The sequence below is a fragment of the Brassica napus genome, chromosome C4 (assembly GCF_020379485.1).
Source record: "Brassica napus cultivar Da-Ae chromosome C4, Da-Ae, whole genome shotgun sequence".
Taxonomy (NCBI): domain Eukaryota; kingdom Viridiplantae; phylum Streptophyta; class Magnoliopsida; order Brassicales; family Brassicaceae; genus Brassica; species Brassica napus.
This window is the reverse complement of record NC_063447.1, coordinates 52,318,579-52,578,271: the sequence shown is the minus strand read 5'-3', so window position 1 is coordinate 52,578,271 and position 259,693 is coordinate 52,318,579. Positions and strand designations below refer to the sequence as shown.

At 35.9% G+C, this 259,693-nt stretch overlaps 27 protein-coding genes, 2 long non-coding RNA genes, 2 other non-coding genes and 5 pseudogenes across 44 annotated transcripts; 17 read left to right on the top strand and 19 right to left on the bottom strand.

The window, feature by feature from the left end:
- Positions 1-6,307: 6,307 nt before the first annotated feature.
- Positions 6,308-8,280, top strand: LOC106446879 (double-stranded RNA-binding protein 2-like). The gene is made up of 3 exons (XM_048754117.1): positions 6,308-6,841; positions 6,965-7,184; positions 7,262-8,280. Exons 1-3 carry the CDS (start codon positions 6,596-6,598, stop codon positions 8,095-8,097), a joined length of 1,302 nt encoding a protein of 433 aa, XP_048610074.1. The 5' UTR covers positions 6,308-6,595; the 3' UTR covers positions 8,098-8,280.
- Positions 8,281-8,391: 111 nt separating this feature from the next.
- LOC106446880 (CASP-like protein 5A2) lies at positions 8,392-10,413 on the bottom strand. 3 transcript variants are annotated; one of them, XM_013888691.3, is made up of 4 exons: positions 10,190-10,413; positions 9,682-9,919; positions 8,917-9,049; positions 8,392-8,828 (listed from the first exon to the last, which is right to left on the bottom strand). In XM_013888691.3, the coding sequence occupies exons 2-4, from the start codon at positions 9,900-9,902 to the stop codon at positions 8,637-8,639; spliced, it is 546 nt and encodes a 181-aa protein (XP_013744145.1). In that variant the 5' UTR covers positions 9,903-9,919; positions 10,190-10,413; the 3' UTR covers positions 8,392-8,636. The 3 variants fall into 3 exon arrangements, with proteins under 3 accessions (XP_013744145.1, XP_022557000.1, XP_048610075.1); XM_022701279.2 differs by having other exon boundaries at positions 9,682-9,924; positions 10,190-10,370; XM_048754118.1 differs by having other exon boundaries at positions 9,682-9,913; positions 10,190-10,358.
- A 1,746-nt stretch (positions 10,414-12,159) lies between these two features.
- On the top strand, positions 12,160-17,686 carry LOC106446878 (serine/threonine-protein phosphatase 6 regulatory subunit 3). Its single transcript, XM_013888689.3, has 19 exons — positions 12,160-12,394; positions 12,662-12,765; positions 12,850-12,939; positions 13,045-13,120; positions 13,217-13,291; positions 13,383-13,436; positions 13,888-13,947; positions 14,032-14,148; positions 14,364-14,458; positions 14,560-14,768; positions 15,118-15,215; positions 15,340-15,443; positions 15,520-15,682; positions 15,798-15,920; positions 16,048-16,130; positions 16,376-16,508; positions 16,594-16,623; positions 16,713-16,783; positions 16,899-17,686. Exons 1-19 carry the CDS (start codon positions 12,356-12,358, stop codon positions 17,476-17,478), a joined length of 2,304 nt encoding a protein of 767 aa, XP_013744143.1. The 5' UTR covers positions 12,160-12,355; the 3' UTR covers positions 17,479-17,686.
- Positions 17,687-27,617: 9,931 nt separating this feature from the next.
- Positions 27,618-28,406, top strand: LOC106448723 (receptor-like protein 54). The gene has a single exon (XM_013890572.3). It carries the CDS (start codon positions 27,618-27,620, stop codon positions 28,404-28,406), a length of 789 nt encoding a protein of 262 aa, XP_013746026.3.
- A 6,933-nt stretch (positions 28,407-35,339) lies between these two features.
- Positions 35,340-37,142, bottom strand: LOC111197793 (putative GATA transcription factor 13). 2 transcript variants are annotated; one of them, XM_022701275.2, is made up of 3 exons: positions 36,867-37,142; positions 36,464-36,706; positions 35,340-36,074 (listed from the first exon to the last, which is right to left on the bottom strand). In XM_022701275.2, the coding sequence occupies exons 2-3, from the start codon at positions 36,692-36,694 to the stop codon at positions 35,508-35,510; spliced, it is 798 nt and encodes a 265-aa protein (XP_022556996.1). In that variant the 5' UTR covers positions 36,695-36,706; positions 36,867-37,142; the 3' UTR covers positions 35,340-35,507. The 2 variants fall into 2 exon arrangements, with proteins under 2 accessions (XP_022556996.1, XP_022556995.1); XM_022701274.2 differs by having other exon boundaries at positions 36,821-37,140.
- Positions 37,143-37,907: 765 nt separating this feature from the next.
- LOC106446875 (nuclear pore complex protein NUP160) lies at positions 37,908-42,813 on the bottom strand. Its single transcript, XM_013888684.3, has 15 exons — positions 42,334-42,813; positions 42,004-42,274; positions 41,875-41,935; positions 41,624-41,778; positions 41,380-41,561; positions 41,197-41,294; positions 40,841-40,958; positions 40,546-40,728; positions 40,280-40,466; positions 39,631-40,196; positions 39,308-39,470; positions 38,948-39,222; positions 38,657-38,847; positions 38,450-38,526; positions 37,908-38,343 (listed from the first exon to the last, which is right to left on the bottom strand). The coding sequence occupies exons 1-15, from the start codon at positions 42,685-42,687 to the stop codon at positions 38,099-38,101; spliced, it is 3,126 nt and encodes a 1,041-aa protein (XP_013744138.2). The 5' UTR covers positions 42,688-42,813; the 3' UTR covers positions 37,908-38,098.
- Positions 42,814-46,255: 3,442 nt separating this feature from the next.
- Positions 46,256-52,519, bottom strand: LOC106450015 (UDP-xylose transporter 1). Of its 4 annotated transcripts, XR_007322179.1 has the most exons (11): positions 52,186-52,519; positions 51,888-52,072; positions 51,729-51,796; positions 51,504-51,636; positions 51,255-51,416; positions 50,837-51,106; positions 50,629-50,738; positions 47,488-50,007; positions 46,796-47,121; positions 46,597-46,707; positions 46,256-46,482 (listed from the first exon to the last, which is right to left on the bottom strand). XR_007322179.1 is itself a non-coding variant. In XM_013891667.3 (7 exons), exons 1-7 carry the CDS (start codon positions 52,304-52,306, stop codon positions 50,652-50,654), a joined length of 1,026 nt encoding a protein of 341 aa, XP_013747121.2. In that variant the 5' UTR covers positions 52,307-52,519; the 3' UTR covers positions 50,486-50,651. The 4 variants fall into 4 exon arrangements, 1 of the variants encoding a protein (XP_013747121.2); XR_007322177.1 differs by having other exon boundaries at positions 46,256-46,707; XR_007322178.1 differs by having other exon boundaries at positions 46,480-46,707; positions 47,488-49,978.
- A 1,666-nt stretch (positions 52,520-54,185) lies between these two features.
- BNAC04G39640D lies at positions 54,186-56,948 on the bottom strand. Its single transcript, XM_013864620.3, has 11 exons — positions 56,693-56,948; positions 56,487-56,598; positions 56,305-56,415; positions 55,699-55,803; positions 55,536-55,619; positions 55,335-55,450; positions 55,059-55,274; positions 54,918-54,974; positions 54,767-54,833; positions 54,644-54,697; positions 54,186-54,565 (listed from the first exon to the last, which is right to left on the bottom strand). The coding sequence occupies exons 1-11, from the start codon at positions 56,710-56,712 to the stop codon at positions 54,359-54,361; spliced, it is 1,149 nt and encodes a 382-aa protein (XP_013720074.1). The 5' UTR covers positions 56,713-56,948; the 3' UTR covers positions 54,186-54,358.
- A 15,837-nt stretch (positions 56,949-72,785) lies between these two features.
- Positions 72,786-76,644, bottom strand: LOC106423935 (cytokinin riboside 5'-monophosphate phosphoribohydrolase LOG1). Its single transcript, XM_013864677.3, has 7 exons — positions 76,290-76,644; positions 75,133-75,230; positions 74,428-74,458; positions 73,641-73,740; positions 73,411-73,481; positions 73,172-73,315; positions 72,786-73,087 (listed from the first exon to the last, which is right to left on the bottom strand). Exons 1-7 carry the CDS (start codon positions 76,494-76,496, stop codon positions 72,995-72,997), a joined length of 744 nt encoding a protein of 247 aa, XP_013720131.2. The 5' UTR covers positions 76,497-76,644; the 3' UTR covers positions 72,786-72,994.
- A 44,335-nt stretch (positions 76,645-120,979) lies between these two features.
- On the top strand, positions 120,980-121,086 carry LOC125586691. The gene has a single exon (XR_007323227.1). It is a non-coding gene; the product is annotated as a small nucleolar RNA R71 (small nucleolar RNA).
- Positions 121,087-122,885: 1,799 nt separating this feature from the next.
- Positions 122,886-124,005, top strand: LOC125585503. Its single transcript, XM_048754694.1, has 3 exons — positions 122,886-123,418; positions 123,563-123,711; positions 123,791-124,005. Exons 1-3 carry the CDS (start codon positions 123,313-123,315, stop codon positions 123,932-123,934), a joined length of 399 nt encoding a protein of 132 aa, XP_048610651.1. The 5' UTR covers positions 122,886-123,312; the 3' UTR covers positions 123,935-124,005.
- Positions 124,006-132,241: 8,236 nt separating this feature from the next.
- On the bottom strand, positions 132,242-133,844 carry LOC106437304 (aspartic proteinase CDR1-like). The gene has a single exon (XM_013878213.3). It carries the CDS (start codon positions 133,842-133,844, stop codon positions 132,483-132,485), a length of 1,362 nt encoding a protein of 453 aa, XP_013733667.3. The 3' UTR covers positions 132,242-132,482.
- Positions 133,845-140,637: 6,793 nt separating this feature from the next.
- LOC106423903 lies at positions 140,638-141,606 on the top strand. Its single transcript, XM_013864654.1, has one exon. It carries the CDS (start codon positions 140,638-140,640, stop codon positions 141,604-141,606), a length of 969 nt encoding a protein of 322 aa, XP_013720108.1.
- A 38-nt stretch (positions 141,607-141,644) lies between these two features.
- LOC106423902 lies at positions 141,645-149,449 on the bottom strand (annotated as a pseudogene).
- A 1,914-nt stretch (positions 149,450-151,363) lies between these two features.
- On the bottom strand, positions 151,364-151,470 carry LOC125586573. The gene has a single exon (XR_007323110.1). It is a non-coding gene; the product is annotated as a small nucleolar RNA R71 (small nucleolar RNA).
- Positions 151,471-157,100: 5,630 nt separating this feature from the next.
- LOC106423913 lies at positions 157,101-159,601 on the top strand. Of its 3 annotated transcripts, none has more exons than XR_007322430.1 (5): positions 157,101-157,261; positions 157,448-157,604; positions 157,684-157,741; positions 157,807-158,222; positions 159,423-159,601. It is a non-coding gene; the product is annotated as an uncharacterized LOC106423913 (long non-coding RNA). The 3 variants fall into 3 exon arrangements; XR_001284751.3 differs by lacking the exon at positions 159,423-159,601 and adding an exon at positions 158,826-159,360; XR_001284750.3 differs by lacking the exon at positions 159,423-159,601 and having other exon boundaries at positions 157,807-158,375.
- Positions 159,602-161,445: 1,844 nt separating this feature from the next.
- LOC106423907 (zinc finger protein ZAT5) lies at positions 161,446-162,672 on the bottom strand. The gene has a single exon (XM_013864657.3). The coding sequence runs from the start codon at positions 162,429-162,431 to the stop codon at positions 161,568-161,570; it is 864 nt and encodes a 287-aa protein (XP_013720111.2). The 5' UTR covers positions 162,432-162,672; the 3' UTR covers positions 161,446-161,567.
- Positions 162,673-168,615: 5,943 nt separating this feature from the next.
- LOC106423933 (superoxide dismutase [Cu-Zn] 2, chloroplastic) lies at positions 168,616-170,510 on the bottom strand. 2 transcript variants are annotated; one of them, XM_013864676.3, is made up of 8 exons: positions 170,184-170,510; positions 169,753-169,814; positions 169,610-169,649; positions 169,433-169,528; positions 169,295-169,326; positions 169,140-169,215; positions 168,987-169,040; positions 168,616-168,836 (listed from the first exon to the last, which is right to left on the bottom strand). In XM_013864676.3, the coding sequence occupies exons 1-8, from the start codon at positions 170,419-170,421 to the stop codon at positions 168,811-168,813; spliced, it is 624 nt and encodes a 207-aa protein (XP_013720130.1). In that variant the 5' UTR covers positions 170,422-170,510; the 3' UTR covers positions 168,616-168,810. The 2 variants fall into 2 exon arrangements, with proteins under 2 accessions (XP_013720130.1, XP_022556992.2); XM_022701271.2 differs by having other exon boundaries at positions 169,753-169,817; positions 170,184-170,494.
- A 463-nt stretch (positions 170,511-170,973) lies between these two features.
- Positions 170,974-176,844, top strand: LOC106423901 (annotated as a pseudogene).
- Positions 176,845-181,731: 4,887 nt separating this feature from the next.
- LOC106423899 lies at positions 181,732-185,332 on the top strand (annotated as a pseudogene).
- Positions 185,333-185,561: 229 nt separating this feature from the next.
- On the bottom strand, positions 185,562-187,723 carry LOC106423898 (transcription factor FER-LIKE IRON DEFICIENCY-INDUCED TRANSCRIPTION FACTOR-like). The gene is made up of 4 exons (XM_048754693.1): positions 186,771-187,723; positions 186,317-186,514; positions 185,987-186,163; positions 185,562-185,884 (listed from the first exon to the last, which is right to left on the bottom strand). The coding sequence occupies exons 1-4, from the start codon at positions 187,242-187,244 to the stop codon at positions 185,783-185,785; spliced, it is 951 nt and encodes a 316-aa protein (XP_048610650.1). The 5' UTR covers positions 187,245-187,723; the 3' UTR covers positions 185,562-185,782.
- A 3,845-nt stretch (positions 187,724-191,568) lies between these two features.
- Positions 191,569-193,515, top strand: LOC125585502. Its single transcript, XR_007322429.1, has 2 exons — positions 191,569-192,720; positions 193,183-193,515. It is a non-coding gene; the product is annotated as an uncharacterized LOC125585502 (long non-coding RNA).
- Positions 193,516-198,030: 4,515 nt separating this feature from the next.
- Positions 198,031-200,141, bottom strand: LOC106423871 (protein NUCLEAR FUSION DEFECTIVE 4-like). The gene has a single exon (XM_013864628.3). The coding sequence runs from the start codon at positions 199,867-199,869 to the stop codon at positions 198,109-198,111; it is 1,761 nt and encodes a 586-aa protein (XP_013720082.1). The 5' UTR covers positions 199,870-200,141; the 3' UTR covers positions 198,031-198,108.
- Positions 200,142-204,702: 4,561 nt separating this feature from the next.
- LOC106378357 lies at positions 204,703-205,275 on the top strand (annotated as a pseudogene).
- A 1,092-nt stretch (positions 205,276-206,367) lies between these two features.
- On the top strand, positions 206,368-207,316 carry LOC125585501 (annotated as a pseudogene).
- Positions 207,317-211,802: 4,486 nt separating this feature from the next.
- On the top strand, positions 211,803-213,847 carry LOC106423929 (probable glucuronoxylan glucuronosyltransferase IRX7). Its single transcript, XM_013864672.3, has 4 exons — positions 211,803-212,180; positions 212,272-212,639; positions 212,855-213,105; positions 213,314-213,847. Exons 1-4 carry the CDS (start codon positions 211,910-211,912, stop codon positions 213,777-213,779), a joined length of 1,356 nt encoding a protein of 451 aa, XP_013720126.2. The 5' UTR covers positions 211,803-211,909; the 3' UTR covers positions 213,780-213,847.
- A 3,832-nt stretch (positions 213,848-217,679) lies between these two features.
- Positions 217,680-219,613, bottom strand: LOC106423928 (alpha-L-fucosidase 1). Its single transcript, XM_022701270.2, has 2 exons — positions 219,016-219,613; positions 217,680-218,908 (listed from the first exon to the last, which is right to left on the bottom strand). Exons 1-2 carry the CDS (start codon positions 219,537-219,539, stop codon positions 217,957-217,959), a joined length of 1,476 nt encoding a protein of 491 aa, XP_022556991.2. The 5' UTR covers positions 219,540-219,613; the 3' UTR covers positions 217,680-217,956.
- Positions 219,614-222,278: 2,665 nt separating this feature from the next.
- BNAC04G39480D lies at positions 222,279-223,948 on the top strand. The gene is made up of 2 exons (XM_013864616.3): positions 222,279-222,986; positions 223,342-223,948. Exons 1-2 carry the CDS (start codon positions 222,372-222,374, stop codon positions 223,699-223,701), a joined length of 975 nt encoding a protein of 324 aa, XP_013720070.1. The 5' UTR covers positions 222,279-222,371; the 3' UTR covers positions 223,702-223,948.
- A 1,134-nt stretch (positions 223,949-225,082) lies between these two features.
- Positions 225,083-227,129, top strand: LOC125586178. The gene is made up of 4 exons (XM_048756004.1): positions 225,083-225,223; positions 225,318-225,425; positions 225,618-225,774; positions 225,892-227,129. Exons 1-4 carry the CDS (start codon positions 225,083-225,085, stop codon positions 227,127-227,129), a joined length of 1,644 nt encoding a protein of 547 aa, XP_048611961.1.
- Positions 227,130-230,730: 3,601 nt separating this feature from the next.
- Positions 230,731-234,864, bottom strand: LOC125585500. 4 transcript variants are annotated; one of them, XR_007322428.1, is made up of 3 exons: positions 231,706-234,859; positions 231,538-231,619; positions 230,731-231,277 (listed from the first exon to the last, which is right to left on the bottom strand). XR_007322428.1 is itself a non-coding variant. In XM_048754692.1 (3 exons), the coding sequence occupies exons 1-3, from the start codon at positions 231,813-231,815 to the stop codon at positions 230,873-230,875; spliced, it is 597 nt and encodes a 198-aa protein (XP_048610649.1). In that variant the 5' UTR covers positions 231,816-234,864; the 3' UTR covers positions 230,731-230,872. The 4 variants fall into 4 exon arrangements, 1 of the variants encoding a protein (XP_048610649.1); XM_048754692.1 differs by having other exon boundaries at positions 231,706-234,864; XR_007322427.1 differs by having other exon boundaries at positions 231,538-234,859.
- A 913-nt stretch (positions 234,865-235,777) lies between these two features.
- On the bottom strand, positions 235,778-237,252 carry LOC125585499. The gene is made up of 3 exons (XM_048754691.1): positions 236,931-237,252; positions 236,762-236,843; positions 235,778-236,639 (listed from the first exon to the last, which is right to left on the bottom strand). Exons 1-3 carry the CDS (start codon positions 237,131-237,133, stop codon positions 236,310-236,312), a joined length of 615 nt encoding a protein of 204 aa, XP_048610648.1. The 5' UTR covers positions 237,134-237,252; the 3' UTR covers positions 235,778-236,309.
- LOC111203808 lies at positions 236,943-240,045 on the bottom strand. Its single transcript, XM_048754690.1, has 11 exons — positions 239,984-240,045; positions 239,852-239,899; positions 239,707-239,775; positions 239,545-239,619; positions 239,381-239,449; positions 238,655-238,789; positions 238,490-238,558; positions 238,310-238,396; positions 237,832-238,232; positions 237,320-237,748; positions 236,943-237,184 (listed from the first exon to the last, which is right to left on the bottom strand). The coding sequence occupies exons 1-9, from the start codon at positions 240,011-240,013 to the stop codon at positions 237,948-237,950; spliced, it is 867 nt and encodes a 288-aa protein (XP_048610647.1). The 5' UTR covers positions 240,014-240,045; the 3' UTR covers positions 236,943-237,184; positions 237,320-237,748; positions 237,832-237,947.
- Positions 240,046-240,056: 11 nt separating this feature from the next.
- On the bottom strand, positions 240,057-241,521 carry LOC111208017. Its single transcript, XM_022706698.2, has 2 exons — positions 240,673-241,521; positions 240,057-240,584 (listed from the first exon to the last, which is right to left on the bottom strand). Exons 1-2 carry the CDS (start codon positions 241,519-241,521, stop codon positions 240,090-240,092), a joined length of 1,344 nt encoding a protein of 447 aa, XP_022562419.2. The 3' UTR covers positions 240,057-240,089.
- A 2,129-nt stretch (positions 241,522-243,650) lies between these two features.
- LOC106423873 lies at positions 243,651-245,195 on the top strand. Of its 2 annotated transcripts, XR_007322425.1 has the most exons (4): positions 243,651-243,851; positions 243,928-244,179; positions 244,276-244,471; positions 244,752-245,195. XR_007322425.1 is itself a non-coding variant. In XM_013864631.3 (2 exons), exons 1-2 carry the CDS (start codon positions 244,285-244,287, stop codon positions 244,937-244,939), a joined length of 375 nt encoding a protein of 124 aa, XP_013720085.2. In that variant the 5' UTR covers positions 244,244-244,284; the 3' UTR covers positions 244,940-245,195. The 2 variants fall into 2 exon arrangements, 1 of the variants encoding a protein (XP_013720085.2); XM_013864631.3 differs by lacking the exons at positions 243,651-243,851; positions 243,928-244,179 and having other exon boundaries at positions 244,244-244,471.
- A 3,403-nt stretch (positions 245,196-248,598) lies between these two features.
- Positions 248,599-251,079, top strand: LOC106423932 (UDP-glycosyltransferase 86A2). The gene is made up of 2 exons (XM_013864674.3): positions 248,599-249,228; positions 250,077-251,079. Exons 1-2 carry the CDS (start codon positions 248,709-248,711, stop codon positions 250,997-250,999), a joined length of 1,443 nt encoding a protein of 480 aa, XP_013720128.2. The 5' UTR covers positions 248,599-248,708; the 3' UTR covers positions 251,000-251,079.
- A 612-nt stretch (positions 251,080-251,691) lies between these two features.
- Positions 251,692-256,812, bottom strand: LOC106423866 (ABC transporter G family member 3). The gene is made up of 11 exons (XM_013864623.3): positions 256,616-256,812; positions 255,722-256,228; positions 255,562-255,641; positions 254,914-255,203; positions 254,654-254,825; positions 254,458-254,571; positions 253,015-253,143; positions 252,740-252,931; positions 252,585-252,671; positions 252,123-252,503; positions 251,692-252,058 (listed from the first exon to the last, which is right to left on the bottom strand). The coding sequence occupies exons 2-11, from the start codon at positions 256,218-256,220 to the stop codon at positions 251,810-251,812; spliced, it is 2,193 nt and encodes a 730-aa protein (XP_013720077.2). The 5' UTR covers positions 256,221-256,228; positions 256,616-256,812; the 3' UTR covers positions 251,692-251,809.
- Between the last annotated feature and the right edge of the window lie 2,881 nt (positions 256,813-259,693).

Genomic DNA, 259,693 nt, shown 5'->3' with positions numbered 1-259,693 from the left:
TATGTATTTATTTTTAAAAATATCTTAATATTTTTTAGTTATAGAGTCGGGGCATGTTCGACCGCTCCAGTAGCAAATGCTATTAGACGGCCCTGGTCTGAAAGGGTGTATCATTTAAAAATTAAAAAGAAACGTGCAAAAGGGTACGTTGGTGAAAGATATGTCATTTACTCAAACTTGTTACATCTGCAAAATCTGCAAATTTTGGAAGTGCAATCAGTTAAACAACATTTCAATGTAACATACACAATCTACAAATTTAGTAAAGTAATGATTCAGAAAATTAAACAGACAGATGAGGATAATCAAATTCGGATATTCATATGTACAGCAAAAAATCATAACTTTTCGTTTGGAAAATATTGTTGACTGAAATAATTTAGGCTATTCGAGACTGCGCTTGTTACAAGACGTTCGGTTGACCCGGGGGTAGCGCTGAATCAATTAGGTGATGTTTAATCTGAGATTAATGGAAACTACTATTTCATGTTTCATATATATACTTCATAATTGCAACATCAAACGTATATATGTCTCTTGAACTTTTTGTTTTTTTGGCTACGCTAGTTTTTTTTTTTCGCTTTTGTGTCATGAATTTGTAATTTACCAATTGCCCACGTCTCCTACCTACTACGTCATGCGATTTCCTAACCTAAATTGTTTCCTAACTTAAATTTATGCTGTCTCTGCGGTTTTTTTCATTGTAACTTCTTGTTGAATATCTTTGACATTTACACAGTTTTAAAAGACACATAACCAGACACTCGATTCCAAACTACCAGAACCTAAAACATGGAAAATGGATTACATTAATATCCCCGATTTGTTGACTGGATAAAAACGCCACGTAGCCCACCGGCCACTGGACAGGCTTCTCCGCTCAAATGGTCGTCTTAGCCGCGTTATTTTAGAACCTGTTGTAAATATAACTTCTTCTCACTGATGTTTTGACGGCCATTCAGTCTGGAGAGATACATTTTCTATTTGGAGATACACGGAAAAAAAACAAGTGGTTTTGAATAGCAGATCCTATAGGCAAAATAAGAGTTGAAGTCATCAAAAAAGAAAATGTTAAGAGATAGATCAAAAGCATAGGGAAGTCAAAGGGAGTCAGAGGGAGTCAGAGGCAAAAAAACAACAAACTCACGACGTAGGTTTAGTGGTGGTGAAATCATAAGGAATATTCCATAATGAAAAAAATCTACCTAGAGAAATTTGAAGAAATGATGATAAAACTGAACAAAAATAAGAACAATGATAATTTGATGGGATAAAGAAACAAAATATAAGAAGTGAAGGGTTGTGTCTCAAAAGGTTGCTTAAAATCAATTGCAAAAAAAAAGGTTGCGTCTCCTAAGAAGTGACGATTCAAAGAAAGGAAAGGGGAGATACCGTTTGCATGAGTATTCATGACGTAAGACTTTTAAATGAAACTATATTTTTATCCGTTAGATTGCATAGCATTAATAATCTCAACCGTATGATCTTATTTTTATTTTACTATAAAAAAGTTGATGTCATCGGATACAGAATGCGAGTTTGCTATTATATATAGATTACTATTTCTTATGACCAGGCGCCTAATCGAATCCAATGAATCTATAGATAAATGCGGTTGGGACGCATTTTAATTTGTTTTATCTTCTCTAGACATTACTGATGGAGGAGGGTTAATACAGTGCTTCTAATTAAATGATCTGCTTAAATGCACCTGTATTTAATTACTAGTAATAAACCATGACCAAGGCAAACAACTTATACACATTAACTACGAAGGAAATATATACTATATCTGTCCGGCCAACATTAGAAAATATATACCATAAAAATGACCTTTTTATATTTACTATGCGAAATTGTAAATTAAAAAAAAATTAATTGAATTAATTGAATTGATATTGGATAAAGTTATTCAAAACTGGTATTACAAAAACAAATATTTATAACAATAAATTATTCTGTTTTTTTAATATATGTGAAAATATTATAAAATCTAAACTATTAAAACATGAGTACAAATAGTACTTACCCCTTAATTTTCCTAAATACAAGAAAACGTCACCGATCAAAATACATTAGTTTTACACTTTCCTTAACCCATTCATTTTGTATACCAAATATATTACTATTCGAGTTGACCGACCACCACAGACCTTATATTATTCCAATCCAATACTCCACTAAAGCTATGGTTTGTAATAGTTTTTTTCTATTAGCTAACCTATTACAAAGATTTTTTAACCATAATCTAATCAATATTAAGTTTATGGTTTTATATTTTAGCCAATTTATATTCTGACTATATTTGTTTAGATTATGCGTACCAACATTGTGTATATAGATATAATCAAGGTTTGGTTTAGCTAATTTATGGTTTAGAAAATTAATGGTTTTGTGAATTTTTCATTTTTTTATGTGTACAAAATCGAAAATAAATATGATATTTTCCTAATTTATGATTTGCCTAATTTATGGTTTAGCAAATTTATTGTTTGGTGTATTTTTGATTATTTTGTGTACAAAATCTAAACTAAATATGCTATTTTCCTTCCAAAACTCACTACCATTCAAAAAATGATTCATAATCTCACACAATCACTATTAACAAAAGAAGTTCATAACTAATTATTTGTTTCTTCGAAAACAAAACAACATTCCAACTTTTTTTTCTTATTTTTACGTAGTCATTGTATCAAAAAAAGATCATAGGGCATTTGGTTTAGCATTAGCCAACATATAAGCCCAATCTTGGCCTATATATTGATTTCATAAAGATCCATCTTTTTCTTATTAAGGGTTCCTATATTGCATTTTAACAGTTTATATATATATATATATATATATATATATATTTATTTATTTATTCTCCATTTATATTACTCACATAAATATGTTTTATATTTTTTTCATGTTTTGATGATTTTCTTGTATAAAAAGTAATTAGAAACAAAACATTTGCAAATCATTTTTTCCAAACAATAACAAATTTTCTGTAAGAATAATGTTTTTTTTTTTGTGGTTATTGATACAAAGATACGAATTTAGAAGATTTGTAAACACACATAATATGTGTTCAAAGAAAGAAGAGAAATTCCCTAGGATATTATTTTTTAAGTTTTTGTCACAAAAATAGCCATCAAAGAAGAAAATGACCAAAATAAGTTTTATTAAAAGGTAAAGATGTATTTTTACCCTAGGGTTAACTAATCTAGACTTATGACTTAGAGTTAAGAGGTGGAGTTTTGGGGATAGAGTTTCAAATTTTTAAAAATAAAAAATAAATATTAAAATTTTCAAAATAAAAAGAGGCTATTTTGGTCATTTTCTTTCTGGAGAGTTATTTTTGTGACAAAAACTTTAAAAAAAAACTATTTAAGAGAATTGCCCAAGAAAAAAAAAATATATAGATGATCCAATTACAATAAAAATGTTATATATCCACATGTTATATAAAACACAAAAGTAATATGGTAAAGTTTATGTATCTATATTATCACATGTTGATATAAACTATAAATTTTTTGAAAAACATATCTTCGCGGGTGCGCGGATCAAAAGCTAGTTTAACATTAAAAACAGAGGTAGTAGTAAATAATTAGCCATTAAATAGGTGATGAAATGCGAGTATTCCTCGGATTCCCTCTTCCTATATTTACTTTTATATCCTTTTGTTTTTCACATTTGCCTCTAAATACCAATGTTTAAAAAATTACACACATTGTCACATTATAAACAGAATTGTTCTTCTTAATTGAATATACAAGTAATTGGATTTGTAGAATTTATTTATCTCTACTACTTCTATAGCCGATCCGAATTCTATCCAGAATATGTGTCACTGTTTAACAAAACAACAATGCATACATGATTTGTCTTCTTTTGGTTTGACATTAGTTACTACAACACATATCTTTGTTATCAAAACGTAATCAGACATGTATCTTCATGGTGATCAAGGTTTAGACAGGTTTTCAGAATCGGTTTATTTCATGAGAGATTGTTGATCAGAGATTAGTTTCTTGTTATACCTTTTTATGAGTAGAGAGAGGTGACTAGACTGCTGATTGGCGAACATAATTCAATTCTTATAATATTTTTGTATTTGAACTTGATTATATATATATTTTTATGTTGTTATAAACTGGTCTTAATATATTGATCGATTTTGAGATTATCAACTACCACAATATTTTGTCTTCGTTCTTGATTATCTCGTGATAAGTTTTCTAGATTTTTCCAGTAACGAAAAAGGTCTCTAGCTTCATAGTTTTCTTTCTATCAACTCTAAGAGCTGTTAATAAGTTTTCATATTAAAGAGGTAGAAATACAGCATAATTATTGTTTTATCTGTGTCTTCAATTTTTACAACACGTTCATAATTTATTAATTATGGATAATTTGACTGAATTAGTTATCATTTGCAACAAAATCCTTCAATTTAAACATACATTTCATCTATATATCTTGCGAGACAACAATTCACTATTTACATATTTGGCCATATCCAACAGTAGGTTCTGAGAAAAGGATATAAAAAATTAAATAATTCAATAAATAAAAAGAAAGTGATAAGAACTCGTTTCTTGTTTTAGCTATTGCAAAAACCCTTATACATACTGTAAATACACTTGTCACTCTTTTATTTGTCATTTTTTAAAGAAAACATTAAAATTTAATCACATAATTTATGTGTGCATAAAATAATAATATTATATAGTTAAGAACTTTTTTTAGGTTTTTAACCAATAAATTTGCCGTTAGAGAGAATCATAGAACTCACTAAAAGAATGCTCAAAACTCTATAACTAGTATCAACGTCACTTTAGTTATTTATAAAATATAATATTTTTTTTGTATTTGATTAATATTTCGAAATTAAAACTTCATGTTTATGAATTATGAGTGTTTAGATTTTTTGTTTAATTTTAAAAATCAGAGATTAAATGTCAAGTTTCCCTAATAAACAAGGTAAATTTTGTGCACAGCTAAAAAGTCAATATAAGAAAGAAAAAAACTGGCAAGTACAAACTAATGGTAGACGAGTGGTGATGTGATGAATAATCAGTCAAACTTCATCAACTTTAGGAGATTAAATGGAAAACAAAAATAAATTAAAAAGTTAATGTTGGCCACTAAGCTTAACTATGATTATTAATCCCACCTTTCATTACTGCAAAACACTTATTGTCTTTACTTACGAGACTACCCCTTATCTCTCTCTAAACTAAATACGCTTTTTTTGTAATTTCAGGATTTGAGATCTAATTCAACTATTGACTTGTGTGGGCATACTTCAAAACTAAATCAAAAGCTAACATTATTCTTCAGAGGTGTGTGAACATATTAATTCAATACTGTACATGAGAAAAATAAATCAAAAGCACTATTTCTTAGGTCTGCAGCTGTATTTGTAATTTCTCTTTATTTTTTCCTTTTCATCTCATTTAATCTTTTTTTTATTGGAATGCGACTTTCCACTAGTTCTCTAGTGGTCGACCGTTAAAATGCTAAAATCATATATAATTCCAGTGAGAATAACATAATATTTTTTTTTTGTCGATTAAGAATAACATAATATTTTTGTTCAAGTATATCATTGCTAAATTTGGTATTATTAAAAAGTGTAATAACTTGTCGCCAAATCTTACAATGAAATAGATCCTCGAATACATTAAATGAAGAATGAAATAGATCCTCAAATACATTCAATGAAATCAAAATGTTTTCAACAAAAAAATTGTATGCAAGTTGAACGTAATAACTTGAACTTAATAAGTTGTAACTGGATCATATAAATTCAATCAAAATTAAAAAATCAAAGAAATTTTTTATCTTCTCTTAAATTTTAAGAAATATATATATATATATATATATATATATATATATATTTAATGAGTAAAATTTAAGAATATTATATATATTAATCATACAGCATTATGGTATACAAATATATAAGTACCAGAACATGCAGAAGAAATTCAGAATAAATATAAAACTATGAAGCAGCACATCATAAACATTAAAAATCAAAAATTTAACTAAAAATCAAACAATAAAAAATACTTTAATTTACTTTTGAGTATTTTGTTTATTGACCAAAAAAAAATTAAATCCATATATAGATATATAAAAGAGAGACAAGTATCATATGACATTTGATTTCTTTCGTATATTCAGGTAACACCCCTTTTTAATTTGAGATATATACAGGGGGTTTTAGTACATAAGAAAAAAAAGAAATCACATCCATGCAGGGCTAACGTTCAGTTGACTACCAGCAAATAAAGCAGATAATAAATTCTCCATTAATTACAACAATTCATTAAAATCAAAAGCCCCACTCACAACCTCTCTCTCCTCCTTTCCCCCATCTCTCTCTGCTAAAGAACCCTAAATCTCCTCCGATTTCGCCTTCCTCATCTCCATTCCGGCCACACCAGGCCTATTCAAGCAGAAACCCAGCTTGTGATTTCCACTGATTCGACGATTGATGGAAACAAAACCCTAAAAATCAAACTTTTTTGATTGATCTCTCCAAAAAACCGAAGTTTTGTTTTGTTTTGTTTTTTCTTGTGTAGCTGTAGAAACTAAGAAAATGTACAAGAATCAGCTGCAGGAGCTCGCGCAGAGGAGCTGCTTCGGCCTCCCTTCGTACACTTGCCTAAGGGAAGGTCCCGACCACGCGCCGCGTTTCAAGGCCACCGTTAACTTTAACGGCGAGATCTTCGAGAGTCCTCAGTACTGTTCCACTCTCCGCCAAGCTGAGCACTCAGCTGCTGAAGTTGCTCTCGGTGCCCTCTCTAACCGCGGCCCTTCTCACTCTCTCGCCGCTAGGATCTTGGTTAGTGTGGTTCTTGATGCTTATGGATTGATCCAAAGTTTGAATCTTGTTCTTGGTTCTTGATGCATGCTTCCTTTGTGTTGAATGTTATACTTTGTCCTCTGCTTGGCTCTGATCGTGTAGGATGAGACGGGTGTGTACAAGAATCTCTTGCAAGAGATAGCTCAAAGAGTTGGAGCTCCTCTTCCGCGTTACACGACCTTCAGGTCTGGTCTTGGCCACCAGCCCGTGTTTACTGGCACCGTTGAGTTAGCTGGAATCACGTTCACCGGAGATCCCGCTAAGAACAAGAAGCAAGCAGAGAAGAATGCTGCTATGGCTGCTTGGTCTTCCCTTAAACAACGTGAGTCCCCTTTGTCTTAACCTGATTTCTTCAGTGTTTTTGTTTGATCTTTAATGTGTCCTTTTGTTTTGTAACAGTGGCGAAAGAGACTTCAAGCTCAATGCCTGAGAGTGAGAACAGTGACGAGCTAGAGCAGGTGATAATAGCAAGAGCCTTGATAAACTACCGTATCAAGGAAAACATTGGCAGTGGAAGCTCCTCGAGTGCGCCGGTTCCGTTTGCGAACAAGTTCTTCATGCAGAACCTTAGACCGACGAGTCCACAGCCTTCTCATGCAACCACATCGAGGATCTTACCCTTCATCTGCCCAAAGCCTTCGTCTAGAACCTCCAGATCCGTATCAGCAGCATCCGTCGAAAGAGCCATTGCAGCCGCTTTGGAAAACCGCAACTACAGGCCTCCGCAGCAGAGATTCGCTGCAGCAACTCCGGGAGCGGCAGCAGCGCCTCCTTATGTTCCCATGAGGCATTTGAGATCACCATGCAACGGGATCGCTCCGCCTGTGACGATCAGAAACTCTGTACCGGTCTTCTCTGCACCTCCTCCACCTTGTGCAAACACTCAACAGCAGCAGCGACCTTCTGTGTATGTACCATCGATGATGCGCAATGCAGCGCCTGTGAGGATCGCGCCTCCTGTCACGATTAGAACTGCGGTGCCTGTTTTTGCTTCAGCCCCACCACAGATCAGAAAGGAAGAGGCTTTACCTGTTAGGAAAGTGAATGTCCAGACCTCTGTGAAGCCTGTGGTCCAGGAAAGAGAGGAAAGAGCTCTAAGCTTGCCTGATAATCTTGAAATCGAGTTAGAAGGAAGTGCTAAACCAGTTTCAGAAACGGATAGAGCAGCATTGAAGGATTCTAAGGGAGAGCATCAGACAGTGAAAGAGAGACTGGAGAATCTCAAAATCTGGTAGAAATATTATGTTTGGGTTTACCTTTTTTTCGAGGTTGGTCTCTAAAACTGGTTATTAAACTCGGTGGATCTGAGTAGTTTGGTAATGAGCAGGATTTGTATTATATTGGGAGTCTTAGTAGGTATGATCTATGGATTCTAGTTTTGTATCTGTTTCACTTTCTTATTCAATCTGTTTTCTGTCCTCTCTTTCTTATGTTGCTTACAGGAGAATCATATGCTCTTTTTGCTCACATAACTCTGACAATCTGCAACCATTTGCAATATAAAGTTTGTGGTAACAATGATTTAAAGCTACAAGAACTGAACTTTCCCTTTCAATCATAGATCCCAAAGCCCACCAATCTTTTGTCAGTGTTTAACAAAACGAACAACAGTTCCCAGTTTCCTGGTAATGGGTTTAGAAGAATGTTGGATCCAACCCGAATAAGAAAAAGCAGTCACTATACACCGTGAAAAAAAAACCCCACACATTTAACACACCGTGGAAACGCATGCTCGTGGAGCAGCAACATCATCTTTTCTATCTGTCTTTTTTAATCAACGGGATGCGAGAGACCAGAAGTTGAAGAGAAAAGAAGGCAAAGCAGCAAACCAACTTATGAAGGCTAATGCGGTTGATGTTTCAAACTGAACACAGTGGTTTTGTGCGCAGCTATTCAGATCATTGTCTATCAGCACCGTTATGCCTGCCGACGCACAAGCCGCTGCAAAAGTCAGTGTCGATGTCACCTGAAATTTCAGAAAAAAGATTTGCTTATTCATAGAGTTTTGATAACTTTAAGAGGCTTAATGAGTGTGGTAAATATCTCTCTCTCACCCCATCACCAATTGCAAACACGCTCACAAGCCGTCGGTTCTGTAGGGAACGTTTGACCATAATGGCATAGACATCAACGGCGGCTAGTGCAAGACTCCACAAGCTCTGCAGTCCAGTGGCTGCAACTAGGTAGCTGATTAAAGCAAAAACAGTAAACAATCTTCAGCAAAATCTAACAGTCACCAAAAAATCATATAAAAATATAACCATCATGAGCAATCGATTCAACTATCACATTATGTCCAAAGCTTAACCCCTACTACAAACATTCGTTATCTCGACTCTAGAGAATTTGCAACAAAAGGAACCAAAGACAAAAGTCAGCCCCTGTCACTAAGGCAAACTTAAGTAAGTAACCACCAACAGACAAACCAAACATGGATTAGTTACAGTGACCACATGAAGCTATGGATATAACAAGCTTTAATCAACATTTAACTTCTCAAAGACAGCTCCTCTAGTTTCAAGTTACCATGATATACCCCTAATGGAGAAAAGACTGGACACAAGTATAAGAAAATCCCAATTTACAATTTCTTTGAAAAAGGTGTTATATTTTCTTCGGATCTGCTAATAAACCCGCACCCGCAACCTTCATAAACCAATCACATTACGCCACAAACACAGACACTTGTTGTGTATTGAACTTCAGAAAATGGAAACACGAAGCAAACAGATTCCATTAGTATACTATAACAGAAACATAAGAAGCCCTTGAAAACATAAAATAAGCAGATGGTAGAAGAAAACAAGAGCAATGTTTACCAGAAGGCGGTGACGGAAGGGAAATCAGAAGTAAAAGCCATGACGGAAAGAGAAGCAGCAGCGAACAAGAACTGGAAGAAACGAAGAGCAACGCCGAGTAAAGTGCCGGGCATCCCTTCTATATCATCCATCCTAACACGTGGCGGATGATTCTCTACTGGCGTGGCTGTAGCTGGAGGAGGATCTTCCACCGGATGCACCGATGCATGACTCACATTCATCTCTTCTTCTTCTTCTTCTGTCCTCCACACCAACAACAACAATAAAACAGTTGAAATCAATCAGAAGATTTAATGTAAAGAAACAGTTCAATTTACTTTTGAATCGAATCCTGAATCGAGAGATATGATATACGAATCAAATCAAGGTCTAATACTCTGCTTTCTACACAGTTCAAAGATCTAATCCAAGTTTCTCGAAAGGCAGATTTGATTTCAACCAGATTTGTTCGGAGATCTAAGATACTACAAAGAGGAGCGAGCACGTAGATCGAGGAGCTGTGTGTTACCTGAGAGAGAGAGAATCAAGCAGAGAGGAACGAAGCCATGGAGCTTGGGTGGTGGATGAAATGAGGAAACCCTAAGCTACCACCAAAGGGGAAAGAAGATGGTTTTCGTTGAAAAGGGGAAGGTTTATGCGAGAGTGAGTCATTCGATTAATGGAGGAATATACCCAACTCCACATCAATCGGCTTAAACCAATTATAACCAAAATATATCTTTATTAACTAACCCACCTGTATCTACTTTTTGGATTCACGCTTAATTAATGTTTTTCAATCCGATTCGACACTACACCGGACTATTCCTTGGATCACCAAAGTTATTTAATTGAATGTGTTTGAAGTCCATAGATTATTAATTATTAGAAATATAAGACAAAATAAAAAATTGACGCTTTATTTATTTATAAAATATAATTATATTTTTACATAATTAGAAACAAATTACTTGACTAACTTCTTATAGCAAATAATTTCTTTGAATTAAATATTTAAAGTAATACATAATTAATAGTAACAGTTATTATAAATTAAAATTTTAATTCAGAATAAACCAAAAGAAAAATACTAAAATTATAATAGTTCATCAATAACAAAAATAAACTAATATTGAATCACATCAACTAATCTAATTATCATATTCTCTTTGTTTTCTTCAGGTGAAATAGTAATTTTTATCAAGATCTCGAAAATTACTAAACTAATTAAATTGTCAATATTCAATATTCTATACTATTGAGAATATCATAAGTTTAACTGTTTTAGTAAACCCTTTTTCAAAAAAAAAAATTTAATTGTTTTATAACAAATTACAATCAAAAATTTTTTTTACTGGTCAACTAGTTTCGGCATGCAAATTAATATATATATTTGTTGGTTTTACTTTTATCTAATTTTCAACTAACAAGTGTTTTAGTAAATCTTTCAGATCCAATTTGTAGATTTGACTATGGTTCGGGTCAAATATGAAAATATTGTATTTAGTTGATCACCAATCATTCAACTAATAAACAAATGTGATAGTATAAGATCGAATTAAATTAGTTTTGAACAAAATAATTTGAAAAACATCTTACACAAATAACCGATAATTTATATTTGCTTAACAGTGGTCTAACATGCACATAAATTATATTTCAGAACTAAAAGAAGTATAGAACATGTAAAACATATTTTGTTTGGTGAAAGAGGGTTTGAACTTTGAAATGAAAAAGGGGTTCAGTCCAGATTTCGGTTATGTCCCATATCATATTTTTCCAAGTCTCAGTTATAAATATTCATATCTAAAACTAAACTAAATTTATGATAAATGGTTTAGGTTGGATTTGGTTTCAGTAAAATACAGTAGTTTCTAACTTTTACTTAAAAAAATTGATTATAATTAATTTTTCTGTACTATTCAATTTGGTTTTGAAATTTGAAATTTGATTTTTAATTATAAAAAAAAATCATTTAAATCACACATATATATATATATATATATAGTGGATGATTGGTAAGTGTTGTGAGTGCTTTCCAAAGCTCATTTTTTTCTACGTCCACTTTGGTTTACCAATCATGCTTTAAGAAAAAAAAATTAAACCTATAACCATAAAAACTAAAATAGAAAACAAAATAGCTTTGAAAATCAGTTTTTCTAAAGCTTTATATTTAGTACTCTGGAAATAATTGATTTACACCTATAGCAATAAAATCTACGGCTATTATTTTAAAGCCAAAAAATAAAAGGCACAACACTTACCAATCATTCCCATATATTCTGGATTTTGGTTTTGATCGGATTAAATTTGTTAATTAACAATTATTAGAGTGGTAAAAAAACAAAAAACAAAAACGAAAGGGAGAATATTTGAATGGTAACAAATCCTAGAACTAAACTGTATAAATTAATCATATCATTATCTTGGGGTTTATTTGCATCGGATTCCAAAAATGTTAATTTAGAATATTAAAAACCTTTATTTGCGAGAGAGACAGCGGAGATATTTGAAAAAGGAGAAAATAATAAATAATAATATCAGGAGAAACTCCGATGCCCATTCTCTCTCTGGATCTCCCCCATTGACTAGTGATCGATTTGCACACCAAAAATCTCCATCTAACTAACGATTCCTCTGGTGCTTAGGGTTCTAACCACACTGCAAAGCAAAGCATCTCCTTCCTCACGCCGCCATGTTCTGGAAGCTCGCCTCTCTCTCCGCGTCCTCTCCCGTGAGTAGTAGCCTTTATCAGATCCCATTTCTCGTTCCATATTGCTCGCGCTTGTCTTACTCAAAACTCGATCTCTGATGATCTCCGATGATTCGATTATAAGTAGTTGAAATGGTTCCTCGTCGTTTTAATCCTGAGATAGATTAGCGGAATGTTTATCGGGGATTGGTAGGAGATTTATCCATTGCGTTTGGATCTCTGGTGCTTCTGCGTATCTATCTGTTCATCTTCTAGTGTTAACATGTGTGATTCATGAGTGGATAACAGGTGGATTCGATACTAGACAAGGAGAACTACACACTGGAAGAGCTTCTTGACGAGGAAGAAATCATTCAAGAATGCAAAGCTTTGAATAGCCGTCTCATTCATTTGTATATGCCCCTTTCAATCTTTGTCTATCTTTTTCCTGATTTTTTATTTTCTTGGAAAAGTTTCTGATTGGTGTTTGTTTGCAGTCTAAGGGATAAAGCTCAAGTGGAGCAACTGTTGCGGTATGTTGTTGAAGAACCTGAGGAGGACGATGCTGATTCCAAACGTGCTTTCAAGTATTATCTCCTTTTTTTTATCTGTTGACTATTTCTGGCAATGCTTTATTTCTAACTAGTGATGGATTCTTCTTCTTCTTCTTCTTCTTCTTCTTCTTCTCTTAGGTATCCGTTTGTCTCTTGTGAGATATTCACTTGTGAAATTGAGGTTATTCTTAAGACTTTGGTGGAGGACGACAAGGTGTTTTTTCATTCATTGTGTTAACCTTTTCCTCAAGCAGTTTCATTTTCTGTATATTAGCTAATCTCGTTTCTCGTGTCTACTGTTATCTTGTAGCTGATGGATTTACTATTCTCCTTTTTGGAACCTAGTCGTCCTCATAGCGCGTTGCTGGCTGGCTATTTTGGCAAGGTCTCTTTTTTTTTTTTAAATACTTATAAGAAGCATGTGTAACTTATTTTAAGGTCTGATAACTCTGCTCTTACGTCTCTCTTTGGTTTAGGTTGTCATATGTCTTATGATCAGAAAGACTGCAGCACTTATGAACTATATAAAAGTAAGTAATGCCATTTTATCTTTCGATTGGCTGATTATCTGTTTCTTGTCTTTCTTTTTTATATTTTCTTGCATCACTGTTTATCTTGTTGCATTTTTGTAAATATAGCATCTCCCCGTACGTATATAGCGAGTGTGAGTTTACTGACTGAGCTTTAGCTGAACTGAAAGTTAGATCAAACTTTCTTAAATTACAATATGGAATATCTCTGAAATGATGTCTGGAATTGAAAGTAGTAATGTCCACAAAGGGTTTCTTTCTGGCTACTCAGTAGATTTTTTTTGTTTCTGTGGTAAGTACATTGTGATGGGTCAATTTGGTGTGACTAAATGGTTAAATTTAACCTCCACTTGATGCAAGGAAAAATCTTGATTACATTATCAAAATTTGGATTGCTTTGGGAGATATTTTCACTGGTTGTGTTTCTAAAAATTGCTTTTGATGGTTTCAGGGGCATCAAAATGTGTTTAGCCAACTGGTTGATTTAATTGGAATAACATCCATTATGGAGGTAAATGGTTGTCTGAGACCCTCTGCAACTCGGTGTGACTTCATTGCTCATCTTAACAAATAAATTTCTTGTGACGTTGCATAGGTTTTGGTTCGCTTGGTTGGGGCTGACGATAACGTCTATCCCAATTTTCCGGATGTGATGCAATACTTGGCTGATAGCGATTTACTTGAAATGATTGTGGACAAACTAAACCAATCAGTAAGTAATAAAAATTCAGGTTGTTCCTAAAGAAAAAGAGTCTTGACGCTTTATTTTTGATAGATCTCCCTGGTCTAAAATTTAGTATAGTGAGAGGCTACCGGATGAAAAAAGCAGTTTATTGGGATTTTAATCATTTTATCATTGATAATATTGTCGTTATTACAGTAATATTGTGGTTCCATTTTCTTAAAACCTTCTGTAACTTGAACCAGACTCCTCCTGAGGTTCAGGCAAATGCAGCAGAAACATTATGTGCAATCACTCGAAATGCTCCTTCAACTTTAGCTACAAAACTCTCTAGCCCTGGGTTTGTCATCTTTGCTTTCATATTTGTGTTTCATTGATTTGAGGTTACTGCGGATATATGAAATTGTCTGACACGGTAAAACTTCTGCCTTCTTTCTGCAGCTTCGTTTCAAGGATATTTGGTCATGCTACAGAAGATTCACATTCAAAATCTGGCATTGTTCATTCACTTACTGTGTGCATCTCTCTGTTAGATTCGAGGAGATCTGCTGCTTCATCGTATTTCTTCAATTCTTTTAGAGGTCAACATATGTTTGAATCCCCCGCTCCAGTGTCCCAGGAGACTATTATTGCCATGCTACCAAAGCTCGGTAAGTTGGTTTCCCATGCTATTAAACACTAAATTCCTTTTGTTTTCTTCTTCGTTTGTTATAATATGGGACTGGATGCACAGGAAGTTATCATATGGACAACGCTCACTTTTTTGTTATTATTTGTCTAGTTTCTGCTTACTCAATATCTCAGTTGTATTCTATTGGATCTGTTTCATTTTGGTTTATGTAGATAACTGGATATGGAACTTCATTAATTCCATGGTTATTGGGATTCCTTCATACACTAAGTTTGATATGTAGGATTTATGTCTTGCAAGTTTTGTCGAATTAAGGCTTGTCTCTTCATTGTCCTCATATGAACAAGATTATATGTCTTCTGCTGCAGGTGACATGCTTATGCTTCTGAGTGTAGCGTCGGACAGCAAAGTATTACCTACAACGTATGGAGAGCTGAGACCGCCTCTTGGAAAGCATCGTCTGAAGGTCTGATCCTAAATTTAAGCACTGCTTAGGAGGAATTGTTGGCTTTTTGGATGGTGTTTTGTTATTTTCAAATGTGAATCACAGTGCTGAGTTTAGGGCTCAGTTAGATTTATTTTCCTTACAGATTGTAGAATTCATTGCGGTTTTGTTGAAATCTGGAAATGAAGCTGCTGGGAAAGAATTAGCGAGCTCTGGGACAATAAAAAGGATCCTTGAACTATTTTTCGAGTAAGGTTTTACTAAACTTCAAACTCTTGATCTGGATGTTGAATTTTCCTTGAACTAAATACTTTAACTTATGAAGGTACCCATACAATAACGCTCTGCATCACCAAGTGGAGAGTATTATACTCTCTTGTTTGGAAAATACGAGCGAAACAATGATTAACCATATCCTTAAAGACTGCAATCTGATATCCAAAATTCTTTCATCAGACAAAGACTCTGTTCTTTCTGGTGATAATCTGGTATAATACGATTTTTTGTTTAATCGATTATTGGTATATAGCCTTAGTGTCCTCTTGTTTGGATGATTATATGTTGAAGCAAATTTGTCTGCCACGTTTTCTCTGTGATATGCAGCCTACCGTAGCTGCCACTGGGAAAAAGCCACCAAGAGTTGGATATGTTGGACATATCACAAGACTATGGAATAAACTTGTCCAGTTGAGTGGTACCAGTGTCTTGATAAAGGCATCTCTTGAGGTTAGTATTACAAGCAAACAATCCTCTGTGAGTAATTGGTTCGCAAATTAGAGTTCTAGCATCATTAGTGATCTTCTTTCTACTGTCGTTGTGTGTCTGACGGTACTATACTCCCTGAAATAATCAGGAAAACAGTGAATGGAAGGAGTGGCAAAGTAGCGTTCTGCAAGAGCGCAACACTGTTGAGAATGTGTACAGATGGGCGTGCGGGTACTCTCATTAACTCTTCTCCCTTATCACTGTGTCATCCTTGGCCTCAATTTAGTAACCATGAAGTTATCGTCATTTCATCCTCATAAGGATTGGTTCATATAGTTGTCTTTATAAAACTCGGGGATGTGCTTGAATGGGAGATTAATAGACCTGTCTTAGTGTCATAGTCAGTATTGTTGCTTCTCATTTCTCATTGTGACCCTATATTCACGTCATGCTTATAAATCTAATGCCACATGCAGGCGCCCAACTACACTACAAGATAGAACAAGGGATAGCGATGAGGAAGACAGGGACTACGATGTTGCAGCTCTGGCCAATAATCTGAGCCAAGCATTTAACTACAGAACCTATGGAAACGACGATAATGAAGAGGTGTTTTTTTGGCTGCTTGTCTTGCATTTTTTCCAATGATTTACTCGAGGCACCAAACTAATTCTTTTGTTTTCTCTGTATTCAGGACCACAATACTCGTGACAGAGACGATACTGTAAGCCCCTTTCTTCACTCTTTGTATTGGTTTTCACATTAATATAAGAAGCCTGGAAGCATTTTTCTGTCTTCATATGTTGTATACAGGATGCTTACTTTGACGATGAATCTGCTGATTTAGTAATTTCATCGTTGAGACTTGGAGATGACCAAGGAAGGTGCGTTTTAATAATCTTTGTTCTCATCGTTTCTTTTTTTTTTTTTTTGTCAACTGTTCTCATCGTTTCTTTAACATCAATTAATCTGAAAATAAGGATAACTATTTGGCCGCAGCTTGCTCACAAACTCGGACTGGTTCACATTCCAAGACCACACTTTCAGCGAAGACGTTAACATGAACGGAAACTCAAATGCCAACAATAGCAGCAGCAGTAGCAGCGACGATGAAGTTATGGTTGGAGAAGAAGACGATGATGATCAAACCGAGAAACAGGAGGACATCATCTCTCCTGACAAATTATCAACATCAGTGAGCAGCGATGAATCATCTGAAATGCAAGTCACTAGCTCCGGTCTGAGCCCATCCATCGACGTACCAATGCTCGAAGCGGAACCAGTTATTGCAAACGGTTCACCAACATCTGGAAGCAGAAGCTCGCCTCCTCCTCCGGGGGTGGTAAAAGCATTGTTTGAAGAGGATGTGGAGTTTGTGGGAGTGGAAGCAGAAGGGACAGAGAAAGCAATGGAGCAGGCTTTGAAAGAAGGGATAGTTGGTGAAGCTGGACCATTGAAACGTAGTAATATCGTTCAGAAAGTTTCAGAAAACGAAAGCCAGAAGGAAAACTCGGGAGTGAAAGAGTTCAACGATGCAAATTTTTGGAGGGTTGATCAAGAAGTTGCAGTTTTGGAGTAAACTAAAAGTCTGCATTTTTATCAGATTTTGTGTTGCATAATGTTTGTTATTTTATATGAATTGATTTATATAAACCGTGGACAGTTATGGTTGCATGCCATCATTCCTTTTATTTTGCACTCAAAAATAATTCCTATTTAATTCAGGAATTTTCTCTGTTGTAATTGGAATTTATCGTCATAAAATCATCATTTTTTTGTTTTGTTTTCGACATAACTTCTTGTTGCGAAGAGCTATTCTTCAGTAAGATCATATAATGCATGTTGTTGAGTGTTGACATTTATAAAAGGTGGGCAAAAAACATCATTACGAATTGTTATTTGCTCATCAGAAATATCCCACTATGGTCCGTTTTTCTAAAAGAAAATGATTCATATTAGTACTTATGATAGAGAGTTAATACACTCTCGTCTACTTTTTTTTCTCGTCAACTGACTTTGTAGTTGTAGTTTCACTTCACATCATTTTGCATTGCCGTCTATTCTTTTATTCCCTTCGCTCACAATAAGTCCACTTCACTCAACGTTCCTAATCTCTGGATTAAAAAACAATTTAGCACAAAAACCACTACAATATTTCACGAAAAGGAAGAAAACATGATGATAAAAGAAATAAACTCGAATTTCAAGAAAAATGGAAAAATTGGAGGAAAGATGAAAAGAAGGTAGATGTGGATCTACGGAAAAATGGCAAGACATCCGATCTTGGAAAGTATATAAATAAGGTTGGGATATTGGAAGAAAGAGACAATAAATTTTGCTTAAGAAACTCTCTGCATCCGGATTTAGCTTGAGGTAACTTTTCTTGAGTTATTCTTGGGTTCACCCCTAGGTTAAAGGTTCACCAACCAATAAAAATTTGTCATTTTAAATCTAATATTTTTAATTAAGGAAACCAAATAACTTGGCAAATTATATTATTTTTTCAAAAAAATTTTTAAAAATAAATAAAAATAATATATAAAAAACGAATTCAAAAAAAAAAATGTTGTCAACAAAACACTAAACCCTAAACTCTAATACTAAACCCTAAACTCAAATCCTAAACCCTAAATCCTTGGGTAAACCCTAAATCTTTGGGTAAACCCTAAATCTTTGGGTAAACCCCTAAACCCTTGGAAACACACTAAACATGTTGTCAATAAAACACTAAACCCTAAACTCTAATCCTAAACCCTAAACCCTTGGGAAAACCTTAAACCCTTGGGTAAACCCTAAACTTTTGGGTAAACTCTAAACCCTTGGAAAAACACTAAACATTTGGATAAATTCTAAATTATAAATCTTAAACACTAAACTCTAAATCTTAAACACTAAACTCTAAATCTTAAAAATAAATATTTTTTTTAAATAATCTTTTTTTAGAACTATTGTTATTTTTATTTATTTAATTTTTTATTTTTTATTTTAAAAACATAATATAATTTGGCAAGTTATTTTGTTTCCTTAATTAAAAGATACTAGATCTAAAATGACAACACCGGTTAATTATGTTATTACAAACTATGAGAAATCTTACAGAGCTGATACTAAAGCCCACAATTCTACATGCACCTGCCTTATAAAGATTTCCGTCTGACTGCATCACGCAAGCCGTCCTTCGAGATCCATTCCTAACGGTACTTCTTATGCCATGCCAAAGATCTCTTGTAAGTCTTTTCTCCAATATTCTGCATAATTCGCCTTCTCCCGGAATTGAAACCCAAACCTCCTGACGTAGAAACATTAATGAACCATTGGATCAAAGGGGCTTCCACAACTTAGTTCTAGATTTTTTTAGTCTAGCAAACATAAGTTAGACGTTTTCTAACAAACATAAGGCTACATACTATTTTTTAAGGATCAAGCCGAAGATAGATCATTTACAAAGTTTCTCTATAACTCGCAATTAATTACTAGACGAACATCTTGAAAGCAGTTTGATCTCTTGTAACAAAACTTTGTAAATGATCTATGTTTGGCTTAATCCTTAAAAATAGTATATATGTTTGGCTTAATCCTTAAAAATAGTATGTAGGCAGCCTTTCACAAATTTCAGTGTATAATCAATAATATTAGTTGGTTCTTGCAGAGTGATGAATGGGCATATCGTGTAACTTGGTTTCGAAGTAAACTCTAACCTTGAAGGTCATGTTGTGAGCATATTTTATTGCAGGTGCCCTTGTGAGGTAATATTTTGTGTATAAAGTTAATTTTGTTTTCTTAATGATGGTACTATCAATTCTTTGATTTTTCAAGTTGTATGCGTTATGGATTTTATGGATGAATCAGAGTGACAAAACTTTTCTTTATTCTTTTCTGTGTTCAAGAATTAGAGAAGTGTTCACACTCAGTGGACGTAAGAATTACGTCTAGTTATATATGACAAACGAGACCACTCCAATATGGTAAGTGTCATAGTGGTGCCTGTGTTCAAGAATGAGAGAAGTGTTCACACTCGGTGGACGTAAGAAGTACGTCTAGTTATATATGATGTGACAAACGAGACCACTCCAATATGGTAAGTTTCATGGTGGTGCCTGTGTGGAATACAAAGTGTAACACAATTTCCATGCACATCCGTTTTATATTCATCGCTTTCCTTTTTTTGTTCTATTCCTGATGGCACGACGTAAGAGTAGGTCCAGTTATAATTACAGTAGAGATGATTAGAGGACGTAAACATAACTCCAAAGCAATATATATCTTTGAAGTTGCTAAAAACATTGTCGTACAAGTTATACTAATTAAGCTTTTGTTGATTCCTCAAAGAAAGGCTGATCCAGAGGACCAGATATTTTGTTTCTTCATGAGTTAGCGTTTCATGGACCTATTACACCCTCGCCATGGCTGCTTCTGTTCGTCATCCAATCTAGTTCACCTAGTCAACATTTCATCAAATCTTGATCTTCAATACACAAAAAAAGTTGGGGGTCCTCAAATCATTAACTATACACACACAACTTATATATTCTTTTTCAGCACAGTAAGGTCCCTGCATCGTATATCTTTGAAATACGTCCTGATTACCATGGAAAAAGTATTATGGATACAAACCGCACGCTGATCTCTCTTCTGAAGCATATACACTTCTTTCCCGCGAGTCTAAATTGCTGTGATGAAGATAGCTAACAAGCTAACACCTGCAAATTTAAATATTTTTCGTTTACACATGTTTAAAAAAATTCATACAGAATATGTAGACTTCTGTGTACCTTTTTTGTTTTACAAATTACAGATAGTTTTAGTAACACTTGCAAAGTTAAATCTAGGTCCTCTAATATTAGGTCTATTCGAATTTGTCCAAATATACATTCTTCTCTCAAACAATCCACGTCCAAAGTTATCTACTTTGAAATTTAAAACCAAGAGGTCAAAGTTAGCATAGGTTGATTGACTCAGTGATGCAGAAGACTCTGTTTTGAATAGTAGTCGGTTGCCAAATTTCTCCAGCTACAATTGTGGGATCCACATTTGTATTTACATGATGACCACTGACTTCTACATTCAATTAATTGGTCTTGTCCCTAGTAAGCAGCTACCTATCTTATTCGGAATATAGATTGTGAGCCACACAGCGAAAAATTCAACAATTTAAGAGTCTAGCAACGTGACTTTAACTCTTAATCATCGTTATGCTTTTTCACTATATATATATTGGTAAGTTGTCTTGGCTGCAAAACCAAATCACACATACCAAGTTTCTTCTTCAATATCTTCTTTTGTTTCAATCTTTATTTTCCATATGGTGAAACCGTGTTTCCATGTTTCTTCCATCTCCTGTTTCCTCTGTTGCCTCTTCGTCTCCAGCTTCTTTGTCAACAGTCTTGTGTCTCAACCATTTCCTCGTCCGGACCAAATTGAAATCCTTCTGGCTTTTAAAAACGAGTTTCCAATCCTCAAATGCGATTTCAGAAAGTGGCCTCACTCAAGAATAACGACAAAATCCTGGACCAGGAATGACGTCAAGTCCTTTAGTGGGGTGTTTTTTGACAGTGAGACTGGTGTCGTGACGGGACTAAACGTGCGTGGTGCATGTCTCAGTGGAACTCTCAATGCTAATAGTAGCCTTTTCAGATTACACCACCTCAGGTACCTCGTTCTCTCTCACAACTACTTTGACTCGTTCCCATTCCTCCCCCAACTTGGCAAACTCACAAACTTAGAGTCATTGGATCTTTCTCATATGGGCTTACCCGGTGAACTTCCATCCTCCATCAGTAGCCTAAACCGTCTAACGAAATTGGACCTTTCAGATAACGAGCTTACCGGCACTTTTTCCCCTCTACTCAATCTATCAAGGCTTTCTTTTTTATCTCTTTCCAATAATCTCTTTAAAGTTGCACAAACACAAAGATTATAAGAAACTTCTCTTCTTATTAGATTTAGAAACTCTCTCAAAACTAAACCTTTCAATGTGTTTCTCTTGATGGAACATCTCTCCATGAGAACTGTTTATATAGGAAGAAGCTACATCTTTTCCTAAGGGCGAAGCTACATCTTTTCCTAATAATAATATGGAAACATTCCTAAGCTCAATATGTTTTCCTTTTTCCTTAAGCCATCAAACTTCACTTTAATGAGTTAACTTGCTCCTCAAGTTAATTGGAATTATCCAACATTCTCCCCCTTAATTCCAACTTGAATCTTAGGTATGATGATCTTCTGAACTCCGATGAACTTGCGCATTGCTTCGAACTTGATCCTTGCCAATGGCTTAGTGAGTATGTCTGCCTTCTGCTCCACTCCAGGTACATGCTTCACTTCGATAAAGTCGAACTCCACACATTCTCGAATGAAATGGTACTTCGAGAGTATGTGTTTGCTTCTACCGTGAAACACCGGGTTCTTGGTGAGGGCTATCGCTGACTTGTTGTCAATCTTCAACACGACCTTCTTGTCTTCTTTGTTCATGATCTCGACCATCAACTCCTTTAACCAAATTGCTTGTTTTACAGCTTCCGTAGCTGCCATGAACTCCGCCTCACATGAAGAGAGTGCCACTGTGGGTTGCTTGCACGATGTCCACGTGATCGGCGATGTTCCTAGGTAGAACATAAACCATGTAGTGCTTCTTCCATCATCAACGTCTATGTTATGGCTGCTGTCACTGTAACCTGTAATCTCCGTTGTTCCATCCCGTTTGAAGAAGAGACCATACTCTGTAGTGCCCTTTATGTATCGTATTAGATGCTTCACTGCTTCTCCATGACTCTCTCTTGGACTCTGCATATATCTGCTTAATACACCAACCGAAAACGCCAAGTCCGGTCGTGTATGAAGAAGATACCTTAAGCATCCTATGATGCTTCGATACGATGTTGCATCAATCTCAGGCTTCTCCTCTGCCTTTGATACTTTCAAACTCGTGTGCATCGGAACATGAGTATAGTTACATGACTCCATCTTCGTCTTGACAAGTATACCTTGCGCGTATCCTTCTTGTTTGATGTGAATGCCATCAGCTTCTTGCGTTACTTCTATACCAAGATAGTATGTAAGCTTCCCGAGGTCTGACATCTCAAATCTTCTTGACATATCATCTTTGAATTGCTTGATAACGTTGAGTGAAGTCCCTGTTACAAAAAAGTCATCAACGTATATAGCTATGATCAGAAGCTCCCCCTTCTGTTTCTTTTGATATACCGCAGGTTCCTTGGTGCACTTCGTGAACTCCATCTCCTTGAGAACACGATCGAGTTTGATGTTCCAAGCTCTCGGAGCTTGACGCAAACCGTATAGTGCTTTGCTAAGTTTGTACACATGATCCTCCTTTCCTTTCTCCACAAAGCCTTCTGGTTGAGTAACGTATACATCCTCATTTAAGTCTCCATTCAGGAACGCAGTTTTCACATCTAAGTGATGGATCTCCCATCCATTAGTTGCTGCTAACGCCAAGAGTAGTCGTATGGTTTCTATCCGAGCAACTGGTGCAAATACTTCGTCGAAGTCTATGCCTTGTTGTTGCACATAACCTTTTGCAACTAGCCTTGCTTTGTATTTGATCACCGTTCCATCTGCATTCCTCTTGGTCTTATAGATCCACTTCAAACCTATCGGTTTCACACCTGCCGGCTTCTTGACGAGCTTCCAGGTTTTGTTTTTGATGATAGATTCGATCTCTGCCTTCATTGCATCGATCCAAGCTTGTATTACTGCAGCTTCGATGTAACTTTCTGGTTCACCATCGATGGTGAGCAAGAGTCTGCCACTTTCAACTTCAGCGAGTAGGATGTAATCATCGAACCGCTTTGGTTTTCTGATGTTACGACCATATCTTGATGTTACATGCGGGTCTTGGTTTGCATCGTTGTTCTCTACTACTTGCTCTTGTTCATCTGCGTCTACAGCTTCTTCTTCTTCATTATTGTTTTGCTCTTCGTGGTGTTGGTGATCTTGATGCTCATCACCATCTCCTTCTTCTGTAAAATCAATATGAGGAAGCTTGAATGATCCTGGTTCTTCGTCTACGTTTGTTGATAGTGTGGACTAATCCCAACTTTTCTTCTCGTCAAAGATTGCATCTCTACTAACAACTATCTTCTTCGCGACCGGATCATAGAGTCTGTAAGCTTTTAAGCCGGGCTCTGTGCCTAGGTTGATCACCATCCTTGATCGATCATCCAGCTTCTTGAGATGAGGACTGTTAATTTTTGCAAAAGCTACACATCCAAAGACCCTTAGATGCTCAATGTTAGGTTTCTTAACATACAAGCTTTCGTATGGAGTCTTGTCTTCCAAAGCCTTTGTAGCAATGCGGTTTATGAGATACATTGAATGACGTACTGCTTCTCCCCATAGCTGATTAAGTATCTTCATAGCTTTCATCAAACTTCTAGTCATCTCCATTAGTGTTCTATTTCTTCTCTCAACCACACCGTTTTGTTGCGGTGTATACGGTGCGGTGAGATGTCTAGTTACACCGTTTTCTTCACAAAAATGAATGAACTCAGAAGATGTGAACTCTCCTCCTCTATCGGTGCGAAAAGTCTTGAGTTGTAGCTTCATTTGATTCTCCACGTACTCCTTGAACTTTTTGAACCGATCGAACGCTTCACTCTTCTCTCTTAGCAGCATCGTCCACATATATCTTGAGTAATCATCAATTAAGACAAATACATATCTATTGTTTGCTGGTGTTGATGGTGATATCGGACCGCACAAGTCACCATGTACCAACTCCAATGCGTGTGATGCTCGATACTTTGCTTTAGGCGGGAAAGATTTCCGAGTTTGCTTCCCAACTAAGCAGGCGCTGCATACATCTTTCTCGTGTATCACCTGAGGCATCCCTACTACCATCTCTTTTTCTACCATATTCTTCATGACTCCAAAGTTCACATGTCCTAGCCGTGCATGCCACGTCCATGTAACATCAGTTTCTTGTATTTGAAGACACTTCGGATATTCAACCTCCATTGGCGTCTTGTACAATCGGTTTGATTGCCTTGCGACTTGTACTAATAGCCTTCCACGGGGATCTTTCAGCATCAGTAAGTCTTCTTTCATATTAACCTCACAACCCATCTCGGTTGCTTGTCCAAAACTTATGATATTGTGTTTAAAGTTGGCTCTGATACCAATTAAAGTTGCACAAACACAAAGATTATAAGAAATTCTCTTCTTATTAGATTTAGAAACTCTCTCAAAACTAAACTTTTCAATGTGTTTAAGACTTGGGATGTAGTAGATATCTTTGAGTGCTCTTCTCTCCCCTGTTTTTCCGATGAACGTGATCGAACCTTTCCCAACAATCTCGACGTTTGATCCATCACCGAATTTGACTTTGCCTTTGATGCTCTCATCTAGGTTTGAGAAGAACTCTCTCTTGCCTGTCATATGGTTACTTGCACCATTGTCAAGGTACCATATACTTGTATTTCCATCGTATTCATCAAACCTCTTAGGAAACACTCTCTGTTCGTTGAGGAATACTACTTCATGCATATATAATGCATCTGCTTCTTGTGTTTCCGTTAGGTTAGCTTCTTCTCTTGGTCGTGTAGGACAATGTGACACGAAGTGCCCCATCTTGTCGCATCGCCAACATCTAACCTTAGAGTAGTCCTTATTGGTCTTGTCTGAAGCTTCTCCTCCTTTGTTATGACCATCAGAACCATTAGACCTTCCTCGTCCTCTTCCTCTTCCACCATAACCTCTACCTATGCCTCTTCCTCGCGAGTTGCTATGGCTTCCACTACCTTGCATATCATTCTTTCCAAACATTAGCTTCGATTGATCTTTATCTTGGGTTTCTTCTTTGATGCGTTCTTCGAAAGCCTTCAATCTCCCAACAATGTCTTCGAATCCCGTTGAATTTAGATCCAACACTTGTTCTAACGAAGCTAAGATGTGAATGAACTTCGTTCTTGGAAGTCCCTTCAGAAACTTCTTTACCAGCTTTGATGCTTCCATTATCTCTCCTAATGCGGCTGCTCTCGATGCTAAGCCTGAAAGTTTTCCTGCGTAGTCATCCACCGTGTCTGTGTCTGTCATCTTCAGTTTGTCGAACTCAGACATCAAAGTTTGTAACCTTGCTTCTCTCACGCGATCAGCACCTAGGTTACGGGATTTGATAGCTTCCCAAATCTTCTTCGATGTATCATGTTCTCCAATCTGAAGTATTAGCGCCTCCGAGACTGATTGAAAGATTAGAGCAATCGCCATATTGTTCTTCTTTGCATCGTTACTCCCTGGATCAATCGTATCCCAAACTCCGTATAAACGAAGCATCACTTTCATTCGCATCGACCATACGGTGTAGTTGGTCGATGTTAGCATCGGACATCGTATGTCCTTCTTCATCTCAAGACCTTTATCACGTGCTTGAGAATCGTCTCCCATGTTTTGATCGAAGTTACAACTCCTCTTGTAAACGACCTTCGAAACCTGGCTCTGATACCAATTAAAGTTGCACAAACACAAAGATTATAAGAACTTCTCTTCTTATTAGATTTAGAAACTCTCTCAAAACTAAACCTTTCAATGTGTTTCTCTTGATGGAACATCTCTCCATGAGAACTGTTTATATAGGAAGAAGCTACATCTTTTCCTAAGGGCGAAACTACATCTTTTCCTAATAATAATATGGAAACATTCCTAAGCTCGATATGTTTTCCTTTTTCCTTAACCCATCAAACTTCACTTTAATGAGTTAACTTGCTCTTCAAGTTAATTGAAATTATCCAACATCTCTCGTCTGGAAACGTCCCTTGTTCTCTACTCACCATGCCTTTCCTGTCAACTCTTCATCTGAGCAATAACCATCTCACAGACTCTCTTGAAACTATGAATTGCTCTTCATCATCTAAGCTTGAAACTATATACCTTAGCAATAACCGTCTCAGTGGTCGTATCCTAGAGCCTCTCTCAAAATTCACCAACCTCAAGGAACTCTACCTGTCTTTTCAAAACACAACCGACCCATTCAACTTCTTTTCCTTGGGCTTCAAGTCTTTAGAGTTACTTGATCTTTCTGGAAATGCTATATCAAGGCTTAATCCCGGATCACCAAATTTGAAGGAACTAGTCTTGAATAACTGCAACATCGAAGAGTTCCCCACATTTATGAAAAATCTAACTAAGCTGGTAATTTTGCGCACTGTAAACAATAGACTCAAAGGAGAGGTGCCTTATGGAGTCTGCCTTCTTTGAGTGAATTGTTTCTGTCTCACAACTCACTCAATAGCTTTGAAGGATCACCAAGAATGCTTCTCAATTCGTCACTTGACGCGTTAGACCTGAGGTCAAACGCTTTTCAAGGATCTTTTCCTGTTATTTCACCGAGATTGAGTTACGTGCTTGCATCAGATAATAGTTTCACAGGAGAAATACCTCTTTCGTTGTGCAATCAAACCTACCTAAATCTTCTAGATCTAGCGCACAACAATTTCAGTTGTTCAATTCCCCGATGCTTGATTATATCAGTACAAGATGTGGATCTAGGAAACAACAATCTCATTGGGAGACTTCCGGACTTATTCTACAAACTTGGTTTAACAAGAACACTTGACGTTAGCAACAATCAAATAACTGGGAAGCTTTCTTGCAAATTGCACAAACCTAGAGTATCTAAACGTGGAGGGCAACAGAATCGCCGACACCTTTCCGTTTTGGCTGGAAGAACTACCGAAACTAAAAATAATCGTCCTACGATCTAACATGTTCCATGGTCCAATCTATTCCCCTCAACATCCTCTGTCATTTCCGGAACTGCGAATGTTTGACATATCGCGTAACAATTTCACCGGAAGCCTACCACATGATTACTTTGTCAACTGGAGTACACCCTTGCTGAGTACTCCTCAAAAGGTAAGCCAGCCATTGTACATGGGAGATCCTTTCATGTATGATTATTACCCTTCCATGTATTTGAGAAACAAAGGAATAAACATGGAGCTGGAAAAGATCTTTCTGGCCTACACATCAATAGATGTCTCTAAAAACAAACTGGGAGGACAGATTCCAGAATCCATAGGCCTTTTGAAGTCGCTTATTGTGCTCAACCTATCCAACAATGATTTCACTGGTCATATTCCTTCCTCTTGGGCTAATCTCACGAGCCTCCAGTCATTAGACCTATCTCGGAACCAACTTTCTGGAAATATCCCCAAGGAGCTAGCAACCTTATCGTTCTTGGCGTACATTAACGTTTCACATAACAAACTCACGGGCCAGATACCACAGAGCACACAGTTGGGAGGACAGCCTAAATCCTCTTTTGAAGGGAATCTCAATCTCTGTGGGCGTCCTCTTCTAGAGAGTTGCTTCCAGGACAAGGTACCATCAACACCTGAGGCACAAGAGCCGGAACCTTCAAAGCAAGAACAAGTGTTCAACTGGAAAGCAGCGGCAATGGGATATGGGCCCGGAGTCTTGTTTGGCCTGGCGATTGGACAAGTCCTTTATTCGTATAAACCCGTGTTGTTCTTCAAGTTGTTTCGCCTTTGAAATGAAGTTGTTTGTGCATTTCGTGTTGTTTAAATAAGTGTAAGGGTTTTTGTTATAACCGTTCCGACATAGATATGTATGTGTGTGAGTGATATCGATAAGTTATTATGTTATGAAACCTCTAAGTCTTTTGCTCTCTTGGTTTTGATTTTATAAACTGAAATAAGATCTTTGGTTGATAAAATATGTTGTCTTGATTTGGTTCCTAAAGATTATGTATTGTATAGTTGTTAAGTTTGAAGATGTATAATGATCGTAAACCTGAAACTCAACTTTGTATAACAATCAATCTCCGATTACAACCTTCAATAACAACTCAAGAAGCAATCTCTATCTCTCGATATCGATTCTTCTCATACGAATTCTCAACAAGAGAATCGCCTCAAGTCTCACGACTCTACTGTTATTTTCTGATCACAAATCGGATAACTCTCAAAGTAAAAGAATACAACACTTGTACGAAATGTAAAGTCTGTAACTGCCAAAGACACTCTCTGAGCTAGAGGCTTCCATTCTTTATTCCCACTTGATTTGAAGTTCCCGCTTCCTCTTCTCTTGACTCCATAACTTGTTTCCCCTGCTTCTTCTTTGAATAGTACACTTGTAAAAGTGTATCAATAATTTTGAACCATGTAATGAGCTACTGTTCTGTTTTCTTTTTTCTTTTTTTTTTGTCGTCGAGGGACAACCATGTCTTCATATCTGCCTATACTCCTTATGCTTCACCTGTTTCATCAAATTATCAGAGGCTCTGACTAATGATAAACCTGATGTGAAGAAGGAAATGTTAGAGACTGAGAAATAGGACAATGATTCCCAACAATTGAAAAACTCTCAAGTGCAGGTTATATTTTTCACCAGCTTGGTCATATGATTCATGATCACAGCAGTGCAAATATTCAACGATCTCTCACTGCCTTAATCGTTAGAATTAGCTTTTTTTTTATTCTCCTGGTCGTTTATCTTTGGGTGTTCTACATGATTTTGTCTGTTTACTGTATTACTTTGTCTGAAAACGGTCTGAAACACTACAAAGATTTGTTTATATAATTAAAACAAGGCTGAACAAAAACTTCGGAGTACGTAACAATCAAGGTTGCTACGCACCAGAGACATTGTTGTTGATCAAAACACTAAGAGAAAACGTTGCAGCTACTTGGTTCTGCACTCGACTGGACTGGCCTATCTCATTTAGTAACACCTTTGTATGATATTAACAATAGCCAATGTGTCTTTGGAGTCATAGAGTTTTACTTCCGGTAAATATCAGATCCTAAACATGCAATAAGATCATATTTGATAGGCTCACCAAACTCCTACCAATCAAGTCTTGTCGGCTAAGATTATTTTGCTCATCTAAGTTCGTTCATGCATTTAAAGAAATCACATTTAAAAAGGTACATTTTCATGTTTCAAAAGTTATTCTAGTCATTTCTAACTTATATGAGTTAGTCTAGTCATTTCATCATTGTTTAAAGTAATTTTATGTAATTTCTCAAAATATAGTTCTAATTAAAATCATAACTCCCTAATTCACCGAAAATCATCTAAGCTCTTTAAAATCAAATTACTTCAAATCCTCTAATACTATATTGAATACATCTCTCCATATAATCTCTAATCCTCAGGGATAAACCAGCACGGGTCATCCCGGTTTATCTTTCCTTCTCATCTCTATGATCTTCCTGTGAGAATTGGAATGTAAGCTTGGGATGAAGGACGGGCTTGAGGATGGACGGTACTCCGGAAGTAGACAACCTGACCTGAACCGAACTCCGCAAGCATTGCACAGTGTTTTAGGCCCACAGGGACCTTCCCTCCATTGTGGTGTCTCGGTCGTCTCGCAATGAGTGCACATGCGGATTGTCCCATCTGAGTTATATGAGTCTGGACTGTCAGAGACTTGATTCTTGTTCTTCATCTGGCGTTTGTTCTTGGGGGCGTTCTGAGAAGGGAGGTGGTAAGTTTTGGAGTCTGAATGATAAGGAGCAAACTGCTGGACCATCTCTGATGCAAATGACTTGAGGGATCTGAATGTTGAGGTTGCTTCTGGTGCCTTTCACGGGGAAAGCTCTGTTTGGGTTTTGAAACGAGACAGAACCGTTGGCGGTACTGCGCTTGAGTACCGCTTGACGACTGGAATAGCGTTGAGACTTTGACATCAGGAAGGGAGCTATCTATGGTGAACGAGACTTCTGAAGAACTCGACTGCTTCTGCACGCGAGCATGATTATTGGAGTTCTTAGCGGAATGTCTCTTAATTTTTAACTAAAAAAGCCGCTTCTTAGCTTATTTTAGTTAAAAGTTAAGAGACGGGTTCTTATATTCCGCTAAAAACTCCATCCTAAGAACCCCCAATAAGATCAACCAAATCACAAACATAAGTGATTTAAACCCTAATGAGGAAACATATTCTGAGTTCGCCCTAACCTCCCAGACACAAGTTTCGAGGTTCAACCTAGATCCATGGCCTCTGGCGCCGGCGACGCGTTTTCTCGCCGGCGCTGGACATCTGCGTCGAGTCTACTTATCTCCGTCACTCTCTGCTTCATGTTTCATTGTGCTATCTGCTTGTTACCGGTTCGATTTCTTTGTCTATTTGGAGGAAGGAGGTCCCGACAGACGCTACGACGAAGATGAGAGCTTCGAATCTTCGCCGTGCTGCTACCCGCGGTCCTATCCCTTCGTTTGGTCCTTCCTCCAGCGATGAGTCGGGAGGATTCTCTCGCCGCCGCAAAGCTCTGGTCTTCGGGTTTATATCCTGTCGTACCTTTCTCTGGCGACTTTGTCCAAGCCTTTCAACTGCGTATGGAGCATCGTTCTCAACTGATGAACTCAACCTCTTCGTCTTCGGAGAGGCGCGAGTCCCACCAACCACCGTGTGCTGCTCCTCCTCATCTAAACGGCGCCAGATCTTACAGTATCACGAGTCCAGATCCGAGTCTAATTGGTAAAACTACAATCTCTCCATCTTGTAAAGTGATGCTCTATTCTCCTCCGGGTTGTCTACGTGACGGCAGTAGTTTTCCTCTCCGGCGAAGCTCTTCCGGTGGCCACTCTGTCGGCGTCGAAGAACATCTTAGATCCAAAGCTTCCCGGCTCGTACGGACAACGTTCACTGAGCTGATGTCTCTCAGTGATTGGGCCTGGCCCATTTGTTTGATGAAGCTGGTCAGCCTGCCAAGGCCCAATCCCATAAAAGAAAATTCGATCCAAATCTTAGTGGATTTCCATGCTTGGGTCAGTGTTTCAAAGATTAATCCCGATGGGATCTCTCCTTGCTATATATTTTCATATCTGTCCAATGGGATGAATTTACTGGTGAAGTCACCAGTCTCAGTTCTATTTCAATCAACCTCTTCTGAGGAGAAGGTTTCACCATCATGCCCTCTTCCTATGGATAGAGGTGTCTCCTCGGACTCGTTTCCGAGCGTCTGTTTCAGTTCTCTCATCGGTTTGTTATCTTGTGGAGCGGTCTCTACGGGACCTGAAGATGCAATCGAAACTACCTTGGTAGTTTTTGTAGATGAGGTCTGGACTTCAACGTCACTTTATGTGACTATATTCCAGTCGTCAGACTTTGTCGTGAAGGTTCCTTCGACGCATTCAAGCTTCGTTTTGAATTCGCTGTCATCTTTGGTTGAAGATCTATCTTGCTTAACTTATATATATGTTGTAGTTTATGCTTATTGCTTAAGATGATGGATAATTCTCTCTTTCTATTGTAGTGAAGAAGTTTGAGTATGAATGAAACTAAGTTTGTGTTCAAAAAAAAAAAGAACCCCCAATAAATCATGCTCTAAGTTAAAAGTCATAATCAGAAACATATTCAATGCAACCAAAAATGTGAAGACATGATCTTGATCAGTACTCTCTTTACAAACAGGATCTTATATTCTGTCAATTGTGGAACATAGAAGAGCTCTTCAGAATGAACTTCAATCACTTATCAACTCACTTGTCAATGATTTCATATCAGATTGACAATGATGCTATGCTATATATATATAATAAACAGACCGGTGGATTCAGAGAATGACTGATACATACACTAAACTACCATAGTAACTTATCACCACTTCTTAAATGTACACAGTACACACCAGGTGCTGAGCTGGAAACCATTCTTGTCAATTGACATCTGACTCAAGAAAGAAAAGCTAAACTGAAAGACCTAAGACACTTCACCATGCTTTCCTGATTTACGATCAGAACCTTATCATATACACTCTCCACTGCACTACATGTTCTTTTTTTGCTAAAAAACTGCACTACATGTTCTTTCCTAACTGGGTAAGAAAACAGGGATTGTGTTTCAAACCCTATAACCTAAGGCGGTATAAAAATCTACCCGACTGAAAACGAATAATCTCTTGCATTACCTAATTATATCCTCCTGCAAATGATTATTTTACATATGTAAATGATGCACATAAATATGCATACACAATCTCCATAAAGAAGTATGTAAATGATGCACATAAATATGCTTTACTAATGTAAAGCATGTTGTTGAGTGTTGACATTTAAGGAAAAAAATCATTTACAAATCGTGATTTGCTGAGCAGGAAACTTCCCACTATGGTCCATTTTTCTAAAAGAATATTCATATCATTACTTTCTTATTTATCGACAAACTGTTATATTAAGAAGTTGCAAGAGCCAAGGTTCAAACAGAAACCATGGCTGAATTCAACAAAACAGATTTCTAGATGTCCATCTCAATGAAAAATCTCTGATAATGAACTATGGTCCACTTTTCTGTAAGAAAATGATTCATATTAGTACTTTTTTTTAACCAACAAACTATTATATTAAGAAGTTGCAGGAGCCAAGGTTCAAACACAAACCATGGCTGAGTTCAACAAAACAAACTTTTAGATGTCCTGTTATCTAAATGAAGCTGCTAAATGTGCATATTGCTCCCTTCTTTTTCATGGTGTCCTGTTATTTCAAATGAAATTCCGATCATGAATCATAGTCAATTTTTGGATAAAATCAGTAAAACGTGTCCAAATTTGATCATTTCGTTCTAATATCGGATCTTCATTTAAACATGTCACTAGATTTTGATTTGAAAGCGTGGAAGTATATTTGTTGAAAAATTTATTGATATAGCTGTTTGTTAACTAATTTGTTTCGCCATAAACATTTTTGCTTTTCGTTCTAACTCTAATTTGATTTTATTGGTTTTCGATTTCAGTTTGGTTGTGGTTTTTGGTTTAGAAATATATGAACAATTTTAGTTATATATGAAGTTGAGTTTTGGTTAAAGTGATTGAATATTTTGATATTTTGTGTGTTATGGATATATAAAATTTTTGAATTTTTTAGTTCTGGTTACATATCTGTTTTAAATCATTTCAAATAATTGAAGTAAAATAAAAAATCCTCATACTGTGAATCACCAATATAATACAATGGGAGAAATATTTAGAAAATTATTTTATTTACATATCTATTTATTTAAGGTATAAATAATATAGCAAAGAATAAAAAATAAGTTGGGGGATCCTCTCTTTATTATCGAATATCTCTATCTTTTAAGATTAGTATTCTGAAAATTCAGTTACCATGTCAAACAGAATATGTTTTTGCGTGTTCATCAAGTTAATTTAGTTACATCGGAAAATCTTGTTTCTATATATTATCTTTTGAATTTATTGTATGTAGCAATTACGAAAATGGATGTTATAGAGAATATTCTTGGAATTTATTTGATTTGAATCCGGAAATTTATTAGTTTCTATTTATTATATTTTATATTTATATTTATATACCAAATGTGGTAAATATAAATATTTAAATATTATTGGCTGTTTAAAACTTCAATAACATTGAAAGTAATGATTTCGAAATATGCTAACCATGTGTTTCAAATAAAAAAGAAATATGCTAACCATATACTATAATAGTATAATTAATATTATTGAAAGATAATATTTAATATATTTCGGCAATTTCATATAAGAAAATTTTAAATAAGACATATGCATTATAATCAACTCCAATATATTTGGTATAGTTTTTTGGACAACGGATTTTTGATGGTGTTAATAGGGTTTGAATAGAGTTAGGGTTTGAATAGAGTTTTAGGGTCTAGGGTTAGAACACAAATGAATATGGATGGGTTAGTAAACATACACGAAATATGCTTAAAAAATGATGGATATATTGTTTAAATTATTGGACTGTTTTGTTTAATTGGACATAAACATACTACTTTTCTAATTGTTGGGCTTTCAATTTCCGAAAACCATTTAAAACAATTGAAAAAGGTAATGAATTTTTTTGTAATTAATTGGAAAAGTCAGGGACATAATACTAAGAAGGATTCTGTTTTAATAGTATAGATATATAATTTTATTTCAATGACTGTTTTTACATCAATTATTCTATAATAGTATAGATATAGAATTTTATTTCAATGACTATTTTTACATCAATTATTCTATTATTCGAAAATAAAACCTAAACTAAGTAGTCATTTTATGGTAAGTATAAGAAAATAGAAATAAGTTATCGTTAGTAATCAAATGATAAATAGTCATTCTAAAATGGAAACACGCATTTCCAAAATGAGGTTTCTTAAGAAAAGTGACTTCAATGCCTTGCCACGCATTTTCAAAAGATTCTGATTTGAAAACGTTTCACAAACATGAAATAAATCTTTAACGAAGTTTCTATGCAACCTAGATCCCTACGTGTTTGTGTTTTACTTTTTCTGAAAACTCATATTTTTCACTTAGTTATTACCAATTTGTTTGGATACCTTGATTGCAAAAAAAAAAAGAAGAAATCATCAATTATATATATATATATATATATAAAGTTTTAAATAATAATTTAAAGAGATTTTTTTGCTCGAAAATAATTAAAGAGATTTATGATGATTTTAAAATGATTTAGTAGAGTTTTTAAGTTGAGTTAAAATAAGAAAAATCTAAATCATTTTAGACTAGATTCTAAAATGTTTTAATAAGAGAGATCATAACGACTTCCTAATGCACCTAAAATCATCTAAGCTCTTTTGAAAATCAAAGTTACTTCAAATCCTCTCAAAAACTATATTGAATACATCTCTCCATAACAGTAAAGGGGTCATCCCGGTTGCAAGTCTTGATATTTCCTTCTCATCTCTATGATCTTCCTGTGAGAATTGGAATGCAGGCTTGGGATGAATGACGGGCTTGACGATGGACGGTACTCCGGAAGAAGACGGCCTGACCTGAACCGGACTCCACAGGCATTGCATAGCGTTTTAGGCCCACATGGACCTTCCCTCCACTGTGGTGTCTTGGTTGTCTCGCAATGAGTGCACATGCGGATTGTTCCATCTGCGTTGAACTGTTGTGGACTGTCAGAGACTGATGACTGGTCCTTGTTCTTCCTCTGGCGTTTCTTCTTGGCAAAAGGGAGGTAAGTTTCTGAGTCAGGATCATCAGGGGCAAACTGCTGAACCATCTCTGATGCAAATGACTTGAGGGATCTGAATGTGGGCGGTGTGGGGCGTTTGCGCAGGTTGCTTCTGGTGCCTTTCAAGGGGAACGAGACGGAACCATTGGCGAGGACTGAGAGTGCGCTTGAAGACTGGAATAGCGTAGAGACTTTGACATCATGAAGGGAGTTATCGATGGTGGAAGAGACTTCTGAAGAACTCGATTGCCTCTGCAGGCATTAAGTTAAGAACTCATAATCAGAAAAAAGCATAACCAAAATGTGAAGACATGACCTTGATCAGTACTCTCCTTACAAAAAGGATCTTATATATATATATTCTGTCAATTAATGGAACATACAAGAGTTCTTCAGAATGAACTTCAATCACTTATCAATGATTTCATATCAGATTGACACTGACACTATGCTATATATATTAAGGAAATAACTGATATATAAACTAAACTACCATAATAACTGATCACCACTTCTTACATGTGCTGAGCTGGAAACTATTCTTGTCAATTGACATCTGACTCAAGAAAGAAAAGCTAAACTGAAATAGACTCTATCCAAATAACATAATGCAAATGGGGACAAAGCATAAATAAACTCACCAAAGTGGGCACGGGCTTCCTCAGGCCGTGAGTGAACTCAGAGGACAAGACATCCAATGGCGGAGGCACGAGATTTTCAAACTTGGCATCCCAATCTCCCTCATCATCATCATTGCCCGTTTCCATGTCCTCTTCAAGAAGCAAATCAGTATGATTAATGAGATCATCAAAGAAGTTTTCCGATAAACCCTTTAACTCCTCTTCAGGTAACCACGAACCGCCGTTATTCATTTGTCACACCCACTGCACACAACACAGTAACATAACAATCAAAGACGATTAAACATCGTTTTGTTATATTTTTTTTGTCTCAAACGTTTCAAGAGCGGAACATAAAAGGAGAAAAGCTTCCTCCACCTTGACGAAAGACAGAAAAGGGAGAGTGAGAGTGAGTGAGAGAGACCTTGCGTTACAGCTGCTGACTACACAGAACGCATTCCCCAAGCAGAGAGAGAGAGAGAGAGAGAGAGAGAGAGAGAGAGAGAGAGAGAGAGAGAATCTAAAATTGTTTGAATTTGGGGGTTTAGGGATTACAGAACTGAGAAAGAAACGAAACGAGTGAAGGGAGGGAGAGAGAATAGTTAATATACGGTCATGCATACCGGAGTTTTCAGTAGGTTTTCTTTTTAGTTTTTTTTTTTTTTACTCTTATTTATGAATGAGATGAAGTAACATCTGACCAAAATTGACAATGATAATAAGAAAGAAGGATATCACTTTTGTAATTTTACAAGGTTGCATGTAATATGGACATATATTATTTATAGAGAGTCAATTCAAACACTATATTAAGCAAATAATTTAAAATGGATACTAATATTTAGCTTACTCCTTTACTAAATATCTTTTTCTATAAAATATACAGCTCATACTATTTATTTTTGAGATTTTGCACCAATGCTATATGTTGAATAAATTTTGTACGTGGTGTAACCTATGAAATACGTACAAGTGATACAAAAATTTTAGCAAGATAGATAAAAAAATTTAGTTGGAAACTTTTTTTTTAATTTAATTTTTCTTTCATAAATCATTTGGTTATAATATTTAATGACCTAAATAACAATTGCAAGTAATGGAAAACTGGGAAAGAAATCTAAACAATTAAATAAAATTAGGATGGATCTTGTAAAATTTAAATATATCATTTTCTTAAACTATTAAAATTGTATATTTAAGGTTTAGGGTTGATTTTATAGTTTAAGGTTTAGATATTTCTTGTTATACATAAAGTTTAGTTTTTATAGTTCAGGGTTTACGTTTTGATCATTACGTTTACGTCGTGGACATTGCTAGAGTTTCGATGTCTACATGACAGGCTTAGAATGTATTTCAATTGCTTCCTTTGGTTTTACTTGGTTTCGCAGACAATGTTTATGAAGAACTTACGATGATGTATGGAATCAGAAATAGATGGTATGTTTTATCTGCTGGAAAATACTTATGGTATTTGGACAGATTCATTTGTATAAACTGGTCTTAAACTTTCACGGTTATTGAACAGATGTGTCTGATGGATGTTTCTCTATCGTTTATGGAGTTTTGATTTCTACTAGCTTATGACCATTGTGTAATAATATTTAGGACCACTTCTACTGGCTTTTCGGCGTAGAGACGGGAAGTTTTCCTCTTACATCATTCTTTCCTTGCGCGCGAGGTAAGCGAGCGCTTTTTTAAACCAAGGGTAGCTGTTACAGGTACACGGACGTTCTCACTACTTTCCAAGAAAGAAATAGCCTCATCTACTTGCTCAAGGGCTGCACAGGCAAACTCACAAGCTCCTTCACTTATATTGTACCGTTCAAAAATTTGCTTAGCCCATTCATAGTAATGAAGTTTCCACGTCGCACAAGACTTTTCACCATCTGAAATACTGGTACCTGCTTCAACCAAATGGATGATAAAAAGGGGGTTATATGAATCAGCTAGTTTACAAAATAATAAAACTAGCAAAGGAGAAACAAAAGATTTCTTTGAAAAGGTCACCAATTGTGGAATGGGAAAATCCTGCTTCTGTAGCCAAGCTGTGCAAAGCCTTCCAAGATCCTTCACCAGATGAAGCTCTACATTGGGAACCATGATAGGATAAAGGTAGGCACATGAAATATATATGTTATGAAAATACCAAGTAACTGATAATATTAGAAAATAACTGAACCAGAGACGTTGAACAATAGAAGTTGAAAACAGAACCTGAAGAAGCAGCGGGTAGCATCACTAATCTTCTTCTCTCTTAATAATATCCCACATGCTCCACGTTGTACTTGATCAAGAAGGCAACAACCACGGAGATGTTGAAGAAGACACCAATCTCCACTAGTATCTTGACCATGTCCAAATGTTTTCTCCCCGCGTAAACTTCCCTCCACAACCTCAAGGATTCGCTTGAAAAGGAAAAAAGAACAGAAGAATCAGCAATTAATTTTAACTAGCAGTTTGCTGAAAAGACACTGTTGGAAAAGGTTCATCAGACAGTTTTTTTACCTCAACAGCATAAGCATGTCCATTCCTAACCACCCTAAGAGTAAGCTCAGATGAGCGTCTTAGCAAAGAAGAAGAGTCCTCTCCTGTTTTACTATAACAAATCCAGCTAACAAAGTTTTGTACCAAACTTGTAATGGTTTCTGAATTCGGAAGATATCTCAAGTTAAACCGGCTGTCCACAATACAACTTCGATCACTAAGTAGAAGGATGTATGCCAATGAGAAACCGCATTTCCCAAGCATTTTGTTCCATGATCTTTTGTCAATGCTGCTATCTGTAATGATAAAACAACTGTGAATATTGGATGTGACTGTGAGGAATGAGCTTAGGGGAATATTTTCCCACGCACCAAAACCTACCAATCTGTAAAGATGAGGGTTTAAAGCTGCAATCATTCATTGAAGTCGACCCAGCCGGAGTGGTAACAAAGAGAAGGATGATGAGCCACTCTGAGACAATATCTTGGATCATCGGAAGCAATTTAAGCCGTAGGTTGGATATGTCTTGCTGTGACATATTAACCTGCGGAACGAGAAAGCCAAAGAAAGAAAAAGAAGAATGGATGACTGAGTTTAGAATATATAAACAAAATAGAGAATGTGTGATTAATGTCAAAATGTAAACTACACTGCTTCCATAATGATATACATTTTGACAGTGACATGAGACAGTGGAAACTGACCTGAGCAGAGATGTTAAGGAGATAGCTGAGGAGTAGGACGATGTCAAAGGCAGACTCAAACATAACCTTTGCAAACAGTGAAGTGGCTTGAACGAGGATTGAACTACAGATATCAGATAATGCTTCGCCATTATTGTTATGCCTAAATTTCTTAGGAACCAGATGCTGCTGCACATATTTCTCCATGATAGTAAAAACCTTTTCCCAAGATCCAGCCCTTTGACATAGAGCAGAGAGAGACAATAACATATCAATGGAGAATCTTCTAAGATTTCTATGAGCTTCTAGCTTACTTTCCCGTGCTCTATCAGCACCTAGATCCGACCATGTACGACCTATGGACATCGCATATCCCGACTCAAGGATGTTAACTAAGCGAGACAGGATTTCTTCAGAAGAGATAACTGACTTCCCAGTAACTGATTCAAAATACATGGCATAAGGAGCAGTGCCCAACTGCTTACTGATCTTCAATGTACAATTTAGTACCTCCGACAGAATCTCATGTTCATCGGTTGACATTCCAGAGCCTAAGCTTGTCAGGTTGCTGTGTTCAGAAGAAGGCCCTATCAAAAGACAGACACCATATCAAGTCCAAGCGATTATAAGCAATACAATGAGATCTAATTATTAAGAATCCTTTCCATACCTCCATGGCTGCGCTCAGCATTCTCTGATCTAAAGAAAAGTGACACCGAATTGTTTCTAACTAAACCAATAACATCTGACTGAACCAGCAACGTGCGAGGTTCATTATTGTTACGCCAGTGATCAAGATACGTTGAACAAAACCTTTCCCACCAGCGAAAAACTGAAATACTAGTCTGACCAGTAACCTGACACGAGAAGAGATATAATTTTCAGCTTTGCTAGTAAAATGCATTGGTATCTACAAGAACTATGCAGAAACCAAACCTCTTGCTCAATTAGTAAAAGAATCTCGCTTTTAAGCTCATCAAGACTTAAAGATTGAAACTCAGAATTACTCCAGCGTTTGTTGTGGTCCCGTAAAGTTAGACGCAAGGCAACATTGTCAAAAATTCCAAGACAAAGAAGCCTGCCTAAGAAGATTGACGAAATGAATCCCATAATTCGATCCTGCAAAGTGCAATAAAGGTGGTTAAGATGGATTCAGACAAATAAACAATTCTTTTACCGCATAACATGCATTAAGCAGAAACAGATTGGGTATTTTTGTATAAAGAAAAACCTTTGCCGATGAAAATAGTGAATGAGTGGTCAACCGAAGATCATGTGAAGAGCTCGCAGGTCTCAGAAATAACTGCTCAGAAATATATTCCTCTTGTAACATGTACGACTGGGTTTCCCTGGTAAGGAAAATAATTTGGAAATAGAGGACTATATCCACCATCAAGAAACAAAAATTCAAAGCAGTGAACAATAGAATATCTGCAATGGTAAATAATACAACCATTATGATAAAGATACACTAGAATAGCAAAATTCCCTCCGTAATTTAGATACTAACAAACTTTTCTAGCTAAGCCTGCTATTTTGACAACCAGAATATAGTATATCGGCCAGATCAGTAGAAACAATTCTTACCTGTTACTAGATTTATGGGGCAGCATTTGAGAAATCAATTCATCGGCTTTTAAGATCCAGATAGTGTCGGATGTAAATCTGACATCCCTCAATCCCCCCTGCAAAAGTAAAGAATAAGGATATGAAATTCAAAAAGAAGATGTGAAAATGCAAATTCGGCATAGAAGTTCAGAAGTACCGTACCCCTTGCAGTGGAATATTGCGATATCCAGGATATAGAGAAAATGATATAAATTTCTCAAAGGTAAACTGTATAAAAAACACAGAAATTGTGTTGACCCCATTATATGTGAACAAGACCGCAAATGGAATGATGTGGGTATCGCAATCAGCGTTACCCACCCATAACCTCCGGGGGATAAACACTGCATGAAAAAGTTAAAACAGAGTTAAATGATGGATGATCAAACAGATTTAAAAAACTCACAGTTATCATCATCAGCTACACTAGTGCACAAAAGCTTAGTACGAGTCGGAATATTCCAGACACGTAATCTCCCATCCGCATGAAGCACATTCATAAAAATTCTTCCATTAAATTCTGATATAGATAAATCTGCCACGGCTGCAACATCTGTCTCCCTACAATTGCACATTATAAGAGTACTTTATTTATTTCTTCTAAGTATATATATGAACAAAAGTAAAAGCAAAGATGATGATAAGAGAATTGCTTGCCTTACAAATCCCAATCGACGAAGAAACCCAGTATCATCATCACGCAGCTCCTGGTTGAAACCTACAAGGAAAATAAGGATGATAAGAGAATAGAATAAACATTATCAAAGTGAGAGACTGCGATTCTACCTGATGACGGTTCCTGAGGAGGCACAAAAGGCTGGAAGAAAGAGACACAACCATCAGATCTCCCAAGGAAAATGAAGCCAGGCGATGCGGTGACACTGGTAACATGAGCTTGAGCTTCGTTTAAGTAAGGTCGAACATCCACAACCACGTGAATCAAATGGAAGACTGATCCAGACGTATAGGCCAACGCATTTGAGAGATTAAGGACGTAGACAACACCAGACGGCGTGACGGCGTAAAGAAAGAAGGCGAGAGGACCACTAGCACTACCCTGCAAATTCCAATTCGGTTTAAGCAATAAACGAAAGAATCAAAGATTCCTTAATCTACCTCTTGGGCGACGAATGGAAAGGCAAAAGGAGAGAGTCTATGAGCAAAGGCGAAACGAATCCCAGTTAATGGGTATCCAGATTTAGAAGAGAGCTGCAGAACCTCCATAACGTTTGAGCTTGTTTGGTTGATTCTCCAAACGAAAGAGATCGGAGGTTCCCCAATCATAAGGCTAGAAGCGTAGTCTTCTGAAGAAGAAGAAGAAGGAAGCACAACACATCCATCGTCCTCAGTTGAATTCGAATCAATACCACAAGGAGACGGTACCGATATATCGATCCACTTTACGGCTTTTCCGCCGCCGGCACCTGGAACCTCCCTACCGCCACGCCATCTCCGACGATTCTCCTCCATCTTTCTTCTCGGAAAGCGACACTCCGGTTCCGCCCATTACGATTATCAAAGACACTATTCTTATTGGACCTACTAATTTCTCGGCCCATTAAGTGTGTTGGTTCCTATAAAACTGGAACGATTAGTGGAACCTCCTCCTAGACACTATTCCATCTATACCTTATAAGATCATTATATCAACCCCTGTTCGTGAACGCGTTAGGCGCTAGGCGGGCGGTAAGGTTGGACCTAGCGCCTAAAGAGAAAATCGGAGATTAATCGGAAATTATGCAGGACGAAATTTTTAGATGGTTTACTATGTTATAAAACATGTTAATCTTTAATTGTGTATAACATTAATACATTTTCATGTTTAAGATTGTATAAAACACACAAATAGAATATATAAACTTAATATAGTGTAATTTTTATCAAAATTATGAATATAAATGATATTTATAAAATTTTAGATCAAATAAACAAATAAAAATATTATTAAAAAAATAGATTAGGCGGCTAGGCGGTCATTTAGGCGGTCTAGGCGGAAAAAATCGGATATCCGATTTTTTTAACCGATTTGGCATAAATCGGGGCGGAAGAATGACGTGTAGCGCCTAGGCGGCTAGACGGCCGATTTTTAGAACAGGGATATCAACTATATGTAGGCTTTGTTCAGCTGGTTTAAATCCCTTTTTTCTGACACCCCTAATATCCCGAGACCCGAGTTCGATGTCATTTTTGCACCTAATTTTTTAAAAAATTATTTTGTTTGGATCTAAGAGGGACAGGTGTATTCAACTGAGATTTTTAGGTGATTTGTTTTAAAATTACAAATCCACTGTTATTCAAACATGAATTTTAAAAACCCATTTAAAATCTACTGTTATTGAACTTAACATTTCGTAGACTGCTCTAAAATCCACTGGTATCGATCGACAGCGAAGCGCGCATAAAGCCGTTTGGTCACAACCGACTTGAAGCCCAAGATTTCACCATTTTACAAGATTGTCCCTGACGAGTTTTACCCTAATTATATAAGCTTTGCCGCCATGTTAGAGGCAAAGTGTGTTTTTCTTGTGTTTCATTGTTTTATTATTTTCAGCAAAGGTTTTTAGGATTTTGATAGATAGGAGAGAATATCCAAAGTTATAATTTGTGATTGGAACTCCATTGATATTTATTCACTATTCTAATGAAGTTTTTATACTTAACTGTTGTTATGAATTGCTTAGCCATGTCTGAGTAGTTTCATTGGTAGATTTTAGAGTTTAAATAGGTTAGGAGGAATTAGCCCCAACTATAGATTGTTGAGTTGTGATTGTTCATTAATGCATGTGTCTAGATTAGCTACCTAGAACATGCCCTTGGATTGATGGATAAAAGCGAAAGCTTTATTCTCATCCTGAAAACATTCTAATAGAACTATGTTTCTTGCTATGAGCAAGGCGAGAGCTGATCTAGTGAGCTTAGTAAGCATTCATTCAACCTGCGCATAAATCTTGACTCGAGCGCGTCGCTCGATATCACACTTGAATAATCGATCGACGGTGCAAAAGGTGTATCGATCGATACGCCCATTGGAATATCGATCGATACGCCCATTGGAATATCGATCGACACTTTCTATTGATCAATATAACAAGAGTTGAGATCATAGATCTAGTTAATAGACAAGTCAATACATGCGAAAGCTGATTGACTTGTTGATCAAGTAGTTGAGCTTTACATTATCATGCATGCAACTCATTAGGCATCTGTAGGATTATAATTCCAACTTTCCTGAATAAAAATCTTAAGTCTAGCTATTTCCTTTTTTAGCACCAAACCCCAAAACCTGCTATTGAACAAACACTTTTTCAATATAAACTGTAATTCACATTTAAAACTCTAAAAACATCCTTGCTTATAAAATCATATTAGAATCCTTAGGTTCCCTAGCTCCCTGTGAATTCGATCTCTAAGTACTACAACTCGACCTCTTATTTGAGAGAGTATAAATCACTCCTTAGGGTAATTTGAGTGGTATCATGTTTATGCCGAGTGAAAAGCATCTATATAACGGTTTTCATCTCTCTTAGAACGCTTAGCGGCAACAATTGCGTGAATGCAAGGTATCTTGTCGATGTCAAAAACATTGCAAGTGCAGTGCTTCTTCTCCAGATCAACAACATACTTCATAGTATCGTCTTTGACCTCAAACTCACATCGATCAACTTGGTAAACATTAAGCTCCATTGCAGCATCAAAACCTGGATACCAACTTCTTTACTACATTTGGGGTAACCAGATGCTTATTTTTTGCAGCAGCTTCACGACGCTCAAAAACCAAGTCGTGAGGGTCAATCTAACCGTCTAAAGGAGAGATATTAGTGGCAACTCATGAGCAAGCAACAACATATTATTTAAGGACTCTGCAATGTTTGTGGTCATGATATTGTACCTGTTTGAAGGCGCAAAGCATCTTGCCCACTTCCAAAAATCTGAATCTTCCAAATACTTAGCCAATTCAGGACATTTATCCTTTATGTCACTGAAGATTGAATTAAATTCATGAAAGGTGTAGGCATTAGCAGCACTTTCTACCAAAGGTAACAAACTAGTCTTCGAATATTTAGGTGTGATGTTAGTGAACAAATGAATCCTGCAAATTCCATGGTGGGCTAGGGGATAAATCTCCTCAAGCGCTGAAGCAATAGAAATAGCTCTATCTGATACAAACAGAAGATCAGAAGCATCGGGATCATTTCACTCAGACCTCTAAAGAACCATGTCCAAGACTCAGTAGTTTCTAAGTCAACAACTGCAAAGGCGAGAGGATATAGATGATAATTCCCGTCTTGAGCACAAGCTGCCAATAAAGTCCCCTTGAATTTTCCCTTCAGAAATGTACCATCTACTGCAATAACTCTCCTCATCAATAAGAAGCCCCTTAACGATGGACCAAAAGCCAAGAATGTGTACTTGAACTTTCCAGCAGCATCCATCTTTAGGTAAGTTATAGATCCAGGGTTTTTCTCTTTGGCTTTGCACAACCACCTAGACAGATTGTAGTAACTATCTTCAGGAGTCCCTCTAACCAAAAACTGAGCTTCTTCTCTCACTCTCCATGCTTGTTTTTAGTTGATATGAACACCATGTTGTATCCTCACTTGTTCAATGATCTGTTTAGGTTTAAGACCTTCTTTCTTTTCTCCGTAGTTGCTGCATATCAAAGAACCCAACAACTTTGCGGATGCTTGTCTGTGTTTCGCATTCCTATGTGTTGTATCACATGTATGCTCATGCAATATTTTTTAACCACACAAAAAATCTGAACAAGAAAGCTTAGTGGCACACATTTTCCACGAGCAATTGTCACCAACACACCGCAATACAACTCTTGACTTGTTAGAATAGACAATCTTGTACTCAAACTTCCACTCTAAAGCCCATTTCTTCATACTCAACACTAACTATCCCTTTCTCTTAAAATAGCTATTCACCTTAATAGTGCCATCTCGTCTCGTGGTTGGTGAATGTCCAATATGGACAGGACTAAAATCCAGAATTGGATTAAGACGAACTGCAGATACACCTTGACAAGGAAGAGTCTGCAAAATTCAAGTTGTTTAGGAAGGATTAGTACATGATTAGGAAGGCTATCCTGAACAGTATAAGAAAGAAGAAAACCATACAAACACAAAAAGATATTTGAAAACAAAGTACATGTTGTTCTCTCTGTAGAGTAGAACCAAAATTTGGAATAGAATTCAAAAGAACTGGAGAAGCACGTGTGTCTCTAGTTTGCTTGTTAGAGCTAGATGAATCATGAAGAGTCTGCAAATTTCAAGTTGTTTAGGAAGGATTAGTACATGATTAAGAAGACTATCATGAACAGGATAAGAAATAAGAAAATCATACAAACACCGAAAGAGATTTGAAACAATGTACATGTTGTTCTCTCTGCACATTAGAACAAAAATTTGGAATATAATTCAAAGGAACTGGAGAAGCACATGTATCTATAATTTGCTTGTTAGAGCTAGCTAAATCAGGAAGAACCTGCAGGATTCAAAGTTTTTGGAAGGTTTAGTACATAGGTAGGACTTAGGAAAGCTTTGTTGATATTTGTTGATATAAAGAAACAAACCTTGATACACAACCGACACATTCCTTCAAATACTCTAATCTTGCCGATGAAACTTCTTAGTTGGCGAGTGTTTCCAATGGAGATTGGAGGAACATCTTCAACTGTGCTTTTAAACTCCAAAGAAATCTCATAACTCAAGGTTATGTCTTCCGCTTGAATAAGGAAATCTTCAGAAACAATCTTCAGCAAATCTTCATATTGAAGATCTTCTTCGAAGTTAATAAACGATGAAGTTATGTTCTTATCCACAACAAACTCCCACTTGAAAGTTTCTTTTGAACTCCATTCTCCACAAACACAAAGCACTTCAACCATATTTCGAAAACCTGTTAAAAAGATCAACCAACTGTGTATCAGAGACGTTTGAACTAAAAATTTCAAAAAACTCATAAAAATTGTGAGCCTAGAAAGTGAAGATGACGACAATACGAATCAATTTGTTAACTTAACCTTCAAAACAACTCGAAAATGCAATAACAACAGCATATCAATGATCCACAAAATCAGAGAACAACTCGAAAATACAATAACAACAACATATCAATGTTCCACAAAATCACAGAACAAAATAGAAAAATTCAATCACAACAACATATCAGATCAAACTGATCCACAAATCACCAAGATCAGATATATCATTGAATTATACACTGAATCGGAACTAACTAATCATCGATAAGAAATGATGATACCTTGAAGATGCAGAGATGCTGAGAAACGAAACTGAAGGACGACGAGATGCTGTGACAAAGCGGAGACGACGACGATGACAGCGGCGACGACGACGATGGTGGAGAATGGTGACGACGACGACAATGGCGGAGACAACGATGGCTCGGCGAAAATTTTGAAATGTTATTAACTTTTATTAATATAAAATTTAGGTCATATAATATTGAGGGTAATACAGGCAAATGCCAATCTTAAATGGAACATTTTTGTGATATTTGGGCCTGAAATCTAGATTGGGAAGATAAAGTTGGATTAGGGCTATCCAATGCCATTTCTCAATCATTAATTATATTATCATAAAAGTAATAATGCTCAATTTTATTTATTAATTAATCAATAATAACTTGTTGAAAATTATAAAAATCAAAAATGTAAAATAACCGGGTTTTGCATATGATTAATAGTCCGGGTTAATCTATTTTACTAAAACTTTCTTTTATCTTAGTTCCAATATGTGAAAAATTATGTAGTCAAACACATAATTCAAAGGCATAGTTTATGTGAACAAAATAATTAAAACGTATTACACTTGTTGTCAGTTAATGTTTCACTTCATATAACTATTTTATTAAATAAAAAGTCTTTTTATTTCCCTTATTTTAGCCAAACATATAGAAAGAGTTTTTTAAAAAATTTATTTACAGTTAGGTATATACATTTGGGTATTCATTCAGGTACAAGTTATTTCTTTCGGAATCAATTTTTTTGGGTTTTGAAATTAAGTTCTGCCTGGATATTATAAATTTATATGTGCGATTCGAGTTGAGTCCTCCCGGGTCTGGATAATTTTGATTCTGATGTGGAGAAACATAAAAATATCTAAATAACCAATGTATCTGAAACGTATTTGGATATTTGTACCAAAAATAATCTTATTACATGATTCAGTCTGGATCTTTTGAATATGATTAGTTATACGAAGACTCATCTAAAATATAAAACACTAATCATGAAAAACGAATATCAATTTATAAAAACGTAAAAATGAATATAAGCACGGACGTGCGGGTCAAACTCTAGTTTATGGTTAAAACTTAAAACATTTTTTCTCTATATTTACTAGGTATTTTACTGCACCACCATGTGCAGTAATAAAAATTTTAAATTATATTTAAAAATAATTTTTTTATTATTTTATATTTTATTATTTTATATTTTATTATTTTACCAATATTTTAATTTAAATTATGATTTAATTAAACATACAATTAATTTTCATATCACATTTAGCAACAAATCATAGGAAAATTTGCCAATATGACTCAAAACTTGATTTTAACCTCAAAAATATGCCCAAACTTGAATCAAATGCAAAAGTAACCCAAAATGCTATCAAAATTACAATTAGCCCCTTATATGATGATATATATAAAATATGATTAATTATATGATGATACATATATGATATATAATAGTGACATGAAAAACAAACTTATTTGTTTTCAGTTTTTTTTATTTTATCTTTTACATTCGTTTTCTCGCTTTTCTAACTACTTCATTATTTATATTTACCATAATATTTTGATAGCATTTATTTTACATATTAATTATAATAATTCAATATATTTGAATGAAATTACTCTATTTGTGACGAGAATTCAAAATCATTAATATTTTTTTATGTGTTTATATAATCAGTTGGATATAGACATTCGGGTACTTATTCAGGTACGAGTTATTTCTTTTGGGTATCAGGTTTTTTGAGTTTTAAAACTAGGTTTCATTCGGGTATTATAAAATTCATGTGGGTTTCGAACCGAGTCTTTCAAGTCCAGATGAATTCAGTTTTGATATATAAAAACCTACAAATATCCAAAAACTAATGTATCTGATGCCAGTTCAGATATTTGTAACAAAAGTAACAATATTAACTGATTCAGTTTGGGTATTTGGAATTTAAACTAAATTTAATCTACGAATAACCAAAGTAATCGCATTACTCTATTTAATTCGGATTCGATAATTATGTATAGACACCTAAAATATTCAAATACATATACAATTAATTGTATTTTGAAACATATAAAATATATAATATTAATCATGAAAAATAAAATATCAATTTATAAAATAAAAAAATTAACATCCGCACGAGCGTGCAGATTAATCGCTAATATAGATTTAAAGCACAAGGTCTCGATTTGAAATATGAACGTGAGTATTTTTTACACTTTTCTTTCAGTTAAGAAATTTTCAATGTTTTTTTTTTCTTTCAGTTAACATGGAAAGCTGACAAAAAAAGTTAACACTGGAATAACAAGTTTTCTTTTTTTTTTTAATTTTTCCAGCAAGAAGTTTTGGGCTATTATGGTCAAATGAAAGGCTAGATAAATCATTATAAATTCAGTAGAGTACATGATCATTGCTTGCTGTGGAATCAGCCGTGTTGGTGCAGTATATATTCTCAGTTTTATTTATTGGGCATAGAGTCAATCCCTCACATCAACTTCACTGCATTCGTGATTTTGAGATTTGAGCTACTACAAAATATATATTGTTTGTTATAAAAATACGCATATGTATTTTGATTCAGTTTAAAATTAAAATAACAAAAATTAATTTATCTCTTTTATTTAAAAATATTTCATTAATTTCCAACTTTTGTGATGTTACATATCCATTACTTCAAATAAAGAGTATATTTTCATATTGATGACTTCAAATATAGAATATATATCTTTTCATATCAAAAAAATAAAAAGTTTAATTTTAAAATCAAATTGATTTTGTAATTCATGGGAATAAAAGGTTGTTTTAAAAGATTCTTTTACTATTAGTACATCAGGTACATTTTCATAATACTATTCAGTACCCAAAAACATTAAATCTGAACATGAAAATTAGGGGTTTAGTGGAGAATAACCATAAGTGTATATATATCTTTGTATTATATTCAAAAGATAGAGATAATAGCTGTAAATGTTTAACAAAACCCAAAAAGTACGAGAAAAAGGACCATTGGTTGTTTCAGTTTTTTCGTTTTTGTTAAAGAAAGAAAAAGAAACTTGTTTCAGTTTTTTCTCAATTACAAAACCTTTATCAATGAATATAAAAAGCAGAATTATAGAAGGAGACCATAAAGAAAGAAAGAGAACTTGTACTTTTTATTTTATGGTGTAATCAATTATACTGGAGAATGCTTGTCTAATTTCTTGGCTTCATGGTTCTCTTTTTCTTGGCTCAAAAGCGGCGTTGTATCCCTGTCTTTCCCCTGTTAAAAAGGTAACAAAACCAAAAAAATTAATTAACAAAACCAACACTCTTCATTTTTCTTTTTTACTTTGTTGGTGTGATACTGTGATGACGTACAATAAAAGAGGACTCGGAGGAGCCTTGTTTTGATTTAGAAGCAACGGAGCAGAAGTAGGAGTAGAGAAGCATGCCAAGGACCGCGATTAGGATTCCTGCGATGTTACGAGGAGTGAATGGATCGTGGAGGAGAGTGTAACCAAAAGCAAGCACCAAACACGTTTTGAGATGCCCCAAGACTTGGTACGTCACCGGAGATGTCTTTCCGATCACTAAAAACGTGCTGAAGTTAACGGAAACCGCTATTAAACACGACAGCGTTATGAACCCCTGCATGGATACAAACAAGATTGACCATTGTCAAGTTTCACAAACTTATTATATCTAGGGCGAACCAATCAACCACAAACAACCATATTAATTTTATTTATAATGCCAACTGAAAATGAAGGAAATGAATATAATGATGTAAGATTACCACAACGATAGGAGAGTAATGGAAGGAGAAGACGTTGAGGCGAGTGAGGTATTTGTCGACAAAGGGACCCGAAACAAATAGTATAGCGGCTTGAAACGGGGCCGATTGGTAAAGGAGTTGTGTTGATGTCACGTTCAGTCTCTTTTGGATAGTGTTTGTTAGCTTCGCCAAACATACAAAATATACATTAACATTACGGATTAAATCATTATATATTGATTTTTTAATAAAAACTGAATTAAAACATACAATTTGGCCGACGCAAGTTGTTGCGATGGCAAGGAGAGAGAGAACAGAACCAACAAAATTGAGCTGAAGATCTGTGATTGATGCTATTCCAACCCCAACCAATAGCAAAAACAATGAGAATTTTATCTTTCGACTGCAAAATCAAATATGCCAACATGTGAGGGATGCTATATATGTGTTATTTAATAATCATGAATAACTAAAAATAAATAAGCAAAGGTTCACCTGAACTTCTTGTTGAGGAAGAGAGTTTCCAATAGTACAGTGAATGGAATGATAGCAAGTTTGGTCATCTGCCGTAATTCAAGGACAAAAAAATAAAAGCTGGTCAATCGTATAAATGTCACATGATGATGATTATACAATTTATTGGAATAAATATACTTGATAGAAGCCGATGGAATTGAAGCCGAGGCTGAGATTCAGAAGACCAATGGAGATGCCATTGAGGAGGCCAAAGAGAACAACAGTCTTTGTGTCTATTGGTTTATTTTCAAAGAAATTTAGTTTATATGCCACATGAAGTGTGCAATATGTTACCATCAAATGCCAACTTGTTAGTGTCGTTGCTGAAAGAAAACCATATTACAAAAACAGATCAAGATAAAGATAATATTTACAACATATGTTGTCACGTTAATTGAATGATTCAATTGATCCATATTTATAAAAGGTAAAATACCAAAAGGGAAGCCAAGATTGGTCATCAAAGCTTTGTTGCAAATTACAATGGAGACAGAAGATGCTACAGACAGAAACAAGGCTCCAATCACACCCATTTGCATACTCTTCATCTCTCCCATTTTCCTCTCTATTTCTCCTTGCTATCCTTCAAATCTATCAGACGAGAAGAGAGAAAGAGAAAATTATATTCTGATGGGAGAAAGAGAAGCTTTGTGAATGTGATGAGGAATGGATAAGCAAAAGAGAGATATGAGGTTTTTATTCTTTGTTAGTCCAAAAATGGTTGGTGCCTGACACCAAACTTCTAGTTGGTCAGTGTCTTCTGTTCTGTTCTTCCTAATTCCATATGTTCTTAATTATATCATTATTTATATATTTAAACACAAGATACATGAGAAAATACTCTTATGATGTAGCTTAATATATGGGTTTCCTCATACGAGGCTACTAATAATGATATGAAAGCAAACTTTAAACCATAAAAAACAATGAAAGTTAAACAGCCAACACAGAAAATAATAAAGTAAAGGGAGACATTACGGAATTCTATGGACAAATAATAATTGACTTAAATCAAAAGCAAAAAGGAAGGTGAAACTGAAATGTTCAGACTTTTCTTCTGGAGAGAATATTATAACACATCAGAAAATATAAATAAATTGGATTTGGTGTGAAGCTTCACACTCACTCCAAACCAATGATATATACCCTTCTCCTCTCCTTAATTTCCCCACCAATTACGTTATCTATTAAGAGCAATATATAAAATTGATCGAGAGACTGGTAATAAGACTGGTATTACTATTAACCTTTCAAAATATAATAAAATTAATTGTGACGCAAGATTGCGAAACAAAAGTACTGTTAAATCAAATATCATTGAGATGTTTAACCATGATTTTACTTTGGTTTTAATTTTACTTTGGAGATTTTCCAAATCCTTTTATAAATGAAGAAACTTATGATTTAAATTCAATCTTTTGCGTTCAGGTTTAAATTTTGCTTTTGGAAACAGACAAATTACTTTAAACCAGATTTTATAGGCTGATGAATGGACAGTGTAGGAAATAGATTTCACATATGAAACACGGACCGGAAAACTCATCAACTATGCTCCACGAAGCGGGTCTGAGACTGTAACGTCCCAACTAGTGCCGGCATTTGGGTTTTCGATTTGGATCGGTTCGAATTATTCAGGTTGGGATATTTATGAGCTGTTTAGGAACCGGACATGTTTCAGGTCTGATCGATTTGGGTAGTGTCAGATTTTGGTTTGTTTCTATTTTTCTATAAAATCCAAAGTCGAACTGAATTAGAAACAGTTCAGGTTTGGTTCGAGTTTAAAGCCAAAAAATTGAAAACCCCTGAATATCTGAGTTAAATCTGAAAACACCCAAAATATATTCGGGTAATTCGGAGATATATATATATATTTATTTATAAATTAATATATATATATATATATATATATTAAAATTAATTAATATTTTATTATATTTCAAATATTTGGGTATCTGTCTGTTCTGTTCCGGTTCGATTTCAATTTTTTGGGTAGAGAGAAATAGGAACCATTCATGATTTGGTAAGTTTTGATCTGGTTTCGATATTATTTTTTGGGTTTCGGATAATATGCCCAAGCCTAGTCCCAACGTACAATCAACATCTTCTACTTCAGTGCCATCTTGGCAGTCAAAGCGTCGAGGCAGCGAGCTGAACATCTCAACGACTTTCTTACTTTTTCAAGAGATCATCACTTTGATTATCAATAAAATCTAATTTTGGTTCAATTTTTACTAAAGTTCTACTCTTAGGATATACATGGTGGTTGCGCTTGGATGAGGTTATTATAAAAGGAGATATATGCTTAGGATTTTAGGCAGATTCTGACTAAATACTTTGTTTGCTCTTCAACCTTCGGTTCAACCATTTTCTTACTTTCTCAAGAGATCATTGTACTAAAACACTTAACTTCATAGCCGTAGACATGCAAAAATCAAGAAAATAAATAGAACATAATATTAAAGCTATATCAAAACTATAACTCTCATACAGTACAAATAAAAAGGGTTTCACACGCCCTAACATCATAACCTATAGTATAAGGTATAATGTTTGATATACAAAAAGAGTTTTTTTTTTTAATTGATAAACAAGAAAACAAATGTATTTTCTTATTCTTTCACCACCATCCTCCCAAGATACTCCTTATCAGCATCTGCTAATCGGTTCTGAAACATAGTCCACTCCTTTTTGCATCTCTCCCTCACTCCTTGCCAAGGAGCTTTCCCATTCTCTGACTTACCTTGACTCCCAAGCGAAGGTATCACTTTATGAATGATCCACTGCGAATCCACAACTCCAATCTTCTCATGAGCAGGCTGCAGCAAGTGATTTTCATCATCAATAATACCAATAACCTTAGCTGTAGTGAAAACATAGAGACACAAACTACTTACTTCAACGCATCTTCTGAGAGCAAAGTCCAGACCCCATCCATGAACCAGATCGTTCTGCAACAGTTTGAACAATGATGTATAGATCACAGATACTCTGACAAAAGATCTGAGCTAAACACAAACCTGAATCATATGCCACACACATCGCCAAGCTTCTCTGGAAAATACAGGCGCCATTATTTCTACAAACCTGTGGGAAGGAAGAACAAAGCTGAGTACTGACAACAAATAAGCACACAAAGATGGTGAGAGAAGAGGAAAGAGATTTATTTACGCAGCACAAGGAGGTAAATGTGGGTCACTACACCATCCTGATTTTTCTTTAGTATTTCTGTTAATAAACAAACACATTCTTGACTCAAGAACCAAAAGAACAAAAAAAAGGCAAAAGAAGAATCGTTTAGGATCTTCTTACTTGTGGACCTCTCTGTCACCTCTCCTCTTTGTCATTTCCCATGTAAGTCCATTGTTGGCCTCTAGTCCTGGTTGAGAAATCTCCAAACCATTCTTCTTCACTAACTCAATGTACTTATCTGCATTGAAGTGCTCCACACCAAGGTCTTCATCCCATATGAATATGTACTCGTAAGCAGAAACAACATCAGGATGCAAAAATCTCTTTGCGTACCACCTGAATAAAACACACACTCTATTAGATGAACACTCATCTTTCAACTACTAGATGACTCACCATTTTGTTTGCTTTCTTGTACTGATATGAATAGCGGTCTTGGACCACTCAAACTGGTCCCACTCGGTTGTCCGGCCATCATAATGGAAAAGCAAAATCTGAAAATCTTCAGAAAACTGACAAGAAAATGACGAGAAATCTTCAGTGTATCTACCAAAGAGAGCATCATACTAACTGAAAACATGCGGAGATTGCAGTAACCTTCTTAACAACTGTATTAATATGGTTCCTCTGCTCAAACCCAACTGTAAATGTCACAAGATACTTTGGCTTCTTCTTCAAATCCTGCCAAAAGTTGTTGTTTCACTATTTTAAAACTCATGTATATAATGTTTAGAAAATAAATGTTAGAAAGTGCACATACTTCATTAGGTTCTCCCCATAATCTGCGCAAGTAAAGATCGGTTTTTGCCACAACAATCCCTGGAGGTAGCAGTTCTGCACCGTGCGGGTTGGTTGGAACATATATCTGCAATCACACACACACACACAAAAGATAACACTTTATGCTCAATGACAGGCTAGAGTCTAAGACACTTCATCCTTGTTATGAACAAACCCGAACTAACTTGAAGAAAGCAAAGAAACTTAAAAGCAAAAACGAATTGAGGCAAATACTCGTTTAGAATTTGTATATTGATTATGGAATGAATACATTACAATCTTTTAAATCCGTATTTATAGTAGCCTCAAAACCTGATTTTCTAAACATCCTTGTCTGCGGATGCATACATTATCTACCTGCCTAAAGCGAATGCTAACATTTTCATGGATACACAGAGATTTCAGACACTTCGAGAATTAACAATCCTCAATATATTGCTGATCTCTCATATATATAAACTACTCCTTGTACATATATATGTGTCACAATTCTATCAATGAATCAATCATATCCATAGAGCAAATAAATTTGATACATTACATGTTGAAATGGTCTTAAAACTACAAGCCATGACGTCATTCATACCTCAGGAAATTTTCTTGAACCGAAATCTTCAGGGGATTTGTGAGTAGATAACAAATGCCCATCTGATAAGGCTACATCAAGGGATGATATAAGTGCCGAGGGAAAGTTAATCTGCAAGAATACACGAAACTAAAATAAAAAACATGACAAAATGAAAAGAAGAAGAAGCACAAAGATGTTACCTTTAAAGAAAGTGAGGGTAATGTAATGCCAATAAAAGTCCCAACCACGATTCCTAGAATTGTCGTGATGACAACTTTTGCGTTTTCATTTGTTCTTCGAGGAGCTAAACCACTGCAAAGAGCTCCAACCACTTGAGTAAATCTTTCAAACTGACTCCTTTGTGTTTTACAATCAGAGAAGCAAGCTTAGAAAGAAACATACATACCTTCTGTGCATTGTTCCCATCTGGGTTTTGCAATTTATCTTCAAAATCAAATCTTGAAATCTTGAGGCAAGGCTTCGTCTTTAAGCAATAAAACCCAAGAAAATAATAGTTTTTAGTGGAGAAGAAACCTGTGAATCAAGAAATGGAATTTACTTAGAGGTTTTAGATCTCAGAGGAGATTTGTGTGATCTGCGAGAGCAAAAGAGTGACAGAGTGTGTGTGTGTGTGTGTGTGTGTGAGAGAGAGAGAGAGATGGGAGAGGCCTACATATTCTCAAAGGCCCAAACTCTATGCTTAATTTTGTTAATAAATGATGATTATAAAGGTAACCTCTATTATATTAGTGCACGCATTAGTGTATTTTTGTTTCATTGTTAGTGGACTTAATTACTTAGTCAAACTTAAGTAATGTCAGGTGTTTTTAGACGTCTTGATTATAAGTCAAACTAAATTAATATCGGGTACTTTAGACGACTTTATTAGAGGAATCTTAGTCAAACATAATCAATGTCGTGTTCTTTTTTTTTGAGAAGACTCAATTTCACCTAGTCGAGGACTACATTGTTTTGATTTAGCAAATATCTCAAGGAGATCGAGATACTATCGGTTAAAAACAACTGTAACAAATCTCGAATGGTTAACTTCGAAAGTGCTAACATAAATCAGTAGATAGTCAGCAATACAATCCACGATTGAGTTTAGTTTAGTTTTATAATGATGCTAAGCTTTTATGTTTCTTTCTTTTCTCGATTTTAAAAATGTAAAAAAAAATGTCTTAACATTTTAGAGGACTAGAGGATTGTGTGATAAAAAAAATTTCTTTTGTTTCGTCATGATTAAATTATAAATCTAAATCTGTGCATTTCTTAAATCTATTATAATAATAATAATAGTAATAATAAGTTGACAAAAGGTAATCATATAATAAAACTAGAGCATGATATATATAAATCAGTTTCAAGTATTACTTGAATTTGTGATTAAAAATAAGAATTTGTGATTTTTAGATTTTATTTTGATGTTTTTAATTGAGCTAGGAATATTTAAATTATTAATAGTTTATAGTTTGAGTTTTAATTCTACTGTAAATTCTTAGAGACAAAAGCATGTTGGTATAAATAACTATCAGGTTTACATTATTATACCATGAGCCGAAAGAAAGTTCTATGGACTAGGTTTTTTTTTTAGAAATTGCACTCCTTGTACAATAATTTGCACGGTTAGAAGTTTACTTTTCACGCTGATGTGCCTTTTTAATGATTCTTCTACCCCTTTTCTTCTTATAATACAACCTAAATCGTAACTCCTTTCTATCCCATCTCTCTTCTTTCCTCTCTTAAATCTTTCTACTATGTCGAGAGATCTCACCTCTCTTATTTTATCTCTTTCTTCAGAGTTTTTTTTTAACTCTTTTATGTCTCTTGATATCTCTGATCTTCTTCTCTTCAGATTTATCACCTTCTCTTATTTGCTATCGCCATCTCACCATTACACAGTGACCTCACCTATGCTCAAGCTCACCGTCATGTCGTCACCTCACGTTTGCTACAGCTCGCCGCCACTTCACATTTGCTACAATTCGCCTTCATTTCAGTCAATGGAGAAGAGGAAGATCCATGATGCTATAGAGGAGGAAGAAAAACAAAAGGAGAGAGAAGGAATAAAAAAATGAGAGAGGATGAAGAGAAAAACATAGACTCCCGGAGGAGACGACGGAGTCTGGAAGTAGAAGATGACGGAAGAGTGGTCCGTCTGTTTACTGATGACATCATGGATTACTAGTTGCATGATTCTCAACCGCCATAGGCTCATAGTTGGTGAGTCTCAACATGAGTCTGCTTGATTCTGGACATCAACTCGGCATAACACATAGGTAGTGTATCAATGGATTCCATCAAGTTACCCCCTCGTTTTTTTTATGTTGATGATGAATCCGTTAGGTTATGAATTGTTCCAAACTAACTAACAATAGACATAACCATCATTTGATCCAATAGCCGGTAATTTTAATTCTAAATATCAGCTAACATGTAAAGTATCCGTATAATTCTAAATATAACCATGTTATTTATGGAAGATCTGAAAATTTATAATATAACCATGCTAACTTACATATCAATTATATAAGCTCTATTTATATGAGTTAAGCTACCATTACCCAAAAATAGAATCAAGGAAGATGAATACAAAAACATATATTTATTACCCGGATAATTATAATCGAGAAAACATGTCTAATCAGATAACTGTAGTGTTAACCGACCATTTATTAAAAATACTAACTACAAATAATGATATCTAGATAATTAATAAATGGTGAAGAAAAGTGAAAGATATTTCCAAGAACCATGGTAACAACTAATAGTCGGTACTTCACCCTTAATAGACTCTCGTCTTCTGAGCTGATCCGCCCGAGATGGTACTTGACGACGGTAATGCGGAAAAGGCGGCAGTGGATGATGATGGTCATAAAGAGCATTTGTTGAAGCGTGAAGAGTGAATGAGCTATTTCTTAAACAAGGCTCGTGGTTTCGAGCTTGTTTACGCGCCGTCGTGTAACCACATCCAAAACTTGATGGTTTGAGTGAGAGAGATTTGAAACTGAGTGTGTGAATTTGTGGCAATGAATCTAAGGATGATAAAATTTCTTAATAGAAAGGATCCCGATCTAAAAAACGATGATTTAGTGTTTGGCAATTTATCTGTGTGGAAAAGATGTGTTTGTGGTTTGAAGGAGGAAACGAGTGTTAGAGAGATAAAGAATATATATATATATATATATATATATAGAGAGAGAGAGAGAGAGAGAGTATATGCATGTAAACCCGTGTGATTTCTAGAGAGAATAGATGCACCGTCACATCGTCACGCCATCACACCATTAAACTAGAGAAGGAATAGGGTCATAACAGTTATTTCTCATCTTCTGCAGTTGAGCCTCACGTTTGGGCCATTGTTTTTTCAATCCCTGCAAATTTCTGAATCTTTGTATATTTTGTTTGCAAATCGCTCTGGTTTTTTAGCAACAAACATGCATTATAAGAAAGAAAAAGGGTTCATGCCCAAGTTGTTACAACATTGTGAAGACATGTTTTAGCTAAATTGTCTGCAAGCCCACTCTTCTAGGAATGAAAAAAAGATAGAAATCAAAGATAGATGATAGATATTCGATATTCGATAATCGATAAAACTCCGTAGAAGATCATCAGTTTAGAGATTGAATTTTTCCAAGTAAGGCGTTGTTGAAAGTCTTGATATCTTTGAAGCCAAGGCCTCCCATTCCTTTAGTTTTGTAAGTCTTTCCCACGATAACCAAAACATTTTTTTGCTGTATTTCTATCCCAACAAAAGCATATCAGAGATAACTGGATTCTTTTAGAAAGCCCCACTGGTAATGGAAGCAAATCATTGCGAAGGAAGGATAAGCTGATAAAACAGTCTTGAGCATGGTCAGTTTGCCAGCTGTAGAGAGGAACGTCGTTGACCAGCTCACCGCTTTAAGCTTAATCTTGTCAGTAAGGAAAAAAATAGAGATCTTTCTTCTTGCGGCCAAATTGTTATGGAAAACCGAAGTGTTTTTTTTTAATTGAATGTTAAATTTAATTCAAAGAAAAAATACCTTGTTACATCAAATGTGTCATATGCTTAAATTGTAAATCTCTATCTTCTCCTATCAATAAACTTGCAAAACAAATTTAAAAACACTTCTATCTTGAGTTAAACCAAAAAGACATTCCTCCTCCCAAGTCCTTATTCCCTCTCCTCTGTGGAATGGTGAAACAATTTCCTCATATTCTTATCCAACCTTTTGACCAACACTTCACTTGGGGAAGGACTCTCATTATGTCTCCTTCGATTCCTTTCCATCCAAATGGTATGCACAGCAGATTGCATCATATAGCGAATAACAAAAAGCTTAACTTTGCTCCAGCTTTGATTGATAGTTGTAAGTCGAACTAGGCTCTCCCAATCCACTGTGAATTGATCTCGCAAGACTCCTTTCATTAGAGCTTCCCATATTTGCATAGAGTAAGGACATTGGCAGAAAAGGTGCATTGCAGTCTCTAATGGGTTTCTACATAGAACACATGAACCATCAGCATTGACATTCCAAGCTATCATACGATCTCTTGTTGATAGTCTCCCTTGAATCACCATCCAAGTAACAAAAGCATATTTGGGAGTTGCATGCTTAAACCACACAGCATGATGCCATGAGCAAAGTTGGTGCTTCTCTCGAATATTATGCCAAGTTTCACAAGTGGAAAATACATTTTTGTATTTACCCTTCCCATTTCTCCACAAAGACACATCTTTCTCATCTACCCAACTCTCCTTAAATTTCTCAATTTCCAACTCCACTGTATTTAGAATATGAGCTCGATGATACCTCTTCCTGTGATTTCTACAAGCTTCCACAGTTTCATTTGCAAGAATACTCATATCAATGTGCCCTCTGCCACTCAGAACCTCATGTAAACAATCCAAAGAAGACCAAGCTTCAAACCAAAAGGAAATTTTTTTCCCATTTCGCACCTCCACCTGATATAAACTTTTTGCAATCTCACGACATTTCAGAAGCTTCTTCCACATCCATGAACGACTCTGCGTATTCTCCGTTATCATCCAAATAGAACCCTTCCTTATAAGATATGTTTTTATCCAATTTACCCAGAGAGAGTGAGTAGATAGAATCCTCCAAATCAACTTAAGACAGCTTAATAAGTTTACCTCCTTTAAAGGTCTGACACCCAACCCTCCTTCTTGCTTTGTTTTAATTTAGTTTTCCTCCCATTCAGCTCCGGACCAGACCAAAGAAAACTTGAGCATATTCTCTCAATTTCTTTAATACAGCCACTAGGCAATCTAAAAGCAGCCATCCAGAAGTTCGTCAAACTCATAATAACTGAGTTTATAAGTTGTAGTCTTCCAGCATATGAAAGGAACCTTCCTGTCCATGAACTCACTCTTTTCCTGATCTTCTCTGTCAGAGGAAGGTAATCTAGCACAGTCATTCTCTTTGTTAACAACAGGAGTCCCAAGTAACGAACTGGAAGTGACCCAGTTCTGAACTGAAAATCACTAAGAATCTCCTCTCTCTTCTGCATATTACCCGCCATAAACAAAATAGACTTTTTCATACTTATCTTCAGCCCACTCATTCTATCAAAATCATAAAAAACTCTTAGAATCCCTTCAATGGACTTCCGAGTTCCATCTGCAGACACTATTAGATCATCAGCAAATCAAAGATGTGTAAGATCAATGTTTTTGCACTTCGGATGATATCCAATTCGACCTCCATGAGCAGCTTCATCAATCATCTTTGACAGCACATTCATACAAATGAGAAATAAGTATGGAGACAAAGAGCAGCCCTGTCTTAACCCTCTTACTCTGAAAATAACCCGCCAGCTCCCCATTAACTTGCACAGAGAAAGAAGCTGAAGTAATGCAGAAAGATATCCAGTTTATAAACTTTTCGGGGAGACCAATAGCGGTTAAGGTATTTAGAAGAAAAGACCAATGGAATGAGTCAAATGCCTTTGAAATGTCTATTTGCATAACACATCGAGCAGAGATGTATCCTTTACTATTTTTGTTGCCAGCAGAACGTTCTCCATAAGCACACTTTCCTTTATGAATGCAGACTGATTCAACGTAATGAATTTAGAAAGAATACCTTTTAGCCTGTTTGCAATGATCTTAGATATAGCTTTATAGAGAACGTTGCAACAGGAGATGGGTCGATAGTCTTTCATCATCTTACCTTCCTCATTCTTTGGTATAAGAGCCCTTATGGTAGAGTTCACTCCCTTTGGCAAAAAAACCTTCACGAAAATGATTGTATTGCCACTATGACATCTTCTCCAATTATTTCCCATGTTTCCTTGAAGAATTCAGATGTGTAACCATCTGGCCCTGGAGATTTACTTCCCAGCATATGAAATATAACATCCTTTATCTCTTCTCTGGTGACTTCTATTAGACACAAAGTGTCCCACATCAATAGTTGGAAGGGATCCTAAGTAATATATAAGATAGATGGACCACTCCACTTATTACCAATTGGTTTTAGGTTGGAAGCCCGTCTAGCTTAACATGGTATCAGAGCCCGATCCACGAAGTCCAACCCGATCCATCGATCTGGCCCAAAGTTGGCCTATCGATCTTTGCCCGAGCATTCCGAGATTGACGCTCAAAGAGTCATCATCTCGAGGGGGCGTATTAGACACAAAGTGTCTCACATCGATAGTTGGAAGGGATCATAAGTAATATATAAGATAGATGGACCACTCCACTTATTACCAATTGGTTTTAGGCTGGAAGCCCGTCTAGCTTAACATTCTCTCTCAAGCTTCCTACAATCAACCTCGCTACATTGGAACCCCAATAGCTCTTTCAATCTATCCACCGAGACTCCCTCAAAATCATTCAGTTGCTTCGTCATAAACACTACAAGAAAACACAGTTTTAGCAAGGAAATTTAACGAGGAAAACTATTCCTCGTGAAATTACGATGACTTAACGATGAAATTGCGAGGAAATAAAGTTTCCTCGTAATGGCCTTGTAAAATACCGAGTAAAGCTTTTCCTCGTAGAATCGTCGTAAGTTGACGTGGTTTTTCCGAGAAAAATGTGTTTCATCGCAAATTCGTCGTAATTTTAGCATGATTTTTACGAGGAAATAACTTACGAGGAAAGAACGAGAAATCCACCAACTTAACACGTTTTTTTTGCCACCAACCTAATTTTTCGTCGTAAATTCCTAGCAAAATTCAACTACCAGATTCGAAAATTTTCTATATATATGGAGGTTTGAACATAATTTTAAGCACACCAACAAGAAAAAAAACGTGAAAAAAATGTCGGGCTTGGGAAATATTTTCGAGTTGCGGAGGTGGATGTATATGCATAGAGATGCTAACGGGAGAGTGACGAAAGAATATCTTGCTGGGTTGGAGCGTTTTATGCATCAAGCAGATTCTACACCGCTCGCCCAAGAAAGCGGTAAAATATTCTGTCCTTGTAGGAAATGTAACAATTCAAAGTTGGCAAATCGTGAAAATGTTTGGAAGCATTTAGTAAATAGAGGTTTCACGCCAAATTATTATATCTGGTTTCAACATGGAGAAGGTTATAGTTATGATCAGAATGAAGCTAGTAGTAGTAATAGCAACTTTCAAGAAGAACCGGTTGATCATCAATTGCATAATGCACATAGTTACCATCAGGAGGATCAGCCGATGGTAGATTATGATAGGGTTCATGATATGGTAACTGATGCATTCGTAGCTCATGATGATGAAGATGAAGAACCTAACATAGATTCAAAAAAGTTTTATGAAATGTTAGATGCGGCAAATCAACCACTTTACAGTGGTTGTAGAGAAGGTCTCTCTAAATTGTCATTGGCTGCTAGAATGATGAATATTAAAACTGATCACAATCTACCTGAAAGTTGCATGAACGAATGGGCAGATTTATTTAAAGAGTATTTGCCGGAAGACAATGAGTCTGCTGATTCTTATTATGAGATTCAGAAACTGGTTTATAGTCTTGGGTTGCCTTCGGAGATGATAGATGTTTGCATCGACAACTGCATGATCTACTGGGGAGATGATGAGAAGTTGGAAGAATGTCGATTCTGCAAGAAACCACGATTCAAGCCGCAAGGAAGGGGACGTAATAGGGTACCGTACCAAAGGATGTGGTACCTACCAATTACAGATAGATTGAAAAGATTGTACCAATCGGAGCAGACTGCTGGAAAGATGAGGTGGCATGCCGAGCATACTCAGACGGATGGTGAGATGACTCATCCATCAGATGCAAGAGCCTGGAAACATTTTAACAAAGTACATCCGAATTTCGCTAGCAATAGCCGGAATGTGTACCTCGGATTATGCACAGATGGATTTAGTCCATTTGGAATGTCAGGGAGACAATATTCATTGTGGCCTGTCTTTCTTACGCCATACAACCTGCCACCGGAGATGTGCATGCAACAGGAGTTTTTATTCTTGACCATATTAATACCCGGTCCGAAGCATCCAAAAAGGTCACTTGATGTTTTCCTACAACCACTGATAAAAGAGTTGAAGGATTTGTGGTCAACAGGGGTGAGGACGTATGACTGCTCAACGAAGAAGAATTTTACGATGCGAGCTATGCTTTTGTGGACCATAAGTGACTTTCCTGCCTATGGGATGTTGTCTGGATGGACTACACATGGGAGATTAGCTTGTCCATATTGTAATGGAACGACAGATGCATTTCAACTGAAGAATGGTAGAAAGACAAGTTGGTTCGATTGTCACCGTCGATTTCTTCCAGTTGGCCATCCGTACCGAAGAAACAAGAATTTGTTTAGGCACAAAAAGGTTGTGAGAGACACTCCTCCTCCATATCTAACTGGAGAACAAATTGAAGCGCAAATCGACTACTACGGAGCTAACGAAACAGTTCGCTGGGGTGGTAATTGGCATGTCCCTCGTAATATGCCTGATTCTTACGGTGTTCATCACAACTGGCACAAGAAGAGTATATTTTGGGAGTTACCATATTGGAAGGATCTTCTTCTGCGCCACAACCTTGATGTGATGCATATAGAGAAGAATTTCTTTGAGAACATCATGAATACAATATTGAATGTCCCAGGGAAGACAAAAGACAACATAAAATCGAGGTTGGACTTGCCGGATATTTGCTCAAGAAGTGAGTTACATATAAAAAGCAATGGCCAAGTTCCCGTTCCAATTTTTAGATTGTCTTCAGAAAAAAAGTCGGTTTTGTTCAATTGGGTGGCATCAGAAGTGAAGTTCCCTGATGGGTATGTTTCAAATCTTTCAAGATGTGTTGAAAAGGGTCAAAAGTTCTCCGGGATGAAGAGTCATGATTGTCATGTCTTTATGCAACGACTTCTGCCATTTGCATTTGCGGAGCTACTTCCAACAAACGTACATGAAGCACTTGCAGGTAGTTTACAATAGGACAATAATATTAAATTGGTTTAGTTTACAATAATAGTATTTGACTAACAATGTGTTTAATTGTTTTTGGAATAGGCATTGGAGCATTTTTCAGGGATTTGAGCACACGCACTCTTAAAGAAGAAGTCGTAGAACAGCTTCAGGAGAACATTCCTATCTTATTGTGCAACTTGGAGAAGATATTTCCTCCAGGCTTTTTTGACGTGATGGAGCATCTAGCTATCCACCTCCCATATGAGGCATTGCTTCGTGGACCGGTACATTACGGATGGATGTATCAGTACGAGCGAGCCATGAAATATTTGAAGGGAAAAGCAAAGAACCTCGCCAAAGTTGAAGGTTCTATAATTGCTGGAAGTTTGACAGAAGAAGTTTCTCACTTCACATCGTACTACTTTGCGTCAAAAGTACGTACCCGAAGAAGAGCTCCAAGAAGATATGATGATGGTGGCGTTGCGCCCACATATGCAGTTGTTGGTGTTCCAGAAATCTTTAGCCAGATTGGACGACTTGGTGGGAAATCAAAACAGGTTTGGTGGTCGAGTGAAGAAGACGCTCATAGTGCACACACCTATATTCTACTCAATTGCGAGGATCCATTGATGCGTTATTTTGAAAGGTAACTTAAATTGAGTATACATTATATAATTGAGAGAGATTAATTCATGTAAAATGTGAATTTACAGCATGTTTGTTTCACAAGTCAAAGAAACATTTCCTGGTATATCCACAAGTGACGTAGACAAAAGAAAAGATCAACACTTTGTTAAGTGGTTGAAGAATCAGGTATTAATCAAATACTTTTAAAATTTTCATACATGAATGATTTGTATTTCAACGTTCTTTTTATTTTTAAATAGGTTGATTATGACGACGATGCAGATTATCCTAAGTGGTTACACGAAGTAATTCAATCTCCACTTGTAAAGGTCACCACATCACAGATGTATTTCACACGAGGCTATACTTTTCACACATATGAGTATGGTAAACAGCGGGCAACCAGTAACTATGGAATTTGTGTGAAAGGAGAAACAGATTTCTACGGAATCTTGACGGAGATTATTGAAGTCGAATTCCCAGGGATATTGAAGCTAAAATGCGTCCTCTTCAAGTGTGAATGGTTCGACCCCGTCGTCAATAGAGGTGTTCGGTTGAACAAATTCGGTGTAGTAGATGTCAACGGTGGCCGGAGGTACAACAAATTCGAGCCCTTCATCTTAGCTTCACAAGCAGACCAAGTTAGCTTCCTTCCATACCCACGGATGAGAGAGTCGGGTATAAATTGGTTAGCCGTGATCAAAGTTACACCTCGAGGACGAATCATCGTAGGAGAAGAACCACCATTGCAAGAAGAACAAATAAATGAAGTTCATGAACCTGAACAAGAAATTGATGACATCCTTCTCATTGATCCGCATAATCACGAGTATGAAGATCTTACCGAAGATCCCACGGAGGAAGCTGTTGAAGACGAGTTTCATGTAAATGATGATGTTTCAAGTGATGACGAGAATGTCGATGAATCCGATTAATGTATTTCATATTTGTATGAGTTTGATTTATTATATATAATTAAAGATAATGGGAGTTTATTTATAAATAAGATATCGACATTAATTATAAGTAAAGGAATTGTGTTTTTATAATTTTCGGTTTGGATTAGAATGAATTGCTTGAGGTTAAAGGATAGAAGTGTTTGATATATGAAGTAGAAGATAAAGAAGATGTGGTTTGGGATTTGGGGTTTCGTTTTAGGGGTTTAGAGACAGTCGTCGTACTTTCCACGTTATCTCACGGGAATTTTACGACGATTTATAATACATTACCTCGCATATTCCACGGTAACAGTAAACGTCGTAAGAGCCTCGTAACTTACGTGGACTAAGCGACGATTTTTAATTAAAAAAGCGGACCTCGCTTATTCCACGTAAGACTAAAACGTCGTAAGAGCCTCGTTAACTTACGTGGAATGAGCGAGGTTAGCTTTTTTATTTTACTTTTCGTCGTTAATTCGTCGGTAAATATAAACCCTAAACTAAAATGAAACCCAAATCCCTAAACCCCAAATGTGCAAACCCTAAAACTCCCCATCCTACTTCATATAAACTAAAAAAAAATTAATTTTCAATTTTATATAAACTTAAAAAAAAAAGAGAAGAAAGATATTGGAAACACATATGACGAGATACGTAAGTGTAGCCCACATAAATCTACATCATTTGTATTCAAATATCTTCTTCTCTTTTTTTTTTGTTTTTAAACCTTTCATATATGATTTGTAGCGTGTGTTTGATTTGTTGTGTGATACGTCAAATTCAAAATTTGTAAAATTGTTTTCCAACGTATTAAACCTTTCAAATTCAAAAAAATATATATATTGAAGTTAAAGGGTTAGAAATATATGAAGTATTAGATAAGAAATATAAGAAAGATAGGGTTTGAGGTTTGGAGATAAGAAAGATAGGGTTTGAGGTTTGGGGTTTAAGATTTTAGGGGTTAGCAAAAAAAGCCTCGCTATTTGCACGTAAAATCGATGATAAAAACAAAAATCGTCGCAAGAACGACGTTAAATAAAACACGGGCCTCTGTATATCCTCGTTAATTTGCTTGGCCTTGCGACGAAACGAAAGACGGGCCCACGTAAAATCGATGATAAAACAAAAATCATCGCAAGAACGACGTTAAATAAAAGACGGGCCTCTGTATATCCTCGTTAATTTGCTTGGGCCTTGCGACAAAACGAAAGACGGGCCTCTGTCTTTCCTCGTTATTTTGCGACGAATTTTCGACGAACACTAATCCTATATATAGGCGAAACCGCAGCCCTCTTCATTTCCTCTCTAATTCCTCTCTACAGCCTCTCCATTTCCTCTCAACATGGTAACTCTCTTTCCTCTCTAAGTAGTTTAGGGAATTTAGATTAGGTGGTTAGTTTAGGGAATTTAGTTTACGAAATTAGTTTACAAAATTTAGGTTTCCTCATTTTATTAATTACGTAGTTAATACTGTTCATAATTTTTTATTTACTCTTGACTTTAATTTAGAAATTTAAATTTTGCAGACTATTCGTAGACACCAGCGTAGTGCTCACTACTCGCAGATGTTCGGTCCACCGGGTAGTCGGTTAGACCCGCCTTCACTTCCCGGTTCTTCTTCAGCTCCTGGTTCTTCGGGTCAGCAGGAGACCGTCCCCGAGACTCAATCTTCTCAGAGAGTCTCGCCTTCTTCTACGGCATCGCCATCAGTTCCTCATGTGCCTCCTCCGGTAGCTCCTCCTCCGATGCCAGCTCCTCATGTGCCTCCTCAGATGCCCGCCCATCAGGTTCATGCTGATTTGATGGTGCCAGCGAGTTGTCCTTACTCTCAGTACACTGTTGAGGACATTCTCGGTTTGCCAGGCAGAGAAGGCTTACCGATCATAGACCCCGACCGACCTGAAGGAACACTTTGGTATGTATGTTACATTTATTTTTTAAAATTCATTTGTGACTTTAATAAATATTTAAAACTTTGAATTTGTTTTTTTTTCCAGGTTTGGGGTTGATAACTGCCTTGCAACAGAAGTAACCGAGACGATTAAAGGTTACTTCTCCATGGCACATCCCAACTGGAAATCCACTCCGATCTACATCAGAAGGACGTGGTTCAAGATTTACGCTGTAAGTTTTTACAATTTATTCCTGATTTATATTTTTTTAAATTTTATTTTTCTAAACTAATTATTAATATTTTTTTTTTTGCAGCAAAAATTTAATTGGTCCATGGGGGTCACTGAGAAGGTGCGGAAAGAGTTTATCGACAAGGCGAAGAAACGTTTGTTGGACACGGTCTCCAACTGGAAGGGTGACTGGATCGTGAAGGGCTATGAGCGGGGCAAACCCACAACCATCACCACGGACGTGTGGGATGGCCTCATCCGTTACTGGAGGGATCCTGATGCCATGAGAGTCGCCCAGTCTTGCTCCGCCTCCCGTAACTCGGTAGATGAGCACGGCCACAGGGCGATGCAACATAGTACGGGCCAAAAGCCACACGCCCGCGTCCGTTTGGAAATGGTACGTAATTTAAATATTTAACTTTTTGATTTTTAATATATATATATATATATATATATATAATAAAAACTTTCTTAACTATTTTTAGGCCAAGGAGTTGGGACGTTTACCGACTCTTATGGAACTTTTCGATCGGACCCACAAGAACAAGGCGGGCGCATTTGTAGATGAGAAGTCTGAGAAGATCTACAATGATGTGGCAGCTCGTATTGACGAGCGTGAGACCCAGCTGGCGCAGGAGTCCGCCGACGGATCACCCGTCGTCTTATCCACAATAGAAGTGGATAGAATTTACGAGGAGGTAAATTTTATATAAATTTTTTATTAATTCCATTTTACTTTAAAATTTAAATTTTAATATATATTTTATTGTTTTTTAAGGTCGCTCCCAAGAAAAAGGGACGTGTGTTGGGGATTGGTTCCGTCAACGATGTTCCGAGAGCGACTTCCTCTTATGGCCAGAGACGGGATGATGAAGTCTCTCAGCTGCGCGACGTGTTGGAGACGACACAACATCAGCTGTCGTCGACACAAAACGAGTTGGCCTCGACAAAATCGTCGTTCACAGCTCGTATGACTGGTCTCGAGAACTTCTTGGACGTCATAGCGGCCACAAATCCGGAATGGGAGGCCATGTTCAGGACCATGAGACAACAAAACCCCATTCCAGGCGAGACATCCGTGCAAGTCAACGAGGAAGATCTCTCGAGAAGGAGCGAGGAATTCTACGACGCGGCAATGCAGCATTAGTTTTTTTTTTTGTTATTGTATTTTAAAATTCAAAACTTATTTATATATTATATAATTTCATTTTAATTCGGCCAAAAAAAAATTTTCTATTCGATTTAATTTCAATTAAAATTTTATTAATAAATTAAATAAATATAATTTTTATTTATAAATTCAGTAAATAGAAAACAAAGTAATTGCGTCGCTAATTCCCGATGTATTAACGAGGAAAATTAACGACGAAATGTCGAGGAAATATTAACGAGGATTTTACGTGGATTTCGTTACGATTCTATTACGACGAATTGTTTTCGTGTTCCTTACGTTTTTATTACGACGAATTTATTTAGAGGTTTTTGCGGGTCTTTTACGACAAATTATTTACGAGTTTCTTACGAGGAAGCACAACGACCGCGTTACGTGGAAACCCCACGTGGTCTTTACGACGAAAACTTAATTCTTCTTTACGAGGAAAATATAACCTCGCTGATTAACGAGGAAATGGCGACGAATCTTCTCTTACGACAATCATATAACGACGAAACGCCTTTCATCGCCATTTCCTCGTAAGCCTTCTTTTTCGAGGAAATAACGACGATTTTGGCCGTCGTTAAATTTGTGTTTTCTTGTAGTGAAAATCCGCAAAGAAACTTTCCACTTCTACTTTAATCTCCTCATATGTCTTTGCCAGAGACCCATCTGCTCTTTGTATTTCATGGATGGCATTTCTGATTTCTCGAAACTTTGCAGAGTTATGAAAAAACTTGTTGTTACCATCCCCTACCTCAAGCCAATGAACCTTTTAACATTGCTTGAGAAATTCTTCTTCCAGCTCTGCCAAACACTGCCATCTTGTATTTGCTTCATTTTCTACTCGCATAGCTTCAATAGTAGGGTTTTCCAATGTCTCTTTCTGCTTTTGACATAAGTCTTGATACGCCTCTCTGGTTCTTCTTGATATATCACCTAGTTTCATCTTACTCAGAGCTCTTAGTGGTTGTTTTAAAGCTTTTAACTGCTTCGTAAGACGAAACATAGCATACGTTGAGTGGAATAACTTTTCATAATTCTTCCATTGAGCTTCCATCAGAGGCATGAACTCTGGCATCTTCGAGATTGCATTGGTGAACTTGAAAGGTTTCCTCTTTCTCTTCTCTTCTATATCAAGTTGAATTCTGCACTTCAAGTGATCTGAACATCCCCCGGACTCAAATACACAGTAAGTATGCCAGCTCTGCAACCAATCCTCATTTATTAACACTATCAAGCTTCTTACAGATTAATCGTTCCTCCCTTTTGTTACACCAAGTGAATCGTGGCCCTTGATAGCTCATATCTGTTAGCCTACAATGTCTTGCAACATCTTGAAAATCCCTCATTCCCAATGGAATTCTTGGCGAATTTTCAAAACCAGAGTGTTCCTCTCCTTCTAGAATTTCGTTGTAATCTCCTGTCAACATCCATTTCCTTCCTTTGAACATTGGAGCATCAGAATGATGTCTCAAATCTTCCCATAAACTCTTTCTTTCCTCTACTGTATTCTGCGCATAGATGAAAGAGCAGAGAAACTCCTCCTGATTCCCTGGCAATTTCACTAGACAAGTTATTAGCTGATCACTCTTATATATTGGCGTCATCCTCACAACCGATCTCCAAACAATCCACAATCTCCCCAACCTATTATACTCATAATTCGACACAAAACTCCAACCATCAAAAACTTCTTCTACTATCTTCGCTGCTTTCCTTTCCTTAACCCTCGTTTCAATTAGACCTCCAAAAAGAATAGACTGATCCCTCACCCAATTTTTAACTACTTTTTGCTTAGTTTGCTTGTTGAAACCTCTCACATTCCAGAAGAAACTAGCCATTTAGAGATGTTTCCGAGAACCCCTCTTCATATCTGTGATATGATTTGAAGCTTCCGGCACTACTCTGTGATTTGTCTTTGATAATCTTGGAAGAGGTTGTCTTGCTCTCCCCCTTTTCTTTTCTCATAGGGCATCTTCCAGAGTGTTTACCTACACCCCTTTCTTTTGTGATCTCCAAAACATTTTTAACTCTGCTGGTTCTTTCTGATGAAGTGGTTTTTGCAGCATATACTAGGTTTCTATTTACAGAAAACCCCATACATTCATTCAAGATTTTTTTTTCATTCAGGATTCGTGACTATGGGATTTTCCATCCAAACTGTCATATATCTATTAAATGTTTCTGGGCGAAGGTTTATATCTATTAGATTTTAATTGAATATATAATTGCATAAAAAGAATTCCAAAGAGGAAAATACGGTTTAAGCATCAACAACAAAAATAAACCTCGAAGATTGAGTTGTTTATAGGAGCATATCAGAAATTACATACCAAAACATACATTTTATGTTTGTTTTTTTTAATTCTTTTCCGAAATAAAATCCTAAAATACATTAAACAACAGAATCAACTACACAAATAAAGTCAATTTGTGTTTGCAACAAGGAACCCCAATTTAGAAAAAAACATACAATTGGGCTTTTATCATTTTCATCTTGAGATTTCACAAGTGGGACTCAGCCCAATTTGTTCCATCTCCCAGCTTTTCTTTGAGGCTACCTTCTCGTGCCTTGGTACATATTCCTAAAATTTTAAACCAAAAGGGAATTTTAAAACAATTTCTAATTGAAAAAATATAGTAAACTGAATAAAAAATATATATATAACCTCAAGTTTCATGACAAGGTCTTTCGCAGAAGGAGCAGAGACAATGATATGACGAGCAGTTGGTGAAATGAAACCTTCTTCAACTGCGTTGTCTATGAATGATAACAATGAATTGTAGTATCCTTCCACATTCAGTAATCCCACCTTCACATTCACATATATATAAAAAACAATCATACGTTAAAATTAATTATTTTTTAATTATTTATATATAATGTAAATGGATGCAAAATGATTACTGGTTTATCATGGATTCCAAGCTGTGCCCAAGTGATTACTTCAAGAAGCTCTTCAAGTGTCCCATACCCACCTACGCATGTACAATATCAAGCATTAGTTTTCGTTTACTAATCACAAGTTATTTTTTTTTTGTTCAAACTCACAAGTTATATAAATCTTGCTATTATATTGCTAATCAGAGCCACGCTAAATAATTAAAAATGTGGATAAGAAAAATAAAGGAACCAACCAGGTAAAGCGATAAAGGCATCAGAGTGCTTAGCCATCTCAGCTTTCCTTTGGTGCATGTCTGCTACTGCCTTCACTTCTCCCACTGTCTCTCCTGTTATCTTTATTTACATTTACCATTTACAAATTATTATTATTATTACCACTCACTCACCACTTGTGTGTGTCTTCTATATATATATTCCAAAACAACATGACAAAAGTCTTACACACTCTCACCACTTGCTGTATGGTGTTCTTTCTCCGGCAAAAAAAAATGTGGAGCATAATATAATTTGTGAATCTAATTAATGATTCGACATTAATTAATAAATCCAATTTTATCTACATGCAATCATATTTTAGCCCATTATGTTGTGACAAAGTATATATGTAATGATGACTCTCGGTGTTTCTCTTAAATTTCTCACTTTAAATCTTTTTTCCTAATCATATTTTTCGGGCAACATAATTGTAGACTATTTAAATTGTTTTAACTAACAAAATTAGACATTTCAAACATGGAGGCAGCTCTATTTTTTTATTTTTAAAAACTTAGCCTAACAAAAAAAAAAGAAAGAAACCAAGAAATGTCGTCGTCCAATAAACTGGGGCTCTTTTGTCAGAATCGAAACCCTCTTTAATATAAGACAAATCTGTGATACGATTTAAAGATAACATTTTTGAGGTTGATGTTCTTATTAAATTATCTACCACCAATATTGTTTGAATAAATATGTTTTATGGAAGTGGTAAAAAACAATACATTATTATTATTATTATTATTCTGGAGTTATATTCGAACATACCTCTTTTGGCATTAGTGTCTTGGGGATAACCCTGAGACAGTAACAAGACAAAAAAAGTTAGTTAACAAAAAGTAAACGTCACGAATTCTCCACGTATGCCAAAATTTTCAATTTTGTTAATTGTTTCTTTTAAAATTTAATGGACTTTAAAAAAAAATTAATGGACTTCATATTTTTTTTTTTGGTTTTGAATTGTTTTCTTTGGTTTAATAAATGTGTACATTTATATCATTTGTAAAGAGTTGATGTAAAAAAAGCTCAAAATTTCTTGCTAACAACTACTATGTTTTATAACCATAAGCAAAAAAAATATTTATAAAAATTCTAATTTTATATAAATACAAATTGTATTTTACATATATTTATGAATTCCATCGGTATCTTACAACAAGAACCAGTGCCACTTACCTGCAAGAGTTAAGTATTTTTCTTTATTTTGAAATACTTTCTATTTTATGTTTAAGATTTTAACTATAAAATGGATACACCAAACAGTAGAATATTTACTATCTCTAACCTTTTCTGTTAAATTTTAAATGTTTAGGTAAATCCTAGAGTTTTATTCTTCAATTGTATTGTTTGCAAATTTAATTTTGATATAGCTTAGCACTCGCTGAATCTAGCAATTTTCTATTACATCGTAGAAAAAATTAAAATTAAAATGTAAAAAGCATGTTGACAACAAAAAAATGTAAAAAGCCTAACCCGATGACATGGCGACCTCCATTGTAAACAGCTTGAGAAATCAAACCCATTAAACCTATGCTCCCTCCGCCATAGACAAGATCGATATTTCTGGATACCTAGGAAAAAAAACATTTCGACAAGAAACATTGTAAGTTTTTAGTTTTTATTTAGTAGTCGTTGTCATAGTTAATTAGTAAATACAATTGTCGACAAAAAGAGAGATAAAATCATACAGGTACGTGGATAAAGATAGTAGAGAAACTATAAGGGTTGAAACTCCATAATCACATTTTCTGGTAAAAGTACTTACGGAAGTACATGAAAAAAGATTGTAAAACAGAAAGAGGTATGAGATTTCCCATCATAATTCAACTAAAATACTTTTGAATTTTCATCCCTTTAAAAGCCTTTGCAACTATATATCTACCAGTGACCCAAAGTAAGTACAAACTGAAGATAATAATTTTTCAAAAAACAATATTATCTAAGGAAGATAATGGACAATTATAGACATGAATAGTTGACTCCACTAAGTCTATATGTCCACTAAGTCTATATGGCTAAACTGCTTTAGTAAGGACAAGTCAGTTGAGTAAATCCATTCCCGAGCAAGTTGTAAACCCAACTTTTATTTGGTCAACAGAAAAAGATTAAATTATTTTAGAATACAACATTTTGCTCTCTGCTATTGCTAATATATACTTACTCCGTTACGTTTATAAGCTGTTTTGAGTGAATGGAACTGTGTCTGTTATTTGTACATTTTTTTTTTTTTAGTTTCTTTTGGTCAATGCTAATTTAACAGTAAAGAGGTAACTAAAAGGGATGCATGAGAAAAAAAAAACTGAAATACTTTTCAAATAATTTGAAAATAATAAAAATATTTCCAAAACAAAGCAGAATTGTGTAGTTCTGATTTATTTAGACATGAGTCTTCCCCAGAACTTGGAACTCCAAGGGTTTTACTGTAATTTTCAACTGTTTCCAAACGGGAAGACGAAAACCAGAGACTTTTTTTGGGTTGCTCACAAACTGTGAGACAAAAAATATAAACAGTCTAATCTACTGTTTCAAAGTATATACAAAACGATGTTCTAAGAAAAAAAATAATCAAAAACAAGTTTCTAAAGATAAGAAAAAAGAAAGAGAAGGAGAAAAAGAAATAGAACTTTTACCAGTTCGGCTCCGAGTTCGATAGCAGCATCTCTGTAACTGGTTTTATTACCAGCACTACTTCCACAAAACACACATATTCTCTTGAACTTCGGTTCAATCTCCATCCCTCTCTCTCCTCTTATTTCCCAACACAGAGTTTTATTTTTAAGAAATAGAAAGAAGAATCTCTTTCTCGTTGTGTGTTGGTGTGAATGTTCGTTGTACATATATATAGAATATTCGACGGTGGGGTAATATACCCTAAGCTCATACGCTTCCTAATAGTAAATAAATATTATCTATGACTTTGACATTCTTTTTCCTTTTTCTTTCTAAAACACGAGTTTGACATTCTTCCATAATAAATACTTAAATAGATTAGAAATGGTTGAGAACCGATGGAATAGATGTTGTCTTATTCATTATGTTACTATGCACCGACTTGTCTTGATTAAAGGTTCACATTCATTACATCACATGCTATTTAATATTTCCACAAAGTGCTTATGTGGTCGAGGTGTGGATGAGATATGTTTCGAAATTGACGACTGTTTTCTGATGATTATTAAGATTTAAAATTGTAATAGAAGAAGACTCGGTATTAGACAATTAAACAACTTGACAAAAGAACAACCAAAACTAACAAATTTAAACAAGCAAAATAAGTATGGAACTAACAAAACAAAGTTTCAATGTCGATTTAAAACCCGTACAACTAACAAAATTTTCTAGTCTAGCGGCAGTACTGAATGTTTCTCACACACGACTATGCGAGGTCGGCAGTTCGATACTCGGGGAAAGCGGGGTGGTATTGGGTTAGCTAAAAAATCCCTACGGGGATTTCTAGCGAGGTGGCCCTTTGGGGTGAGCTCAGTCACTATAAAAAGTTCAACCTATACAGTTTGAACCAAGCGCTCGTAGCTTGGTGGTAAAAGAGGTACAGCTGTACTGCCCGCCACCCGGGTTCGAGCCTTGACCACAACGGATTTAACATCCCTTCCGTTGGGGCGCTGGACTCCTTTCGGGGGGATAATTGGGAATGTGGCTGCCCAGATACCAGAGTTATCAAAAAAAAAAAAAAATCTATTCTAGTTTTGTTTTACTTTTTGGATAACTGAACAAAATTAGCGGATATAATTGTTTAAAATTAAATTAACCAAAAAATTACTGTTTTATTTAACTTTAAATCCATCTTAAAAAGACTATTGTATGGATTTAAACCCATATACATTCATAAGAAAAATAAATGAATTTGTGCCCCTAACAACAAAAATGACAAAATATGATTGTTGCAGCTATATGGTCTCATGTGCGACAACTGCATATCTCTGTCCATAGCTTAAATATTTGTTGGTTTAAGGTCTGATCAAAACCAAATTTGTTTAGTCACAGTTCATAGGGAAATAATGTTTGAAGTGATTGATTGCCTCAAATTTCCTACGTTTCTCATACGGAATTCACAAATAACATTAGCATCCTATATCACAATAAATGCACCTAATGCACCTAATGCACCTAATGCACCTACTATATACATGTTACTATTTTGTATATATTCAGGATTTTAAGATATCGTACAAAAAGAACATCAAAATGAGAAATTATGGCATCCCGTGATTTAAAAGGTTTTTTTATAGCATTTTTAATGTATTACTCCATTTTTTAAATATGAAATCTCTATAATCCTACTATATTTTAGAGTGGCAAATAGAATAGTCAATGAATTGAAAACAAATTTCTATTTTGAAATAGTCTCATTCTTACTATATATTATATAATAATAAAATATTGTTAGAAATTTTTTTATCCGAATTCTATTTTAGAATGAAAACTATATTTTAAAATTAAATATGGAATAAGATTTCAGATGGTTTTAGAATGAAAATTCAATAAATTTATATATTCTCTTATTGAATTTAGTACAATTAACTTTAATCATTTTGTGTTTGCCGTCAAATTATTGGTAGTAAAATACCAAGTTTTTTACTGTGAACGTTTATCGTGTTTAGCGCAATAGAATGTTGTCACCATTCGAAGTTACAAAAAAAAGCTGACACCGTTCGCATTAGGACGTACGATTCGTTAGCTGCGTAACGGTCTGTACACACCAACAAACACGTTCAGGCATTTAATCATACTTTACCAGTGGAATAATATATGCCAATTTCTTTTAACGTTACTGTCATATGACTCATATCGTAGTTCTGATTAAAATCTGATATGAATTAAGCTAAATCTGAAATTTCCACTTTCTAATAACACTATAAAACAGTTTATGTTCTTTCCCGATACACGTTTCACTTTTTCCAATTCATAAAACAATTAAAATCTAACTAAATCTTAACTAAATAAGAAAATAATATTTATTTTTAATCTCTTTAATATGACAACTTATGCTTTTTCTCTCTCTCTTTATTTTTTTCTCTCTATTTATTTATCTTTCTCTTCTACCATCAGATTCAGATCTGTGCTCATGTCTCTGAGAATGATTTTTTTTTTTTTGTAAATTAAGCTACATTTGTGTAAATTTTTTTTTGTTCATTTTAGTCTACTCTCTAACATAATAGTTTGAAGTATTTGATCTGTAACTTAGTGTTCTTATTTTCATTTTTTTTTTGCTATTTTAGACTTTGGACAAGAATCATTTGTTGTTGACAAGATCTTGAAATATATTTCTTTCAGCCCTTTCAAAAAACACATCTTCTTAAGGAATAAGCTTCATGACTCTTCAACAATTTCCTTGAAGGAGTTTCTAGCCAAGTATAAGAAGGGAAGATGAACTCAAGTAAGCCTTAAGGGCTTGTTGATGTATCTATCAGTACATCTGTAGAAAGACAATACTTTGGAGGTTTTACTAGTAATGTCTCTGAATTATGTTCATTTAACATTTGTCTAAAATCGGTGAGGTTTTACTGGTAATGTCTTCGAACTATGTTTATTTAACTTGTGTAGATGGGATGAAGGTGAAACCGACATAGATGAGTTCTCATCTTATGATGATATGCTTGCTGCACAAGATTTCACTCAACGATACAAGTTAAGAAGGCCAGAGAATATGTATTTCCAAGCTCATCGTTTTAGAAAACCTATTAGGTGTACAAGTGAACTAATGTACATGTAAGGTTTTGAAAATTTATGTACACGTGGACATTGAAAATTATGTATACATGTTTGATAATTATGTGTACACGTTTGCAAGTTTTGCTTTTTTGTACACATGTATGCCACAATTTCTATTGTACACAAGTACACTCATGGATGTGCACAATTTTTTTGTTGTCGACATATGAGATTATGATAGAGATACAAAAGTTTATATTTTTTTTTATAAATCTTTTTATTATTGAAAGGTCGTGTAATCATTGGCCCATCAATTCTAAAGTGTACATATTTACCATACCTACAAAAAGATTTTTATGTCATACGTCCAAGTTTTGTTTGTACACATGTACGCCACAATTTATATTGTACACATATAGACTCACGGATGTGCACAATTTTTTTGTTGTGGACATATGAAATTATGATAGCGAAGGGTAGTATTGTAATTTTATATATCTTCTTCTTTATCGACACTCTCTTTCTACAAAATATACAGCCATTTTTGTTTTCAAACATAAATCACCATTTTTGGGATGATTTGCTTTGATTCAACCTCGTTTCTTTATTATTATCATTCAAATATGATAGATCCTTGATATAACAACTGATTTTTGACTCAAATCACCATAACATATATGTTTTTTAACTGACTTTGTGCCGAGTGTACTAAACTCGCGGTGGCGGAGAAGTCATGATGTTCCGGTCTTGGTGGTCAGAAATAGTTTAGGATCAAATGAAAGACGACGAAAATGCTAATCTAAAAAAGCAAACCAAAAAAGTTCACAGTTTTCTACGTTTTTTGGGTTTCAATATTTTAAAAAATTTAAAACAAAAGCAAAGAAAAAAATATTCTTGTTGTTACGCTTAGTTAGCGGCACATATAACGAAAAGCTAACTGGATCTATAAGGGTGGCACAAAAAGAGCTAATGGTTACACTTTTCCAAGGCCAACAATGTCTTTAACCACCAAAAACTACTCTAGTAGCAGAAACTGCTCTTTTTTTTTAAAACACTAATACTTTCATTAAATAAAAAGGTAGTTTAAAGCCTAGATGATACAAAGTTTGCAAGGCAGACCTTTGCTAGGGCATCTGCAGGCCCATTTGAGTTCCTAGGAATGAAAGAAAAGAAACAGAAAATAAACGACGATGTGAGGCCGGTGATGTCCGAGAGAACTCTGTGGAGTTCCGATGAACTTCGATTCCGGTCGATTGCTCTAACGAGCACTTGGGAGTCTGAGCGTACCCAGATATGAGTGAGTTTGAGGGAGATCGCCTGTTGGAGAGCTTCCCTGATGGCTAAGGCTTCTGCGAGAAGCGGGGAGGAGACATGCATCTGAATCTTCGATCCCCTATTGACTTCCACGGTAGATGGAGCTGTGAAGATCCAGCTGATTCCTGCTATTGTTGAGTCCGGCTTTCAGGCCGCGTCTGTGTTACATCGGATTGCAGAGCTCGTTTCAGTCGGGAGCGGCGGGGCTGCAATGGTAGCAGGTCCTCTTGCTGGCTTGGGTTTTTGGGCATGTTCTCATTCCCTCGCCAAATGGATAGCTTTGTTGAAGGTCTCTTGTGGTAAATATGTCCTGTTTTGGAAGAGGAGTCGGTTGCGAGAGCACCAAATGGACCATCAGATCCAGGGGAGAAGATTGATGGAGACTCCATATGGTGGGAGGTTCTTCTTTCTCTGTGAGCTCACCAGGAGTCCTCGGAAGGAGTTGAGTGTATTGTGATCCATATAGCTCTCCCAAAGTCCTGACTTCCAAACTTCTTGCGCAGAAACTGCTCTTTTGTGTAATAAAAAATCAAAAACTGACTCATAGCGTAAATCACTCCATTTTCAAATCTGAATTTTTTTTTATTTATCTGCATAATTTTGTTCGTGTTTACTATCTTATTATTATATTATACTATAAATCTGTGATGCATATTTTTTTGTTAAAAAGCTTTTTATTGAAAATAGATTACACTACACAAAAACGTATATAAAAAACAACAATAAAGATGGGACAAATCGAGAACTGAGCAAAGAGATCTAATGATAAACAAACCACGTTAACAAAAAGAATGCTTGGAAACTCATCCAAATTGGAAGCTAAAGACTCGCAGAATGAATCTAGTAATTTCTTTACAAAATTAAAATTTTATTTGTTGTTAATTTATCAAAAAATGTTTTATGTAGTTAAAGTTATTGTTACAAAGTTGAATACTTTTATGTTATATTTTTTGAAATAACATTTCCTATAATAAACCTAAATATATTCAAAATAACCAAAATAACTTATATCTATTTAAAAAAATATCAAGAATTTTTTCATACATTATCCTTAAACACATAATTTAGTTTATGCATCTACCTTATGAATATACAAATTAATTATTCTGTTAAAATAAAATAATCAAAATTTGAATTTAATTAAATGAAAAAATATTAATGTTAAGTATATAATTTAAAAAAAATTGAACTGCTTTAGCAATTTTTCCACCAGAAAAGTTGAATTTTTAAAGGTAAGGTTTTTCAAAATCAGACACCATCATTGTGAAATCCGCAACTTATATTGTTTTTAGTCAGTTCTAAAATTAGTAATATAATTCATAGACAACAATCAACAGGCAAGCAGTGGTGGAGCTAGCCATAATATCTATAGAGGTTAATACTATTTAAATTAAATAAAATAATTATTAAATAGATTTAAATAATTAAATATATAATATTTTAAATCTTTACAAGTTTAAATAAGAAGAATAATTTGTATGTTATAAGATATTAGAAGGTTTGAACTAGTAAAAAATGAAAATGAAAATTCAGATTGAATTTTTTACTAAGCAAATAATTATGAAAATGGACAGTAACCAATACGATAAACGCTAATTTTTTTAAAAAATCATTTGTTCAGTTGTCAAAAGATTCATGGGTTCAACTGTAAAGACAAATCATGGGTTCAATTTGTTTTTGAGAAAATATTAGTGTGGTCAATAAGCTAAATTTATCATATTTTACCAAATTTTATTTTGAAAATACAAAAAAAAATTTGTTTTTGAAAAATTCAATGGGGTCAGTTGATATTTTTAAAGATATATTCTTCACCAAACTTACTAAGACGAATTAACGTCTTCTGTCTAATCCTGTGGATTGTAATGTTGTTATCTACTGCAATCATTTAGTACTTGCGTTTCCTTCATGTATCACTGACCGAAGTTCTTCTTCCCCTTATTAATAAACTCTATTTTTTTCTTTCTCTTTTGGGGTACAATATGTTGCAAAAGTGACTTCTTTTTTTTTTTTGTTTTTTTGATGACCGTAGGGTTTCCAGGCGCTAAGCACAGATTAATCCCCACGAGGCTTTCCATCCGGGCACGCACGGTTATAGGCGGGAAGGTGATCAAGGCGACTCGAACCCAGGGCGGGCACTCCAGCCGGAGTTCCAATACCACTAGGCCATAGGCCAAGAGCTCTGGGTTAACCAAAAGAATGATCTTGTTAACGCGTGTATCATATTCATTCGAATACTTACTTTATTTTTTGAAGTTAATTACATTCCGCCGACAGAATTTTATCTTCATATTATGAGAGTCCATAAGGTGATATCAATATATGGTTCAAATTTGTGCACGATAGAAAAGCCAAAAATATTATATTCCACCTACAAGATGTATTCACATGTGAAACACATGATGACTTATTTAATGCTAATATGACTCACGCTCTATATATACGGACTATTTTAAATTTATTATTTTGTATAAATCAAATTAAATAAAATGGTAAAAGTCCAATTTCTTTATTTTTGCGTTTTAAGTTAAATTTTATAATAATGATTCTATTTTTTGTTAACATGCAGGTTCTATTTTTTTTTCAGAAATTATAATCCATTCAAAATCTATCCACTATGGAGAAAAAATCTCAAGAAACTTAAGTGCAAGGTAAAAAAAACAAAGCAAATAAAAATCTAAAATTTGGTTAAATATATAAGAAGGAAATGGTTTTATTCAATATTCTTATGACAGTGCAGAAACTAATTAAGGAAATTTCATAGGAAAATCTGATATGCAAAATGTGAGCTCATTATTTATAAAAAAATGGTTATATAAATTATCAATTGCTAGCCTGTATCTTGCAATACCACCGTTGTAAACTGATTTTCAGAATATTGTCCATTATAGTTCCATAACTAAGTGCTTTAACTCCCCCACCCCCCCCCCCCCCAAAAAAAAAATAAACTTGATGATATATTTGAAAAAAACTTCTGATACTCTGCAAATTTGAAAAAATATAATTTGAAAAAAACTTCTGATACTCTGCAAATTTGAAAAAATATAAAAATTATTCGTGATTTTTAGGATCCGACGAAAACTCATTCCAAATTATAGAATAGAATATTTTAAAAAAAAACTTAAAATAGGGATCGACCATCGGGCTAACGTAGATCACATACGCTTGTAATGGACCAAAAGAAGTGAACAGTCACAAGAAAAAATTGTCACGGACTTACATTTCGAGCTATTCGATATGGTTATTCTTTGGCAAATATATATCTAGTAGAAATAATAAAACTAATTTCTGAGCTCGGCAAATTGGGAAAGTGTAACTGTATCCATTTTTCACTGTTTTTTTAACGAAATTTCAAATTTATTGATCAAAACTGAAAGTTGGATTTACGTTATGATGATAAGCTAATCTAAAGTGTAATGAATAAAAGAATGATATGTCCTAATCGGTGTAGACATCAAACCATCTCCTAAGCAAAGACCCCAACTTGTGATTTCCCATGTATTTTTGGGAGTAAATTCGATTTTGACCCGTTTTCCAATGACTTTAGTAGTCCTCTTCACTGATGCACATGTGATATAACATGATTTTAATAATATTTAGCATCTTATTTAGTTCTTTTAATCACTTTATGTTGCATTTAGTGGTCTACATTGCATATATATGTTCATTTGTGTGCATTAGGGGTTTGATTGCACAAATGGAAGTTTGGAGCCAAAATGAGAGGTTATTCTTGTGTATTCAAGACTTTGTGGCCGATTTGGAAACCATCAAAAGTCCAGGGACCAATGATGCAAATTCAGAATACTCGCTTGTGTTATATTGCGAAATTAGAATGTTTGGGGCTGAATCAAGATGATGTTTCTGCACTTTTGATAGTTTTGGGGTCCAATAGTAATTATCCGAAACGTGAAGGGCCAGATGTGCAAAATCCCCAAAACCCACCATTGGAGAGATCAATTGTTCTTCTCGCCGGATCTTGTTGACGACGGCGAGCTTGATTCCGACGATGAGCACGGCCGCGACAGTGGAGCTGAGCACGGCGGGGAGGAGACAGCTTGGAACATAGATCCCGTGGTGGAGAATCGCGAGAAGCTTGGAATGGTGGTCACGGCTGCTTGACGACGCGGCAAGCCTGTTACAGTGCTGCGGACGAAGGCAGGCCGCGGAATTCGATCCGAGAGACTCATCCGTTGTGGACGAGCCGCGGCTGTGCAACGCGGTTTGAATCTGACCGGCCGGGTGACGAAAGGCGCGAGCGATGGGCGCGGGTCAAGCCGGGCCGCGGATTTCGATCCGAGACGTCGAGTTCTGAAGCAACGGACCGCGGACCACGGGCGCGGGTTGGAGCCGTCCACGGTCGATGACAAGATCAGCCAATCCATTTGTCTTTCGGGTCAAACCCGGGTTTGTCGGGTCGACCCGGTTCGAATTTAAGCCTTTATAAATACTTGTTAGACCTAATCTTAGGGATTATCTTGTTTTCTCTTAAAAAATACATTGATACATCGGAGAAAGTTTGAATCTTTAGGAATATAATCTTTTTTTCTTGAGTAATTTGAGTCTATCTCATTTTCTTAACATGATTTCTCTTGAATCTATTATGTTTAAGGTTAATCACGAAGATTAGTGAATAGACTTTTTTTGGATTCATGGGGTAGGATGATTAAGTGATGATCTAGAATGTTTAGAGTAGATTAATATGTTTCCTTGCTTGATTGAGTGATCTTAAAGCTAATCTAGAATTGACCATTTTAGATTAGAAATATAGACATTTCATTGCCCGGAAAGTGTTCGATGAAATATCTGAGCCAACTCAACATGCTCTTAGCTTACCCTACCAAAGGAATTTGATGTTAGGGGAGTTTAGAAAGTTGAATGATCTGCTCTTAATGATTGTTTGATTGACACAAACCAAAGAAATTTGATGTTTGATCAATGAGAGTAAATGAGCTTTTGTCTTGAAAAAGAACTTGCTTAGAATTGCTATCTAGACTTAGAGAAATGTGTTCATTGAAACCTTGTCATTTTAGATTAAATTTTAGTCATCTGAAATCAAAATCTTATGCTCATGATTCTTCTTTTATCCATTTGATTGAAAGTTGCTAGTTAGTTGTGTTAGAACCTTGTTAGCTTGATTGAATCACCTCATAATATTGATTGCATTTAGCTTAAGTGTGAACCTGAATTCTCTTTGATTTGAAACTCTTAGAAATGTATTTACATCTAAAATACTATAATGATTTGAATCTTGGACCCTTGAAAAGTCCATTTTACCGCAATGCCTTCTAGAGTTCTTCTCCTTCCACAACACATATATAGAAATCTGAAATACTAATGGCAGGAGCACTGCATCAAGTCTGTTCCTATTCGGACGCAGTAAGGAGGCAACACATAAAGGACACTGTTTGTTATTTGAATAACCATGAACTCAAATATATAATTAATTATAAGGAGTTAATTTTAAATTTTTTTATGTAGAATTAAGGTTATAGATTTTTGGCTCTAGTTTTAGATGTTATAATATAGGATTATGTCGATATGGTTTGATGTATTTATAAATCTTTTAAAACCAAGATATTAGTTTCTATATATTCTATTCAAACTTGCAGACAAGATAGTTAATTGTAACATAAAATGTGCATAATCTAGAGCAAAAATAAGTAGTTGATCACGTTTTTTTTTTATTTCCCACATTATTATAGATTTAGATTATTATGTATCTACAGTTCTGAGAGCTTTTACAACGACAACAGTCTTCTCTTATTTTGATCACATGTCTTTTGGATTTCTAGAGAATATTCAGGTAAGAGTTTTATTTTAAATTATTTGGTACATTTGAAAAATAAGAAATAATAATAAGAAAAACTAAAAGTGATAGTGTTTTCAAGTATTCCAAAAGTAATCAACACACAACAGATAAATTAATATGAACTGCTTACCTCAATATGTTAACTTAATGAAATGTTCATTTCTACTTAATATATGTAAATATTGTATCATGGTTTAGATTTTTGAATAGTTATAAGTACTTTTTAATACCTTTAAGTAAAAAATATTGTTTATGTAGCTCAACGTTTAAATTTTTATTAAATTATATAAAAAAATCCGAGACTCCATACATAACAATGGAACTGAAAAAGAATAAAGTAACACCGAAATACAGATTACAGACACTCCTAATAAATTATTATTGAAAGGACCAGTGACGGTTTGCCTTTTCTAATTTAAGACAATTCCAATATAGATGGACATTCTTTAATTGCTCAAGAACCAAAGATTTTACGACACATATCTCATACACTAACCCATTTGGGGCATACACTTAACCATTTTGGCCTCCACACTTCAGGAATGTGGGGTCTACCACTAGTTTCCACCATATTCATTTTTGGTAGGTATAACAAAGGTCCAAAGTTTTTATAAGGAGCATTTTATTTTTAGTGAAATTTCCATGCTATGTTCATTTGGCACTGAATGTAGAGTTTTATTTCAATAATAAATTTCCATGCAATGTATGACTAACTTCAAGAATTGATTGAAAAATTAACAGAATAGCAAAGCACGGTAAAAAAACATCTTGAAAAAATAAAAAAGTTTCACCTAAATCGTCTGTTTCATCATCACAAATTCACAAGTACGCTGAAATTGCTCTCCAAAATAAGGAAGGAGAAGAAAAAGAATACTTTGTCTGCCCACATAAACCCTCGATTCGTAAGTTTATTTGTTACTATCAATCCGCGTTTTACATGGATAAATAAGTAAGAAAGAACAAAATATTATAAATTTTAATATATATTTAAATATTTAGTTTTATTTCATATGAAAATAGTGGGAGAGATCTATTGGATATCCAAAAACTGCTCAGCAACAATCAAATTAATTTTCACTATTTATTTTTGTTTCTTGTTTGAAATCATAAATTTATCTAATTAATAAGAAAATTTTCCTCAAAATGTAACTGTTTTATATTTTTCTTAATGTTTTTTTCATTATTATAATAATAAATAAAATGAAATTATTTGTAATTGAGGTTGAGATTCAACACATTAATTATAATTTATTTCTCCTTTTCCTACAAATTTATTGATATTTTTATCTTTCTTACACATTTTATTTTAAATGTATTAGTTTATATAATGGTAAGGAGAGTACTCAATCACTGAAATATTAAAAAAAAAATATTATTTAGATCGCATATCATTTATGCTAAAATTTATACATATTTATTTATAACTTTTCTATGAATATAATTGAAAATAAAATAAACTATATTATCCAAACTAATTAGGATTTTCAAAAACAAATATTATTTGTTTGTTTTTAGGGTATACTAGTGATTGTTTAACTTTATTTGATTGCCTTTTGTATTTAATTTTATTATTTATTTAACAATTTTACTATAAAATTTTATTATTAAAAAAATAATTTTTTTTTAATCTATTATTTATACTAGTTTTATTTTAAATAATATATATGTATCATGTTTCAAAGATATATTTTGCTAAAAATTTGAATTAAGTTGGATTTTTAGTGATACAACACTTTAAATATTCTTGAATCGGAAAAATGCTTTAGCTAATTTTTTAATATTTTAAACCTTTAATTTATAATCATTAACGTATATACCATCCATCTATAATTATGTGATGAAGAGTGACATGTATTAATGGTTTTTGAGTTAAAGTGTTAAAATATTAGAAGTTAACTGATGGGTTTTCTTCCGCCTCAAAATAGTTGATGGGATTATATCACTAACAATCATTTAAAAAAAAAAAAATTCCTTTAAGAAATCAATATAGAAGATGACTTTTTTTATCTAGTTATCAAATGTTTCTTGTTAACCAATAACATTTTCGGCTTAGATTAAGTGAATGTAAACTGACAATGGAACGATGATAGTATAAATAAATAACGAACAGACTGCAAAGCCAATTAAAGAAATTTCGGCTATTGGACAATGTAGATTCCAAGTAAAAATAGATTGACTAACAATCGTTGCAGGATTTTACGAAAATAATGTCAGGTCAGTGGCAAGCAGTTAAAGAAACTACTATAGAAAAATGAGTTAGACCATTAATGGTGCTCTCTGACCAAGCAAAATAAGAAAACTGTCATTAATTATCCGGCTTGGTGAAGAAGTTTGAGAAGTTAAAGAAAATTTTCTTATTTGGCTTTGTTAAAACATTAAAAATTAATTCAGAAATTTCCTTCCAATTCAAAAATAGTTGAAAAGTTTTACCACTAAAATTTCAGTTAAGTAATATAAAATAAAAAAAATTATATTCATTTAAACATATTTATATGTAGATTCAATTTCAAAATTTAAGTACTAAATGATATGATATATGATTTTCAACACCAAAAATATATGATTAGAATATGTTTAGAATCTTTTATGAATTATTAAATAGTTTTTTTTTTAATTTTTGTTGGTCAAATAATAAGAAGATGGGAGAAAATGAGATATGAGTTACCTTACAAAAAAAATTTAAATAAGTGTTGAGGTTTGTTTCTCAAAAAAGTGTTGAGGTATAAATTTTTAGTGCACTATTTGCTTAGATGGTTTTTTGAGAAAACACATTTAACTTTATATATATATATATATATACGAAGAAATACTTTAATTCTTGGTTATTTTATAGTTATTAATTTATAGAACAACTATATGTTAGTATTTTGTTTTGCTAAGAACAACTATAGGTTCAAGAAAATGATGTGAAATATTACCCCCGAATAGTATTAATTTTCTTTTATTTTAAATTTACGTTCTATTTAGATGTTTCTGTAAGCAGAGTCTTTTTTTTTTGTTCGTTTTTATAATATGGTATTCTCTTTTTTTCTATAACATGTTATTTTATATTTGGAAACCCAAATTATCAAAACTAAAATGAAATCATAAACCTATTTTCATAAAATAAATTATTTAGCCCACTCAAAAGTAATATATTACTTGAAAGCACCTGTTTATAGCAGTTTAAAAATAAAATAAAAATTTCCAAAATATATTTTCGTTACATAGTAGATATTTACTGAATTATCTTTATTTTTGTTTGTTATCCCACCTATAGAGACCTTTAAGCATTATAAGTGGTTCATGTCAAAGTGAAGACAGTTGTAAGAAAATAACAGATTACAATTGAACATATGTCCATGTTCAAAAATGTGTATATCAAAATAAATTGTATTTACAGTTTTTTTTAGCTCAAATTTAAAATTCTCCTTTTTCTTAATAAATGAGGGGCTATGGCTATTATATTCCCCGAGCGATAAATCTCCTTATAAAATATTTTCAACAAATTCATTGCGAACTGAACATCTAGGGGCTTCGAGCCCCGGCCACAGCGGATTTAACATCCCTTCCGCTGGGGCGCTGGACCCCCTACGGGAGGATAGTTGGGACTGTGGATACCAGAGTTATCAAAAAAAAAAAAAAACTGAACATCTAGGGCGAACCTTACGAGTCAAAGTGGCCCAAACAAAACGGCTTAGTTCCCATTATGAATTGAAACCATGCACACTAAGATCAAAAGAATGTCATTTACTTCTCTCAGGTCCTGACCTAACAAGCACTAGACCATGTTGCTTGAGTTAACTTGATTTAATTTTGGCTTAATTGTTGTTATTAGATATGCGTCATTCCACAATTGATTAAATTTTAAAAGAAAATACCACAAAAATGTACAAAACTAAGATGCATGACTATTAAAAGGAAAAAGCAAAACCACAAAAAAATTGAGAATATTATAGAGTCACATGGAGGAAGAAGAAGAAGAGGGGACCCCTATTCTACCTTCCTACGGTTTGACAGAGTCCTTTGTCTACAATTATAATGAGTTATTTAGTTAGTGCTTGTTAGGGGTGGAACGGATGACGGATCCAAATATCCAAAAAATTTAGGGTAGCTCTGGATCGAGATCCGTCAGATACGTGATTTTAGTGTCTGTATTTGAATCGATCCGTGGTTTTTATATATCTGAATTTTAGATACCTATCTAGATATTGTTATATCTGCGGGTATTTGGATCAGGATCTATAAAATAATAAAACTATTTAAAAAATTTAGAATACTAGAAATAAACAAAAGTAAATATTTATAGAATGTTTATAATATATATATTATATAAAATTAAAATATAATATTATAAACTGATTTTATGTATAAAATATTAATATATAAAAAAAACTACTAATAAAATTTAAATTAAAAACCGGATATCTAGACTTAAAAATTAAGATATCCGAATCCGTATCTGGATCCGGATATCCCATATATCTAATTTTCAGAGAGAATTGAGAGCATATCTCGGAATGGATATGGATCCCAATTATTACCCCTGGTGTTTGTGACACTATAATCAAATTTACCTCATTATGAATATCATTTGTGTAATATTTATGTAATTTTAACCAAGCGAGGACGTACGGTCCAGTGGTCTTGAGGGAGCTTTGGCCCCAATACGGACCCTGGTTCGAATCCCGCTGGCCACCGTCGATTAAAATGGGGTGAAAAAGACGGCTCTCCAGGATGCCTTCTGCGGAGGTGTACTTAGGTGTTAGTCGGGTTCCCTCCGGGGTATCCGGATTACCTGAATTATCAAAAAAATATATATGTAATTTTGTAATCTTTATTTTCTAATATATTAATTATTATATTGTAATCTTTAATTTGTATTATATTTCTCAATGAATTATTATTGTTTTGTGTAAGATAAATATATTTAATTTTAAATAATTTAATTTTATATTAATAGTTCTGATTTTAGGTTTATTTATATATTTTATTAAATAATAATAATAAACGTATATAAATATATGTATCAATATTTCAATAAATATAATTATAAGGCTTAAAGTGATTAAAATTAATACAAGTATATTTATATATAAGTTATAAATGTAGGGACCAAAATCAAAAATATATAGTGTTTTGAGGTTTCATTATTCTTTTTGTTTGTGCGCAACGATTATATTAATCTAAATGAGCTTGAAATAATATAACTAAAGATTAATTCAACGGCAAACTGAATAAGGAAGACTACTACAACGAAAAGAGAGATAGATGTATTTAAAGGATGGAAGGATCCGAAAGGTTTCATTTGAAATCCAAAAACTAATGTTCGAAAAATAACTGATTATTAAATAAATCGACGTTGATACACCCATATGAGGAGGTTTGGGAGCGATAGGTAGATGTCTTAGGGGGTGGTATTCAATCCAGGAATTTGAAAGAATTCATAAGGAAAAACTTTTGCAGTATTTTCAAAGATTTGATGAGATTTTAATGCATTTATCTAATTCATATGCTTACTTCTATTATTGATTTTAAAAGAATATACATAAATTTGATAGAATACTAATTCCTCTAAATTCTATGAATTTTCGAATCCTTGTATATTTAAAAAGGTAACAAAAAATATTTTATTCTTAAAACTGAAAGAAAAATAGTAATTAGTACTACATAGTTTATGGATTGTAGCAATTTTATTAAAATCATAATACTAATAAATAAAATATATGGATCATCTAAACTCATAGCATCTCTCTACATATCTTCTAACTTCTGCCATAGTTTTTTTCCAAGTATTTGCATTTTCTTTATCTTGCTCTTGTGTTCGTAATGCGAAAGTACACAACCGAAAGTCTCAGAAGGCATCTTGATTTGGTTAACAGACACTGGGTTTCTTCAGCAACAAGACAACATTGACTTTATATTTGTTAATTGTTGTTTTTTATATTTGCCGGTAACTCTTTAATAATTATCATCCACAAAAGTCTCTTCATTCTTCACGTACTTCTGGAAAAAATGAGAAGTAGATAAATGATATTGTTTGTGTTTTCCTACGATTCATTACAAATATCTGCATAAGAGCAAATAATTGACCCTTTACATTTATACATGACATTTTCCATTAAATTCTTATCAAATACCATTACTACAAAATCTATCAAATATTGAATAACAACAAAATTTAAAGTAATTAAAAAAATGATTCCAAATGCTTAATCCAATAACAAAAGAATTTAAAAGAATTGATGAAATCCACGATTGAATAACAGTGGAATTTAATGTAAACTATAATTCCTTCTAATTCTATCAAATTTTTGAATCCAATACCTTATTCAAAGATGGAATGTTGACCGAAAAGAACTTTAGGTGAGAGAAGCTTAAGAACCCTAGGCAAAATTAAAACCAAAAAAATCCTAACTGGTTTGATCTGATACCGATAGTCAGACATATAGATCCACAGGTTGAAAAATATGGCAGGAGGTTTCGCTATTCATAATCTTAATATTCGAGGGTTTAAATACTTGTTGATGAGAAAAAAATAGGTATCATCAATCTTGCATGTGGAAGCTTTAAAGGGGTGAATTGAGATTTTTTTTTTTCCAGCTTATTTGTTTCATCGTTTAATAAAGGAATTACTTAAAATGGCTGTTGCAATTTCCCATCGTAAATCATTTTCAAGTTACATGCTGTTTTTTTCAAAGCAAGTTAGATACTATTTTACAGTTTCAAATAATAGCACAGATATCTAAATGAAGATGTTGGTCAAGACTTTGTCTGTTGCTTCCTACATAGTGTTTGTGGAAATAAAACAAGGTTTTATTGTATTGATGGATGCTATCTGCAGGTTGATCTTACATATAATCACATGCTTGTCTCAACGATTAAAGTGATGCATATGTACGTACGAAGGAAATTAAAAACAAATATGAAGGAATTCAGCTTATATCCTTCTTATTTAGCTTAGTTAGATTGGTAAAATTCTTATAAGGTTGCCAAAATAAGTTGGTTTAACTTTTAATTTTAGTTTGATTGGAATTCAGAGTAAGACATAAATAATAAAATTTGAACGTTGGACAACTTTTTTGTAATGAATTTTTATTGGATTGATTCAACTTCGAAGTGAAGCTCTTTTGAATTAAAAATTTTAAACAACTCAGTTTTAGTTAGAAAAATAAGCTCTATGAAAGAAAACATATCTTTAGCAGATTAAATGTCTCTAGAATGGTAGTGGAGTTTTGACTAGTTTTTGGTAGATGAATTAAGATATAGGAAATATATCATGAAACATTGTATCTCCTTTATTCATTATGTAAATTCCAAAAAGGTATCATCTGTCTCTTAACCTTAAGTAGGACAAGCAAGATTTATGTTCTATCACTACAAGAAAACATATTTTTTACTAGGGCAGAATTCGTTGTAAATTCGTCGTAAACTGGGTGTTACGACGAATTAACGTCGAAAGACGTTTCGTTGTTAAACGTCCGTCGTAACGGAGGTTTCGTCGTAAACGACTCATTACGTTTACGACGAAATATATTCCTCGTAAAGCTTAGGGAAAGGATTCGTCGTAAACGCCACGTAAGTATTCGTCGTAAAGCCCACGTAATTATTTCGATGTAAAGCACACGTAAATACTTTCGTTGTAAATCACTCGTAAACATTTCGATGTAAAACCCTCGTAAATATTTCGATGTTAATCACTCGTAAACATTCGATGTAAACTCCATGTAATGTTTACGAAGAATTTACATCGTTTCTTATTATATTATTATTAATTAGTATATAATAGATTTTAATTTATATTTAATATTCAGAATTTAAAATAATTTAAATTTTAAAACGAAATATGAAATTGGAAAACATATTTTAAAAAGTCATACAATAATATTTAAATTCATAATACAAACAGAAAAATAAAAAAACTACATATTCTCGAAGTAGTTGGTGGGGTTGCTCGGCTGTTGACGGGTTGGATCGGACTCTTGGGGATCTCGTGGTGGCATTCCAAGAGCGGCTCGTCTCTCACTCAACATTCTCTGCATAACCGGGTTTCCCACGGCCATCACGTCTAGCAAATCCTCAAGAGAGTCTAAACGAACCTGCTGGCTATCCATTCGAGCCTTCATCTGAGCAGTCTCTTCATCCCGTCTCGAAGTGTATGACGAAGTTGCCCTTGCAACTTCGTTAACAGAGCCTATACCGACTATCCGTCCCTTCTTTTTAGGAGCCACCTATAAAATCAAAACATATATTAATATAGTTAATTATGTTAAAATATTTAAAATAATGTAAACAAAAATTTTAAGTTACCTCTTCGAAGATTCTGTCGACCTCTTCGGTGGACAATGTGACTGGTAATCCATCGGGAGACTCCTGGGTTAGTTGCGTCTCCCGTTCTTCAATCCGACCAGCCACTGTTCGGAAGAGTTTCTCAGATGCAGGATCCACAAAAACTCCGTCGGATGTGGCGTGAGTCATCTTGAATAGGTCAGACAGAGAAGGTAAGACTCCCGTCTTCTCGAACTACAAAAAAAAATTAAATTAAATATTATAAATTATATTAATTGAATATTTTAAAATATATATTTAAAACAAAACTTACAGCTTCTAGACGGACTCCTGCATGAGGTTTTTGTCCGGTTCTGTGAAGCATGGGCAAATGACCATCTTTATCCTTCGTCCTTCGAGAAGCCGAGCACGAATTGGCCTTTTTGATCGAAGAGGGGTGCTCCCAATAGGCGATGAGGCCATCCCACACATCCGTCGTGAGCTCAGTGGGCTTTCCCTCATACCCGTAGATCTCCCACTTGTCCTTCCAATCAGAGACTGTGTTGCAGAGGCGTATCTTTGCCTTTGCAACGAATTCCGCCTTCACCCTCTCGGTGATTCCCAAAGACCAATGCCACTTTTGCTGAAACATAAAATTTTTGAAAAAATTACAATTAATAATAAATATTAAAAATATATATATATATTTAAAAGTGAAAATTTAATTAAATTTAAAAATCTTACCGCAAAACATTTAAACCACGTGATCTTAACGTGATTTGGTGTCTTGCTCCAGTTCGGGTATGCCCCGTCGTAGTAACCCTTAATCGTCGCCGAAACGCTCCGGCTAACACGGTTGTTAGCCCCAAACCTGAAAAAAAAACAATTTAACTGTTAGAAAATAAAAATTAATTAAATTTTAAAGTAATAAAAATTAATAACTTACCAATAAGTTCTTCGGGGTCTATCGGGGTCTAGAACATCCAAACCCTCCCGTCCAGGCTGGGCAAGCAAATCCTCCACCGTATATTTCGCGAAGGGAGCATATGAAGGCACACGCAAATCCGGATGAACTGCACCTTCTGGGACAGGCTCAGGTGCAGCCGCTGGAGAAGGAGGTGGAGGCATCTGCGGTGGAAGAGGAGGACTCGAAAAAACTCTCTGAGAAGTCTGAGAGTCTGGAACTGCATCGGAAGACGATGGACCGGAAGAAGATGTACCGGAACCATCGCCAAACAACTGGGCATAAGTAGGTGCTGTTGGTTTCCTTCTAGGAGCCATCTAAAAAAAATTTAAATAAATTTAATTAATTATGACGACGTAATTAAAAAATTATTCCGTTACCTAACTAATCACCTAAACTATAGTATTCCGTCATCTAACTAATCACCTAAACTAATTATCTAAATAATCACCTAAACTAATTACCTAACTAATTAATAACCTAAAATAACTTTAAAAAAAAGAGGAAAGAGAATGTACCTTAGAGGGAGAGGAGAGGAGTTTGGGAGGAATGGACGAGGCAGCCTCGTCTCGGCGTCCCAATATATAGAAAAGGTTTTGTCGTAAACACGACGTTATATTACGACGAAGTTACCAGGCCCGCGTTTTTTCATTTACGACGAAGTTACCAGGCCCGCGTTTTTTGATTTACGACGAAATTACGTCGAAACATCGGTTTACGACAAATTTACCAGGCCCGCGTTTTTCCATTTACGACGAAATTACGTGGAATAGATAACCATTTACGACGATTTTACAACGCTTAACCCTAAACACCGAGAATGAAATCCCTAAACCCCAAAGTCACATATCATCTAACATCATATCTCTTCTCTACTACTTTGTGCTCTTTCTCCAACTTAAACTCCAAAACCCTAAAACTCCAATTAATTTTTTTAAAATTAACACAAATACATATTATATAAAACAACATTTGTTACACATACATTAGGATGGTAAAAAAACAATATTTCTTTAAACATACGTTACAATAGAGAAATACAACATCAGAGACATATATTACATCACTCTAAATCGTTTTCGTTCTCATCAATATTACATCACTCTAAATCGTTTTCGTTCTCATCACTATAATTACAATCATCATCGTCGCTTCTCTCGAACTCGTCTTCACGTGCTTCATCTGTCGCATCTTCGGGAATATCTTCATATTGAAAGTTTTGCGGGTCGATCAAAAGGATTTCATCAGTTGGTTGTTCTGGTACCTCAACTTCATTGATAGCGTCTTCTTCTTGCAAGGGCGGTTCTTCTCCAGCGACAATGCGTCCACGAGGTGTAATTTTGATAGCAGCTAACCAGTTTATCCCGGAAGTTCGAAGCCGAGGATAAGGAAGGAAGCTAACTTGCTCGGCTTGTGAAGCTAAAATGAAAAGCTCAAATTTGTTGTATTTTCTCCCAAAATTGACATCCACAACACCAAATTTGTTATACCGAATCCCTCGGTTCACAACAGGATCGAACCATTCACATTTGAAGAGGACACATTTTTGCTTCAATAACCCCAAAAATTCCACTTTAATAATCTCCTGCAAGATCCCGTAAAAGTCCGTTTCACCTTTCACACATATTCCGTAGTCACTCGTTGCCCGATGTCTCCCATACTCGTATGTGTGAAAGGTAAATCCTCGTGTGAAATACATAGGTGATGTGGTGACCTTTGCAACTGGACTTTGAACCAATTCGTGAAACCATACGGGATAATAAGGATCGTCATAATCAACCTACAAAAAGCAGTTATTCTTAATTAATATTGAAGTATCAAAACACTTACTTAATTAATCAATGTATGAGATATATTACGTACCTGTGATTTTAACCACTTGACAAAGTGCTTATCTTTACGTGTGTCCACATCAGTTGCAGATATTCCTGGTATTGCTTCTTCAACTTGAGATACAAACATGCTGCAAATTAAACAAATAATCAAGTCATACATAATTAACTGCAATTCATATAATTAACATTCACAAAAATATTACCTTTCAAAGTAACGGGTCATTGCATCCTCGCAGTTGAGCAGAATATAAGTGTGGGCACTATGTTTATCCTCTTCACATGACCACCATACTTCTTTCGTTTTACCACCAAACCGTGCAATTTCGCAGAAAATGTCAGGAACACCATCAATTGGATATGATGTCGGTACTCCACCATCATCATATCTTCTAGGAACTCTTTTCCTCATACGAACAGTTGGAGCAAAGTAGTATGATGTGAAGTTAGATGTTTCGGCTGTCAAACTTTCCGCAACTATTGAACCTTCCACCTTTGCAAGATTTCTTGCTTTCCCCTTCAAATGTTTCATCTGTCGCTCATACGGATACATCCATCCGTTGTGAACAGGTCCACGAAGCAATGCTTCATACGGTAGGTGGACAACTAGATGCTCCATGACGTCAAAAAATGAAGGAGGAAATATCTTCTCCAGGTTGCACAATATGATCGGAATGTTATGATGAAGTTGTTCGATGACTTCTTCCTTGAACGTACGTGTGCTGAGATCTCTGAAAATAGAGCCGATGGCTGTATATTGCAAAAGTAATCAAATTAATAACATTTCATAACATATGGATATATATTAACGTTTTATAATTACCTGCAAGTGCTTCATGGACATTTGCTGGAAGGAGCTCGGCAAAAGCAAATGGAAGTAGTCGTTGCATAAACACATGACAATCATGACTCTTCATTCCGGAGAACTTTTGACCTCGTTCAACACATCTTGACAGATTTGAAACATAACCATCAAGAAACTTAACTTCTGATGCAACCCAGTCAAACAAAGTTGTTTTAGCTTCTGATGACAACCGGAAGATGGGAACAGGAACGTTTCCATTGCTCTTGATATGTAACTCACTTCTTGAGCAAATATCAGGTAAGTCCATCCTTGACTTTTTGTTATCTTTTGTCTTCCCAGGGACGTTAAGTAATGTATTCATGATGTTCTCAAAAAAGTTCTTCTCAATATGCATGACATCCAGATTGTGGCGTAAGAGAAGATCCTTCCAATAGGGTAGCTCCCAAAATATACTCTTCTTATGCCAATTGTGAGACACACCATACCCATCAGGCATATTTCCAGGAACATGCCAATTTCCTCCAACTTTAACTGTTTCCTGAGCTCCGTAATAATCAATGTCTGCTTCGATCTGCTGGCCGGTGAGATATGGAGGAGGACCGTCTCTGACAATTTTTTTGTGCCGAAACAATGTCTTATTTCTTCTGTACGGATGGGCAAGTGGAAGAAAGCGACGATGACAGTCAAACCAACAACTCTTCCTACCATTCTTCAGTTGAAAAGCATCCGTCGATCCAAGACAATATGGACAAGATAATCTTCCATGTGTTGTCCAGCCAGACAACATCCCATAAGCAGGGAAATCACTTATCGTCCACAGCAGAACTGCTCGCATCGTAAAATTGTTTTTCAAGGAACAATCGTACGTCCTCACCCCTTCTGACCACAATTGCTTTAGCTCTTCTATCAACGGTTGAAGAAAAACATCAAGAGACCGTTTTGGATGCTTCGGCCCAGGGATTAATATGGTCAAAAATAGAAATTCTTGTTCCATGCACATATCCGGCGGTAAATTGTACGGCGTAAGAATGACTGGCCACAAAGAATATTGTCTACCAGACATTCCAAATGGACTAAATCCATCGGTGCATAACCCAAGATAGACATTCCGAATATTTGTAGCAAAATCTGCGTGTACCTTGTTGAAATGTTTCCACGCTCTTGCGTCTGATGGATGTGCAACCTCACCATCTCTCTGGACATGTTCCGCATGCCACCTCATCGACGCAGCAGTCCTCTCAGATTGATATAATCTTTTCAATCTGTCTGTAATTGGTAGGTACCACATCCTTTGGTACGGTACCCTATTCCTCCCACGGCCTTGCGGTTTGAATCGTGGTTTTTTGCAGAATCGACACTCTTCTAACTTGTCATCTTCTTTCCAGTAGATCATGCAGTTGTCGATGCAAACATCAATCATCTCCGAAGGCAACCCAAGACTATAAACCAATTTCTGAATCTCATAATAAGATTCAGCAGACACGTTGTCTTCTGACAAATACTCTTTAAACAACTCCGCCCATGCATCCATGCAATTCTCAGGTAAATTATGATCCTTTAATATTCATCATCCTAGCTGCTAAAGACAATTTAGAGAGACCTTCTCTACAACCAGTGTAGATTGGTTGATTTGCAGCATCTAGCATTTCATAAAACCTTTTTGCATCCAAATTAGGTTCTTCTACATTTCCAGTTCCATCAGCTATTGTTGTAGTTGTTTCTAAAAATGCATCATTAATCATATCTTGAACCCTATCATGATCTACCATCTGCTCATGATCTTGATGATAATTATATTCATTATGCAAATGATTCGGTTCTTCACTATGATGACCATCCTCAAAAATATTATTACTACTACTAGCTTCATTTCCCCCATAACCCTCTCCATGTTGATACCAAATGTAGTACTGTGGTGTAAATCCTCTGTTTACTAAATGCTTCCATACAGTTTCACTACGTGCAAATTTTGAATTCTTGCATTTTCGACAGGGGCAGAACATCTTACCGCTTTCTTGTGTGATCGGTGTACAGCCCGCCTGGTGCCTGAATGTCTCTAGCCCGCTCAGAAATGCGTTCGTCACCCTCCCGTCGGAATATTTGTGCAAATACATCCAACTCCGTAACTCGTAAATACTACCGCCACCGGCCATTTTTTTCTTAGATTTTTTTTTGAAATCTTTTTTTTTCTGATTTTTTTTTTGATTTTTTTTCTCCCGTTTGTGTGTTGTGAGGAAGAGAGTTGTGGGAAATGACATATATATAGAGAAATTTTCGAGTTGGGTAGTTGAAATATAACAACGATTTTACAAGGAATAGTTTACATGGATTTTACATGGTTTTAACATATTATTTACAACGACTTTACGACGAAATTAGGTAAGTTAAAGCACATTGAATACACGTTTTCACCTAAATATAACGGTAACATGTTTCGTTGTAATGTCGATGTAATGATTACGACGTATTTCTCATTCCACGTACATTCGTCGTAAACTTACATGGAGTTTACGACGAAATCTATTCGTCGTAAATTTACATGGCGTTTACGACGAATGTTGGATTCCTCGTAATTGCGTTGTAAACACCATGTAAATTTACGACGAAATATTTGCGTCGTAAATGTTCGTTGTTATGGGCACGTTTTTTTGTAGTGTATGTTATATCTTCTTTATTCATTATATACTTAAGAACACATAGATATATAAGATAGATAAAATAAATTCACCTATTTTCTTATATATTTAATCAGCTGATCCAGTCAGTGTGTTAGGAACATAGTTAATGTTACAGTGTGGACTTCTCTTTGAAGAGGCACTACATCTGTAGTTTAAATTTGAAATATTTTTCGACTAATATTAATAAATAACTAAATCACATGTTACTAGACTACTTGAAAATTGTCTAGCATAAGTTCAAGCTCAAAAACTTTTTTTTTTTAAACTGGCCTAAGTTTAAGCTCAAATTTCCAACATAACTATGATTTTGTTTTGAAGAAAGCTCGAACCCCGGAAAGAGTGTTTTAGCACATTTTCAAATATCACCCACCACTTAACCACAACTATTTCAGACAAACAATTTTTTCACAAGCAAGAGAATGGTTCAACATATTGCTTCTTCACGGATTTACGGTTTATTCAATTATTTTTCCATCAAACATATGTAGAGTAGAAAATGAGAAATTGTTTCGACTAACAACAAACGTGACGTTAGGCTAGATAAAACAGAAAGCTAGTTTAAACTATGTACTTTTTTGGGGTAAAAACTATGTACTATAAATCTGTTTTGTTCTTAAGTCTTAACCATTAGTAGAAGGATTGGTATAAAAACAATATATTTGATGGACATTCATCAAAAGATCTTTATAGCTAGATGAGACTTTATAGCTAGTTTTCAAAAGGTTATCCACTTATTAAGTGTTAATTACACCCAAAATTTCTAGTTATTTGTTCTTAATGACAAAAAGCATTGTATCTGGTTAATTTTGTTATAACACAATAAGTGACCAACGATGGGATTCGAATAAAACGGAACATGTGTAAGAGACCAAAGAGACATAAGAAGTGGAGTTCCCGTGTCACACATCTACCTTTGCTCTTTTGTCTGAAGTCAAATCACTCAATTACATCGATTTACTTACATATATTATTACAGTTTTTTAAACAAGAACAAGAAAAGCTATACACAATGATGATAGTTAAGTACTCACTGGCCTCTAAATTATTTTTTTTTAAGACCCAAAATTTGTGAAATTGATGAAAATCCCACTATGAAGCCACAGAAGCAGAGGCAAAAAAAAACAGGTAGGGTAAATCGGCATTAATTTAAGATGCTGTCTCTATTTAGGATATTTACACCAAGACATGTTCCCACATGAAACATCTTTTTACATCCATATGCAAATCACATCTTGTCCCTCGTCTCCTATGGAACATCATCCATCATCTTCACTTATCCCAGTTTAAATGAAAATAACAATAATAATAATAATAATTTACTTCCTTTTCCTTCGGTCTCATTTTAACTTGTTTTTAAGTTCTTTTTGTTCCATTTTATCTAATGTTTTTTTTCAACTTTTTTGCAAATTTGATACTTCTTTAATATTATGTACCTTAATAGTTTCCGATTAAGTTTTGTGCTTTTGTTAAAGTAATTTTAGTTAAATATTAAATAAAAGAAAATTTCTTATGAAAACTAAAAGTATTTGTAGTTTTTTATTCTAGTGTTTTAGCCAAAATATCTTATAAAGTGGATAAAGGATTTATTTATTATGTTCCTCACAAATTTGCTTGCTAGTAAAAAAATTTTGATAAGCAATTTTTAAATAGTAAATCCGTTAAATTTAACCCATAAAAGGGTATCGGAACAAGCATTTTCTGGTGTTTCGGAAAAACATTAGAACTTAAGTTACAGGAAAAAGTTAAAGCAAACTGAAACATGCACAAAAGAAACTAATTGGGCATGAGAAGAAGAGAACGATGCATAAATGAATGCTCCGATGAACACTGATAGCCAAAACTTCCAACTGTCCGGATCTCTCCAAAGACGGTGTGTCCAAGACCAGCAAGCGAACCGTCATTGGTTTATTTTTAGAGTGCCCACCTTCATAGGTGTCCCACATCCAATTATCGCCGAATCCCAAAATAGATTCCAACTCCCAAAACCCTAAACGCCTCAGTTTCTCCACAGGCTTTCCATTTCACAGGTCTGAGGGTCTACGCGCTTCACTAACTTTAAACCGGTCAAGACATCACCTAGTGAACCACCATCACCCAGGGTTGCACTGACGTCAACAAACCCAACTCTCAACAATCGAGACAAGACTCACAGCCCCGATGACTGACTAGCGGAGTCGGATGGCCTCACCATCATCCTCTAACAGTGAATACACCATCAACTCCGACGAGTCACTAAACCACCAGATATATCTTAAGGGCCACCGCACCAGAGGACCCACCGACACTCGGAAAAGAAGAGAAGTGCCTCCGATCTAAAGTAGAGCTCGTCTGTTCCGTCTAATAGATCATATGCCGAAAAAAGGAGGGAGGGAGATCTCCACGCGAATCGGCGAAGCTTGCCGGAGCCGGAAACCTCCTCATGAACAAGGAAAAAAAATCTCGAGAGAGAAAAAGATAAGGCGCGTGAAAGCCTCTCGAACGCCTGCTTTTTTTATTACCAATTTGTTTTATGCAATTTTTTAAATCTTCTTAATTTTGATGCAATTTTTTAACTTTATGTTCACCCAGAGGGTTGATCTATAGTTGTTGTAGGTGATTTTCACACCCCTATTTATTTCCAAAGCATCAAATTCAGAGCAATCAAGTTTTAAATATTTTTTTGAAACCACAGCTCTTGAAATAACCTGCAGAGCCAAATATCCAAAGCAATTTTTTAGTGCTTTCCATAAAATTCTACAACAATAAAATCTAAAGCCACAGCAAAAAATTTACGGATTTTTTTCTACAGCAAAAATTTTAAAGCTACAGCCATTACCAATCAGATCCCTAGCTCACTACTGTTATCTAATTTAACTTATATTAGTTTATTATCCACAGTTTAATTTAACTTCCTCGTTGTGAAACTGATGGAATCACTTCTGTCATACACACACCTACTCAGCCAACTATCTTTTGAATTAGACACTACTGTATAATTTTAATTTATAGTACATGTTGAAAGACTTCAAATAATTGTTTTGATTAATTATATAAGCAAAGTGTAATTATTTTGGAGGCTATCCGGATAGATTTCTAGAATTAAGTGTGCTTGACTAGAGTAGTCAAATAATGGGTGAGTTAGCAGCAAGTGGTTCGCGATATGTGTGAATGAGATTGAAGCACATGAAAAGATTATGTAGTGATTGCAGAGTCAGTAAATAAAACTAATGAAACTTCAAAAAAATTAATTCACCAGCCATCATAAGGAATGAAACACACACATCGAGTGAACGAACATAGGAGACCCATTAATCGTAGATGATAGGTACATAACAATTATTTCCTCAGCTTTTCTAAATTTCCTAAATTTTTTAAGTGTTTACTCTTTTTGGTGACTAGTAATAATAATATTATTATTACAATCATATTCCAATATCTTTTTTCTAAAATATCACTAATAAAATTTTTATCCACTTGACTGAAAGAGCTTATCTCTATGAAAGAAGAAGTATATTCTCAGATTATTTCTTGAAATTTTTCTCTTATTGCAATCAGTTTACTTCAAAAAGTTTTTATCGATAAGCTTGACCAAACGGAAAAGTGTATCTCAGATTCAGTTTCCTCACCGCTTTTTTATTTTGTGGAATAGCATATCTAAGGCAAGAAGATGCAATCAAGACTACTTCAGTTTTTTTTGTAGGTGAAAGCTGGTGCTCGACATCATGATTTTATGTGACGAACTTTCCGCTATCCGATTTTGTCGTGAAGGTTATTCCGACACATATGAGATTTGTCTCAAATTTTCTGTCATCTTATTTTGTTATTGTGTTTATTATCAAAGAAAATGGTTAATTCCTTCAATCTGTTGTATTAAAAAAAGTTGAGTTTTAATGAAAGTAGATTATGTTAAAAATATAAAAAAGAAACACTAATTTTACATAAATTTAAAAAAAACATAAATATATCTCAAATAGATTTTAAACATTAAATTTTCTAGAACAGACAGAATAATAATAAATTCCTATGAGTTTCTAAATCAAAATTAATTAACAATGACAGAAATAGTTAGTGATAGTCATACACGAAATTATGCTTTAACTTGTTTTTTATACAGATTTATTGTAGTATACAAAGTGCTACAGCTTGATCACGATTTTTTTTTTTTTGTTTTATAAATTATTATTTAACAAATATGATTTGTACAGAATTTTTGTATTTTAAGTTTTGTACAGCCTTTATATTTAAATATGTGTTTTCATATTTTCAGTTAGTTTTTTATTTAATCCTCTTCAATGGTTTTAATTATATTTGATATAATTTAACATTGGAATGGAGCTTAGATCATTTTGTTTTAATGTTTTAATGTTTTATTGTAGAAATAACTTAATATATTTGTTTTATCTTTTTATATTTGATATTATTTTACATGTTCAATAGAATAATCTGAAAAATGGCAATCATAAAAACGACTTAACTATGGTTAACTTATTTTTAATACAGATTCTTTTTGTAATATAACACAGTATTTACTTACATAACCCTCGTTTATATTTCAAGCGTAAAAAAATATTATTATGAGCCCTGGGCCCTGTCTCAATGGTCGACTTATCCAAAATTTAGAAAGGTCTCACGGAACAAATGTCACAATGAAAGTTCGAGCAAGCAATACAGTGATTCAACAACAAGCCTAAAAAGAGCCAATAATAAATTATTTTTCGAATAAAAAGGGTATGACACATTCAATAGATTAATATTTTATCATATACTAAAGTGAATGAAGTGATTATAGAGACGTGTTAAATGAAATTAATAGATATGTGTCATTATTAGAGACATTTTCACATCTATGTCGACAACTTCTAGGTTCATTATCTTTTACGTGTAGACGTAGATGTCATAATCCAATAGTATTTGGATCTTATCCTCATTTTTAAGAAGATAATTGATTTTCTTTCCATTATCCTACTCTCTTTCACTTGACTTTTGTTTGCTATAAAATAAAATTTGTAAGGAAACGTATATTGACCAACAGAATAATCCCTTTTATATTATTTGAGGAGCACTCTTATTAAATAATCTTATCTTCATGTGTGATTAACCAAAATGCCATTACTTAGGTGTCATCACTAGGACTCTTCTCACAACCTTACATTAAAAACTCTCCCTTGCCTAGATCAATTACATGTAATGCCATTACTCATTATAAATAGGCAAAATTATACTATATGTTTGGTATAGAACCGAAATTATTCTATCTGACATCCATTAGCTAAACCTGAAATAACTAATTTATTTGTCTTAACCAAATCCGGAATTTTATGTAGATTCATCTATGGTATAACAACTGTGTTCTAAAATAATCGTTGAGCCATATATTAAGTTTTGAAAACGTATTCATCATGTACATTGAAATAAACAAATTTATGTTATATAATATAAATTACACTATATTAAAAACTCGACATTTCAATTTCAATGACCAAAACTTACTCATTCACTAACACAATAAAAAATCCATATGAGGATGACAACTACAAAAAACGTGTAAAATAATATATAACAGTTTGGTAATATCGTGAAAAAATTATTTTGCTAACAATCACTGTTATTAATAATATATAACATTAGCATATACACTAAAGTTACGTGAAAGACAAAGGAACCAAAGACAAAAAAAATATCTGTTACTAAAAATATATAACATTATGATATACTCAACAGTTATGTTATCAAATATGAACCAATACGCTTACTATATCAAAACTGTTGTTGTCTTTGATGAATATGCTTATTGTAGTTAGAAGAGACCAGATACACATTTAGTCTAACGCAATTTAGACAATTTTTAATAATCTTAAAAACCTGAAATATTATTTGGGTCTCATTAGTATGTACCAACTTGGAGCAGTGTCGAAGTTAAATTCAAAAAAAAAATTGTAATCTTATAAATTTTTATTGCCATCTATTTTTTTATTTTTGAACAACCATTGCCACCTATTTATATGTTGCATCAACAGGTGTGTAAAAGGTAACTCTATATATGCAATGTTCTTAATTATAGCCATATATTTATTATAACGACATTATTCTGTATACATATATGTGACTCGTGTAGTAATTATAGTGTGTGTTAAGGAAAGTATTTATGTAATATGTATCACTAATTTAGCGAAAATAATTTGTGTATCTTTGACTCAATATAGCGATATTATCCTATATACATATATGACCATTGATTATAATGTGTGTTAAGGAAAATATTAATGTGAAATGTACCACTAATTTAGCAATTTATTTAAATTTTTTTGATGCAATCGTTTTTATACTTTAGTTGTCATATTATCATCTATAGTCGAACTAATCATGATAAATCACTGTTCCATGTTTCTACAAGACCTTTGTGGAGATTTGGTTGCTGTAAATGATATTCAATATATAAAAGATCTGCAAGCAAAGGATGATTATCAGATTACTTTTATTCTTCTACAATTTTTATGTACTCCAGAACCAATATAATTTTAATAAAATATAACAATATTTTTTTCTGGACAACTAAAATATAACAATATAACTTCGATATTTTATTTTATTCATCCCGCGCAAGGCGCGGGTATCACCTAGTAAATGATTAATTGGGTCTCGAATCCGCTGGTGCTATTGTGTAAAGCCACTAATACGTTTGTGGAGAGTTGAAATATCTCTCACCATTTTAGATGGACTAGCTTACTTTTTAAGGGTTGATAGTTGACGCCAATGCTCCACTCTATACAGACGGTCATCCATTCGTGTTAGTTCGACCCATTTTTAAGTTATGTGCCAAAATTTCATTGAAGCTCTGTATCATGATAGTGAACTTTTCGCTTATTCCACAATATTTTTTTTTTTTGATTATGAGTAACAAAACTATATATCAGCTGCTACCAGTATTGGCTGTTTAAACTAAAATGTAACGATGAAATAGATACATTTTTGTAAGAAAGAATAGAAATATAAACATTGTTAAAAATAGATTTGAAAAGAACTATAGAACCGAAGAAATACTAGCCTAGCAGTATATAGAAAGTGTTACACGTGTAAATTATTATAAAAAAAATCCAATCAGATCATATATTATATCGGAAAAATAGGGAGAAATATAAGTAGATAACACAAATACACTGTTGTAGTCTAAATTATTTAGGGGTGTTTAGCCGGTAAAACTAAACTAATTAAAATCGAACCATGGTTTGTATTTGGTAATACTGAGTACACCGAATGGAAGTATTTTTAAGAAATCGCGATATGTAGATATGGTTTGTATATAAACGATCAAACCGAATAAACCGAATAATGAAAATATAGTAGTATAATTATATGTAAATTCTATAATATAATTAATATTATATACATAATTTATTTATTAATATGATCTTCATCCCTAAAATTATGATTTTAGTAATTTAATATTTTTGTTTTAAGTCAAAAGTTATTTTTCATTTTTTTATCAAACTAAACAAGAAATAATTTTTACTTTTTCGTTGACATATATGTGTGCTAATATTTATTTAATAATATTAAGGATTTCTAATTTTTTATACTATAGAAAATATTATTTTTATAAACATAATATGTTTACTAAATATTTTAAATAAAAAAAAAAATAGTCTACTTAAAATTAGAAATGTATTCATGTTTTATTAAAGCCAATATTTAATTATATAGAATAAAATTTAGAAAATTATAAAATATAAATATATTTTTTTGAAACAAAGTGTTATAAAAAAATAAATATATTTATGGTATTTTGGTATAAAACCAAATAAACCAAAAACTAAAGGTATATAAACCAAACCAAACCAAAGTAGATATATTTTTAATATAGTAGCTATTTTTCATAAACCAAAATACCAAAAAAACGAAAAAACAGAACCAAAACCAAACTGAAATCCGGATTGAACACCCCTAAATCTCATATATCAAGAAAACACGCTTAATTTGAAGAGCACTGAAAATTCATTAAGAAAAGGAAAAACCAACAAAAACCCAATCCAAAGATACTACAGGAAATGTGGGTATTAATAGCAAAATATCATAGCGTTTTTTTCAATTGTGCTATGGTTGATATACCTCATATTTTTAGATAGCGTTTGTGAAAATGCAAACGCTATGTTTCGTTGGTTCGATTTTAAGGGGGAAATAATTGATTTTCCCTCTCACTCTTGATTCACTTTCCCTCTCGCTCTATTTTATTTGCCTTTAAAAAATCCTAAATCCCCCCATACTCTAAACTTAAACCACAATCCCTTACTATAAAAAAAAAGACTTTAAACTCTAAAATTTTATCATCAAATCTTAAATATAAACTAAAAATTAATATTTTTAAAAGTTAATCTCAAATCTTAAATCAATATCCTAAACTTTTAACCCTCATACTCAAACTTTTATTCTAAACTCCAAACTTAAAACTAATCTTAAATTAATCATATACTATAAACTTTAACTAAAAATATTAAAACTCTAATTTTTTATTGAACTTCAAATCTTAAATTTAATCACAAAGTCTTATCTTAAATCTAATCCTAAAACACTATAATGTCAGCCCTAAACTCACTAGATTTTACACCTTAAACTTAAAACTTCATATTTAAACCACACATCCAAAATTCTACTTAATATAAAAAATCTAAACTTTTAAACTTTATATCAAAATACAGTTTAATATAAAAATTATTAAAAGAAAACATTATATAACACTGAAAATAAATCAAAACAAAAATATCTCATAGGGTAATCATTTTCGTCCATTTTATCTGTCTTATTTTTCATTGGTTAATATATTTTGGTGAGGATAAAAACTTTTAATCTCCACCGTTCATAAAATCTAATCCTACGGTGAGGATATCCAGATTTCTCTCTCAATCTCAATCTCTCTCGAGCGGACGCTCTTCCAAAAATTTCTAACTCTCCATCTCCATCTCTGTCAGTCTCCTTCTCTCTCAATCGCCACCTCTCTCAATTTCAGTCTCACCGCGACCACAACCACCGAGAGAGAGGAAGAAGAAGAAATAGGCTGGTGGTCGTTTGTGGAAAGTGACGGCGATTCGCGACGGTTTCAGTCGTCGCCTCGTATCTGTCGTAACCTCGTCTCCGCCAGTTTCCTATCTCTGTCGTAATCTCTCTCTCTGTTTTGATATTGATTCATCGTTGATTGATTAGATGATATGGGTTTAGGGTTTGTGTCCTAAAGTTATCTCCTTTTTCATTTTTTTTTTTCGCCAACTGAGGTTTATTATTAGGATGAGATCCAAAAGGGACACAGCCCAACCATTACAACATAAAAAGGCCCAAAAACAAAAGGCATACATAAAACTAAAACAAATGGGCCCAAAACCCAAACCCAACCGAAACCCTAGCAGGCGAGGCGCCGCTCGAACCACGCGAAGACGCATGCCTCCCTTCTTCCTCGGGTACCAGAGACAGCGCCACGACGACTCAACGACACACCGTTGACAGCAGAGTCGAATCCGGGACGAAGCCATTCAACCAAACCTTCGAAAAACTCGAATCCACCAAACGCATCTAAAGATTCAAACAAACCAGACGGATCTACGAATTATCAAAGGATATTAAACGCCTACAATCGATTTATAATCTCCGACATACATGCGGCAACAGATTCAGATCGAGAGGCAGAGAATCAGATGAGACTCAAATTCGTAGATCGAAGTGAGGGAAAACCCTAGGCGAAAGCCGGCGCCAGCGATGCTGAGGAAGCCACCGCCTCCCGGAAGCAGAAGCCGGCGATAGCGATGCTGAAGGAGCCACCGCTTCCCGGTAACCAAAGCCGGCGAAGAAGGTGTTGAAGAAACCACCCCTTCCCAAAAACAAGTCGGACGACCACCGAAGAGAAGTGCGCCGCCGAAACCCGATAAGATCTAGAAATCCCGAACACAAGCAAGCTACTCAAAACAAATAGAACCCCACAACCGGACCGACGGTGGCTCGAAGAGCCTCGTGATGTCTCGAGTTTTAACCCGATTATCTAACTGCAAGTGCACAGTAAAGTACGCAGTAGTAATGCGGGATCGAATCCACAGGGACCGATGATCACACGTAGAGTTGCAGACAAGTTAATAGCTACAGCGAACAAAGATATATTTTTGATGGTTTTTATTTAATTTTCTTAGGTGTCACAAAACATAAACAAGCATGTAAAAAGATGATTTAAATGATTTGAAAACTATTTTAAAACAAACGTTGGGCATTGGGAATTCTCAGAGATTTCTTTTTAATCAAGATACAATTAATGGAAGACACATGGATATATTAAGAACCGTCTAGAACTCAAACACGATATTAGAATTAACCTACTTCCGTAGCGCTAATTCTCTATGTTATAGAAATCTCCACACTAACTTCCGCTGAGTTTCAATTTCTAAACAAGCATTAAGAACAGGTTCAATATGTTCACAAAGCGCAATAACATCAACTTCCGAGGGTTAAGGACACTTTGCTCATCTAAAGTATTTTCGGAAGTTCAAACAATCACTTTCGGTGCATCAAACAATCTGAAATCATGAACTAAGTGATCAATTCAGTTCAAGCAGTAAGAAATCCATTAGATGAAGAACCAAAACGTAATCCCTTAGTCTACACACGTTTTATGGATCAAAACATCAAGAAATCCCCTATGAGAACCCCTAAACCCAACTAGATGACTACTCACACATAACTAAGCAAGAACAAAACGATTTTGATGAAGAAAACATGATAAGATTGTATTAAAACAGAGTAAAGGTTCAGAAGATCTTCTCCAAATGGTTTTGAGATGAACTCCTTTACAAATCTTCACAAATCACACCAAAACAAGTACAAAACACTCAAATCTTCTCTCTAGAACTTGTAAATCTCCTCCTTGGTCGCCCCTGGTCTTTTCTGAGTCTCAAAGGTCCAGAGCTTTTTCGGAATTATTGAGGGGAGTGGGTAAAAAGGAGTGAAAAGCTCGTTTGTGCGTGTGGAGCCCGTAGAGCCTTAGATCGGTCGATCCACATATACCGGATCGGTCGATCTAGAGCATGAAAGCTTAAGATCGGTCGATCCACATTGACTGGATCGGTCGATCTATCGTCCTGTGCGATCAATACTTCATTCGGTCCACTGTTCGGTCTATCTTGTTTCTGAATAAATCCCGAATGCGTTCTTTTCTTTCAAGCTATCTAGTAACCTGCATATTACACTTAAGAACACCAAAACGCATCAAATAGACCAAAACATTAATTAAAACCGACCATTTAATTGCTCCAAAACGAGTTTAAAACCGTTAAAAACACGGAATATCAACTCCCCCAGACTTGAATCTTTGCTTGTCCTCAAGTAAAGAAGATTAAAATTTGGGAGCTCACTAACCCTCAGTTGACCTTACCTTGTGATTTCGCTAACCACTTGAATCAGAGACTGTCAAGGCTTTCATTCCAAATCCCTACCAAGACCTCGCAAACCTTCCCATATTTCAGACCTGCAAGTCTCAGTTTCAAGTAATCAACTCTTTACATTCATTAAAAAGGGCGTGACCTTTCCACCTAAGATATCTCCATCAGGTATAACGGGCTCGGTGTATGGGAGGCTGTTTTAGTGTTTAATTGGGTGAGGCTCAAGTGTTTGTGGGTATCAGCGATAACAAAAAAAAAAATGCAAAACATTATGCAAAATCGCTGGAGAGACCGAGTATATTGATAACCATGTTTTCGAACTGCTCAAGTCTCAAATGATCAAAACCCAACAAATCTCAAATTCTAACCCCAAATTTAAACAAAGCATCATCTCTAGTACATAAAATAAAAATAAAATGTCTAAATCAAATATACTGAATGAGATATAAACATGAACTCTCTTTTTTTTTTTTTTTTTTTTTTTTATTATTATTATTATTATTATTATTATTATTTTTTTTTTTTTTTTTTTTTTTTTTTGAAGAAAACATATATAAACCGAAATCGCATATATACACTGCGATGCAATCACACACTTACAACACCCAATTTTTCCATTTACACCTCTAGACACACAGGTCCGTGTCTAACCACCTAAATGTTCCGATCCTACCTAAGCAGTCGGATGAACCATGTCTACCCTAATCTCTCCATTGTTTTTGCACATGTATGCACATATAATCAGTGTGTAAGAATGCATGGAGATGAAATAAAAGGGTACGGTGTAGGTGTGGTACCAAACTATTGATGAGTCTGGCCATTCAGGATTATTAAAGAGTGGTAAAATGTGGTAAAGAAAATCCTGAATGTGTATATGGTGTACCGTTTCCTGATGTTGATTCCTGGTCAAAAGAAATTAAATTCATTAATGGTCAAAAATATTTGAGTCGATTACAATTCACCGAGACTTGATAAAAGATTTAAGGAGAGGTTGCTTGGTCAAGTAGTTCCTCGGTTTGTCTGCGCTAACAGTCCTGAAAAATGGTCAATATGAAATGTAATACACAAAACACAAGGAAATAGTCTAATAATCATCACAGGGTCTGAGAAAAATACGTAGAGAGTTTTTTTTTTTTTTTTTTTTTTTTTTTTTTAAAACACAATCAAATCCGATAAACTAAGAAAATAAAAGAAATAAAAGCAATATGGTACATAAGTAGCATCCTCCCCCAGACTTACTTCACACCGCCTCGGTGTGAAAATAATTCCAAGAGAGATTACCGATCAGGCGTTGCGGTCAGTACGCCTCTTGGAGCGCCTCTCCAAGGCTCCATCATCATCAGAGTCCTCCGCTGCCTCAGGTCCAGCAGCGGTGTCGTGAGCGCCTGAGTCGTCATCGCTATCTCCAGAAACAGCTGGCTGTGATGCGCATCCCTTCTTAATGTTGCAGATTCCCTTCCACATCTTCAGCAGTATGGAGTTGTTGGTTTGATGGCTCTTGATCGACCAAGCGTTGATCTCAGCAGCGGATGCAGTAGCGGGAGGTGCTGGTGGCAGCATATACGGAGTGAAATCCGTGGGGAAAAGACTTTCCTCATCTTCAGGTTCCTCCTCTATATCATCATGTGGTGTCTGCTGGTGTGTCGATGATGATGCGACTCCTTTCTTCTTCAGTGTCGCGGGTCTGGTGCAGAGAGATGCAGGCGGTGGTAGAAATATGATAGCATCTGGATCAGTCAGCTCGGTGATGGCGGTATCGGGTAGTTTGATAAATTGCTCCCTCCCTTGTTGGTTCTGGAATTGGTAGATATGAGGGGCGGACTTGTCGATGCTTCCTCGCCAAGGGCCGGTGAGGTAGTGGCTGCTAATGAGTGCTCTCATGTCGAAAAAGTTCTGATACATCCCCTTTTTATCCACCACTCTGTCAACAGGTGGAAGAAACACTCCACAATGCCTTAAGATCTGTGTGATAACCGCTCCAAACCCACATCTCTTCGTATCTGAAACTTTGAAGTACGCAAGCTTCTCCGCGATCACAGCTCCTATGTTTATGTCCTTCCCGCTAACATAGGTAATGTCCGCGCCTTGAGGCCATAGGTGTCCAGCCCCGATGAACAGAAGAGCTAGCTCATCTTTTGTCACTGCAGCGGGTTCCGTCTTCCCATAGATAACACTGCTGATCACTCTCACTGCATATCGCAGAACAGGGCTACGTATTCTCGCTTGCTTGGCCTCTCGAGAGATGAAGTTTCCTGAAGCGATGAATGTCCAGAAATCATTGTGTTCCGGGAAGTCGGGAACACAAGATTGACGTCCTTTCCCGAACCCAAAGACGTCGCACAGCTGAAAGATGGTCATGGAGTGGAACTGCCTGTTCACAATGAAGGATAACATCGCCTTATCAGCAACAGGGTTGTCCTCGTCAGGATGGTAGAGGCGGGCTGATGCGAGGAACTGCCTGGTCAAGTCAGCATAGCAATCACTGTGAAGATCGAAGATGTATCCCAGACCAATCTTCGCGAACAAGGCTTCAATATCCTCGGTTATCCCCAATGCATCTGTAGTGTCTCTGTGAGCGAAGCGCGACGGACATATTTCCACTCCCCTCATCTGCTCATAGAAATCATCATCATGTATATCCCACTGCTGGGTTATCTCTCGATTCGCAGGATGAGACCTATCCGTCTTTCGGAACCTGCCCTTTGTGCTGAGCCTAGCAGTCTGTACCGAGGAATCCCCACGCTCACTCTGCTTCTTCTGTCTCTTAGGCATTATCTGCAAAATTAATTCATCAAAACCCAAGTAAGAGACATATAGAAAAACACTCTTATATAATCATTTCTGATCAACCTCCCAAACATGTAAAAATTTAGCACACATCTCTTCTCTAAACTCAAAATAACACATCACACTCCATTCCAATTTTCGTTTTTCAATTAAAATCGAAAACTAAATTTTTTTTTTTTTTTTTTTTTTTTTTTTTTTTTATTGCAAAATCGCAATTTATCCTACAAATTGGCAATCTAGGTAACCCATGAGTATAATCATCACAAATAAACCATCCTAGATGCTATTCCATTTAGAATTCGGAGATTCCCCTAAATCCAACCCTAGGGCGATTTTTGATTCTAAAATTAGAGAGTCATACCTGTGTCTTGATGAAAACTGATGGTAGAAATGGATAGAGCTTGAAAAACTAATGAGTTTAGCACCAAGAATTACAAAAATCGGTTAAGATGTGATGAAAATCGATTTGCATGTTCTTTAGAGGTTTGAGAGAGTTTGAGAGAAGAAGAAGATGAAATTATGAGTGTTTTGATCTGATTTTCGCGAGTGGGATCTTTTGTGGGTGTTTTCCGGTTTAAATTGAGTGAAATCAAACCGGGCAAGACTTACCCGAGATCGACCGATCCGTACTATTAAGATCGATCGATCTTATGAAAGGATCGACCGATCTGCGTAAACCGGATCGACCGATCCCTTACCTGGATCGCCGTTCTCGGATCGATTCATGCCTGATCGTGATACATGCCTAAAAATCATCTAAAAACACAACCAAAAATCAATTCACACAAGAAAACATAATCACAAAAAAGAAAGAAAATCAAACCATGTGGGTTGCCTCCCAGTCAGCGCTTGTTTAAAGTCGCGAGCCTGACTATTTTGTTGTCCTTAGGCGAGATCGGGTTCCGTTAAAGGAATGTTGGTTCCTTCTTCGGGTTTTGCATCTGTGAAGTAAGGTTTTAGCCTCTGCCCATTGACGGTGAATTTCCTCCCATTGTCTTCCAAGACAACAGCTCCATAAGGTCTAACCTCTGTGATGGTGAAAGGTCCGGACCAACGAGACTTAAGCTTTCCAGGAAATAGCTTGAGTCTAGAGTTGAACAGAAGGACTTTGTCTCCAGCAGCGAAGTCTCTCGGGATTATCTTTCTGTCATGCCATGCCTTAGTTCTTTCCTTGTAGATTTTGGTGTTCTCATAGGCGTTCAACCGAATCTCGTCCAGCTCGTTCAACTGAACCATCCTCCTTTCTGCTGCGGTTTTAATGTCGAAGTTCATCAACTTCGTTGCCCAAAAACCACTGTACTCCAATTCCACAGGTAGGTGACAAGACTTTCCATAGACCAGATTAAAAGGAGTGGTGCCCAAGGGAGTCTTGTAGGCGGTTCTATACGCCCATAAGGCGTCATCAAGCTTCACAGCCCAGTCTTTCCTTGTTTTGCCTACAGCCTTCTCCAAAATCCCTTTGATTTCTCGGTTCGATATTTCAACCTGCCCACTTGTCTGAGGATGATAAGGTGTAGCTACCTTATGCTTTACTCCATGTTTCTTCAGCAGTTTATCGAACGTCTTGTTGATGAAGTGAGAGCCTCCATCACTAATAACCACTCTCGGGATCCCGAATCTTGGAAAAATGACTGTCTTGAACATTTTCTTGACAACACTAGAGTCATTTGTCTTGCTGGCTACTGCTTCCACCCACTTGGAGACATAATCAACCGCAACCAGGATGTACTCATTTCCATAAGAAGATGGGAAAGGGCCCATAAAATCAATTCCCCATACATCAAAAACTTCAACTTCAAGGATGAAATTTTGGGGCATCTCATTTCTCTTACTGATGTTGCCCTTCCGCTGACATGCATCACACTTTGAGACAAACTCATGGGCGTCTCTGAAAAGTGTAGGCCACCAGTAACCAGCCTGCAGGACCTTAGAAACCGTCTTGAATGTTGCAAAATGGCCTGCGTATTCTGAACTGTGGCAGTGGAAAAGAATCCCTTGCATCTCATTCTCCAGAACACATCTCCTGAATAAACCATCTGAGCATCTCTTGTAGAGGAAGGGATCATCCCAGTAGTAGTGGTTCACATCTCTCATGAACTTTTTCCTCTCATACCCCTTCAGGTTCGGTGGTTCAATTCCAGCACATAGGTAGTTTGCAAAGTCTGCAAACCATGGGAGATCATCCTGAATTTGTCTCATGGCACAGCAATCAGCCTGATCCAAATACTCATCCTCCAGCAAGGTGATCACATAGACATTCTCCTCGGGTAATGTATCATCCAGTGGTGTTTCAGCTTCCACTCTCATTCGGGAAAGATGATCTGCCACTCCATTTTCTGCTCCTCTCTTGTCTCTGATCTCAATATCAAACTCCTGTAGGAGTAAGATCCACCTTAAGAGTCTCGGTTTAGCATCTTTTTTCGTCATCAGGTACTTCAAGGCTGCATGATCTGTGTGCACAATTACTTTCGAGCCCACCAAATAGGACCTGAACTTCTCGAAAGCATAAACTACTGCCAGCAACTCCTTCTCAGTGGTAGCATACTTGATTTGAGCATCATCAAGCGTTCGGCTGGCATAATAGATCACATGGAGTTTCTTGTCTTTTCTCTGCCCCAAAACAGCTCCAATCGCGTAATCACTTGCGTCACACATTATTTCAAATGGCAAGTCCCAATCTGGTGGCTGCACAATGGGAGCACTGACTAGAGACTTCTTGAGAATCTGAAACGCAGCGAGGCAGTCAGCATCAAAAACAAACTTCGCTTCTTTGCACAGCAGACGGGTGAGTGGCCTCGCTATCATAGAGAAGTCTTTGATAAACCTCCTGTAGAAACCGGCATGTCCCAGAAAACTCCGAATATCCCTCACTGTCCTGGGAGGCTGTAGGCTGGTCATAACTTCAATCTTTGCTTTGTCAACCTCGATACCCTGCTCTGATATCCTGTGACCCAAAACAATGCCATCTTTCACCATGAAATGACACTTCTCCCAATTTAACACCAAGTTCTTCTCCTCACATCTTTCCAGCACCTTGCACAGATTAGCAAGGCAGTCGCTAAATGAAGAACCGTAGACTGAGAAATCGTCCATAAAAACCTCCATAATGTCCTCAATAAGATCAGTAAAGATCGACATCATGCATCTCTGGAAAGTGGCAGGAGCATTGCACAATCCGAAAGGCATTCTCCTGTAGGCAAAAGTACCGTATGGGCAGGTGAATGTTGTCTTCTCTTGGTCGTCTGGATGAATGGGTATCTGAAAGAACCCGGAGTAGCCATCGAGAAAACAGTAGTAGGGGTGGTTGGCTAGTCTTTCCAGCATCTGGTCAATGAAAGGAAGTGGGAAGTGGTCCTTCCTTGTGGCTGAGTTTAGCTTCCTGTAGTCAATGCACATCCTATGCCCTGTGACTGTTCTGGTAGGAATCAGCTCATCCTTCTCATTTGTGATGACAGTGATGCCACCCTTCTTAGGAACCACATGAACCGGGCTCACCCAAGTGCTGTCTGAAATTGGGTAGATCACCCCTGCACTCAACAGCTTTAGAATCTCCTTTTTCACAACTTCCATCAGTTTGGGATTCAGTCTTCGCTGGTGCTCTATGGACGTCTTTGACTCATCCTCCAAGTGAATCTTGTGCATGCAAAGATCTGGAGAAATACCTGTAATATCATCCAAAGAGTACCCCAATGCTTTTCTATACTTTCGCAATTTTGAAAGAAGCAAAGCGGTCTCCACATTATTCAGGTTAGCACAAATAATAACAGGATATGTGGAATTCGGTCCCAAGAATGCATACCTCAGCCCAGCTGGGAGGGCTTTAAGTTCCACCTTTGGAGCATTCTCCTCACTCCAATCTGGTTGGGAGGATGACGGTTTGACGGTTTTATCGGTGCCTGAGTCTTCAAGGCTGACATAGGCGACATGCTTCTCAATCGGTGAGGCTGAATCCAAAATCTCAGAAAATCCAACCACTTCTTGGTTCATGAACCCGAACTCACTCTCCTTTTGGGTCAATGCGACTTGTAGAGGATCATCAGTGTGCAACTCTTCATCCATTTCCTCCACCAGTTCAGTCAATGTATCAACCCAGAAAGTCTGTCCATCAATAGTCGGATTTTTCAGCACCTTCTCCACATTGTATCTCATCGCCATGTCTCCTAGACGTAAGTCTATATGCCCATTCTGTACATCAATCATGGCTCCAGCAGTAGCTAAAAACGGTCTGCCCAAAATGAGAGGATCTTTAGGTTCCTCTTCCAGCTCCAGAACTACAAAATCGGTAAGCACGTATCCCTTTCCAACACCAACAGGGATGTTCTCTAGTACACCGACTGGTCTTCGCACTGATCGGTCAGCAAGGACCAAGGAGATCCTTGTAGGTTTGTAGTTCGTCATGCCTAGCCTCTCAGAGACAGAGAAAGGCATTAGGCTCACTCCTGAACCCAGATCGCAGAGACTCTTCTCAAAAGTAAGTGATCCAATGCGGCATGGTAGAACAAATGCTCCGGGATCTTCACGCTTTTTAGGCATGACATTTTGTAGAACTGCGCTACACTCCTCATTGAGCATCAACACACCCCGCTCTAGGCTCATCTTATCGGTAAGAATCTCCTTCATGTACCTTTTAAGAGAAGGTACCATCTTCACCGCTTCAACAAATGGCAATCTCACATGTAACTCCCCAACAAGGTTCTTTAGCTTCTCGTACTCACGTTCTTTGATCTTCTGCCTTGGTCTGGATGGGTATGGAGCCTTAGGAACATAAGCAGGAGGCGCCACATACACCTCTTCAGGTTCAGAGGAATTTGGCTTCGTCGACACGGGATCGGTCGATCCAGATGGAACGGATCGGTCGATCTGATTCCCATTGGATCGGTCGATCTGTTCTTGAGATCGGTCGATCTCTTTCTCTTTCGATTCCTCAATCGTTTTTCCACTCCTAAGTGTTACAGCATTCACAAACTCCTTGGGATTCGTCTCTGACTTCCCTGGTAGAAATCCAGGTGCTGTTCTGCTGCTGGAGGCGGTTTGAGCAACTTGCTTTTCCAAAACTTTCAAATGGGTGTTCAAAGCTTCGAACTTCCCATTAAGCTCTCCATACATGTTATCCACCTTGGTGTTTATCTCTGCAGTGCTATTCTTCTGACCTTCTAGCACCATTTGCAGCATCTTCTTAATTTCGTTATCCTGAGAAGGCTGTGACGAAGAGGCATTTCCTTGATTCTGATAGTTGTTGTACTGCTGCCTTTGCTGAAATCCTGAGTTGCCCGAGTTGTTCCCCTGATATTGATTTCTGTTCTGAAATCCTTGGTTGAACACACTCTGGTTCTGATTCTGGTTCTGCCTGTTTCCTGCCTGAGGGTAGGACTGATGTTGTGGATTCTCCACATTGTTGCTCCGGTAAGACAGATTATTTTGCTGATTTTGATTCCACCCAAGGTTCTGATTGTAGCCTCTGTTGTAGTTTCCTTGACCACCAATGTAGTTCACATCAGCCTGCATATCACTTGAATCATCACCAACAGTTTCTTGTGAGGAACGATAGCCTTGCTCCTCCACAAATTTCACAGATTTCTGATCTTTCTTGAGAAGCATCTCAATCTTGGCATTCAGCTCATCTATCTTCTTGGATTCATAACCAACACCCTTCTGGCTGGTGTCAAACCTTGACTTGCGGTTTGCTTTGCTGGATGACAGGTTGTTCAGCAAGGTGTAAGCTTCTTCAACAGTCTTGGTCATGAAATCACCATTACTTGCTGTGTCCATGGCATCTTGACTCTCTTCATGAACTCCATTATAGAAAATGTTCAGCAAGCTCACATCAGTGTAACCATGGTGAGGGCAGTCCTGTGTGTACTCCTTGAAACGCTCCCAAGCCTCATGAAAGCTTTCTGAATCAAGCTGCTGAAAGCTTCCAATTCTGCTTCTCAGATATGTGGACCTTGACTTGGTGAAGAAATGCTGTAGAAAAGCAGCTCTTGTCTCTTCCCATGTAGTAAGAGATCCTGGAGGGATGGACTTTAACCATCTGATAGCTTTATCAGCTAAGGAAAACGGGAACAACCTGCATTTCAAAGCGCCTTGAGGAACTCCATTATGTCTGCTGGTGTCACAGACTCGCTCAAAATGCTCCAAGTGATACATCGGGTCCTCAGACGGGTTTCCATGAAACGGATTTTTCTCCACCAAATTAATGAGACCAGTCTTGATCTCAAAGTCTCTTCTCTCAATGGGAGGTGGGCGAATCCCAGAACGATCGGCATAGAATGCATCTGGTGTATCATAATGTGCAAGCGTCATCCTAGGCATGCCATAGTCTCCAGCCTGTTGTCTTGCAGCTACACCAGCCTGCTGATTATCACCAGCATTGTTGCCTTCTCGTTCATCTACAGGAATTGGATTTTGCGGGTTGTCCTGAAATTGGTCTTCTTGGTGTTCAGCCATTTCAACCTCTTCAGCGGACTCAAGTCTTTTCTTTTTCACTTGTCTCTCTAGGCGGCCGAGCTCTAACTCCAAAGGTATTAAATTCGATGATCCTTTGCTTCTAGTATGAAATCCGCTCATTCACCTGAAAACACAAACAGAAAGAGAAAGACAGAAACATTAGACAAAATAAAGAAAATGCTATAGTCTTAAACTGATCATTAACTCTAGGGTGACCAAATGGTCCCCGGCAACGGCGCCAAAAACTTGATGTCTCGAGTTTTAACCCGATTATCTAACTGCAAGTGCACAGTAAAGTACGCAGTAGTAATGCGGGATCGAATCCACAGGGACCGATGATCACACGTAGAGTTGCAGACAAGTTAATAGCTACAGCGAACAAGATATATTTTTGATGGTTTTTATTTAATTTTCTTAGGTGTCACAAAACATAAACAAGCATGTAAAAAGATGATTTAAACGATTTGAAAACTATTTTAAAACAAACGTTGGGCATTGGGAATTCTCAGGGATTTCTTTTTAATCAAGATACAATTAATGGAAGACACAGGGATATATTAAGAACCGTCTAGAACTCAAACACGATATTAGAATTAACCTACTTCCGTAGCGCTAATTCTCTATGTTATAGAAATCTCCACACTAACTTCCGCTGAGTTTCAATTTCTAAACAAGCATTAAGAACAGGTTCAATATGTTCACAAAGCGCAATAACATCAACTTCCGAGGGTTAAGGACACTTTGCTCATCTAAAGTATTTTCGGAAGTTCAAACAATCACTTTCGGTGCATCAAACAATCTGAAATCATGAACTAAGTGATCAATTCAGTTCAAGCAGTAAGAAATCCATTAGATGAAGAACCAAAACGTAATCCCTTAGTCTACACACGTTTTATGGATCAAAACATCAAGAAATCCCCTATGAGAACCCCTAAACCCAACTAGATGACTACTCACACATAACTAAGCAAGAACAAAACGATTTTGATGAAGAAAACATGATAAGATTGTATTAAAACAGAGTAAAGGTTCAGAAGATCTTCTCCAAATGGTTTTGAGATGAACTCCTTTACAAATCTTCACAAATCACACCAAAACAAGTACAAAACACTCAAATCTTCTCTCTAGAACTTGTAAATCTCCTCCTTGGTCGCCCCTGGTCTTTTCTGAGTCTCAAAGGTCGAGCTTTTCGGAATTATTGAGGGGAGTGGGTAAAAAGGAGTGAAAAGCTCGTTTGTGCGTGTGGAGCCCGTAGAGCCTGAGATCGGTCGATCCACATATACCGGATCGGTCGATCTAGAGCATGAAAGCTTAAGATCGGTCGATCCACATTGACTGGATCGGTCGATCTATCGTCCTGTGCGATCAATACTTCATTCGGTCCACTGTTCGGTCTATCTTGTTTCTGAATAAATCCCGAATGCGTTCTTTTCTTTCAAGCTATCTAGTAACCTGCATATTACACTTAAGAACACCAAAACGCATCAAATAGACCAAAACATTAATTAAAACCGACCATTTAATTGCTCCAAAACGAGTTTAAAACCGTTAAAAACACGGAATATCACCTCGCCGTCGGCCGGAAATCTCTCAGCACTCAGTTTCTCTCTCTTTCTCTCCCTTTTCATTTTAAAGACTTTTTTTAACTCTCAAGAAATATAATAGAGTAAAAGTCTGAGATTCCTGAGCCTGCTCGTTGTATCAGTTTCGCTAGAGATGGTATGCAGAGGAAAGATTGGCTCTGTCTTGTTGCTGTCCATTGTGACTGTTGGTTGCTCACTGTTTCTTTCTACTTTGGTGCTCGCCTTAATCGTAACGAGAGGTATTCACTCTTATCTTTTACCATGGAAATGACCAAGTGGTTTGACACCAATGCAACTTACGTATCTTTCTTCATTATTTATTTTTATCCATTTAAAAATCCGAAGCTTCACTCCCTTAAACTATCCATTGGTATCATGAACAGAGCATTACATATACTTAATCGGCATCTTGAGCAAGGCTTGTGATACATGGAAGATATGGGGATTAGTTGAGAAAGTGATGGTGAGCACTAACCATAACATTCCTCGTTCTATATGGGTGGCAGTGCTTCAAATAACAGAGTATCTGCTTGTGAGTGTTTCAATAGATAAGTCCTTTCACTTTTCGTTGTGTTCAAAGTTGATTCTTTTTTATTGTGTTGTTGTTGCAGGGAAGTGTGAAGACTGCACATCCTCAACTGTTATATGAGACCATGATATATAGGGGTTGTTTGTTCAAGATGAAGTATGCAAACATGTCCACGATATCTTATTTGTATTTTTTTTTTTTTGAGGCTTCTTTCTATATTTTGTAAATATTTGTGTTCTTCCTAATATTGTGTCTTCACTGTATATAAAGAAAAATAAAATCTAACCTTTAATTTTATTTTGTAAATATCATTTTTTTATGATTGCTCAAATAAATTTAAAATTTCATAATAATATAAAGATTATGTTCAGAGATTGAATTAGCATGTGTGGTCTGAGGTTCAGATTTCATATTTGAAAATGTTGTCCAGAAAAATATTTAATATTTGAAACTAATTTTATAAAATATTAAACTTTGAATTTAAAATTAAGATTTGAGATTAAAATAATAAAATATTTTAGTTTTGAGGGTTGTGTTTAAAGTTTAGAGTTTCAACCCTAATCTCTAAACATAAACTTTAAAACTTCAATTTTTTCATAATATAACTTTAATCTTAAATTTAATCATTTAAAAAATACAATATAAACTATAAATTCTAAACCTCAAACACTGAATCTTAAATCTACACCGTAAATCTAATCCCTAAACCCTAAACCTAAATCTTGCATACAAAATTTTAAAACTCTAATCTTTTATTATTTAACTTTATATCTTAAATTTAATTTTAAAGTCTGATATTAAATCTTAAATCTATACACATAACAATATATTCCGAACCTGAAATTTAATATTCCACAATTCACTCTCAAATCTTAAATTCCAAACTTCAAACACAATACTCCAAACTTAAACTTTATACCTCAAACCATAAAACCTAAACTTCAAAGCTTATATCTAATCTAAAACTATATACTTAATTCAAATGTTTAAAACCATAATTGTATACCCTAAACTCTATTTCGTAAACCATTGTTCCAATTCATATACTCTAAACATTAATAACCAGATTTATATTTTTAAATTTTATATTCAAATCTAAAATTATTTTTTCAAATTATAAATTGTGAAATCCAAATCTTTGAATTTTGTCTCAAAATAATTTATGTACATTACAATATACTTAGGGTATTAAAACAAAAATAGAATAAGAATATAGTTACAAAAATTTGATTGGTCAAAACATACTGACCAATAATGTATAAGGGTGACGATTAGACCTTTTCAACCACAACCGTTGATTAACCTTAAACATTATCCGTAGATTTTACACCTTAAACATTATCCGTTATCGTAGCGATTGTTATCAAAATATATTCAAATGTTAAGAAACAATAGAAGTATTTTTCATTGTGAATATAAAACCAACAATATAATGTTTAGTTTGTACTTATATAAAATGTATATGTAGATAGATTATTAATTTATGATTTTAATGGAACCATATATTTACATAGGACTTCTAAAAAGTTATTATCTTATTATTTTAGCGATTTGTGTCATATTTTGAACCGGACCGAGAAAATTTATTAACTTATAGTATTTATTAATTTATCGAGTATTAATTTGTAGAGTTTCTACCGTAGTTTGTTTTCCTTGCACGATGAAATAAACGTTAAAGTAGCTTTGTGAGCCTCAATAAGATATAAAGTTAGAATTAATCTAACTTACTGATATATGGTTTAAGGAGCCTAATCTAACGGCTAGAAAATAAGGTGTTTGAGTTTTATGAGGATGTATAGTTTTTTTTGTTTGGAGTGATGATGTTAAGTATGTGTTTGTTTGTTGTTCTTTTGGTTGTTGGTAATGAGGATCGTGTCAAAGATAAGTGGTTTCGCGTATGTTTTTATGGAGCTATTAAACACATGGAAAATTTGTGATGTGAATTTAATCCATGATGCAAATGTGTAGATGCGAAATGAGGATCCAAATGCTTGGATGCAATAGTGCGGATGCGAATGTGTTGATTAGGTGGATGTAATTTTCATAGGTTGTGTGGTTATATCACACATCATGTGTAATTTGTATCACATGGTTTATGATTTAGATGGTTAGCTGGGAGGGTAGTCAATAGCTAACTGAAAGGGTTTGAGTAGAATGCAAGGTTTTTGATGGTTATGGGGGTAGATAAGGATTTATGGAGGAGAGTGGTAAAAGATTTGTGGTTGTGTTAGGAGATGGTGGATGGTTCCTGGTGGATGATTTTGTGTAGATGGGGTAGCGCTTTCCGAAAGACGAGATGATGGTAGGTTGTGGATGGGTTTAAATGGGTGTGTGATGTTAAGCTAGATGGGTTTCCAACCTAAAACCAATTGGTGATAAGTGGAGTGGCTCATCTATCTTATATATTACTAAAGATCCCTTCCAACTACCGATGTGGGACCTTTGTCCCTAATACGTCCCCTCGAGATGATGGCTCTTTAAGCGTCAATCTCGGAATATTTGGGCAAGGATCGAGAGCCAACTTTGGGCCGGGTCGATGTGGATCGGGTTGGACTGCGTGGATCGGGCTCTGATACCATGTTAAGCTAGATGAGCTTTCAACCTAAAACCAATTGATGATAAGTGGAGTGGCTCATCTATCTTATATATTACTAAAGATCCCTTCCAACTACCAATGTGGGACCTTTGTCCCTAATATGTGATTGGTAGTCGCTTAGAAGTTTGTTGATGGTCAACTTTACACACTTAGAATGTTTTTAAATGTGGTAATAGATATGATTTAGGTTGATTATTTCAATAGGTTTTATAGTTGTTTCATAGGATGGAGTGTAATAGTGTTTTGATATTGTGGATGCTGTGTATTAGATGAGTTGGCATTTCTTTTAAATTTATATATCTTGGCAGATGGGGTAATATGGATGGGTTTGGAGACTGTCCACAGAACCATACACATATGTGGATGGGTTGGCATTTTTTGTAAAGACTCCCCACATAACACACTTAATTTCTGTTATTAGTTGTCTGGTTAGGAGAGAGTATATCAGGTTACATGAAATGACAGCTGTGTTGAGAGGAAGTTCAAAGAGCTTTCCTGAAGCAAGGCTGTTAGAGGGTCTACAACACCGTAGTGTGTTTGAGCGTGCGGTTGAGAAACGTTAACAAGTCTAATTTCCAGTAGATGTTCAGCTTGTTGTTGGGGAAATGGTATGTCGCAAAGAACCTAGAGGGGAGGTTCAGGTTGTGAGGGGAATTGTGCGGGCGAGACTTGTGATAACAGAGAGATGAGATTGGATTTAGAATAGTCTCGCATGGAAAATCGTTGTGAGAACTACAATTACATAAATCAATTGCACAACGAAGAACTTGGATGATCGAGTATCTTTTTATACATACCGGTCATGGTGAGGGAAGAGAGCGACATAGATTTTTACAACTAGGGTTTAAAAGGTGAGGTTCAGAGGTCATGATAGAGGAGAAATCACAATGATATGGGTGTTTTTCTAGAGATCAAAGGTGGAGAGGACGAAGCTTCGCTGGAAATCGAAAGTGGAGAGGACGAAGCTTCGCCAGAGATCGAAAGTGGAGGGGACTAGATAATCGAGTTGAGAGATATGAAAAGAATGAGGATTTTTTTTTGGTTTTGGCCTTTTGGGGGACATTGGTTCCGAGAATAATAAGGGAAAACAGGATAAGTTGTAAGAGATGTGAATTAGTTTGGTGTCTAGTTAAGGATATAGTAGGCATTTTACATGATACAAAGTGTGCAACCAGTATAATGTGTGTCTTTGTGTTATTGAGGATACAAATTGTGTGTTTCAGTGTAAATAGCTCAAATATTCCAATGTTCTTAGAGAAAAAAGGAAAAAAAATACAAAGCCGCCTAGCTTGCCCATGTCTCTTAAACTTGTGGACATTGTCTCAACTATTACTAACTGTTACACTCATCAAATTAAAATGAAGCAAGATCCATGAGTTTTACTATCGAGAACCAAACAACTATTCAAGGAACTTAACAAAATAAGTCTCAAACTCTAACAACAGAGCAAGATCAGTCCACTTTTCGTGGTATCTATCCTTTTTATCAAATAATCTTAATATCTAAATCTACATTTGATTCACAGAAAGATGATAAACATTAATGATCAGATTCGATAAGTTCACAATTTACTTTAACATCTACTTTTGCTAGTCAAGGAAAAATCGCACATTCATGTTATTTCTAGCAACCGAAAACATTTTTGGTGAATAAATTAAACTTAAAATCATGAACTAATTAGTAATTAGTTTAATATGATTTTTAATAACTTAGAATGGAGACAATCAAAACATGAATCCTTAATTATATCCAGTCATGAATCTACAACTTCTATCATCCTAGACATCATAAATCGAGTACTCAGTCATGGACAGTGAAACCAGAGAAATAATAGATGCGGAGAACAGGATGATCGATTGCAAAAGATTAATTAAAAAGAGGGTTCAAGTTTCCTTTCAAGTGTGTAGAAATCTTTCTCCCTCACAAGATATCAATCTCTCTCTCTCTCTAAAACTCTATGTAAGAATCTGAGACAGTCTAGAAAAGTAATAATAGAAAATGATATATTCTAGTTTATGTGGCTGTCCAGGTGAAAAACATAGATTCCTAGGTAAAATTTCGAAATATTAGAAAACTTTTTAAGAATTTGGATCACATGAGAATCTGTTCCTTTAGTAATCTATGTGTTCATTCCAGAGCAATTGCTCGACTTCCAGAGCAATTGGTCGACAGGAAAAATCTCTAAATGCATTCAATTCGACATGTTTTTCTCCAAGTGATCCACTTTGTCTCTAAACTTACTTCAAACCTGTAATGATTCAAAATGATTACAAGATCCGATAAAGACTCGAATTTTTTTTTTAAATGTATAAAATACATGATGCATGAGTAGACTTTTGTTGTATTACAATTAAATATATCATAAGAAAGAAAACTAAGATTGTGACTGATACTATATATATATATAAAGAAAAATTGCAAAACCAGCAAGACAAATTATATTTAACAATGCTACAAAATTGAATATCAATCTAAACGAAGAAAAAGGTAAAATTATTAATAAATACATACTAAAAATAATTTTAAATATTTAATAATTTTGATCTTGCGGTGTAACACGGATATTCATGTAGTCTTAATAACAGAGAAAGTCTTGTCTCTTTTAATATCAGTCTTAGTACTGTAATCAGTCATAGGGTTATGGAGCATTTTGCATTTGGTGATGATTCTTTATGATGTATACAATGTTTGAGATATATTATAACTTTTGAAAAAATGCTTATGCATTTAGAAGATGAAATCCAGAATTGTCTTGTTTCTTGTAATCTCCATGGGTGTAAGCTAATAGGTGTGTGTGTGTGTGTCAATTTAGGCCGAGTAGCACCCCCCCCCCCCCCCCCCCCCCCCCCCCCTGCCCCAATAAAAATTTTATATTCTGATCATAACCGACAAAATTATAAACAACAGGATCAATAAATAAAACTAAAGATGAGTTTTATTGAGATTTGTAGTTAGGAGTTTAAAAAAGTACAATTATCTTTTTTTGAATTTTGTTAATTTTACACTGTTATTTTGTGCTATTTATTAAATATTGATTAATAGATGTTTTACTATATTTTACCTTTTAGATTATTTCGACTAGGTAAACTTTATTAAAATCACAAGAAATTAGGCATTTTGTACACCTTCATTTATTTGCGACGGAAGTGTAGATATTTTGGAAAAATAAAAATCTAAACTGGAAAATGGAAGTAATAACTTCCAGAAAAGGAAAACTGGAAAAACCGAAACCAAGAGGATAATCGGTTGTGGCTGTAGATGATTTAAAAAACCAAAGTTTAGTTTAAAATCATACATGTCAACTAATTATGTTTTCTTTTTTTTAAATAAGCTACAGCAAAAATATCTCTGGAAATTAAAAAAAATGTAAAGAACTTCATTCATGGAGCAAAAAAATAATATTTTATAAAACTGCAGCATAAATATTTACAGCAAATAAATCTACAACAATTATTCTAAAGGTGAAAAATAAAAGCCACACCTCTTACAAAGCACCCTCCAACTCTCCAAGGCTAAAGACATCTTTAACCCAAGTGCTTAGAGGATGATTATCCAGGATCCTTAGTAGGTTTCTTAGTGTCTGGGTCCCCACAAAACCCTTAAGGATCGGTTACAAAAACTACTAATTAAGAACCGATCTTAGTGAGTTTCTTACACTGTTCACGAACCCCACTGTCTCGTGGCGGCCCGCGATTGGTTTGCTTTTAATTTTTTTTTTTTTTTAAACTAAGAAACCCATTAGGGATAATTATGGTCTTATGGAGAGGGGTGCTTAACAAAAAATAATATAATAGTGGGTGAGTCCCTTGGTGGGATCCACAAAATTTTAAGCACCAGCTCTTTTGCAGCCTACTTAAGTACCGCTGTTTGCACTGTTCGCGGATTCCACTGACACGTGGCGACCCGCAATTGGTTCATTTTTTAATTTTTTTTTTTTTAAATCAGAAAAAAAAAATTTAAGCACCCCGTTATGGGTTGTTACGTTAATGGTGTTCTAAGAACACTTCCAATAAAGACATGTTTAGGTTATCTAAGAAATTAAAGAAAAATAAAAAAATAAAAAAAAAAAGAAAAAAGAGAGAGAGACACTAATTCTAAAAACACATAGTTTTAGAAACTCTTTATAAACTTTATGCACACATGTCAACTTACAATTAAACTTAACATTTTGATTTATTTAAATAAATAAATTTTATTAAATTATTACTTTTGTTTTGATTGCAACCTCAATTTAGATCCCCAACCATTAAAGTTGCTCTGAGTGGCTAACTTGAGCGAAAGTGGTACCGTTGTTCCGGCTCGACGCATTCTGTGAATGTTAGAGGCATAGTTTGGGGGTATGAAGCTAAAATTACCGTTTATCCTAGCGATGATGATTAATCAATATAGGTTGGAGGTATGTAATCATCACCAAGTATAGTATCTCGGAAATATATGTTTCCACTGTTCCTTAATAACAATGCTGATGCATATGTATGATGATACTGCTTGGGGCAGTTTTGGTGATGCTATTTAAAATGCTAATCTTAAAAGAGTCGAACATTGAACAGTGTCGATGCATTATAATTTAGAAGATGAACTTGTTGTATACTGGAATCCTGCCTCTTATTATCTCAATCTTAGTACTGTAATCAGTCAGCGAAAGGGTTATGGGGCTATTAATTTGCATTTGGTGATGATTCTTCATGCTATTTATAATGTTTGACATAGATGAGGAACTTTTGAACAATGATTATGCATTTAGAGGATTGCCTTGTATCTTGTGATCTAGATTTAGAGTTGTTGGATGTAAGCTTAAGGGTGTGTGTATCGGTTCAGATGGAGTATTTCCCTACATCATCAATGGAAAAGGCGAGAAAGCTGATGGCGGAGATGTCTAAAAGATCATATGTTATTCGTTTATGACTTATGAGTGCGACTCAACCTACTCATTCGCATATCTATACTATATTTATACTATTAAAGCAGAATTCTATTGTCATTTTTACTTTAGCCTGCCCTTTCTTTGCTAACATTGCATGTTTCATTAACGGCAATCAAGTAATATTAATAACATATTTATATTGGGCCATTTTTTCCGGATCAAGCCCAATGTCCACATCAGATCTCTCTTGGGCCATTTGAACCGATTAAGAAATCAGATCCAATTCTCACTTTTTTTTCCTTTGGGTCATTGAATCCAAGTTCAAATAATTTTTTTTCAACCATTTTTAATTATTTTTTTTCTTTTCTTAATATAATTTAAGCATTCATAAAAAAAATTGAATTTTTTCATTGAAAAGTATAAATCTTTATTAAAAGTATATAATTTTTTTATTAAAAATATTAACCACATAGTAAAATTAATTTATCAGAGTTATACCAACTTAATTCATTAAAGAAATAAAGTTTAATTTTTTTAACATAAATCTATACTATTAAAGCAGAATTCTATTGTCCTTTTTACCTTAGTCTGCCCTTTCTTTACTAACATTGCATGTTTCATTAAGGGCAATCAAGTAATATTAATAACATATTTATATTGGGCCATTTTTTTCGGATCAAGCCCAATGTCCACATCAGATCTCTCTTGGGCCATTTGGACCGATTAAGAAATCAGATCCAATTCTCACTTTTTTTTTTCTTTAGGTCATTGAATCCAAGTTCAAATAATTTTTTTCAACCATTTTTAATTATTTTTTTTCTTTTCTTAATATAATTTAAGCATTCATAAAAAAATTGATTTTTTTCATTGAAAAGTATAAATATTTATTAAAAGTATATAATTTTTTTATTAAAAATATTAACCACATAGTAAAATTAATTTATCAGAGTTATACCAACTTAATTCATTAAAGAAATTAAGTTTAATTTTTTTTAACATAAATAGCCATTTAAAATGAAACACGATAAAGAAAGATAAAAGTTTAAGTCTTTTATAAAATAAAACACAAATATATGAAATATGACATTTACTAAATATTTGTCAATTGAAAAAAAAAAGGAAAATAAACCCTCAAAATCTAGTTGATGTTTAAAACAAATCCATTCTCTCCGGTCTTATTAAAGAAAGGACAAATTAAATAAAACAAATCCATTCTCTATGGTATTATTAGAAACGACATATATAAATAAAACAAATCCATTCACTATAGTATTATTAATGAAAGTACATATAAAAATAAAACAAACCCATTCTCTATAGTCTTATTAGTGAAAGGACAACTATAAATAAAACAAACTTAATGTTAAACTGTGAAAACGATGCTGCAGAAGTTGAGTCTCTTGGTTTTTTGTCTTCTGTAACACCACAATCGGTGGGTTTAAACGAAACCTGTAGTGAAGAACGATCATAACCAACCAAGAAGTTGTTCTGTGCTCTGTTACCAAAAAGGGCCGCTTCAGCAACTGGTGTCATCGGACTACACATAATCATCAGACAAATGGCTTCTCCGTCAGCCATATAAGTATTGTTTTTATCCAAAACAAGATCTGCACCTGCAGAGAAATGCATTGTGATCACTGGGAAGATATCCATCGTCTTCGTTTTGTAGCAATGCGTGCCGTCGGAGAGAGTAAATTGTTCCGCAGTCACAACCTTTTCCACCGACTCCCTCACTAGGCTGCAGTAGCTAGCGGGCAAGTAGGTGAAGGTGGTTCCAGAGTCTATCATCATGTTCCCGTCTACGGCGTGAAACGGTGTCCCCAATGTTTCAACGCGAGTCTCCCCAACGCTGACGGCGTCTAAGTTTAGGTAATAGAAACCAGGTTTCTCCGTTTTCGTAAACATAGGTGTTGATACAGTCCCATCTCCCGACACAATAGCATTACTTCCAAAGCTGATCTTACTAGTTCCCTCAGGCGAAAAGCAGTAAGAAAAGGCACCGAGCATGTCTTTACCCATCTGAGAGATGAGAGATAAAGACATCCAACTTAGACCAACAATGCCCGAAGCGGTTGTTATAAACCCTGAGCTGTTGTGCGAACATCCAATAACGGTTTTAGGCATTACATAGGAGTGGCCAGAAGTGGATTGGATGGTGACGGTCTCGGTTGCTAAGCTTCCTATGGTGTAGCTTTGGTCTCCGTAGACCAAATCATAGTTACAAGAAGGGTTACGGGTATTGCATGTTCTCGCTTTGTAGGTCGAGGATTTCGAAGGGTCGAATATTATATTGCGTTGGTTGTAGCAGTTAAGACAAGGCAGACATTGTGTCCATATGATCTCGCTGCCTGTGTCTATTTCTGCGTCGATCTCGACAGGAGGTGTACCAATTTTGAGTTTCATGAGATACTCGGAGGTTTCAAAGAAGATGTCGGCGTAAGGAGATGATCGGAGTTGATCATCAACATTAGAGCGTCGAGAAGATGATGAATTAGTGCGACGGTGGATTAGGTCCATGGTGAAGCCGCTGGGAGGTGATGAGGCTGTGGCGGTAATAAAGAGAAAAGCTGTAATGATTTGAAGAGAGAGTATAATGCTCATCATTCTGGTTGCAAAAGACATGGTGATCGGGTAATAGTTTTTAGGTTTTGAGAGACAATGCAACTTCTTGATCATCCCATGCACATATTTATACAGTATGTGGACTTTAGCCGTAATTGTTAATTCTCCTGATTTGTCATTTTCCCAATTTTGTTATTTCCATTTTGAATATTTTAACAATTTTGTTTCTAAGAGTTTACTATGGTTTCCTAGTTTTTTACGTTCTATTTATGGAATTATCACTATTATAGCTAAATGCATTTTTTTTTTTTGAAAAAAAGGCAGCTAAATGCATATTTTACGTAATTGTTAACTGTCCTGACTTGACAACTTTTCCAATTTTGCTGATTTGATTCCATTTCCGAATATATTACAATTTTTCTTAAAAGTTTACATTGATTTTCTGGTTTTCCATTTTTTGACGTTCCAGTAATTGATATTATCACTTTATTATAGTGAAATGTTTTTTACGTAATTGTTCTAAACCCTTATAAAAAATACAAAACTTTTAGGTTTTTTTTGTGCAACAACAACTTCATTTCTTAATGGGATTCTGATACAAAATAGTTTAAAGACTGTTTAGCCAAGCCATCCTCAAAAGAAAGAGAACCATGATGGCAGAAGCTAAACAGAACCGAATCAAAGTTTTTCCACAAAAGATGGATATCAGAACAAATTTCATGAAGATCAGAGAAAGTGAGTGAGCCGTTGATTGCTCCTACAAGTTGTTTCGAATCTGAATTGAAGATAATCTTGGTGAATCCTAATCTCAGTGCATGTTCCACTGCAGTTCACATTGCTAGCCCCCACGAGAGGCGAAATCACGAATGCATGATGAAGACTTTACAAACAGAGAAAGAGAAAGGAATCGAGCTCGAAATAAATTATCTAAGAAGTCTCATGAAATGCATTCATTATCACATTGTAATAATATTGAACAACTATCAACTCCCTCCCAAGATATTACATGTTGGTCATGCTCTCAGGAGCAGGCATTTTCTATGTTTACATTGGATACTAAGATGCTCCGTCACATTGTTTATGTTTACTACATTATGTTTGAGTGGGTACTTCTTGTCTTTATAGGTATAATCCATTTAAAATCTAGATTGCATAATTCTGTGAGAGAGGAACTCTAGATTGCATAATTTTGTGAGAAAACCGACATAGATTTTGGTCAAAGAAATTTTAACCTGTTATACGTGCATTTTGGAAGGATCGCAGAGACATGGGGATTTTTTCAGAGGACAGCTCATTTTCCAAGCTCAGAATCACATCTGATCACATGGTTCAAATATTTCCAACCTTACTCATCTTTCCTAATCGTTATCTTATTGTTTCATCCATGGCTTGCCTTCTCACTTTGACTGTATCTTTTTCTGCCTCTGTTTTTCTTCATGCGTTATGATCTGTATTGAGGTTAGGGAAATAACATCTTTATTTGCTTCATATTATTTTACCAGATCTACAAAAGTAATACGTCGGTATTCATCAAAATTCCTGTAGAACATATTATTCTTTGAGAATAATCATTTTAAGTGAAGCCGAAGAAAGACTATATATCATAGTTCCTTTCACTCATATTTGCTCTCTGACCCGAGTCCTAAGGCTGCACCTTTCTTCCTTGTTTCTCACTCCTTTTCAAATCTCAACCACTTTTCTTTACCCAAAATAGTAAGTTTTTAGGGTTTCAACCTCAAACAGCCACAAAGCCGTCGCAACCTCCTCCACTCCGGGCCGGAGACCCCGTCTTCCGCCCCTCCACCGAGGGCCTGTGATAGGATCGACAGCTACTCTCCTACACAGCCACCTCAACGCTACCGACTCTACATCCTTTCAAACCTCCCCAAACTGCACTTAGAATGGCAAGAAGACTCACAGCGCTGGAGAAAGGAAAAGGGCTCGCTTTGCCTGATAACCAGAAAGGACGCATGAGAATAAGAGCCCCTGCCTTCGACAACTCTGCTCTCATACAGGCAAACATCAACAAGCTCATAGGGCGGCTCACAAACACAAGAGAACAGAGAATCTTGCAACTACTAGAGGAGCTACCGAAGACATGGGTACTGAATGGAAATGTCTCTGGCTCAGATCTAGGCCATGACACATTTCAGTTCAGATTCGAACTTGAAGAGTACCTAAGGAGCGTACTAGTGAACCGACCATACCACTCTAACTCTTGGATGGTTATCCTCCAAAGATGGGAACCTATCATCTCACCCACATTCCCTTCTCAGATCCCCTTTTGGATCCAACTTAGAGGACTCCCCCTGCATTACTGGCATGAGAGGATGATCTACGACATCGGCCAGGATCTTGGAACGTTGGAGGACTACAAGATCACCCAGACCTCAACAAAAATTTGTGTATCTCTGGACGGTCTAGCACCACTTCCAATGGAGACCATTGTAGAATTTGAAGTTGGAGAAGAGACACTGGTCACCCTGGAATATGAAAGCCTGAAGAGATACTGCTCAAATTGCAACTCTCTGATTCACAGCTCTAGATACTGCTCCCAGATCCAAACAGAGAACACACAACACAAGCGCATCGAAGCTTCATCAAGAGAGGAAAACAAAGGAGCCAGACAATACTCACCATATGAAAGGAGCCAGACCTACACGAGAAAGCCGCCAGGCCCCCACTTCCCCCCCCCCCCCCCCCCCCCCCCCCCCCCCACCAACGAGTCCAAAACCACGCCACTGGAAGAGACTCCTCCTTCAGAGAGACAGTGGACAGACATGGAAGACCTTTTGGAGAAAGAGTCCCTATAAAGCTAATACAGACGAAACCATTGAGAAAAAAGATTACTCCGGAATACAGCAGCCAAAATCACAACACAGAATGAAACTCATCTGTCAACAAACTGCACAATGAGGCTGAAAGGAGACCCCTACCAAAACAGACGCGCATAACTCAATCTTACCAATGGGTAGAAAGATCCAAAGGGGGAGCCACTCCGACAGAACTGGAGCCTCGACAGCAAGTGGGCCTTGTGGACAAAACTAATACCCATCCAGCAAATGGAATGAGGCCTCTAGAGAGAAACCTGAGCATTACTGACTTCCCACCTCTACCAACCTTGCCTCATAATACCCAGAACGAGAACGAACAGTGGAACGAAAAAGCGCCACAACTTCAGGAAGAACAGTAAACCGCGGAACTTAATGGACCAAGAGGGAACCCGAGAGCTGAACCTACAGCAATAACTTAAAGTGGTCAAAACATCTATCACATTCCCTCAACAGAAGAGGTTATGGAGGAACTACACGAGGTAACACTACAGTACCTCAACTGCCCAGACCCCAAGGAAGCAGCAGCTAGACGCCAAAGAGTACTCATAAGTGATGCAATAGGAGATATGGAGGAAGCTGCATCAACAATTATTGCAGCCGCAATCAGAAATGCTCCACAGCAACCAACAGTACCTCAGCAACAACATCAAACTCTGGCTTCCAACCAGACCAAGTCCTAATCCCTCAGGAAAACCAGGAGATACTAATAGAGGGAGGACCAGAGCTAGCACCACAGAAGAGAAAAAGAGGAAGACCTACAAAGACAAAAATAGGCCTTAGCCCAAAAATCTTCGTAGGGACTAATCTAAGAAAAAGTAATTTTTCACAAGTGCAAGGATCACCGTCAAGAAGCAAGAACTCACCAGGAAGTTCAGGAAAGAATCAACACAATAAAAAGGATCAGAATGAGAGAGCAGGACCATCCAATACCAATGCAAATCCAGCTGATACCAACAATCTCGAGGAAGAAACCAGATTTTCGGTCTCCTCCACCCCAGGTTCCTTAACTGTATTGAGCTGGAACTGTTGTGGGCTGGGGAACCCTGCAACAGTCCAGAGACTCAAGGAGATCCACAGAATGAATTCTCCTGACATCACCTTCCTAATGGAGACGGAAAATGGCACTAATATGATTACCAAAACTCTCGAATGGATGGCGGTGGAAAACTTCTATGTAGTTCCCCCAATAACACCGGGAGGAGGAGGTCTCCTACTCAGCTGGAAAAAGGACATCGACCTTACGGTTAGATCAGCATCCCCAAACTATATTGACACAGTTATTCACTACAAAGACACTACCTTCCAAGCAACCTTCGTGTATGGTGAGCCTGATCACAGCAAGAGACTGGCGGTCTGGAACGAACTAACAGCTTTGCAACCTGGAACGGGAGACCCCTGGTTCCTAACAGGGGACTTCAATGAATTAATAGACAACAGTGAAAAGAAAGGAGGGGCAGAGAGAGCAAAAGGAACCTTTTGTGCCTTCAGGACCTTCTTATCCGAAAATGACCTCTATGACTTGAAACACTATGGTAACTTTCTGTCCTGGAGAGGCAAGACAGGCTCACATGTGGTACAGTGTCGCCTCGATAGAACGTTGACTAATAGTGGATGGTCTGATCTCTTCCCAGCGGCTAGAAGCCAATATCTGAAATTCGAAGGATCCGACCACCGTCCCCTCCTCTCCTTCCTCGACAAATCAAGAAGCAAGGGTCAAAAGGTGTTTAGATTTGACAGAAGACTAAACGACAACCCCGAAATAAAAAAGCTTATCCAAGATACCTGGAACAGAGAACCTGAGCTCCACGTAGACGAGAGACTATCCAGATGCCGCAAAGAAATCTGTAGATGGAGCAAACAGTTTCAGGAGAACAGTAGAGCAAATATAAAAGAGCTTCGCCTCCAGCTCGATGAGGCAATGTCAAGCAAAAGCAACAAAGAAGATCTAATCTACCAACTGAATGCTCAATTACTTCAATCTTACAAAAATGAGAAAGCATTCTGGAGACAACGAAGTAGACAATTGTGGCTGACACTAGGAGATGCTAACACTGCCTACTTTCATGCGGTTACTAAAGGGAGGAAAACAAAGAATAGAATGGCAGTTATGGAAGATGATAGTGGAGTACCTTGGTTTGAAGAGGATCAAATTGCATCTGCAATATGCAAGTATTACAATTCCCTCTTCTCTTCCTCACAGAACGATGGCCAGCATACAGTCTGGGAGGCACTGCAACCCTGCATCACACAGCAAATCAACGAGAACTTAATCAGAGATCCTAGTCCAGAAGAGATCAGAGAATCTACCTTTGCCATACATCCAGATAAGGCTCTTGGCCCAGACGGTTTTTCAGCTAGTTTCTTCCAAGCTAACTGGAGTGTGGTAGGGCCTGCAATCATCAAAGAAGTCCAGCTCTTCTTCACCACAGGAACAATCCGACCCTCGCAAAACAACACTCATGTGAGATTGATTCCAAAGAAGACTGGAGCTAAAAGAGTTGTTGACTACAGACCCATTGCATTATGCAATGTGTACTTCAAGATCATATCAAAAGTATTGTCGCTACGACTAAAACCGGTCCTAAATATGATCATTTCTGAGAATCAATCAACATTTATTCCAGGCAGAGCTATCACTGACAATGTCCTAATAACACATGAGGTGTTACAATTCCTGAAACATTCAAAGGCGGAGAAGAATTGCACCATGGCTGTCAAGACATATATGTCTAAAGCATATGACCGCATTGAATGGAAATTTATAGAGAAAGTTCTACAGAGACTAGGCTTCTACGACAAATGGACTAACTGGATCCTACAATGTGTCTCAACGGTTTCCTATTCCAATCTAATCAATGAGACAGTACTAGGGTCGGTTAAACCACACAGAGGAATAAGACAGGGAGACCCCCTATCTCCCTATCTTTTCATCTTATGCGGACAGGTACTATCAGGCCTATGCAGTAAGGCAGAGAGAGATGGAACCTTACAGGGGATTCCTGTAGCACGTGGAAGTCCGAGGGTGAACCACCTCTTATTCGCGGATGACACTATGTTCTTCTGCAATGCTTCCCCCGAAAGCTGCTCTAAACTGAAGTCCATCCTCCTTGACTATGAGAAGGCCTCTGGCCAAAAGATCAATTCGGAGAAATCATCAATCACATTCTCAAGTAAAACACCAGAAGACAAGAAAACCGCAGCAAAAACTCTACTGGGCATTGATAAAGAAGGGGGAACATGTAAGTACCTTGGACTACTGGAGTATTTTAGCAGGAAGAAGCGAGATATGTTTACTTCCATTGTAGAACGAATCAGACAGAGAGCTTCTAGCTGGTCAACGAGATGACTATCCAAGGCGGGAAAACTAACTATGCTCAAATCAATCCTGCTTTCCATCCCAACATATCCAATGTCTTGCTTTGAAATCCCTGCAAGTCTGTGCAAACGAATACAATCAGTCTTAACCCGCTTCTGGTGGGATGACTCTCTAAACAACACCAAAAAGATGTGTTGAATAGCATGGAGCAAAATGACTAAACCAAAAGCGGGGGGGGGGGGGGGGGGAGGCCTAGGACTCAAAGATATACAACTATTCAACCAAGCGCTCCTAGCTAAACAGGCATGGAGAATCCTAACGACCCCTGACTATCTATTAGCTCGGATACTGCTAGGAAAATATTGTCACAAAACATCTTTTGTCGAAGCCCAAACCCCCGCAGTGTGCTCACATGGCTGGAGGAGTATACTACACTGCAGAGACTTATTAAAAGGAAACGTGGGGAGGGTTATAGGGAATGGAGAGGATACTAAAGTATGGAATGACTCATGGATAACACTACAAGAGAACATTAAAATCTATGGGCCAGTACCAGAGGTAGGAATGGACCTTCGCGTATCTGATCTACTAACATCTGAAATGAAGTGGTGAATCAAGACTAAAAGAGTTCATACCTCTGGTTGCGGACAGAGTCAAATGCATTAGGCCAAGCGAGACAGGAGCAACAGATACGTATATTTGGCATGCAGCAAAGTCAGGTATATACTCTTCCAAGACGGGTTATTTTACAGCCTCTATGGGAGAAGCAAATCCTGAACCAGCAGATCCCAATAGCTTCGACTGGATCAAAGATATATGGAGAGGCAACTTCTCTCCCAAAATGAGAATGTTTCTCTGGTCAATAGTTCAGAACGCTCTTCCATTGGGAGTTCACCTGCAACACAGAGGCATTAACTCAGAAGCGGTTTGTAAAAGATGCAAAGATGTTGAAACTGCTATGCATACATTCTTCTTCTGCCCCTTCGCACAAAGGGTATGGGAGCTAATCCCCTTACACAGAGGAATGTCGATCGCAACAGATAGAAACTTCAAAGACGCAATCATCAAATTTCGTAAAGATGTCTGCTTGCTACCATCACGAGTCTCAGGAAACATCCTCCCCTGGGTTTGTTGGGCGTTGTGGATTGCTTGCAACACACTAATCTTCGAGGACCAACTCTCTACACCAGAGGAAACGGCGACGAGGGCAATACGATCATCGCAGGAATGGGGACTCGCGCAAGGACTGAAGGATCAAATACCAAAACGCGCAGAGAACCAACCCAATTTGAATCAGAACCAACCTGAAAGAAACACGATAATGGTTTGCAAATCGGACGCCGCATGGGACAAAGGATCGAACAAAGCATGGCTAGCTTGGATTCTCATAGATGCATCGGGAATCTGTAAACACAGAGGAGCCACAACCCAGGACTTTCTCTCCAGCCCATTGATCGCAAAAGCCCTAGCCCTACGATCGGGAATCATCTCCGCATCAGCGATGGAAATCTCGGATCTCCAGATGTTGTCTGACAACCAAACGCTTATTAAAGCCATCAACAACGACATCCAGAACCCAGAGATCTATGGTATTGTGAAAGATATCCAAAAGATCTCCTCTGGTTTTGTCGATATCACTTTTTCTTTTGTATCTCGCGTGTTTAACGGTGAAGCTGATGCCTTAGCAAAAGCCACCCTAAACAGATCTTCTGTAATGGACCCATGAGTGGGCTGAACCTAATGGGCCTGAGGCCAGTTTCTGTTTCTGGTTTAATGAAAATTTGGTGAACAAAAAAAGAAAAAAAATCATTTTAAGTTTGAAAAAAATAGGGTCGAAAGTTGTGAAAATAACGTAAGGAGATGGGACACCAAAGAATAATCAAGAAACAATATTACACTGCTGAGTATCTTCCTACATATCATCAATGGAGAAGGTGAGAAAAAGTGATGGAGTTCTTGGAGATATACATGTCATGATGAAGCAGTCAATTATTATTCGTTTAAGAGTGCGACTCAACAATTCATTCGCATATTGATGTTTAAAACAAATCCATTGTCCATCGTTTTATTAATGAAAGGACATAAATAAATAAAACAAATCCATTCTCTATAGTCTAATTAATGAAAAGGACAAATATAAATAAAACAAACTTAATGTTAAACTGTGAAAACGATGCTGCAGAAGTTGAGTCTCTTGGTTTTTTTGTCTTCTGTAACACCACAATCGGTGGGTTTAAAAGAAACCAGTCGTGAAGAATGATCATAACCAACCAAGAAGTTGTTTTGCGCTCTATTACCAAAAAGAGCTTCTTCAGCATTACACAGAATAACCAGACAAATGGCATGTCCATAAGCCATATACGTATTGTGTTTATCCAAAACAAGATCTGCACCTCCAGAGAAATGCATTGTGATCACTGGAAAGACATCCATGGTGTTCGTTTTGTAGCAAAAGCGAGCCGTCCGCGTAAGTTACTCGTTCCGCTGTAACAAAATTTTCCACTGCCTCCCTCACTAGGCTACAGTAACTCGTGGGCAAGGAGCATACAGTTGATCATGTTACTGTCTACTGCGTGAAACGGTGTCCCCAGTGTTTCAACGCGAGTTTCCCCAACGCTGACCGCGTCTAGGTTTAGGTAATAGAAACCGGGTTTCGCCTTCTTCAGAAACATAGGTGTTGATACAGTCCCATTCCCTGACACAATAGCATTACTTCCAAAGTTGATCTTACTAGTTCCCCCAGGGGATAAGCAGAAAGAAAAGGCACCGTGCATGTTTTTGCCCATCTGAGAGATGAGTGATGAACGATCCCAACTTAGACCAACAATGCCAGAACCGGTTGTTTGAAACACTGAGCTGTTGTGCGAACATCCAATAACAGTTTCAGGCATTACATAGGATTGGCCAGAAGTGGATTTGATGGTGACAGTCTCGGATGCGAAGCTTCCTTTGGAGTAGCTTTGGTCTCCCTATATCAACTTATAATCACAAGAGGGGTCATTAGGGGTATTGCATTGTTTCTCTTTGTAGGTCAAGGACTTCGAAGGGTCGATTATTGGATTGCTTTGGTTGAAGCAGTTAAGACAAGGCAAGCATTGTGTCCATATGATATCGCTTCCTGTGTCTAGGATTTGAGAAGTTATGTATTCGATATAAAGTTCTGTGTTATTCATTCATGACCATAAGGTCTGTTTATATACAAGCTAGGAGATCCTAAACATATCGACAATAGGAAACTAAATACAATCGAGATAAGGATAAGCTAATAGATAAGTCTAAACTATATATATCAAAGTATATCGTAATACCCCCCCCCCCTCCTAAAGTTGGAGCATACAAGTTTCGAATGCCCAACTTGAAAAGAAAAATGTCAAACTCCTTTCGTCCTTGTGCCTTAGTAAGAATGTCCGCGAGCTGGTCTTTAGAGACAACATGTTTCGTTTCTATAGTTCTATTGATGATATGATCGCGGATGAAATGACATTCAGCTTCGATATGTTTCGTGCGTTCATGAAAAAATGGATTTCGGGACAAGTAGATGGCCGACTGATTGTCACAGATAAGAGTCATTGGTCGATCGTGTCGTATGCCGAAGTCGAAAAGAAGTCCCTTCACCCATTTTAATTCTTTCACCAGTTCAGTCATTGCTCTGTATTCGGCTACGGTAGATGAGAGAGCAACTGTATCTTGTTTCTGCGTTTTCCAAGAGATAACAGAAGAACCAATTTGAACGATCCATCCTGTCAAAGATCGTCGAGTTAGTGGGCAACCTTCCCAGTCAGAGTCAGACCAGCCAGTAACGTGTATAGGAGGAGCCGCACATAACAGTATTCCTTGACCGAGTGTACCCTTGAGATAGCGAATAACATGTATTGCAGCCTCCCAATGAGCTTCTTGTGGTTTCTACATGAATTGTGTCAGAATATGAATGGAATATGCTAAATCAGGCCGTGTTGCTCCCAAATAAACCAGTCGTCCTACGAGTCTTTTGTATCGGGCAGGATCGGTCAGAGGAGTTGATTTCGTTAAAGCAAGCCCGTGTTTCTGATCAATAGGGAAACCGGCAGGCTTACATCCAAGTAGGCCGACCTCAGTGATGACCTCAATGCAGTACTTGCGTTGACATAAATAGAATCCATCGATGCTTCTTGCAACTTCGAGACCAAGATAATATTTGAGAGAACCCAAATCCTTCATGTGAAAACACGCTGATAGATAGGACTTGAAATCATTAATGGCCGTAGAGGAGTTTCCAGCAATAACAAGATCGTCAACGTAGACAAGCACTCGGAGTGTAGAGCCATCTTTGGTGATGACAAAAAACGAGTAATCACTATGAGATTGAGTGAAACCGAAGGCGCGTAGGGCGAAAGTAAGCTTAGCAAACCAGCATCGTGGAGCTTGTCGCAGGCCGTAAAGAGGTTTCCGTAGTCGACACGCTCTATTATCCGAGTCGGATTGAAAACCAGGTGGTAGTTTCATGTAAACCTCTTCATCTAAATCTCCATGAAGAAACACAATATTAATGTCCATCTGAAGGACCTCATAGTTTTGTTTCGCAGCAATATCAAGGAAAATACGAACCGTAGTCATCTTCGCAACAGGGGCAAAGGTCTCTCCATAATCGATTCCCTCAACTTGGTGATTTCCAAGAATGACGAGCCTCGCTTTATATTTTTCCAAAGTTCCATCAGCCTTTAGTTTTATTCTAAAAATTCACTTACAGCCAAGTGCCGTTTTGCCTGGAGGTAATGTAACCAAATCCCAAGTTTTGTTCAATTCTAAGGCATCGATCTCGAAACGCATTGCTTTCTTCCAGACATCAAGAAGTACCGCTTCTTTGAACGAACGGGGCTCCATGACGAGTGAGAGAGCCGTTAAGTAACTGCAGTGTGATTGAGAAAAACGAACAGTCGTATAATAATCAGAGATGGGATAGACCGTACCTGAGGACGTTGATGGAGCGAAGGCTGTGAGAGGAGTGAGAGAGACTGTATTTATAACAAAATCCGTAAGACGTGTCGAAGGTTTCTTTGTTCGTTGGCCGCGACCTAATTCTTGTTCAGTGGTAGGTGCCGTTGAGGTTGTTGTAGAAGTGTCAAGAGAGATCAAAGGTGTGGTAGTCGCGGTCGATTTTGAAGGTATATCAGTCGATGTCGAGGTCCTAGGTAAATCAGTCGATGTCAAAGGTATATCAGTCGAGGTCGAAGGTATATCGGATAAGGGCATCTCAAGTTCTTCAGAGATCGTGGTTGTAAGTGAATCCGTTTGTGGTTGTATGATAGGTGTGTCGGGTTGTTTTTCTAGTTAAGGAAAAACGTTTTCCTGAAAGAGAACATCTCGTGAGGTGAAACATTCTTATTTTTCCAGGTCATATAGTCGATAACCTCTCTTGCCGTAAGGGTATCCGATGAATATGCAGCGACGGCTTCGGGAGGCAAACTTGTCGCCATTGTGATATTGGTTATGTGCGTAGCATAAACATCCGAAAACACGGAGCTGGTCGAACAATGGTTGGCGTTTAGAGCATCTCAAAGGGCGTTTTATCATTCAAGAGCTTCGATGGCGTACGATTGATAAGATAGCATGCCGTCAAAGCGCATTCAGCCCAAAATTCGATCGGTAAGCCAGCTTGGAAACGCAATGCTCTTGCTACATTCAGGATATGTCTGTGCTTTCATTCCACACGACCGTTCTGTTGTGGAGTTCCCACGCAGGAGGCTTCATGTATGATGCCTTGTTCCCTGAAGTATTTTGTGAGACACATAAATTCGGTGCCATTATCGCTTCGGAGGATCTTTACATTGTGGTCGAACTGTCGTTTGACAAGAGCGATGAACTCTTGAAGTCGGTTGGGAACTTGAGTTTTATCAAGGAGTAGATAAAGCCAGATGGCTCTTGAGTAATCATCAACGATGGTTAATAAGTATTTGGACCAGCAGAATGCTGAAGTGCGATATGGTCCCCATAGGTCACAATGAATTAGCTCAAAAGAAGATGATGCTTTATTATAACTCTCTGAAAACGAGTTTCGTGTTTGTTTTGACCGAAGACAAACATCACAACTAGATAGACAAAGCGCAAGACTAGACTTAAGTTTAACACCAGGAAGTAAGTTGATAATGCGGGAAGATGGATGTCCGAGACGTTGATGCCACAAAACACCTTCATCACTTGTTGAAGCGTTGAAAGTAGCTGCAGTCTCTAAACCTCGGAATAAATACAGTCCTTCTCCCTCTCGTTCACCCCCTCCAATCAGCGTCCTCGTAGTGTGGTCCTGCAAAACAACAAGGCGATCAGTCACTTGGCCGACAAGAGAATTATCTGTAAGAAGTTGGCCAAAAGATTTTAAATTCGTGTGGAAGCCATCAACATAATAGACGTTTTGCAATTATATCTAAGAAGTCAGTCGTATTGTTCCTCGTTTTGTAGTTAAAACGTTATCTCCAGCTGGTAATTTTACCGAGATTGGAGATACGAGATGTGTGTCGTGAAGCAGGTCGAGACGGCCAGTCATGTGATGAGTGGCGCCTGTATCAAGGATCCAAACAGGATCATTGTTCTTACCACTTAGTCGATCTCCGTCGGTAGTAGGTTTTGTCGGGTTGAGTAGTTTGACCAGTGTCTGCCATTGGGAGTCTGAGAAGCCAGTAAGACCTTGTCGATCGTTGTAGGTTAGTGTCAGATTATCTGCTATCTCGTTCTTGGAGTTAACTAGTTGAGAGGTGTTTGCACGTGCAGCTGTGTTTTGTTCAGTCGGTTGTGCAACGCCTTGTCCTCCTTGATATTTTGTGTGGTTCCGTGGTCTAGTTCCCCACCATTCTGGAAAATTAAGAACTCGAAAACAGGAAGTAGCTCGATGTCGTAGTCTTCTGCAACTAGTACATGTTGCATTCTCGTCAGGGTTCGGTGGTCGTGGTCGATAGGAGTTGTTTTGTCTCGGTGTTGAGGAAGGTCGGTTATCTGTTTGAGCGGAAAAACTCAAAACGGACGGAGTATCAGTTTTGGCGTTGAGCTGCACAATTTTGTTCTGAACGATAGTTTGGTAAACCATGTCGAGGTCTGGCAATGGGATTTGTACACAAATCTGAGATCGTACAAAACTATGAACGTCATCGATACCAAATAGGAAATCATACACTCGAATCGTTTCACGCTCTGTTTCATGAGCATTCATCAGATTGCATTCACACTTCCCGCAGCTGTAGGTCTTAGTCGAGAGACATTCAGCCATTGAATCTAAAATTCTTGTGAGTCGGCCAAAGTAATCTTCAACGGAGGATCCTACTTGTCTACAATTTGCAAGGGACGCACGGAGTTGTTGGTAGCGTGCACCGCTCTTGAGAGCAAATCGTTTCTTAATATGATCCCATAAGTCTTTGGCATACTCTTTATGAGAGATATTGGACCGTAGTTTAGATTTGATGGTCAGCTTGATCCAGTTGACGAGTAGGTGGTTGTTGGCTGTCCAGTCTTCAAAGTCTGTTGAGTCTTATGCTGGTTTAGGTATAGTTTCGTCGATGAAACCAAATTTCTTACGTGCACTGAGAGCGACACGAAGATTTTGTGACCATTCATCATAGTTTCGTCCATTGAGCAAGGGTTGAGAGATAACCGCTCCAGGATTATCGTTGGCTGACAAGTCGTAGGGGGAGATCCGTCGTCGAGCCGTTGATGTAGTTGCGAGAGTTTGTTCCATTGTCGAGGGTTTCAAGTCGAAGGTTAAGATAGAGAGTCGTTCGAGCTTTGTTTTAAGCTAGGTCGTGAGTCGTATTTTGCGGTAAAAATCGATAACTTAAAGTCGTGGCTCTGATACCATGAGAAGTTATGTATTCGATATAAAGTTTTGTGTTATTCATTCATGACCATAAGGTCTGTTTATATACAAGCTAGGAGATCCTAAACATATCGACAATAGGAAACTAAATACAATCGAGATAAGGATAAGCTAATAGATAAGTCTAAACTAGATATATCAAAGTATATCGTAATAGGATTGCTTCGATCTCGACAGGAGGTGTACTTATTTGGAGTTTCATAAGATACTCGTAGTTATCAATCGGCGTAAGGAGATGATCGGAGTTGATCATCAGTATTAGGACGTTGAGAAGAAGATGAATTAGTGCGACGGTGGATTAGGTCCATGGTGAAGCCGCTGGGGGGTGGTGATGATGCTGTGGCAGTAATAAAGAGAAAAGCTGTAAGGATTTGAAGAGAGAGGGTCATGATCATCATTCGGATTGCAAAAGACATGGTGACTGAATAATACTTTTTAGTTTTGAGACTCTATGCAACTTGATCATTCATGCACATATTTATACATTATGAACTTTTCTCGTATCAGTTACTTGTCCTGAATTTTCAATTTTATTTCTTCCATTTTTATTATTTCCACTTTTGAATATTTTACAAAAAAAAATTCTAAGAGCTTATTCTGGTTTGTGGTTTCTCATTTTTTACGTTTCTATTAATGGAATTATCACTATTATAGCGAAATCTATATTTTACGTAATTGTTAATTTTCCTGACTTGGCAGCTTTTCCAATTTTGCTGCTTTGATTCCATTTCCGAATATATTACAAATTTGTTTTCAAAAAGTTTACACTGATTTCTGGTTTTTCATTTTTTATGTTCCAGTAATGGATATTAGATCAATTTATTATAGTGAAATGTTGTTTACGTAATTGTTCATAAACCCTACTAAAAATACAATACCTTTCATTAAAAAAAAAGAATACAGTACTTTTAGGCTATTTAAAAAGGTAAGTTTATCAATATAACTATGCTTTTTGTGGACTCCATTAATTTGGCCAGTTTGATCTTAGGTTTCAGCCCATGCAATTTAAATGGTGGTTCGGATCTAGCTATCCCTTGTATCAGTAGAAAGAAATTTCATAACTTTTTTATGCTATTCAGACTAATAGAAAGAAAAAAAAAATCTGAAAAACAGGCAAAGATGGCATATCAAAACACTGCTTTAGAAATACAGAGGTTGCCGGAATACCATATTAAAAGTGAGCACTGGTAGAAAACTATCATTATCGTTCTCGATAATGGTGATTAGACCAGTGGAGATAAAGATCGCAGTGAAGATTATCGGTTGGGATACAAAGATTAGAGGTTAATCAAGCAAGTCCAGTGGTAAGGCTGGTGTCAGCATTAATGGATCTAGAGCTTGAGGTGAATCACGCGAGCATGCTAGTGGTTAGAGATTTGATGATTCAACAAGCAACTGTGAAGATGGAATTCAAAACTGGAGAAGATGAACAGTATACTATTATATTTTCAGAGCATAGAATAGAGTGCTTCAAGAGAATGTGAATATGACAATGATGTGGTTAGATAGTGCTTTAGTATATGAGGTCTTGTTAATTATGTCATTTTCGACGACAACGAATGCATCTCTTACATAATATATGTCAATCACATTGTAAAAAGGAAGTGAACATCAAACTATATACAATACATTTTACACAACATAATATTGATATCTTGCATATTTCCATTGTCTTATCCATTCACCCATGTGCATTTTGGTCATATAGACTAAGATTTAGCCATGTTTAGGTTGCATTTTGCATACATGAGTCTTTATCAGGTATTGGAGTACCACATGGAGTTCTTGGAGACATTTGGGTGCATTTGGAGCTCAAAAGAGGTGATTAAGGTGATCATTGGACGAGCAATGCATGGAGCGACCTACCGGAGCGACGCCATGAACTCGCTCGCCATCTACGCTTCGGAGCGACCTCCTAGAGCGACACCCTAAGGTCGCTCGCGAGGAGACGACCCGGGAGCGACGTCTTCGGAGCGACACAGCCAGGTCGCTCGCGAAGAAACGACCCGGGAGCGACCTCTCGCAGCGACGTGCCGAGGTCGCTCCGCGTCTATTTGTTTGGCCAAATTCATTTTTTCTCAAGGGCCTTTTGGTCATTTCATTATGCACGTTTTTACTTTTCAAAACGTATGTTTTAAGCACCTTTGGTAGCCACCAGGCAAAGGGAGCTCTTTTCTGAAGAACAACTAGTAAAACTTCTTTTGATTCAGATTTCATTGCTTTCATCTTGTGTTCTTGTTGATTTCTTATCTATTTCTCTACATGATTAATCTGAAATCCAATATGGGTTTAAGAGGAATCATGGAGATTAGTGAGTAATCACATTTTGAATTCATGGGTTAGGGAGATTAAAGGTGATTAGGTTAGTTCTAGGATGTTTTAGTGTAGATCATTCTTGTTCCTTACTAGTAGAGTATTCATAATGCATCTTCTGAGTTGGCCACTCAAAAGTTGATCAATAAGCATTTTCCACCCAAAAGGTGTTTGATGAAATGCTTGAGACAATTCTCCTAGGCTTTTAGTATACTTTGCCAATGACATTTGTTGTTAAAGGTGCTAAGATAGCTTATAGACTTGTTAGTAATGATTGCTTTCACATTATTCAACCAAAGACATTTGATGTTTGAGATATGTTAGCAAATGAGCATTCATCTAGACATAGAGCTTGCTTAGAATTGTGTCTAGTCTTAAGGTCGATAGTTTGATTGATCATTTGCCATCCTTAGTTCGATACTTGATCACCCAAGGTCTAATCTCTATGCCTATGAGTTCTCTTTTCCCTTAGTCAAGAAAGTATCATTCTGTAATTACTTTCTAGTATTCGTAGTAGTAGTAGTTTAAAACTCATCTAAATCATTGGTTGCACTTAGATTAAGTGAGTACTTGCATTCTCGGTGCTTTGATATCCCTCAGAACTGGTTCGACATTCACTCATACTACAACATTTGTCTTAGGAGCCTGAAAACTCCTAACATCAAATTGGCGCCGTTGCCAAATTCTGAGTAGATTTCAACATTGAGATTTAGTCACTTGCTTGAGACTAAGTCATTTTTAATTTCTTTTGTGACTGATTCTCCTTCTTCACCTCCCTTTAACTTTCAGGTGTATGAACTTGAGGAGCAGGGGTCCATCAAACCTAGTTCCAAGAGTTGCAGATATCAGAGGTTTAGAGAGAGAGTGTGCTAGAGCGAGAAGAGAAGAAGAGCAACAGGCTCACTTGCAGAGATTGGATATTGATATGGCAGATCAACCGCAAGGGCCAGAACACCCACAGCGAGCAGGTCGATCCATTGGTACCTATGATCGTCCAAACATCAATGGTCAGAGATTGGGTATCCGCGCTCCACCAGTGGAAGCCAACAACTTTGAGGTCAAACCAGGACTCCTCAACGTGATCGAGAACAACAAGTATCATGGCTTGCCTGTAGAGGACCCTTTTGATCACTTGGACAAGTTTGACAGCTACTGCGGATTGTCAAAAACCAATGGAGTGTCCGAAGACGCCTTCAAGCTCAAGCTATTCCCTTTCTCTTTGGGGGATAAGGCACGCTAGTGGGAGAAGACTGTACCCAGTGAATCCATCACTACTTGGGATGAGTGCAAGAGAGCATTCTTGGAGAAATTCTTCTCATCCTCAAGACCTGCTAAGCTGAGAAATGAGATCTCCAGTTTCCAACAGAAGAACTTGGAAGGATTCAGTGAAGCCTGGGAGAGATTCAAAGGCTATCAAACCAAATGCCCACATCATGGTTTCTCTAAGGAGAGCTTGCTCAGTACCTTCTACAGAGGTTCCCTTCCTAAGTACAGAGCCAGATTGGATACAACTAGCAATGGGTTCTTCTTTGGAATAATTGAAGATGATGTAGAAGAGCTGGTTGACAACATGGTGAAGAGTGATGCAGTCTACAGTGAAGACCACGACAGAGGCAATAGGGGTGATGATAAGCAGACAAGGAAAGAGATCAAAGCTTTGGAAGACAAGGTCGACCTACTCATTGCTGAAAAAGCCACCCAAGAGCAGCTGAAGTTTGTTGGTAACTCCAAGCAGAAAGATCCACCTGTTGTCCATGAGGTTGAGGGCTTGGAAGGTCAGGAAGAGCTGTGTTTCGTCAACAACAATGGTAGCTGGTTCAAAAAAGAGCCCAATTTTCAGTACAACAACTACCAACAGAAATCCTATCCCAACAACCAACAGAGTGGTTATCCGCCTAGAAACAACCAGCAAGGCAGCTATCAGCCTCAACAAAACCCCTCGTCTGGTTCCTCTGCTCCTCAAGAGAGCAGCACTGATACCTTACTGAAACAAATCTTGGAGTCTCAGACTAGAAGTGAGAAGCATGTTGGTTATGAGTTGAAGAACCTTCATTCCAAGATTGAAGGGAGCTACAATGAGCTCAACAACAAATTTTCACATCTTGCTTCTACATTCAAGAATTTAGAGAATCAGTTTGCTTCAATGAACACTCACCAGAATCGCCAGCAAGGATCTTTACCTGGAAAATCTGACCAAAACCCCAAAGAGGCCAAAACTATCACCTTTAGGAGTGGTAAGCAATTACCTCCTACAACCCTCACCAGGGATGCTGAGAAACTAGGTGAGGAGGTGGCCATCAACTTAGATGATGAAGTGGTGATTGTTGATTAGAAAATCAATGATGAAATCTTGGAGAAGATTGTGGAAGCCAAAGGTAAAGGAAAGGTTGGGGAAGAGAAGAAAATAGTGAAAGATGGTGAAGTTGTTGCTCCAGCAAGTGAGAATTCTTTTGTTCCTCCTCCCTATGAACCCAAACTTCCATTCCCTGGTACATTCAAGAGGCAGCTGCTAGAGAAGTACAAAGCTCTGTTTGAGAAGCAAATGAGTGAAGCTCAGGTTGCAATGCCCATCATCGATGCTTTCATGTTGATTCCTCAATACAACAGATTCCTGAAAGATGTTGTAGCTGCAAAGAAGAAGGAGATGGAAGGCATGATGATCATTACCCATGAGTGCAGTGCCATCATTCAGAGGCTTGATGTTCCAGAGAAGTTAGAGGATCCAGGATGCTTCACACTACCTTGTGCTCTTGGACCTATGGTATTTGAGAAATGTCTCTGCGATTTGGGAGCTAGTGTCAGCTTGATGCATTTGTCTGTTGCAAAGAAGCTTGGATTCACTCAGTACAAGAAGTGTAGATTCTCTCTGGTGTTAGCTGATCGTTCGGTGAAGTACCATGTGGGCATATTAGAGGACCTCCCTGTGAAGATTGGAAGGTATGAGATACCTACAGATTTTGTGGTGCTTGAGATGGGTGAGGAGCCTCAAGACCCATTGATTCTAGGAAGGCCATTCTTAGCTACAGCAGGAGCTATTGTTAATGTGAAGGAAGGCACGATTGATCTCCATTTGGGTAAAGAGAACATCCTCCACTTTGACATCAAGGGGAAAATGAGAAAACCAACTGTGTTCGGGCAAGTCTTCTACATTGAAGAGATGGGCACTCCTGCTGATGAGCACCTTGAAGAGTTACCACCTGAGGACGACGAGGAGGGAGCATCTCCCTCTACTCATTCCCCATAGAAGGTAACCCACTACTTTCCCTTGTATATACCATTTCGTTTTTGCATATTAGTTTTCTCTTTTTGAGTATCTCTCTCTCCTTGACAACACAGAGACTGTGTCATTTAAGTTTGGGGGAGGTACCAAGTATCTGATCATGTTTGCTTTGATGTTGTTTCATTGAGTCATGCATTGCATACCTATTTGCATAAAAAAAAAATTTTAAAAAAAATCATTTAGTTTGCATCATTTGCATTTCTGGGAGAGTCTAGAGCATATAGGTTGCATTTACTTGCATTGGGAGCAATGATTTGAAATGCCTTGTAAAGAACATTACTTTGCACCTGAGTAGCTTATGCACCTCTCAAAAAGACTTGTATGCTTTCGAGCTTTGAAAACTCTTCCTGAAACTTGTTGATTGCTGAAACTCAACCTTTGAAGCCAACTACAACTTTGTTTGAACTGAGCGAACTTAATGCTTCTTGCTTATGGTCCCTTGTGTACTGAGTCATGGATATACACACTTGAGTTGTCACATCCTTTATGCAAATCTTTTTGACAAACTCGAGTGGTACACCATTCCCAAAACCTTTCCCTCCTTTTGAGCTTTCATTATTTGATGAGTGAAGCATTTTTCGGAAAGCCTTACATGTGCATAATGTTGAGAGTATCGGGAACGATAATGCTTGATTTTCATTCTTGCTAGATTAGGCACTCTATTGTCTAGCTATAGGTGGGGGTGAGTGTTGTGACTATGGTTTGGAAGCATGAAAAGTTTGAAGGAAAAGAATTGACTCTTTGTGTTTAAATGGATAATCTTATTAGAATAAATAGATAAACGTCTAGCTAGAGTTTATGAAAAGTCTTGGTCCAAAAAAAAAAAATATATATATATATATATAAAAAAGAGAAAAAGAAAGAAAAGGGGGATAGCAAAGTTGTTTAGAGCTAAGATTTGTTTGGAAGTTGAGAAAATCCTTTATAGATTTCAAAGAAAAAGTGTTTTATGTGCAAAGTGTTCTTGGGATCTTTTGGTGAGAGATGGGAGTTGGGTTTGACATTGGGAAGTGATTGTGTAACTTGTATGTTTGGGAAAAGGGTAGAACAATGGAGATTGAGCATTGTATGCATGAGTTGGTCCCTTTCTTAGATATATTATGTGCAATGTCAAGGCTACTTGTTTTGAGAGTAAACCACTTTAAAAGATCATGGATTTTGAACCTTTTGACCCACTTGAATAAAAGCCTTCCCTTACTCAACCAAATGATTTGAACCAATTGACCATTTGCAAGAATTCACTCAATGTTTTATGCTTAATGAATGTGAGAGTTGGTTGATTTGAATGTGTGGATGCTTGATGATGAGAATAAGGGTAAAAAGGAGTTGAGATAGGCCTAGAGAAGCTAGAGTGTAATAAGAGAGTGTGCTCAGGTTGGATTAGATGTTGAGTTGAGTGCTAGTTGTGTTTCTTTTCGCTATGAGCTCCCCACCTTAAAACCTCTCTCTCTCTATGAATTCTAGAAAGTTCACTTGTGGACAAGTAAAAGAACAAGTTTGGGGGAGTTGATATCTTGCATATTTCTATTGTCTTATCTATTCACCCATGTGCATTTTGATCATATAGACTAGGATTTAGCCACGTTTAGGTTGCATTTTGCATATATGAGTCTTTATCAGGTATTGGAGTACCACATGGAGTTCTTGGAGACATTTGGGTGCATTTGGAGCTCAAAAAAGGTGATTAAGGTGATCATTGGACGAGCAATGCATGGAGCGACCTACCGGAGCGACGCCATGAACTCGCTCGCCATCTACGCTTCGGAGCGACCTCCTAGAGCGACACCCTAAGGTCGCTCGCGAGGAGACGACCCGGGAGCGACACAGCCAGGTCGCTCGCGAAGAAACGACCCGGGAGCGACCTCTCGCAGCGACGTGCCGAGGTCGCTCCGCGTCTATTTGTTTGGCCAAATTCATTTTTTCTCAAGGGCCTTTTGGTCATTTCATTATGCACGTTTTTACTTTTCAAAACGTATGTTTTAAGCACCTTTGGTAGCCACCAGGCAAAGGGAGCTCTTTTCTGAAGAACAACTAGTAAAACTTCTTTTGATTCAGATTTCATTGCTTTCATCTTGTGTTCTTGTTGATTTCTTATCTATTTCTCTACATGATTAATCTGAAATCCAATATGGGTTTAAGAGGAATCATGGAGATTAGTGAGTAATCACATTTTGAATTCATGGGTTAGAGAGATTGAAGGTGATTAGGTTAGTTCTAGGATGTTTTAGTGTAGATCATTCTTGTTCCTTACTAGTAGAGTATTCATAATGCATCTTCTGAGTTGGCCACTCAAAAGTTGATCAATAAGCATTTTCCACCCAAAAGGTGTTTGATGAAATGCCTGAGACAACTCTCCTAGGCTTTTAGTATACTTTGCCAATGACATTTGTTGTTAAAGGTGCTAAGATAGCTTATAGACTTGTTAGTAATGATTGCTTTCACATTATTCAACCAAAGACATTTGATGTTTGAGATATGTTAGCAAATGAGCATTCATCTAGACATAGAGCTTGCTTAGAATTGTGTCTAGTCTTAAGGTCGATAGTTTGATTGATCATTTGCCATCCTTAGTTCGATACTTGATCACCCAAGGTCTAATCTCTATGCCTATGAGTTCTCTTTTCCCTTAGTCAAGAAAGTATCATTCTGTAATTACTTTCTAGTATTCGTAGTAGTAGTAGTTTAAAACTCATCTAAATCATTGGTTGCACTTAGATTAAGTGAGTACTTGCATTCTCGGTGCTTTGATATCCCTCAGAACTGGTTCGACATTCACTCATACTACAACATTTGTCTTAGGGGCCTGAAAACTCCTAACATCAAATATAAATAGAATCAAACACATTCTCATTTTCATTCTTTTTTTTCTCTTCTTACTCTTTCTCATTCTCAACAATTTTCTTCTTCTTCATCCTTTTGTCCTCCTCTTTTTTTTTCTTTTTCTTTTTTACTTTCCTTCTTCGTCCTCTTTTTTCTTCTTCTCGTCATCTTTCTCCTCCTTCTCTCTTTTCTTCCCTTCTTCTTTCTCTTTCGCCACCTTCCTCCTTCTCCGTCTTCTACTTCCTCATTATGGTCACCCATCGTTTCCCCATTTAATTTTTATGGTGGTTTCATTTTTCTTCTTTTACTGTTTTCATGTACACATTTTCTTCCACTGATAGTGACTAAAAATAATCAAAAAAAAATTACTATTACCATTTTCATGTTATATTCTATTAGAGACCTATAGTATAGAAAAATAAGAAAATATTTATTATATTTTTTGTTATAATGTAACAATAAATCAATTGTTATGTACACATCATGTTTGTTGCACTGTCACCAATAGAGAAAGGATAAATGGTCCACTTTTAGCAAAATTGCCACTTGACCAACCACTTTATTATATAGTTACTTTATTATTATTTTTTATTTTGTGTTTATTCAGCCAATTAACTTTATAGTGGATTATGTGAAAGATGTTTTTTTAGAGATCAAATATTGATTACAAGGAAAAAGATAATGAAAGAAAAAGATAATGAAATTGTAAGAGAATTATGAATTCTTCAAGAAGAAGGTGCAACCACGGAAACCTTAATTTTTATGCCGGCTTCTATGCTTTTTGTGAATGTCTTCTCTTTGCGAATTCCACCGCATTTATAGCTGAACTCGCCGATTTCTTTTTTTTTCTCTTAAGAGCACCTCCATCGGTGTATCTAAGGAGGAGTTCTAAAGGAAAAATGGAAAATAAATAAATGAAAAAAGCATTAATTAGTTAGAACCGGTGCTTAATTAAGGGTACGTAAAATTGGTAAGAACCGCCTACCTGGCACATGCGTATTGGCTTCTTGTTTCTATTGGTCCTCTCTCTCTCTCTCTCTCTCTCTCTCTCTCTCTTCGTCGGGTTTTTTTTTGTGTGAGAAATTTCGTCATCTCTCCTTCTCCAAATCCATCCATGAAATCATCTTGAAGGTTCGAATTCTTTGTGTTTTTGTAATGATTCGAAGTTTGTGAATCTCGTTGAAATTGAAATTTGGTTTCGTTGGGTAATAATTAAGGTTTTTTTTCGAGAAGCGAAATTAGGGATTGCGAGGTTATTGTTCGATTGATTGCAAGTTGAATCAAATTGTATTCATCTTTTTTTTTTTGTGTATGCAGCATCGGTTCCTAGAATCAAAGCACGGAGATGTTTCAAGGTAGAGACAATATGTGACATCAATGAAGAAAACGGATTACTTTCTGCTTCTGGGTATCATCATTCTCCTCTTCCTCTCTGGGTCTGTAGCTTCAGCTCCTTCATCAACTTCACCAGCGAGTTAGTCCCACTATGTTTTCTGCAATGTCTATGATTCTTTTATAATGCTTCTTCTTAATATTTAACTTCTCTTTTGTAGTGCTCCTACTACCTCGGACTCGGAGGGATGTCTCGCCGCAATTTCACATCAATCACTGGTAATCCTCTGCATGAAACAATCTTCCATTTATTGTCATCTGTGATTCTTTTGTTTTCATTGCAGAGTCAGGTGTTAAAAAAACTTTGGATTCCATGGATACATGTGCAAACATGTTCATCTTGAGCATGTCTGGATATATGTGTTACACTTATTTGGGTATATTTTTATTAATCATTTTCCTTCGGCTCATCGTTATTTATGCACTGGTGAGTCATTTTCTTCTATTTTGGATACATTCTGAACATCAATAGGGAACTCATAGAGGTCTGGAAATGTATCCTCATGAATCGCAGCTCCTTGAGTGAGATCTGTCGCATTTCTGAGTTTTAGAATATTAAGCTTGACTATTTCTTTTTTATTATAGTAGTCTGTTCATGATCCTGAACATTTTGTGCAGGGCTGGTGAATTTGACTCAAATGGTTGAACTTCCATCTCAAGAAAGGTGGCTACAATTGGAAACTTTTCTTCAGATACGAAGGTATATGGTTTTCCAAGTACCAACTAGATTTATACATTTCTTTTATATTTGTTTAAAAAATTTAATTATAAATGTGTATTTCTATTTTTAATATGTTTTATGTTATATTTGTTTGAATTTTATGAAATCCAATAATTTATAAGTTTTGTAAAATTTAAATTTAATAATTTAATTTCTAAAAAAAAAAAATTAAAAACCTCATGCGGGTTCTCCCAATGGACCTTCTCAAAACAAATTACAATATTAAAGATTCTAAACTTTGTAAAGTACACAATTAACAAATAAATTAATTTTAAGAACTCATTAAGGGTTCTAACCAATGGAGGTGATCTAAGCAGACTTGAATCGTCTCGACCGCCTCTCTTCTTACCTATACCGAGTTCAATTACATTTTTGGGCCTTGTTGCGGGCTTGTCGATGGATATAGTCCATTTCTAACAATACATAACTCTAATACATGTTTGGTATATGTTTCAATTTTATTAACCTTGTTTAGAGCAGCTGCAACGCTGATCCTTACAAAAAAATCTTTAGCAACAAATTATTTTTATAATATGTGGGGACCAAAAAATTAGGAATTTGTGCCATAATTATGTCTTGCAGTCCGTAGGTAAGGACTATTTCGCTGCCGGGCTCGTCACTGTACGCGGGTCCCATTGCCGCATGGAAACTCGCGATTGGCCCCCTTTTTTTTTTTTAAACTGAAAAAAAATAAAATAATAAAATAATATAAAATACTTATCTGGGTTATCGAACCATGAGTAACATGGTTGTGGATGCCCTTAGTATATGTTTTACCAAACGTGGTTAACAAATGTTCTTGACTCGTACACTTTAAGAACTATTGATGTATAGGACTCCTGGATCGGTAAAACAAATATATCAGTCTACTGTAAAAAAAAAACTTACTGTTCTAGTCTCTTTTGGCTTAGTACAGGTCATCTTTTTATTGCTTATGTAGTTATGTACATATGACTTTCACTTAGTGATTTTGAGAATGAAAGCGAAGGAAACTACATTCAGATTTTATTAATTCTATACATTGTAGGCTTGGAGCTCTACAAGTTTTTCACTAATCTGTAAAATAAATTTGTAGAAAGATAGTTTAATCGACAAAATAACATCGTGCGAGAACAAGAATATGTTAATACATTTTATTTCAATAATAACGTTGAATCGTAAATGCAACTGCAATAATAGATTTATTAGAGGAGCATTGGAAGCAAGGAGTGAAGCGGTGAGTGAATCTTGTGACTGTTTCTGCTGTCACTGTTTATCTTCTTTTTTTCTTCTAATTATTAGTTTTTCTTTTCTTTTCTACTTTCTGTTATGTTATAATAATTGTTAGTCCGTTATAATTGATTAAAATAATTCATATATGATAAATTGTATATGTGATGACCAACAACCCAAAACCAAAGGGCCGGGAACCTAATACACGTCCTAAGCCGGTCACCACGTCCATCTCGTGTCCACAGTCCACACTACCTTTCTGTTTCTTAAATTCATTGTGTGTATATATAACATTTTCCTGATTATTTAACCAACTTATATAAATGGATTATATATGTATGCTTATTTACCAGGGGTGGGCAAAAAAAACGAACCAAACCGAGTTAAACCGAAACCGATTCAAACCGAACCAAAATCTATTTCAAACCATTTGGTTGAATATTTCTCCAGCCCGAATGGTTCGGTTTGGTTCGGTTTTAAACCGAACCAAACCGAGAAACCGATGTGTTTTAGTAATTATTTAAATTAAAAATATTAGTAATACCAATATACTAAAATTCTAATACTAAACCACATATTTTCTATTTTTTATTGATTAACATATATTCTTCTAACCTAATATGTAATCATCAAAATATTTGCTTTAAAATATTTCATTCATTGAAGGCTTTTTAATTTTAATGATGTTGGTTTTTTTACCTTAGTTAACTTTCATTTGTTTTAATTCTTATATATACTTTTTGTGATTTTTTAAAGGTTTTTGTTTGAGTTTTATATTGAATTTAGTTCACAGAGTTTATGTTTACATAATTTATGTTGTAAAACATAATTTCTCTTAAAAAAAATAAACTAAAAAAAATCTAATTAAACCGATCCAAAAAATAAATCAAACCGAATACAAATCAAACGAAATACAAACCGAACCGAACACAAACCGAACCACACTAACTATGGTTTACTTCAGTTGGAAAAATACTAGAACCAAACAAACCGAACCCGAACCGAACCGAACCGATAAAATAACCAAAGTGTCGACCCCTATTATTTACAAATTGCTTGTTATGAAAAGGAGCTGGAAAAATAGTATTGTTCATCATAGCACAAATTCAAAATGAGATATTATTATTTTTATTCATTACTAAATAATTACCCTTTTAAATATTGTGACTGAGTTAATCATAAGTTGATTCTCAAACTTTTTTCTTTTTTTGAGAAAAATCTCAAACTAATTTTGGAATCTAGAAAATGAGGTTTATTTTGTACTTTGTCAGATTATCTTAGGTGAATAATACTTTTGTATATTAGGTGACTAACATAAGAATATGATTTCAAATGCTATTTAGTGTATGAATATATTTATACCATAAAATTACGAAATGGGAAAGATGGAATATAGCGTTGGGCTTCTTATACATAATGTCATAACAGGGACATCACTATTTACAAAAAAATAAAAAATAATAGTTGGTATATTTTAAAGTGCTTCTTTTATAATCGGGTACCTATAAGTCAAATATCAAATGAAAATAAGATTTATTAAATATTATTTTCAACTAAAACATTTAAAGTGCTTTATATGTATTTTATAATGTTTTACACCTCTATTTCTCTAGATTTTCTATAAATTTTTATGCCATAACATATTTTGTTTGAAGTAGTAGAACACAATATAGCGTTGGCTGCGTAATCGTGGGTGGAAAGAGGCGTCTACAAGCAATACAATGCTTGGTTCACATGTTACAAAAAACTCATATTTTGTATTTTGTTTAAAAGAATAATAAAATATACCTTAAAAAGAGGGAAAGAAAAGATGCCTTGGAAGTCACTTGCTTTTCGTGAATGAAAGGCAACCATGAACACAAACCACTTGCTTACTCAAACTATTCTTACTTCAACAAGTAGATCATCTAACTATCACACAACCCTTTACTTAACTCCTACTATTATTCCTTCTTTTTCATTATAACTTGTACATTTCATTTTCCTCCTATTAAAAAAAAACAACTGATACTTTGATTAAATTTTTGGAAATAATTCCAGTTCAACAATATAGTAATAGAAGAAGAATTCACAAATATATTATCATGTAACTAAACATTCAACTACAAACAACTAGTAATGACAATCTATTAACGCTGGTGTGGTTGAGAACACAATCCCTTGAAACTTGGACTCTCTTAGATCATCTTCTGGTGCCGGTAGATTAAGATCCAGCGGTAAATATTTCCTCTGCTCAATGTAAGAGCTCAAATTCTCAGTCTCCTCTTCTGTACTGTTTCTGCTAACTTCCGTGGTAGCGACCGGTATTACCGCAGTGGTGGCTGTCCTGTGCCGCCTCATGTGGCCGCCGAGGGCTTGTCCCGAAGTGAACTCTGAACCGCAGATCGAACACTCGTGTACTTTGTTTGCCTTGCTGATGATGATGTTACTTGACAGCGAAGCTAGGGATGAACCAAACACTTTGAAATTATATTTTTGCCCTTCCTCTGACCCACTAGACTTGGCCTGCATCAGGGGTAGTTTAGTCTTTTCCTCTATCGACACTCTAGGTTTCTTGTGGCTCGCCCTGTGTCCACCGAGAGCTTGGAACGACGAGAACGTCCGGCTACATGTTTTACACTCGTAGACAAAGAAACTCGAATTCTCTGCCGACGAAAGAGTTTTATCAGCTTTTCTCGAATTCTTGAGATCTGGCGAAAGAGCCGCTCCGCGCGCAAGCATGATGAGACAAATCGCCATGTCTTCCTCTTCTTCGGTACAATCAGTTGTGGTCACTGGAGACGAAACCGCCGAGTTGTATTCATCGGAAACTGCTCTCCCTCCGCCGCCATCCCCGGCTGATGAGTTTGAAGAGGTGTTGGTGGTAGCCGCCGCGGCCGCCACCAAAAAGGTCGACGACGATGATCTCTGTCGCTTCGTACGCTTACCCTTTATGATTTGCGTCTGGTCACTACCAACATGATCTTGACTCATCATGATTATTAACACTAAATATAGTAAACAAGAGAAGACAGCCCGATTCAAGAACCCAATAACTCAATCAAGAAACAAGCCTAATTCAAGAATTTTTTTTTTTTTTGGTGTTTATTATGTGGAGTGAACTAACAAGAGAGAGAAAAGAGAAGAGAGGCAGTGTAGAAGACGATGGTGGGGCTGCTTATTTATATATACAAAGGGAGAGGTTATAAGGTTGGTGGTTGTTAATCTTTTTGGTTTACTCCACGAAATTTTATGCACATATTGATCCACTTTTCATTATTATAATATTTCCAAAACAACCAATAGCATTTTGACGGTTCACTCTGCTGGCTGCAGTACATATGACCTGACATTCTGCATTTCTCTGCCAAATTCCTTCAGAAATGAAATCAACTAAATTTTTTTATTCATGGTGATGGCAAAATAATAGAAATCTCTCTTTTTTTCTAATTTATGTTTTGTTGTATCTACTTTTAATCCATATCTTCTAAATATTATCTTCACCTAGATCTATGTACCAGAAGTCAACCCTCCATGACGTTTATTTTTATTTGTATTAAATTAGACAGCTTCTTCTAGTACATATTTTCAAAGAACAAGCATATTTATATTATTGCTTCGATTAATCTAATTGTTAGATCTTGTATCATTCTTAGTTGCATAAATAACAGAGATGTATTATTATGATTAAAGTACTAATTCCAAATTGTTTTATTTTATTCAAAGCAAAAAGTAGAAAATAAAAAGGAAAGTGAAACCCGTGAAGGGTTAAGCACTGAATTAGGCAAAGGTTCATTAGTAGTGTTGAGTGGCACTTAGGCCACCAATTCACGTTTTTTTTTTTGTTTATGTTAGTGTGAACATTCAGTTCTATCAACAAGCAAAGGTTTTACTTTCACGCACTTTAGATCCACGTCATCAAATCGACGCTTTCAATGAGAACCGAAAATGGATAGAACTATACACAAAATGTTCACGACAGCATGTAATAAGTATATACATATTGTTAATGGTTGTGACGACTAATGGTTGTGACGACTACAAAAAACCTTTGATTAGTTGTTTAATATATAAATTTATCATGAAAATAATGATTCGTAGACATAAGACGGATCATAATTACGAGGCGACATGCAATGGCCGGTGTTTATAGGATTAGGTGCATTCATCGGTGGCATGTTAGGCTAAGAAAAATTGTAAGCAGTCTTTGTTGTTGTGAAGAGTCAAGACCACTACTTTTTTTTTATTTTTCTTATAATAATGATAACTAAATTATTACTAATATATTGATTAGATAGTTGAAATCTATGATCAACGGGGTACTTTAGACCATCTCCAACTAATACTTATTTTTTCCTCTATAATTCCCACAAAAATAGAGTAACTCTATTATATGGTAAATTTTGCTCCAATGATAGAAGAGAAAATAGAGGAATTTCACTTTTTCACTTTATAATAGAGTAACTCTATTATAGAGGAGCAAAACTTACCCTATAATAGAGTTACTCTATTTTTGTGGGAATTATAAAAAAAAAAATATGTATGGGTTGGAGATGCGCCTAGAGCAACTCCATTAGTAATATGAAGACAAGTATCTCACAACTAATGCAGACTAAAAGAAGAAAAAACTCAAGAGATGAAAGGTGAAAGTATGTATGCCCCGAACTTATCAGATATTGTCTCATGCCAAACGGCTATATATTGTTGGACTCAATTTCGGTCAATACATTAATGGGCCGCGATCAAAGGTATGAGCCGTAAGGAACTGAAGCCCATAGCAAGCAATCGAGTTCGAAAGCGAAGGAGTCGAGGTCCCGGAGATCGCGAAGCAGTCCCGGAGATCGCGGAGCAGTTACGAAGATCACGAGGTCGACTTACTATAAGGAAGGAGAGCGGACACGAAGAAGGACACGTTGAAAACCCTAGAGAGAGCTACACGACCTTGTTCTCATCCCAATTTTAGATTCTTTCTTTACGGATCTCATTTGATCACTCGATCTAGTTCAGCTCATTGTATTCGATCTTATTCATCAATAAAGTCCATTTTTACCTACAGAAAACTGTTTAACATCGTTGTATTCTAAAGATATTGTTGCTTACATCATTTGTCTTTCCTAGATCAAACTCCGATCACTATCAAATACTTAATACTTAGGGTAGATTTTAGGTTCTACGTATATGAGTGGTTCAAGTTAAATAAATGAAATAAAAATTAACTTTTCAACAAAACTACAATATAATATTAATATAAAATCTGACAATACTTGTTTGGAGATATTGTCCAGTAATGTTGCCCTTATGACTTCATACAGCTGCCCGTAAAATAGGCATATATATGTAGATGGAAATTTTGAACACATTTGAAATAAAATAAAATAAAATAAAATAAGAAACTCGATTACTTTTGATGTTTGGGAGAAAATTCGACAATTCTTGATAATTTGCAACAAAAAAGAAAATAAAAACGAATTTAATTTAATATTGGTGGTTGAATTATAGTGGTGATATTTTTTTTCTTAATTTGCTCTAGTTTGAATCATGTGCTTCTAGTCATTGTAGACGTTTATATTGGCAAAAAAATATCCAACTTTCTGTAAAACATATGGAATTACTTGAAAACTCAGTTAGGTATATATGGGTTCAAAACTCATATATATTGAATTATTGTGCCTAATTAATAAAGAAAATGACTAGGACATTTTTTGTTGAGTACCTTGTGGTCGAATGATAAGGAGACAAAGTTGCAACGCCATTACGTATAAGGTTCGATTCATCTACTATGCGAAACTAAATTACATTGTTCCTGAACACCTACACTAATATGGATCTTTGATTAAAGCTTATTTGCTTACCCAGATACAAGATCTATTTGTGGGTTGCATCTCTTTTTAGAAATTAGTTATGACCCCTATGTAGATCCCGAATATTTCTAGATTAATAAAAAAAAATTAACCAAAAAGTGATTTTAATATTTTAAAAAAAAAAAATCTATTAAAACTTTTAGTTTTGTATAAGTATCACTGATTCATTATTAAAAAAGTATGCGTGGATTGTTAAAAAAAATTGTTAAACACTAGTTATTAGTATTTTCTCCATTCAAATTGGGAGACATATTTTAGGGGGGAAATAGTTCCAAGAACTTCTAACAGGATAAGAAATCTCAAGTGGATATATACAATACAATTTTGGGGCCAAGGAAAGGTAATGTGTGCGATGAGAGTCTTTTACATACACAAAAGTTTTGTGGCAAAACCCATCACTTCCTTTTTCAGCCGGAATATTTTGCTAATTTCATGCAGCATTTTTGACTTTACATAGGGATTGCTGTTTCTATATACTAGTAATTATGCAGCTGTATATGGCGATTATCTATATCGATGTATGTGTTACCAACTTGTCACTGGAATATACCAATCAAATGACTACGGTCCTGCGTTTTTTTAAATAATAATTAGATATATTAATTTATCAACCTTCGAAAGGGCATCGACAGTGTACAAAATTCCGGTACACCGGAAAACAGAAATCACTAGGTTACAGATAGGCAACAGTCAATCAAAAACAAACTAGATGGCTACAGAGAAGGAGAATGAATCGCATGTGAAAAGCAGAGGAATCAGAGATCCTCTTCCAGTGAACACCGGTAGACCACATATTCAGCCTCTGGGATTTCTCGAGGCTAGGGAGTACCCCGTGGCACAGTTATCGGCTCCGTTATGGAGGACCTAGTCATTTAAGCTATGAACGGTCCTGCGTTACATATATATATTTTATTTACTCCAGAATATTAAATGGTTACTCTTGGTAAGAAATGTATTAGTAAGTATAGATGTTTTACCAAAAGAAAAAAAAATGCTACCATCAAGCTAAGTATATAAAAAGACCTAGTCATTTTCATTATTAACTTGATTAGGCACAATAATTCAATAACACGATGAAATGATTGGAAGAAATTACTCTTAATCACGTTGGACTATTCCAAACCTTATTGTCTTGTACTTAAAGTGGCCCTCCCATCCTTTGCAGAACAATTTAATATAGACACACACATGGATTTCATATACAACTCAATACTATTTCTTTAGTGGTATAATTAAAACTAAGGTAGTATATGGTGACACTAAAATTTGGGTAATTCTATTATTAATCAACTCATGTGTTTTTTTCTTGATTGATCTGAGGGTATTTTCAGCTTATGAGAGGATTCAGAATAATCTCTAAATAGAGGTGGAGTTCACGGATAGACTTTCTTTCCGGATATCTAAATGGGTTCTAAATAATTAGTATATATATATGTGGTCACATGATATAGTGTAGTTGGATGTCTTGAAACCCCACTATGCTCACACTTAACTTTTCTAAATTGTGTTATAAGACCAACTCCAACGAAGAAATGGTAAAAGGTCCTAAAACATTTAAAATAAATGGAGAATCAACAAAACAAAGAGAGAAAAAACACAAAAGTCCTAATCTTACAACTTTTTAGAACTTTTACCAACCTCCAAAGCATAGGTGTTAAACAGACATTGTGTCAAAGGATTGTAAAAATCAAAAATAATTATAATATTAATTTATTTTTTTCTTTAGAAACTTTGTAGTTATCAGCAGATAATGCTGCCCTAAGGATGTAAAATAATTTATGTGTGTTTTTGGAACAGGATAATAATTAATGAACCGTACTTCTCTTTATAAGTATCATACACCCAGTGGCTTTGGTTGAATTATCCGTTGAACAACACAATTTTATTTTACTCTTCTTTGTTTAACTTATTAATTAAAAACAACTTAATAATGTTACATATTTAAATAAAAATTATATAGTAGACATTTTCTTTAATTTAAGTTGCTAATGAATCTTACACTTTTAAATATGTCTCTTGAAGTAAACGTTTAGCATTATTATTTTATAAATTAAATAATTATTTTTAGTAAAATAAAAATTTATAGAAATTAAGATAATTAGTTTTTTAATAAATGTCCAGTAAAAAATTTGGTTGTCATCCGATTTTCAATAGGGTTCCGGTTCGATATTGGATTTTCAAATTTAGAGAAATAGGAACATGTTTTAATTTGGTTTTTCTCGATTTGATATTCAACTTTCGTAACTTTTATAGAAATAATATTGTTTACTTTTGTGAGTTTACTACATTATTTCAAATATACAGATTTTAGTCATCCAAAATTTTATTAAACTAATCAAAATATTAACAATATTTATACCGCAAAATTTATTTCTCTACTCAAAACATTAATTTGTACTGTTATTCTATGAAAACGACACGCTTATCATATATAATGCATAAATCGCGGTTGCACCACACCGTTCTTTCATTTCGTATTTACTTATACTACCAAATCTATATATTGTCACCATTCTAACTTTAAATAGTTTAAATAGTGAATGGTGATACTGAAATTTTGATATTTCAATAACTATTATTGAAAACCGTCCCATGTGATCATTATCCACATTTAACTTTTATAATTTGTACTGTATGTTTCAGAAAAGAAAAATAATTTGTGTACATGTTCGAAGCAGGGTAATAGATAATGAACCACACTTCTCTTTATAACTATCAATATCATATATCTAATATATCCAGTGGTTGTGGTCGACTTCCGTGTTGGACAACACACAATTTTGTTTTCTCTTGTCTTATTTAACTTATTAATAGAAAGCAACTTCGAAATGTTACATATTTAATTAAAGAATCAGATAGTAGACATTTTAAAGTTTCTAATAGATCTTATAAATATTGTACTTTTAAGGTTCTCTTAATGTAAAAGGTTAACATATTATTTTCATAATTTCAAATAATTAGTTTTTATAGTAAAATAAATTTTACAAAAATTAAAAGAGGTATTTTAATCAAATTTGGTACTTGTTCGATTATCAATTCGGTTTGATTTCAGGTTTCTAATTTAGAGGAAAGGAAGGTTTTTTTTGTTTAGTTTTCCTCGGTTCAGTATTCAAGTTTTGCCTAACTTTCTTTTAAATAGGAGTGTTCATTACAATAGCAACTTGTGATAGAGGTATTCCAAATTCTTTTTTGGTTTACAGACATTAAACAAACAAATATGCTTATCATCTATAAAAAAAAAACTCTCTTAAAATCAGTTTACCTCTTTACCTAAAACCAAAATCTAAGCATGAATCGTTAGCTTGGTAAAAGGAAAGTAATAGCAAAACAAACGATCAAATGCAGATTTAAACCAAAAGTAACAAACACGTTTACAAAGGCACAACTCCAGAAAGAGACTTTGATGCTAGGAACATAAACATCAAAAGCTTATTCAGCCAACTTTTATTTGACATCTGATTCAACAGACAAGACGACCAACACAGTAGACACCAAAGTACTTACTTAGCCCAGACTTAGAGCGGCGTCAAACCAACCACACCTGCGTTAGAACCAACGTAGCTCGTGAGGTTACAAAAACATAGAATCAAAACTTGCATCTTTAACAACTTATATGAAAGCGAGCTTTCTTTTTTTCAGATGTAAAAACGCATGAAACAATGGCAGCCTAAATCATAGAGTTAAACCATACCGCATGCCAATCTCCCGCCTGCGTTTCCAGTGGTCAGGCTAAGCTCATGCCCACCTACATTTTGCCAAAATCAAAAGAAGAAGAAATAATCAGATCACATTTTAGCTTATGAAACTTGTAAAATCTTTTGGAAAGTGCAATAGTTTATTATACCCTTTCCGAGGTCATCCTTAAGCTCGTGAACCACAAAGGCTCTTCCAACAACAGAGTTAGGACCAGTCAGAGGAATCTGCACACATGAATTCACATTTAAAACAAAAGCTTCTTATAAGAGAACATAAACGCGAATAAACATAATATAAAAAAACCTGATTGTCCACAAGTGTTGTTTCTGCCACGCCTGTTGTTACAATTTAAAAAAAAAAAAAAAAAAAAAAAACAGTGCTTAGAGAGAATGGTACAAACTATGTTGTAATGTTGAACCAATGGACAGTAAAGTAATATACCATCGGCCTTGGCAGTAATGTTTCCCAGGTCACCCGCATGACGGATCTCGTCTTCAGGAGCTCCGTGTGTCATGTTGTTAGGGTTGAAATGTGGCCCTACGATAAATTAAAGACATGTGTTTTTTTTTTTTAAAATACAAAATAATGATATATGGGTAATGCAGCAAAATGATTCACCTGTTGAGATGCATCCATTTGTTGTATCACCAAACTCATGCTGTAAAAAAAAAAATGCAAAACAGAATAATTACACAAGAGACATTACATAAAGACCAAAACAAGAAGAAAGAGATCGATAAAGTAGGGGAAGAACAACTCACGAGGTGAAAGCCATGAGGCCCTGGTGTGAGACCGGTGATACGAACACTCACTTTTGTAGGACCTGCTTAATCAACTCGAAAGAAACCAAATTAGATTGAAAGATATCAACATTCAAGAAATCGCTAGGCCTTTCTAAAAAAATGTTTCGTTTAGGTCCGATTTGCCCACTAGTAGAATGCCTAGCCGTGGCCTGGACCGACTTTTAGAACACTATCCTTGATTACACAATGAATGATGTTTAGCTACAACTAATCCCAACGGATAAAGTTTAAATAAACATTCTTAAGTTAATCTCAAACAGTCATTTGCTAGAAAAGTATGGAATCTTGGTGAAAATTGAGAAATTAATTTTACATATTATGCAAACACTAAGCAGTGAGCTAATAATACACAACACATCAGAATGAAAATTGAGAAGGAAGGGGCGTACCTGTGTCTTCTTGTGTCAAAGTAACAACTCCTTCGACGTCGGAGTTACCCTTGAGCACAGCAACAGCTTTCTTCGCGGCGGAAACGACTGTCAGCGATTTCTTCGAGGCCGGGAAGGAAACAGACTGGGGACGGTGGAGGTTGAGAGAGACGCCGCCGAAAGAGGAACGGAGAGTGGACGGAGGGGAAACGAGGAGGCGCGGAGGCGATGAGAAGGAGAGGAAGGTGTGAGAAGCCATTGGATGTTGTTGCTCTTTTGGCGTTTCGAAGAAGCGATTGGGAAAATTAGGGATGAGGTTTTTATTTATTTATTTGTTGTGTGTGTGTGTACCAAACATATTTACAAGTGTATGACAAAATGTATTCATTTTTTAACGGTGATAGAAAACTGTTATGTTGGCGTGGTAATTCTTTCGCATTCTATTTCTACTACAACAAAAACTATATAAGTTAACAATATAATAAATATAATATTTTATTAATTTAAATATATTTTAAAAAAATTAATACTTTGAAAAAAAATATTTAATTTCATAATATTATATATATATACATTAATTAAATTTTACATATTCGAATATTTTAGAAATATGTATTGTTTAATTAATTTATTATATAAAGACTATGACACTAGTGTAGAATACAAACATGTTTCTATAGATATAATTCGATGAAATTATTCCAAAATATTAAAATTTAAAACAAAGATAAATTTATTTTTAAGAAAAAATAAACAATACAAAATTTTTATATTTATATAAATTTTATATAATTTAAATATAATAATAACTATTCATTAATTAATGGTGATATATACTTATTTAAGCGTATAATCGATTTTTTATCATCTTATTATTATTATTGAATTATGTTATATTTTATACTGGTTCGACATGAAACTATAAATTTTTATTAATTTATCATGTTTATTAATATATTAAATACTATTAAAATATGTTCAACTACAATGAAGAACACGATCCTGATTCCAAAATAAAATTTCAAAATATTAAAATATAAATGTATAAACTAGAATATAATTTTTTAACTTTTAGTTATATTTAAATTTGTGGAAAAAATCTTAAAGAGTTAAACATATACAAATAGTGTTATTAACTTTCAAAACTTATCATTAGTTCTTTAAAATGTTATTAATTTGGGGTCCTGTAAATTCAGGGTCGGCTCTATGTAAAATGAACATGTTCCTCTATACCAAAAGGTATTATTCCATGTTCGAAAACGCGCCCGAGTTGACGAGATCTCGGCCGGGTAAGCGTTAGGTGTGTGCTCACCATGGCGAGGAGGAGCAAATCAGAGTGGCCTCGCGGTGGACTGATTTTTTCCCGATTTTACCGTGTAAACAATGAAATCAACGCCTAAGATTCCAAAAACGTGTTGCTAAACTGAGAAAATTTGACCCCAATAGAAACTTGTTTGCCTTTTTAAGTTATAATCAGCCAAAAAAATGACAGAAAAATGAAAACTCGTGTTTGAAATGCATAGATGGCGGCTAGGGTTGCAGAGAATTTTAGTAAAGAGATAAGTAATTCATGTAATTACTTATTTAATGAATTATCCGAAAAATATAAGAAAAAGTTATATGTGGGCTTCGAAACCGGGCCTAGATGGCATTTTCCTTCGTTTCTAACCATTAGACCATCTTGACATTCGTAAATTTGATACCAAATTAAATATATATTATGAAAAATGTCTTAAAATTACTCCCCGATTAATCTCCGCTTAGTTTCCGATTTTTTGATAAATCGCTAGGCCCAAACCGGCCGTCCGACTCACGCCTAGCGTAGTTTCGAACATGGATATTATCCGATTGTCAGTAAAATTATACTCAGCGGCAGACCCACTAAATGAAAAGGTGTCACGTAAGAGCAAATAGTATGTTGAGCAAAATATTTGTAAATTTTGATTTAATCTGTTATTCGTTTCAATTAGAACAAACAATTCTGGATAACTGTGACTTTACAAAGCAAAGCAAATACAAATATTGTATATCCGTAAAAAACAAAGCAAATCACAAATATTAATATTTTTAGAAATACATATCCGATCTGTTATATGCATATATATACATATATTTAAAAAAATTGTATATACAACTTATATAAATATTATATTTTTATATAAGATTTAGTATTTTTATTATTAAATTTACTATATTAGTTATTAGAAATTTTAAAAGTAAATAATATTTTACTTTGTGTAATAAAATATAAATATTTTATATTAGTTTAGACTATTTTTTGTACGGATCGAATCGGATAACCAGTTAAAAATATAAATATTTTCAGATATATGGGACATCAAATATCCGGGTAGCTACGGATCTAATCAAATTGGATAACGTGTTCGGACGAAACAGATCGGATCACGAAAACTTCCAAAAAACTTGAATCGATCAGTGCCCACTCCTACCTAAGAGCACTTAAATCGTTTAATTGAGAGCTTTTGAGAACCTCTTTCGAACTTATTTTCTTATGTATTTGTTTTTCATTGGTGTATTTTTTTATTTTTAATTTAAATTTAAATTATTTAATAAAATAACCATTATTATTATTTAAATACTTAACTTAAGAATTCAACCAATGATTACTCTAATGTGGGAGATGTATTACATCCCTTCACAAAGCCCCTCAAATAAAAACACTCAGCCTATTTAATCGGTTCGACTCAACGCCACTCGGCGCCAATCAGCTCGATACTCGTACACGGCTGAGTGGCTTGACTTTACTCGGCACCACGAGCTCAGCTCAATAGCTTGAACGCTCGACCCAGTTACTCAGCTCGTAAAGTATGGCTCACCTCATTAGGTCATACCAACTTAAGGCGAACAAAGAAAAAGACTTGCCTATAAAAAAAGAACAAGAATGACAAGGAAGGGATTTAGACTTGAGAACACACAAAGATAGATGACTAAAAGCTAGAATTTTATACTTTATTCTTCTCGCCGACTTGTACTTTTCCTACCGGCTTAGACGAGCAACGACTATTTTTAAACACAGTGCTCACTGCTTCGTATCAGTATCAGCAGGCAACTTCATCCTCAGCCGTGATAACATCACGAAGTGTCTAGGGTTGGAACATTTCAGCCAGATTTGATGATTATTTTTCACGAGAAATGTGATTTTAAAAAGCTTATGAACGCTGCATTATCTTCTATGTTAAAAAGGTGTTTTCATTTTCCATATATATAATATAAACATGAATCGCTGCTGGCAGACAGACAATCATGCAATCACTATATTAAAATTTCTGGTAGCTGTCTGTAATCGACGTCTTGTACGGTACAACTTAATATACTATTGATAGAATGGAGTAACAACTTAAAAACCTCTAAAACTATATATTTCTATATATGTCCAAATCGCGTTTTTAAAACGGCATAACGTGTTTAATTCATATATACCTGTCCATGTGTTTACCTAGGTGAAGTTTTTTGAACTCTCAAAAGGAACCCAACTTTTTAACAAGGTTTCTCACAAATTTGTATCAAACTCAAATTACATTGTATAATTTTACTAAATTTATAATGTGATATTATGTATTAATATGGTTATATATTAATCATTTATTTTCTTATTAATTTTTCTAATATTGATTTTGATGAATAATAATAATTATGTGAAATCTACACTTTTATTTTTGTTGACGTGATTTGATGAATCATGTTATAAATGGATCCTTTTTGTGTTCTTACGTACTTTTTATTCTTGATGTTTATGTTTTTAGATTATGTTAAGTATTGTTCACTAACATATATTGTCTGTCACTCTGCCTATAACGGTTGGCTTATATATTTACAAATCTAAATCAGCTGAGAGTAAACAGCTCAGCCCCACAGAGTATAATACAATGTTGCTAATGGAGAGCCTCACGTCCTTCTCGGAAATCGCAAGACTCTTGATTGGTCTTGGCATGAACAACTCCTCTGTTGGCAAGGTCGCTTTATCCGCAGCTGCAATCTCTAATATGGTTGGACTATTGCTCTTCTTGGTAATGGTTCCTCTGAGTTTTCCATCATGGGTTCTAGGCGTGGCTCTACTTGTACAGATGCTCTTCTTCATCCTCATTGTCTTTGCTGTTGTGAGGCCAATACTATTTATAATAATCAAACGGAAACGAGAAGGGATGCCTATCAATGACAAATACATCTATTGGTTTCTCGTCTTGGTTTGTTTAACGTGTATATATTGGAACGCTATGGGTCAGTTTCCAGCACTTGGTGCTTTTTTTCTCGGTATTGCCATTCCTAATGGACCTCCTATTGGTTCTGCCTTGGTCGACCGATTAGAGAGCTTCTATTTTGGCATTCTATTGCCTCTCTTCATGACAGCTTGTATGATCAGGACTGATCTCAGTGTTTGGAAAGACATCTTAACATTCAATATCAGCAATGACAAGAAACTCGCAGTTGTGTCCCTCGTCTTGCTCATCTTCTTCTTGAAGGTTTCTGTCTCAATGGTCCTACCTCTCCTCTTTAAAATGCCGTTGAAAGAGTCCATCGTTCTTTCCCTTATCATGTCCCATAAAGGGATAGTAGAAATAAGTTTCTATGTTTTCTCTTTTGGCCTCTACGTTAGTTCTCTCATCTTTCGACTTCTTCATCATTATATTTATTTTCTTGCAAGAAAAAAATAATTTTTTAACTTTTTGTTACAGTTTTTGGACAGAGATACCTTCTCGATCCTAGTTTTATCCATTCTCCTAAACTCGTTGTTCCTAACAGTGGCAATCAGATTTCTCTATGACCCATCAAAGCAGTTCATGTGCTACCAAAAGAGAAGTTTAGTAAGTACGAAGATAAATGGAGCTGCTAAAGACTCTTGTGTGCATCCATAGACCAGACCACATTTCATCCATGATCAACCTTCTAGAAGCTTCTTATCAATCCGAGGAGAGCCTTCTTACTTGCTACGTCCTTCACCTCGTCGAGTTACAAGGTCAAGATGTTCCCACTTTGATCTCACACAAAGTCCAGAAACTCGGAGTCGGGACGGGAACAGAAGAATATTCGGAAAACGTCATCCTTTCTTTCGAACATTTCAACCGTTACGTGTCCAGTTCCATTTCCATAGACGCGTTCACATGCAAGGCAAAATCGACCCACATGCAAGATGATATTTGTTGGCTAGCTCTCGATAAAGCTGTCACGCTTATCATTCTTCCTTTCCACCGGACTTGGTCTCTCGACCGAACATCCATCGTGTCCGACAGTGAAATGATCCGGTTTGCCAATTTCAACGTCTTGAAACAAGCTCCTTGCTCCGTCGGTATCCTTATCGAACGTCACATTGTTAACAAGACGCAAGAATCTCAACAAAACCTTAAGGTTTGTGTGATATTTGTGGGAGGAAAAGATTATATGGAAGCATTGGCCTTTGCAAGGCGAATGGCACGTCAAGAGAACGTAACGTTAACGGTTCTATGCCTTGTAGCAGCCGGAAAGAGCAAAGGATGGTATCAAATGCTGGACACAGGGGAACTAAGAGAGTTGATACTAAGCAACGATCCAGGAAACCCGGAAGAAGAAATTTCCACAATTTACTTGGAAGAGAAGATTGTAGATGGAGCGGCAACATCAATGCTTCTACGCTCTATGGCATCTGATTACGACCTTTTCATAGTAGGCAGAGCCTGCGGTGAGAACCACGCTGCCACTAGAGGGACAGAGAGTTGGTGTGAATTTGATGAGCTTGGAGTCATTGGTGATTTCTAGGCCTCACCCGATTTCCCGAGCAAAACATCAGTCTTAGTAGTTCAACAACAACGAACCATAGCCAATAATCACTGATATACGTGGTGTGAGATATGTTAATATAAATCCATTACAAGTGTTTTTTGTAGTTATTTCGATCTTAAGGGGTGTTTCAAAATGTTTTACATTCAGAATTTCAGAGGAGTGTATTCGTATTTGATAAGATTTATAATGAGTTCATAGATAACTTTACAAAAAAATCTCTGTCAAACACTTTAATATCTTTTACCAAAAAAAAACACTTAAAAATGTCTATCAAAACGTATTCAAATCCTAAAAGCACCATAGTATACTGGTTAAGGTTTAAAATTTTGTACACCAAGATATGGGGTTCCGAGAGCAACTCCAATGGTGTTACCCACCATTGGAGTCCTTAGGAATATAATATATATATTTTTTTGCTTTTTGAATAGTTAAGGATTTGACTCTAAAATGTATATCCAATGGTGTTACTCAATATGGAATCCTTAGGAATTTAAAATTATTAAATTTGTAAAACATTTAAATTTAAAATTTTTATTTATTCAATGATTAAAAGCAAACATACAATAATTATACATCTTCATCATTACCAAACTTGTTCCAAATATTTTCGATTAAATTATTTTTCAATGCTTCGTGTGTACGCCTATCTCGAACCTGATTTCGTAGACCAAGCATGTTGTTAATATACTCTACATGTTGATATCTTGCATATTTCCATTATCTTATCTATTCGTCCATGTGCATTTTGTTCATATAGACTAGGATTTAGCCATGTTTAGGTTACATTTTGCATACATGAGTCTTTATCAGGTGTTGGAGTGCCACATGGAGTTCTTGGGGACGTTTGGATGCATTTGGAGCTCAAAGGAGGTGAAATAGGTGATCATTGGACGAGCAGAGGATGGGAGCGAGGTTCCGCAGCGACGTCATGAGGTCGCTCCAAAGCACCTCTCAGAGCGACCTAGCTGGAGCGACCCCGTGAAGTCGCTCGCCATATTCATCCCGTTGGAAGCCCAGAGCGACTTGCCCAGAGCGACGCACCGAGGTCGCTCGCATCTCACACCCCTCTCGGAGCGACCTCCCAAAGCGACACCCCGAGGTCGTTCACGTCTCTATGACGAGACGACACGAAGCGAAGCCCGGAGCGACCTCTCAGAGCGACCCACTGAGGTCGCTCCTGAAGGCCGGAGCGACTTGTCGGAGCGACATGCCGAGGTCGCTCAGCGTCTATTTGGGTCGATTTTTATTTTACTTAAGGCCCTTTTGGTCATTTTATTATGCACGTTTTACATTTCTAAAACCTATGTTTTAAACATCTTTGGTAGCCACCAGACAGATTATCTTTTGATCTATTGAGAAATACACAAAAACTCTCTTGAGAAGTTTATCTCTTGGATTTTGATTGTTATGTTCTTGTGTTCTTGTTGATTTCTTATCTATTTCTCTACATGATTAATCTGAAATCCAATATGGGTCTAAGAGGAATCATGGAGATTAGTGAGTAATCACCTTTTGAATTCATGGGTTAGGGAGATTAAGGGTGATTAGGTTAGTTCTAGGATGTTTTAGTGTAGATCATTCTTGTTCCTTGCTATTAGAGTATTCATAATGCATCTTCTGAGTTGGCCACTCAAAAGTTGATCAATAGGCATTTCCCACCCAAAAGGTGTTTGATGAAATACCTAAGACAACTCTCCTAGGCTTTTAGTATACTTTGCCAAAGACATTTGTTGTTAAAGGTGCTAAAATAGCTAATAGACTTGTTAGTAATGATTGCTTTCATATTATTCAACCAAAGACATTTGATGGTTGAGATATGTTAGCAAATGAGCATTCATCTAGACATAGAGCTTGCTTAGAATTGTGTTTAGGCTTAAGGTCGATAGTTTGATTGATCATTTGTCATCCTTAGTTCGAAACTTGATCACCCAAGGTCTAATCCCTATGCCCCTGAGTTCTCTTTTCCCTTAGTCAAGAAAGTATCATTCTGTTATTGTTTTTTAGTTTTAGTCATAGCTTAAAACTCATCTAAATCATTGGTTGCACTTAGATTAAGTGAGTACTTGCATTCCCGGTGCTTTGATATCCCTCAGAACTGGTTCGACATTCACTATACTACATCATTTGTCTTAGGAGCCTTGAGAACTCCTAACACCACATGTGAACTTCTGCTCGACTCTCCTTCTTCAAATTCCGATGTATCGTACAGAGTGTATCCACCTCGTTCATTTTTGACTATCATATTGTGTAGTATGATACATGCTCTCATAATCTTCCCTATTTTTTCTTTGTCCAATGATAGAGCTGGGTTTTTCACTATCGCAAATCGAGCTTGCAATACACCAAAAGCACGCTCCACATATTTTCGGGTTGCTTCTTGAACCTTAGCAAATAACGCTGCTTTAGAACCTTGAGGGAGTGTGATAGATTGGATAAATGTTGACCATTTTGGATATATACCGTCCGTGAGGTAGTAAGCCAAATCATACTGGTGTCCGTTGACCATGTATGTTACCCTTGGAGCTCGACCTTGGTAAATTTCATCAAAAACTTGTGACCGATCAAGGACGTTAATATCGATTAAGGTACCTGGAGGACCAAAAAATGCGTGCCATATCCAAAGATCTTGTGAAACTACAGCCTCCAAGACAATTGTCGGCTTTCCTGATCCACGTGTGTACTGTCCTTTCCAAGCGGTTGGGCAATTCTTCCACTCCCAATGCATACAATCGATGCTTCTTATCATCCCCGGAAAGCCGTGTACCTCTCCAATATCGAGTTATCGTTGAAGATCCTCTGGAGTGGGTCTTCGTAGATACTCATCTCCAAATAATTGTATTACGCCTTCTGTGAAATTGGTTAAACATGAAACTGATGTGCTTTCACCAAGTCGGAGATATTCGTCAACGGCATCAGCCGCAGAGCCGTAAGCAAGCATACGAATAGCTGTCGTACACTTTTATAGTGTTGATAGACCTAACCTTCCGACTGCATCTCTTCTTTGTTGAAAGAATTGAACATTTGCTGAGAGGGTGTCGACAATATGCATGAATACTTCATTGTTCATGCGGAAACGGCGTCTGAATAAATGAGGCGGAAATACCAGCTTCTGTCTTCAACAAGCACATGGTCTTGTACTTCACCTGAAACAGAAGAAAATCACGTGTGTAAGCAAGGTAAATAGACATGTTTTAGTTGTGAAATGACAACTACACTTATGTCTAATGCAAACAGTTGAAACTAGTATAATGCAAACATCTGAAACTAAGGTTAGAGCTAACAAACCCTACAACAATTCAGACATAAGTTTGTTTTTGAGAGCTGATTCCATCTCAAAGAGAAGCTCGGGCTATGTAAGCAAACTCTCTAGCAAACTTTGCTGAGAGATTTTTTTTTTTTAGCTCTAACAAATTTTTTAGCTTTGCCAACTCTTCCACTTTTCCAGTTTTCTTCCTCTTGCTACCAGCCTTCGCAGCCTTAACCCCTATTGGTCGCTCTTCTGGCTCTGGCTCTGGCACTGCCCCTTCACCGTCGCCTTGGGAATCCGCTGGTTTGGGCTTGTCCTTCTCCAGATAGGTAGAGCACCATTTCACATCATGCCGAAGCTCCCTCCATGCATGTTCGAAGTTGAACTTTGATCTCCAAGGCAGACTTCATCACATCGTTCTCATTTTGCCCGCTTCTCTGCTCCCTCAGTGACATGTCGTAACAGCCAGCAAACTTGCAAACTCCCTCGTTGATCCTAGCCCATCTTTTCTTGCATGGCCCAAGTTCTCGTGGGCTTGTCCCAACCAGTTGAGGACTGGAGTTGTAGTACTCTACAATCGTGAAAACGTTCTTTGAGTCTCTCAACCTCTTGTTGCATTCCCATAACCCATGGTTGCCTGAAATGCATCCTGTCATTCTGCGAAAGCAGAAAAGAATTTATCAAACAACAAATAAATATGGAAGGACAAGATCGATAAATATAGACAGAAGAATTCAAACCTCATAGTCTTTGCATATGAAGTATCTTTTCCCAAGGAGGTAGTCATATGTATCCTCTTTATCGACGACCTCCTTCGTGATAGATCCACAGGGGCACAGCTTGGGAATCCCCTGTTGCGCATTTGCAACGAAATGAAGTATGTTGTAGTATGCTTTGTGTGCTTTCATATCTCGCAATTCTTCCTCCATTTCAGAACCTACAAGAACAAAAACATATAAGCGGATCAAAATCCTTTAATCGTGATGAAACCAACAAAGAAGCGAATAGTAAAGAAGAAAATAGTAAGACCAGACGAAAATCCTAATTCGATTCTAAACCCAAAATCTATTTGATCCCCACAATCGAATCCATAAACAAAGAAGCGAATAGAAAAGAAGAAAATAGTAAGACCAGACGAAAACCCTAATTCGATTTTAATCCCCAATTCGATTTTAAACCCAAAATCTATTTGATCCCCATAATCGAATCCATAAACAAAGAAGCGAATAGAAAAGAAGAAAATAGTAAGACCAGACGAAAACCCTAATTCGATTTTAATCCCCAATTCGATTTTAAACCCAAACTCTATTTGATCCCCACAATCGAATCCATAAACACTGATGAATCAACATGCATCAACTCCAAATGCAAAAATAAAGAACTAAAATGGTTCGATTTACCTTGAACAAAGCGGATCGCAGAATCGCCTTTTGTTTCGCCGGGAGAGGTGAAAAGGTTTTTTTCTGCTCGAGTCGCGAAAATGACCGAGTATTTTTCCCCTCACAAAACACATCCCTTTCCCGATCCAATCAGACGTTGCCACCGCATCAAGGATCAACCGCAAATAAATTCTTCATTAAAGATTCAACCTTAGCGTCAAGTTTAATTATTATTTTATTCTTAATGCATAAGGATTAGCGCTAAGAAATAGCTAATATCCTGCGATGCACTGAGTTGCAGCTGGTCTGAGTCCCTGCAATTTCCTGCGAATGTTTAAAAACTTGTACACCAAAATAAGCTTGATAAAAACAATTAAGTTATGTAAAATCTAGTTCATGTGCGACTCCTATATAGGCCCAGTTTTGAGGATATGTCCACAATGCAAAACGACAGGGCCCAACTTTAATTTCAAGGTTGTTCAAAAAATAAAAATAAAAATCACTAATTTTTTTTTTTTTTTGCTAAAAAAAAAAAAAATCACTAATTTTCCTTAGAAATTAGGACCCTAATTTTTTTTTTTAAAAACGTTTTAAAAACTATTTGGACCAATACTGGATCCTAGGTTCCTACCAGACTGACCTGCTTCTATGTATTTACGATTTTTTTTTTATATATATAGCGATATCCTATCACTTTTCGTTTAAGTCGGCATGTTATCTTTGACCGTGTTTTAGTCAACTGAACCTAATTCATTATACTTCATAAACTTTATCCAATGATGTTAAATTGTATTCAAATCAAAGTCTTTGGTTTACATCTGAGAGCTTCACATGAAAGAATTTAAGGGAAAATTGAAAACTGTGTACTATTTTTCTACGTGTTTTGTGGAGTACCAAACCAGTACCCAAAGCACGTCCAAAAAATAGTACATAGTTGAACCGTTATAAATAATGCATTGCAAGTCAACAGCCAGACACATGAATCGCTGAAAGAAACTAGAAAGACAGTACAACTGAATGACAGTCGTCAATCTCTTATGGTTTAACTTGATATACTATTTATAGAGTGGAGAAATAGCTCATAAAAACGTCGAAAACTATATATATCTATAAATGTCCAAACTGTGTTTCCAAAACAGCAGGACCTATTAACAGAATATACATCGGTATGTCCTCCTTGTGTACATATGGTTTGTCTTTTCAATTTCTAAAGGAATCCAACATTTCTTCATCGTATTCCCCAATTTTTTTCCTTGTAACATATCTCTCATAAGATTTTAAATTCATGGAAGTAATGGGAAATACGACGGGTCCAATTCTCGGGCAGCCGGAGGCGGATTTTAGGGGAGATAGAATTCCGCCGCCAGGCGGACAGGAAGGCGTGGGGGAGCATGCTTTGGGGGATGATGTAAATTGGATATATGATATGGCTTGGTATGGTGAAGCTGTAAGAAAAAGTGATGGATATATATGCGAGGAGCATCCTGCCAAGTTGTCTTCTGATGGTGTTTGGGAGAAAATCATTTATAAAGGTGAGGGTCTTCGCGTTTGGCAATATCGTCTTCCGAATCTAGAGATTGTCATATTGTTTGTGTTCTTCCTTTGGCAATTCTTCAACATCTTGTTCAGGAAAATGGGACTTAAGATTCCCAAGTTCACCTCTATGATGCTTGTGAGCTCTACTTCTTCTCATTATTTTGTAAAATTTAATAATTATCTGCTCTTGAAAACATTCCTGACAATACAATTTTATTTTGTTTGTGTTGAAGGCGGGGTTAGTCTTGAACGTTCTACTTACTGTTTCGGGCGATAAGTCGATTATTCAAGAGTTATTGTTCCCTAAAAATAAAATAGATATTCCGGGATGCCTTGGATTATTTGGTTTCATGATATTTTGGTTCCTCAAGGGTGTTAAAATGAACTTCAAGAGAATCCTCAAGGCTGAATCAAAGGCAAGAGTAACTGGAGTGGCAGCGGTTACTTTCCCTATAATAGTTGGTCTCGTGATTTACATGTTAAAACCAGTTGAGAAACGAACGCTCCTAGCCACACCGTATGGTCCATTGTTGCTAATGGAGAGCCTCACGTCTTTTTCGGGAATCGCAAGGCTCTTGAGAGACCTCGACATGAACCACTCAGCTCTTGGTCGGGTGGCTTTATCCGCAGCATTAGTCTCAGATATGATCGGACTCTTCTACGTGGTGATGCTGGTCCCTATTTCTAGCCCAACGTTTGCTAGCTTTGGTTTACTTATAGAAATTGGTTTCTATCTCGCCATTTGTTTTGCTGTTGTGAGGCCCATCATGTTTAAGATAATAAAAAGAAAACGTGAAGGGAGACCCATCGACGACAAGTACATCTACGGGATTATCATCATGGTTTGTTTAGCGTGTATGTATTGGTACGATCTTGACCAGTTTCCTGCACTTGGAGCCTTCTTGCTTGGTCTCGCCATCCCCAATGGACCTCCTATTGGTTCTGAACTGGTTGAACGTCTAGAGAGCTTCAACTTTGGTCTTATATTGCCTCTCTTCCTTACATCCAGTATGCTCAGGACTGATATCAGCGCTTGGAAAGATTGTTTAACCGACCACACTAAATTCGCGGTTGCATCTCTCATCGTACTCATCTCCTTGTTGAAGTTCTCTGTCTCAATGATCATACCTTACCTCTATAAAATGCCACTGAGAGACTCTGTCGTTTTTTCCCTTATCATGTCCCATAAGGGTATCATCGAACTAAGTTTCTACCTATTCTCTTACTCCTCCAAGGTTGGTCTCTCATCTTTTTAATTTCCATTTCTTGATCAACCTTTTTTTGTATATGTTCTTCAAAACAAAATATTCATTTTCTTATAATTGGTTTGATACAGATTTTGACTAGAGATACCTTCTCGATCCTAGTCTTGTCCATCGTCCTCAACTCGTTGATCATACCAATAGCGATCGGATTTATCTACGACCCCTCGAAGCAATTCTTGTGCTACCAAAAGAGAAACTTAGCAATTATGAAAAACTCTGGAGAGCTCAAGACTCTAGTATGCATCCATAGACCAGACCACATATCTTCCATGATCAACCTTCTAGAAGCTTCTTATCAATCCGAGGAGAGCCCTCTTACTTGCTACGTACTTCACCTCGTCGAGTTACAAGGTCAAGACGTTCCCACTTTGATCTCACACAAAGTCCAGAAACTTGGGGTCGGGTCGGGGAAAAAATATTCGGAAAACGTCATCCTCTCTTTCGAACATTTCCACCGTTACGTGTGCAGTTCCATTTCCATTGACACATTCACATGCATCGCAAACGCGAACCACATGCAAGATGATATTTGTTGGCTAGCTCTCGATAAAGCTGTCACGCTTATCATTCTCCCTTTCCACCGTACCTGGTCTCTCGACCGAACATCCATCGTCTCCGATAGTGAAATGATCCGGTTTCTAAACTTTAACGTCTTGAAACAAGCTCCTTGTTCTGTCGGCATCCTTATCGAACGACATCTCGTTAAGAAAAAACAAGAGTTCCAAGAAAACCTCAAGGTAAATACATTTTATCAAATTTTGTATTCAAACTAAATACAATAAAAGAAAAAATATTAATCTCATCCATTGTGATTTTTCTATGGGCAGGTTTGTGTTATATTCGTGGGAGGAAAAGACGACAGGGAAGCATTGGCCTTCGCTAAGAGAATGGCTCGTCAAGAGAACGTGACACTTACCGTTCTACGCCTTGTAGCATCTGGAAAGAGCAAAGAAACGACAGGATGGGACCAAATGCTCGACACCGTGGAACTAAGAGAGTGTATGCGAAGCAATGAACCAAATGATCAACCAGGAACGCCAAAAGAGGAAGTTTCCACAATTTACTTGGAACAAGAGATAATAGATGGAGCAGATACGTCAATGCTTCTACGTTCCATGGCATTTGATTACGACCTTTTCATTGTTGGAAGGACATGCGGTGAGAACCACGAGGCGACCAGAGGGATAGAGAATTGGTGTGAGTTTGAGGAGCTTGGAGTCATTGGTGATTTCCTGGCCTCCCCGGATTTCCCGAGCAAAACATCCGTGTTAGTAGTTCAACAACAACGAACGGTCAGCCAATAATTAGAAAAAGCGCACTACTTTGTTCCATATCTCTCTTTTGTAACATTTACAATAAAGTTTGAAAATACCAAAAATCATATACGAGTACTTATCATTTGGTTTATTCATTGTTACATGCCGATTATGACATTTTGCATTTTTTTCTTTTTAATTCGGTGAGACACATGCACACCCTCCTTGTTTTAGATTGAATGTCTTAGGCAAACAAAATTTTAGATACGTAAGAATTTATGACTTAAACCAAAACAAGAATTGATCTATAAGCATATGAGGTCGCCAAGATGATCAAACCAGACAAATGTTTGATTGGAATTGAATGAAGGATTAGAAAGGGTTTCACTGCGTAAAAGTACAATGGATCTAAGTTAGAAAACTAGTGAAGTAAATCACTAGAAACGATCCAAAATAACTCTCGCCTCAAAGAGGAGAATTAAACTAATAAAAGTTTAAAGGTTCGACTACTAATTGACCTGAACGACAACGACCATAGTTTGGTCCCTGCAGTTTATTCCCTTTCGACTTTGACCCCAAGACTTTTATTTGTTACACATTTCTCTCCACTTTTGCCCCAACCTTTCTAATTTCACTCCATGGCTACCTGTATATGCAAATTGGGCAAATGCACTCCTAATAGAATCTAAATGCAAGCTTTGACCACCAAAAGAGACCATAATTTATGCCTAAAATCTGATAAAAACGCCATTTATCATAGTTTAGGAAGGAGGTCAGAGTGTTTCAACATAAGTTAGGTTCATAGAGTCGTAAACTGCTTTATCTGTGTTAAGAAACCTTTATTCTTTACTAACCAAACAGAGAACATGATATTCACTCAAGATGTGATATCAGTGTTACTGTTACGAATAGCCAATCTTCAAGAAATCACAAGGCAGTAATGCAGTGAACAAAAAACTTGAGTCTATAAACAAAAATGTAAAAAGTATGTCCATTTTAACTAAACATTTCTTTGCTGAATGAGATCTATAACAAGATGTCATCCCATGTAGAATTAACTTTAGATCCCTGGTAGTTATAAAACATACAGAAAGCAAGACAACCAATGGATGCATAACGGAGGTTGAATTAGATTGGAACATCGCATTACACTCTGACAAAATCAAGTGAATGGTTTGAGGAATTCAAAGCCTTGGTTTAGAAGTGATCCAGTGATCCACAGCTTCAGGTTAGGCAAGTTCAAGCTCTGTTCGAAACATGTCCCCTGTAACCAGCAAACAAGCAAACTTGGTAATTAGTAAACGTATGTCTGGGACTTGCAGAAACCAGAAAAAAAAAGAAGGTAGAAAGAGACAGGCTGGTTTACATCTAAAGCATATGTTAAAAGGTATCTGTCAGGAGAAGGAGAACTTAGGTTGGAGTTTTGCACTTGGAAGCTTCTAAGAGACTCCAAAGACTTGTAGAGTGATGGAGCAACACCTACTCCTTTATTACACACCAACCTCACATAGAATCCTTTCTCTTCCACTTGAATAACATCCATCTAGCACATAAAATATAAATTTAACATAAAACTGGCGAAAAATCAGCAGAAAAATCTCTTGGTAAATAATTTTCCTACTTTTGTTCTTGAAATATATTGCTATGCCACTGTGTAAATAAGCTTTTGATATTTTTAGAAACTTGGGTTTTATACCTCAATGATATTCTTGGAAGGAGACTTAATACTCTGAAAAGTTTGAGTCGTGCGAGCGTCTGGTGCAGGTTCTTGGTACCCTCCAGTAGAGTTTAAAGAAGCTTCAAGGCCTGCGATATCGGCTTTGAGTTTCTTGGCTTGTGATTGCAATTCTTGAACATACAACACGGCATCTCCCACAATGGATGCTTTATCCATCTAATGCCAAAAAAATAAAAAATAAATACTAATCAGTTTCATAAGTCTAGGCCGGCTCTGATATTTTTAGGAGTTTGAGGCGATTTAGTAAATATATCAATTAAACAAAAAAAAAATTGGAATCATATATCTATGTAATTTTCTTCAAAAAATTTTGGACCTCTAAGGCAATGTTTCACTTGATTATGCATAGGACCGGCCATGTTCATAACTCATATTTGTGTTCTGAAAACAGATTCAGTCGATTCCATTTTACCTTAGTAATGTTGGGAACAAGAGATCTCAATGCGTAGAGCTTATCCTTCATACGACTTCTCCTCCTTCTCTCGGAGATCAAAGTCCTCGACCGATCCGTCTTCGTTTTACGGCTTCCATCATTATTCGTTGTCGTGGCCGAAGAATCGTCTCCGTCGTTGTAGTCGTCATCGTCACCGCCAGGTTTGACACTCTCGCCCTCGAAGCTATGGAACGACTCGGTGACATTGGAACCAAGGTCAGGCAGTTCGTTGAACAGGTCAACGACAGGTGTTGGGACAAACTGGTTTTGGTCGATGAAACATGAGTTGTTTTGTAAAGGACGACCACCAAGATCGAAATCGAGGGGTGGGTTTTCGATGGCTTGATCATCTCCTCTGATGAAATTAATGAACTGATCGAAGTTTGGATCGACCAAGAAGTTGTATACTTCTAGGTCGTTTAGGTTTGAAAGAGCGTTGACTCTTCCGTCCATCGTCTTTTCGTCTGTTTCTTAGATTTTTTGTCAAACCGAAAAGGAAGGGAAGACTTCGAAGTTTCTGACAACGAACTCGTTTATATATACACTAGCTAGTACAGCCTACAGTGACTTTTTTGTTTCCTTGTGCTTTTTAAATCACTGTACGACAATTATCTGTATTAACAAGGAAATATACTTTAGCTAGGTTGGTACTTGATAATTGTTTTCTTTTAACAAACTTGTTAGTTTTATTTTAATTAAGTTTGGTTCGTTAGCGTGTTGATAATGTCATGCATGACGATCAAATTATATATAATCTTGCTAAATTGTCTCAAATGATTGGTTTGTCGTGTTGCATGACAGTTATATTTCTGACTATGAAATGGAAGTCGAATTCTGAAACAAAACAAAACAAGAAGAAAAGAACGTTGTTCAATCAGTAGGTAGATATTTTTTTCTCGTAATAAAGAGTGAGTAAGTAGTTCTAAAACTAAAACGAAAGTGGAAACCAAAACAAATATAAAATTAAATGAAATTCTCTTCTTTTTTATTATGGACGTGTCTAAATATTATAAGTCTGTAAGCAAAGCTAGGCTGTATGCACTTGTTATGACAAATGTTTGAGATATTCGATAACAAGTTTAAGTTATATATTCATTGACTTTTAAATAGCCTTTCAATGTCAAAATAAAAAAATTAGAACTTATAATGGTGGACAATAGACAAGAGAAAATAATATATATTGAGCTTCTTTTCTTTTTGTCAACATATATTGAGCTTCTAATTGGAGCACAATCCAATTAAAACAGAAAAAAACAAATATTTAAATATATATAGGCGGTTTAGTTGGTAATCGGGGATCTAACCACATGAAAACAAGTATTATACGTGACAAGTAGTAGTGTTTTAATATTTTCATATGGCTGTGGCCTGTGTGAAAGGAATCAGAAAGGAAGTTTATCCATTCGTTGTCATCAGTTACTTAATAACTTATTGTATTGGTTTACCACATAATTATTATACGACACAGAAATAAAGTATTCGCAAGGATTTTTATATTAAAAGATCACCGTATTAAAGGAGGTGGTGCCAGTGTTAGAGCACCATTTTCCTAGAAACTCTAAATGGGTTTCTTATTTTTTTTTTTAATATGTTTTAATTGTAAAAGTGAATTAAGAGACCGGATGAAGAGATCCGAAAATTTACTTGCTCTATTGCAAGTCTCTTATTTAAGGGTTTTTTAAAAAAAAAATTAATTAAATACCAAATTTTTGAATTTTCTTATTAAACTTAAACTTTTTCTTAAGTAATACTAGTTTCATTTATACAAGTTTATAAGACATGTGAATACTAGTACTTACAAAAGCATACAAGTTTCTAAAGGAACATAAAAGAACGTACCAAGTGGAGAAGACAAGCTCGAAGTCTCTTCACACAAGCAGCCCGCTACCACACCGCTCAGGTACCTTCCCCCCCAAAAATAAGGCAACTGAACTCCAATTGCTCAATTAGTGTCTCTTATGCTTTCAATGATCCTGATTGTGCGCTTGGTGGGGGTATATAGGAGGAGACGTCTTGCTCAGCGGGTTAGGTATGTTGTAGCTGCAGAACTTGAACCAGAATAGAGATCAAAGGAAGCTTTAACAGACTAATGAGTTGTATTAACAAGTGAAAGAAAGCAAATGTTTGTTCATTGTGAGAGTAGATAACATACCAATATTGGAAAGCAAATGTTTGTTCAGGAGCAATTCCCCTATAAAAGAGAGAGCGGGACACATCATACAGCCATTATTGGAAAGGAAGCAAAGGGAAAAGAGTATAAATTGCAATGCACAGAACACACAAGACCTTAAACCAATGCATAGTGAACAAAAATGCATACGTTGAGGCTTATACCAACTCAATTCACACAATTCTAATCACTTCAACAATTCTCTCGGACCAGACATAACACTTAATCCAAAGAACTAAACTTTATCTCATTTTGACTCCCATTGATGCAAATACCAATGCACAGAGAACATACATGACCTTGAAGCAATGCTATTGAATAAGTAGAAATAGCAAGCAACCAAGAAAGGTTCAAAAAACCATATTCACCTCAGCTATTTCAACAGTACCAGCTTGCTCAAAGAGCATAACCAAGGCTAACCGAGATCATCTTCTTCGTCGAGAGATGCTTCTTCATCGTCGTTCAAATCAACCACCTCTAGGGCTCCATTGTTGTTCTCTAAAGCTTCCAGCCTAGCTACAGCAGCCTAGAATCAACCAAACACAAATGAAGTCTCATTGCCAAGGAAAAAAAAAATCAAAAAGTGATTTCGAAATCAGACAACACACCTGGGTTCGATTGTCGGTGCTTGTAAGAGCTGCCACCATCTTCGTAGCAACCTTACGGGTACGGCTCGAGACTCTACGGTTCGCCATGTCTCCATACCGCTTAGGACGATTCAGTGTACCGGCGACGGTAGACCGATGCGCTCACGTCTCCGCTTTCGTCCCCGTCTTGCTGAGCCCAATCCAAACTCTGGGCGACAGAGGAGACTTGGATTCGAAACCAAATTCACAAGTCGGGAGAGAGATAGAGATGAGAGTGAGATGAAGTTCTGGAGAAGGTGAAGAGGGAGGAAGAGGAATCACAAGAGACGTCTCTTCCTGTCCCTGATTAAGAGACGTCTTTTAGGTTTATCGATATTTTTCATTTTTTTTTAATCCTAATAAATGTAAGAGACCCTCTTAAAAGATCAGGATAATGGTGCTCTTAGTGTCTACTGACTTCAGATAAAACAAATTATACATACCATATAGTTTTCATTTTTTGGTTAAAAAATTACAGATAAATTCTAATAAATGGCTTGGGTATTTATAAAGATAGATTCACCTTGTCATTTTTGGGTTTTGGTTACTCTATGAGGCTTTTGGGTTTTGGTATACGACCAGGGTATTGGTCTGTTTATTAAGCAGCTTATTGTCCTGTATTAGGCTCACAGCAATCGTTGTCGTTCTCACTCTTTGATGCTAATATATACTCCCTCTGTTTTTTAAAGATGAATGTTCTAGGATTTTCACACTTATTAAGAAACCATATTACTCTCTCTGTTTTTAAAAGATGTATATTCTAGACTTTTCACATATATTAAGAAAATTCATTAAATATGCATTGTTTTTTGTGAATAACAATTTTTCATAATTTTTAGCCAATAGAAATTCAATAAACACCATTAATTTTTTTTGAAACTTACAATTTTTCATAAAATCATACATTGAAAAGGTAAAAGATGTATCTTTTTGAAACAAAATTTTTTTCCAGAACATACATCTTTTAGAAACGTAGGGAGTAAAACTTAGTTATTAATGCATAGTTTTTTGTAACTTTATATTTCTTATATTTTTAAACCAATAGGATTAAAAGAAATGTAATTAATATTTTTGAAACACACAATTTTTCATTATTAGTTGACAAAATATGCTTTGAAAACATGAAAAATACATCTTTTGGAAACAAAATATTTCTCTAGAACATCCATCTTTAAAAAACAGAGGGGGTATCATCCAGTTTACCAAAAAGAATAGATTGTAATAGTATTTGGCAGATATCCACACAAGTTTTTCAAAAATTAAATAAATTATCTTTTAAATTATTTATTTTTATTTATTTCTGTAAATTTCTTTCAACCAATGAGAATATAACAAATTGTAGGTGATTCTCTCAATTTTTTTTTTGAAAACTGGCCTGCTTCTCTTAAATTCTTTGAAAAATCTCTCATATCTATATTTAGTATGATAGATCTCTCTATTTCAACTTTATTTCATCTCTTTTTCATTTAAATTAAGCGACTTTTGTAGATATTTCTATCATATTTGCTCTAAGTTGTTTTCTCAAAATAAAAAATATATATATTTAAAAATTGAATCAGTTTCGAAATCTATGTAATTGTAATAGTATTTTCATATTTCAACTCATTTTCAGACAAGTTCCCCAACTAAATTTTAATTTATTTCATGAAGAAGCATGCTCAATGCATTTTTATTCATAATAATGAGACAGAGGAGACTAAAATAAGGTCAATATATAATTATGAACTTATTAAGGTATATGATATTCATCACATATATACTATAAGAATAACAATAATGGTGGTCAACCAATGTTCCAGTGATTCATTTAGGTGTCAAAGTTCTTTATTAACAAAAATAAAAGAGAAAATTGTTTTTTATGCCATAAACTAGGATCGTATTTATGAGCTTGTCATTTTCATTCAACCTTATAAACCGTTTCGATTTTAACCCTATTCCCCCCCCCCCCCCCCCACTCTATCTTAGATGTGTCATGTGGGTTGTGCCAGTAAGTCAATCAGTCATGTGAGGCTCATTTCCCGAAACATGCAAGTTACTCTCTAGCTCTCTCTCTCATCTCCTTTTTTAGCCTTTTGTATTTTTTTTTCTTGTTTTTTCCTAGTTCTTTTTCATCTTCTTTCCTAAATATTTTCATTTTTCTCCTGCTTTTATTTCATCTCCTCTCACTTACGAACAATATTCTATGTCTCTTCTTACTAAAGGATTCAAATTAGGTTTTATTGTTTCCATTGAATTTATTCTCTGGGTTTTGATTGATCTCTTTAAAAAAGTTTATCTTCTTGGGTTTGATTCTTTAGATTTGTGTGTGCAAATCGGAGTTGAGATGTGTTTTGCGGCGTAGGTGAAAGTTGTTTCGGATCTAGAGTTGGAGCAATTGATGAAGTCCTTTCCAAATTAAGAAGCTGCTAAAGAGCGAAGCTTTTTAAGTTGGGTTATGATGAGTTCTTGAAGTTGTTGTTCAATGTGGATAACTTCTGTATTAGTTGCTATTATATCGATTATCTGATATTATTTAGATTTCAATGAATTTTATGTTTTATTTCATTGTGGAAAATATATTTTTTTGTTAGTTGTTACAAACATGTACCACAAATTGTAAATGATTATTAAGTTGTCAAATGGTTATATACAGAATTTGTTAGTTGATATATTGTTGGGGACATAATTTATTACTGTATATTTGATTTATTATTTGACACGTATTGTGTTAGAAGGTATACAACTTAGGACCAAAAATGAGTATTCACTATTATGTATGTTATTGATTCTTTTAACATCAGATAAATAATTATAACATGTTAACAAAACATGTAGCTGTTACATGATTTTTTAGATGTTTCATGGTTTTGATAGATGACATGTTAGATGATACATTGTTTTTGGTACAGTTGATAAGTTAATTATTATCTAATACATGATTTTTAATCTGATATATGATTATTTCACCAAAAAATGAACATTTACTATTATGTATATTATTGATTATTTTAACTCGGGCATTGTTGTGTTTCAGGTTGATTGTGACGAGCATAAGAACGTCTACACTATATATGATGTTAGCGGATATCCCACCCTTAAGTGGTTTCCAGGGTGTTTGGGCAATTCATAATTGTAAACCGAATTAGCTTTGAAGGTAATATATGATGTTAGCGGATATCCCACCCGTAAGTGGTTTTTAGGGCATTTGAGCGTTATACGCTAATATTTTATATAACAAATAACATTGTATATTAACTTTCAATACATCACCAACAATTCAAATATATTTAGTCATCTAACAACTGAAGTAGACATAAATATATTTAGAGCATTTTACACAAACCATTAAAGTACATGATGTATATATCATATGATATCTAAAATTATGCTTTTAACGGTTACGTATTACATTAGCTGAAACCACACATTGTTTTCTTAATGGGGATGTAAACATTATGTGGAGATGAGTTAACCGTATTGTATGGTTGTCTTGGAAAGAGGTAGTTTGTCCTAATAATTTTCATATTGTTAAGCCATGTTGTTATTAATTTCTCTCCTTTAGTTTCGTTCCACAGCCTTTAATTTTTCTTAATAATATGGTTGTAAATATGTGAAGAAATCATGCGGCTATCAACATCCGTCTGAAGTGTACAAAAAGCAACCGTCCTCTGCAGATCTACAATGTTACAACTAAGCTACAACATATTTTCAGCTTTCTACTGTGACGGCAATACACTAACTGGCTCTTGTACAATGGATTATGGGTAGTATCGTACTCTTATGTGACTAATGGTATTGTGTTCTCCGGTTACGTCTTGTCGTATGTAGTTTCCCAATTTCCTTTTTTCACGAGGCTATTTTTCCTAATTGTCTCCAAATAAAACACTCGTGATTTTTTCGGATGCTTTTTTGGGATGTTTCAAAATAAATATATGCAGTATAGAAATAACTAGGCCTGGGACTTATTATCCGAGATCCGGATTCGATCCGAGATCCGCTCCGAAAATAGGATATCCGGGGTGCCCGGATCCGAATCCGGATAGTAAAATCTTGGATCCGTGCAAACCGAATCCGGATCCGGATATCGTAATTTTTAGGTCCGGATATCCGGATCCGGATCCGTATTTTTAAAATACATTAAATTTTTAAATTTTATTAATATTAATATTTGATATATTAATATTTATACATGAATTAATCTTATAATATTATATTTTAGTTTTACAATATTATAAACATATATAAATATATTTATAAATATTTAATTTATGTATTATATTAAAAAAAATTAGTATTTTTGTTAAAAAAATTAATATTTTTTGTTAAAAAAATAATATTTTTTGTCAAAAAATTAATTTTAATTATTTTGACGGATCCGGATCTGGATCCGGATATCCGCGGATAATAAAATATCGAGACGGATATCCGAAACCCGGATATCCGGAAACCACGAATTCGGATCCGGATATTAAATCCACGGATCCGACAGATCCGGATCCGAATCCGGATACCCTAAATTTCCCGTATATCCGGATCCGTCCCAGGGCTAGAAATAACAAAAAGCATATGTGTAAACATGAACAATACATTTAAATCCTCGAAGGTGAGCATGGTATTAATATTATGTTGTAGAAAACCACCAGCCATCGACATATCCCCTATATATTAATTGAGAAGCATTTGAAAAATTAGAACCTTAATTTTGTATTAATTAAATAAAATCCCAAATCCTAGGTGACACTCTAAATGCCTTCTAAATTTCATTTCAAAGAATTCTAGAGCATCTAATATAAAGTATAGTTTAATCTAATGGTGTCACATTATTCTATAATTATATAACACTAGAGAACATTATATTAACCTAAAATATATGAAATGTGTATTCTTTCCTTAAATAAAAGCTACGGAATTACCTAAAATGATTTACATATATACGGAAATAAATGATTATGAATAATAAAGATTTGATAACAATTTTTGCATCCTTCTTCATTTTTGTTTAAATTTATATTATTAAAAAAACTTAAACAATCACATTAACCATATAATAAAAAAAAAAAATTCTTATATGTTAAATTTTGAATTTTTTAAAATGACTTTAAATTACAAAAATGAGTAAACCTTTATATGTTATATATATTTTTTAAACGATTTTAAAATACAAAAATGAGGACACCTTATATGTTATATTTTTCTTATATGTTAGAATTTCCTTATATGTTATATTTTGAATTTTTTTAAAACGGCTTTAAATTACAAAAATGTAAGTTTTCCTTAAGTATACGACTAAAGACATTAAAATGACATGTATCAATTCGATGGTTGATTTGAAAGCTTTCAAAACTATATGGAAGATAAAAGTCAAAATAATTCAACTGTGAAAACAATACTGTTCACTTTTTTCAATAATGTGTTCGCTGGAAAAATAAGGTTTTTATGTCATAATTTGTTTAATATCCACTAGAGAGCATTATATTAACCAAAAATATAAGAAGTGTGTATTCTTTCCTTAAATAAAAACTGCAGAATTACCTAATATGATTTACATATATATGACAATTAATGATTATGAATAATAAAGATTTGATAACAATTTTTGCATTCTTTTTCATTTTTGTTTAATTTTATATTATTAAAAAAATAAACAATCACATTAACCATATAAGAAAAAATTAGATTTTTTCTTATATGTTATATTTTGAATTTTTTAAAATGACTTTAAATTATAAAAATGAAGAAACCTTATATGTTATTTGTTTTTTAAAAAACGACTTTAAAATACAAAAATGAGGACACCTTATATGTTAGATTTTTTCTTATATGTTATATTTTGAATTTTTTAAAACAACTTTAAATTACAAAAATGTAAGTTTTCCTTAAGTATACGACTAAAAACATTAAAATGACATGTATCAGTTCGATGGTTGATTTGAAAGCTTTCAAAACCATATGTAAGTTAAAAGTCAAAATAATTTAACTATGAAAACAATACTATTCGCTTTTTCAAAATTGTGTTCGAGGAAAAAAATAAGATTCTTATGTCATAATTTGTTTAATGTCAACTAGAGAACATTATATTAACTTAAAATATAAGAAGTGTGTATTCGTTCCCTAAATAAAAGCTACGAAATTACCTAATATGATTTACATATATATGACAATTAATGATTATGAATAATAAAGATTTGATAACAATTTTTGCATCATTCTTCATTTTGTTTAATTTTATATTATTAAAAAAAATAAACAATCACATTAACCATATAATAAAAAATTAGATTTTTTCTTATATGTTATATTTTGAATTTTTTAAAATGACTTTAAATTACAAAAATGAGGAAACCTTATATGTTATTTTTTTTTTTTAAAACGACTTTAAAATACAAAAATGAGGACACCTTATAGGTTAGATTTTTTGTTAGATGTTATATTTTGAATTTTTTAAAACGACTTTAAATTACAAAAATGTAAGTTTTCCTTAAGTATACGACTAAAAACATTAAAATGACATGTATCAATTCGATGATTGATTTGAAAGCTTTCAAAACCATATGGAAGATAAAAGTCAAAATAATTCAACTGTGAAAACAATACTGTTCACTTTTTTCAAGAATGTGTTCGATGGAAAAAATAAAGTTTTTATATCATAATTTGTTTAATGTCCAATCCGATCAACCCATGATGTATTAATTATAGTTATGTTCCATTATTTTTAATAAAAATTGATCTGATCCATCGAAAAGAAATTATATAATAACAAAAAATATTTTATATATATAAATAAAATGATCGCATATATAAAAAAAATTATCGATAATATATACAAATAAACTAACCCTGCACAAGGCGCAGGTCTTATCCTAGTTTATACTAATTCGTTCGGAATCACTCAGATTTTAACTAAGAGCTTTATACTGAAGGAGAAATTAGGGTGAACCTCTAGGTTCACCATCCAATAGTGTTTGAGTATTTGATATTTGATATCTTTTAAAAAAGGAAATAAAATTAAATATCTAAATTAGATTATATTTTTAAAATAAAATAATAAAATACATAAAAATAGTTACAAAAAATAAATAAATTAATATTGTTAAGTCTTCGGCAAAATACTAAACCCTATACCCTAAATCCTAAACCCTAAAACCTAAACGTTAAACCTTAAACTTTGGATAAACTCTAAACCGTTGGAAAATCTTAAACTCTAATTCATACATTAAAAACTAAATTTTAATAACACTAAACCCTAAATCCTAATCCCTAAACCCTAAACTCTTGGGTAAACTCTGAACCCTTGGATAAATCATAAACTCTAGGGTTTAATTTTAAATATTTTTGATTTAGAGTTTATGATTTATCCGAGGGTTCAGGGTTTATCAAGAGTTTAGGGTTTAGTGATTAGGGTTTAGGATTTAGTGTTATTAAGATTTAGTTTTTAAAGTATGATTTAGGGTTTAAAATTTTCCAATGGTTTACGGTTTATCCAAGATTTAAGGTTTATAATTTAGGGTTTGGAGTTTAGGATTTAGGGTATAGGATTTAGTATTTTGCTAACGGTTTAACAATATTTATTTTTATTTATTTTTATTTTTTTTTGTAATTATTTTATGTATATTCATTGTTTTATTTTGAAAATATAATTTTATTTGGAAATTCAATTGTGTTTCCTTTTTTAAAAGATATTAAATATCAAATATTCAAACACTATTGTTTAGTGAATCTAGAGTTTCAAGGCACTTTCTTAGAAAATCTATTAATTTGAGTGGCACTTTACCACTGAAAACATATGACTAAATGACATTATTACCCCTTATCTCCATTGTGCACATGAACCGCTGACAGGGACACGCACATGATCCACAATATGGTAGACTCCGTCTCAATCCACAAACCTAACTCAAAACTGTACAATTTTCTCAAAAGAGTACACGAAAAGTATTGGCTTTCGACTCTTATCGCTTGAATGTCCAAATTAACGCAAATACCTAAATTTGAATCGGCTAAAATGATGTGAAAAGGTTTTCTAACTAACCCCCGCACGCCTCACCCATAGTTGGTGAGAATATGACAGCTCCTACGATGTAATATTTACAACAACACGTGAACGTTCGTTACGGTATGATTCCGGTTTTGCACTACCACATGATTATTATAACCTTTTGTAGTATATTAAATGGACCATTAAAGAAAAGCAACCCTAATATGACAAAAACGCTTCCACTATTTAAGCTTGACTAAAGAAAACGAAACCACGTTGAAGTATAGAATAACGACACACCTCTCAGCCAGCTCTAGTGGTAAAAGGTTTACAGCTGTAAGTATCGCCATCTGGGTTCGAATCCCGGCCGCTGGAAAATTAACATTTTGGCATCGCCAGGGACAGAAAATCTATACTAGTCTGCATCACTTCTGTGGGACTAGGATACCTCTCTATAATTAAAAAAAAACAAAAAAAACGACACACCTCTCTACTAATAAAAATATATTCATCTATAATTCAACAGAATGATTAGAAAACAAATTAAACAAGCTGTTGTGTTCCTCATCAAGACTTTCTTGGATCAGAGACCAATACAGATTCAGATTCAGATCCAGGAGTCTCCCTAAACTTCTTGTAAATATCACCTTTGTAAAACTTTCTCGTCCTTATCGCTAGACCCAAAGACACTAGCGCTCCAAAGAAGGTCACAGAAGCCAAAATCACAAACGGCAATTTATAACACTGACTTCCTAAGCAAGTCAAGTCTTTCACATCTTTTCTCGTTAGCCCTCGAGCTTTTAGCTGCTTCAAGGCCTCTCTATCGTAAAGCATCCCCGTGACGCGAACGTTCAAGATGTAAGACCCGAGCGGGCTAGCGAGCTGCCCGCAGTTAAACAATGTAGAGTAGTACTTGAGACCGAAAAGTTCCGAGATGATGGCAAAGAGCAAAGGGAGTTGCGCGCCGAAAGAGAATCCCATTAGAATGGACGCTATGTATACCGAGCCAGGCACCGGGAACGCGATGAGAAGGTGTCCCGCGCAGCTCAGTAAAAGAACGAACGTCATCATGAGCGGTCGGGGTAGTTTATACTTGGCGAGCAAGTATTCGGAGACGAAACCGGAGAAGACTCGACCGAAGTAGTTCCATATGCTAACTAGAGACACAAAGGAGCTAACCGTATGGTTAGGGTAGCCGAGGGACTCCCCTATCTGTCCTAGGTTGTCTACAGCCGTCAAGCTCGACCCTAAACCGCAGAAAGTCGCGATAAATAGGATGATCATGTCGAGGCTTAACAATGCTTGTAGTATTGTGTAATCTTCCCCTCTTGGCGGCGGATCAAAAACCGTCAAGAAACAAGATTTCATCTCCTTCTCTTCATGAACAAGATCAATTTCTTTCTTGGGGTTCCCAACCTTTTTTTCTAGGGGTGCAACACCAAGACTTCCCGGGAGGTCACCCATCCTAGAGGGCGGGTTTTCAACCTTCACCTCGCTGGGAGGCAACTTCTTCATGTTCCACACTTCGATCTCTTGCTTAACCGCAACCGTTAGAGGCACAAATAGCAAAACACAACAGATAGTAGCGCTGGCCGCGTAAGCGGCTTTGGTGAAATGAACTTGCTTCTCGGCGATGTTCATAGCCATTAGGAACAAAGCCAAGAAGATGGAGAGGTATAGAAAATTGTAAAACACATTCAGCTCATTTCTCTGCCTCACGACCTTCTTCTCTCTTATGGAATACACAAACACAAGGGAGACCACAGCGGGTAGCCAAGCGATCAACAGAATCAAAGACTTGGAGTCGTTACCGTAAATAGCAAAGTAAAGCTGCGTCATGATCGCTCCACTTAACCCAACGTAGCCCTTGAGCAAACCAAGCATGACTCCTCTGCTCTCAGGGAAGTTCTTAACGCAAGTAACCAAAGCTCCCGTGTTTGCAAAGTTCTGAGAGTTGGCTCCGATGCAAATGTAGAGACACATCTGCCAGACTTTCGGTTTGGCTACTTTCCCTGTAACGGTGAGCCAGATCATGAAGTAACCGACGAAGTTCATCGCGGAGCCGACGGTTAGAACGAACCAAGTCGGTGTGACTTCCGCTATGAGTCCGGACATGACTCCTACGTTTGCTCCGAGATCTTTAAAGAAACCTAACAGGTTCAACGTTGTCTGGTCGTAACCAAGTGTGGATTTGATGTCTTTGGAGTATGTCCCGAAGAGATAAGTGGCTCCAGCGCACGCCATGATGAGGAACGAAGCAAACACCATGAACCATCTTCCATTAAAGAGGTGAATCAAGAATCGTACGGTCTCCCCAGACTGATTCATCTTGGAAACAAGAGTTGAGTTTACAGAATCAAGATCTCTTGTGATTTGAATTTCTTTGAAGACTATTGAGAAAGGCTGAGCAAGAAAGAGAGATGTAATGATTAAAGTACAGAAAGAGAGTCTGAAAGGCTATAAAGTAAGAACAAGATAATAGGGGATATTTTTTAGGTACATGTATGTATCAAAGAGAGAGCGGATTGTCTGAAAGATTTGAGGAAGATTTACCATTTTATTGATGTCAAGAAATACTAATAAAGATTTACCATATTATCTGTCTTTCCTAATGTTGTCGGTTAGACCATTCGTGTCCAAAAGGATAAGGATAAGAAAATGAAAATGTATAAATGTTACTCCATATCCTTGGATCGTAAAGAGAGACCAAATTAGAACCAAAAAAGAACAGATCAATTCTCAAACAGTATATTGGTTTAAGTTGACCAGAATATATTTTTATACCTTTTGCTAGTTACATATGGATCATGGAGGCTGACAGAAACAGTAGTTATTATTAGTAAATAAACAGTAGTGTCAAAAAGTTGGTAGTGTCTGTCTTAAAACAATTGAACAATAAGTGAAATCACATAAACAAACGAAAATTTTCATCTATCCAATAAATCTGTCTATTTTCGTTGTCTAAACGATTGTATAGTTGCAACCACCTGTGTATATGATATGTAGTCAAATTATTACAGAGGAGAGAAGAGAGAGAAGAGAGAAAGTAGATTTCAGTGTTGGGTTCGGCGTACGGCCGGTGCGTGAGCGTGCGTGCCGTCGCCGGAGCCCGTTGCCCTTCAGCATAAATTGTCCGGCCTTTGTCTCCTCCCCGTCGCCTCCGGCGTCTGCCTTGTCTAAGCTCTGGCCAACCACCACCCGTGGTGTCTCTGTTCTTGGAGTGAAGACGCAGTTGCTTGGAGGTTATAGCGTGGTGAAAACGCTCGTAGTGTGGGTTTTGATTCCGGGAGATGGAGGCTTCCACAGCTCTGTCGCCGCCGGCTTTTGTTTCCGGGAGGTGGTAGTTTCTTCAGCTTCGCCGTCGTCGGCTCTAGTCTCCGGGGGGTGAAGGCTACAACAGCTTTGCGTCACCGGCTTTAGGTATTTCGTTGCGATTCTTAGAGTTTGGGTTTCGATTATGGATCGAATGGGTCTTGTTTGTCTCCCTTGTGTTGGAGCTTTGGCCTTGTCGGATGAAATCTCTAAAAGCGATGAAGCTCTCCGACGGGTTGACAGAGTTGGAAGAACAGAGATAGTTTCGACGGAGGCTCTGCAGGTTCTGAGTTCAGACGAAATGAAGTTGCGGTGATGTGGTTCCAGCGGTAAGTCGAGGCGGGGACGGTCAAGTCGAGGCGGGTGTGACGCGTGTCGTTCTGATGGCATAGATGCTCCCACATGTCCAGCAGCCAGCTTCCTTGGGGCGTGACTCGACCGACGTCGCACGGGCTTTTAATGTTTGGGCCGACGGCCCGGTTAATGGGTCCGTTTGTTGCTTTTTGGTTTTTAGGCCTCTGGCCTTTTGATTATGTAGTTGGACCTTGGATTGTGTACTCTGAACTTGACCCGTTTTACCAATTAAAAAAATCTATTGAAGGAAAAAAAAAATAGTTGCAACAACCACTTTGTACTTCCTTAAAATGATCCTATTTCTTTATTCTGTAAAACTTTTCATTATCAATGTTTTCATATATATATATCTTAAAAAACATTTCTCTAGTATGTCCAAATCATTTGGATCTGAAACACTAAATACATTTAATAATTCTATCTAGCACAGATGGAAAAACACAAGGCTCTTGACCTTAACCTTATGGCCGTTGTCAGGGTAAATTTAATTTATCCTAAACAGCCGTAGTTTTGAAGTCCACGGTGGGCGATTGATTGTTCATGGAGAAGTGAGTATTAACAATATTTGACATCGTTTATATACTAAAACACAAGTCGCTTGACCAATCAAAATTAAACATGTGGCAACAAAAATTATTTTAAAAACAAAAAGTTCTTTTCATCTCCCTTTTTTCGTCAGTCATAATATTCAACAACCAACTTCCTAATTTTGCTATCTTCTACGTTAGCGTATAGATTTACTATATTTTCTTCATCTCTTATATAAATTATCATAAAACCAGATGATACTTTAACTTTTCAAAACTCTTATACTCATTTTTTTTCGTCGACAACTATTCTTGTTCAAAAGCGAGCTTTCTCAAATAGTGTGATCTACAAATGTTTAGTACCTATTTAATGTATACGAAGGATTCATCCAGCTGGTGGTGAATGATACATGTGTTTTTTCTACAATATTATTATATCAACCTGGTGATATGGATGATTGTACATGTGTCTATTTCTATGATATAAAAAAATCTAGCGATCAAATACAAGATTTTCTATGTGTTTTTGTAATGTATTACTAATATAATAAAGGATAGATAAAATACAAACTCCATAAAGTTAATTTAACAATGAAAAGAGATAAAAATATAATAACTACCCACTATTACTTATTCCACAAACTATTTTCCTAATTATTCTTAACTGAACACCATTATCACACTATAGTTTTCATCTTTCCATTTCTCTTTATCACCACCGTTTTTTTTTCTCACCATCGTTTCATCTCTCTCTTTTTTTACCATCGTAGCCAAAACACTCTGCAAAGGTTTATGCTTTCTATCAATATTTTTAGAATAACTATTTTCTTCTTATCTTAGCATTTCACAAGGAATGTCCTTGGTTCTACGTTGGGTGCAAAAGCTATTGTTCAACAGCTACACCATATTTCAATCCAGTGACTGAAGAAATTGAGGCCAACAAATATTCATGCGACACATGCGAGAAGAATGAAATCACCACAAGTATAAGGTAATATTATGTTATTTATTAGTATAAATTAATTTATATTTTACTTCACTCTTATAATCCTTTATACATTGTTGTAAGTCTATTATCCTTTATATCAGGTACAAAGTGCAAATTAAATTAGCTGATCATACTGGAAGTACATCCTTTGTATTATTTGATAGATAAGTTATACAACTCATTCACAAATCTGCATATGAATTTGGTTGAACAACAAGTGCAGGTGTGTTTCCCATTAGTTCTTCATATAATTCATGTTTGTGAGATGCATGGCCTGAACATAAATAAATTCTAACACAAATTATTCTTTCATATTTTTTTGTAGTTTAACAGTGAGAATGAAATTCCTCAAGAACTAATGGATTTTTTTTTTTTTTTGTAAACTAAGAACTAATGGATTTGGAAGGAAGAAAAATTTCTTAGAGAAAAATTACCCGCAACCAAGTTTTAAAGTTGTTAAACTCACTGATAAGCCTGAAGTGATCCAGAAGTTTCAAGATAATGTGCGAGTGGAGGTATGCATGTTTCAGGTTAATTCGAATTTATTTATGGAATTAATGCTATGTTTTTTTCTGAAACATAACTTTGTTTACCAATTTTAGGTTGCCATACATTCAGATTTTCCTACAAGTTCAAGTACATGTTCTGCAATCCAGGTTATAAAAAAAAGGTTATATACTCATAGGATTTAGTTCATAATTATTTATACTTTAGCCAACATGAAAAAAAATATTGCATGTATATTTAATACAGGCGGAGAATACATCTTTAGAAGCAAATAACAATGATTTACCACCTTTCTCTCTTGTGACTCCAAGCACAAAGCGACAACGAAGTCATATAATTGATAATCAAGGAATTCAATAGTCATCAACAAATCTAAAGGAACATCAAAAATAGCAAAAGGAGAAAGTGGTAACAAGGTAGGAAACATAAAGAAAGAAAGCACAAAGTCAAAGCATTAGGATGCTCAGAAGGTAAAATGATCTTGCGTTGGTATTTAATCTACTTCAGTTTGTATAAAAGATGATGTTTTAAACCTTTGAATTTTAATCTTTAGTTATGAATTTGTATATATTGAATTTTCAAGTAACTTGGCAAATAATTTTCAACTAATTTTTATTCAGAAAACATACTAGAAATGATTATAGATGGACGTGAGTCTGGAATAATGCTAAATAATATTAAAGATGATGTAATGTTGTTGGTCGAAGCTGGAAAAAATGATCTTCCATGAGTATCACACTCTTTCTATAGATCACCATTATGTATTAACGGCTTATCAGATTCTTTATCTTCTTACTTTTCTTAGGTTTATTGATCTTTTGTAGTAACTTAATCCGAAAGAAATATTCAGTTCCTCTATGATGATCAGAGTAATATTCTAGCCCAACATCGCATTATAACTAGGTAGAGAACACCGTAACAAAAGGTTTAATCAGTTTTGCTTCTACTTTTCTTTGCAGTTTATGTGGAAGCGATCAAACTGTAATGGAACGAGCTACAGCCGCCCCTAAAACTAAATAAACTCCATTTACAAAACTAAAATTGGTATAAGGCTATACACATTGAAGGTGTTGAATCACTTTATTCAACAGTTGAAAAAATAAGAGACCAAATAAGCTGTTGAATGTCGATGTGGATTCAACCGGTTGAATTCTTTCAACCGGTTGAATTCTTTCAACCGTTGAATAAACACAAAATGGAGCCCACTTTTGCATTTGTGTCATTTTCTTATTGGTTTGTGTAGATTTTGTATTTATTTTCTTATCTCAATTATTCAACAACAATTATTTATAACTAAATTAATTTATAAATTTATTTTTTATATATAAAAATTCGTAATTTTTTCTACTCTATAAATAGAGACTTGGTTCATTTGATTTGGACACCAAAAAAAAAACTTCTATTTCTACTATAATTTTCTATCATTCTACTTTTAATCTCTTGATTATATCCTTAATTATCCTTTTTAACGGAATGGATCCTAACAATAATCCTTCTGATTCTTAAAATTCTACTAATTATCCTTTTAATTATCCAAATCCCAACAACTATCAATTTCAAAATCACTCTTTCAACCAAACCCAAAATATAATAAACTATGGTTTTCCAGGAAATTTCTTCATGCCACCATCGGTTCTAAACTATCGTCCACAATATGGATCGATGATGCCATTTCTAACTCAAACACCCCCTCATTCTTCGACTATGATGCATAATGAGAATGTTGTGAATGTTGGAGCAAGTGAATTCCCTGAATTCTCTACAAAAATGTCTCTTGGAGGTACGGGAGGTGTTAACGAAGCCACTCCACATGCAGAAGATTCAACTCGTACTCGCCGAAAGAGCCCCAAATGGAGCACTGAGCAAAATTTGGTATTGTTGAGTGGCTGGATAAAATATGGAACAGACAGCATTGTTGGTAGAAATAAAAAAAGTGAATCATACTGGGGAAAAATCGCTGAGTATTGTAATGAGCAAGCTCATTTGATCCTCCCCGAGATGGAGTTTCATGCAGAAATCATTACAACTACATCAACAAAATATTGAGCAAATGGACTGGCGCTTACGATAATGCTAAGCGTATGAAACAAAGCGGATGGTCGGAGAACGATATTTTGCTAAAGCGCATGAATTATATTCAAGTGGTAAGAATGGACATTTCAATTTAATGTCAGAATGGCTCGCTGTTCGTGATCAACCACGATATGACAGTCAAGTTGGTGGAAATACTTGTTCTGGAAGTAGTGGATCTAAGAGAGCCCACGAGAGTGATGCAAGTGACTCAAACTCTGTGGAATGTAGTGCTCGTCCTATGGGGAGGGATGCAGCTAAGAAAAAAGGTAAAAAGAAAAGTAAGAGCGCAGCTTTGGAAGTGGTCAATGAAGAATGAAATGAATACAAACAATTCAAGGAGCAGGAGTTTGAGAGATTGGACAAAATCGCCAAGAAACAAGAAGAATCAAACCAGTTGATGAAAGAAAAGACCCAAGCTAAGAAGATGAAGATGTTTCTGAAGCTAAACGAGAAGGAGCATCTTGATGACCGGAGTAAACAACTAATGGACAAGTTGAGCCATGATCTGTTTGGTAATTAATTATTATCATTTTAAAGTTTGTATTTTTCACTTCATGGTCTAATAATGTGTGTTTGTCCTTTTATAATTCAATAATGTGTGTTTGTCGTTTATGCTTTAATAATGTTTGCTTGTATTTTTATGCTTTAATAATGTTTGTTTGTCATTTTATGTTTTAATAATTGTTGTTTGTCACTTTCGACTTTATCAAGTGTATGCTTCTAGTTTGTCACTTTCTTCTAATGTTTCTTCTTTTGTAATCCGTGACTTTCATGAGAATCCATATCTTATCTATTGGAATCCAATCCTTATCTATTAATTAGCTGCATTTTATTATTTGTTTGAAGTTCGTCAATTTTAACCACTCATTTTTTTTATAAATAGAGAGCTTATTCTTTCATTGATGTACCAATACCATAAATATCATCTTACTACAAAAAAAACAATGGATCCATCAGAATTTCCTTTTGATATTGAAGCTTACAAGTGTTGATAACTATTTCACCCAACGAGTTGATGCAGCGAACAAACAAGGTATATCTCCACTGGCAAAATGCACCACAGCGATGCGAATGTTAGCATATGGTATGGCGGCCGACGCGGTTGATGAATACATCAAGATAGGAGGTACTACAGCATTGGAGTGTTTGCGTAGATTCTGTAAAGGAATTATACAATTGTATGAGCAAGTGTATGCCAGAGCTCCAAATCAAGATGACCTGCAAAGAATTTTGCATGTTAGTGAGCAGCGAGTGTTTCCAGGGAGGATTGGGAGTATTGATTGCATGCATTGGGAATGAAAAAATTGTCCTACATCGTGGGAAGGTCAATTTACCCGTGGAGATAAGGGAACCACCACTCTTATTCTTGAAGCAGTCGCATCTCACGATCTATGGATCTGGCATGTCTTTTTTGGATGTCCGGGCACACTGAACGATATAAATGTTTTAGATCGTTCACCAGTGTTTGATGATGTTGAACAAGGAAAAACTCCAAGAGTGAACTTCTTTGTGAACTAACGTCCATATAATATGACATATTATCTTGCTGATGGCATCTATCCTTCGTATCCGACTTTCGTCAAATCAATTAGACTTCCTCAGAGTGAACCAGACAAGCTATTTGCACAACATCAAGAGGGATGTCGGAAGGACATCGAACGTGCATTTGGAGTGTTGCAGGCTCGATTCAAAATCATTCGCGAAGCAGCTCGCATGTGGGACGTAGGCGATTTGGCTATCATCATGAGGTCATGTATCATATTGCATAATATGATTGTTGAGGATGAACGAGACTCTTATCTTCAACATTGGACCGATTATGATCAATCTGAGGCAAGTGGATCAAGTACACAACAACCATTCTCGACGGAAGTGCTACCTGCATTTGCAAACCATGTGCGTGCTAGATCCGAATTACGTGATTCAAATGTACATCACGAATTACAAGCAGATCTAGTCAAACACATATGGGCCAAATTCACGAGTAATCCATGATTAAATAGATTTGATATCTCTGTGTGATCTGAAAGTTTTATTGTTTGTATAAGTTATGTCTATTGTATTAATCAAGTTATGTGTGCTTTATTAGTTGTTTTGCGTGTTTATTATTGCGTTGTAATGCATTTTTAAGTTTCTGTAAAACTTTTTAATAAGATGATTTAAAAAAAATTAGTGACTATTAATATTTTCTATTTTGTTATTTGTAAAATCATAATTAAAATAAAAATTTAAAAATTTTTATTTTTATGGTTTTAATTAAACTAATTGAAAACTTTAAACAATATAAAAATAAGATAGGGTATTGAATTTTATTAAACAAAACTATTGTAGAGTATAAAAAAATGAGTGGGTGTTGAATTGTTAGGTGGAAGAGAGAGAATATGATGTGGAGTGTAAAAAGTGAAAATTAGGGTATTGAATTAATCACACCAATGTACATAGTCATAATCAAGAAACTTTTAGCCATGTGTTGTGTTTGTATTTCACAAGTGATTGAAAATATTTCATTAAATTCTTCTTTATATACAATTTGGTTATCTTAAAATATGATTTATTGTTAAAATCCATGTTGACTCCCGCTCTATTTCATAATTGTAACTAAACAAACTATTTTTACATTTTTTACCCCACTTACTGGTTTTTATGTTTGTATGATGCAGGGTCTGAAAGAACAAAGTCAAAACGTAAAGATGCTGAAAAGGTAAAATGATCTTGTGTTAATATATAATTGAACTTCAGTTTGTTAATTTAAAATCTGTTTTTAATACCTTTAAATAAAATAGTTATGAACGAACATAAGAGATTTGCTCCGTGCTCGTGACCAGAGCCGGTCTTGGAGGGAAGCCAATTAAGCTTGTGCTTCCAGCCACCAAATATTATCATCCTAAACGGCCACATTTGAACAGAAAGTTTTTAGTAGCCCAGCGGTTGGGTGGTTGTTGTAACCTGTTATAGGTTGCGGGTTCGAGGGACTTCAGCCACATTTTTTAAATTGGCTTCTAGCCATATAATAACTAGGACCGGCTCTGCTCGTGACACACTAGTTTCTAGATAAACTCTTATAATACAGGTCGAATGCTCGTGAGACACTAGTTTCTAGATAAACTCTTATAATACAGGTCGAAAAACCAAACTTGGATTCTAGAAAAAATACTAGAAAATTGAAAAGACAATATAAAAATAATAATATTATTGTGCCAAAAGAAGTATTCAATTTGGATAGCCGTGTCCAGAATGTTGGTTATATTATATAATGGGCTCCGTTTACGTCTGCTAGTTTCAGGCTTTCAGGCCTATAATAACTATCTTAATCATGAGTCCGGTTTGCTCTTCCACATGCAAATTCTTCGTAGTCGACCCTTTTAGTCACTTGACACTTGACCGAAACCGATACTAGTAAAGAGCAAAATCTGTCAAAAGTTTGAAAAATATTTCATTCAGAGGTTGATTGGCCGTAGTTTTTGGATTAGTTTTTGGTTTCTTTTTTTCCAAAAACCATTTTGCAACCAATCAAGATTTTAAAAGATTAGATTCCCTAAAATGTAGGAAAACAAGTTTTTGCAAATAACTATTTTTTTAACACAAAAACCAAAAACCAAGTTTTCATAGTTTTTTTTCTTATCCTACAGTGGGTTTCCAATTTTTTAAAAATTGTTTTTATTTTATTTATATTTTAATATAATAAAAAAGCAAAAATGATAATTACTGTAAACAAAAATTGTTTAGTAAGATTCATTTTCTTACTATTGGTACTATTTATTAAAATTCGTGATATATTCTTTTATTAATTTTTTTTAAACAAGAAATAAACTTCTAAATTACTTTTTTTAATATCAGACCAAAAAAATCATTAATCAAATTTTTGAGAAACCAAAAGGATAATAAATTTTTAAATTCCGAATTCAAAATATATTTATAAATTTATACAGTTTCCTGAACTTATAAAAATACATTTAAATTTTATTTAGTATATTTAAATAAACTAGCTATTGATATTTTTATTTATAATATTTGATTTATAAAATATTTTAAAAATATAACTATTTTTTAACTTTTTAATTATGTATTTTCATTTTTGAACTGCATTAATTATGGTGTCATATATATATATCAGAATTGTGGTTCATCTATCTAACTCGCATTATTTTCTCTTATAAAATAAATTTATTTTTAAGTGGTAATATTTTGTATTATTTGTTGTTCATAGTAAGTAATATTTTACTATTAATTTTTATTTCAACTCAAACAAAAATAATCATTCAAGTTTTCTAGAAACTAAAACTATACAAAAATCAAAAATCAGAAATTTTAGATAAATATTTTACTATTTTATAAAAACAAAAATCAAAAGTTAGAAACCAAAATCACCATTCGTGTTTTTTCAAAAACTAAAATCTACTGCAAAATCAAAAACCAGAAACTAAAAACCAAAATCTAAAACTAAAAACTAAAAACCAAAAACTAAAAACCAAAATCTAAAAACCATGCAAACAATCATCACCTCGATATCACAGACAATACTGAACAGTGCTAGAGAGTAACCATGTAAATAACTTTATAGAATTAATGATCTCTCATTTAGTATACCGCCATTGCTTTGATTATAATTTTATATTAAGTAGAAGTATGATACATACAGCGAACCTGATCATACCTACCTAGCCTATAAGGAGTTCCCATCTCCAACTCATTACTATTTTTGTTTCTGTAATAGCATTTACGGTCAAAATTATTACAATTCAAATATTTATTTTTACTCTACATTTTGAAGAATGCTATGTTAAGCTAGATGAGTTTCCAACCTAAAACCAATTGGTGATAAGTGAAGTGGCTCATCCATCTTATATATTACTAAGGATCCCTTCCAATATCCGATGTGGGACATTTATCCCTAATACGCTCCCTCGAGATGATGGCTCTTCGAGTGTCAATCTCGGAATGTTCGAGCAAGGATCGATGGACCGAATTTGGGCTGGATCGATAATAGATCGGATGGGACTGCATGGATCGGGCTCTTATACCTTGTTAAGGTAGATGAGTTTCCAACCTAAAACCAATTGGTGATAAGTGGAGTGGTCATCCATCTTATATATTACTAAAGATCCTTTCCAATATCCGATGCGGGAAATTTATTCCTAATATGCTACTTTAGAGAAATACAATGGAACAAATTTTCTCTATTAGTGTTTATCTATTTTATAGAAAAAAGTAGCAAAAAACATTGAAGGTGATCTTACAAGTTGGGGCTCTTCTTATGATACAAAATAAACCCAAAGAACGAGAGAATTAGAAAGAAAAAAAGTGATCATAAAAATGATAGAAAGTGAATGTGAACTTTTATGAATGTCATTCACACACTAGAATCTAGTCTACAGTTTTCAGATTATTTGTTAGCTTCTGATGTACTTACTATTTGAAACACACATATACAAGAAAACAATTCACAACTTGTAGTAGGACCAGTGAAGGAAGATGGCTGAACGATAATGGTCGATTATTATTTTGTTTTTGTTGCTTAGTTGACACCCAATTATATATATACAAACCATGGATAGAACAGTTTCAGTTTATAAACAGACTAATCGCTAACCAGTCATCAACTTCTACAAGACTACAACCTTTATGTTGGTATTTTGTTTCTGGATTATGTGTTATATCATTCCCGCTTAATACTGAAAGTGACTTCATACCTAATATTTGGTTTGTTATATAATATCTATCATACGATTGGACACTGATGCTAACATAAATCCATCTACATAATGTTCAATAAAAAAGAAAAATCATCTACACAAACAATATTTATATGCGGTCGGTTTGCAAAAATTGATAGTTTATGATATGTTGATAACCGAACATTATATATCCCTTCTTAATTTTTACTATAAACAAAAAGGTGTAGAAAAGGCATGCTTGGTAAACTTTTGCGTTTCTTCCAATACCTAGTATTAAAGTTCAAGAAAACTCGTTCCTTTACCTCACGTGGACGATTTCTAGCTCCAAATGCGTACTTTTATGGGTTAAGAATATGCACAACCAAAGTCGGCCCTGACCTTTAGCAGAGGAAATTATTTCAGGACTGATACAATAAGAATATGCAAATGAAAAAGTAAGGCACTAGTGTTTTAATAATTTTCCATTAAACTCGATCAGTATGTCATAGGAAAAACAGCATCATTACTTTTGTTTTACTGAAAAAAACTTTACTTTGTCGAACATTTCGAGTTTTGAACGGATTAATACGTAGTATGTATTAATAGCATCAGTACAAAATATAGCCTTTTTTGCAAAAGATATCAATAAAAAAAAAAACTAAAATAGCCTACAAAGAGAGAAAAAAAGAAGAGAAATCAAGAATTCAATAGGAAATATGAATGTTTTTATTTCTGAAGAGTCAACAAATACATAAAAAGATTATTTGGATTGTCTTCATCAAACTTCAATTGTTCCACCTTTCACCATATTCTTAATCTCTACTTTATCTCCCAAACCCAACTCCGAAAACCCCTCGTCACCAACTTAAACCCCTATTAACTAATTCCAACAATCAGATGATTTCTATCAAGCAAGGAGAAGCCTCAAAATCTATCCAAGAAAATCAAGGACCATGATTACACAGAAACAGAGAAGAACAGAGAAAGGTCTCTGTTTCAAACACTACTACAAATGGATCCTCTGTTTTTCACTTACTCTATATTTTGTTGCTTCCTTCTTTGTCGATCATGACCAAGAAGACCATCCTTCCTCTTCTTTGTCGCCATCAAACCCTCTCATCACTAACCCTAAACCCAAGCTTCTCTCTTCTCGTGCCATGTTTGAATCAAAAATCCATGATCAAAGACATGGCTTTCCCCTTCAACGTCCCAACATCAGAACTGGTAATTATACATACATGATTTTTACTTCATGTTCTGGTTTCATGTTATAACACTATCTTCTTCTTGTTGTTATTGTTTTAATCGTCTTCAGATGTATTCAACAATTTGAAGATCTACGTCTATGACTTGCCTTCCAAGTTCAACAAAGATTGGTTAGCCAACGAGAGATGCAGCAACCACCTCTTCGCTGCGGAGGTGGCTCTTCACAAAGCGTTGCTCAGTCTCGACGGAGACGTAAGGACGGAAGATCCCTACGAAGCCGACTTTTTCTTCGTCCCTGTCTATGTTTCTTGCAATTTCAGCACAGTCAACGGCTTTCCAGCGATTGGTCACGCCCGGTCACTCATCAAGGAAGCGATAGACCTCGTCTCTGCTCGTTACCCGTTTTGGAATCGTACTAGTGGCTCTGACCACTTCTTCACCGCTACACACGACTTTGGCTCTTGCTTCCACACCATGGTTAGTTAGTTCAAAAGAAACCTATTTAAAATTTGTATGACAGTTTAAATATATTTATTTATATTGATTTTTTAAAACAAAAAATGTTTTATAAATTCAACCCGAAAAACGGAAATAAAGTTTAGATTACGAGCCTACTCGAATAAAATTACGAAATTTAAAGTTTTCTAACTAGCTTCATTCAAATTCATTATTGATTTTTTTTTTATTTGAAGGAGGATAGAGCAATCGCTGATGGGGTACCAAGGATGTTGAGAAACTCTATAGTTTTGCAAACTTTTGGTGTAACGTATAAGCATCCATGCCAAGAGGTAGAGAACGTTGTGATACCACCGTACATCTCGCCGGAAAGTTTGCGCAAGACTCAAAAGAATATTCCGGCAGCTATAGAACGAGACATTAGAGTTTTCTTCCGCGGCAAGATGGAGATTCATCCCAAAAACATCAGTGGACGCTTCTACAGCAAGTAACAAACAAAATCCTGATACAAACCTGTTTTTTTTTTTGTTAATTTTTTTTAAAAAATTTCTTGTCGAATTACACAACAACCATTAAATACTCAACTATAGTTAATTATATTTTTTGTGCTAAAAAAAAGTTAAGTTTTCTGGTCAACAAAAAAAGAAGTTAATTATATTTGTTCTGTTGAGTTAACTTTCTTTTTTCTCTATTAGGCGAATAAGGACGGAGATATGGAGGAGTTACGGGGGTGACCGGCGGTTTTATCTCCAACGACAAAGATTTGCCGGTTACCAGTCAGAAATAGCTCGTTCCGTTTTCTGTCTGTGTCCTCTTGGTTGGGCCCCATGGAGCCCGAGACTTGTTGAGTCGGTTGCACTTGGGTGCGTGCCAGTTATTATTGCCGACGGGATTCGTCTGCCGTTCCCATCCGCTGTGCGCTGGCCAGATATATCGCTCACGGTGGCCGAGAGAGACGTCGGGAGACTCGGAGATATCTTAGAACATGTGGCGGCTACTAATTTGTCCGACATACAGAAGAACCTTGAGGATCCGTCTGTCAGGCGGGCCCTTCTGTTTAATGTTCCTCCGCGAGAGGGAGATGCCACGTGGCAAGTTCTGGAAGCTTTGTCGAAGAAATTGAATAGGTCTGTTAGAAGAAGGTCAAATAATGTTCTGTAAACCAATAACATTTTGCCACGTGTATATTACTGCTTTGAGCGTTAAAAGGAAACATAATGTGACCTACCGTATTGAACCTGTCAGCAAGGAGCTTGTACCCGTGTATTCACTCACAGCATCTCCGCTCACCTCTATATTTACTTTTATAATAGCATTTAAAAGTAAAATCACTCTAATCCTATTTATCCTATTATATATCTTCCTCCAAAATAGAAATTGCTATTTTCACCTCTATATTTAGAGAAAGAAATAGCATTCCTCTATAATAGAAACATATTTTTTTATTCACAAAATGATTCAATAACTTTTTATTTTAACAATTATGACTAAAATAAATATTTTTTGTGAAAATATACTGTTTATATAAACATATAATCATATTTTTTATTTACATAATAGTTTCTATAAAAATATTCAGTGTAAATAATATTATAATTTTATGAATGTTAAATTAAATTGGGTTAGTTTTCAACTTTCACAAATAAAAAGTACTATTTGTAAAATTAGAAAAGAATATATCAAGAATATTCTTTTTTAGAAGAAAAAATAGAGGAATACATCGAAGACAAATCTATTTCTATTATAGAGTTCTTCTATTTTAGAAAAAAAAATAAAGAAATACATTGGAGATGGTCTTAGGCTTGCGTGTTCGGTGCTAACAGTTGGTTCGAATAATGTAGTTTCTGGTTAGGTCGGTTTACACACAAACTTGTTAAGAATTTGACACGGTTTGGTATTCGGTAAGGTCAGTTTATGAAAATTCTGCCCAATTTTTTTTGGATCAATAATTCTACCCAATTTAACCGAGGTTTTCTGTAATAGTTTAATTTTGGTTAAAATTTCACTTAATTCGTTATTTCAATTAGAAATTTTGTTTGAGATAGAAAAAGGTTTGGTTATTATTTATTAAAAAAAAACAAAACTAACCAATTGCCAAACCAAATTGATAATTGAGTTTATAGTATATGTTGAATCTAACCAAAATTGTAATCAAACTTGAACTAAAATCCAAATTTTTTGGCCAAGTTATGGTCAAAATCCCAGCCCTAAATTAAGTTATTATAGACTCTTGAGCTTCTCACACAAACCAAAGCTTCAAGAAGATGCAACAAACGCGATAACAGTGCTAGTGCTCCAATAAGAGAGCTCTCCCTCTGAGACACTCCTTCTGGCACAGAGGCTTCAATGCAGTTTGAATTAAGTCACTAGATTTTGACCCGCGCTTGGGAAGCGCGGGTTAATTTTTTATTTATTTTTAATAATTATGAAATTCCGGTTTTGAATCATATAATTTTGATGATTATATGAAAAATATACCTGGTTTGCATAGGCACTATTGGTTTATATGAAATTTGATCATGTGTTTGTGTTTTTGTGGAATTTGTTTGAAATCTATTTGAATATTAATTTGTGTTTATAAGTATAGAAATTTGAAAATGAGGTAGATATAGTGTTATAAGCAAATATTTTTGTTACATTTATTTGTATGTATATCAACTACCAAACTACCCAAATATAAACCCAAGTAGTAAAAATATTAGTTTCTCAAAAAAAAAAAGTAGTAAAAATATTCTTTTTATGTTTAATAGTATCTATATTATAAATATAAACAAAATTATCAATTTGAGACATATGTTTCATTATTAAAAGTTAGTTTAAATAAGTGTTTATTTATGTATTTAATGGTCCTAAGTTTCTGGGCTTTTTCATAATTTAAATTTAAAATGGGCCTAAATTTAATTTTGTTTAAATTATGTTCCGGCCCAACCCCAGTCATCAAATTCTCTCTGCCGACAACAAAGAGATAAAGACTTCTTCCCGTTTATATCGAAAGTTTAAAAAAAATCTCCGACGGCGATACATTATTTCGTAGGAGTTCACCGCCGAGTGGTTCCTATAAGATCTGAACCGGTAAATCTTCTCTCCCTTATTTCTTCTTCATACCGCTTAAAGAAAGTTCTACTTTTCCATTTTTTATTTTGTAATAGGGATAAGCATCAGTGAATCATCGGGTATTTGAAGGAAAGCAAAGAACCGTGCTAGCCAATTCACCCATGTAAGTCTTTTTGCATGAGGCATAGCTTTTTCGTACCCTTTAAAAAATATTAATGAAAATATTTCTGTTAGTGTATTTCTTTAAAATAAAAATAAACATAGAGATCTATAATCGCAAATCTATAAAGAGGAAAACACACTTACATGTGCATTCGATAGGATTACTTCGAGTGAATCACCAGCAGTTTTATTCCTTTGTCTCCACTCACTTTCACTTGTACACGTCAAACAGTCTTGTGTGGTTCGACGTCTTTCAAGAAGGACATCTGAATCGAAATGGTCAGTTAACCAAGTTTTTGGAATAGTTTGTTTGCTTCTTTTTTCTGGTGTTTTTTTTTTGTTTCGATAGAGTTGAAGTTAAAAGGGTATCAAGATGGTCAGTATTTATAATAAGACAGGTTTCTAGTCGATGCAGGTTAAGTGAAGCTCGGATAGAATATTTGGTAATCAATGTAGGTTACCAAAAATCTTGGTAGAGAATATAAGTAGAATTGATTAGATATTTTGTTTGATAGAAATAAGGAAAATTATGTATTTCTGTCATAATAAAAAAACTTGTAGACCAAGTTATTTAATTATTTTGTGTTTTTTAGTTTGATAATCGTATACATTGTTAACAACAAATCTAAGAATATATCTAGTTAGCATATTCACACTATATTCGTTCTTCTTTACATATTTTGTTACGATTTTAAATTTTAAATCTTAAAATTGTGATATAGGAACAAACCTTATCGTTTAAATTTGTGATTAGAAACACTCTTTTTCAAATTGTACCATTTTTTATGTATTTGAAGTTAATCGTATTTATTGTATAACATAATATGTGATGAATCCGTAAATATAACATCATGTATAACATAATATGTGATGAATAATGCGGTATGATCGTGTGAAAACTATGGTGGTTTAGGTCTTTAATACATTCATGTTTGATTTTTTAATAAGTGATATTTCAAGAAGTGTGTCGACATATGAGTTTTTTTTTCAGGAAGAGAAGACATGCAAGGACAACATGAGACCATCCAAGAAGGTTTTCGATTTTAACAAACAGAAGTTGAGCAATCGCATGATGAAGTGTAATTCGTATAAGTTTCATAAGTGTAATGTTTTATAATCTTGATATTAATGTGACATGTTTAGAAATCGTTGTGGCTTATAGTTTTGGTATAATGTTTTAGTAATCGATTTAAATGGTACAAATTTAAATAATGTAAACCGATTTTCTGGTTAGAGTAAAAACAGGATACATATATAAGGTTAAATGTTGGTCACATGTTGTTATAATATATATGGGAGGACCAAAATATAATAAAAGGAAATGGTCCAAACAACTTTCATAGGTAGATTTATTAAAACTCCTTCTCTTTTAATAGTATTGATTTTCTTAACAACACGCAATTGGAACTTAGTCCTATCACATTTGATTAACGGAAGAGGAGAAATTAAGTCAGACTATTTGACCCGACACAAATCAAGTATAAACATTAGAAACTGTAATTTGTTGTGAAACAACCCCCAAAGCACTCTTTGTGTAGCAGACCTGCCTCAGTGTTACTATAGCTGGCTGTCTTAGTGGAACAACCGAAGTCACTCTCATGGGTTGCGCGTTAAGGTTTCTGAGGCCGAGTCAACGTCATCTGAAGATCTCCATCAAAGACTTTATTAACCATAGTGCTGCGGATGGAAACAACACATTTAAAGAACCATCTGGAGAATTTAAATAAGTGGTTTAAACAACTTCTGTGTAGACAAAAAGTAGCAAAGTGAGTATGATTTTTTTACCGGCTTTAGGATTGAGCTTAGCTTAGTGAAGTGGATGAACTCATCGGCTGAACAACCAAAGATAAAACCGTGGCAGCTCTATTAAAGCAAATCGCAGTTTAAACTGATGTATCTGTTGTCAACACATTAATCTGCTAGATTACTAAACAACACAAATTCAGAAACACAAAACTGAAGTTTCAGTTTCATGACAGTACATTGGCCCAAATAAATACTCTCAAAGGTGAAACTATGACTTTCAAAAGAGAAACATTGATCATTTTATTTGCTTTAGATAGACGCCACAATGATAGTATACATGACATGATCACATAACACTTCCTCAGAAAAGTTATTTCTAGGAATCATTCAGAAGTGTCCTTGTGATTGTTATCTTTGACGAGTTCCTCCCCGAATCCGAAAACTTATCCATGTAGATTCCAATGTACGATATAAGCGGGTCGGCCCTCACTTTCTCCACCACAAGCTTCAGAGACCGCGACTCACATCTCGGAAACCTCAAAAGCCTTTTGAAACCAACCGTCGTGCCCCTCACAACTCTCTCCCACTTACCGCTCTTAACGTTCCGCATCTCCAGATGAAAAGAGGCTACCCTCTGACCCATCTGGATCGGTTCACGTACTTCCAACACGTTGAAACTAACCGGATCTCGAAACTCCAAGTACAGCTCCCATTCCTTCTGCTTCTCCTCCGGCGCCCAGTACTTATCCAACCCTTCTTCCAAAACATTCTCAGCACCAAACTGGCCGCCACGGACGCTGCTAGAGTTAATAAAAGCTTTGCGGGCGAGGTTATTGGCGAAAATCGAATTTTTCAACTCACGGAACTCCTTAAGAACCTTAATGTCCTGCTCAGATATCAACCCTGAGGAATTAGGAGGAACGTTGAGCAAGAAAAGACAGTTTCTCCCCACCGAGTTATAGTATATATCCAGAAGCTTAGCCACCGGTTTAGGAGACTCCAACGCGTGCCAAAACCAACCCGGTCTGATCGATACATCGCACTCCGCCGGCACCCAATCTTGTCCAAACCCATCACCTTGCTGAGAGTACAGAGGATCAGTGTCCCCTATTTTCGCATCGGTTCGGTTAAAGAGCGACCAGCAAGTGGACCCAGCGACTCCAGCTTCGTCACCGATCCACCGGACATCAGGCCCAGCGTCGGAAAATATAACGGCGCCGGGCTGAAGCTGGTGGATCAAACTAAACCAAGTGGTGAAGTAATACTCCATGTCTTTCTCTCCTTCCCCTTTGGCTCCATCTAACCACACTTCCTTAATCTCTCCATACCTAAAAACCAAAAAGATTCAATCTTTTTTTTTTTTTGGTAAAAAGAATCAATCTTTCGAAACTAGAAACGGAATCAAAACGTGGGTATAAGAGAGAAAGGACCTTACTTTGTCAGCAACTCGGTCATCTGACTCAGGTAAAACTCGTTGTACTCCACCGTCTTCCCGTAAGCTCCGTCGTGGCGGTCCCACGGAGAGAGGTAAAGGCCGAGTCCGATACCCGCCTCCGCCGCCGCCGAAGCTAGCTCCGCCACGACGTCGCCGGTTCCGTTTCTCCAGGGGGAGGATTTGACGGAGTAGTCGGTGTAGTCGCTGGGCCAGAGGCAGAACCCGTCGTGGTGCTTCGCCGTGAGGATGACGCGGGAGAAGCCGGAGTCTTTGGCGATTTGGACCCACTGGGTGGCGTTGAGGTGTGCCGGGTTGAAAACGGACGGGTCGGCTTTTCCGGTGCCCCATTCGGAGTCGGTGAAGGTGTTGGGTCCGAAGTGGAGGAACATGGCCATGGATCCGAGCTGCCATTGGAGCTGTTGTGATGAAGGGAGGGGTGTGATCGGAAGAGGGTGTGGTTTCAGTGAGGTAGATTTGGATAGAGAGAGGAGTGAGGAGAAGAAGAGGAGAGTGAGTAGAGACATTTGATCTTCTTCGTCTTCTTCAATTGTCAATGGAGAGGAGACTTGTTGTTGTCTCTTTAGTTTTATACTTGGCTGTGATGCTGATTAGTTTAACTTTGTTATATTGAGTTTTGATTAATTGATTTTAGAAAGTTGACAACTTAACGCAAAAGCAATAATTATTACTTTGTTTTGTTATTACTATGAGACTTACTATTTACATTTTAAATGAATGATGACCCTTTTTTGTTAAAATTTATAATCATGTTTAAAATTTAACTGTCATTAAACCCATAATGCTATTTATAAGAAATATTTGTTTTTGTCTAATAATAATTAAATGGTTTGTGGAATCTTTGTTTTTTTTTCGACAATTGGTTTTTTTAATTGATAAAACGGGTCAAGTCCAGAGTAAACAGTCCAAGTCCAAGGCCCAACTACATAATCAAAAGGCTAGAGGCCCAAAAGCCAAAAGGTAACAAACGGACCCATTAACCGAGCCGTCGGCCCAAACATTAAAAGCCTTTGCGACGTCGGCCGAGTCACGCGTCAAGGAAACTGGCTGCTGGACACGTGAGAGCATCTAAGCCATCAGAACGACACGCGTCGCACCCGCCTCGACTTGACCGTCCCCGCCTCGACTCACCGCCGGAACCACATCACCGCAACTTCCTTTCGTCGGAGCTCAGAACCCGCAAAGCTTCCGCCGAAACCATCTCTGTTCTTCCAACTCTGTCTATCCGTCGGAGAGCTTCATCGCTCTTCGAGATCTCATCAGATAAGGCCAAAGCTGCAACACTAGAGAGACAAACAAGATCCACTCGATCCATAATCGAAACCCAAACTCTAAGAACCGCAACGAAATACCTAAAGCCGGCGACGCAAAGCTGTTGTAGCCTTCACCCCCGGAGACTAGAGGCGACGACGGCGAAGCTGAAGAAACTATCACCTCCCGGAAATACAAGCCGGCGGCGACAGAGCTGTGGAAGCCTCCATCTCCCGGAATCAAAACCCTCACTACGAGCGTCTTCACCACGCCTTAATCTCCAAGCAACCGCGTCTTTACTCCAAAAACATAGACACCACGGGTGGTGGTTGGCCAGAGCTTAGACAAGACGGACGCCGGAGGCGAAGGAGAGGAGACAAATGCCGGACAATTTAAGCTGAAGGACAACGGGCTCCGGCGACGGCACGCACACTCACGCGCCGGCCGTACACCAAACCCAACACTGAGATCTGCTTTATCTCTCTCTCTCCACTGAAATGTTGGTTTTGTGTAATCTTTGTTTAATCGTTTGATTTCATGAAATGTTGTTACTCTGGATTTTGGCAAAAAGTTGAATCCAACATCTGTAGTGTACTTTTCCTATGTTTGACTTACCGTACATGAGTTGAAACAGTGAGAGAGCAGATCTTGTTTCGAACAAGCTGACTTTAAGTGGATTTATGGACCTAGTGAAGGCCGCAGAGAAACTGTATGAAGAAATCTATCTCCAAAGCCAAGAAAAGTAAACAAATTGGATAAATGGTTACACTGTAGTTCTAAAAATTTAATGTAAATTTTAGTAGATAGAATTTATTGATGTAGTTGTATCTAGTGCAGTTATAAAAATTAAATGAGAGAAAAATTAAAAGGAAAAAATTTTCATACAACAATTTTTTTTGTTTTAGAAACATAACTAAAAATAAAGACATTTGATATAGTCTGACCAATTCCCAATGATTCAAAGACTGATAACAAGACTTGGAGCAGTTTTGGAGCCGAATCCAATCCTGATATTCGCAATGTTAGAAGCAATGCAAAGTTTTCAGCCTTACTAATAGATAACATGTATGCGATTATTTGTGGTAAAAGATCTTTGTTTGAAGATTTGTCTATCGCTTCTCGTTTTAAAGAAAATTTGTTGCTTTTCTTCCTCTTTTCCGCCTCGTTTTTTCCATCCAATTCTTCCTCGTTTTCTTTGATCACCTTACTACGATTTTTTCTACAATTTTCTCTATGATTTTTTCCGATATGGATAATCAAGTAAAGTTTTTGAATCAGAAGTCTTAAACTTTTTCGGATTTGCAAGTTTATGATTTTTCTTGATTTTTTGTATGAGTTCATGGTTTTTAAAAGTTAGTTACAAGTTCTTTTTCGAATGTAACTCAACCTAAAGTATACCAATCTGAATCCGACTTAAATATGACAATTACCCAAGCCAGTAAAAAAACCCTAGACTATAGTATCCGAAAATCTGAACTAACCGATCTGAATTCGAACAATACCTAAGTATGATTCTATTGTATATTCGTCACTCTACATTTGCTTAATAAACCATTAAATTTTTTGTATTTTATAATATATAGAAACACAAAAATTGAGAGAAACCAATTTCTTAAGAGAGAAATTTCTATTGTATATTCTTCACTCTGATTCTTTTGATTCTATAAAAAAAATTGTATATATAATATTTTGAGAGAGACAATTTCCATTTGTTAATAAACTTTACTCTTGGCTGATTTCCATTAGTTAATAAAAATTGTATATATATATTTTGATCAATATAAATTTATAAATTAATATTCAATAAGTTTATAAATATAACATAACTAAAAGTATTTTAAATTAAGTTAGTTTTAAAAATTAACATATTTTAAAAGAGGAGCACAATACCTATAAACACAAGGCCTTAGCACTATAACGACTAAGCCCAATAAGAATGAAAACAAGGCCCAGTTCCACTCATAGACTGATCAGATCTCTCGTTAGTTATTATTGTCTGTCAGATCTGAAATCACTCACAGTAGAGCATTTAGCTTCCCATTACAAACACAGATCAAAACTTCGTTCTTGTCGGAAAAAACAAATCAATGGCAAACGCCTGGAAAAGAGACAAGAATCAGAAGCTATTAGCTCCAAAGACCTTAATAATCACTCTTCTTGTTCTCTCCATCATCTTCCTCTCCTCACTCTTCTTCTTCTCCTCCTCCTCCTCCTCCTCATATCTCCAAAACACCAATCCAAATCCGACCATCTCCACCAAGTTCCCAATCCCACCCTTCGACTGCTTCAAATGCCCCCAATCCAAACCCGTGATCGCCAACGTCGTCGAGAATCTCAAATACCCTTTCCTCTACTCCCTCGCCGATCTCGGTAACCTCCCGGAGAAGCCGCACAAGAACATCGTGAGGCTGCTCAAGGGGAAGCCCTTTCGGAAACCGGACATCTCCGCTACGATTCAGGAGGTTCTGGAGAGGATGAGTGCTGATGGCAAAAGAGATGGGTTCGTTGTCGATGTGGGAGCTAATGTCGGTATGGCTAGCTTCGCTGCCGCGGCCATGGGGTTTAAAGTGCTTGCCTTTGAGCCTGTTTTCGAGAATTTGCAGAGGATCTGTGATGGGATTTGGTTCAATAGAGTTGCCTCTTTGGTCACTGTGTTTGAAGCTGCTGCTTCTGATAGAAATGGGGATATTACCTTCCACAAGGTAATCACATTTCTACTGTCTCAGATTAGTTTACTGAGAAAATAGCATTATTGTTTCTGTTTATTAGATTTATATTAGTTTTGTCAAATTTGGTCTGGAATTATAGTGTCGTGCTAAAATAGTAGATGTTTTAGTGTTGGATAGGAGAGGTTCAAAATAGTGTTTTAGAACTGGGTTATGGGTTGAATTTATATTTGATGAATTTATTTTTAATTTTGAAATCATTTTGACACTAAAATAGTGTTATGGGTTGGAGACGGCTCTTATTATGCATAAGAGGTGAAACTGAGTGCTAACTAGTTATCAAATTGCCAATGTAACCATATAATTGGTTTATTCTGTGTTGTTGATATAGTTGGTTGGAAGGCTTGACAACAGCGCGGTTTCGGAGGTGGGAGCAAGACTTGCATTCAAGTCCAACAAAGAAATAGCGGTCCAAGTGAAATCCATACCTCTTGATGAACTCATCCCGCCTTCTCAACCGATCCTTTTAATCAAGATCGATGTTCAAGGCTGGGAGAAGCATGTTTTAAACGGTGCAAAGAAGCTGCTCTCGAGGAAACCGGCGGAAGCTCCGTATCTAATCTACGAGGAAGATGAAAGATTGCTCAAGGCGAGCAATAGTAGCTCCAAAGAGATACGGGATTTCCTGAAAAGCGTTGGGTATAGCAAGTGCGTCGAGCATGGCACAGATGCGCATTGCACTAAGGAGTAATTGACATTGGAACTTTGCGAGAAGGGCTAATAAGTTGTTGCCATGCGAGTTGAGGAACATAAGAAAATGAGGCCATTAGTATTTGCTGAGAAAGAAAGTTGCTAATTGTGGTCAGTCATATTTGTTTCTCCTTGTAATATTTACTCATTTTTTGTGATACCAGTTCTAACTAGTAAAGATATGTTATTGTTGATGTACACTGATGTAGCCTTTTTGAGCCATAAATGGCACAAGACTTGAGGGCCGATATATGTTTCAAACACAATTAAAAATTGTCTCGATGATTGGGTCTACGACGATCTTGACGGTGATTTTCAATGGTTGTAAATGTTGTTGGAATGTTTTAGTTATAGGTTCTCGAGTTTACAAAATGGTCTATATGATCTTATATAGAGAGTGTGGATTGCAGGTTTTTTAGTATGGTTTTATCCGACCAGAGTACTTTAAAAAAAAAAGCCGACCAGAGTTTTTTTTTTTTTGAAACTACCGACCAGAGTATTTTACGACTTCATATTGGCAAAGTATAAGAAAATGACACAAAGAACACCAAACAAAGTTCTCCTCCCCAAACTAGCACTCAGGATCAGAAATCACAAAAATAGGTTTCACTAAAGGGGTAATTTACCCTTATACCCTCTTCTTTAAGTAATTAAAAAGAAAAATTTGAAATCAATTGTCGCCGTCCTTATTTCATCGCTTCTTCTTCTCCTCATCGCTGTCTTTCGTCGTCGTCGTCTCTCCCTCGTCGTCATCGTCGTCGTCTCTCCGTCGTCGTCATCGTCGTCGTCTCTCCGTCGTCGTCTTCGCCTCTCCGTTGATCCGTCGTCGTCGTCCCTCCGTTTATTTATCGTCGTCGTCGTCGTTTCTCAATTGATCTGTCGTTTCTACGTCTATTCATCTCATTCTCTCTCTCGTGTGTCTGATTTGATTTAGGTTTGAATCATTTCATTTTGTTATACATTATCTAGTTTTTGTTATATATTATTCATTTGTTGATGAATTGAAGTTGATTTTGTAGAACAATGGAAGTTTTGTGCATCTGTGGGTAATGGATCTCAAAAGAATATCTCCAGTGGGAGTTTCTTGTTGATTTGAAGAGGAATGCATCAATCATTTCCATAGAAGAAGATCTACTGTATGAAGATTGTCTCTTAAGATTTTAGTGTTAAAGAGGAAGAAATCAGTTTGAGTTATGGTATTTCATTGGATATGAAATGTATTATTGAAAGTTTTCCCCCACTCTCGATAGGTAATACTCGTCAGCTCAGAACTTTCATTTCCAAGACTAGAGCATTTGATGGAACCTGTCGTTTGTGTGTTAAGGTTTGTATGATTTTTTTCTTCCTTAGACTTTTCATGATATGCTTCCTAATCAAGTATTATGCCTTACAGAACTACTCGTCTTTTGCAGGTTAGTACTGATCCAGCTAGCTGTAACACTCAAGCTTCTGATACATTTGCTTCTCCTGTTCCATTGAATGCCAATCCAATTATTCTTTCTACTGTGCAGAGAGAAAAACAGGTACATTGTCCCTAATTCCCTTTTTCTGTTTGTGTTTGCATGATATGCTTCATAATCAAGTATTATGCCTTACAGAACTACTCGACTTTTGCAGAGTCTTCTATATGAAGGTGTTTCTACAGTTCCTTTGAATGCTCTTCCGGATTTTAGCCCTGTCCATATTGGACTTTCACCAACCACGAGAGGAGCTGGCGATATTAAGGTGAATAGCTATTTTAAGACAAAGAGAGAGTTGATGTTGAGGATGAAGAAATGGGCTTTAGAGTGAAAGTTTGAGTACAAGACTGTCTCTTCTAACAAGTCAAGAGTGCTTTTGAGTTGTGTTGATGAAAATTACACGTGGAGGATGCGTGCTATCAAGCTACCTCTTTCAGATTTTTTCGTTGTTAAAAAGTATGTTCATGAGCATACATGCGATACAACACACAGGAAAGCCAACCACAGACAAGCATCTGCAAAGTTGTTGGGCTCTTTGATTTGCAGCAATTATGGAGAAAAAATGGAAAGTCTCAAACCGAAACAGATCATTGAACAGGTCAGGATGCTGCATGGTGTTCACATCAATTACAAACAAGCTTGGAGAGTGAGAGAAGAAGCTCAGATTTTGGTTAGAGGGACTCCTGAAGACAGCTATTACAATTTGTCTAGGTGGTTGTATTAAATCACAGAAGCAAACCCTGGTTCCTTGACTTATCAACATGTGGATGCTGCAGGAAAGTTCAAGTATGCATTTGTGGCTTTTGGTCCTTCGATAAGGGGATTCTCATTGATGAGGAGAGTTATTGCAGTAGATGGTACATTTCTGAAGGGAAAATTCAATGGGACTTTATTGGCAACTTGTGCTCAAGATGGGAATTATCATGTATATCCTCTCGCCTTTGCAGTGGTTGACGCAGAAAATGGCGCCTCTTGGAAATGGTTCTTTAGAGGTTTGAGCCAGAAGATCCCGGACGCTTCGGATCTTGTTTTTGTATCAGACAGGGCTAACTCCATTTCTTCAGCGTTGGAGGATGTATATCCCTTATCTCACCATGGAATTTGCAGGATCCATCTGCTCCGCAACATCACTCCTACACATGCGAAGACTGGGTTGCTACCTCTGGTGGAAAGCGCTGCTGATGCCTATACGTGTCACGAGTTCTGCTTAATCTTCAAGGACATAAAGGATAAATGTCCTGAATTGGCTAAGTATCTAGAAGATTCTGATTTTAGGAAGTGGGCACGAAGCTATGCGCCTGCGAACAGGTATAATATCATGACTACCAACATTGCAGAGTCTCTCAATTCTATGTTGAGGATGCCTCGTGAGTTGCCCATTATCTCTCTCCTTGAAACTATCAGATTGACGATAACCACTTGGTTTTTTGAGCGACGCGAAGCGGCTGCGAAACATAAGCACCTGGTTATTCCCAAAGTTGTGCAGAAATTGGTATCTAGGTTAGGGGCCGCAATGTTGTTGAATGTGTATCAAGTTGATCGAAGCGAGTTTGAGGTGAAGAATGAAACAATGAAGTTTGTTGTTGACTTGGAGAAGCGGCATTGCACATGTAATGTTTTCGACATTGACAAGATCCCCTGCATCCATGCCATCGCTGCTGCTAAGCATATCAAGAGAGATGAAAACCTTTTTGTTGATGCTTCTCACTTGACAGAAACGTGGGCTAAAGCTTATGCTGAAAGCATACATCCTGGTGGAGAGTTGTCAACGTCCACCTATCCAGAGAATATTGATGAACTGTCTTGCCCACCTCCAGCTACCAAAAAGAAAAGTGGACGCCCTCCTACAAAGAGAAAGAGATCCGTTGGCGAGTTTGGGGTTCCTGGATCTAAATCTCAGTCCCACAAGTGCAGCAGATGTGGCACAGGAGGGCACAACAAGAGCACATGCGAGAGGCCTATAGGATGAAGTTCTACATTTTTATTGATTATTATTTGGATGTTGGCTATTTGATGGTTACATGATATGCACCAGACCATATACATTTTTTCTTTTAGAACCCTATCCCGAATAAGTATGATTTCTTCCAAATTTTGTAATATACAACATTATCTTTTGATCTCATTTCAATTCTTAGTTTAAACTTCTTTGCTAGAAAAAAACACAGTAATATTCAACTATTCTGGAATCCCATCCAGAAATCCCGAGTTCCTTTCCAAGGTTTATAATACAACATTTTCTGTTAAGAATATTTATGTGGAAAAGTGTAACAGATGATTCTCCTCGGTCTAGCGGCTAAAACACTTATCTGTCGAAATTGTAATGCTTGACTCGACCCGGGTTCGAAGCCCATGCTAATCAGAGTTTTTTTTAAAAAATTAAGTTGAATAAAAATAAAAGAAATATATTACTTTACTTATAACATGTAATGACTGAAATCAACTTGGCCTAGTGGCTACTACACCTTAATTCCCTCTTTCCTCCTAGTCATCTCCAGGTTCGAATCCTAGTAGATGTGTATATATATATTTTTTTTCCTCCAAAATTTGCAAATCACATTATCAAATTTTCCAAATATGTCGATATTAATCCTTAGTTTTGATCTCATTTCATTTTTTTCTAGTTTAAGAAAGAAGCACACTAATATTCGTGTATATTATTCATGCATACTCTGGAAGCCCATCCTGAACTATCAAAGATCTTTCCAATGTATTATACTATAAATTATATGGCTAAATTCAATTATGTGGAAGCAACTAACAGATGATTCTCCTCAGCCTAGCGGCTAAACCACCAAACCTATGATACCGAAACATTTGTTTGACCCGGGTTCGACTCTCCTACGAGTAATGGTTGATTTTTTTTTTGTTCAAGCATATATCTCAGGAATCGAAGAGTCTCTTCCAAACGACATCGAGTTGCTTGAAGATATTATCAAAGCTGATGGAAAATTTGATTTTTGTAATATACAACCTAGGTTTTAATGCATTACTCTCCAAAACTCCAAATCACAATTTGAAATTTCCTTATTTTTTGTACTATACAATCTTATCTTTTGATCTCATTTCAATTTTAGTTCAAATTTCTTTGCTAGAAAGAAACACAGTAATATTCAACTATTCTGGAATCTCATCCTGAAACTCAGAGTTTCTTTCCAAAGTTTATAATATAACGTTTGCGGTTAAATTCATCTATGTGGACACTTATATCAGATGATTCACCTCAGCCTAGCGGCTACACCACCTATCTTTCCAAATCTAAAACACTTGTCCCGACCTAGTTTCGATACCCCTTGGAATCAGATTTTTTTTAAAAATTATAGTTGAATACAGATAAAAGAAATATATTATGTTACTTACTTCACCTAACGATTGAAACACACTTGGTCTAGTGGTATACCTTATTCCGCCTTTCCTCCCAGACATTTCAGGTTTGAATCCTGGGAGATGTGTATATTTTTATTTTTTTTTTCTCCAAATTTTGCTAATCACAATTTGTACGGTTAAATATGTTTATGTGGAAAAATCTACCAGATGATTCTCCTCGGCCTAGCGGCTAAACCACCTATCTTTCGAAACTTATACACTTGTCTCGACCTGGGTTCGATTCCCCTTGGAATCAGATTTTTTTTTAACGGTTCCTTTCTAAAACAGACATCATTTATCTCAGTAACCGTTCAATAATCGAAAGGTTGCTTTCTAAACCATTTTATAGTAATCGAAGGGTTACTTTTCGTTCTATATATACAAGGGAAGATATCAGATCTCTCTTTTACTGACTTTCATTTCTTCTGTGTTTATTCTTTTCTCATTCATCAAGTTTCAATGGAAGGGTCAAAGAAGATGATGAAGCGTCCCATAAAGGAGGTTTACGGATCTGATGCTTCCGATGGTTTCAACAAAGGAAAGGCGGAAACTGTGGAACGTTACAGGGCTCTTCTTCGTTTGTCCAACGAACACAGGCTATCTGAAATTGAATGGCATCAGGCAGCCAGCAAAGCAAATTCCATTGCTTCCCAAATCGAGTTGCTTGAAGAGATTATTAAGGCTAAAGGAAAATTTGACTTCACTGCTGAGTTGGAAAAACTCAAAGAAGAACTCATGGAAGCGGATGGAATGCTTGCTGATGTGAAGGTCAAAGTTCCTGATTGGTGTAAGCTTGAGGAAAAGTGGCTGTTGGATGAGTAATCTCATGTTATGATCTTCTCTTTTTTCATGTTTTAAAGCTTATGTTTTAAGAAACCACATTATGATTTGTTTTAAGAAACCACATTATGATTTGTTTTAAGAAACCACATTATGATTTATTTTAAGAAACCACATTATGAGTAATCTCATGTTATCATCTTCTTTTGTGTTTTGTTTCAGTCAAAACAAAACAAAAACACTGATTAAAATGTAGAGGATTAGTGGTCTTATATCTGGCTAATCTCGGTTTCATATTCGTTTCTGGAAAGCCATCCTGAATTTGACATAAAATGCGGTTAAATTCATTTATGTGGACACATATATCAGATGATTCACCTAAGCCTAGCACACTTTTATTCATCTTTCGAGAGTTCACGAGTTCAATCCAAATCGGATCACATTCTTTTTCATTTTTTTTGTAAACATTAAAGGAATTTGTTTTTGGAAAGCTATCCTGAATACCTAAAATGATATCCAGATTATATAAATCTATTGTCCGTGATTAAATAAATTCACATTTACACTTTTATCGAATATCCACCATAGCCTAGTGGCAAGCCCTTCTACTCTTAGTGTACCCTTATCACACAATAAGCCGTGTTCGATCCCCGTTGTGTATACTCACATTTTTTTCTGTTTTTAATTAAATATTCAAAAGTTATATTATTAGCTTTGGAAAGTATAACACCCTTGGCACAACGGCTGCACACTTTGATTCATCTTTCGAGAGTTCACGAGTTCAATTGACATCGGATCACATTCTTTTTCATTTTTTTTGTAAACTTTAAAGGAATTTGCTAGGCTATGGTGCATTTTGCTTTCTCACTCTTTTTCTGGAAACCCATCCTAAAAGTACCATAAGCATTTGACAATTCATCAAGAGATCCTAAAAATCTAAATGAAAAAAACGTTAGGGATAATTCATTACAAACTTAAACTTAAACGTTAGGGATAATTAACGTCAAAGTAGAAAAACGGGCTCTAGAAAAACAGAGTAAAAAACAGAACAAATATGACATTTTCACTTCCTTTGACCTTCCTGGAAATCTTTATCCATAAACTGGTCGAAGATCTCACAACATAGCTTGCTTCGTAAGTCCATCGCAGTTTCATCATTTATATTAGCCATGCTCTTCAATCCCAGTGACCTGCATTCCAACATCTTCACAACAAAAATACCACAGTTGTATGGAAATTTTGTCTCTGGAAGCCCTTCTGCAAACTTAGCTTGAAATGGACTGATATCTTCTAAATTAACCTCTTCACCAAGAAGTTTCATCTTTATGGCACTAATCAACACTGTCATAAATACCCAAAATTATACAATAAATTAATCACCAACAGACAACAAAATGAATATGTAAAAATGCATCACAAGCACAAGCAGCAAGAGACAAACTTTTATTTTCTAAATTAGCTAAAATTCTTTTTTCAGGATACGCATACTTTCACAATCCTATCCATAATCAATGTAACAATATAAATAAAACTGATTTTTCTACACTGAATGATAAAATTAATAAATCACAAAGAGTTTTTACCTGCCAGTTCTTGGATTTGATTAAGAGCACGTTTGATATTTGCTTTTGGAAGACCACAATGGAAGAGTGTGATTGTGTTATCAATCAATTGTATCTCCACCCCAATATAGTGATAGCTCAACTTATCTTCAATGACACCATATATAACATCAACATCTTCCAGCCATACCTTCTTTGGATGTATTAAACCTTTCACAAGTTCGCCTACACAGCCCTCCAATAACGTTTGTTTTTTCTTATGTGGCTTCCTGACAGATTCATAAGCGTACCCAACCACTTCTAAGAATCTGACTGGTACAAAGCATGCTGCTGGAAGATTGTTGTTGCGGAACCAAGCACCTTGCTCAACCCTCTTACAATTTAGCATTTCAAATGCAACATTTATGTGCTGCCAATGTAACAATATAGTTAGAAACTTCATATAGAACTGCTATAACATGGACATCTAACATAGCTCAACTCAACCTCTTCCTAAACATATGACACAATCAAATATCCACAAAGCATTATTACCACTCAATAAGAATCGAAACAGAGTTTGTAAATACAAAACTCAATCATATCCTTTTCCTAATCACATTGCATCATCCAGAACCACATTAATTATTAACATTAAATAAATAGAAGACAGAACAGAGTGTTGATTACCTCTTTGTTGAGATTCTTTTCTGCATCGTCCATTTTTTGAAAGAACTCTTTTTCAATTTCTCTTCCATTGATATAAAACGGTCTGTAGTTGATAAAATTAACTAGTATCAATCGAAACTTTTACAAAATAAATTAGGAATATTTATGCAAGGACAAAAAGTTGCTTACACACGATATATGCCCCGTAGATCCATCCAGTGTGCAAGCCTTGAAAACCGAGGAAATTCAGGTGTCACAAATGGATCAATTGGAAGGATTACCTCAGGTGTTACAGGCATAGGAGGGTTTCTAGGTCGTATTGGCCTCTTCTCTTCTCGCTGTAGAAAAGGAAGCAAATCTACTGGCTGAGCATTTGCTTTCTTCTTCTTCTTACAAGCGACAGCCTTCGCCTTCCCCTTTTTGAATGACAAAAATTCAGATACATTTATATCTTAATTCCTAGTATGATGTATAAATATTTCATACCTTTTTATCACCATCTCCTTCACTTGGATTCACACTCTGCGTCTGCTCTTCTTCTATCTGAAAAACAATACAGAGATATTAAACAAATGACATTATTTTTCAATTCAAGTTATCCAAGGCATTTGTTTTACCTTTTCTGTCATCTTCCAAACACCATCTACCCATTTTCTTGGTTTTCGCATCTCAGAATGGTTGAAGTAAATTTGTTCAGTAGAATTGTTCAAAGAGACAAAACACGTGCCATCAAACAAAATGACTTTAACTTTTCCAGCGCACCAGGCACCATTGTCGAACACCTCTACGTCATCCATTAGCTCATAACTTTTCTTCGCTCCAGGTCTCTCAGGTGGTGGTTGAGGACGTATTCTGTCAATTGATACACGTGTCTCAACACTCCTTTTCCTCTTCTTTTCGTCCAGAGACGGTGCGGAGTACTCAACTTTCACCATCTCAACCCCATCAACCAAATATGTTGCCAACACATTTCCTGGATACCATTTATGACAAGTATTGTCATCTTGTGATGAAATCTCCACATTTGCTCCGATCTCAAAGGTATTTTGAACTCTGCTTTCTACATCCTGTGATGGTTTAGATTCAAGGATATCCAGTCATTTTGATAGTTGCTTTATATTTATTAAAGGTTTTAAAATAAAAGTAATACCTTATTTTGCTCGTGAGTCTCCTGAATGTTTGGTGAAATGTTCTCATTCATAAGCTCGTGAGTCTCCTGAATTCAGGAATGGTTTCATGAACACGTACAAGGGCTTCCAAAAATTACTTGAAAAGTCCATTTTTTTAAAGAATGTACCTGTTGCGTCTGAATTGGAGTAAGGACTGGAGTCTCAATATTCTGTTGAGCTATTGGAGAACCAGGTGTCTCTTTCGTGATCTCATTCATAGGCTCTCGTGTATCCTGAAGTCAGGAATGGGATTATGAACACGTACAAGAACTTCCAAAAATTAATTGAAGTACAACCAAATTCATAATTTTATAAATACCAACAGTTTTCAAAATTATACTTGCCTCATTGTTAAGTTGTTCATCTGCTTGATCTGTATTGGCTTCACCTTGTCTGGAAGCCGTCTCATGAAATGGAGTTGTGTCAGTCTGTGCAAGTAGAACAAAAATTAGGAAGGCAATCCTAAATATGTATAACATCTTCCAAAATTACTTGACAACTCAAAAAAAAAACTGAATCAAGAACTAGATAAACATTAATTTTAATTTCCGAAAAAAAAGTTACCTCATTGTTTGGAGTTTCATATGAAGTAACTCTTTGTAGTTTCTCTAGTTTTGTCACACGTTCTTTAATCTGTTTCCTGTCTTTTTCAATCAAACACAAACGATCGTTCATGATCCTTAAATTATCTCCCACCATCTCGCTGATTCTGTTGATCTTTGATTCCAAAGACTCCTCCTGATACGAAGAAGAAGCTTGACTCATCCCTCCATTCCCAAACAGTAAAGATGCTCTTCTTATTTGTTCATTAGCACCGTATAGGTCTACTGACATGTTTCGCCAATCTCTAATTTTAAACTTATAACCTCTCTTGGATAAATCGGCCATGTCATCCAGATCTTTATTAGCTTCGTCTTCCATGCAAACATCAGCTTCTGGATCATTAGGAATAGGAGGTAGGATGCATATGACCTTAAGCTGAAACCATAAAAATAATTAGCTTTTAAATGGAGAATCATAAGGCAAAACAGAAACAAGAAAAAAATAATGTAAAAACTTACATGATCTTTGATTTCAATTAGGAGAACATCTATCAGCTGTGGAGAAGCTATTTGAAGGTACTTCTCACACAAAAATATTGGGGTAGACGGTTGAACGCTCAGAATAGGAACCACTTGACTGAATGCATACTGTAGCAAAGGTACTGACTCAAGTATCCATATAAGAAATGCCATAGGGAATCCTTGCAAATCATAATTGTTTTTGTCGAGGCTTTTGTCGACAGCTCTCTGAAGTGATTTTAACAGCAAATTATAAGCTGTTCTCCCCCATGGGTATGTCATCAAGACATCCATATCCTGCGCTATTTTCACATAATCCAAAGTAAAAGTTGTGCCACCGTCGAGAAGGCTCTTCTGTAGTAGTATGCTCTCAATCAGGAGGAGCATTGCAAGGCAGAATCTCTCATCAGAAGCATCTTCTCTTGTGTTTCTGAGCTGCTTCTCCACGTCCTTTACTGTATGAGTACGCCCTTTTAGGAAGTCCCACTTAAATCTCTCGGTTTCCTCTCGTGGTTCTCTTGCTTCACCACTACATTTCAAACCAGTCACCATGTGGAATTCTCTTATAGAGAACCTCATTGGCTGAGCACCAAAATGGAACCAGGATTCGTGTCTCTTCACTGTCTTGATGCTTTTGGTGAGAACTGCGTGCACTATCTTAGCTGATAATTTCAAAGACCTCTCTCCAAGCTTGATCACCGGTCCCAAAAACGTCCCTCTTATTCTGTTGAACTCATCATTTCCTAGAATTTCCTTAACAGTTTTGATATAAGCAACTATCGAGTGTTGGTTTATCGATATCGTCTTCTCTGGCTCTGATCCAATCGGATATCTCAGCTCAGGCAGTGCTAGTCTTAATGGTAATGGATCTCCCATCTTGTTTCAGGAAGGGTTTCCTGAAACAATACAAATCCTTCCTGAAGTCTATACACATGCTTTCACATGAACTAGAATTCTACCAATCATATTAGGTTAAAACGAGCAAGTCAATACACAAGCAAAAACCAGGAGACCAATCTCTCAGAAAGAAAACACACATAAGGTTGAATCTGCAGGAAGGGTTTCCTGAAACAATACAAATCCTTCCTGAAGTCTATACACATGCTTTCACATGAACTAGAATTCTACCAATCATATTAGGTTAAAACGAGCAAGTCTATACACAAGCAAAAACCAGGAGACCAATCTCTCAGAAAGAAAACACACATAAGGTTGAATCTGCAGGAAGGGTTTCCTGAAACAATACAAATCCTTCCTGAAGTCTATACACATGCTTTCACATGAACTAGAATTCTACCAATCATATTAGGTTAAAACGAGCAAGTCTATACACAAGCAAAAACCAGGAGACCAATCTCTCAGAAAAAAAAACACACATAAGGTTGAATCTGCAACATACCTTAAAGAGATAGAGCTCTAGAAATGGTTTTTCTCGGAGAATAGAGAGAGCTCGCGTAAAAGATCGAGAGAGAGAGAGTTCTGGAGATGGGTTTTCGTCGGAGATCGAGAGATATGGAGATGAGAGAGAGATTCGAGAGGCGGAGACGAGTGAGATTCGAGAAGTTTGAAACGGCGAGAGTGTTGAGACGGCAAGAGTTTTGTCTTTTTCCAATCGAAATGTATTGGTTTTGGAAACCTATCCTATATTAATTGGTTTAAGTATGCTTATGTAATATTCTTTAACAGATGATTCACTTCAGACCAGCGGTTAAACCGAGGCATTTCATAACACAAAAGTCTCTCTATCCCCGGGTTCGATAAGTGGTGGATTCAAAATCAATTTTAATTTTTTTTTGTGTTACAGTTTGGAGTTAAATACAATTAAATGTAATCCATTAACAGATGATTCTTCTTTGCCTAGTGGCTAAAATCCCACACTATCCAAATACGCAAACTCTCTCCCTCTGGGTTCGATCCTTTTTGGATCTAAATTTTTTTTTTTTTTTTTGTCTGTAAACATCACAATTTTAAGCTTACAATTTTTTCTGGAAACCCATCCAGAAACATTATTTAACCTTCCAAGATATATGATACCCAAAAAAAATACTTGATATCCTTCCAATCTTTCTTATGTAACCAGACGCCAACAGCATAACAAAATAAACAGTCATAACTAAAACCGAGTCTTAACTAAAACAAAAAATGTTTTGATGCATCATTCTCATTTCCCAAAGCTCTCATCCACAAATTGGTTGAAGATCTCACAAGACAAGGTTCTCCTTAGCTCCAATGCATTGTCATGTCTCCTATCTTCAATGACTGGCACTCCAGAATCTTGACAAGAAATATCCCACAGTTGAAAGGATGTTTTGTCCTGTGTAAACCTTGTGCCTGCTCAACCTCAAATGGAATCATCTTCACTTTATCTACCTCATCACCAGAAGATTCCACCAGCAGATCAGAAATCAACACTGTCATATTTAAAAATCAATATCAAGATAGAATCAGTTGAATATTTCAAACCAAGAAACAGTTGAATACATCAAATACAAATTGTTTATACATACCTGCCAACTTTTTCACTTGAGGAATATCAATGATGTTGCTTTCCTTTTGAAAACAATCATATACTGTGATTCTTTTCTTCTTCAAATGAATTTCCATCCCAATCCAGACATTGCTTTTTTTTTCCAAGAGTAATCCCATACACAACATCAACATCTTCTCCCCATGTCTTCTCTGGATATACCTTCCCTCTTACAATATCTTTAAATAAATCGTTGAAAATCTTTTTACCTTTGACCTTTTCTTTCTTGTAAGCCAAATCATGAGAGAGCAAGCAATGCAAGAACTCCATAGGTAGGAAGCACGCCTTTGGAATCTTGTAGTTGTGGAACCAAGCAGCATTCTCATTTCTTCTGCAATTTAGCATTGCAAAGGCTCCATCAATGTGCTGCAAAAATAAATGCAAACATTATCTATTTTGTTACTATCTAATTCCTGAAACTAAAAAAATCCTTCCTGAATTTTTTTTTAAAAAAAAACTCAAGGCAAGAACATATGTAAAGAAATTACCTCTTTCTTAAGGTCCTTTTTTGAAGTTTCCATGCTTTGAAAGAAAGATTTCCTTATCTTATTATCATTGATTGATAGGGACCTGCAGTCGATTAAAGATTCAAAGGAATTACTAAACCTTTTATACATAAATATAAGAATATATAGACAAGGACAGAAACATGCTTACGTTTCATGCATGCCGGGCTTTAATGTCATCCAATTTTGAAGCCTTGAAAGCTTATGTTCCGCAGGAGTTGAAAACGGATCAACTGCAGGTATAATCTCAGGTATTACAGTTAAAGCCGGATTTCTGTCAGACTTGAATGGAGTTTTTGTGTCTCTAGATCGTTTAGGCACCCTCTCGCTCCTTCTTAGGAAAACATTATCCATTCCTGAATTTTGTGATGAGGCAGCAGCTTTCCTTTTCTTATCAGGCTTCACCTTTAATCAAACAATAGACACCAAGCAAAATATTATCAAATTTGTTGCAATCGGAATTTCTGGAAACCATTCCTGAAACTAAAATGTATGTATATCAAACAATTCACGTGAAGTATAATTCAAGTTATGATTTACCTTATCTGCCATCTTCCAGACTCCATCTTTCCATTCTCTATGAATTCGCAAATCTGAATGTTTGAATAGAATAGTTTCCATAGAAGTATAGAGACACACCGAGTATGTGTTATCACCAAGTACCATGCTAATTTGTCCGCTGCTCCAGCCATTGTTGTAAAAGACTTCTACCTTATCCATCATCTCAAAGGATTTTTGGTCACTAGTTGGTGTTGCAGGATGTATTTTGTCAGCCGTGATAGTATCCTGAAGTTTCTGAAGTCTATGTTGGTCTGCGAAGAGTGTCGTGTACTCAACTGTCAGCTCCTCTAGTCCTTCACACAGTTTAAGATCAACAACCTTTCCTGGATACCATATTTCGTCATCAGTAGACAAAATCTCAACCTCTGCGCCTATTTGAAAGTGAGCTAGAAGCCTGCTTACTTCAACCTATGAAAAATGAAGATTCACTAACATCAGCGGTTTCAAATTGTTAGAATAATAATTAAAGATCAAATATACTTGTTGCATACCTCGTTTGTTTCTGAAAAATCTATAGCACTTGTCTGAAGATGCTCTGTTTTCTGAGTAATAGGCGGTATCTTCGAAACATGCTCAGTAGTAGGTTCAGTAGTAGGCTCTGTGGAAACTAGCTCAGTAGTAGGTTCTGTAGTATCCTTGAGATTTTCTTCTGCTCTGATGGTGTCTCATCGGATTGCTCTCCCTCACTTGTCTGAAGGTGCTGTGTTTGCTGAGTAAGAGGCTGTATAAGAGGCTGTGTAAGAGGATGTGTCTTCGAAACATCTGTGGAAACTAGCTCAGTTGTATGTTTTGTAGTATCCTTGAGATTTTCTTCTGCTTGATTCTTTCTGCTTGATTGTGTCTCCTCTCCCTCACTTAGAGAAAAATATTGGGTCGCAGTTTCTGTCTCACTCTATAAGACAAAAGTAAATGGTAAGAGTTAGTTGAATAGAAAAATATTACATAAACATTTTAAATATTTCTTCTTACCAAAGCATTCTTATTTTCTTCAATAACTAGTGCAATTAGTGAAGACAATGGAGAGGAAGGTGTGTGATGCACAGCATGTGTATCCTCCTGTAATAACAATAAAATAAAAGAGGTAGTTATGAAGAAGTTTCTACAATTTAAAATTCAAGTTGTACTTATGAAAGACATTTCTATGCTTACCTTTTTATTGTTTGCTGAAATGATCTCAGTCAATGGCTGTGTAGCCTCATACGTTCCCTCTGTTACCGTCTGCAAAAAAACAAAAAAAGTCAGGAAGGGGATCAAAAACACGTACAAAAGCTTCCAAACATTACTTGAAATCTCCAAGATTTTTTGAGCATTTACCTGCTGTTTCTGAATTGGAGTAAAAACTTGAGCCTCAATACTCTTTGGAGATATTGGAGAAGAAGGTGTCTCATTCATTTCCAGTGTTTCTTTTTGCAAAACTTGAGTCTGAGCAGCAGGTGACTCAATCACAATCTGCAAAAAATATCAGGAAAGACCATCATGAATACATTCAATTATAATTTCTAGAGTAAATATTACCTCATCATTTGTTTTTCCTTCTTCTTGATTAGTTTTGGGTGGCGTCTCATCAGTAGAGGTTTTCCCTCAGCCAAAAATTAGAAAGGTCAATATATGTAAATCACCCAAAACTAATTGTAAACTCCAACTGTCATTGAGCATATACCTCTTTTGTTAGATTAGGAGTGAAAACTTGACTATCAAGGGCAGGCGTGTCATCCGATGGCTCTCTCTTAATCTATAAAAATTATCACGAAGGCAATCCAGAGTACGTTCTAAAGCTTCCAAACATTAACTTAAAAATCCAAGATTTTTTTTTGACCATGTACCTACTAAGTCTGACTTGGAGTATAAACGGGAGTTTCAATACTCTTTGGAGCTATTGGAGAAGAAGGTGTCTCATTCATTTCCACTGTTTCTTTCTGCGAAACTTGACTCTGAGCAGCAGGTGACTCCCTTGTTAATTTCTCTCTCACAATCTGCAAAAAAATATCAGGAAAGGCCATCATGAATACATTCAACTATAATTTCTAGAATAAATATTACCTCATCATCTGGTTTTCCATCTTGATTAGGATTGGATGGCCTCTCAGCAGGTGACTCACTTGTTTCTTTCTGTCAAAAATCAGAAAAGCCTTTATATGTAAAAAAAATCACCCAAAACTAATTTGTAAACTCCAACTGTGAAAACAATATCATTGAGCATATACCTCTTTTGTCAGATTAGGAGAGAATACTTGAGTATCAAGGGCAGGAGTGTCATCATCTGATTCATTCATTGTCTCCTGCAAAAATCAAGAATGCATTCAAGAATATGTACAAAAGTTTCCAAATATTACTTCAAAACTCAACAATATTTATTGGTTACATACCTCATGTGTCAAATTAGGCTGTTGAGACATTGGAGATAAAGGCGTCTCACTCGATGGTTGCGTGTAATCCTGCAAAAATCAGGAAGGCATTCAGGATTTTGTACAAGAATTTCCAAATATTTTCTTAAAATTTTTGAGCATATACCTCATTTTGTTGAGACTTTGGAGATGCAGCTGATTCAATCATTGTCTCCTGCAAAAATCAGGAATGCATTCAAGAAGTACAAAAGCTTCCAAATATTACTTCAAAACTCAACAATATTTATTTGTTACATACCTCATGTGTCAAATTAGGCTGTTGAGACATTGGAGATAAAGGCGTCTCACTCGATGGTTGTGTGTGAGACATTGGAGATAAAGGTGTCCCACTGGATCGCTGTTTGTCAAATATTAGGAAGGCATTCAAGAATATGTACAAGATCTTCCAAAAAATACTTGAAAATGCAAATGTAAAAGAAGATGTTTTGAGAATTTACCTGTTGTGTCACGTTAGTGGGAAAAACATTGTTGTTTCCTTCCAACTCTGACACACGGGCTCTAAGATGTATGTTTTCTTCTTCCAGTAATGACATTCGATCCTTCATGCTCTTCAGATTCTCCTCCATCACCTTGATGATCCTGTTCACTTTTTCATTTACTGAATCCTCATCAATCGGAGTAGAAGCTTGGCCAGTCTCCTTATTTGCCATCATTTGAATAAGAGCATCCAATGTTTCAAATGTGTCTACACACCTATTTTCCCAGTCATCGGCTGTAAGCTTGTACCCTTTCTTTGTTACATCTTTCAGTGTTTCCAGCTCGTCACTATATTTGTCTTCAATGGAGATATCATCTTCTGGATCATGAGGAATAGAAGGTAGTATGCAATGGACCTTCAGCTGAGAGTATTTTAAAAAAGACCAATGAGAAACATATTAAAAAGAAGAAGCCAAATAAACTGAGAAACATATACTTGGAAAAGCTTACCTTTGTATCAGCTTCAACCTGTAAAACCCTATCAAGTGATGGATTCTCTACCTCAGTGTATTTTTCACACAAGTAAGTCGGCCCAGGAACCTCAACTGTTGGTACACACTTACTGAACTTATTCCTTAGCAAAGGAATCGACTCTAGTATCCAAAGAAGGAATACTAGAGGATAACCTTGCAACTCAAATTTGGATTTATTCTCCAAATGATTCGCGACAGCGTTTGGAATTGACTTCAGGAGCACAATGTAATCCTCTTTCCCCCATGGATATGTCATATCCTGTGCATTTTTCGCATATTCCAAAGGAAAACTCCCTCTGCTCTTCCGCAATAATATGCTCTCTACCAGGATGAGCATTGCGAGGCATACTCTCTCCTCAGAAGCATATTCTCTTGTGTTTCTGAGCTGTTCCACCACGTCACTTAACTTATGACTACGCCCCTTTAGCAATTCCCAATTAAATCTATCGGTTTCCCTTCGTGGTCCTTCTAATGCACCACTACATTTCAAGCCTGTCATCATATGAAATTCTATTATAGAGAACCTCATTGGCTGCGCACCGAAATGGAACCAGGCTTCATTCTCCTTGACAGAAACGATGCTTCTAGTGAGAATGGCGTAGACCATCTTTGCTGATAACTTCAATCCTCTCTCACTGAGCTTCATTATAGGTCCCAGAAATGATCCTCGGACTCTTATCATCTCATCTGGTTTTAGAATGCTGTCAACAATGGAGATATACTCTGAGCCGGAATATTGGTTGATTGCTGACTTTTGCTTTGGCTGTGAACCAATAGGATACTTCAGCTCTGGCAGTGCTAGTTTTAGAGGTACTGAATCTCCCATCTTGTTTCTATCATGCGTAAACAAGGAAAAAAAAAATTTCAAACTATTCTGGAAGGCTTTCCTGAAATAACACAACAAATGCTTCCTGAAATTATTATAAACACTAGACAGTTTCACAAGCAACAAAAGACTCATAAGAAAATTCAAGACCCTATCAAAAATATCAACATTCCTAATCAAAACAAGACTCCAAGCAAAAAAGTTTCAAAATGTGTTACCATACGAGTTTCAATATTCAACATTCAATAGATGCAGCAACAAATGCTTTCTGGAAATCTTCTAAAAACATTCAATAGATGCAGAAAGAGACAACAAACTTTTATTTTATAAATTTGTACAAACACACAGAAGGTTGAATCTGCAACATACCTCAAAGAGATGAATTATGCTCCAACAACTTTGTGTTCCCACAATTCAAAAGTCTTTCATTTGCTTCGCTGGTTAATAAGAAAGAGTAACAAACAAATCAAAATCAAAACGCAAGCTTCACAAATTTTAATTCAAAAACCCTAATTTTAAAAAGTTACATAGTGATTTGTGTCCGATTTTGAGAGTAGAGAGTGTGACGCTGATGATTAGATAGCCGGAGAAGATGATTAGCGAGCCGGAGAAGATGACTAGCGAGCCGAATAAGATGATTAGCGAGCCGGAGAAGATGATTCTCGAGCCGGAGACGATGATTCCCGAGCCGGAGACGATGATTCGCGAGCCGGAGACGACAGTGCCGGTGAGGGTTTGAAGATTCCCGAGCCGGAGACGACACGGTTCGAAGAGTCGCGAGTGAAGGAAATGAATTGTTTGTTTTTTTTTATTCTTATAACACAAGGGTAGTAGTGACATTTTGCCGTTTAATAAATATCATTTTTGTGACTTTCATTTCTTGGTGTCATTTTTGTGACATAAACTTGAAAGGTGTTCTTTTGGACAATTGCCCTAAATAGAAGATGATATTATTTACAATTTTACTAATCGGAACCCTTATTTCACTAATGCTTTGATTATTAATATTTGTATAATTCTGGACAGATAAGGATTTTACGTTGCAATGATTATTGGTTACAAGCTAACATGATCTTACAAGATATTTTATCATCTACGCATTATAATATTTACTAGTCGGACAAATAAAAGATGCAATTTTCTGTCAAAAAACAAAATTGGTATAAGATATTAACATTTATACCAAAAAAAAATAAAAGTTAAAAGATGCAATAGTAGAAAATTAAATGACTACTTCTCTAAGCGTATATATTTATATGCATTCAAGTTTGTAGATCATGGCACGTAAGTTTCAAGCCTTCAATAAAATTAAGATTATGTAGTGGCCGCCATTTTAGGAGATTCAAATTATATATTTTTATTTACTATATATTAACTTTTTATGAAAATAAAATATATATTTTTTTAATTTTTAGTTGTGAATGTTAGGAGATTCAAATTTGAATCATATTGTTATTATATGTCCTATCACTTCGGTCTACTTATATCTCGTTTTCATTTTTTTTATTATTTTCTAAGTTTGCATATAAACAAACTCTTATAATAGATTTAAATTAAGGACATTTCTAAGTTTATATTACAGAATAGCACTCAAAAACTAAAATGACCAAAATAACATTTTATCTTTTGAAAAATTTAAATTTTTTTTACTTTTCAAAATTTGAAATCTTATCCCCAAAATCTCAATTCTCAGCTCTAAACCCTAAAACCTAAACTCTAAACCCTAAACCCTAAACCTTAAACCCTAAACTCTAAACCCTAAATCCTAAACCCCACCCTTTAACTCTAAACCCTAAAACCTAAACCTCACCCTTTAACTATAAACCCTAAACCCTAAACTCTAAACTCTAAACCCTAAACCCTAAATCCTAAACTCCACCCTTTAACTCTAAACCCTAATGTCTACACTAATTTACTATAATGATACAAACATTTATTTATTTCTTTTGATAAAACATTAAATGTTATTTTTGTGACTTTTGACCTTGAGTGCTAGTTTGGAAACAAAAACTTGATTTAGTGCTATTTTTGTCTTTTTCTCTAGGTCTAATATACCCACTAGAGGTCCAAATTAGTCAAAACCCCATGGATTTGGATAAGGACAAACGCAGTATCCTTTTGGTAAGAGAGTGACGAAACTGCCCCTGCTTTATGTTGAAATAGATGTGCCGATTGTACAAGGCGTGTGTGGCAGACTGCTGCAAATCTGTTGGTGGGGGAGTTGTTCTGAGGAGTAGGGATAACAGTAGGAGGCGCTGCAGAAGATGGTCTTTTGGATAAAGAAAGCTTCGTACTAGATGTGATTCCTCCAAAACCAATTCCTTAGAGAGGTAAAGTTTGGCCTTTAACTTTCCGTTTTTATGGTAATATGCAAGGTTAACGACTAACTATAGATGTTGCTTTCAGATTTGCGTGGTAGAGGATGTATTCAAGTGCCCGAGGAGGTGTTGATGACCATCTGCACCTGTGAGCAAATGGAAGAAATCAGTAGGAACTCTCTCAGTCTCATGAGAAGTGACATTACCTAGCCTCTTATCCAATCTGAAAGGGACTCATCTGATGAAATGGATGTTTTCACTCCAACAAGAGATAGATAATCAGGCTTTGAAGAAGTGGCCAACGAACCTCCACGGCAAAAAAGTCTCACATTAGCTTTAAGTATGCTGCTGGATGTTTTTTAAATAAATACAAGTTCTTGTGATAATTGAAGTTGTATGCGATAAATAACGGCTTACCGGTTACCTGTCTGTTTAGCTGCTACTAATGGAATTGCTGGAGGGCGTTTGGACTCAACTAACAAGGGGAAAAAAAAGTCACAGATCCAGTAACTGGTGGAAGTCAGTTCTTGAATTTGCAGATGGGTTCTGGTTATGTGGATCCAAGCTTGGGTACTTGGGTAGGGCTGACATGAGGCCAAAAATTGGTGAGGCTGAGGATTGTGTGATACTTGGTAAGATATCACTTAGTTGCTATGTTTAGTAATATTAGCTAGTACATACATTTATACTGTTAGACATCACTTAGTTGATATGTTTAGTAATATCAGCTAGATCATAACCTATGTATATATCTCGTAGAAGCATATCATCGCATCTTTATAAAAGTAGAAAAAAGAAGTCAAGTTGTAAGACATGACTTAGTTATTACGTTTAGTAGTATCAGCTACTTATGTATGTGGATGTTAAAAACTATATTATGTAGTGACAATTTAATTTTATTTGTTATTTTAGAGGGTGATGACATGAGCAAAGTCACGCAGCACTTCGTTAAGGTCACACAGCACTTCGTTAATGTGGCCGTCAGCATCTTCGGCATAAGTGTTGTTGGAGGGACAATCCCTTCTGTCTGCCGAAGGTGGTTCATCAGTCCGTCCGTCGCCATCAACCGTCTGGTCCGCACTCACTTCGCTATGGTTTGATTATTCAATGAAATCAATTAACCCCTTAAGCATTGACGGCCACCTACAAATTCAGGAGTTGAGAGTGTGTTAGAAAAGACAGCAAGACGATAAGTAATGCAATACCATTATATGTAACCTCTACAATAACATTTACCAGTTAACACAAGAAGTAAACATTTAACATTATATGTAACCTCAAAATGCAACTAAGTCGATCATCTGCTTCTAAGGAAAGTTATAACGTATAATATTTTTGGTGATCACTACCTAATAGTTTACCCTGTCGTATACCATTTATCAGTCCACAAACAAACATTTAACAAAACATCAAAGAAGCAACTAAATATTCAATTAGGTGCTAATGAAACATATAGTGTGTAAGATGTCATGTAACAACTAGGAATTAATTTAACACATAACCTACCTGGCACTCGGAATCTGTGGTCTTGGCATGACCAGGGATGACATAGAACTTGATCGCTGGCGATGGTTTTTCAGATCTTAACCCATTGTCTTCCTCTAAAGTCGGCTCTTCATTAGGCGTCTCTCCCTCGCTTTCTGACGCAACAATTACCACAAGTCCAGTGGGGATAATTTCTTCTTTTAATGGTGGAAGAAACATATCTGCCATCTCAAGGATTTTGCTGTAACGTGCAGTGCTGTTTTAGGGATTTAGGGTTCTAAAGCCCCTTCGAATTCTCTGGATTTTTATGGCGGAGAGAAGAAGAATAAGATCATAAAAGGAGGAATGAAAATACAGTAGTTGGGAGAATACGAATAAATTTGTCTTTTATGATGGTTGCCAATTAAACAGAAAAAGCAAACTCACACTCTTTCGTTCGCAGAATCTGAAAAGACATGAACCCTTGTATTGACCAATGGATTTAAGAGAGTCCCCAGACATTCAGCAACACATCGGCGTATCTGGCAGGGGCAAAAACGTCCGATGAAAAAGGATTTCCAAACAAAGGGTATATGACACATTATATTATTGATTAGGTGCATTCCCACCAATTTATGTTTAATTTAAAGAGAAAAAACTTTTTTACCTATTTTTTCTACCTTAACTTTTTCTCTGGTTCAACCTTCATATTTTAGCTCCCAAACTTTACTGTTTCACTGTAATACTTCACATTCTCTCTAAACTGATTAGAGCAGCATTAACGCGGTTCGTTATGGCGGGTTTTTAATGTTTTTAGGATTAAAACAAAAAATTATGTATTTAGAGAAATAACGTCTCTTAATTAAGCTTCACAAGACACGACTCTTATTAGACACGTGTTGGACATTCAGCGTCTCTTTCTCTCTCTCTCGACGGATTGATTCCGTTTGCAGGGTTCACCAAATCGCCGTCGCTGCTACACTCATCTCTGTCGCTGCTACACTCATCTCTGTCGATGGCTCGATTCGTTATAACCCAGGCAGAATCGCCCCATCGGATCTGATGTTTCTTCGATCCAGCTTCTTCCCACCCGTAACCCTTAAAAACAAACTCTTCGGATCCTCCGAACTCTTCACAGATTCTGAAAGCCCTTTTTCTTTGATAAAAAAAAGGTAAACAATTTCAAACCTTTCCTCTGTTACGTCTCTCACTCTCTTCATATGAAAAAAAACTCCGTGTTGTTAGCAAATCTCAAAAGGGTTTTTTGCTCTAGTGTAAATGATCCGAATTTATAGCTCTAATTGTCTCATTATGGCATAATTTTATCTCTTTTTGCAGTAACTTTTTGTTATGATGATGATGTGTTTGGATTTGATATAACTGTATAATGCTGATGATGATGGGGTCTAGTTTCTTTATGATCATGATCTTTGCAGCTCTCATCATGCCATTGTAATTGTGAAGAAACGATAAAGTGTTCGTTTTCCAGTTTAAAGTTTGTTGCTTTTATCAATGACTAGTGATTTTTGGTTCATCAATGAGTTTTGTGAATGATGATTTTTTTGGTTTTGATATGATTGTATAATGCTGATGATGATGATGATGATGATGATTGGGTTTATTTTCTTTAGGATGATCTTTGTATCTCTTATCATGCCATTGTCATCGTGTAAACGATATAAAGTGTTTTGTTTTTGAGTCTAAAGTTTGTTGTTTTAATTAATGGGTAGTGATTTTTTTTTGGTGCAGGAGAGAGTTTTATTGGTGTGATGGATGAATCAAATGAGATCATCCTGCAGAAATCAAAGAGATTGACATCTATTGTGTGGAACTACTTTGAACGGGTGAGAAAGGCTGATGTCTGCTATGCTGTTTGCATTCAGTGCAACAAGAAACTCAGCGGTTCCAGCAACAGCGGGACGACTCATCTCCGGAACCATCTCATGCGTTGTCTCAAAAGAACCAACCACGACGGTGTGTATGTGAGTACATGACTCTCTTTGATTTTGATATGCTCCCAATCACATATACAAGAATGTTTCATAAATGCATGTTAGTTGAATCGTGGTGTTTCTTGTTTGTAATGAAAGTGTATTCCAAACTTGTATAAATAAAAGTGTATTCACAAGAAGCCTTGTTCTTCCTTCTCCTTTTCATGTTCAAAATATTCATCTTAATCTAAAACAAAATCTATCTTGTAAACAATTTTTCTAAACAATTTTATCTTTAACTAAACAATGTTTAATTTTTTTTAAGAACTCCTAAATAAGAGACTCCCATTAGAACACAAAAATGTTGATGTCTCTTAGCTAGGTATCTTAGTTAACATTTAATACTTAAAAATCATGAAGAGACCCAAAATAGATTTTTGGGCTAATGATGCTTAGTGTGTTCTTCATCAATTTCATTAGCTTTTCGTTCTACATTCTTATTGCTCCTAAATTCTAACATATGTGGCTCCATGTATAACACTCATAAGTGGTTTAATATATCGATCCAAGAAAATGATTACCAGGTATTCAAACATACTAAAGATAAAACATATATCACACAAAGCAGACTTAACAAGACGAAATTCGATGAACTCTATTCTAAATAGAATACTATAGCACCACAATCCACAATAATTCACTAAATCTTATAAACAACAAACCACATGTAAGATTATCCAATTGCTTTCATTTTTGCTCAGATCAACTCTTATCAAAGATTCATCAGAAAAAATTACACCTAAATTTACAATGACCACGAGCATCGTTCTATAATGCATATCCTCTCCACCACCACTTAAGAAAGCTTTCTCATAGATTTATATTCGTCTTAATCTTCTTCGAACATAATAGATGCTGGCAAATAATACAAGGGGATTTGCATAAACTTTAGATGTATATAATGGGCCAAGCAAAAACGAAACATATTTTCTTCTTATATATAAATGGTACATCAGCCTTTTTTTGCCTCGTTTGCTAAAAGGAGAATATTTTGACAAATAAACCACTTTGAATCGGCAACTTTAAAAACTTTTCAATCCTAATCTTATGGTCATTACCTTTACTAGGAACTAGATTTTAGCCATGGTATCTTACTTGATTTGCTCAAAAATATCTTTTAAGAAAACAAGTCATTAATCCCAAAATTGTATCTATATATACTAAAAACCAAAGAAGAGAAAATGCATAGAAATTAGAAATGCCACTAACCATCCACTTCCATGGACGTTTCCGCGAATCAATGCAAAGTCATTCAATTATTCCCAACTTGCCCCATTTAATTTCTTTTTCTTAATCACAGCTTCTTCCTTTTTTTTTTTTTAATTAACAAAAAATATAACCTTTAAATTTCTCTCGTTCTTGGTTTCTTCTCCTCATTATCAAAAGCTCCCAAAGAAACAAGATCCCAACTTTAATGGCGGACGTTAAAAACCCTAACAATCACCATAAACATCATCGTCTTCATGCTCTCTTGATCCCATACCCATTCCAAGGACATGTAAACCCGTTCGTACACTTAGCCATCAAGCTCGCGTCGCAGGGGATCACCGTCACATTCGTCAACACTCATTACAACCACCACCAGATCAACTCCGGGGATATTTTCGCCGGAGTTAGATCGGAGTCTGGTCTTGACATACGTTACGCTACGGTTTCCGACGGACTTCCTCTCGGGTTTAACCGGTCTTTGAACCATGACCAGTACCAATCGTCTTTGCTGCACGTGTTCTCGGCTCACGTGGAGGAGCTCGTGGAGAGTCTTGTCGGAGAAGGTGTGAATGTAATGATCGCAGACACATTTTTTGTTTGGCCGTCGGTGGTTGCGAGGAAGTTCGGTTTGGTTTGCGTCTCGTTTTGGACCGAAGCTGCGTTGGTTTTTTCTCTCTATTACCATATGGATCTGCTTCGGATTCATGGTCATTTTGGTGCTCAAGGTAAATTAATTATCCTCTTAATCTACTTCTTTAGTTTAGTTAATTATTTTAATTCAATTCTCAAATTTTATATTTAAAATTAATAATACCGCTAGATCATCCTAGTAAACTTTTGTCTTGGTCAACGTCTATATTATTTTGAAATGAAAGTAAAAAATTAAGAGGTCATGTTTACCGATCCAGGAGATCCGAATATTCTGTTATTTATATATACACTTATATGATATGCTAGTTGTGTGAGAAACATTAATACTGGTGAGCATTTTCAGGAAATATGCATTACACAGTCAAAATTTGCTTTTACATTTATAAAAATACAATGGATGACAAACTTCCAGGTTGTTTATAAATTGGGTTTTAATACATGTTGAAATCACGTAATAGGAAAATATCATATAGTTATGGTTTCTCCGTTTTGCCATATTTTAAATAAGCCTGAAAATGATACCTACCTAAGGGATAGAGATATTTTTGTATGGTTTATGTTTCTTACTGAAACATTATTTACTAGTACTAGTTTTGTTTTTTCTTAAAGTAAGCGTTACGAATTGCCGACCAAAAAGGAAGAAAAAAAAAAGTAAAGGTAAAGACATAAAATTGGGAAATAATGAAGGCAGCGCTTTAAGATAACTTTTGTCACTAATAATGGCGCATGTGAATAATGTCAGGTGTTGTTGGGTAACTTGGGTCCATAAATTCATTTTCCTCTAGGGTCTGTTAAAAAAAAATTGTTACTGATCTCAAATTCCAGTGGGGTCCCATACATTTTATGAAAATATTTATCAAACGCATCCTTACATTTTCTGATTAATCGTAAATCGTAACACTTTCTCTTCAAATGCAATCAGAAACCCGAAGAGATCTAATCGATTACATCCCCGGGGTCGAAGCAATAAACCCGAAAGACACAGCATCATATCTCCAAGAAACCGACATCTCATCAGTGGTCCACCAAATCATCTTCAAAGCATTCGAAGACGTGAAGAAAGTCGACTTCGTCCTCTGCAACACGATCCACCAATTCGAATCCAAAACCATCCGAGCCCTAAACTCCAAAATCCCTTTCTACGCGATCGGACCGATAATCCCATTCAATCTCAAAACCGGTTCTTCGGTCACCACCAGCCTCTGGTCAGAATCCGATTGCACGCAGTGGCTCAACGCTAAACCGGCCGGTTCGGTATTATACATCTCTTTCGGCAGCTACGCGCACGTGACCAAGAAAGACCTCGTCGAGATCGCTCACGGGATCTCGTTGAGCAAAGTCAACTTCGTATGGGTGGTTCGTCCCGATATCGTCAGCTCCGACGAGACCAACCCCTTGCCGGAGGGGTTCGAATCGGAGGCCGGAGACCGCGGGATCGTGATCCCTTGGTGCTGCCAGATGACGGTTCTCTCGCATCCGAGCATCGGAGGGTTTTTGACGCACTGTGGGTGGAACTCGATCTTGGAGAGTATATGGTGTGAGGTTCCGTTGCTTTGCTTCCCGTTGTTGACGGATCAGGTTACGAATCGGAAGCTTGTGGTTGATGATTGGAAGATTGGGATGAATCTGTGCGAGGATCGGGGTTTCGTTGGGAGGGATGAGGTGAAGATGAGTATTGGCCGTTTGATGTGTGGGGAATCGAGAGAGGGAGTTAGGGGAGCGATCGGACGGGTGAAAATGAGTTTGGAAGGTGCGTTGAAATGCAGTGGATCGTCCGAGGAGAATTTGGGTTTGTTTGTTGACGGACTTGTGGCTAAGGTTGGGTTATCGAATGGAAAAGCTTAATTGCTAAAAGAATTGTTATATTGTTATAGAAGATGACTGTGTCGTTTTTGTTATCGGGAATAATATTGTTTTATTTTACCTTTTTAATTATAAAAATTGGTACTAAGATGGAACTATCGTTATAAGAAACTAGATGCAAGTATTTATGCGACAATGCGTTGGAGATGTGTGAGAATAAATATAAAAGTTTATTGATTAATTATCTTTTCGACTTGGTCTAAATCTTTGGTATCATAGGATTAGTTAAACAATCAAACATTAGTATTGATTTTTTTTTTTTCTTTTAACATCTTCAGTCATAGATAATTAAATTAGACACACAAGCATGAATTCATTTTTCACACATGAAAACATAGAAACCAAAATAGAGTTACTGATGTTGAGGGTAAGTTCTTCTTTTTTTTGCATTCAGCTGAATATGTTATGTACTGCTGACGACATGAATAAGAAACCTTTCTTTCATATTCCAAGTTTAATATGATACATTATTTTGACCTAAAATATTTTTAAAAATGGGATCTAACTCATCGATAAACAAATTATGTAATTAACAAAAAAATTTAAAAAAAATTGTTTAAGAACCAAAAATATTAATTCGATCAAAAATATAAATTTTACTTTTTCATACGATATTTCTTAAATAATTTTTATATAAATTCACTTTGCGCAGTTCTTATCCTAATGATACATTATTTTGTCAAATACGATCAATGTAAAAAACCATTCAAACCAAAACCTTTAACAGATTTTTTTTTAAACTACCAAAAAAGACTAAAATATTATCTAAAATCATCAACCATCTACCTATAACTAACTGTTATTCTTCCTATGACAAAGCAGTAAACGACCAGACACATTCTTGTTTAGGCCAAAACGCAGTAAAACATAAACAATAAGACGGTAGCCAAAAGCCATAGCCAACAACACAAGCATGTTCCTCCATTTAGAGTTCGCGTCTGCAGCTATCTGGTAATATCCTCCTATCGCCTCGTAACCTGATATACTCCTCACTTCTCCAACAGCAAACACTTCCCCAATGTACTCGTTCTCCAAAAGACCCTTCAATCAAAACAAGAACGTTTTAAGAGTTTTCTTCAAAAGGAAGCAAAGATTTTTTCGTTACCTGAATGGAGTAAGTGTGGAACGAGATGTAAGCAAACGGGTAAGTCCATAAGGGCTTTGGCAAAGCGTTACGGATTCTGAAGTGACCTGCAGCGAGCATCATGATCACGTGCACAGAGATGAGAGTCAAAGTGCTCCAGTAAACATCTCGCCAAACGCAAGCGATGGAGAGCATCAATCCTTCGTTAACCAACAGGCACATGAAGAAGTTGAGCACAAAGTACATCAGCAAACCGAAATCGTCTCTTAATCCGACCATAAAGTAGAAGACAAGACTTGAGGAGATGGAGATGAGAAACAAGAACGGTATGCTTCCAAGAAACTGCCCTAGTATGAAGACAAAAGCACCCGAATGCTGGTTCGATGCTTCACTTCTATATATCTATCAAACAAACAAACAAACAAACAAACAAAAAAGAGTAAACTTACAAAGCTCAAAGGAAGACGTGATCAAATTGGTTACCTTGATTTCTTTTAAGAGCGATGGTATTCCAGCAATCCCTAATAGTGAGGCAAAGGAGACAAAAACAAACACAGCAGCAACTCTTGTCTGCAAATAAAGAGTTGTTTAGTACTCAAAATGTGACATGTTTGTGAGAATGGTTTTAGAAGACTTACTGCAACAGAAGACAAAGAATGCCCCAAGCCAGAATATAATGTTCCAATAAAAAGTGTAAGAATCAGGTAGAGAATAAGACGGAGCCAATAGTATTTCCATTCTCTAGACATGACTAAAAGCGATTTCCAAGTGAGCACTGCAACACGTGTAGCAGCACCAGCTTTTCCCTTGGATTTAAGCTGTGATCCCTCCTGCAAAAGAAAAAGAAAAAAAAAACTTAGGTATTGACATTATATACTAACGATAGAATTAACCAAATAAACAATTGTTTTACCCTTTCGGTGAGTTTGAAGATCATAGTCTCAACAGAAGCAGCATCTGCAGATGATTTATAGGTAGCCTCGAGGGTACGAATAGCAACAGCAGTATCCATATTTACTGCTGAAAAGTCACCATTATCGTCCTGTTGTTTTACATTTAAGCTCATATCAGTAAAGAAAATGTTACAAGAAAGTTGCACAATGCAAGAGCCGTCATGTGCGAATGGAGCGGTATAGAATTAAGGTATATATAAATTAAGGTATAGAATTTAAATTTTTTAAATATACTTCTAAATTTAATGATTATAACTTCAAAAGAACGTTAAATATACAGTTAGACCTGCTTGTTTGTACATTTGAAAAATGCATCCAAATGGTCCATCTAGATGTCTTATCCAGATGATTCATCTGGGTGTTGTTCGTTTCTTCATTTCGTCTATGCATCCAGATGAATCATCTGAATGCAGCTATGTTTGTTTGCTTTTCATTTTTTAACTTGCATTTGCATCCAAATGAACTTGTTAATAAAATGACTAAAATATTTTTTTTTTTTATGTTTGGGTGAAAAAATAGCATTTTTACGGTTTTGGCGGAAATTTTTTTGCGGTTTTTGAGGAAAATGTGGTTTTGATGAAAATGTGCATTTTTGTGGTTTTGGCTGAAAATACGTTTTTGCGGGTTTTGCGGGTTTTGCGGAAAATATGTTTTTGCGGTTTTGGCCGGAAATGTTTTTTTGACCAAAAACTGCGTTTTAACGGGTTTGACGGGAAAAAGTTTTTTTCGCGATTTGCGGGAAAATTTATTTTTGCGATTTTGGTGGAAAATGTGTTTTTTGCGTTTTTGACGGAAAAAGTGTATTTTTGCGTTTTTTGGCGAATTTTTTTTTGCGTTTTTGCGGTTCTGGCGGGAACATGCGTTTTTGCGGTTTTGACGGGAAACTATTTTTTTTTTTCGGTTTTGGCGGGAAAATGCATTTTTTCGGGGTTCGCGAGAATATGCGTTTTTGCTGGTTTGGCGGGAAATGCGTTTTCTGGTTTTGACGGATAAATGTGCTTTCCGGTTTTGGCGGGAAAATGCGTTTTTCCTGTTTTAGCGGGAAAATGTGTTTTCATGTTTTGGCGGGAAAATGAATTTTCCGGTTCGGGCGGAAAAATGTATATGCAAAAAAAAAAATAGAATTTTTGGTTTGAAAATAATATTTTAATTTTAAAAGGTTATTTTGTCATTTATCATTTTTGAATGAACTAAATGCATCTGCATCCAGATTCACTATCAAGACTCACCTTCATTTGGGTGAGAATTTGAGATGAGTTTTTAAAAATTCAGCTTGGTGATCCATCTAAATGTAACATTATAATGTACAAAACGAACATCAATTTGCATCTTCACCCAGATGAATCACCCGGGTGAGCAAACTAACAACACCTTAATATTCTCTCTGTAGCTGGTGTACGTACCTGCCAGTTCTTGCACATTGCGATAATCCTATCGAAATCTGTGTTTATAGCCCTCAAAAAATGATCTGAAGGACTTTGCATAATCGGGCATGGGAATCCAGCATTTGAAAAGTGCTACAAGGAAGCCACATCACAAAGTCAACAATGGTCTTTTTGAGCTTTGATATGAAAAAAAAAAAACATAATTATATTTCACCTGTAAGCAAGCTAGTGTCTCCCCAAAGAAGAGTGTGTTGCCATTTGATAAAAGGCAGATTCTATCAAACAAACCAAACACTTCTGTACTGCTCTGATAAATCGTGAACACAAGTGTGCATCCTATGCTCGCAAGCTTTTTGAGTGTCACCATCATAAGCAGAGTCGAAACACTAATTAAAAAAAAAGAGCAGAAAAGGACCAGCTTAATAAGAATGCAAAGATTTTACCACCTAAACATAAATCTAGAAATGGTTTTACCTGTCAAGATGATAAAGAGGCTCGTCGATGAACAAGATATGAGGTCGCATCACGAGCTCACGAGCAATAGAGACACGTCTTCTTTCGCCGCTCCGGAGACCCTTCATGTAACAGTGACCACCACCAATCAATTTGTTTGCGTAATCACTCAGAGACATGGCCTGAATCGCATCTTCCACAACGCTTCTTTTCTGACAGAGGAAACCTGGAAGCTGAAGAAGTGATGAGTAGTATAGAAACTCACGAACTGTAAGAGATCCAATCAGTTGTGTTTTCCTCTCAGCATATCCCTGCAAAAGAAAATCACAGTTTCACAAACTGAAAAGATCAAGAACACTAAAAACCAATCTCTAGGATTTATATTATAAAATTTATACAAGATATTTTAAGTTTTGGCCTTTAATTATAAAATATTTTTGATGAATTACCAAAATTAGATATATAAAACAAAAAATTAGACAAATTTGTGGATTTATACTAATATTATTGCTTAATTTAACAAATTAGATAGATTTAAAATGATTTCAACCGATTTAGAATGGTTTAAACCGATTTTAATAGGATTTTATAAAAATCATTTCGGATATGACCGATAAGCCTCTCCTAGACTGATTTTTAGAACCGTGCGAAAAACAATAGGTGACTCACATAGGATCCGTAAGGCATATGAGATTTTGAACCATTCACAAACACATCTCCATACATTTTAGCTGAAGGAGTCAATCTTCCTATAAAAGATGAGATTAGTAAAAAATGAAAACATGATAAATAAGAATCGTTAATGAAACTAATGGTTATGTGGCATCACCAGCAAGTGCTCTCAATAGAGTAGACTTCCCGGACTTGGCAGGACCCATAATAACTGTCATAGTGCCGGGAAGCGCATAGCCATTGGAGCTCTTCAGCACTTTATCAGAATATCTTCTCTTCCCTTTCATAGTAACAGTCAAATCTTTCCAAGCAATGGAAGCACCTGCGATTTTCCTAACCACATTTCCCGCTCCTCCTTCAGGCACTGGAGGAGAAGTCATCGAACCGCTGTTGATTTTCGACAAAGAAGGAGAAATGGGAGTAGCTGTGGCATCGTTAATAGAGTCTCCACCACCACCAATATTAGCTTCTTCATCCATTCTTACATCAGCAGGAGAGTCTTCCCACTCAGGAGAGTCTTCAAAGGATATAGGTTGTGTGAGAGAGCCAGGTTTTCTTACGTAGAAGAAGTGGCTAGATGGGACTCTATTAGTAGGACTACTTGCAGAAGATGAAGATGAACGGTAGAGATCTGATTGAGACTGTATCTCTTCCATTTAGGCACCTACAATCAGAAAATGTTAAAAGATTTTCATAATCAGTGAGACAGTGACACCAAAACAAAAGAAGGCCAATAAGTAAAGTGCTTACTTGATTTTAGAGTGAATCAGTAAAGCACTAAAGTGAAAAAGTACCGTTTAATTAAAGTCTAAAGTTCATGTTCTGTTTTTTTTTTTTTTTTGCCATAAACAAAGAACATAGTGACAAGTGATTCCTTATTTAGTAACATAAACCCTAATATTCTCTTTGCTTTAGGTTTATGCAGTTATGAGACCATAACGAAGATATCTTCAAGCTCATAACTTTGAGAGTTTATCAGGACCTAAGCGAAGAGTATCAGAAGAAGGAGAAACCGTTTTTTGGAGGAACTAAGGAAGAGGAGAAGACAAACCTGGATCTGAAAGAAGTAGATCCACCTGAGAATCTCTTCTTGAGAAGAGAGAGATGCGTTGTTGGAGAGAGAGCTAGGGAGTGAGCTCTCTGGTTCAACTCTTCGGGATTCTGCAAATATTATTAAAAAAAAACATCCAATGGATTGGGAAATTTTTGTCTGAACCAAATGTTTATGAGTTTCTATAACATTTTAGTTAAATTACACATTATTTGACCAAAAAAAGTTAAATTTCACATTAATAGTCGTTTTCGCCAAATTTTTAAGAAAAATATAATCAATTATTATTTTTATTGACTGGAGGTAAATGAACAATAATATCAACGAATAGTACAGTTCTGATTTTTGAAATAAAGCTTAAAGAATAGCTACATCGTCTGACCAAGTGACAGTTTTGTTCTTAACAGAAATCGAAATCAGGATCCAAAACTTTACGTCTACTCCAAATCAAAATCCTTATCCCTCAACTAGCATGCTAAATATAATCAATCGTAACATATATTTTATCATTCGGATTTGAATTTATTTTGGTGTTTACAAAAATAAAAGGTGTTTACAAAAATAAAAGTTGGCGTATAGTACTAACTTCAGCTTTAAGTTTTAGTTACTTGATCCAAGGTTTGGTCTAGTATACGTACTTTGTTTATATTAGAATCCTTCCAAAATACTGAACTTCAATTAAAATCCTACATTTAATATTGAAAATCCTATTTTCATACTATGAAAAAAAGTATCCCGACCTATCTAGGTCAGTAGTCTAATTAGTATTTTTAAGAAGAGAATGAAAAGATCCAAGCCATTGACCAAAAGGCCTCTGTAGTACCAACATCAGCATTAGGGCTGGGTAAAAAACCTAGATCCGAAGAACTGAACCGAACCCGATCCGAAAAAGTAGTACCAAACCCGAACCGAAATTGAATAAATATCCGAACGGGTTCAAAATTTTGGTATCTAATGAACCAAAACCGAACCGGACCCGAACCGAAGTATCTCGGGTACCAAATGTAACCGAAATAGATTTATATACCTAAATATATTACTTCAACATCCAAAATATATAAGATATTTTTAAGTTGTCTAAAATACTTGAAAATATACATAAATAGTCAAACGTAAATGTCTAAAATAGCCCAAATATATTCAAAACACCAAAATACTTGAAATATCTATTGCTTTTTTAATCCAAATATTCAAATCAAACCAATTTATATGTTAATTTTAGGTGTTTTGACATATATTATACAAATTTATATGTAATATATTATTTTGTTTTAGATTTTGAGAAATTTTAAACATATAATGAATATTAAAAATTTTAAAATAATTTAAATGGGTTATCCAAACCCGAACCGAAATTTAGAAATACCCGAATGGGGCTGAAATCTTTAAACCCGAAAACCCGAAACCTGAATAGATCTGATCCGAACCCGAAAGGGTACCTGAACGCCCACCTCTAATCCGCATAGTTGATTTGTTCTGTTTATCTTCTCTTGATTTTTTTTGATTTTGTCAATTTATTCAAATTTGGCGAAGTTTTTTTTTTTTTGGTCTAAATGTTAAGATTTATACCAGCTTTTCAAAGGTTTTACAATGTTGTGAAACACAACTTATTACAAGGAGAATGAGAGAGAGAAGTTGCATTAACTATAAGGGGAAAGGAACCAAAAATACAACTCCAACAAGGAGGGAGATGAGGAAGATATGAGAGAAGGGGAAAGGAGCCGATCACGCATGGAACGATCCACCACTCTGAAGAAACCGTCTTGATTCATCCTGACGTCCCTGAAGATGCGAGCATTCCGTTCACGCCACAGGTTGTGGACGATGACTTGACAGAGGAGCTTCAGAACAACCGCCACACGTCGAGCTTGAGGTCCCTGGAGGTTGCGACACTGCACCGTAACTGCATCCAATGAAGCTGGAGGTGACGCCATGTACCTGCCACAATATCGAAGCCAAATAGCAGCAGCAAAAGCACATTGAAAAAACAAATGGTTATGGGATTCATTTGCTGAAGTGCAAAAGACACAACCTGGTGGAACAGAGAGTCCCCATGATATCAAGCGGTCTCGTGTCGGTAACCTGCCAAGGAACGCTGTCCAGGAGATGAAAGAACAGCGAGGAATCTCCTCCTTGAACCAAACAAATGAGTGCCACTGTACTGAAGGGTTAGGCGTGCGAAGCCTCTCCCATGTCACACGCGACGAGAAGGACGCAGCAAAGCCTCCGGACTGGTTTCTCCACAAGTAGGCATCTTTGCCATTCGCATCAGTTGGGACTCTAGTGGTTGATAGGATAACATGGAGTGCTTCTGCAATATCCGACCGAGCGGGCGGTAGATTCCAGTGGCCGTTGCTAACTGCTTGAGAGACCGTAGCATTAAATGGAATCCTTAGAGTTCTAGGGCCTGATGAACCGAACAATAAGAGTAACGGACCCAACTCTGTCCAATAGTCATACCAAAACATTGCTGTTTTGCCGTCACCAATGCTGCAGCGGAGAAATCGTTGAAGATCCGGCTTCAGTTGAATCATACTTCTAACAGTGGAAGAGAATCTCTGAGCATCATTAATTTGCCAAAAAGAGCGACCACCAAACCTATTATTTCTTAGCCAAGGAATCCAAAGAGACCCAGACTCAGAGAAGAAAAGCCACACCCTCTTCAGTCTAAATACCATCTCAAATTCCTCAAGCTGTCTAATTCCTAGACCACCCTCTGATTTTGGTTTACAAATATTAACCCAAGAGACTCTGGCCCCAATCGCAGATGTTGTGTTGTTCTTCCATAGGAACCCAGAACATAGTGAGTCCACTTTAGCATAGAACCATTTCGGTAATACAAAAACAGAACTCCAAAAGTTGACCATCCCATAGATAACAGAGTATATCATCGTCACCTTACCTGCAAACGATAGAAACTTTACTGTCCAGGAGTGCAGTTTTGAGGTTATTCGATCAACGAGCGGCTGCAACGTAGCTGCAGAGATTCTCTTCGGGCTTAGGGGCAGACCAAGATACCGCGTCGGAAACTCACCACGCTGAAAACCAGAGAGATCACTTAAAACTGACTTTTGGATG

Coding starts and splice junctions, on each gene's coding strand:
- LOC106423898 (XM_048754693.1), bottom strand. CDS start 187,244: ATGGACGGAAGAGTCAACGCTCTTTCAAACCTAAACGACCTAGAAGTA. Junction 186,515..186,770: donor TTGTTCCCAACATTACTAAG/GTAAAATGGAAT, acceptor TTTTGGCATTAG/ATGGATAAAGCATCCATTGT. Junction 186,164..186,316: donor CTTCCAAGAATATCATTGAG/GTATAAAACCCA, acceptor TTTATGTGCTAG/ATGGATGTTATTCAAGTGGA.
- LOC106423871 (XM_013864628.3), bottom strand. CDS start 199,869: ATGAATCAGTCTGGGGAGACCGTACGATTCTTGATTCACCTCTTTAAT.
- LOC106423866 (XM_013864623.3), bottom strand. CDS start 256,220: ATGGAAGAGATACAGTCTCAATCAGATCTCTACCGTTCATCTTCATCT. Junction 255,642..255,721: donor TCTATTGAGAGCACTTGCTG/GTGATGCCACAT, acceptor CATCTTTTATAG/GAAGATTGACTCCTTCAGCT. Junction 252,059..252,122: donor TCCACACTTACTCCATTCAG/GTAACGAAAAAA, acceptor TTTTGATTGAAG/GGTCTTTTGGAGAACGAGTA.
- LOC111208017 (XM_022706698.2), bottom strand. CDS start 241,521: ATGGGAGATTCAGTACCTCTAAAACTAGCACTGCCAGAGCTGAAGTAT. Junction 240,585..240,672: donor AGGTTGAAGCTGATACAAAG/GTAAGCTTTTCC, acceptor AAATACTCTCAG/CTGAAGGTCCATTGCATACT.
- LOC106423932 (XM_013864674.3), top strand. CDS start 248,709: ATGGCGGACGTTAAAAACCCTAACAATCACCATAAACATCATCGTCTT. Junction 249,229..250,076: donor TGGTCATTTTGGTGCTCAAG/GTAAATTAATTA, acceptor AAATGCAATCAG/AAACCCGAAGAGATCTAATC.
- LOC106423933 (XM_022701271.2), bottom strand. CDS start 170,421: ATGGCTTCTCACACCTTCCTCTCCTTCTCATCGCCTCCGCGCCTCCTC. Junction 169,818..170,183: donor TTTGACACAAGAAGACACAG/GTACGCCCCTTC, acceptor GAGTTGATTAAG/CAGGTCCTACAAAAGTGAGT. Junction 169,650..169,752: donor GGCCTCATGGCTTTCACCTC/GTGAGTTGTTCT, acceptor TTTTTTTTACAG/CATGAGTTTGGTGATACAAC.
- LOC106446878 (XM_013888689.3), top strand. CDS start 12,356: ATGTTCTGGAAGCTCGCCTCTCTCTCCGCGTCCTCTCCC. Junction 14,769..15,117: donor TGCCATGCTACCAAAGCTCG/GTAAGTTGGTTT, acceptor CTTCTGCTGCAG/GTGACATGCTTATGCTTCTG. Junction 15,216..15,339: donor TTGGAAAGCATCGTCTGAAG/GTCTGATCCTAA, acceptor TTTTCCTTACAG/ATTGTAGAATTCATTGCGGT.
- LOC106448723 (XM_013890572.3), top strand. CDS start 27,618: ATGTTCCATGGTCCAATCTATTCCCCTCAACATCCTCTGTCATTTCCG.
- LOC125586178 (XM_048756004.1), top strand. CDS start 225,083: ATGCCTTACAGAACTACTCGTCTTTTGCAGGTTAGTACTGATCCAGCT. Junction 225,224..225,317: donor CTGTGCAGAGAGAAAAACAG/GTACATTGTCCC, acceptor CGACTTTTGCAG/AGTCTTCTATATGAAGGTGT. Junction 225,775..225,891: donor ACAGGTCAGGATGCTGCATG/GTGTTCACATCA, acceptor ATTAAATCACAG/AAGCAAACCCTGGTTCCTTG.
- LOC125585499 (XM_048754691.1), bottom strand. CDS start 237,133: ATGGATAATGTTTTCCTAAGAAGGAGCGAGAGGGTGCCTAAACGATCT. Junction 236,844..236,930: donor AAGCCCGGCATGCATGAAAC/GTAAGCATGTTT, acceptor AATCGACTGCAG/GTCCCTATCAATCAATGATA. Junction 236,640..236,761: donor AAAAGGACCTTAAGAAAGAG/GTAATTTCTTTA, acceptor TTATTTTTGCAG/CACATTGATGGAGCCTTTGC.
- LOC106423928 (XM_022701270.2), bottom strand. CDS start 219,539: ATGTCTCTACTCACTCTCCTCTTCTTCTCCTCACTCCTCTCTCTATCC. Junction 218,909..219,015: donor ATGACCGAGTTGCTGACAAA/GTAAGGTCCTTT, acceptor TTTGGTTTTTAG/GTATGGAGAGATTAAGGAAG.
- LOC106446880 (XM_013888691.3), bottom strand. CDS start 9,902: ATGAATGTGAGTCATGCATCGGTGCATCCGGTGGAAGATCCTCCTCCA. Junction 9,050..9,681: donor CCTTCCGTCACCGCCTTCTG/GTAAACATTGCT, acceptor TGCTTTAATCAG/CTACCTAGTTGCAGCCACTG. Junction 8,829..8,916: donor TGTTTGCAATTGGTGATGGG/GTGAGAGAGAGA, acceptor CTGAAATTTCAG/GTGACATCGACACTGACTTT.
- LOC106423907 (XM_013864657.3), bottom strand. CDS start 162,431: ATGATGAGTCAAGATCATGTTGGTAGTGACCAGACGCAAATCATAAAG.
- LOC106446879 (XM_048754117.1), top strand. CDS start 6,596: ATGTACAAGAATCAGCTGCAGGAGCTCGCGCAGAGGAGCTGCTTCGGC. Junction 6,842..6,964: donor CTCTCGCCGCTAGGATCTTG/GTTAGTGTGGTT, acceptor CTGATCGTGTAG/GATGAGACGGGTGTGTACAA. Junction 7,185..7,261: donor TTGGTCTTCCCTTAAACAAC/GTGAGTCCCCTT, acceptor GTTTTGTAACAG/TGGCGAAAGAGACTTCAAGC.
- LOC106423873 (XM_013864631.3), top strand. CDS start 244,285: ATGGAATTGCTGGAGGGCGTTTGGACTCAACTAACAAGGGGAAAAAAA. Junction 244,472..244,751: donor TGAGGATTGTGTGATACTTG/GTAAGATATCAC, acceptor TTGTTATTTTAG/AGGGTGATGACATGAGCAAA.
- BNAC04G39640D (XM_013864620.3), bottom strand. CDS start 56,712: ATGGGAACAATGCACAGAAG. Junction 54,834..54,917: donor CATTTACCTCCTTGTGCTGC/GTAAATAAATCT, acceptor TCCTTCCCACAG/GTTTGTAGAAATAATGGCGC. Junction 54,698..54,766: donor GTGTGTGGCATATGATTCAG/GTTTGTGTTTAG, acceptor AAACTGTTGCAG/AACGATCTGGTTCATGGATG.
- LOC106450015 (XM_013891667.3), bottom strand. CDS start 52,306: ATGGGAGAGATGAAGAGTATGCAAATGGGTGTGATTGGAGCCTTGTTT. Junction 52,073..52,185: donor CAATCTTGGCTTCCCTTTTG/GTATTTTACCTT, acceptor GTTTTCTTTCAG/CAACGACACTAACAAGTTGG. Junction 51,637..51,728: donor TTCCTCAACAAGAAGTTCAG/GTGAACCTTTGC, acceptor TTGATTTTGCAG/TCGAAAGATAAAATTCTCAT.
- LOC111197793 (XM_022701275.2), bottom strand. CDS start 36,694: ATGAATAACGGCGGTTCGTGGTTACCTGAAGAGGAGTTAAAGGGTTTA. Junction 36,075..36,463: donor GGAAGCCCGTGCCCACTTTG/GTGAGTTTATTT, acceptor TAATGCCTGCAG/AGGCAATCGAGTTCTTCAGA.
- LOC111203808 (XM_048754690.1), bottom strand. CDS start 240,013: ATGTCTCAACAGCCTAATTTGACACATGAG. Junction 239,620..239,706: donor AGCCTAATTTGACACATGAG/GTATGTAACCAA, acceptor TGATTTTTGCAG/GAGACAATGAATGAATCAGA. Junction 238,790..239,380: donor ATGGAAAACCAGATGATGAG/GTAATATTTATT, acceptor TATTTTTTGCAG/ATTGTGATTGAGTCACCTGC.
- LOC106423935 (XM_013864677.3), bottom strand. CDS start 76,496: ATGTACAACGAACATTCACACCAACACACAACGAGAAAGAGATTCTTC. Junction 73,741..74,427: donor AGACACTAATGCCAAAAGAG/GTATGTTCGAAT, acceptor ATGTAAATAAAG/ATAACAGGAGAGACAGTGGG. Junction 73,088..73,171: donor ACCTTGTCATGAAACTTGAG/GTTATATATATA, acceptor TTAAAATTTTAG/GAATATGTACCAAGGCACGA.
- LOC106437304 (XM_013878213.3), bottom strand. CDS start 133,844: ATGATCAAGAAGTTGCATTGTCTCTCAAAACCTAAAAACTATTACCCG.
- LOC106446875 (XM_013888684.3), bottom strand. CDS start 42,687: ATGGAGGAGAATCGTCGGAGATGGCGTGGCGGTAGGGAGGTTCCAGGT. Junction 40,467..40,545: donor TTTTACTAATTGAGCAAGAG/GTTTGGTTTCTG, acceptor TTCTCGTGTCAG/GTTACTGGTCAGACTAGTAT. Junction 39,223..39,307: donor ACCCTCATCTTTACAGATTG/GTAGGTTTTGGT, acceptor TTATCATTACAG/ATAGCAGCATTGACAAAAGA.
- LOC106423929 (XM_013864672.3), top strand. CDS start 211,910: ATGATTACACAGAAACAGAGAAGAACAGAGAAAGGTCTCTGTTTCAAA. Junction 212,181..212,271: donor ACGTCCCAACATCAGAACTG/GTAATTATACAT, acceptor AATCGTCTTCAG/ATGTATTCAACAATTTGAAG. Junction 212,640..212,854: donor GCTCTTGCTTCCACACCATG/GTTAGTTAGTTC, acceptor TTTTATTTGAAG/GAGGATAGAGCAATCGCTGA.
- BNAC04G39480D (XM_013864616.3), top strand. CDS start 222,372: ATGGCAAACGCCTGGAAAAGAGACAAGAATCAGAAGCTATTAGCTCCA. Junction 222,987..223,341: donor GGGATATTACCTTCCACAAG/GTAATCACATTT, acceptor TTGTTGATATAG/TTGGTTGGAAGGCTTGACAA.
- LOC106423903 (XM_013864654.1), top strand. CDS start 140,638: ATGGGAGAAGCAAATCCTGAACCAGCAGATCCCAATAGCTTCGACTGG.
- LOC125585503 (XM_048754694.1), top strand. CDS start 123,313: ATGGTATGCAGAGGAAAGATTGGCTCTGTCTTGTTGCTGTCCATTGTG. Junction 123,419..123,562: donor CGCCTTAATCGTAACGAGAG/GTATTCACTCTT, acceptor TATCATGAACAG/AGCATTACATATACTTAATC. Junction 123,712..123,790: donor AAATAACAGAGTATCTGCTT/GTGAGTGTTTCA, acceptor TTGTTGTTGCAG/GGAAGTGTGAAGACTGCACA.
- LOC125585500 (XM_048754692.1), bottom strand. CDS start 231,815: ATGCCTGTAACACCTGAGGTAATCCTTCCAATTGATCCATTTGTGACA. Junction 231,620..231,705: donor CTACGGGGCATATATCGTGT/GTAAGCAACTTT, acceptor TATCAACTACAG/ACCGTTTTATATCAATGGAA. Junction 231,278..231,537: donor AAAAGAATCTCAACAAAGAG/GTAATCAACACT, acceptor TTACATTGGCAG/CACATAAATGTTGCATTTGA.